A 288,358-nucleotide genomic window follows, 5' to 3' on the forward strand; every position below is an offset into this window, starting at 1 on the left:
AAGCCAAGATAAGGGCAACAATTATAAACATCCAGACATAATGTAAAATGGGGAGATGGTTGACCCTATGGCAAGACATATTGTCAATTAGTAACGAAATCACTTAAGTTATCTAGGAAGGTTGGTTACTACTATAACTGAGATTTTCATCAGGGAACAAATTACAATGTAGCCTGAGTAGTTGAAGGATTACTATGCTAACTGAGCTCATAGTATAAACTGAGTTGTTTAGTATTCTCAATGGAAACAAACTTTGTGTGAGAAATGAGTTTACAGAATTAACCAAGCTCTCTGTGTTAATCGAGCCAGCTATATCACCCAAGCTCCATAGTGTTACCCAAGCATACAATGCTAACCAAGGTTTAGCATCATCTGAGCTCTTTGTATTGCCTAAGTGGCAATAGAAGATCAAATGCATTGTATTTCTCAAGCATCAATACTCAAGCCGACCTAAAGGTATATTTGGTTTTTATGAAGATATGTATTGTGGGAGATGACTTAATCTAAAGTTATTGTTTGGAGGATATATAAGAAAGAAAAATTCATTTGTCTAAGTGAAAAAGTGTGCAAGAAGATTAATTGTGTAAAAGAAGAAGTAGATATGGAGTTGAATATGTAATTAGGCTACAAGACAGTATAAAAAGGAAAGCATAGACTCATCCATCATAGTCAAGTGATTAGATTATACTAGGATCTTATTTAGTAAATCAAGTTGCATTGTAAAGATCATTTTGCTAGTGTAACGCCCTACAAGGGAACCCAAAAGAAATTAACCTAAAGTGTCACTAAGTTTACCAAAAAAATTAAAGATTAAAACAACAAGAGATAACATAGCAAAAGCAATAACTCACATACATATAAAGAGTCCATAAATAGATTACATCTCTTAAGGGTTCCATGACATTAAATCACATACAAAAGTTTTATCAATAATAAATCTAAAACATAACAAAACCCACATCATAGAATAACCATAAGTATGAATCTAATGAAATCATATACAATTACATAAGATGTCACACAGCACAACCAAAATGCATAATCATCCACTGTACAAGTCATAGGGTATGAAAATCTTAAAGAATCTACATCATGAATAGATTTTACATCTCATAAGATCTTTGATCATCAAGTACAGTACAAAAGAATATAACCATCTAACATAAACACAAGATCATAATGAAAAGAACAACTGCACAAGTACATTCAGCTATGACATCCAACTGTCAAATCTCAATGGTATAAGAAATACTACCACCCGACCTCATGGAACCTAAATGGCCCACTCCCACTATGGTAAGGAGATAATCTCAAGTCCTATAGATATATCAATCCCAAAATTCATAACCATAATTTTGATCAAGAAAACCCTTATAGAAATCTATCTCAAGGGTGCCAAGACATAAGTAACATCTAAACCCAAACCCAAAGGAAACAAAGACACATAGGAAATTTACTATGTAAGTGGTCAAGTGTCATCGCATAAGTCAACTCTAAGGTTACTGTGGCAACCTTTCTAGACTTCGGCCCCTAGTGAATCTATGCGGCATCAATATCCTTTCATACAGACAAGGTATAACAATGAAGCAAGTTCACAACCAAGCATCCTCTCTACTCCCATCCTGTACTAGCACTCGAGGCATGGGCAAGGTAAAACACCTTGTTAATTCATTTTAACCCATTTAATGAAATGTTATCACTTATTAATACTACTTCCAATGGGTTACTCAAGAAACCTCTTTAGGGCTTTGGTCTCCATTGCAAGCCACTTCCAAACATGCATAAAAATAACCTGCCCTAAGCTCATAAAAAGTATAACTCATAAAATCACAAAATTCACCTCAGTCTTATACAAACAACTGAAAAGCATCAAAAGATAATTGATCGAACTCAAAGGTTACACCACGAGAACCACAATATTCACCTCAATCCTATACAAGCAACTCAAAAGCACTAGAAAATAAATGATCAAACCTCATCACAGAATTACGTGAATGCATCACAATGGTTGGAAATAAAAGATTGTGACCAAAATAGTATACATAACATCATCATAGAACAAAATCTCTCAAGCCTTTGGTAAACATCCTAACTGGTCAATGTACTAAGTCAAACCCAACCATAGTAAAATAAACCATACGTCACATCAAGTAATTTAACAAGTGTTTTCATAGTTCATTTGTTGAGAACATAAAAGATCGATTTTCACAAATGGTTTCAAGTTTCTTTTTTCAAGTATCATAATTGCTAAGGTTTTCGAGTTCACAAAAGTAATAAAATTTCCTTAGTATAAAAATCATTTTCATAAAAAAAAAACTGAACCATTTCCAAAATAACATTCTCATTTAATGAGAAGTTCCTCTTAAATAACAATCTAGAAAAAAAAATGTATATTCAAATTTAAAACAATATACTATCTAACATCATCTTATAATTAAGTATTATTAATAAAAATTTAATAATAATAATTAAGTTATTAATAATAATAATGATTATTATTAATAAAATTATTTTTATATATAATAATATATATAAATATTTATTAATAATAATAATCATTATAATTAAATAATATAATAATTAATAATAATATTATTTTTTATTTTATTAAAAAAAAAAATCCAAAAAGTTCATGCGATTTCTCATATCACAATCCCCTATATGGGGAGGCTACGTTGTTATTGCAAACGGGGGGGGGGGGGGGGGGGAGGGGCGGGGGGGAGGTCACAGTCCCTCCTCTTTTTATTTATTTATTTTTTATATAAAAAAATTGTATAAAACAAACAAAATGCTCCCCATCCATAATATTAAAAAAAATAGCAAAGGCCTGATATACGATTGTTTTCCAGTAGGTTGTATATATATATATATATATATAAGAATGGTTTTCCCAATTTGATTTCCAATTCAATATAGATCTAAATTCTCCAATAAAGAAAAACCCTATCTAAGTTAATAACCAAACATAATTTCTCAACATGAAGGTGTCAAATTTGATTTTTTGTTTACAGACATTTCCATATCGAAGAATAGTAATTACACACATGAGGGTTTCAAACAAAACCATTTATAAATCAAGATTCTCGCACAAGCATGAAGAAGATAGAGAAAAGATTCAAAAACAACTACTATGATAAACTCAAGAAACATTCGTACCTCGATATGATGTTAACCAGACGAACGCTCAGAGATTGCAAGAATTCTCGTCTTCTCAAAAACCTGTTTTCTTGGAATTTGCTCATCCAAACCTATGTGTGGAGAAATGAGCTCTAATTTCTTAATAAAGAGATTTCTCCTTTAGGGTTTCAGTTTTACAAACACACAAACCCTTTTTCTTTATTATTTTAGTTTATTTTAATTTCATGTACAAACTTTTGTGTTTTAATTAAAATAAACTTTATTAAAATTATTTTATCTCTCATTTATTGAATCACAAGGTAATGGCAAAGAGTGGTACATCATATAGATCTGGACTAGCAGGTGACTACGACTCCCTCCCTCAATCACATCAAAATTGCCAAACATAAAGTACAACATACATGTACACCATACACATGCAAGTATGGGGTAAGTAACCATAGAAAATTACATATAATCATCCATCTAACTATCACCATGAGATAACTGAAATCACTATATGAACATACAAAGCATCAACATCGAAGGAATAAACATAAACACATGAAATAACTAAGTATCAAGTAGCTCATCGAATATATAAAATGATTATGAAATAACATCAAATTAAATTAACTGAGTACCACTAAATCATAAAACATAACCATAAAGTTGGCTTAAGAGAGTTTGGCAAAACAACATGAAAGGTAAACTAGGGGTAGGCATTACATCCACCCCCCTAAACTTAGGCTTATTCCTAGAAGCCTATAAACAAGATTAAACTTAAGCACTCAATATGTGGGTCCCATTGGACCCTTTTCTCCTATAGGAGGATAACACTCCATTGAAAACACCCTCTGTGATACCCATATCTCCAACCTGGGTTCTGCAATAGTAGGTCTCTCATTTGAGAATTGTGGTTTTTGTTGAGACAATGCGATGACTTATGCCTGCATTGTCCACATGAAAAACATTCTCCATCAAAACTCCCCTGCACTCTAGGTGTACTGGACTGCTGAAAACTACCCCCACTAGCAAAAAAATGAGTATTATGTGTTGACTGGTCGTACTGATTGTGCCTATTGCCCAAAGAGTATTGAGAATCCCTATAGTGTGAACCACCACCACCACTCCATGTTGGAGGATAATATCCTAATTGTTGTTGATGTTGATTGCTTCCTGAAGAAGGAAACTTCCTATTACTACTTGTTCGCTAGTTTTGTGTGCCCTTGGACTTAGATGGTGCATGTCCACTAGCATGTGCACCTACAAAAGCGCCATATCCCAAAGTGGTGTTATGCTCCACAAGAATAGCCTGATGAACCACGTCCTTAAAGGTCTTAGGTTGGAAAACCTATACACCCCTAATGAAATAGTTGTTCAAACCCCAACTAAAGTGTTGAAGCATTAGTGGTGAACTATCACTGGTCCGAACACAAGACATGAGCTCATAGAATTTTTACTTGTACTCTGCCACTGTCATGGTATACTACCTCATATTATGGAATTCATTTGCCCTTTACTGGTGTCACTCCTCTTGTAGGAAGTAGTCATGGAAGTTGTCAAGGAATAACTCCCAAGTAACAGTGTTCATATCCACACCTAGTTTCTTTTCTTCAATGTTCCACCATGTAGTCACAAAGACTTCTAGGTGTGTGATGGCATACCTCAATTTGACATTGGAGTCAAAGTCTTGCATAGAAAAACATCTAACCAAGGCAAGTAACCACAAGTATATAACATATCCTATACCAACTTCATTGAAAGGTTTGATCTTAGACCTCTGTAGGTCCCTCATTTGAGCGGCCTTAACCAACCTCTTTCTATCACCGTGAAGGTCTCCCTAAGGACTCCTGGATCTCTGCCTCTCCTCATTCCTAGCATGATGTGATTCCCCCTGATCAACACCCCTTGGAGGAGGTGCATGCTCTAAGATCATCCTCATCATATGTCTCACATTAGCTTCCTCTTAGTCAGCATGCTCTTCTCTATAGCTCTCCTCCATATTCTCTGCTTGAATGAGACTCTCTCTATGAGTCAGAGGAGGATTATCATGTCCACCTCTCCACCACCTCTACCTTGGCCTACACTATGACCTCTAATATTTGATTTAGTCTTAGACACCATCCTCCAACAACACCCAAGAAAGAACAACAAAAATGCTCACAAAGTCAACAAAGGCATACCACCTTAAAGCACAATCATAAGAAAATATGTTTGAAATCCAACTCAAGAATTATTAAAGTTTTCCCTCTTTCCATGTTTCAAGTATTTGAGTTTCAAGTTTCAAGTGTTCAAGTTGTAATAGATACATATAACTATTTAAGTTTAACTAGTTGTCATCTAGTGGCATTCCAATAAACCCAGAGCCCAATTCATAAACTTGGCTCTGATACTAGATGTAATGCCACACCAAGGAACCCAAAAAAAATTAACCTAAAGTGTCACTAACTTTACCAAACATTTTTTTAAAGATTAAAACAACAAGAGATCACATAGTGGAATTAATAACTCGCATACATATAAACAATCCATAAACAAATTACATCTCTTAAGGGTTCCATGACATTGAATCACATACATAAGTTTATCAATATTAAATCTAATACATAACAAAATCCACATCATAGAATAACCATAAGTACGAATTGAATGAAATAATATACAATTACATAAAATGTCACATGGCATAACAAAAATGCATAATCATCTGTTGTACAAGTCATAGGGTATGAAAAGCTCAAAGAATATACATCATGAATAAATATAACATCTCATAAGATCTTTGATCATTAAGTATAGTAAAATAGAATATAACCATCAAACATAAACACAACATAAGAATTAAAGGAACAACTACACAAGTACATCTAGTTATCGAATCTCAATGGTATAAGAAATACTACCACTCGACCTCATTGAACCTAAATGGCCCACTCCCACTGTGCTAAGGAGATAATCTCAAGTCCCATACAGATATCAATCCTAAAAGTTATAACCATAATCTAGGTCAAGGAAATCCTAATATAAATCCATCTCAAGGGTACCAAAACACAAGTAACATCTAAACCCAAAGGCAATAAAAATACGTGGAAAATTTATTATGTAAGTGGGCAAGTGTCATCACATGAGTCAACTCTAAGGTTACCTAGCAACCTATATAGACTCTGGCCCCCTAGTAGTCTATGTAGCATCAATATCCTTTCATACAAATACAGCTTACCAATGAGGCAAGGTTGCAACCAAGCATCTCTCTACTCTCATCCTAGCTTGTACTAGCACTCGAGGCATGGGAAAGATAAAACATTAACTCTTGTTAATTCATTTTAACCCATTTAATAAAATGTTGTCACTTGTTAATACTACTTACAATGGGTTACTCAGGCAACCTCTTTAGATCTTTGGACTCCATTGCGAACCACTTCCCAACATACATAAAAATAACCTATAATAAGCTCATAAAAGTATAACTCATAAAATAACAATATTCACCTTAGTCCTATACAAGCAACTGGAAAGCATCAAAAGATAATTGATTAAAACTCAAAGGTTACACCATGAAAATCACAATATTCACCTCAGTTCTATACAAGAAACTAGAAAGCACTAGTAATAACTAATCAAAACTCATCACAAAATTATGTGAATGCATCACAATGGTTGGAAGTAAAAAATCATAACCAAATTATTATACATAACATCATCATAGAACAAAATCTCCCAAGCCTCTAGTAAACATCATAATTGTCAACGTACTAAGTCAAACCTAACCCTGGCAAAATAAACCATACATCACATCAAGCAATTTAACAAGTGTTTTCATAGTTCATTTGTTGAAAACATAAATGTTTGATTTACACAAATGGCTTCAAGTTTTCATTTTTCATGTATCATAATTGCTAAGGTTTTCGAGTTCACAAAAGTAATAAAATTTCCTTAGTATAAAAATCATTTTCATAAAAAAAACTGAACCATTTACAAAATAACATTCTCAAAATTTTAAATGAGAAATTCCTCTTAAATAACAATCTAAAAAAAAGGGTCTATTCAAATTTAAAATAATATATTATTTAATGTTGTCTTATAATTAAGTATTATTATTAAAATTTTAATAATTATCATTAAGTTATTAGTTATTATTATTATTAAATTATTAATAAAATAATAAAATATAATAATTAATAATAATAATAATTTTTATTTTATATATGTATATATATATATATATATATATATCAAAAAGTTCATGCAATTTCTCATATTGCAATCCCCAATATGGGGAGGCCACTTAGCGACTAGCTGCTTAGGCAACCCATTCCCTAGTGGCACTCGTTGCTTTGGCATTGCAGTCGGGGGTGGGAGAGGTCACAACCCCTCCTCTTTTTTTAAAAAAAGTTTGAATTTTTTTTTGTATAAAAAAAACAAAACACCCACCATCCATAAATTATATTTTTTGTTAAAACACAACAAAGGCCTAGTATACAATTGTTTTCCAGTAGGCCATTTTAAAAAGAAAAAAGAAAAAAGAAAAAAAATGGTTTTCCTAATTTGATTACCAATTCAATACATATTTGAATTCTCCAATAAAGACAAACCTTATCTAAGTTAATAACCAAACATAATTTCTCAACACGAGGATTTCAAATTTGATTTTTCATTTAAAGACATTTCCATATCAAAGAACAATAATTACACAAACAAGGGTTTCAAACAAAACCATTTCTAAATCAAGATTCTCACATAAGCATGAAGAAGATCGAGGAAAGATTCAAAAACAACTATTGTGATAACCTCGAGCAACATTCCTACCTTGATCTGATGCTAACCAGACAAATGCTCAAAGATTGCAAGAGTTTTTGTCTTCTTGAAAACCTTTTTCTTCGAAATTTGCTCCTCCAAACCTATGTGTGGTGAAATGAATTCTAATCTCTTAATAAAGAGTTTTCTCCTTTAGAGTTTAAGTTTTACAAACATGCAAACTCTTTTTCTTTATAATTTTAATTTATTTTAATTTCATGTACAAACTTTTTGCATTTTAATTAAAATAAACTTTATTATATTTATTTAATTTCTATTTTATTAAATCACAAGATATCTTTAATAGTATACTTATTAATTTAAATAATAATAATATTTAGAGTTCATTAATTAAAATAAAACTCCTAAATTAATTATTATTAAATCAAATAAATATTATTATACCAAATTTGAAACTTTTATTAAATCTTTTAAATTTAATTATTCTATTTAATTAATTTCTCAATTGACTAAATATATTTTAAATTTTGATTTTTCTTTATTAAATTTTTGTTAAATTAATTCATTTAATATTCTCTTAATTTGATTTAATTATAACTAAAAATTACAAAAGAGCCACAAATCCAAATAAGAAAACCCATTTTAAAGACAAAGTTCTAAATCAAGCTCAAGGGTTAAAATCTTGAATTCACATCACTTGACGAATTTGGAAGGATAAATAACTCAAATACTTGTCCTAATTTATAGGACAATTGACTTAGGGTTAGGATTTGGACTCAAGAACTATCTCCCCTCTTTACCATTGAGATATTGCGATGGGGCACACTCATTCTATCAATTCAGGGAAGTCGATGCCTGGTACTTGGAATCTACATAAAAGCCAAACATGTAGACACACATATATAAATTAAATAGGCAATGATAGGGAGTGGTGCATCGTGTAGATCTCAACTAGTAAGTGACTACGATTCCCTCCCTTAACCATATCAAAAATGTCAAACATAAAGTAAAACATACATGTACACCATACACATGCAAGTATGGGGTAAGTAACCATAAAAAACTTCATATAAATCATCCATCTAACTATCATCACGAGATAACTAAAATTACTGTATGAACATACGTAGCATCATCATTGAAGGGATAAACATAAACACATGAAATAACTGAGTATCAAGTAGCTCATCAAATATATAAACTAAGTATGAAATAACATCCAATCAAATCAGGTAACCAAGTACCACTAAATCATAAAACATAACCATAACATTGGCCTAAAGAATTTGAGAAAACAACATGAAAGGTAAACTATGGGTAGGCATTATAATTGGTTCATCCTAACAAGTGCATCAGCCAAATCCTTTAACTAGGTGAATCTAACAGTCTTGTGCTAAGTCTCTTAACATAGCAGATACTTCATTGTATTGTAAAATCATTTTGCAAGTTAGACCTAGCAATCCATCATACTCCTAGAATAGAGTAGATCACCAGAAGTGATCAATTGTTTAAGCCTTAATAGGCCAACTTTATTACCACAGTAGTGAAACTTGTGGGTATCACCCCCACCCCAGTTTTACCTTCTACTTGGAAGGTTTCTAGGTTACAATATCTTGTGTCAAAGTGTTATGGTGTTGATTTCTTTATTACTTTATGTTCATGCATGGAGGTCGAATAGATAATCTAAAGTAGTAATCTAAGTAAATTCAGTTTGATTGGTTCCTGATTTACACACCCCCACCCCCCTCACAATCACTTGTCTATCACTCTATTTCCAATATGGAGAAAATAAAATCTTTGAAACACTAAAGGAAAAAGTACCAAAATTACATGTTCTTGTTTTTCCTAATTTTAACAAAGTTTTTCAAGTTGATTGTGATAGTGGTGGTAATGTCATTAGTGTTATTTTAAGTCAAGAAGGTAAGCATGTAGCTTTGTACAATGAGAAATTGAATGATTCTTAGAGGAAATATTTAGTCTATGATCAAGAATTTCATGCAATTATTCAAGCCTTGAAGAAATGGAAACACTACTTGATTCCTAGAGAATTTGTGTCATACACTGATCATAACAGTTTACAGTATTTGGATAGTCAGAATAAGATGAACCGTACACATATGAGATAGGTTGAGTATATTTAGAACTTTTATTTTTTGTTGAAACATAAGAGTGGACAATCTAATAAGGTGGTGTTGGAATTACAATAGGAAAGGTAAACTTCTGTGAGGGGGGTGGAGTGAATCAGTAGTTTAAACTTGGACCCATAAAAATTTCACCACCCATACATCTCATACATTCAATCAATAACATATAAAGTATACACATCTAAATCATGTAAGCACAAATAAGTAATCAACACACATGACAACAGATATGATTAGCTAGAAACCCTCCAAGTGAGAAAGTAAAATTGGGGTGGGGATGACACCCACAAATCTTCATTATTGCGGCAATAAAGTGTATCCAATGAAGGTTACAATGTTTCAATCATAAACATGATCTACCCTATGAAAGGTTTTCCCTATTAAAGGCTTAAAATACTATTAGGCCTCACCATGTTAGAGGATTTCAACACCTTGTTAAAAGTGTGTCTAGTTAAGGGGCTTTAACTTACAACTAAGTAAGCACCCTATTAAAGGATTTTATACAGCCTGTTAGGACTACTCTGTTAAGAGATTTGACTAAAATCACCTATTAAAATGTCTTAGCATAGATCCTAAAGTTGGCACTTGCTTGCCTGATAACAGATCACCTCTGAACAATGTTTTCTTGATCCTTCTTGATCAGATGTCTCTTTGTTATATCCTTTTCTCCATCCTCTATTCTGCTCTAACTGATTTTGTAATGTAGTTTCACTTAATAACTTCTAAGTCACCATGAATTCTCTGTTTTTGCATGCAAACTATCTTCTTCACTCCTTCAACACTCTCAGAAAGTTTAGAGTTTCGTCCTCCTTAAGAAGATTTTGGTGGGTTAGGGTTAGGTATGAATCTACAATTGAGATTTATCTATTTTACCACTTTATCCTTCCTATTTTCTGATCGGTTGCATGTAATTGCATAGCCCGAATCCAGCTTGAGATTCATCTTTATCTCCAAAATATCAAAATTCAATCTTAAGTCGGCTCAAAAATGGTTTACATAGTTGTTTGTGCCTTTACAAACAAATATGTCAAAACTATTTTACACAGCATTTGAAGTCTCTGATGCTCGACATACACTAATCTTTTTGTTATGACTTAGCACCTGTATTGCTTGACATCCACTATTTACTTGGCTCCTATGTCACTCAACATATATTATATGCTTGACACTTGAGTGACTCGGCACATGAGTGGCTCAACACTCACTATGACTCGACATGGTCTATTATTTGCATGGTGTGCTCAGCATGTTCTATTAGTTCAGCATGAACTAAGTAAATAGCTTAAGTGTGTTGACACTCACTTGTCAAAACCAATATGAGATCAATAATCTCCCCCTTTGACATGAGTGTCAAAAACACTTCAGTATACATTATCATCCTTAATCTTATGAGCATAACATATCTCAACTCAGCTTATATACAAAACTTCAAAACATCAAAATTTTATAATAACTTGTATGCCTCAAATTTGATAACTCCCCCTGAGTTGATAAGTCTATCTATAACCAAAATTTTGTACTCCTTTTGAGTAAATGTGTCTTTTCTGATACACTTTGACTTCATGTTTTATTTTGTTGATACTCTTTCATCTAATATCTTCTTGTGTCATTCTCCCCCTTTGCTTTATTGTTCTTAATTTCTCCCCAAAAATATATCTCCCCCTCAAAAATATATCTCCCCCTTTTTGACACTTAATGTCAATGGGCTATACACTTATTGTGTGTTTGTCCAAAAAAAATTTATGGGCTTCCAATATTATCTTGAGGGTTGCATCCCATTTGTCACATGCAACATCCAATGACTTGATTTGGATGGCAAGCTCGGCAGCAAGGTGGACTAGACAATCTAAAGTAGAAAGATTGGGGTCTTTCTTTAGTAGGGTTTCAGCATAGCCTAGCTCCTTGTGTAAAATTTCCATATGTGGGGTGAGAGTTGCTTGAAAACATCACAAAATATGTTAAGTGAATTAAAGCAAGTGTGAGCACAATCAAAGCATCTTGAGGAAACATTGATGACAAAATAGTTGTAAGCAAGGTACTTAGAACCATTCTTCCTATCTATGTAGTTAGAGTGTCTATTATTCAAGAGATGATATGTGATCCAAATATCAATATAACTTTAGATGTCCTCGTTGCAAGATTGAAAACTTTTGAATTGGATAACTATGTCCCTAGTTCCAAAAGTATTGAGTTCACATTTGAAGCCAATCTTTTTACTCAAGAAAAGGGGTAAGAAATAAAAAGTCAATCAATCAAAGAGTGAAGAAGAGAAATAAAGTTCAGACAATGATCTTGAAGTTGTTGAAGCCCTACTTGCAAGAAAATATTCCAAAGGTAGGGGAAAGTACAAAGATAAGATTCCTCTAATTTGTTTTTCTTGTGAAGAAGTTAGACACATTGCTGCAAAGTGCCCAAACAAAGAAGACAAAGATGAAAAGAAAAGAAATAAGTTCAAGGGCAAGAAGGAATTCAAGAACTATAAGAACTTCAAGGACAAAGGCAAGAAATCTTGTTTTATGGCTAAAGATTCTAATAACAATGAAGATGAAATGGTATATATTGATATAAAAGATGAATTTGATGATGAAGGAGATAAAATGACACTTATCTCTCATGTTAGTAAAAATGATACATGTATTATTGATAGTGGCTGCTCACATCACTGGTGATAAAACAAAGTTTAAACACATGGAACATTATGATGGTGGTAGTGTGAGATTTGGAAACAATGAACCTTGTTGCATAAAGGGAAAAGGTTGTATCTCATTGACCAATGAACTTAGATGTGACAATGCTTATTAGGTTGAAGGAATAAAGCATAATCTACTAAGTGTGGCACAATTAAATAACATTGGATTCAAGGTAGAATTTGTGAATGGGAAGGCCAAACTGTTGGATGGAAAAGGTAATCTCATTCGGTCTGACAAACAAACAAAAGGTAATCTATTTTATCTAGATCTCAGTGAAAGTTCATGTTTTATTGCTTAAGTAGAAGAAATTTGGTTATGGCACAAAATATTATGTCATGTGAACTTTGATAATTTGGTCATAATAAGAAAAAACAAAAGAGTAAAAGGTATTCCTAGCTTAAGGAAACCTAATATGGCTCTATGCAAAAATTGTCAAATTGGTAAGATGGGAAAAACTAATTTCAAAAGCAAGAACTATCATTCTAAATAAGCCTTAGAACTTGTACATACAGACTTATATGGACCTATTGGAATAGAGAGTTATAGTGGATATAAGTTTTTCATTCTTTTTGTTGATGATTATTCTAGAATGATGATTGTAATGTATCTAAAAGAAAAGTCTGAAGCATTTCAAAAATTTAAGTGGTATCTGGCAAGAGTAGAAAAAGAAACTAGAAAGAAGCTAAAATGTTTGAGATCAGACAGAGGTGGTGAATTTATTTCCAATGAGTTCAATCAATTCTACATTGAAAAAGGAATTAAGAGACAAGTATCAACTCGCGATACACCTCAACATAATGGTATAGCTAAAAGAAGGAACATATCCATCATGGATTGTGCAAGAACATTGATGATAGAAAAGAATGTTGTAATCAAATACTAGAAGGAAGTAGTCAGTATAGTAGTGCATACCTTAAACTGAGTATAGTTGAAGAAAGACTCAAATCAAACTCCTTAAAAACTATGGTATGGCTACAAACATAATGTAAGTTACTTGAAAGAATTCAGTAGAAAATGTTATATCTTGAAAGAATCCAGGAAAGGTAAATTTGATGTTAAAGGTAATGAAGGCATATTCCTAGGATAATCCTGCATAAGTAAAACATACAAATGTTTGAATTTGTCTAATCATAAAATTATAGAAATTGCACATGTGAGAATTGATGAGCTTTTAGAAAATATTGAAGAGGAAAGTAGCAAAGAACCTCAGGATTACAGAAGGTTTGTGTATTATGAAGCTGATACATTACCAAATCTATCTGAAAGTCAGAAAGCTTCACCTCCTAAGTCCCCAAAATCTCCAAAAGCTACCGAGTTGCATCCAGAGTCAGAGTTTGAAGGACTTGAGTCATAGTTAGAAGCTACCAAGTTGTTGCTAGAGCAAACCGAGTTTGATGCACCTGAGTCTCAGATAGTGGGACCCAAGATTAATATAAAAGATCATGAAGAGATAAGTGGAACTGACTCCAAATTCCAAGGAATCCATGTTAGCAATATATGTCAGAAGGCATCATGCACCTGATCAGATCATTGGAGACAAGTCAAATGGAACAATGACAAGAAAAAAATTTGAAAGGTACATGTTTGCTTGCTAAATTTGAACATAGAAATGTTCAAGATGCTTCAAATAATGAAAGTTGGATTGAAGCTATGAATGAAGAAATAGAACACATAGAGAAGAATAATACTTTGACTCTTATTCCTAAACCTAGGGATAAAAATATAATTGGCACAAAGTTGATTTTAAAAAATAAGCTAAATGAAGATGGAGAAGTTTCAAGAAACAAAGTAAGGTTAGTTTGTAAAGGTTATTCTCAAGAAGAAGCTATTGATTATGGTGAAACTTTTGCTCTTGTTGCAAGATTAGAAGGTGTTAGAACTTTACTAGCATCTATAGCATACAAAAGATTTAAGTTTTATCAAATGGATGTAAAATCTACATTCTTAAATGGAATTTTTGAGGAGGAAGTTTACATAGAACGACTTTGAGGTTTTGTAGATCCTAGCAAAAGAGATAAGGTCTACAAATTAAACAAAGCATGGTAAGGTCTCAAGCAAGCTCCCAGAGCTTAGTATGAAAGACTTCATAACTACTTGATATAGATTGGTTTTCAAAGAATAAATGATAGCAATAGTCTATACATCAAAGAAGGACCAGACAATAAGATTGCGTTGGTAGAAATATTTGTGGATGGCACTTTATTTACAAGAAATGATGACTTGTGCAAAACATTTTCAGAATAAATGAGTAAAGAATTTGAGATGTCTACATTTGAAGAAACAAATTTTTTTGTTGGATTGCAGATCTAGTAGAAGAAAGATGGTATCTACATTACTCAATCCAAATATATCAAGGAGATACTAAAGAGGTTCGAAATGAAAGATTCAAGACCAGTTGGAGCTCCTATGTCTACTAGACATAAGCTTTCCAAAAATTATGATTCCAAGGAGGTAGATCAGAGCGCATATAAATCAATGATTGGAAAATTACAGTATGTAGTATGCACAAGGCCTAATATTGCATTAACAGTTGGTATGGTGGTAAGATTCTCAACGAATCCCAAAGAAAATCTTATGATGACAATCAAGAGAATCATGAGATATCAGAAAGGTACTGAAGACAATGGATTATGGTACAAAAAAAGAGACAACTGGGATTTAAAAGCATTTACAGATGTTGATTGGGTAGGAAGTGTTGATGACAAAAGGAGCACCAGTGGTGGAGCATTCTTTCTTGGTAAAAGACTAGTGTCTTGGACTAGAAATAAAGAAAATTGTATTTCTTAATCCACAATAGAGGTAGAATATGTGGCAACAGTAGTTAATTGTCCAAATGTTGTTTAGTTCAAGCAATTGTTGATAGGTATGAAGATAGAAATCAAGGATCCAATGGTTATCTTTTGTGACAACACTTGAGCAATTAACATATCAAAGAATCCTATGATGCATACCAAAACAAAACACATTGCTATAAAATATCATTTTTTGAGAGGATTGGTACAAGATAAAGAGGTAAGATTGGAATATGTGAATACTAAAGAGAAAATTATAGATATATTCACTAAGCCATTACTTAAGCATGCATTTTTGTATCTAAGAGGTAAGTTAGGGGTCATTCCCCTATCTGAAGCTCACTAAATGAAGTTTAGTGATGCATCAACCAGAGCATGTTAAAGATCATTCAGTTGATACAGTACTAACAAAGGCACATTGCAAATGAATTAGTAGATAAGGCACATTGATATTCACTAAGTATTGTCTTTGGCATGAGGTGTCAAAGAGGGAAATTTTATAAAGGTAAGATAAAGAGATGTCAAAAAGGGAGAATGAACTTGGTTTGATATCAAAGACAAAATTTGCTATTGGAAGAAGTTGTTGAAGACAGAGTTTTGCTGACAGAGGGAGAAACTGAAGGCAGAGGGAGATCACACTGATAGAGGGAGCTCTCATGGATGAGAATCAAAATGAAACTAAGGATATATTCCTTACTTTATTCTTGCTCTAAAATTTCATTGCATTATAACATGTTGTGTTGCCATTAATGCCAAAGAGGGAGATTGTTTGAAATAATTGATTATTTGCATATTGTCTTTGATGTTACACAAAATATCATACCATTGCTAGTTAGTGTATGTTGAGCTCACTTGGGCATTGAAGAAAATTTCCTATTTTTGCTAAGCATTCCAGAGTTTTCCTAGTTTAGAAGACAGTGTCTACCAAGTTCACTCGGGTGACAAAGAAAAGTTTATAGAAGTTGAGTGTTAACTGAGCTCACTCAGTTAATGAAGGAAAAGTTGGATGGAACTAGTGTTAACTAAGCTTACTTGATTACCAAAGGAGCTTTGTGAATATGTAGTGTTAATGAAGGAAAAGTTGGATGGAACTAGTGTAAGGAGCTTTGTGAATATGTAGTGTTGACCAAGCTCACTCAGTTAACACAGGAAAATAGCTTTGAATTAGTATCTACCGAGCAGGGTCAGCTAACGAAGGATTTTCTTATTTTGGCATATTAAGTTCAAGTGAAATATTTGTTGGTTCTAACCGACTAAGGAGATGAATATTAATTATTCTAAGTTGTATTCTAGTCGACTTGAGAATGTATAAGATATAAAAATAAGGTCAAATTGAGGATTGAATGTGCGGAACATAATTGAAGATTTTGATGATGCTTAGAGGAAACAAATTAGAAGGATAAGCAGAATATCCTTGGTGAGCTACAAAGATACATTTCATCAAGAAGGATCAAGTATAAAAGCCAAAAATGAGATCGGTAATCAACAATTCAGTTGCATCAGAAATCAGGTCATCTCACTGCTACTCTCTAACCATTATAGTAGTGATCTAAATCTATTAATAGAGTTGGCTTAACAGTTATTTGTAAATCCTTAAACAAGGTGGCATTTCTATTGAAGTGTCTAAAGACCTCTAACAAGGTCACTTCTTACAGGGTGATTAAATCCTCTAGCAAGGTCACACCTAACAGTATGTTTTGTAACCTTTAATAGGATTGGCTCCAAACATGGCTCACTTTAGAAGAGTGAAAATCAGTAACTAGTTGCAATTGGTGGTTTTCACCAAATTGGATTTTCATGTTAAATCTTGGTGTCAATTGTGTTCATACGATTTCTTTTATGTGTATGCAACTAAGTTAAAGTAAGATCAATCACAAATAATATCATAAGATTTTCATGTTGAACATTTGCCGAGTTATTTAAGTGTTCATCGAGTTACAACATTTGTTAATGTAAACTGAGTGCCTATGTATTTATTGAGTTACATTAGAGTTCAGAGTTTGATTTGCACTGACATCTAAGGGATCTGAGATTTATTTTTGTAGTGACTGATTCACCCCTCCCCTCTCAGTTACTCCTCTTATATTTCCAATAGAAAATAGATTATTGAGATGAAGAAGATTGATGGAACAATAATTATTTTGTCATTTATGTCAAACCTACTACTTGTTGGTGAGACAATTGCTTACTTTGGTTTGAATGCTATAATTGATTGATTGATGAAGAGGATTTGAAAAGAAATGATAATAAGAGAAACTAGAGAAAGGTTGAGTTATATGGTGTATAAAAGAACAACTAAGACCAAGTGAGACATTGATGATATATTGCATTGTTTATCTACTTAAGGCTATAATGAAATGATACTTGAGCAAAGACTTGAAGAAGGCTAAGCAAATAAATGTGTCTGCCAAGCCTGACCGAGAAAATAGTGGAAGCTAAGAAAAGTTAGTGCAGGTCGAGTAGAAAGTTAGTGTTGGAATACTTTAAGAATAACAAAGGGGGTGGGGGGAAGGGTGAATTAGTTACCTAAGGTCCAGATGTATAAACAAAACTTTTCATAGCTTAAGGAACCCATAAAACATAAATCTTCATGCATGCATCCATAAGATTATGCAATCACTTAAAATTTGTAGGTTACTACCAAATCAACTTGCAAAAATGTAAACATGAAACATAACAGATTCATCAACACACTTGACACAATGATTTACGTGGAAATCCAATTTGGGAAAAACCACCAGTAACATGCTACTTTTTTCACTCTTCTGAAGTGATGTCCTATGAAAGGCCAACCCTGTTAAAAGTTGCAATAAACACTATTAAATGTGACCCTATTAAAGGATTTCAATCACCCTATTAAGAGTGAGCCTTGTTAGAGGACTTTAGACCATTCACTTGGAATGTCACCCGGTTAAAGGATATTTAAATAACGGTTAGGTAAACCTTAATCCAAAGGATTTACCCTAGACTAATACAATTGTTAGAGAGTAATAGTAAGGCTTGATCTAATAACAACTTACAACTTCATTTGCAAATTATAGATCATTGTTTTAGTCCTCCATTTTTCTTGGCCTTCGTACTTTTCAGTTATGATAGCTTGTTCACCCTTCAAGCATTCATATCCTTAAGCCTTCTTGCTTAACATGTCAATGTAGTCTCTTGTCTTAGGTCACTTGATGAAGCAAAACCCTTGACTCCTTGTCTTCCTTAAGTTTTTGTACATAACAACTTTGCTTTTGACCATCCATTCCTATAAATAGGAATTAAGATATTTTCCTGCTCATTTTCCATCTTCCAATTTAGGGTTAGGATAGATTAGGTAGGATACAATGAATATATCCCTCATTCCATATCTCTTCTAGAAACTTCTCTTTGAATCATCTTTGAATTCGCCTAAAAATGGTTTACCTTAAATTTTGTGCCACCAGCTCATCAATCTTATCTTCCAACTGGTTCACAAATTCCAAGAAAATAAACTTGTTGGCTCAGATTCATTGAATTCATGATCTTTTAAATAATGCAACCACTCAACATTATCTAGCTTATGATGCTTGAGACATACTATGTCGCTCAACATCCTCTGTGAAATTACTCTGCATGAACTAAAGTTTACTAGTACTAGACATCAACTAAAGTTTACTCAGCATCCACTGTTCTACTCGACATACACTAGAATAAACTTTTACTTGGCTCCAACTAATTTTTTGCTCAGCTTGTACTCACTTTGCTCGACACCTACTATCCATTCGGTCAAGCTTTGTAGACAAACTTTGTGTAACTTGTTCTTCTAAACTTTCTTAGTGTAACCAACCTTTGTAACCTTAAGTAGATTATCAATGCATCATGCTATCATTGTCTTAACCGATTCTTGTACATTTTTACATAATCATAACTCAACCTTCCCTCTAGGTCGTATTGTTATGTCTTTTGATCAAATCCTCTTCATCAATAAAATAAGTGATAGTACTTAAATCATATAAGCAGTTGTCTTACCAGCAGATAGCAGGTTTGACATCAATGACAAAACAATGACTAAAGCATATTGATCATACTTGTATCAATCTGTTTTCAACAATTTTCCTCTTTAATAGTCTTCTTTAATCTATCAACAATCTCCCTCTTTGGTATTGATGGAAAAACAAACTGACTAGGTTAAAATAGTTAGGCAATTTGCCAAAAAGAAAATAATTCATTGTATTGAATTTCTCCCTCTATCATCAACTTCCATCTTCTGAATAGGTTACAAAATTCTTCCTTATAACTCCCTCTGAATTTCTTCTTACTACTTACTATATCTTCCTCTTACGAGGTAGATGTTTTAGGATTACTCCTCCTTTGTTCTTCTAATCAATAACTATCTCCTTCTTTCTTGTATTTTACTATCTCCCTTGTCATGCTTGTATTATTCTTGATCAACAGTATCAACAATTATCCCCCTTAGTAATTATACTAGCTTAATCAACAATTATCTCCCTTTTTGACAACAATGTCAAAGACTTGTCATCTTAACATGTAGATGTAAGCTTTTTAGTTTCTCCCTCTGTCACCTTGCTTGTGACTGATTTGAAGTGTCAGTTCTTTTATTACTTTAGGCAGCTCCTAAAGTAAGATCCTCTGCATCAATTTGAAATATATGAAAATCAACTTGTTTGATGCAAGACACTCCTATTTGTTATTTAGATAGCCTTTGATATGGGTATCACCCCTAGTTTACCTCTTAGATATTCATGAGCATCCTTAGGTAATGCTTTTGCGAAGATATCAACAATTTGTTTCTTTGTGTTAACATATTCCATCTTCACCTTCTTATCTTGAACTAATTCTCCCAAGTAATGATACTTGATTGCAATGTGCTTAGTCTTTGTGTGCATCATAGGATTCTTTAATATATTGATAGCACTTGTATTATCACAATAAAATGTTGTTGGTTCTGTGATCTCGTCCTTTATTCCTTTGAGTAGCTATTTGATCCATACAATTACAACAACAACAACATAATCACCTTCAACAGTAGATTGTGAGGTGTAATTTTCTTTCTTGCTAGTCCATGTAACCAGCCTCTTGCCTAAGAAAAATGCTCCTCCATTGGTGATCTTTCTGCCATCAATGTTTTCAGCCCAATCAACATCAATGTAGGCTCTTAATTCAAATTTCTCATTTTTCTTATAGTATAGACCAAACTCTTTTGTTCCTTTTAGATATCTCGTTATTCTCTTTATAGCCATCAAATGATTCTCCCTAGGATTAACAAATAATCTTGTAACTATTCCTACAAATAATGCAATGTTAAGTCTTCTATGTATCATATATTGTAATTTGTCAATCATAGACCTGTACAGTATTTGATTCACTTCAGCTGAATCATCATTCTTTGACAACTTGTGTCCTATCACCATAGATGTACTTACTGGTTTTGAATCCTCTAATCCAAAAGTTTTCAGTATTTCTTTTACATATTTTGACTAAGTGATGTATATACCATATTTCATCTGATATACTTGCAAACCCACAAAGAATTTGATCTCTCCAAATATAGACATTTAAAATTCTTGCTTTATTTCATTTGCAAAAGTCTTACATAAAGCATCTTGTCCTCCAAATATGATATCATTAACAAAAATTTCATATAACAAAATACCTTTTCCTTTCTCTGTCTTTATGTACAGATTGTTATCATCGGTCCATTCTTCACAAGATACTTATGAAGTCTCTCATACCATGCTCTTGGTGCTTGTTTCAAACCATACAAAGCTTTGTGTAATTTACATACCATGTTCTTATTGTTAACATCAACAAAGCCTGCTGACTATTCTACGAAAACTTCTTCTTCTAATATGCCATTCAAAAATGCAGATTTAATATCCATTTGATAAACTTTGAAACATTTGTACATAGAATAAGCAAGTAAAGTTCTTATTCCTTCCAGTCTAGCAATAGGGGCAAATGTCTCTCCATAGTCAATTCCTTCTTCTTGTGCATATCCATTGCAAACTAATCTTGTCCCATTCCTTGTTACTTCACCATTTTCATCTAGCTTGTTTCTGAATACCCACTTGGTGTCAATCACATTTTTGTCTTCTGGTCTAGGAACTAGAGTCCATATTTTGTTTTTCTCAATTTGTTCAATTTCTTCTTCCATGGCCTTACTCTAGTATACATCCTCTAATGCATCTCTTACTATTTTGGGTTCCTTCATGCTCAACAAAAATGTATCATTTCTCAATCTATTTCTTGTCATTGGTCTAGCATATTTATCTCCAGTAATTTGTGTAGCAGGATGATGTCTTCTGACATATTTAGACAATCTTGGTTCAACTTTTGTTTTTTCCTTTGATCTTTCAGTTTCAGAATCATTTTGTACATCTTTGTCAGGTAACTCAACATCTCTACTAATTTTAGAATCAGAAAAAGCTTCTTCTTCATTATGTAACATGACATCTAAATGTAGCTTGGTTCTTGAATGCAACTCGACATTCATAGTCTGTGACTCAACAGTTACTGAAACTTGTTGTTGGTTTGTAGCTTGATTTGTAGCATCTTCTTCGATAGCCATACCTTCATAAGAGTATACAAATTATTTGTATTTTTCTATTTCTTTCATAGATTCAGCCTCATATACTTCCGAATATTCATCAAAATTCACATTTTCACTTTTCGTAACTTTGTTAGTGTTAGTATTCAAACACTTATAAGCTCTACTTCTTGTGGAGTAGCCTATGAATATACCTTCTTCACTTTTTGCATCAATTTTACCATTCCTAAAGTCCTTGAGAATGTAACATTTGCTTCCAAATACCTTAAAGTATTTTACATTGGGTGAGTATCCATACCATAATTCAAAAAGTGTTGAATGAGTACCTTTCTTGACTTGTACATGGTTCAAGGTGTACTTACAACTTCTCTCCAATATTTCAAAGCAACATTTTTCTCCATCGTGACTATTCTAACGCAGTCCATTACATATTTGTTCCTTCTTTCAACAATTCCATTTTGTGGAGCAGTTCTAGGAGTAGATGCATGTCTTTTGATTCCTCTGTCATTACAAACTATCTCAAACTCATTTGATGTAAATTCTCCTCCTTTGTCAAATCTCAAAAACTTCTGACTTTTACCTATTTCTTTCTCAACTCTTGCTAAGTACCACTTAAACATTTGGAAAGCATCAAATTCATTTTTCATAAACATAAATGTCATCATTCTAGAGTAATCATCAACAAGCAACATAACATACTTATCTCCTTTGTAGCTTTGCACATCCATTGGTACACATAAGTCAGTATGAACAATCTCTAATATTTATTTAGAGGTATGAGTTTTACTCTTAAAACTTGATTTTTTCATTTTGCCTAACTAACATTGTTTGCACATTATATTATTAGGCTTCTTCAACTTAGACAAACCTCTAACCTTTCTCATGTTACTGATACTAACCAGGTTATCATAATTGACATGACATGACCTTTTGTGCCACAACCATACATCATCAAATTTTACAACTAGACCAGTAGCATCCTTTATATCAAGATAGATTCAATCACTTCTAGTTTGATCACCTTTTTCAATCAGTCTCCCATATGTGTCATATATCTTAGCAACTTTGTTTTCAAATTCAACCTTACATCCTAAATTATTCGATTGTGACACACTCAGAAGATTATAGTTAAGTCCTTCAACATAGTAAGCATTATCACGTAAAATCTTGTTTGTGAGCTTGATAGAACCTTTTCCTTTTATCAAACATGGTGCATCATTACCAAATCTTACACTATTTCCATCATAACAATTCAAGGTAATGAACATACTTTTGTCTCCAGTCATGTGATGTGAACATCCACTGTTAATGATCCATCTGTCGTTCTTGTTCACACAAGTTACAAGTGTAGTTGCCTCATCTTCATTAGATTCATCCTTCATTGTAACATGCACCACTTCATCGTCATGTTCATCAAATGTTTCCTCCCCAACAATGTAGCATGGCTTTTTGCCTTTGTCTTTGTAGTCCTTGTTGTCTTCATCTCTCCTACTTTTGTACTTGTCAACACCTCTGTAGTTCTTCTTCTCTAGACATCTAGCAGCAATATGACCAACCTCATTGCAATTGAAACAAATGATAGGTAATTTACCTTTGAACTTGCCTTTACCTTTGTGGAATCTTCTTGCTAGTAGTGCTTCAAGTTGTTCAACATCCTCCTCATCTGTATTACTGTCACTGGATACATATTTTATATTTTTCTTCTTCTTCTTCTCATCAGGTTCCTTCAGTGACACTTTAGCTTTGAAAGCATATTCAATATTCTTAGGTTTGTAATTATCAAAGTTGGGTAGCTCAAAAGTAGTGAGTCTACCTACCAAACCTTCAAGTGATAGACCATTCCCTGGTATGCATCTTAGTTCTTGAATTACAGAAACCCTAATAACATATACAGGCAGCAATGTTCTTAAAATTTTGCTTAGCACAATATCATCATCTATTTTACCATTAGCTCCTCTTATTGCATTAACAACTTCTTTTATCCTTGCAACATATTGTGCAATATTTTCACATCCTTCCATTCTCATATCATCAAACTTACCTCTGAGACTTTCAGCTTTAGCTCTAAGAACATTGGTGTCTCCTCCATAAATGGAAGCTAAGGCATCCCACATTTTCTTTGCATTGTCAAGACCTTTGATATCATCAAATTCAGCATAACTTAGGGCAGAGGCAATCTCCAAAATTGTTTGGTTATGTTCTTTCTTCTTTTTCATATCCTTAGTAGTTGGGGCTCCAGTCGAGTCAACATGCTTAGTAATAATGGTAGATTGTGCATGATCTCCAAGTCCTCCAAGGTTTAGCTTCATCAAACTTTGTCATGTAGGAAAGTTATCTCTATTGAGCTTTGGTACTTCTCTTTTTGACATCTCAACCTTTGTGCTTCTAGTAACTTCAAACTAGTCCTCTAATGCAGATGGCTCTGATACCAATTGTTGGAATACTTTTAGGATAACTAAGGTGGGGCAGGTGAATTAGTTATCCAAGGTCTAGATGTATAAACAAAACTTTTCACAGCTTAGCAAACCCATAAAACATTCATCTTCATGCATGCATGCATAAGATTATGCAATCACTTAAAACTTGTAGGTCACTGTCAAATAAACTTGCAAAAATGTAAACATGAACCATAACAGATTCATCAACACAATTAACACTATGATTGATGTGAAAATTAAATTTGAGAAAAACCACCAATAACATGCTACTTTTTTTTTCACTCTTTTGAAGTGATGACCTGTGAAAGGCCAACCCTGTTAAAGGTTACAATACACACTGTTAAATGTGACCTTGTTAAAAGATTTCAATCACCCTATTAGGAGTGAGCCTTGTTAGAGGACTTTAGACCATTCACTTGTACTGTCACCCAGTTAAAGGATTTACAAATGATTGTTAGGTAAAACTTAATCCAAAAGATTTACCCTAGACTGATACAATTGTTAGAGAGTAATAATAAGACTTGATCTGATAACAACTTACAACTTCATTTGTAGATTATAGATCGTTGTTTCAGTCTTCCATTCTACTTGGCCTTCATACTTTTTAGTTCTAATAGCTTGTTCACCCTTCAAGCATTCATATCCTTAAGCCTTCTTGCTTAACATGCCAATGCAATCTCTTCTCTTAGGTCACTTCATGAAGCAAAACTCTTGACTCATTGTCTTCCTTAAGTTCTTGCACATAACAACTTTTCTTCTGACCAACCATTCCTATAAATAGGAAATTAAGAATTTTTTCTGCTCATTTTCCATTGTCCAATTTAAGGTTCAAATAGATTAGGTAGGATACAATGAATCTATCCCTCATTCCATATCTCTTCTAGAAACTTATCCTTGAATCCTCTTTGAATTTACCTAAAAATGATTTACCTTGAATTCTGTGCCACTAGCTCATTAATCTTATCTTTCACCTGGTTCACAAATTCTAAGAAAAAAAACTTGTTGGCTCAGATTCATTGAATTCACGATCTTTTAAATAATGCAACCACTCAACATTATCTAGCTTATGATGCTCAACACATTTTGTGTTGCTTGACATCCTCTGTGAAATTACTCGGCATGAACTTAAGTTTACTGGTGCTTGACATCAACTAAACTTTACTCAACATCCACTGTTCTACTCGGCATACACTAGAATAAACTTTTACTTGGCTCCAACTGATTTTTTGCTTGACTCGTACTAACTTTGCTCGACACCTACTATCCATTCAGTCAAGCTTTGTAGACAAACTTTGTGTAACTTGTTCTTCTAAACTTTCTTAGTGTAACCAACCTTTGTAATATTAAGTAGATTATAAATGCATCATGTTATCACTGTCTTAACTAATTCTTGTAATTCTTTACACAATCATAACTCAACCTTCCCTCTAGGTGCTATTGTTACATCTTTTGATCAAATTTTTTTCATCAATCAAATAAGTGAAAGTACTTAAATCATATAAGCAACTGTCTTACCAATAGATAGCAGATTTGACATTAGTGACAAAACAATGATTGAAGCATATTGATCATACGTGTATCAATTTGTTCTCAATAATTTCCCTTTTTAATAGTCTTCTTCAATCTATCAACAATTAGTTGAAGCCAAGCAACAAGTTCAATATGTTCCAAGCAAAGAGAAATCTAGTTGGTACTGAGTGAAGAAAGTGTCGAGCACCAGTAAAGACTTAGTGTGTGTTGAGTAACCCAGTGTTGGTCGAGCAACAGAAGACACTGTTTGCCGAGCAAACAGAGTGTTATTGCCAAGTGCTAGTAAAATGAGTTAGATCAAAGATTTGATGAATCTGATCCAACAAAATTAATTTCTTGAATTGTGTGAAGCATGTGGAAGATAATTATGATGAGCTGGTGGCACATTATTCAAGATAAACTATTTTGAGTCAAATTCAAAGAGGATTGTAGAGGAAGTTTATAGAGGGGATAAAATGGAAAGATGGGAGGATTCAATGAATCTAACCGAACCCTAGAATGGATGATTGTGGTTAAGCGACAAAAGACCTAAATTCTATATATAAGGAGATAGTAGGCCAAAAGCAATTAAAGGTCATGTTCAAGAACCTAAGAAAGACAAGAAGTCTAGGGTGTTGTTTCATATGGTGGTCAAATGAAAGAGTCTTCAATTGGTATACAGAGCAAGAAGACTTAAGGTGGTAAAGACTTGAAGGGTGAACAAGCTATTAGAGACGAAGAGGATGAATGCCAAGCATAATGGAGGACTGAATGTGAGATTTTGTAATCTGCAAGTGAGTTGTTATTGTTATCAAATCAAGTCTTGTTATTACTTTCTAACAACTATATTAGTCTGGATAAATCCTTTGGACTAAGGTTGACCTAACAGTCATTAGTAAATCCTTTAACATGGTGACATTCTAATGAAATATTCTAAAGTCCTCTAACAAGGGTCACTCCAAATAGGGTGATCAGAATCCTTTAACTAGGTCACATTTAATAGTGTGCATTGTAACCTTTAACAAGGTTGGCACCTCATAGAGCTCACTTCAAAAGAGTGAAAATTGGTAGCATGTTACTGGTAGGTTTTTCCCAAATTGGGTTTCCACGCAAACTTCTTGTGTCAAAATGTGTGATTGATTTTGTGGCATTGCATGTTTATACTTCTACAAAGTTATTTTGACCCAAGACAACAATATGCAAATGGTTAAGATATTGAATGATCAATGCATGCATAAGTATAAGTTGAAGTACTGAAAAGTTTTATTTGTAATAGCGACATCATGTGATATGCCATACCATATTCCAAATCAGGTGGGCCTTTCAAAGATCTAAAAAACATTTTTACCTCTGCATAGCGTGTCTCTTTAGGATATGCCTAAAATCTTGCCACAATTCCAACTACATTAGTTATATCAGGTCTAGTGTGTGTTAGACACCACAATCCACCAATGATAGATCTGTAATTTTTATGTTCAACAATAGGGAATTCATCTTTGCTAGATAACTTACATCCAGTTAACATAAATGTTCCAACAAGTTTACAACTTTCCAATCCAAACCTTTTCACCAAATCTTTAGGACACTTCATTTGTGCCACCATTGTTCTACAAAATCTGCAATCCCAAGAAGTATTTCATCTCTCCAATCATACTCATCTCAAATTATTTCTTCATTTATTTTGAAAATGCCTGACTTGCTTCATCATTTCCTCCAAAAACAATGTCATCCACAATTACTTCAACAATCAGTAGGCCATTGTCATTCTTTCTCAAATACAAATCACTATTGGTATTACCTTTCACAAATCCCAAACTTGTCAAATACTTATCCAATCTTGCATAGATGGCAATAGCGGCTTGTTTCAATCCATACAATGCCTTTTTCAATTTGCAAACCATGTCATTTTTATTTTATTTGTCAAAGGAAAACCATCAACATTCATGCTAACATCCTCTCTTTTCAATCACTACACAGACACACAAATTACTATCAGTATTACCTTTCACAAATCCTAGACTTGTCAAATACTTATCCAATCTTGCATAGATGGCAATAACTGCTTGTTTCAACCCATACAATGCCTTTTTCAATTTGTAAACCGTGTCATTTTTATTTGTCAAAAGAAAACCATCAACATTCATGCTAACATTCTCTCTTTTCAATCACTATATATATGTATGTATGTATGTATATGTATGTATGTATATATATGTATATGTATGTATGTATATATATGTATATGTATGTATATGCATGTACATATATATGTATATATATATGTATGTACATATATATGTATATATATATGTATGTACATATATATGTATATATATATATATATATATATATATGTATATGTATATGTATATGTATATGTATATGTATATGTATATGTATATGTATATGTACATACATATACATACATACATACATACATACATACATACATACATATATATGTGTGTGTGTGTGTGTGTGTGTGTGTATGTATGTATATATACATATACATATACATATACATATACATATACATATACATATATATATACATATATGGATGGTAATGACAATAATGGTTGTGGTTTCCCTCCAAAAGGGATGAAACAAGCTTCTAATCATTACATATTTTATTTTAAAATAATTTTATCAATTAAATTACAAAAACCAAGCAACCATCGATTCTTGCCTAGTGCTTCACCCTTGAAAACAACTAGAAATCTTTGAGATTCTAGTTTTCAAGTATGTCTTCAATTTGTTCTTCATAATCGAGAAGTCCATCCCAAAGTCTGCAAAATGAGCCCAAAATTGAGCCTTCTCCCACTCCTTCTCCATCACGATCATATTCACCCTTGGGTTAGTAGAAACATTTTGTGGAACTATCATGAGGCCAATAATGATATCATTATGCTTCTCTTCCTCATCTTCCCTCAAATCTGGTTGAATGACAAAGTATGTGTTCTCATTGGAATATCCCTCGACTATTGACAATCCCATTTTTTACAGTTAATTTAGTCATTTAGGAGAATGATCAACATGTCTGCATATTTACGGAAAGCTTCATTACCAACATTCACTTTTTGATAAATGGATAACAATGTGTATGTCCTTGGGATGATATTCATCACTTTTATGTGTCATTATTTGGGCAACCCGTTCTTTAATCAATGCCATGCTTGTCATTAATATTTCTTTGTTTAGTGTTGATTATGATCTTTTAAAATATCTAACAACTGATTTGTTGTCCTTACGATCAAACTTAAACCACCAATTTGTCATGTACTCACTTGCCACATGTCAGAGATATGACCCTAACACTGTGCCACAATACCCACTTGTTTAACTTTTGTGAAATACAGTCACATCGCTATTCTAGAGGCCTTGAAAAAGGTACCCTACACAATAGTAGCTTCACCATTTCAGAGCCTCTGGTTTATGTCGATAGCAAACTAGTGACCAATGCTATTTCACAATCCTGTTCGAATTAGTTGTGCATAAAGCGATGGTTGCTAATTTTTGATTTTTAGTTAAAAAGACAAATCTCCACTAGAGCCCTTGGTCTACTTGTGAAGATGAAAGGTTCACAATAAGCCCACTAGAAATCAAGTCTTGCTAGTGTAAGATTCCTAACATTAAAATAAAAAATAATGTTAGAGTCACCCCTAAATGAATAGGGAAATTATTAGTAAAATAAGTTCAACCTAAAATATTACAATGCGAAGAGGAATTGTTTAGAGAATAATTCCGCGGGGTATCTTTGTTTCTTTGTGCGGTTGAGAGATGCCCACGCCCACCTAAGATGCTTAAAAATAACAGAAAAGACAACAATTTTTGGCATCTGTTCTGTGCGTTAGGTCAAATTTGCTTTTTGACATCTTTAATATCCAATACCCTTTCCGGGAAGCTCGTCCATTGGTTTTGTTAGGTTTTCTCTATTGAGCCTGAGAGTATTGAGCGGTAGCGAGCAATGCTTATAATCTTGCCCTGCGACGGGAGAGGAGTAGATCTTACCGCAGCAGAATAGCTTGGTGACAAAAATGGTGCTGCAAAATCTGCCAGGGCACATTCTAAATAAAGAGTAACTTTCAAATACATTTCCTTATTATTGTTTTATTGTTTTGCTTTAGGTTTTCGATGTTTAGAGGGTTTTTAAGGTTTTCGATGTTTATATGATTTAATATAAATTTGATTCTGTTGTGTTTATTTTGTTTTTGACTCTTTCATTTCCTGCAAATTTTTTAGCGGTGATTGGAGGCAGTTGAAGTGCAATATGAATGCTGTAGTCAGGGTTATAAAAGTAGCGAAATATATACGCCTATCAAAACACAGTCCTCTTTTACTGTGGGGGATCGGCATGGATTGCACAAATTATGGGATTGGCGGTTCTGGTAAATTTTGATATGGCAATTCATTAAAGAATAAGTAAAGCTCAGATATTTTGAATGAAGAAGAGAAAGAGATGTTTTTAGATATTGCTTGTTTCTTCATTCTAATAAATGAGAGTTACTTTATGCCATATTTTTATGATAATTATTTTCTTGATGTAAAGATTTGACAAATTTGATGCATATAGAGCTCTGCAACCGAATGGAGAGATTGCCTGTTTCTTTTAGAGAGTGACCCATACGTTTCAAAGATTTGACAAATCTGAGGGATATGCATTTGAAATTAATTGAAGATATTGCCAGATTCTTTTAAGCAGCTGAATGAATTTCTCACCTCTAACGTGATTAGTCAAAGAGGTTGCCAGATTCTTTTAAGCAACTGAATGGATTTCTCACCTCCAATTTGATTAGTCGAAGAGGTTGCCAGATTCTTTTAAGCAGCTGAATGTATCTTGCACTTTCAATCTGATTAGTTGAAGAGGAGGTTGCCAGATTCTTTTAAGTAGCTGAATGTATCTTTCACCTCCAATCTGTTTAGTTGAAGAGGAGGTTGTCAGATTCTTTTAAGCAGCTGAATGTATCTTTCACCTTCAAGTTGATTAGTTTAAGTGGTTCCTGTGTTTCTTTTAAAGAAGTTACCGGATTCTTGTAAGCAGCTGAATAAATTTTTAACTTTCAAGTTAATGAGTTGAAGAGGTTGCCACTCTTTTTTAAGGATATTGCTAGCAGCTGAAGTTGATTATTTGAAGAGGTTATTAGGATGTTGTTGATTTTTTAGAAGAGTTGTCTACATGTTTCAAGGATCCTGACATTTCCAAGAATATAGCTTGTGACTATGTCAATCAGTTGAAGCTTGCTAGTTTCTTTAACAAATTCAGGATGTAAACAATTTCAAGATACATACAATTGTAAGTAATTTAAGATGTTAATGAGTTCTTTTAAGCAGCTCTCTTCCAATTCAATGATGCCAGATTCTTTCAAGCAGCTATCGAGTTGAAGATGTTGCCCACTTCTTAACTGGTTGAATATATTGTGAATATAGTATCAATTGCCAATTAATGTGAGAGATTTTACAGCTTTGAGATACATACTAGTTGAAGATTTTGTTGGCATTCTTTAAGCCGTTATATCTCTATTCTTATTTGCTTGGTTGAAGAAGTCTTCTTTTATTGCTTAAGTATAACCAGTTGGGATAATGTCTCTTTACCAATCTTTTCATTTTAACTACTTATCTCTGTGCTCATATCACCATTGTTTTGAAGCAATTAATCTTATAAATAATTAGTTGAAGATGTTCACTGGTTTCTTTAAATTGTCTTTATAGATTTGAGAAACATGCGACACAGATTTGTTTAATTAATTGAATATATTGCCAGTTTCTTTCAAGCAGCATCTGTCTATTGCTCAAATCTTGGTTTATAGATTTGTCAAATTATTTGAACGTGTTTATAGACTTGTACAATCTCTTTTTTTTTCATTCAATCCTTTATATAATTAGTTGAAGATCCATTAGTTTCTGTTAAGTTGCCTTTTCAGGGACTTGAGAATATATAACATTGATTTGTGTAATTAATTGAATATGTCAGCTTCTTTCAAGCAGCATCAGTCTTTTGCACAAATCTTTGGTTTAAAGATTTGTACAATTATTTGAATACGTTAATCAAAACAAATAAATGTATAAATATTTATTCACATGCCTTTTAAGTATTCAATAAAACTGCTCATATGAAATTTTGATATTGCCAATTTATTTTAAATAGCTTAAGTTGAAACTTGTAACAGTGTTGTAATTGCCAAGAGTTGAAGATTATGTATAAATGTAGCCCTTTTCTTTTCAATAACTTCCAAACTTATGAAACATGTGCAATTGTGTGGAGTTAATGATGATGTCAGTTTTTTCTAAGCATTGGATAAAGGCGACATATACATTTGTGCATTTGCACTGAGTTGAAGCTGTGACAATTTTCTTTTAAGCAACTAGCATTTTCACAGTATTTTGATTCATCAAATTGCTGCAATGTTATTTTACATACTACACATTTCAAACACATAACACAAGAATCTGAAGTTAATAGGATGGGAATTGCAAGAGGCGCCTTATCAAACAAGAAATTTAACGCGCCTGGAACAGTGTCAAATGCATTAAATGCCTTGGAACAGCGCCATGTGGATGAGGTTAAAATAAAGCAGCCACTAAGTAATATTCTTAATTGAGAAACTTATAATTTCTGAATTTTTGAAGTTTGGCTGACTCTCCTCGAATCTGTCCTGCTTGAATCATCTTTGCAAATGTTGATTCTTATTGAGTGTAATCACCATTGGAATCTGTCGGACATCTGATACCCTGTATAGTGTCTTTGGGAGTTACTTGTTTACTCAAGACATTTATCAAACTGTCTAAATTACAAAGACTGGGGATATGTGACTGCCTTATCAGACAAATGTGTTTCATTCAAATGCTGCCGCTTTACATTTTGCAAGCTTTAAGTGAGACATGATTACCAAAGCAAACAATTTATGAGGAATCTTGCTCTAGATTTTGAAACTTCAATAACTTGAGCAAAATGCTTGCCAAGTTGAAAGTGGTACTAAATATTTTATTAATCATGGTTACATACTTGGTAACAAGTATGACCCGCTTTGCCAAATTATTATTTCAGACATGTTTATCCTTGCTATGATCTATTTTTTGCTGTGTTTCATGTTGTTTTAATTATAATTGCACATGTTTAGTGAAAATGGAGGCTTTTTGAGAGAATTGTGAATTCTGTACTAAAGGTGATAAGAAAGGTTACTATAGATATGATCAAACGGATGGCTGGACTCGATGAAGCTGTAAACATACACAAACAATTACACTGAAATATAGTGTGGGCAGAACATACCACCTGTGAAATGGGTTGCTGTGGTAAAATAACAAAAGAGGTGAACCATGTTAGATTCTTACGTCTGTGTCTAATTTATGGGTTTTCAATTTGTCTAAATTTCTCAACAAATAGTATTAGAGCTTGTGAGATCCAGAGAGAGCAGAACAAATTAAAAAGGGCAGGAGGATTGAGGACAAGGCAGTTGACAAACCATGCCCTAGGCTATGCTTCTGTCTCCTTCAACGGTGTTCAAACTTTTTGCTTTTTTCTTTGCTCCCATGAATGTGTCTTGAGGTTGCAGGTTTGAATCCCAAGTGTGAAAAGTTTTTGTGTCTATATTTCTCTAAATTTTCATTGGGGAGGTTTGGGGTTCAAATCCCTTGAATGGACTTGGACCAAGGAAAGTTGTTCATAGGTGGGGGATATCATGGGAGATGACAGAAGAAACCCTAAGGGAATACTTTATACGGAAGCCATAAGAAGCAGCAATGAGCGAGGAAGAGAGCAGAGAAGAAACATGGTAAAATACAGGTTGTTGGGTGAGCTCTACCAATCCCAACTGAAGTAAATGCTAAGATGTACTGGATGAAACTATGGGCCTCAAATGATGTGCATGCTAAGTCCAAGTTTGGTATTTTCCGAGAAAGCTGAAGAAGGCAAGTAAGAGCAATGGACATTTGCTTGCTATAAATGAGATTTATGTTAGAAATTGAACAACAATCAAGAACTATTGTATTTGGCTGCCTTACCAGTGTAGGATTGGTTATCAATGACCATAACATGCACAAGGAATTTCCAGATGTCACTTCAAATGGCGCCGTAGAACAAATGTATGATGATGTTGGGATTATGAAGCCCAATTACTCTTTTAACCATTACTGTGGTTAGTGAATATTGTAACTGACATGCAGTGTCAGTATGCGGGCAGGAATCAGTAACGGAAGAAAACTCTTGGTCTTCCACATGTTCTATATTGAAGACTGTTTTTATATTGATGGATATTTCCATTTTTAGTGTGTTTTTATTCTATTGTGAGAGATTAATAAAACCGAGAATCCCAGTTGAGAGTGGATGTAGCCCAATAAGGTGAAGCACTATAATATTCTGTGTCTTCTGTGTCTGTGTTTGTGCTTTGTTATTCTGATTTTATTTTTCTTCTTTTCTTCTGCATGTCTTCTGATCTCGAAATTTCAGCAATTGTTATCCGAGCTGGGAGAAGAATTTCAGTGCTGGAAAATTGTGAAGAATTTCCAAGAAAATGGATGAATCAATTTTGCCTGATTGGGCTTAAGCTCTTTATGTCTATGTCCTATGGCTATCAAGAAAGTGATGATGAAATGGGAGCTGTTTATTCTCCTCAAGAGTTGCCTTAATGTGACTTCTTTGCTGTTCGGATGATTTTTTTTGAATGAATTAGATGTTGAAACCAATTATGTTATGGAGTTCATAGGCATGTTGGAATCTAGTAGTAATAGCAGAATAGAGATTTATGGGGTTCCCAAAGATGTGTACTGGTTTGAGGATAAAGCACCTCAAGTAGTAGATGATTGGACATGAATGAAAGTGTCATTTGCAGAGACTGTTAATATTATTAACTACAAATATGATAGAGGTGCAGAAGATGAAGGACCTGAAGATGTTGTGGATAGCTTGACTGCAGAGGAAAGGCCATTGCTGTTTGACAGATTTGGCAGCGGTACTGGCAAGGTTGTTGAGCCTGCTGATTTATATGTAGGGGACAAATTAAAGCCCACCATGGAGGGCCGGAGAAGGGCGCCCTCTGTGATTGTTAAAGTAGATGACGAGCAAGGAGAAGCTCCCACTCATTGCACAGAAATCTCTTACAACATTATTGCAATGGCCCACTATATGTAAGACGGTTTGCAAATAACCCACAGTTTTGGGACAATATGGACAGAGTCAGAGTGTGTACATTGGGAGAGACTTGCAGACTGATGCAGCAAAGTGCTATCCAGAGTCAGGTGGTGTCGGGCATCCTAGGCAATCAGAATTACAAGATCAGGCACTCTTGCTTTGTCAGACACAAGTTATGCAAGCACAGCAACTGCAATCTGTTGCCTCATTGAGGCAGGGTTCTACTGCCATGTCATTTAACGTGAGTGCAAGGCCTGCAGATTGTCTGCCAGGAAGGGGCAGTTCTATCCCCTGTATTACAGGAATATGGAGTTTATATGAGGGACCTATTAGGCAGCTCTTATGGTTCGAGGCTCGATTCAGCTGTGGCCTTACTAAATTATTGTGGAGCTGGTGGTGCCACTTCTGCTCTTGGCGGTAGTGGAGGGAGAGGTCTCAATGATCTGTATCGTCAGGGGTCACCACATATGGCTTATGGTTTCAGTTTACCTGCCAAGAAATAATTAATCAAAGGGGAGCTGAGATTGAGAGGTTTTACGCAGCCAATCCCACATGGCCTGGCAGCCCTGTTAATGAAGCTTCAGTTTTTAATGGTCCAAATAGTGAGTCATTTACTTGAGAATTTCAGTCTGGTGAAGGTTTAGTTCCAAGGGATAGAGATTCTCAGTATTTCAAGGTTGGGCGTGATAGGGATTTCTTCTGTTCTGAGGGGGAAGAACATCTTTACAGGAATCCGGGTGCTGTAGCTTCTAGCAGTGACATGGACTATATGCGGAAGATGTGGGAAGTGGAGGCACGTGACTATTATAGCAAAGAACAAGAATGGGCTAGGTTTTCGCACGTATATGGTTGAGCTAATAGCTGGTATATGGTTGGTGGCATTGGAACTATGCTTGTTGGAATGCATTAGGAAGCTTTGCAAGAAGCATTTGTTTGGTGATAATTTGGGATTCCATGTTATGATTTTTGAATTTCCTTTGATGGAAAAGCAGGACAAAGTTCTTCATTTAAAACCTTTGGTTGAGTATTGTCTCAAGCACGAAGTGTCTGATCTAAAAAAATGAACAAGAGGAATAGAACAAGGTGTGGAACAAGTGTTAGGAAGGATTCACAAATTCTCATGCGTGGTGTTTATGTTGTTGGGAAACCAAATGGAGTGTTTATTTCACTGTTAGATTTTATTCAGCCTGATAGAACATGGAGAAAACTCATTTAGAGTGTGCGGGAACAGAGCTTGGTACCGTTGAGTTTTCTTCTCAAAACCTGCCTGTTCTATGTAATTGATGAATCCAACATCTGCAATATCTCTGTGAGCCTTTCTTTCTCTTTTGGTGATTGGTCTTCAGTTGGGAGATTGTTGGGTGTATGAAGCCCAATCACTCTTGTAACCCTTACTGTGGTTAGAGAATATTGTAACTGACATGCAATGTCAGTATTTGGGCAGGAATGAGTAAAGGCAGAAAACTCTTGGTCTCCCACATATTCCATATATTGAAGTCTTTATATGTTGATGGATATTTCCATTCTTAGCGTGGTTGTATTGTAGTGTGAGAGATTATTACAACTAAGAATCCCAGGTTGAGAGTGGATGGTGATAAGATGAACCACTATAAAGTTCTGTGTCTGTGTCTGTGTTTGTGCATTGTTATTCTAATTTAATTCTTTTTCTTTTTCTTCTGCATTTTCTTTTGAGCTCGAAAATTTAACAGATGACATGGTTTTTCATTACAGAGTGCGACAACCTTGCATCCAGATTATAATGTTAACAACTATTCTGGCCAAGCTTGCATACGTGAGAATACTAAGCGATTCCACGATCGGGGACATCAAATTTCCTTTGGGGCACACAAGGCATTCAGACCTAATTTATTTATGTAAGAGGGCCAGTTGGATGTGTAGGGTATGGTCATACTAGTTATGTTGTCCGACACCACAAGGGAGTTTTGCAGTAGGTGGTTATATGAATGGAGTTTATGGTGGTGGCCAAACTGTTGGCAGTTATGACAATGGATCTATGGAGCTCCTCAATGCCCTTGCTGGTGTGCTGGAATTTGGCCCTAATTTTTCAGGATATGGAGGAATTGCTTTTGTAATTTATAACCACAGTGTGGAGCTGTTGGCATCATCTTTTTGATTTTTTTATGAGGTCCATGACCATGATTACTTGTTGTAGATTGCCAATCGGCCTAGATGTGGATGTGGTGTTTGAGTCTTTAATACACAAATTATCCTCTTTGATATCACAATGTTCCTTTGAGATGAGAGGATGGACAATTAAAGAGTTTCCACTTGACTTGTATCATACTGATACTATGAATAGTCCACTATCCCACTTCAGTAGAGCTTTTGGTAGTGAGAGTTTTGTTGTCACGAGATGGTTGTCTTCATGTGATTGTAGATGTTGGTACTTGTTTACAAGATGTTTGATCTTGTGCCATGGCGGACTCTTGACTCTAGATTAGAGTGTTGGCATGTTTCTTCCCAGAGTTTCTCGTTTGTCATATGATGACTAGTTTGTGGTCATAAATTGTTGTACTTTATTGTTTTGTAATAGGAGCATGCGTTCTTTTAACGAGAACCTGGAAAAGTGAAGTAACATTAAAAGTGATTGAAATTGAACGGCATATTTGTACACATACTTCAGCAGGTTAGTTGAAGTTTGTTGATCATTGTGATCGGATTTGTAAGTGCCAGTTGGTAGACTGGAGTTGTTTTGATTGACATTGCTCATGCAATATGTGTATGCTTTTCCACTGGACTGCATTATAAGTGTCTTCAGATATTTTGCACATATATGGCTTTTTTTTGGATGTTTTGTTATCTTGGAAGATCATATTTTTAAGTAGGACAGTTGATTGTACAGTTATAGGAGTAATTGTATAAGCTAGATATGTTGGCATGAATTATTGGTGTTGTATGGTCGGTCGGATGTGATTAGCAACCAGTTGTATTTGCTATTCCAATTATGGTGATTGATTCTTGACAAAATTTAAGACCATAGGATTTGGTAAGTGTGTTTAGATATTATTTGCAATGTGCAATTTTTTCTTAGAAGGCAATAGGCCATAGAAAGCAGACTTAAAATGGGAAGTTGCAACATAAATCTGACTTTCAAATGGAAGATTGTTGGATGTAAACTGTTCATCTCCCCTTCTTTGTCCTATCATCTTCTCTTGAAGAATATTGTATATAGTATATATGTTTGTTGCTACAAATGAATAATAAAGATTAATACCCTAATCTATAGGAGGAATAGCTGAATCAGTGGACCATATTGAATTTTGTATTTGTGTTCATTAATGTACTTCCAATTTGTCTAATTTCATAACAGTGTAGTGGCCAAAGATACTTTGGTAATATATTATATATGTTTGTTGCTACAAATGAATGATAAAGATTAATACCCTACTCTATAGGAGGAATAGCTGAATCAGTGGACCATATTGAATATTTGTATTTGTGTTCATTAATGTACTTCCAATTCTTCTAATTTCAAAACAGTGTTGTGGCCAAAGATACTTTGGTAAATTGGAGGCAAACTGTTGGGGAACATATCAAATTTGAATCTATTTCAACATCACACGCATAGATCTATTGGCTTGATGCAGATCACGTGGGCCAACTAGATTTGATACTGCCAGCAAATGACTTCTTTGGATCGAGTAGTTGTATTATTCCGACAATGTGGAAATCCAGATCAAATGTTTTGATTAATGTCGCAAAGTGGAATATGGGCATCCTCAGATATATTCCTTTTGTAAAATGCAGTTGCTAGCATTTTCTTAAAGACCTAGACACTAACAATTTTAGGTTCCTGCTCAGACTGTTGCTGCTGTCCCTTCTTCTGCTGCTGACTCTTTCCAGAACACTGTTGCTGGTGCTGATTCAGCTGTTTTATCTACTGATGCTAGGGTTTTGGGGGTTAGTAGTGGAGCTACTCCTTTTTTGGCAGTTTGCCTTAGGGATTGGCAGACGGTTGCTGGGAAGGTGGAGGATGGATGGACATCAGTTGAAGGGAAAAAGTCAAATCCTCCAAATTTTCGTTTGATTTGTCTTTACATTCTTAAAAGACTGGACCAAATGTAAATCTTGATAGTAATTTCTTTTTGTATACAATGAATTGAAATTATGTTGCTGCATTCGGTAGTTGGTTGAAGGTGGATTTTCTTAAGCTGTTTTTGGATTAGATTCTTTAAGGTTTTTTAATCAGTAATTCAGATCACGTTCCATAATTTTTCTATATTTCTTAGCTTTCCTTCATTTTGCTGATGAATCATGGAATGTCATCCAAAACAGTAATAAAGGTAAAAATTGAACATGGTGAAATCTAAAAACAATGGCATACCAACAATGGATTGCGAAATCATATATCATTAGTTTGACTTCTGAATTTGAATGTATGTAATCGCCTTCGGTTGGGAAAAATTTGAACATAGTCAAATCTAAAAGCAATGTCATACAAACTATAGATTGCGAAGATCAGACATCATTAGTTTGACTTCTGCATTAAAATGTGTGTAATCACCTTCGCTTAAGGAGCAACTTTTATGTCTTCATTTTTCGTCTCACAGCTTCGAGTAACGAGTGTTATCCACTCGTCCAGGAGGAGTAAGTATTTTAATACTAGTCTTTAAATTCCATTTGGGCTGATTGAATATCGTATTGTTCTTCAGATTGTGGGATTGTGTGACTTTTATATCCCATATGGAGATTGACCTGCTGTTGTGATTGGGCAATCTCGTGAGAGCGGGTTGTATCAAAATTTATCTCCGACAGCCTACCCATTTTCACCTTTATCCCATTAAGAATCCGCAATTTTCCTTGAACTCTAGTTTTGCTTGAGATGCATTGAAGGTAGCCTTGAGGTTAGTACCCTGTGGAATATAAGAAAAACTAAAGGAAAACAAACTTTACGGGGTCTGAGTTACAATGGCATCAAAGAAACAGTCCGGAATTGATTTATTATATAGGGAATTTTCATTAGACCACTGCAGGCAGTTTATTTAAAGCAACAAATCAAGGGCAGTAATGCTAGTATAGGCATAAAGAAGGCATAAATTACTAATTAACGCACAAATTTTTCGAGTGAATTGCAACGAGAGAAAGGATCATCTTAGTGTGATTCTTCCCCATTGTAGCTCAGTACAAAATTATAATGAATTGCCATATTGACTAAGAAGTCTAGTTGCAATTTTAATTTACCGAGTAAATTATCCATTGCTTCTCAATCAAATACAATGGTTGGAATACCCTTGAAAAAGCGCGAGGACATTTGTAGTGTAGAGTAAGGGCGATGTTTATATAGGGATTATGATGTACTATTTGTTAATGAATAGTTCAGTCAGATAGAACATTAGAAATATATCGATGTAATATATTTCTATTATTTTCAAAATTAAATGTTCAAAATAATAATATAATGTTTTAACCGATTACCGTACAAATATTCACTTTAGTTTGATTCAATAGCAGGTCTGCTACCTAATGTTCAAGACCAACAATAAGTGAGTGATAACAACGAACACTAGATGCTCTTCTATCGGTTATCTTCACACGTCGACGCACCTTCATCTACAATTAAGTACAATTTTTTTGGTCCTTGATAAATAATCAACAAATGAAGGACATATGCGAAAGAATTGAGGGTGAAAATCATAGTCTTCGTCTTTAAACTTGTAGCGTACCATTCTTTGTATCGACCAATCTGAGTTTAGTCATATTCAATCACATACATTAAACATAATATCTACAACGAGTACGTAAAAGTGGCACATTTGCAACACACAATAGTATACGCACATTTGTGAAAGAGTGGTGAACACAGTCAATAAAAGGTGTAAGGACTGTTCTGGGGAATCAATATCACATCAACAATTTTCATAAAAGTTGACATTATTTGAATATTGACTAGTCAACATTAGTTGATTAATTTTCATTAACTTCAACAAAAAGATAAAAGAAATCATAATTTCGTCATTAGAATATCGAGATGTACTGATTATGTCGACCATGTTTGTATAAATTTAAGAACTTATCTAAGAACACAAGGGCAAGAATATTGTAGGAGTGCTTTACCACCCTACCACGAAGTTATAAAATTTCTCCATAATCTTTCTTAACATGATAGATACCCAAACTAATAGTGAGAAAGTCTAAACAAGTAAAACCAGGAGTGGTAATGGAATCGTGTGGGTAAAATAAACCATATTCTAAAACCATTCATAGCTACTCAATCACACAATTAGGTCAGCATCCAACTTATGATAATCAAAAGAATTATCTTTAGTTCCAATTCACATTATAACCATCATATATGCATGGGAAACATGTGAAGTAAACATCATAAGCAATTCATAATGTGACATCATCAAGCATATTGCATGGAACCATTAGTATAAGACAATACTCTCATTTAACTTTTTTTTTATTAACGAAGTCATTAGTTCTCAATACATACAATGTTCATCTGGTAGAGAAGATCTCCTTTATAAGCTTAATACTCATAACATGACTAACCTCTTTTCTTTGACCTTGTAAACATGTACTTACAATAGTTTCCAATATAGGTAAAGAATGTTTTTCTCAAACTCCAAGATATCAATTATAGATTTCATTTGGTAAACACATCTTCATATTGCAAAACAAAATCATGATAGCTACTATATTTCATGCAACAATTGAGTAAAGTGAATTACTACTCTAAAACATATTGTAGATATTTTCTGTAATGTCCCTTTTTTAGCATTCATAGCATGATGTTGTCATTAGCCTATTTCCCCATGGTCCCGTAGGCTAACCAGGACATTAAAGGGGCTTAGAGGCCATTTGGCCTAGATAGTTTCAGTTGTAGGTCTTTTTGAGGGGTTTTGAGGCAACTTTGGGCATAGTTACTATTTATAATAAGTCATCTTGAGCATGGGTGGACATCCAGTGGCAGCGGTATGTCGATGGTAATTGTTTAAAATCGGCAAGAAGACTTGTTTATCATTGATAATATTTGTTTTGCATTGATAAAGCTATTTTATGAAGTTAAATTTAAATATTTAACTTTATTAATGCATAGACTATAGTTTGTGGGAAATATTAAAATTAAAAGAGTCTCCTTTATTTTATAACACATTGGAGACATAAGTTACATAAAGGGAGTTATGTTTTATCCCACATTGAGAAAACGAAGGATTGAGCTCTTGTGAGAACATTATAAAAGAAAGGGAAGAGCTTCTTTTAAGTATGGTTGGAAATATCAAAGAAATTGGAGAATTTTCTGGAGGTTATGTCTCAATAGTTTGAAAGACGAAATCCCTTCAAGCTGAAAATCTTGACGCCATTGAAAAATATCGTCTTGGGATTCAATAGGGTAGCAATCCGAAAAAGCAGAAATGAAAAAGCAGTTCAAAAAAGCGAAACCGAAAAAGCAGGCGGAAAAAGTGGAATCGAAAAAGCAAGCGGAAAAAGCGAAACTGAAAAAGCAGGCAGAAAAAGCGGAATCGAAAAAGCAAGCAGAAAAAGCGGAACCGAAAAAGCAATTCGAAAAAGTAAAGCAGAAGGGGCAACATTGAAGGAAATATTAAAATTAAAAGAGTCCCCTTTATTTTATAACACATTGGAGACATAAGTTACATAAAAGGAGTTATGTTTTATCCCACATTGAGAAAACGAAGGATTGAGCTCTTGTGAGAATATTATAAAAGAAAGGGAAGAGCTTCTTTTAAGTATGGTTGGAAATATCAAAGAAATTGGAGAATTTTCTGGAGGTTATGTCTCAATAGTTTGAAAGATGAAATCCCTTCAAGCTGAAAATCTTGACGCCATTGAAAGATATGGTCTTGAGATTCAACAGGGTAGCAATCCGAAAAAGCAAAAATGAAAAAGCAGTCCAAAAAAGTGAAACCGAAAAAGCAGGCGAAAAAAGTGGAATCGAAAAAGCAAGCGGAAAAAGCAGAACTGAAAAAGCAGGCGGAAAAAGTGGAATCGAAAAAGCAAGCGGAAAAAGTGGAACCGAAAAAGCAGGCCGAAAAAGTAGTCCGAAAAAGCGGAGCTGAAAAAGCAGGCGGAAAAAGCGGAATCGAAAAAGCAAGTGGAAAAAGCGAAACTAAAAAAGCAGGTGGAAAAAGCGGAATCGAAAAAGCAAGCGGAAAAAGCGGAACCGAAAAAGCAGGCCGAAGAAGCAGTTCGAAAAAGTAAAGCAGAAGGGGCAGCATTGAAGGAAAATTATTACAGCTATCTACAACCAGGTTCCCTTGTTAGTATTGTTTTTTTTAGGGTATTATAAGTTTCAGCTGTAAGTGTGCATTATACCAGCATTGTCATTTTGGTAATCCATGTAAATGCCAAAGTCTTGGCCATATTTTATGAGCATTGTATTAGAAATTTGATTGCAATAAAAAAGATAATAGTTGCTGGTGTCATTTAAGAAATTCAATCTCATTATTTATCAGCTAGATAGTTTGCATACCAACTGTTTGCAAAAAATGTCAGTTGGTTATAGGTGTTCTTTTCTCATGCTTAGATCATAATATATGCACTGAATATTGTCAAAATTAGGAGCACACTCATGTTAGGTCATTGTGTAGTTCATTGTAATCTTCTATCACTAGATTCTCATTGATGCAAATTGGAAAAAAGTCATTTAAAGCAAGCTGAAATACTATATCAGTCATATGTCTCTTGCATGTGAATTGTTTGACAAAAATTCTTTGAGCCTTCAATCAACATCTTTGAGAGCAGATTTGAGGAGGGTTATTACAGTGGTATCAGAGCTTGCTTGCAAAGTGTTTGACGAAATGTCAAACAACTGAAGTATAAAGATTTTTGGTGTTTCAAAAAGTTATAACCTATTGGGGTCATTACAGTGGTATCAGAGCTATAAGTCCTGCCATCCTATGGAGGTCTTATAGGGAATTTGGAATAGCCAGATAAAGAGAAAAATGTTTGACAAAATGAATGCCGGTCCAGATCAGGGAAATGAAAGATTCTTACAATTATTAGACACCTTAGCACAGGGACAACGATCAGCAGAGCAAAGAGCACAGGAACAGAGTCAGAGATTTGAGCTTATGATGCAGATGATGGCTTGTCAAATGGGGTTGAATGCTAATGTGGGTGGAGGAAATAATCAGAATGGTAATAACCAGAGTGGTAGTAATCAGGATGGGACACATAATAGAGGCAAACAAGTTGGGAACAATTTCGGTCATGCACCCCAGCAATCTAGGACAGTGAGTTCGAGGCCCATTATTCCCACATTTCCTCTAGAGCTCTAGAGCAGCCCGTACCAGAGCCCCAGATCACTGATATACAGGACCAGCTGAGGAGAGATTGGGAAGCCGGAGGTCCAAATTTTATTGCTGCAATTACCTTTAGGGAGTATATAGATGTGCGGATGAAGCATATGCCACATGGACATGACAGGAACCAGAGCTATGAGCTACGGAAGAAAGTAGGGAAACTTCAGTTACCATATTATGATGGCTCGGGGAAGTCTACAGCAAGAGCTTGGGTTCAAAAGCTTGACACATACTTTCAAACGAACCTTATGCCTGAGGAAGAAGCTATTAAGTATGCAGCAATTCACCTGGATGGGTTAGCACACAAGTGGTGGCATCATGGTATGGTCACTATTGGTCATGCACACATTACCTTATATGTGGAGTTTACGAAGAGACTGATTGAACGCTTTGATAGGCCTAAGGATCATACTTTCCCTATGACAGGCAAAAACTTGTATGAGGAGTTTAACAGACATGCAGATTCGATACAGGGAGACTTTAGCACATCTTCAGGTAATGGTTTATTTGCATCATCTTCATAGGCAGAAGGGGTAACAGATGTTGTGCAAGTTGAGCCAGTTGCATTAGAAGGTGATATCACAGGCACACCAGATTGTGTGATTGACATAGATAGTGATTCCAGTACAGTTGGGCTGGATGAAGTTACAACAGTTGAGGATACTGTCATGTTTGAGGATAGTATAGTTGATCAGAAAATGAGCATTAAGGACTTTGCAGATAGTGAGTATCAAGCACAGTTGGATGCTTCTTCACATGAGATAGAGGCTAGTAGCTCTTTACTTGGTTTGGCAAGCCAGCTGAAGACAAGGGACAAGAATATTGTCACGGCTTTATCCCATCATGATAAGATACATGGATTGATTGAAAATCACATTTGGATGATTCAACTGCAAGAGAGACAGAAAGGAGTCACAACAGGTTCTTCTTGTGACGACTTACAGCAGATCAAGGAAGGCATGGAGGCAATGAAGTTGGCTCTCCAGGATTTTGAGAGACATGTGGACGAGCGTTGTCTTGAGGTGAGTTCAGTTCGGGAGTTAGCGCATATAGCAAAGACTCAGTTTCCTTTTACAGTCGGGTCACATGTTGATGATGATATGAGTACCTCTAGCATTCACACTTCGGATTCAGAGATTGTAGACAGGTTCGTGAAGTCAATTGGTATTGTTCACATTACTCAGGTGAGAAGTTTACTTGAATTGACAGTTGGTTTCCATTCATGGATTAGATGTTGGGATCCTTATCTTAGTACTTGGGATCGTTTTGACCGGAGATATTTATCATTCTTTGGTAGTAGTATCTATTGCACCATCATGGACTTGATTAGTAGTTTGCCAGGTGTAGTTCTCATCCATGCCAACAACTTGTTTGATGCTGGAATTAGTTTTTACACACCTGTGTTGGGCATTGTTCATATATCCAGTCGACCATTCTTGTTGGAATGGGTTGATGATCTCTCAGATATGATAGAGTTTACAGAAGAGTCCCAGGATCTGAGTATTACAGATGATAGCTATTCTGAGGTTACTTCTTTGGATAGTGTACCAAGGATAGAGTATAGGAGTTTGACCAGTCGGCACAATCATGTGTCTAGTAAGCTGAGAGTTGGTGAGCGAGACATTTCTATTGCTTGCGAGCATTTCGATGCTGCTCGTCAGTTGTTAGCAGTTTATGGATGGGGTTCTCCTACTAGTGATTAGCAGGGAGGCAATTATCTTTCCTTGATAGAGATCCACTGTTTATGGGAGGCTATCCGGATTCTGAGAAAAAATTATATGCAGTTGGTAGCCGACAGAGATTATCTTATGGAGTGGGGGAGTACAGCATACGATGCATTATTGGCCAAGGAAGATGAGGTGAGTGAGCTTACTCAGCAGCTCGAGGTGACTTCTGAGATTCTTGAGAGTACACAGTTGGCTTTCGAGGAGTCACAGTTTCATTTGGCTAAGGTGACCATGGAGTTAGAGTGACTTCAGTCTTTACCAGATTCTGTACAATCATAGACCGTGGTGTCTGGTGATCCGTGGATGTCCATGGTTGAGGTTGATAGAGGTAGTGGAGATGAGGATATATCTGTCCACGACACTACTATTGGCATATTTGGTCCATTTCCACTGGAGGCAGGTTCAACTGAGTTGGGCGCTGCAGCTGAGCATTGTGATATGTTTGACTTGGAGGGCACAGAGACTAGTGATGTTGTTGTTGATTCTGCACTCTTGGCTATATCATCCTCTGACTTCGCTGATGATCAGTCACAGTTGGTCATATCACGTCTGCAGGATGAGTCTTTGACTGAGATTGGTTCTTTTTACCGGCATTATACTAAAGGATATGTTCATCAGTTTGCTTTTGATCCATGTGTTAAGGAGTTGATGGCAGACAGGTTTGGACTGGGCTCTCATTTTTGCTATCTACCATGTAATGACTATTCACCATCAGCAGTGCATGGGTGTTATGGTTATGAGACAGTGGTTGGTAATTTGCAGAGTTGTGTTAACTGCAACAGATGTACATTGTGTGGATTCTCTATATTTGGTGCAGTTTTATGTGGGAGTGGTCACTATTGTAGTAGAGTTGGAGTGTGCATTCCAAATAACACGGTGGGTTGTGTGGATAGTGTTTATTATGTTGACAGTTTGGGTGATCTACTCTACTTGGGGTCTAATATTTTGAGAGTTTGTGCCTCGTGGGTTCCTGACTGTGGCAGTAGTGGATTTGGAGTTCAGTTGCACTGTGATTCACGATTCATTTATGGATTCCTCTTGGTTAATTTTCACAGGTTGTTGCAAGAGCCTATGATGATTGACAACAATATAGTTCATGACTACATTTGGGATCCAGGTGGATTGATTGGGTTGTTGTGCGGCCATTGCTTGGGGACAAGCAATTTTGGGAAGGGCGGACTGTAATGTCCCCTTTTTAGCATTCATAGCATGATGTTGTTGTTAGCCTATTTCCCCACGGTCCCGTAGGCTAACCAGGACATTAAAGGGGCTTAGAGGCCATTTGGCCTAGATAGTTTTAGTTGCAGGTCTTTCTGAGGGGTTTTGAGGCAACTTTGGGCATACTTACTATTTATAGTAAGTCATCTTGAGCATGGGTGGACATCCAGTGGCAGCGGTATGTCGATGGTAATTGTTTAAAATTGGCAAGAAGACTTGTTTATCATTGATAAGATTTGTTTTGCATTGATAAAGCTATTTTATAAAGTTAAATTTAAATATTTAACTTTATTAATGCATAGACTATAGTTTGTCGGAAATATTAAAATTAAAAGAGTCCCCTTTATTTTATAACACATTGGAGACATAAGTTACATAAAGGGAGTTATGTTTTATCCCACATTGAGAAAACGAAGGATTGAGCTCTTGTGAGAACATTATAAAAGAAAGGGAAGAGCTTCTTTTAAGTATGGTTGGAAATATCAAAAAAATTGGAGAATTTTCTAGAGGTTTTGTCTCAATAGTTTGAAGGACGAAATCCCTTCAAGCTGAAAATCTTGACGCCATTGAAAGATATGGTTTTGAGATTCAATAGGGTAGCAATCCGAAAAAGCAGAAATGAAAAAGCAGTCCGAAAAAGCGAAACCGAAAAAGCAGGCGAAAAAAGCGGAATCGAAAAAGCAAGCGAAAAAAGCAGAACTGAAAAAGCAGGCGGAAAAAGCGGAATCGAAAAAGCAAGCGGAAAAAGCGAAACCAAAAAAAAGGCCGAAAAAGCAATTCGAAAAAGTAAAGCAGAAGGGGCAGCATTGAAGAAAAATTATTACAGCTATCTACAACCAGGTTCCCTTGTTAGTATTGTTTTTTTTAGGGTATTATAAGTTTCAGCTGTAAGTGTGCATTATACCAGCATTGTCATTTTGGTAATCCATATAATTGCCAAAATCTTGGTCATATTTCATGAGCATTGTATTAGAAATTTGATTGCAATTAAAAAGATAATAGTTGTTGGTGTCATTTAAACAATTTAATCTCATTATTTATCAGCTAGATAGTTTGCATACCAACTGTTTGCAAAAAATGCCAGTTGGATGTAGGTGTTCTTTTCTCATGCTTAGATCATAATATATGCACTGAATATTGTCAAAATTAGGAGCACACTCATGTTAGGTCATTGTGTAGTTCATTGTAATCTTCTATCACTAGATTCTCATTGATGCAAATTGGAAAAAAGTCATTTAAAGCAAGTTGAAATACTATATCAGTCATATGTCTCTTGCATGTGAATTGTTTGACAAAATTCTTTGAGCCTTCAATCAGCATCTTTGAGAGCAGATTTGAGGAGGGTTATTACAGTGGTATCAGAGTTTGCTTGCAAAGTGTTTGACAAAATGTCAAACAACTGAAGTATAAAGATTTTTGGTGTTTGAAGAAGTTATAACCTGTCAGAGTCATTACATTTTCTTTTAAACATATACTCATTTCATAATCCCCAAAACAGACTTAGGACAACAACCATGTAGCAAGGAAGTATAACTTAGAGGATGTACCCATTTACATTCCACATAACTGAATCACTCAAAAAATGTACTTAGCATAATAATAATTCAGAGAAGCTACTCATACCTTTGTAAGAATATAAATACTAAGAGTTTAGAAACTAGCATTTTGTTCTATTTAAGATATTATTTATTGCTAATACCATTATAGGTAGGAGTTTTCCTTGTTGATAAAAAAAAAAGAAAAGAAATTCTCTTAGATAATATAGAAAGCCCCATACACTAAGCGTATACATTCCTTATCATTATTTAGGACATTTAAGCTCCTATTGTACAAAATCATTCTTCCTTAGATAAAGCCTCAACAAACACATAATTCTTAACATAATTTTATTCCTACGTTCAGTAGTACATGCAAACAAGTATTCACTCTGTATGTCATGAGAGTTTTATTCAATGCCTGAGCGGTAGAATGTACTATTCAGTTTCTGTAGAGATCTTTTAACGGAAAAAGACTAGTTTTGTGAGTTGGAGTAGAGTGTGCTAAGGCTGGAACCGAGCGAACCATTTAAGAGCAATTCTTAAAGAATTTCTAATGCACATTTCTAACATATGATGACCATGGAAAATAGAGTAAATATAACTGAAGTTCTATCTAGGTTCAATTCCTCATAACTCTAATGTTTTCTTTAACAATTTAGGATACTCATAACAATGCATTACTTCTAGTCAACATGAATCTATTTCTATTAAAGAAGGAATGATATTTGGATATACACACAACACAAAAAGAGAATTTATTTCTATACATTCTAAGCTAATAATAGTCCATAATAGATTAATAGGTAAATCAATTCAAGGAGGGAAAATGAGCATTTACGTTTTATTTATAGAAGTGTGTTCACCCTACAGTCTAATTACTCATAACCATCATCGTTCTCCTTTTGGTGATTTTGTACAATTGGTTTGATTTATATCAAAAGATCGTGGCTTGGTTCTTATCAATACTAGTGTTGAAACTTCTAGGAGTATAGTGGTCTCAAAATAGGAAAATTAGTAACTAAAACAAAGAACACAAAAATCAAACTGGCATGTTTTGTATTTCCAAATGAGCAGAATTAAAGGATTCTAAAAGAAAAACAACACAAGGAAGTAGTTTCAAATTAATTGCTTGCATCTCAACAGAGTTCTGATTTTTGTTTCCATGTAAGCCTTCCGGTTTTGAGTTTCAGTGTGTGGCTTGTACTCTTTTGGGAGTATATAAATGTTAACTAATGGGCATGACAAGTCTGTCCACACTATGAAGAGTGATGGAGAAAAGCATATGATTGCCACCACAATAGACATCCCCCATTATTGGTTTCAATTGACATTTCACTATCACATCAAACTCAACAAATTTTGTGGCCTTCAAATCAAACACACAAGATATATTAGGTTACTGAATGAATGGAAATTAACTAAATTGTTTGTAAAACACAACCAAGAACCTATAGTTTTGTATGGAATTCAAGGTTTTAGGAAGCAATACTTATGCTCTTTAATGCCCAAAGAGAGGGTTGAAACAAAAGATTCTCATAACTATTTCATAGTAATTTAGAGCTTTAAAACACTCTAACAATATCCATCATTCAAGAAAAAGAATAAGAATAGGAAGCACCTAGATCGATGCTTTCAGATCGGTTGCTAAAACAAACACACTATCGATTCTATGCCAAGCTCCTATACATTTGGTTGCAACTGGTTGTTTTTTCCACCGTGGTAGGGGATCTTTCCAAATCTACCCAAATCCCGTACCTCCTCCTTAGCTCCTTCCTATTTCCAAGCTAATGTGCTCCCCCTCTTTTCGTCCACCTCCACTATCCCCTTTAACCATTTCTTATATCTCCTTTTTAAGTTGTTGTTGGGTTCTTGTATAACTGACCCATTTTGTTTTTGCTTTATCTAATCAAGAGAAATCATAATTTACATCTAACTAATTGTGCAAAGTAATTAGTTTGTGTAACCAAGAATTTTTAAGTTAGGATTCCACATACAAAAATTCCCATGAATCTACGTGGCAATAAATACATCAAGAATTTTGGCATATGAAAAAGTCGGTTGTGACAAAAGGTCTGTTATGTAATGTTCAAGACCAACAATCGATGATAATATTTTTTTTGCCACATTGTAATAGGGTGAACACATATTTATAATATCTAGAATGCAAGATTATTTTGAAAGTTATAACTTCAAAGCATCCACATATATATATATATATATATATTCATTATATAATTCAGTCTTAAAACACTTAAGAACCTTTGCATACATTTATTGTATAGTTCAATGAATTAGATTATACTTTGAATTTAAAAGATCAACATGGTATCAAAGCAAGTGCACTCAAATATTACTAAAGTCCATATCTATCAAAATGGTGAATGATATGGGACTAGAGGAAAAACTCAAAGGTGACTCAAATTTTGCGGGATGAAAATTGCAGCTCATGTTAACCTTGAAAGAATAACAATCTAAAACAATTCATTGAAAAATTTGACCAACCACCCAAGGAGAGTGACATGAATTGAATAAATGGGAAAAGTATGAGCCATGAAATTAATTAAGGATGGTGTTAAGGACAATCTACTTCCCATCATTACAGAAATAGATAACACTTGTTCAAAGCACTTGAAGAGATGTTAGAGATAAACAATACCAACAAAATTCTCGTACTCAAAGACAAACTCTCCAAAAATAAAATGAATGAAGGAGAGTCCATCGCTTCATATTTCATGAAGATAACAAAACTAAGGAACCAACACTCTACAATCGGTCGTGCCTATGATGTAAAAGAATTAACCATGATCGAAGTAAAAGGACTACCACCATCATGGAAAACTTTTAGACAAGGAGTATGTTCTTGATCCAAGCTTCCTAAACTTGATCGACTTAAGGTTGACTGCATATAAGAAGATAGCATGTTAATATCTCAAGGAATTGGTGACATTTCTACTCAAGGAGATATTCAGATTCTCACAACTCAAGTTGACAAAAGGAAGAAACCTATATTCAAAGGAAAAGGGAAACATATGGACTACTCTAAAATGTAATGCTTTAGATGCGACAACTATGGTCACCCAACAATACAATGCACTGACCAATTGAAACATCAAGCATCCTTTGCCAAAGTCAACAAAACTGATATAGGTTCAGAAAGATGTCCTTTCTAACAAACTAAAAAATATCCATAGTATGTGTAAAATATTGGATTAAGAGGGAGTTCTCTATTTCTTTATCATCTTCATCAAACTGCTAAATAAATGTGGAACACTTTTAGAGTGAACTTGGTATGGTTACAATTCTTGAGTTAGAGTCTCAAAATACCAAATTATTGTACTATATTTTTATATAAAGATCTAAAATTAAAATCACATTTATTTATTTGTATTTTGTCTTGATCTTTTTTGAGGATGCTCTTGTAGGAAAAGGAGTATTGATATCAGATTCAGATCAAGTCTAACACTCAATCAGAAGCATCATTGGATGAGGAGCTTAGATGATTGATATTCAGAGGAGTTCAAAAGTCCTTGTGTGTGACAATGATTTTAATGGGCCTACCACTTGTGTACACCATGAGGAAGCAATGCCTTCCAAATGACCATCACTTGTTCGAAACAGATCACGATGGACTATATCTTGTAAATCAACAACTGTAATTCACTTGATAGTCTATGAGTTGTTTGTATAGGTATATGATAGGTATTGGTTAATATCACTTGTTTATATTTCGCAGACCATTACCTTATTCAGTACATGGTGAATATCATGTGTTGATATTTTGCAGGCTATTATTCAAAGTATTTAATGAATAACATATGTTAATATTTTGGAGGCCAATATTCATGATATCAAAATGGTGAATATCATGTGTTGATATTCTATAGGCTATTACTGAGAGTATTTGGCGAATGTCATATATTTATATTTTGGAGGCCAATACCCATGATATCATATGTGATATAAAAAAGTAAACATCTTCTAATCAAAGATTTGTTTAATGTCTCATTCCTAAATATTACCAATGGTGTAATGTTTATTTATGTGTTTATCCTTCTAAACTAAGAGGCGATGTTAATGAATAATTTAATCGGATAAAATATTAGAAATATATTGATGTAATATATTTCTATTATTTTTAATATATTATTATTGTACAGATATTCTTTTGTGCACACACATAAGATAAATTAAATATCCAAAATAATAATATAATGTTTTGACTGACTACTGTATAAACAATCACTTTAGTTGACTGACTAATTTGGATTGATCGGGTGCATAGTCGACAATCAAACAGTTGTTGTTTTTGAAAGGGCACGTAAGTGTTGATAAGTTGGAGATAATTTCCACAACAAGTAAAATTGTGATATTGCTATCAGGATTTAATTGTGTGATTTTAAGTCAAACTCATTGACCCATGTTTCATGAGTAGTGATTCAACATGAATCTATCTCTCATGATTCCCAGGAGGTCACCCATCCTAGTACTACTCCAGCCTGAACGTGCTTAACTACAGAATTTCCTCCATAGTTAAACCCATGGAAATGTTGTTAAGTGCCTTAAAGTTACAACAGGACCTGACTCCACTGTGGGATCACTCATGTTGGAATGTGACTCATCAACAATATACATATGCCCTTCGACCAATGATTTGAGGTAACAGTGAACACCAAATACTCTACGTCTTCTAGTTATCTTCACTGGTTGACACACCTTCATCTGTAGTCAAGTATAGTCTTTCAGTCCTTCATAAATAATCAACAAACGAAGAACGTGTTCGAAAGAATTGAGGGCAACTGAGCACATCAATCAAAATCATAGTCTTCAGCTTTAAACTTGCAACACACCGTGTCTCTGCATCGATCAATATGAGTTTAGTCTATATCAATCACATACATTAAACATAAATCTGCGACAAGTACATATAAGTGGCATATCTACAACACAACAATTTATTTACATTTGCAAGAGACCAATGAACACAAACAATAAAAGGTTTGCTACGTAATGTCCCAGACTAACAATCAGGGATAATATTTTATCTGCCACGTTGTAATAGGGTGAACGCATATTCATAATATCTTGAATGCAAGATTATTTTAAAAGTTATAACTACATAACACCCATATATATATATATATATATATATATATATTCATTCATTTTATAATTTAGTCTTAAACAGATAAGACCCGTGCATACATTTGTTGTATGATTCAGTGAATTGGATTAAGCTTGGAGTTTAAATCTAACCACAAAAATTAACATTATTAATCAACATTTTGAATTAATTAAAATTTCAAATAACGAATATTTATTTTTAATATTTTTGTTTGTGAAAAAATTAGGATTATTGATTAATTTTAAATCATGAAAAATAATTTATATATAATTTAAAAATTTTAATCTTGGACTAATATTTACATAGCTGTTTCCTAGAGCAAGAGGGGAGAAGGAATTAAAATAAAAGATAAAAGAGGTATCTTTAATTCTCAAAGCACAAAAATAGTTGTTTTGCAAGTAAAGGAGTAGATTTTATTCCAATAGTAGGAGGAGCATTCTTTCTAGTTTAAAAATGACGGCTAATGAGGAAGTAGGGAAAGAAGGTAAAAACTTGAGTGGTGGGGAAGGAGGGAAACAAGATAACAACTCTCTTTTAAGTTTAGAAGTATGTCTTAGCATAAAGGCCTTTAACATAATTATTTTTGGATTCAAGTATCTTTGTCTATGATAAATTTAAGTAAACAAGGAAGCCAACACCAAGTTGTTGAGAATATTTAGACTCTCTTGTGCATTCTCTGCATAACCATTTATCATTTGACATGAGTTTAGATGCTTTAGAGTAGTATTCAAAGATGACATCTTCAAAGGAGATATCTTTGTAAGTGGAAAATGTTCTCCATTCATCTCCATTAGATTATGGATTGTCATCTTCATCAATGTGGTCGATAACATTTGACTAGATATTTGCATATTTCAACATCAACATGGAGACACTTGAGAAAAAAAGAAAACTTGCTACATATTAAGTTCTCTCATATTTCTTTCAAGAATAGAAAGACATCATATATGGATTTTTGGTTTTGTTCTCTTTCTTGTGGGAAAATATTTCAATTAGATTAGACCATCCTTGACGTTAATTGTTGGACATCTATTATTGATAGAGGAGACCACCTTTTCTTTTCCTGTTTTGTGCAATGTTTTGTCTTTGTTACCAATTTTACTACATTGCTCAAAGTACCAGTTTGGTTCAAATCTATTTATTGATTAAATGAAAAGGCCATTCTTATCCTATTTTGCCAAAAATGTTGTGATCAATTGAGTTACAAAAGACATATTTGGTTATTATGGAGCGAGCAGATTTAAAAGAATGAAGTTCACTTTTGCTATTAAAAGTACAACTAAAAAGATTTTTGCACACAAGAAGAAAAGTTTCATACTTTACACTGCAAAAATTACTACAATTTTTTTTGTTTTAAAATAAATAATGTACAAGTGACATACAATGAAGATGCAACAATTAGAAAGTAGGATGCAAATACATTTCTTCTTTATAGGAGATAAGTAAGAAAAATGACCCACACAAAATGTGGGAACTCTTAAAACATCTTTGAAAGGAAATACACAAGCATAGAATTCAAGACTAGAGAGAAGGTGAGATCCACCATTGCTTGTTGTAATGACAGTCTTTTATATCCAACATCAGTTGGCTAAAAAGTTAATTCCATGTCCTTAGTGTACTTGCAATGAATAACGAAAATAATGTCAATCATAGAGACTGAGCAATGAACATAAATCCTATCTCTAATGATTGGTTGCTAAATAAGAATATTTCAATCACATGATTTTAAGAAAATTGAAAAAAGGGACATAACTTTGAATTTTGTTTTAGCTAACAAGTTTTTTTCATGTGTAAGAACCTTTCATAATCCTATTTTTATAAGTCTGGAAGATCTTTCTAATCAATTTCCCAAATTTTTAAATTTTCCAAGCAATTCTAGGGTCCCTAGTAATTCTAGTTCAAAATTATTGGCATTTGAAAATCAATTTCATTTAGTTGCAAGTCTTATACCAATAGTTTATCAGCCATTACCAAATGTTGTGGACCTGGTTAGTCAAATTCATAATTCAGTGGCACATCAACAACCCAAAGATCTAACTTTTGTGGCTTTGAATTTGGGAACATAATAAGCAATTTGAGATGTGGCCTACCACAAGGTGACTAAGTAGGATGTCACATTGAAGCTTTTGACAACATCTTCTAAGGAAAAAGCCTTGGTATGGTTCAAAGGCTTACCTATTAATTATATCTCAACCTTGGATAAATTGGGAGAGCATTTAATAAGCAATTTGAGGATACATCAAATTAGTTATCACTAGTTGAGAAACTTACAACAATCAAAATGAGTTCTCATAATCATATTTCTGATTTCAATTATCGCTTTGAAAGGACATAAGATAACATCTCAACACAAGTAAAGTCATGTAATGATTAAATGTTTAGTTTTGTCTCAAAGTATTTAGTGATATATCAATACAAATTCAATCCACAGGAGACCATTCTCTATTAGCTGCTTATGATGTTGTAATAAGAGCAGGTAATCATTTAATACAAGTTGGTAAGATAGCCCCTAGACCACTAATAACATTTTTTGCTGATATACAACCAATTACGCTTGTAATTCAACCTACAATAGTTCTTGTTCTTGCACTTCTAGTATATAACCCTCAACTCATAGTTGAATATAATGTTGTTGCAATGTCCTCACAAAAGCTCAAAGATAAGAGAGCAAAATAAAAGGCCAATGAAAACTTTGCAAAATTTATGGAATGAGATGGTTAATTTGAAGAAGCAGAATGAGCTGAATAGGTCATATCAAGTTTCTTCTCATATCAAGAAGCTTTCTTATCATGATGGTAAGTAGAGTCGATGAACGATTTTCAATAAAAGGGCCAACCAACTATACAACCCTAACATTCTAAGCATGTAAAAAGAACTTGCCATTGTTCAAAATAATATGACACATGATTATGATTGGTGCTACCCTTTCCACAAGTCTCATAATTAGACTACTTGTCATAATTTGTGGTACTTAATCATGCCTTAATGGTGCAAAATAATGCCTAACTCAATAAGGTACATATTAACAAGGTAATAATAAGTCAAACAGTCAAGATGGACAAGGAATACTACATGTTGCTTTAATGAATTGTATGTAAGATGAGGAATTATGAATTGTATACAAGGTCATGTTGGTGTAAGATAAATTTTACTAAAGCCAAAAATCCAAAAAAATACTCAGGAAAATAACAAATCCAAAAGGAAATAATTTCTCAATGGAGGAGCAATCATTCCATATTTCTTGGGGTCAAGACAATCACCTATTGGATATTGCTCAGGTTCAAGAGGATTTGAATGAAAAATTGCACCCCATGAATTTGTCTCATTTTCCTATATGAGGGAGGCACTAGATTCATGAGACTTCCAAGCTTTGGGAGATGAATTGCTTGACCTTGTTATTAAGGAGAGAGCTAGTGTTGCAAGCGAAGATTTTATTTTAGGACATTTCAAAGATGAAGCTATGCACAAGGACTGATGATGGTTGCATTGCAAATGATCATTTCTCAAGGTTCAAGTTGGAAAATCAAAATCAAATTGAGATGAGTAACTTATGACTTGAAGGTTTGTTTCTTCTTCACCGGTGTTGAATTCATAATGAACCTCACTTAGAATTTACTTGTCTAATTTGTGGAGGACATCAATCAAGTTAGATGTCAATTCAAATTACCAAAATTATCATGGAAATACATTTGTATGAGCACTTTTATCATATAGAAAAAAGAACAAAACATTTCCATGTCATGAAGGTGTAGAGGAACACAATTAGAAGATAGTATAGTTAGATCAAACACTCAAGCAGATGAAGATTGTTCCTAAATTACATTTGAAGAAGAAGCTATAGGAGACAAGACCAAAAATTCCACAGAAGATCTTCAAAAAGTGATACGTCATATTCAAAATTGGAAAGCATCATCTCATGAGGATCAAATGGGTTTTACAAGTAAAGAAAGAGAGAACCTTTTTAGTACTTCTTGTAAAGGAGAATAATTTGATAAATGTTTGATCTTGCAACAAGAGTATCTAAAAGAAGAAATCATTGACAAGTAAGTGTACTCACATATTTATTAAGATTATGAAATTATTATCTTGAGACAAGATGAAATATCAAATTATAAAATAACCACCACAACCCAAAAAGAATTGGACAACCAATTTGCATTGGTGCTAGGCCCCCAATTCAAGATTCAAGAAGATCCTTTAGAATAAATTATACAAGAAGAAATAATGGGTGATGAGAAGATTGATATGATACAAGAAAAATATGAGGAGCAATTTTAGTTGATATCACATCGATGCATCACTAAAGATACAAAAAGATCAAGTTGGCGACATGTCTGAAATTTCTAATTTTCTAGTTGAATCTAGTTCACACCACAACAAGCTTGCTTTGGAAAGCAAAGATGATATGTATATCTCAAATGAAAGTGGAATGATATATCACCAAATTTTTCATCCCGATACAATATTAGGAAACCCACAAAAATCATTACATGAGAAAAAAGAACAATGAGATACCTCCTTCCCTTCTCTTGATTTTGAAGGTTATGCATTTGATTATGAAAATTTAGAAAGAACATCTTGTTTATTGATAAATCATGGTCCAAAGGAGTTCCTTATATTTATAATATTTCTTGAGGTCTTGATTGATTTTGAGATGTGTATTGAAAATGATTACTTTTTTAGAATTTTAAGATAAATTTGCAAGGTTGCAAACTATGACTACTGTCGTATTGCTCATGCACATCTAGTGGAATCATCCTAGGAGTTGCGTATATTTTACTCTTACAAGTCTTGTCTATTCAAAGTTTTTGTTTTGTTAGAGTATGTCTCTTTTAATTTTAGTTTGGTTAGTCTAATTTTTCTTTATATTTCTTGTTTTTGGGTTTTCATTTGGGTTTCTCTTTTATTTTGGAGGGGATTTTGGTTTGTTTCCTATTGGTTTTCCTCCTCTCTCTGTAGGATTTTGGTTTGCTCATGGATTAATTGGTTTTCCCTATGTTAGGTTGGGTTTTGTTTTCCATTGGGTCAGTTCTCTTTGGTAGTTTTGGTTTTCTTTTCTTTTCTTGTCCTTTGGTTTGGTGTTGCACAGTGGCCCAAAAGTTAGAAGATGCCCATTTTGTAAGAAATGTGGTGCATCCTAATAAAACTCTAGCCTCTATACTTAGTTATTTTCAATTTATTTCTTGGATAACTATTTGTGAAGTTTTTAAAATCCAAGTTTATATATATATATATATATATATATATATATATATATATATATATATATATATATCATTTGGTTAGGATGTGTCCACAACTTGGAAGTTTAGTCCTTTATTCTATCTTAGCATCATGATTCCATGATTACTATAGCTTTTAATACCCAATCAATTTCTCCAAATCATTTCAGTTTCTTTGGGAGAGGTTATGACTCGTAAAATTTTCAAAATCTTTCCTAAATGTCATTATAATTTCCCTAACTCAAAGTAATCTTCATTGTTCATGAGAAATTTAAAGGAACATAATGCAATATTAAAAGAAAGGAAAGAAAGAATAAGAAAGTCAAATGAAAGATCAAATAATTGGATTTTGAGGGGTGCAAAGAAATCTCTACAGGTGTTCAAAAGAATAATTCATTGGAAATAGAGCAATCTTTGTGAGTCTAAATGTGACAACTTTGTTGGGACTATGGATTTTTGAGCTGTAGTGGGCAATATCCAAAATACATTTGGAGTTAAAAGGGATATATAACTTGTCATGGATAATACCACGGATTTTGATTCATCTTTTCAAGTTAGAATTAATGTATTTGCACACACCTAGGTAATAAAAAATAAAGAGGTTTTAATCTAGTACTTGAGTTTTCTCCCTTTTTGAATTTTCTTCCTAGTCTTTTGATAGGTTGGAAGTACTTTTCTATAGATTTTGGGTACAAATAAACTTTTATCCTAAAAATTCACAGGAATATTTATTCAAATTATTATAGATGTTGTGACCTTTTCACACATCGCCCTAATGAAAATGAGGACCCCCTCTCTTTGTCCACTCGGGCTTTTTGGTTCTAGTTTTTGTGGCAGCTCTAGTGTCAATTTCCTTTGTTTCCTTACTCTCTCATCCTCCATAATTTAAGATTTCAAATTTTAGGTGCTTAAAATTTATAAATTTTCAAGCTTTGAATCTTTTGGAAACTATTTTTTGACAAGCCAAGTAAATAATTTTGGAGCTTGAGTGACGATGCAAAGTTAATGGGACTTGTAGAACAAGTTGGAATGATTCAACGTGGGTCAAGCTCAACACTAATAAGCATGAGAAAAAATGAAGAGGGCCCTAGTTTGAGATGAGAAAGGGATTCCAGAATATTTCCTTGGGTGAAGTAGTATGTGCAAGATGCCCAAAGCTCCCTATGGTGCCGCAATTGGGTGAACATATAAATTTTAAATAAAATTTAGAAGGTGTGATGCATATATTGGGTTTGATATCACATGCTCCCAAATTAGAAATCCTCATGAAATCCTATCCTTACTCCCCTTTGAATGCATTAAGAAAAGAAGGAAAAGAGAAAAGACCACTATTGGAACACCCATGATCGTAAAAGTGGGAGTAAGAGGATTCTTTAAGCAAGCAGGGAGAGATGATACAATTAGGACAAGTATTGATGACATGGCACTAAGAATGATAAAAGAGAGTGGTTCCATGGAATGAAGGAAAATTCTCCAAAAGTAGAAAAATCCCTTAAAACAAGAAAATATCACCTAAAGCCCAAAATGTGTCAAAGCACAAATTCCATAGAATGGAGGAAAATCCTCCGAAATAAGAAAAGTCTACCCAAATCCCAAAATGAATCAAGCATAGATTATATGGAATGACAAAAATCGTTCAAAACAAGAAAAATGTTGTCCACCAGGCTCCCAAAATGGAAATTATTTTCTTGTCTATAAATTAGGCCAAGTATGAATGAGAATTGATCTTTTCCAAAGAATATTAGTGAATTTTTGAATGTCTTGACATACTTGCTATTTGTGAAAACTTCTATTTGGGTAAGTTTTAGTACATCTTGGAATGGGCTTATTTTGACTTTCAAATAACTTACTATTTTGAATAAGTCTATTTTTAATAAATTCCACTACCTCTTGGATCAATTATATCTTGAATTTAGAACAACTTACTAATTTTAGGAAGTCTATTTTGGCAAGATGTGAACTTTGGTTGACAAATTGACAAAAATATATCTAGTTCTATATGCAAAAAAATGAGCAAGTGAGGTAGTCAATCAAAAAATGATTTAAGTCAAGAAACACACTTGAAATATCCAAAAGTGGAAAGACATGAAAACATATATTTTTTTGAAAATCTTGGGAAATTTTGAAACCTTGAAAAATTAGAAATCTTGGAAAATTTTGAAAACTTGGAAATTTTGGAAATCTTAGAAATTTTGGAAATCTTGGAAAATTCTAAAAACTTGAAAAAATAAGAAATCTTGGAAAATTTTGAAATCTTTGAGAAACTGGAAATCTTGAAAAAATTAGAATCTTGCAAAATTTCTTCTTTATGGAAAGATGAGAGAATGGCGAAGTTGGAAGATTTCTCCTTTATGGAAAGATGAAAAAGTGGCTAAGTGTTGGAAAATTTCTCCTTCTTAGAAAGATAAAAAATGGCCAAGTGTTGGAAAATTTCTCCTTTATGGAAAGATGAAAAAATAGTTAAAGTGTCAGGAAATTTCTCCTCCATGGAAGAAATTCCAAGGAGTAGATAAAATTTGGCTAGGTATGAAAATTTCCTCTCCAGATGTTAAATCTCACCCTCTTGAAGTATGCCCCCAAGCTTGGAGAAATAATTAAAAATGATAACTAAAAATGGGAAGTCTTGGAAAATATAAGATAGAGTTTGACAAAGTGAATTTAAAGCATTAGAAGAGGAAGTTGTAAGCTTTGAAGAGAGAGAGAGAGAGAGAGAGAGAGAGAGAGAGAGAGAGAGAGAGAGAGAGAGAATTTTTAGAGAGAGAAAATATCTTCATAGAGAGAGATATAATATGTAAGAAGTTTATACGTTATTATAATGCTGCGCCAGGGAGCCCAAAAAAATTAACCTAAAGTTTTAATAAGTTTGCCAAACTTTTTTTTTGAAAGATAATAACTTAACAACAACAGATATAATATAGCGGAAGCAATAACATACACATAAGCATATACAATAAAAAAAATTACAATTCTTAAGGGTCCCATGACATTGAATCACATTTAAGTTTAATTAATACTAAAACCAATATATAACACATCGACATTAAAGAATAACTAAAAGTATAAATCCATTTTAAAAATATTCAATTATAGGATGCCACTTGGTAGTAAACATAATGCACAATCATCCATTATACAAGTCATAGGGTATGAGAGGCTAAAAGAATATACATCATAAAATAGATTACATCGTCTCTTAAGATCCATGAATTAAAATACAATACGATAGAGTACAACCATCCAACGTACTACACAAGAATAGAATGAAAGGAACATCTGCACAAACACATCCAACAACGACATCCAATGGTCAGATCTCAATGGTATAAGAAAAAGCACTACCACCTAACCTCATGGAATGTAAATGACCCACTCCCACCGCACGCTTAGGAGATAGTCTCAAGTCCCAAATAGGATAATAAAACATAATTCAAAACCAACATCTAGGTTCAAGGAATCACCTGAAAACAAACTATCTCAAAGGGTGCCAAGACACAAGTATTAACTAGTCCCAAAGGCAACACAAGCACCTAGGATATCTACTATGCAAGTGGGTAAGTTTCATCGCATAAGCCAACTCTAAGGTTTCCCTAACAGCCACTATGGACTCCATACCCCCTAGTATCACTCTGCGGCATTAGTATCCCTCTGCGGCATTAGTATCCTTTTGTACAGATAAGGCATACTAACAAGTCAACTCTAAGGTTATCCTGGTAGTCTTTTAATACTCTAGACCCCCTAGTGACTTTCTGTGGTACCAATATCTTATTAATTTATTTCAACCCATTTAATGAAATGTTATCACTTATTAAAAATAACCTACAATAGGTTACCTGCCAACCTCTTTAGGGCCTCGACCTCCATTGCAAGCCACTTCCCAACATGACAAATAGATAACCTACCTTAAGCTCAACAAAAGCAAAAGATCTTGCATGACCATAAACCACACATCAATTCTTAAATACGAAACTAGAAAGATATAGAAAACATCACTGGTCCAAATCACATATTTCACCAATACAATCATCCTAAAATGACTGATCCAAAATCAAGTACACATAAACCAAATCTATTTCATAACATGACATCACCAAAAATAAATCATATAATCACCTCAGTCCTATACAAGCAACTGGGAAGCAATCAAAGATAATTGATCGAAGACTCAAAGTTTATATCAGAAATGTCACACCATTCACTTCAGTTCTACACAAGAGAAATTGAAAGCACATCAAAACATCTGATGAAACTCATCATAGCACACACATGACACATTACTATGGTTGGGTATAAAAGATTGTAATCAAAACATCACATAAAAAACTCCCAAGCCTCTGGTAAACATCCTAATTAGTCAAAACTAAGTCAAACCTGAAAACCCATAACAGTAAACCACACATAATAAAGAGTTACATACAAAATTCGTTTTCATAATTCATTAGGTTTTTGAAACTACACAAGTTTAATTTTCATTATAGGTTTCCAAGTTCTCATTTTTCATTTTCAAAACATAAGGATTAAATAACAACCAAGGTTTCCGTTTTCTTTTCCAAGTATTATTGTTTATAGAGTTTTCAATTCCAAACAGGGTTCACGTTTTCGTTTCGATTTCCAAATATTACAGTTGATAATGTTTTCGATTTATAATACAAGGTTTACATTTTGATTTTATTTTAAGTCATAGATTTGCTAACTCGTTCTCGAGTCCATGCAAGCCTCAACACTCAACAAAACATAACAAGTTGTTTAAACATAGTTTTCATAGTTCAATTCATTATCAAAACATAAGAGTTTAGTAACCATACACATTACAATTTTCATCTTTTTTAAAGTATGTTAATTACTAAGGTTTCAATTTTTCATTTTCTAAAGAAAACACAAGATTCGTATTAAATTAGGTTGTGAATTCTTGTCCTTTCAAAGTATTATACTTGTTAAGATTTTTTGAATAATCAAAAGATATAATCAATCTCCCAAAATAATAGAAATCATTTCCATAAAGACATCATCTAGTAAAATTTGAGTTTACTTTAAAATAATTATTTCCTAAATTTCAATTATCAATTTACTTTCCAAAACAGTTTTAATACTCATAAATCATTTTCATATCTAAATTAAATCGTTAGGTAAAATCCAAGTTTACCAAACAATCAATTTCCCAATTCACAATTCACAAATTTACTTTCTAAAATTACTTTAATAATTAACAATCTTCTATTTATATCTATTAAACGATTTAAACTTAATTGATTAATTTAATAAGGATCAAAATCATTTAATTAATCAAAATTCATATTAAATCATTAATAAATAATCACAAATCTATTAACAAAGTACTAATTACTATTTTAATAATATTTATAATATATAATTATTTTAAACAAAATAATTAACATTTAATAATATTTAATATATAAAAATAAAAATATTTAAAATTATATATTAAAATATTAATTAAATAAAAATAAATAAATAAACAACACACCTTACCTAATGTGCGTGCAACTTGGCCTGAAGCAACCACAAACTACTTAGGCAACCACGATCACGGTTTGCTTTCGCAGTTGTGCTCAAGTCGCAACCTGGAGGAAAAGAAAGGAAGGGGGGAAGGTGGGGATAGGATACCACTTCCCCAAAACATTAATATATTAAAAAAAGAATTGACAACCCCTGTTCATAACAAAATTCGCAGTACAAATTTTAATTTCCATTTTTGTTTTGTTTTAATATATAAATAAACAAAACAATGCCCTCTAAACTAAACTTTGACAATTTCAATTTCAATATATATATATATATATATATATCAATGTGTATATATATATCAATGTGTATAATAGATCTAATAGAAGATTATGGACAATCAATTAAATTCGTAATAAATGATCTTTATTTCTTTTCAAAACCCTATTCGAATCCAAATATAGTTTTCTAAAATTTTACAACGAGGGTTTCTAATAATCCAAAATTATATACAGATACTTTCACAATGAAGACTCAAATATAATTTACAACAAGAGTTTTCTAATCCATAAATCATATATAGATAAGCTCAAGACGAAGAACGATAAAATTAGCAACATGGGTTTCAAACCCAACTTAAAACTCTGAAAACGGATTTAACCAAACACGAAGAAGACAGAAAAATTGAAGAATGGAAATCTATTGTGCAAATTAACCACGAGATTCTACTTGAATCTGATACTAATTTGACAACACACGAAGCACACAAGAATTCCCTTTTTTCTGAAAACCTTTTTCTCCGAAAATTGCTCCTCCAAAACCCCAGTTATTGCAAAATGAGCTCTAGATCTCTGATAAAGAGTTCTCCCCTAAATTTGGGGCTTCAATTGTGCAATCACACAAGAAGACTCATTGATCTTTATCTATTATTATATTATTATATTTTAATATGCATGCACAACTTTATGCAATTTAATTAAAATATCTTTATTAAATAATTCTCTTTTTCTCTTTAATTAATTTATTATATTTTAATTTCATGCATAAACTTTATACAATTTAATTAAAATAAAGTTTATTAAATTTATATATTCTCTCTCTAATTAATTACGAGACGATTTTAATATAATATTTATTAATTTAACTAATAATATTATTTAGAGTTTATTATTAAAATAAAATTCCTAAATAATAATGGTTAAATTAAATAAATGTAAATACACCTAAATTAGACTTTAATAAAATCTTTTAAATTTAATTCTTTTATTTAATTATTTTTTTAATTAATTAAATATAATTAAATATCAAAATTTTTTAAATAAAATTTTCATTAAATTAAATCATTAATTATCTTTTAATTTGATTTAATTATAACATAAAATCATCACAGACCCATAAAACCAAATACGATAACTCAACTGAAGACACAGAACAAAATCAAACTCCAGGGTCAAGATCACGAATTCACATCACTTGACAAATTCAGATGGGTAAACAAATCAGATACTTATCGTACTTTCTAGGACAATTGGCCTAGATTAGGATTTGGACTCAAGAGTTATCTCCCGACTTGTACCATTAAAAGACTGTGATAGGGTATGCTCATTCTAGCAATTTAGGGAAGTCGATACCTGGTACCTGCAATCTGCATAAAATCCATGCATGTACAAACACATATATTCTAAACTAAACAGGCAATGACAAGAAGTGGTACATCATACGTAGATCCTGACTAACAGGTGATTATGACTCCCTTCCTCAACCACATCAGAAACGTCATACATAAAGTAAAACATATACATACACCACACACATGCAAGTATGGGATAAGTAACCATAGAACTACATATAAATCATTCCTCTAACTCACATCATGAAATAACTAAAACCACTTTATGAGCATACATGTAACATCACCAAAATAATCATAAACATATGAAATAACTAAATAAATCAAGTAACTCATCATATAACTCAACTGAGTATTAAATAACCTCTAATCAATTTCACTAACCAAGTACCAAAAATCATAAACATAAATATAAAACAAGCCTAAAAGAATCTGACAATACCATCAGAAAAGTCAACTAGGGGTAGGCATTATAGTTACATTTTGGATTTATTGCACAATTATTTTATTAGTTTTTATTTTGTTTTGTAGGTAGAAAAGGTGGACCAGTTCTAGAAATTTAGGAAAAACACTCAAATCCCAAAATTCTAGTCCTAGTATCAAAGACATCCAAGTACCTTCTGATATAGTCCAAGGTGTTCATAGTTCAAAGATCAAAGTTCAACTCCAAAAATCCAATAACATGGCCAAGGAAATTCTATATGAGGACATTATAAAGTAACATAACCAGCAAATAAAATTTGCAATCCATTTCAAGAATACAAATATCAAGCTCGTACATTGGTTCAGATAAAAATATTCAAGGAAATATTTTGCAAGAGAGCATTCATAGTTAGAATTGGGTTACAAAATTATGTAGTCAAGAAAAGACCCAACATTACATGACACCCAACATACTAACATGACATCTAGCCATCTAAACCAAATAATCAAGGTTCTTCAAGTCAAAGTCAACACATTTAAGGAAGGGAATCAACAATAATTCATTCAGGGAAGTATTTGCATTTAATGTATAATGTGAATGCATTTCAACCCATTCTTTTGCTAGATGAACATACAATAATAGACATCTATTACCCACTAAGATGGTGTCTTACACATAATTAGGTTGTGTGGACTACCCTTTCATTGATGTAAATTATTTTCTTGCCCCAACCCTAATCAAGGTCGAGGTGGAAAAATCTAGGCCATCAACTATTGTTTTGATCTGGGCCACTTGTTGTAGCTCGAGACCTATATAAAGGCCTCACTTCTCATTTGTAAAGTAGAGGACCTTTAAGATTATTGCTAAGAGTTATCAAGATAATATAATTTTCGTTGAAGTTTGGCAATTATTCAATGTGTCTTGGTTCTTGTTAGTTTCATAATTCCCTCATTTAGATTAAGATTATTTAGATAAAATGTTGTGATTATAATGGAAAATAAGATGGTGTCTTGATTAATTCTTCTGGTTCATACTTTTGACAATTTATTGGTTGTAAATCATTGTGCAAAGTTAGCCTAGAGCCCACATTTATGTATGCTTTACATCTATCATTCATGTGCATTGTTCATCCTGATGGTATTCATGGTCATATGAAAATCATTTGCATAACCCCTTTAATATTGTACTAGTTCTCGTGAAGAAAAATAATATTTATTGTTTTCATTACCCTTAGGAGTAGATTCAAAATTTTAAACCCTAATCCCCTTTATTTCCACATATCCTATGAAAACCCAAAAAAAAAACTTTGCTACAAAATCTTTTGATAGCTCCTCTGTCCAACATGATTTGAAATAAACTCAAGTGATATACATAAGGCCCCACATGATATTCAACAAATCACGTCAACTAATGAGCTTATCCACACTGAAGACTTGACATGGGAGGAACCTTAGAGCTTGTTGTGTAATCTGTCATGATCTTAGCCTACAAACGAATTTGATCAAGAGAGGATAAGATACTTTGGTATTAGTTTCTACTATTTGGTGGGTCATAAAACACATGTCAACATGTTGGAATCAATAGTACATACCTGTTTTAGTTGGTACAAGGTCCAAGACATGTGTTGTTGAAACAAAACAATAGGCTGACAAAGATAAAATTCAAGATAACACTTACAAAAAGAGTTCTACAAGCCAAAAGTGGAAGCCTGCTATTCCAACATTAAAATAAAATTACAATTTTTTCCTAGAGGACAACCTCTCCCAACTAAAGAACAATTGAAAGTGTAGATTTCAGTACCAAATGTTCAAGAAGAATTTGTTAATTATAAGGTACAACCAAATATGATTTTTCCTTCATTAAATATTGTTGATTACATGAAGAAGGCTACTTCTTGTAGTATTTAAATGGTGGATTCCTTACAATTAATGGGTCAAAAAAGAACATGATTAAGGCTTTGAATGTGATTTATGTGACAAATCATCCTGCAACAGAGAAATCACAGGCCATGATTCCAAATAATGTGGTAGTGGATGATGAAAAATTAAAATCAAAGGTAAAGCCTCCACCCTTCCATGTTGTGTTGGTTATCCATGATTTCTCTCGTCCATAATTGTATGATTGACTTTGGGGATAGTAGTTCTATAATGGCCAAGTAGGTAGCAGAAAAGTTGGTCTCTATTTTATGAACCCACATAAATGAGTGTTTTAGTCTAGTTAGATGGGTCATCCATTAACACTATAGGGGTGATTAAAAATCTGAGTTAACTTTATGTTCATGACCAAATTTTTCCCTTCCTTATGATGTCGATATAAGCTTTGGAAATGGTGAACCAAAACCCTCATCACATGAAGAGAAATGAAATTGGCAATAAGAGTTCATGGGAGATGAGGTTTTCAGAAAGTGATGGAAAGTAGGTCAAATAAAAGCAGTTTAAAAACTAGTTGTATGTAGGGAATGAATTGAGTTTGGGTAGTTACATGACAAATGATGATCAAGTAATGTGAAACTATGATTACTTATTGGGTCTACGATGATTTTCTAGTGTCCTCTATGGAGTATTATTATATAAGCCCTTGATTAGGGCAAAGGTGCAAGTGGTTATGTTAAATTACAACATTAAAAGGGAATGCTTCCATAGTGAGAAAGCCTAAATTTTAACCATTTTATAATTATATGTAAACATACAAATATCAAATCATAAAATCAATATTAGGAAATGAATCCTAGTAGCCAAATCTACCTCAAGAGTACACCAACTATTGATAAAGAAAGATAGGCAAAATCAAACAAACACTTAACCAATTCTAACACTATATAACAAAGTCAACAAAAGATACCAAGTATAAATCAAGTATTAAAATCAAAGAAATACAACACTGAAAGAATAATTTTTTCCAAACAAAGTATCAAATGTAAAAAATACACTAACTAACAAATAAATGTCATCAAAGATAGTAAATCCCCAATCAATAACTTCAATAATTAAATACACCACCAATGAATAACTAAAACTTGTTAATAAAATTCAACCGTCAACAATAAATGACATTTAACCAATATGTAATAACCCACAATAAAAACATCCAACAAGTACACTACCAAAGACAAAAATATCAAAAAAATACGAAGGAGACTTGGGCTACATACTAGGGAGTGTCATTTGTTGGAATTTCAATAGGAAAGGTAAACTTCTGGGCAGGGGGGTGGGGTGTGAACCAATAGTTTAAACTTTGACCCATAAAACATTCACCACACATCCATCTCATACATTCAATAAGTAAACTAAAATACCATGTAAAACATGTACATCTAAATCATGTAAACAAGTAAACATTCATACATATATTACACCAGATATGATTACCCAAAAACCCTCCAATGAGAAGGTAAAACTGGGGTGGAGATGACACCCACAAATCTTCACTACTATAGTAATATAGTGTATCCAATGAAGGTTACAAATTTTTATCATGAAACATGATCTACCTTGTGAAAGGTCTACCTTGCTAAAGGCTTACAAAGATTGTTAGGTCTCACCCTGTTAGAGGATTTCAACACCCTGTTAGAAGTGTTCCTTGTTAAAGGACTTCAACTCACAATTAAGCGAGCACATTGTTAGAGGATTTCAATACAACCTGTTAGGACTACTCTATTAAGAGATTTAACTAATTCACTTGTTAGAATGACTCAACATTGATCCTATGGTTAGCACTTTGTTGCTTGATGACAAATCACCTCTAAACTGATGTATTCTTGATCCTTCTTGATCAGATGTCTCACTATTGTATACTATCTCCTTCCTATGTTATCCTTTAAATGATTCTACAATGCAATTTCAATTCACAATACCTTAGTCACCATGAATGCTCTGTTTGAGCATGCAAACTTCTCTCTTTGCTCCTTCCACTCACATATGAAGTTTAGGGTTTGTCCTTCTTAAGAAGACCTAGGTGACTAAGGGTTAGGTATGAATCAACAGTTGTGATTCATCCATTTTGCTACTTAAACCTTCCCTTTATTTGATTGGATGCATGTAATTCATAGGGATTCCAACTTAAGATTCATCCTTATCTCCAAAATATCATAATCCAATCTTTAAGTCAGCTAAAAAATGGTTTATATAGTGGTTTGTGCCATTACAAACAACTATGACAAAACTATCTTACTCAACATCTAAAGTCTTTGATGCTTCGCATATGCTAATTTCTATACTATGATTTGACATCTGAATAACTCGACATGCACTGCTTACTCGGCTCCTAAATTACTTAGCATACACTGTTTGCTCGGCTCTTGAGTGAATCGACACATGAGAGGCTCGACACTCAATGTGGACTTGGCATGCTCTATCTTATGCATGTTGTGCTCAACATGTATTACTTGTGCAAAATGAACTAAGTAAATGAGTGTATAGACACTCACTTATCAATACCAATCTGAGATCAACAATCTCCCCCTTTGACATGAGTGTCAAAAACACTTGGTCATGCATTAATATCCTTATTCTTATGATCATAACATATCTCTTATTCGACTTATGTACAAAATTTCAAAAATATCAAAATTTTGCAACAACTTATACCTCGAAATCTTATCACTCCCTCTAAGTTGTTAGATCTGGTTCTGTACTCAAAATTTTGTACTCTTGTTGAGTAGATATGCCTCAACTAATACTCTTTTACTTCATGTTTTTTGTGATGTTCTTTTCTTTCTCCCCCATGCTCTTACTCTATTTTAGCTTAACTCTTTTTTTTTTTGTTTTACTTTCTCCCCTTTTTCTTAAGCTCACTTTTCTCCCCCTTTTTGACACTAATGTCAATTGGCTATACACTTATAATGTGTTTTTCCAAGAAATATTTATGGACCTCTAGTATAGTCTTAAGAGATACATCCCATTTTTCACATGATACATCCAAAGACTTAATTTGGATGGCCAGCTCGACAACAAAGTGGACTAGGCTATCTAATGTAGAAAGATTGGGGTCTTTCTTCATAAGAGTTTTTGCATAGCCTAACTCCTTGTGAAAATCTCCATGTGTGGAGTCAATGTGGTTTGGATGCTAATTAATTTGGCCCTTATATTGGCTTCTTTTGAAGATAATGCTGCAAAGTGACTCTGGGTTTGCAATAAAGTTCTAAAATGCTTCTCACTTTGAGCTGGAGTCATAAGCAATTTTGCACCTGATGCATTAATTCAACTTTCCAAACTCAAAATGTGACTCCTTGTTTCTTGTGTGAAGAGTGTAGGGTTGCATAGTTTGGTGTACAGTGAGAAAATGTTCTCAAGTACCTTCTTCAAACTTTTTTCCTTAGTTGCCAATGCAACTTGTGTAAGTGCTATATCACCTGATATTTTCTCATTCACTTTACTTTGAAATTTCTTTTCAGACCATTCTAACAATTTTGCATTAGGGTCAAGGTCTACATCACTTACCTTTTCCACTATATTTGTCAATTGTTCAATCAATGGCTTGGTTTCATTTGGGGTAGGTAGACTGAACGCATCTAGGAAGATTTCTTTAATATCCAACAAAGCTTACTTCTAACTATGCTCCCTTCTGAGCAGTTCGTGATGCTTCCTTCTAGCCAGGGCTTCTTGTACTATACCCATCTGAGCTCTATTGTTATTGTCGCATAATCATAGCTTGGCAAAACAATCACTTTATCTAGGCTTACATCTCCATATTGTATTACTTCTTCTGCCTTTGATGAACTTGGACTAGGCATTGAGAATTGCAAAGGTGTTGCATATGTGCTCAGCTTCTGAAGAGTGTGACTGGAAGGAGTGCTAGATTCTAGTAAAGTTACCAGGGATTGAATTATTGCTTGCTCCTTCATCTTGAGTGTCAACTCAGTCTCTTTAGGCTTGTCCTTTTCTACCACAATGCCTTGAATTGCACCTTGTACATGTGTTGGAGGTGTAGATAAGTCTATCTGACCTATTTGACTCTGTATATCAGTAGTGGCTTTAGTTTCCACTATGTCCTTTTCAACTGTATCATCCTTTGTAGGTGTAACTTTTGGTACTTTATCTAAAGCTTATACATTAGTGACTGGAGGGGTGATGGTAGGTGGTTCTTGTGTTTTCACCTCTTCCCTTGTAGTGTCAGTCACTAATTTTTGGATTCATCTACACTCACTAATACAAGATTATCACACAATTTAGCCTATAGTGTAGATTGATCAAGTATCTTTTTCAAGTCTTCCTCTATTAGGGGATTGATGTTCTGAGCAATTAGATAAAAAACATCCTTTACTATTATTGTTTTAGTATTTACACTTGTTATTTGTTGAGGGTTGACATCTGGCAATTATGTATCTTGTACGCTCTATTCTTCCTGCTACTCTACCTCAGCTGTTGCTTGGTCATCTATATTCATTTTTGTACCTCCCTCAATTGTGTCTTTATTGTTATCATCTTCATCATCATCTTTAACCTCAATAGGCTCTTGTTCTCCTTCTTTTATTGTAGCAAGCCCATATGTAATTTTCCACATTTGTGTGGTCTTCTTTACAACATCTTCAATATTATTCTGCAGTATGCTGAAGGCTCTATATTTTGGGACAAATCTAACAACATATTTCTTTACTGCTTTAGCAATTTGTGCCTTGCTAAGTTTGGGCATAACTTGAGCAAGTGATGTCTCCCTAATTTTCCTTTCTAGGTTCAAACAATAATGTCATTTCTGCTCCACTCTTTCATATTAACTTTTAGGCATAGAGTTTGCAATTTCTAGTGGGGCTTTCTTAAAATTTTCCATCATGGCATATATTGCCTCCTCTACTCGATTCTTTTCAACTTTTCCAAGATTATCAAAATCAATGTGAGAAAATCTTGACAAATCTACATTATTCCTAACATTCTCACATAGATTGTCTAAATATGAAGATGGATTGTGACTCACCACTTGGAATTGGCTATTGTCATAATTTTTTGTTCTTTCTTCATCAGATTCAACTTGAGCAATGTATTTTCTCCTTGGTCTTTTCAATGCTCCTCCTTCTTGCTATGTAGGTTTGATCTTTTCTTTTTCCTTTTGTATGGTGACATGTGCACTAGCCCTTTTGGTAGGTGTAGTAGGTTTGGGTTGGCTTGGTTTAGTAGTCTTCTTGGACCTTGTCACTAGTTGAGCCTTAGCCTTTCTCTTCTTTTGATTAGTAGGAGTAGGTGCTTACTCATCTTCTTCTTCCTCGACACCTTCTGCAATTTCTACTTCTTCCTCTTGCTGATCTTCTCCCATTCCTTGTGCTAATGCAAGTGATGCTTGGGTCTTGATGTCTTCTTCCTCTTCATCCTCTTCCTCTTCATCCTCTTCCTACTTGGCAGCTGCACCAAATTTAGCTTTCAATTTCTTTACCAACTTCTCCTTCTTCTTTATGATAGAGGTATTCTTTAATTCCATGGTAATCTTACATTTGACCATATCATAACTACCAAATGCTTTGGCATCTTTATCTATATCTTCTACAAGTAATGTAGTTATTGATACAAAGGCTTCATCTACATTAATTTCATAACCTAATGGCCTTAGCCATATTACCCTTGGAGTTACTACTTGAACAAATGTATAATCAACATCAACTAGGAAACAAACACCATCATAATGTTTTTCCACTAATGATATTGGAATCCTCAATCTTTTCTTCATAGATTGCTTAGAGTCCTCAAAGTAACTGGTCATTATTGACTCAAAATTTTCACCTAGCTGCCACAGACTTGTTTGCCTTCAATGCCATAGTGCCACATGTAGGAAATGTGTTTAGAACATAGAAGAAGATACATATCAAGATAGATCCAAATTTGCACTAAGCACTTTTTATCGTCCTTATTGCTCCTATGTTTTCAATCAATTGTTGTAGTTGCAGCTCGACTATCATGAATCCTACTCAATACAATCCTAATCCATTCAATTTTGGAAATATTTGAGGAATCTAGGGCACAAGTTAGCCCTTTCATTTTTACAATTTTGAATTCTTCCCTCAATACACCATTTTCACATAGTCTATCATATGCTTGTCTGACCTCCATTTCTCCAATACTCCCAATTTTACAGTTGTAACATTTTCTAACATCTTGAACCATTAAAATTTTTGGTGATATCATGTATAACGCAACAAAGGGATCTTGTTTATATGCAATATCTGGTATGGCCTTGAAAATCAGTTATTTGACCTCATTACTAACCAATTGAACATTCAAAACCTCTTTAGCCTCTATTTTTTTTGCCTTTAAAGAACTAGACACCATTATATGAAACAAGGGTTTATGAAAATAGAACTAGTGTAGCTCGACACACGATAAATACCTTGCAAGATTTGACAAAATCGTGTTGAACCATTGTTCAAATCTCCTGCAATCACTTTGGATGAATTTCCTAATTGCCTCTTGCTCTTCTTTCTATTTCTCAATTTTGAAATGATGTAAAATTAGCTAAAAAATGATCAAATACCCCTTTGAAGTACTGCAATTAATGTTGGGTGCTTACACAGTTGTAAGCTTGGCATTAACCAATTTTAGGCTCACTCAACATCCACTAGCATTTTCATTCATTCGAAAACCATTATAAGCTTGGAAACAACTAGCCAGTCTGTCAGCTTGACATCCTCTAACATTCCACTCAGCAATTGTAGGAAACTTTGCATGCTTAGCAATAACATGAAAAACTTAAAATTTTCTTTGATTCCTAATAACATTTTGCATCTTTATTTGTGCATATGTAATCTTTTCAGTACTAAATCCTTTGGAATTGATGCATGATATAACTTTTGAATATCAGTCCCATATACCTCTTGATTGCTTAGTTTGATGAGGTGTGATCACTTGACCCATTGGGTCACGTGATCCCTTCTCCAGTTAATGTGTTGCAGTCCTCCTTTTTCTTTCATGTCTTATTCAAATCATTTATGATATTTTCAATATATGCCTTGCCTTTGCCTTTATTGAATTCAAAACTTGGTGTTTTTGACCTTGTTGGACAATATCGACTGATGTGACCAATCTTCAAACAACTAAAACATGTGGTTTGACTCAACCACCTTTTGTAGTCACTTTTGAAGTGTGTTCTAATACAATTCTTAGGAACATGTCCATACTCTTGACAATAATGCCAACTATATCTTGTATTATAATCCTAGTTATAGGAGTTGCCATTATTCTTTACCTTTGTTTGCCTGTTTGATAACCACATGGGTTTGGATCTGCACCCAAAAGCTCTATGTCCATACTTTTGAGAGTTATAATCTTTGAGTGTACATGGTCCTAGTTTTGCATTCATGTGCCTGATGACCTTGTTTGTTGCACTTATGGCAGTGAACCATGCTCTTATGCTTGGTATTCTGATTTACAATCTTGCTCTTGCACACATTAGTAGTATGTCCTTTCTTACCATAATTATTACAAGTAGGTTTAGAATTCTTACTTTTGTTGCTCCTTTTTTCAACACTTTTGGGTGATTCTCCTTCTTCAATACTTGTGTATCCCAGTCTAGATGTATCATAATTGGATCTTGCAAATCTCAATAATTGCTCAAAGTATTTGATGGCTTCACTTGGTCTATTGAAACTTTCACCAAAATCCTTTTCCCTTTTTAGGTCATTATTCAATTGCTTATTGTGCAACTTCAACGTTGTTATCTCAATATCCTTGACATTCAATTCATAGTTGGCATTCATCATTTGACTTAGAGTATCCACTTACATGTTGGAAATCTTGGTTAGCTCTGATGATTTCTCTTCGAGTCTGTTGGTCAAAACTCTTTTGTCTTCTTCAATCATGGCTTTGTCTTCCATAACTTTCTTCTTTTGTTCAGTCACCTCACATAGTAGTATGGTTTATTATTCTTGCTCTAACTTGAGATTTCTAATTTCCTCAGCTTAGGCTCTATTCTTTTCCATTGAATCTACAACTATTGCATCAAATTCATTGGAGTCTCCATTAGCAAATAGCTTAGTAGTGTCCATCTCTTTGTATTGTGTGTCATTCTCCTCATAAGCAATTTCCTTCCTTCTCTTTAAAGATTTCTTTAAGTCTTCTCTTGCTTCATTCAGTTCATGTAGAATGAGTTGTATTTTAATTCCCTAATTCTCAATGATCTTTCCCAACTTGTACACTTCCATTTCCAAGATCTTTCCTCAAAGTTGCAAAGCTTCTCTATCAGAGAACTTAGCTCTGATACCAATTGTTGGAATTACAATAGGAAAGGTAAACTTTTGGGGGAAGGGGTGTATCAGTAGTTTAAACTTTGACCCATAAAATATTCACCACACATCCATCTCATACATTCAATAAGTAAACTGAAATACCATGTAAAGCATGTACATCTAAATCATGTAAACAAGTAAACATTCACACGTATATGACACTAGATATGATTACCTAGAAACCCTCCAATGAGAAGGTAAAACTGGGGTGGGGATGACACCCACAAATCTTCACTACTACAATAATAAAGTGTATCCAATGAAGGTTACAATGTTTGATCATGAAACATGATCTACCCTGTGAAAGGTCTACCCTATTAAAGACTTACAAAGATTGTTAGGTCTCACCCTGTTAGAGGATTTCAACACCCTATTAGAAGTGCGCCTTGTTAAAGGACTTCAACTCACAATTAAGTAAGCACCTTGTTAGAGGATTTCAATATAACTTGTTAAGACTACTCTGTTAAGAGATTTAATTGATTCACCTATTAGAATGACTCAACATTGATCTTGTGGCTAGCACTTTGTTGCTTGATGACATATCATCTCTAAACTGATGTATTCTTGATCCTTCTTGATCAGATGTCTTGCTGCTATATACTATCTCCTTCCTATGTTCTCCTTTAACTAATTCTACAATGCAATTTCAATTCACAATACCTTAGCCACCATGAATGCTCTTTTTTCACATGCAATCTTCTCTCTTTGCTCCTTCCACTCACATATGAAGTTTAGGGTTTGTCCTCCTTAAGAAGACCTAGGTGACTAAGGGTTAGGTATGAATCAACGGTTGTGATTCATCCATTTTGCTGCATAAACCTTCCCTCTATTTGATTGGATGCATGTAATTCACAGGGATTCCAACTTAAGGTTCGTCCTTATCTCCAAAATATTGTAATCCAATCTTTAAGTCGGCTCAAAAATGGTTTACATAGTAGTTTATGCCATTTCAGGCAATTATGCCAAAACTGTCTTACTCGACATCTGAAGTCTCTAATGCTTGGGATATACTGATTTCTATACTATAACTCAGCATCTGAATAACTCAACATACACTACTTACTTGGCTCCTAAATCACTCGGCATACCCTATTTGCTTGGCACTTGAGTGGCTTGACACTCAATGTGGACTTGGCACGCTCTATCTTATGCATGTTGTGCTCAACATGTATTACTTGTTTCGCATGAACTAAGTAAATGACTTAAGTGTATAGACACTCACTTGTCAAAATCAATCTGAGATCAACATCATCACATGGTCAAACTACTTGACTTACCTTGGATTGGTCTCTCAGTAGACTGTAGATCCTTAAGTGTTGAGTTACCTTGGACTAATCACTCTAGACCCCTAACTCTCAATGCGATCCATGCGAAACTAGAATACCCTCTCATGAAGATGAGGAAAACTAGTCATACCTCTCACTAGGTATCATCTCATTCCCATCCTTAGCCTGTACAAGCACTCAAGGCATGGGGAGGCAACATCTCTAATTATCTTTTTACTGATTTCTAAATATTTTAATTACTATGTTATCACTAATTACACAACTTACAATGAGTTACCCTTGCAACTAATTTGGGCCTCGACTCCCACTGCAAGTCACTCCCATAGGATGCACCTAGACTACCTTCCCAAAACTCAAAAACCATAATTGCGTCTCATACCAGAAAATAATAATGACCAAATTTGGTTCTATAATAGGCATTCCAAAAACATAAGTTGGTTCTCAAAACCCCAAGTCATCATAAATGGTTATCAAATAAATCTCATAAACATAAGTCTTTATTTTGAATCATAAAGTACATCATGACATCCAGTCAAAAAATCATAAAAGAAATTTCAAAAGCCTTTAGTGCACATCCTAGTTTGGCCAATTATACATGTCACATCAAACCATCATGAAATAAATATCACAAGACTTTAAACAAACAATAAAGAACCACATAGTTTTCAACCATATGATTTAATTCCATCATTTTCTATTGTTAGTTTGAGCCATAAAGATGTGTTTAGCAATAAAGTAAGAATATATATATATATATATTGATAAATGACCAAAGCCTAGATTAATTATTATTATTTGTTCGAATTAATTATTATTATATGTTAAGCGAAGGTAGATTTGAACCCAAGACCTCCCACATGAGAGGCTCGCAAGTTACCATTGCATTGTAGGCTTTTGCCTATATATATGTATAATTTCATTAATACACTTATTTAAATTAATAAGTATTTAAATATAAAATCTCCTTGTACCTATAAAATATAATATCAGATTACCATGTTATTAATTTGAATAATCTTAATCATAAATGACTTAAATAACATAAATGTATATGGATAGATTAAATATTAATATCAATTTTATTTCTACAAAATTAATATGAGCGAGTCCAATATTAATATTTGCCTTCTTTAATTTATAATGCAACTACTATTATCTCAAACCTGAAATTATAATTATAATTTCTCTTAGAAAAATCAAATAATTATAACTAGGTGATTAAATAGCGAACTTCACCATAACTTCTCTTAAAATATAACGTAATAAAAAAAAAATATTTATTAACTTCCCACTTGCATAATTAAATATATAATAACTTATATGCAACTAAGAGTTTAACTAGGCTTAAGAAAATATGAATACTAACATCCATTTTACAAATAAATGAGTACTTTTTTCTTTGAAATTAATTTAAAAAAAAAATTCAAAAAAAACATATTCTAATTTTTTTCAGAATTAATAAATAATAATATTAAAAATAAAATCAAAAACTAAATTATATATTTTTAAAATACTAATAAGTGTGCAAATATACTTTTCACATTTATAAGATCTTTGGAAACATGCAAGCATAATATACTTAGCTTTTTATCTTGAATGTATTTATTTTTATTTTTATAGAAACATTATCAACCAATAATTCTATTTAAATTTGTGACAAATATATGTTTTGTTTGATAAATCTTTACGAAATCCCAATTGATAATAAACATTTTCCTCTAAAATTTAATATTGAATTTTCAACAGTTGCTCAAAATATGGATTCTCTAAATCAATTTTCAACAACATAATTCTACAGTTAATATTTGACAACATTTTCCAAACAATGTTTGAATCAATTCTATTTCTTAATTGAAAATCATAATTTTTTTTCATATTTTATTCCATAAATTTCAACTAATAAATTTCAAGAATATGGCAAACATGAGGTAGATAAATATTCCAAAATTATTTCTACAAAGGAGTTCTCAAACTCTACCTCATTCTGACAATTGAAATTCTGCACAATCTAGTGAATATTGTAGAAGTTGATGAAAGCCAACTTCATAGTGCGCCAAGATCACCAGCATGCAAATAATTTGTTGAAGAGAAACCGAAGAAGGAATGAACAAGAGCTTGGAGCAACAAAGTGAGAAAATATATTGCAACAATGAGAAAATGAAATTGTTGTACCAAAAATGCAAAGGGAGAGCCTGTTTATAAAGGCCTCAAGGAAGCTTGTACAACAAGCTAGAAAGAGCTAGGAGATAAGGTTGATAACTAAGCTTACATCCACAAAAGGTGGATTATCCTCCATGTGGGTGAGAAGATAAGTGTTGTCAACAACTTCTAGAAGAAGTTGATAAAAGCCAACTTCACAGTGCACCAAGATCACCTGCATGAAAATAACCTACTGAAAAGAAATCGAAGAAGGAATGAACAAGAGCATGGAGTAACAAAGTGAGAAAATATATTGCAAGAATGAGAAAATGAAATTTCTGTACCAAAAATGCAAAGGGAGAGCTTATTTATAGAGGCCTCAAGGAAGCTTGTAGAACAAGCTAGAAAGAGCTAGGAGATAAGGTTGACAACTAAGCATACATCCACAAAAAGTGGATTATCCTCCATGTGGGTGAGCAGATAAGTGTTATCAACAACTCCTAGATAACAACTAATACATGTTGTCAACAACTAAGATAAGTGTTGTCAACAACTCCTAGGTGACAACTAATAAATAAATGCATTTATCATAAGTAAACTTAAGTAAAGCGTAAATAATTATTATTTACTCTAACACCCCCCTTTATGTGCAACTTAGGGTAATCACTTAAGCTTACAAAAGCTAAGATGAAATGCATAATGGGTCCTATCAACTAGGCCATGTTAGGTACCTATGTACAAAGAAATCTTTGTAAACCAGAGACAAAGGAGAAAACCCAGTGGGAAAAACTCCTCTCCAAAAAGAGATGAAAAAATAACAAAAAGAAAATGGCTCAAGAGACTCTCTCAAAACCATAAGCAGGCCCCGCATGAGAGAGAGATGAGACACCAAATCCCCCTCAGAATGATGGATCCCTTGTAGAAATGAACAAACCAATGGAACTCCAATGCGAAAGAAACAAGGGCACAAAACAAGGAAATCACTGAATGACTAGAAGGCCTAATTGATGCTCAAAGGAGAAAACATGAGGATCCTAAAAGGGAATCCCCAATGCAGGTGTGTTGACACTATCATGAAAGAGGAGATGAACATCCTCTGTAGAATCCACAACAACTACACCTGAAGGTTTGATGAGTGGAGCTGGTCGAGGGTTTGGTAGAGCTAAAGAAGAATCTTGTGGAAGAGAAAAGACTTCAACTAGATGTGGTGTGGTGATCTCAGGAACAATACAAAGGTTCAAGTGTCCTGACTACACCACATGATGCTCTCGCAAAAGAGAAGAAGTATGCTCTGATAATGGAGACGGTGAACCAAAGTGCAAGAAAGTGTGGAGATGGGTGGAATGATCAACTGTCCCTATAGCAATAAGACCTCCAACTGCACAATCCCGAATGAAGATTGAATCAACAGTGAACTCAACTGTCTTCCCTGATCCATTACTTGTAATCTAAGAAATCAAGAGAAGGTTTGCAAATAGAGATGAAACATAGAATACATCATTGAAGGTGTCATCTTGAATGCCAACTGAACCTTTCCCATAGAATGGTAGGGCAATGCTATTCCCCATGAGAATATGAGGAATGAGAGAAGCCTCAAGAGTAGAGAAGACACTGTGAGAAGATGTCATATGGTGAGAAGTACCTAAATCCAGTATCTAAGGGAACCTGGGAAGGGGATGCAATGGATGCCCGTAATGCATGACCCTATCCAAAATCTGATGTAGATGTCGAAGATATAGAAGAAGACTGAAAGACAAACCCCTGTGAGGTAGAAGAAGATGGAGATGAAATAGTACTCTTTTGAAGAAGAGCTTGCAAATCTGCAATCTATTTCTCATAGCCATCAATTCTCTTTTGAAAATAATGTGCCTCATCATGAGATCCTTTCTGAAAATAGGAATAGGTAGGAGTCTCAGTCTTCTTTTTCTCCTTATTCTTAGAAGAAGAGCATGGACCAATAGAGTGCTGAGAAGAGGAATCAAATATCTTCTCCGGCTTCTACTTCTATGTATCCTTGGCAAGCAATTCCTGTGACGATGAACCTGTAAGTGAATCCATCTGAGTGAGCTTGGACTACTCACAAGTTAACCTGACATATAATATCTAAAAAGAAGGCATCTCATGTCTGTTACCCAAGGCATTCATAGTGGAGTAGAAAGTGGAAGAAAAAATTTGATACTGCCCTCGCAACTTTGAGAGTATCAAAAAGATACACTCATCATCTATTTTGGTTTTCCCACATCCTTGCAAAACTATACATAGAGATTTGAACTTCATCAAGAAGTCTTCAATGGCGGGGAAGCTGGCTGGTGACAAAGAAGTCAACTCTGCATCAAGCTGAAGTGCCCGAAGCTCATTCATTGTGCTAAAAAAAGTCTAGAATTTGGTCCAAATAGCTCATGGAGTGGTCAAACCATCCAAGTGAAACAATAGACTATCTAAAATGTTCAGTGCAATCAATCCCATGGCTTCATCCATTTTGTTCTTGTGCTAAAGAACCTCAAAGGGGCACTGCATAATAGGCTGGTTCTCATCTAGACATGACCATAGGCCTCGTGACATGAGAAGCCTAGTTATTTGTGCTTTCTAGGTGTGATAATTGTGTGGCGTGAGCCGAGTCACAGAAGGATCCGACATTGAGAGAAGAAGACAGAAGTAGAAGGATCTTATTTTAAAGTAAATTATAGAAAATAAAATGCCCCTCCACAACTGATAAAGATATCCCTCAAATACCAAAGGAAACAACTATAGAAAGCATAAAAACTGAGAAAAGAACCTAGATTTCGGATGCAGAGAAGGAGGAAACATAAGCCTCTACTTCAACACCAAAAATGGGAGCACAAATGAACTTAGAACAAAATGAAACTAGCATCATTATCTTTGTCTTTGAACTAGCTTTTTGGTGCTTCTTTTGGATTGGAAAAATACCTCTCTATACTCAAGTTATGGCCAAAAAACTAATTGCCGCTCCAAAATATAAGCTCAATTAAAAATTACAGACAAGGCAAAAAATTTGACGGCTGTACGATCGTTAATTGGACGTTGCCAAAAAAAATTTGACTGCCAAAATGTTGATGTCAGCAGCCAAAAAATGATGTCACCCTGCTAGAAAGTGATGTCAATAGGGTGGCTTGGGCTGATGATGTCATGCTGATGTGGCAGGCCAGAATGATGACGTGGCAGCCAAAAACTAATGTTAGATGCTAAAAAAATTAATGTCACAGGTGGGGAGCTAACGGCATGGCAGCGACCGTGGAGCGACGGCGTCGTGGTGTCTTTGCAATGGTGTGACTGTCTGTGGTGCTGCGGTCGTGCGACGATATTGCCGCGGTGGCGTGGCTATGTGTTTTTTTTTTTTTTTTCTATCAAAAAAAGTCTGTATAGTCCGTACAACCTCTTGGGGGGGTACATTTTTTTTTCCACAAGCTTCAGCCACCAAAAACAAAAAGTGTTATATGGATCCTAACTGTAACAAGCCTTTTGAACTCAATGGAAGCGTCTGTTTAGGCCCAAAGTACCCTGAAAAAATTCTCTTCCTCTCGATTGATGAAAAAATCACAAACAAACTAGAGTTTGTGTCTTCGAATTGCGACTTCAAAAATCTTTCAAACTAGGAAGCAACAGGGATGCTCTAATACCATGTAGAATTTGATGAAAGCCAACTTCATAGTGCGCCAAGATCACCTGCATGAAAATAACCTGTTGAAGAGAAATCAAAGAAGGAATGAACAAGAGCTTGGAGCAACAAAGTGAAAAAAAATATTGCAACAATGAGAAAATGAAATTGCCATACCAAAAATGCAAAGGGAGAGCTTGTTTATAAAGGCCTCAAGGAAGCTTGTAGAACAAGCTAGAAAGAGCTAGGACATAAGGTTGCAATTAAGCATACATCCACAAAAGGTGGATTATCCTCCATGTGGGTGAGAAGATAAGTGTTGTCAACAACTCCTAGATGACAACTAATAAGTGTTGTCAACAACTAAGATAAGTGTTGTCAACAACTGCTAGATGAAAACTAATAAATAAATGTATTTATCCTAGGTAAACTTAAGTAAAGCATAAATAATAATTTTTTACTCTAACAAATATGCACAATCCAAATATTCTCAAGCTTTCAACAATTCTTTAACTCTAATTTCCTAATTGCTCTCCCAAAACCTGTATGTGTTCAAATGACAAAAATAAAGTCTCTAATAAAGAGACCTAACCCTACTTAAGGTTTCTAATATCTAATTTACAAAAAAACAACTCACTTTTAATTAAATATGAAATAAATCAATTTATTAATCATTCCATGCACACTCAACACAACTTTTAGTTAAAATATTCCTTTTACTTTCTTTTCTCCACTTAATTATTTATATACAGTACTTTTAAAAGCATAATTTATTATTTTAATTAATAATAATAATTAAATGCCATTATTTAAATGCAACCCTAATATAATCATTATTAATTAAGTAATTACCACAAATCAATGTTAAATATTACATATGCTTTTAAAAAAAATCTAATTTCTCAAATTAGACTTTTAAATTAAATATTTTAAATTAAAGAAAATATGTAATTAACTTCTAATTAATTAGATATTATGATATTTTATTTTTAATTGAATAATATTTAATATTTATAATATTATAAGATTAATCCAAAAGTCATAGTTAAATTATTTACGATGTAAATCACATAGCCAAAACCACATAAAAACACATAAGCAAAACTGACCAAAGTCAAAGTCAAACAACACACGCAAAGAAAGACTCATGGGTTTAAAAAGGGTAGGCAGTCGGATACATGTCCTCCTTCTTAGGACAAGTAGTTCAACTTTGTCTAGGATTAGAGCTGAACATTATCTCCTCATTCTTACCATTGAGTTATTGCAATAGGGCATGCTCATCCTGTTGATTAAGGGAAGTCAATGCACGGTACCTAGAACCTGCACAAAAGATGAGTGCATGTACATTTGCATATATATCTAAGCTAAACAGGTAATGATGGGGAGTGATACATTGTGTAGATCTCGACTAGCAGGTGACTACGACTCCCTCTCCTAATCACATTAGACACATCAGACAAATATAAAACACACACGTACACCATACACATGCAAGTATAGGTTAAGTACCATAAGTAAATCATGAATACACATAACATCAAATTTCACTATTAAACCTCATCATCATGAAGATACAATAATCATCATTCAAAGACATATCATATGACATCATAAAAAAAAATTACATTTACATATTGAAGTATTTACATTCAAATATTACTTAAGGGCTATCATGTTTGCAGGAGATTCAAATAAAGCTTGATCGAGAATACACAATGATAGCAAAAGGGATGAGTATTAATAAACCCTTCATTACTTTTGTGGTAGGCAAATTCAAAATCCAAAGTAGGGTGAGAAATAATCAGTCATTTCAAGCAATGCTTGTACTTGATTTGACTTGCTTTGAGTTAAATTTGTAATTGATATGATGGTTTCACGAAGTCAAATTTGTATTTTAAATTTGCATTGTTTATTTTCTCTGTTAGTGAACCTTACACCATTAGCTATCCACACATGAAAAAATTGCAGTTGGAGTTAATGCTTGAGGATGTCATTATGTTTGTGGGTGAATGTGTAGATTAGAGCATTGCAAGTTCAACATTTTTAAAACATATTATGCACCAATAGTAGTGCATGTATGTAGGTGACTCATAATATTGTGCACCAATAGTTGTCCATGTTTGTACATAAATTAAATATGTACTGTACATAAATTAAATATGTACTGTACATAAATTGAATATATTTATATTCTTTGAGTAATCCATTGTAATTTTAATTGAAAACAATCAAGTTTTTAAATAATACTATTACCTTTCTGGTGCAAGTTGATGAGTAGTAGAAACATAAACGCACCAATAGTTGCGCACTTGTAGCATTTACTTATTTACAATATAGTTAATGTTTATTGGTTATGTAAGTAATTACTTTTGACACTTTTGCTTGGTAGGAAATGACTATCAACATAGTTTTTATGGGGGCAAACATCACAAAAATGTCATGATTATTGAACCACCTAAAAGCTACACGGACTTTCCCCTACTCTTGACTTTCATAATCTCTTAAACACCCATTTAACACAAACCTAACACTACTAGTCTTGGGAAGCAACTTGTATTATCAAATTTATCATCACTTGGAGGTTGTCCAAAGAAAGCCTTGAAATATGGATCCATTTGTTTCAAACGACCTATGAGTAAAATACTTACACATCCCTTTCATCTATCATATAAATTAATGACTCTAATTACCTCTAGAACATCAATGACCCCACTGCAAATGTAAATGAATTAGGAAGCATGCTCCAAGTTCTAAGTTTTCATTGTTTGAACAAGAACTTGAAATACAATTTGTACATACACAAATTTAAAAGCACTTTAACTATTGATTGAGAATGTCTCCATATGCACACCATACACGACAAATTTCAAATACCAATCTTATTGTACATTGAAATGTGGAATCACAAATTTCAATTAATGAACAAAATAAATGGATCTCATATTATTTACCAAATATGATAGTTTGAATATGTCAAGATATGCCATGCAATTTAATTTAGAAAAAGGCATTGATTAACTACTTTTAGATAGATTAATCATCCATTAACAACTAGACTGCAACAAAAAATCTCTCCTATAAGCAATAACTAAGAACATTTAGTTATATAATCAACTTCATCTCCCTTTTCTTATTTAATTTGATTTTTTTGGAACACATTATGTAAAAAATTATATCATTTTAAAATTTTGATAGAGAAATATGAGCTTAAGAAAATATCTCAAAGAAGTATGAAATTAAGGTGATACCTTGAAAATATATGAAATTGAAATGATTCCTCTCTAATGTCATTAAAGATCCAGTCTGATTGCTTATTTGTTATAATTTTATAAATTTTAATATTAATAAATGACATAATTAAAAATATACTATAACATTCAATTATACTAATTAATTAATTCATAACAATCTTATTTATTTGAAAATTTAATTATAAATTTAAAACTAACAAAATCTCAATGAACTCTTCCTCTAGTGATGAAATAACAAAATCTCAATGACCTCTTCCTCTAGTGATGAAATTGGTGAAGTTGATGAAATTAGACAACCATCCTCATAGATCTGAACCTCCAATGAAAAACACAAAACTACTGAAACTACCTAAACAGAAACAGAGAAGCCGCTGTAATTGCCGCTCATCCTCTTATTTAAAATTTTAAATATTTTACAGTTCAACCTTAAAGAGAGGATTAACCGGACCGGACTACCTTACAAGGAAGAGACTTGTTTTCAGGGGAAAAGCTATAAATATCGCCTAAAGCAGGTTTGTGAAACAATTCCCTATCTGTTTACTTGTGGTCATGAGAATAATGAAAAACATAACCTTATTCTGTAAAATAGTTTTTAGTTCGTGAATATTTAGTTAAGTCCACAAACAATCCTATTCTTCAAGCTTTTATTTTAGGTTCTTTTTGCTGTCGGCTGTAAAAGTTAAAAAAAAATTCTGCCAAAATTTTGATGGCCAGAAAAGATAGAGGATATATACTTAACAGCTTTCGAAGCCAAAATTTAAATTTATGGTTAAAAAGGAGTAAGAATACATTTGGGGGTCCCTAAAAGCTAAAGCTAGTGGATATTCTTATACGACGAGAGTGAAAACTCCCAACAAAGAACAGATTCTCCAATCCACTGGGAAAAATGTCCTCAATGTTGGGAGGTGCAAAGTTCGGCGCCCTTCAAATGATTGATAAAGCACGCATGTCCTCCTTGCCAGTACTACCATCTTGTGGGCTTTACCGTATACGGGTGTGGCTTTTCCTTTCTTTTTTTCTCTAGTTAACTTTATTTAAATTCTTACCTTGATGTGGTTTCCTTGCTGTTTTGAAACTATGTATTTATTGGTTTGCTTATCTTTGAGCAATTTCGAAAATCTCTCTCGAGACAGATATTCAATTCAAAATTTCACATGCATAATGAGTATAGCTGCATACAGGATTTTGTTCAAAAGTTTGGCTCTAAACAATAATTTTTGGTGTAGTTGAAGTATTTGCTCGATAGTTTGGCTTTAAATAATGCCTTGGGGCGGAGTTTGTAGTGAAGTATTAGTTCCTTATGTAACTCTAAATGCCTTTTGAGCTTGGTAACGCGATTAACTGTGCTTGTGCAATGTCTTTTGAACTGCCTTCTTGCTCTTTGCCCACTCGAAGCCTACATCAAAACACGGTTTCAGCGTTGGTGCCCCTGAAATGTTTTGGTTGCGTGCGTGTTGGCATATTTATTTCATCCATTCGTTAAACTTCTATTTGAGGGAACCGTGAGTAAGATGTCTTGGTGTCTGGTGTTGGTTACAGTCGGACATTTGTGTGAAGTCCGATCCATAATGGTAAATCCTGTACCTGTGAATAACTTGTGGGTCAGATGCAGAGTACCCTGCAGCAATAATAGAAGGTCCTGGTTTGTGAGTCTTGGTCCAATAATCCTTGTATAACCACAATATTGTAAAAAAGTGTTAGTATATTTTTGTGTTACTGCCTGAATTGGCAATGCAATCTTAATTAGAAATTTGTCTATGTATCTTGGGAAAGATCTAAAAACAATTTGGCATTGCAATCTTAATTGGAATATTGTCTATGTATTTTGGTCATTAAAGTTAATCATGAGATTTATTTGTGTTACATTTAATGATCTGAGGCATAGTTGAAATACAATGCCTCATACATCTATGAACACCACTAGGGTTTATCTCTTTATCCAATTCATAATTGTTAAATGATTACCTAAGGAGTGACGAATGATCCAATCACACACTTTTCTTCATTCAAAAAACTCTACTTGTCGATAATTAGTTACATGATTCTAGTAGTCTGACTAATTTTATATCTTCTGATTATATCGTAGAATGATTTTTTGTTTAAATTGTCTTCAATGACTTTAATTTTAGATTTGATCAATAATGGAAATATAGTGTTTTTTTATTCTACCCTTTTAAGTATCAAGGTCTACGAGTATATTGTTCTCTTAGGAAGTGATGCCATGTTCCGTTCAAGAATTGGGGCATGCTTTTCTTCTAGCAAGACTTGCTTTCATCTCTACATTTGTCCTTTCATCCCTTGTAGTCATTTTTCTTCATCTTGACACCCCAAACATGTCCTTATGAATGATTGGGTAATGATCCCCAATCATCAAATACTGACTGTTCATCTATCAAGCATATTTGTCTTTATGGCGAGACCATTATTAAACAAGATTACTTGAGTTTGGAACCTTCATGATTCTAGATAAATCTTGCCATATCACATCAGCCAAAACCTTAAGTTCCATCTGATTAATTTTCATTGAAATGGATTCACGCTTTTGCATGCGAAATGTTTGACCAAATGTTGAAGGACTAAATATAACCAAGATCAGTTGTGCAACAAATAGGAATTATTGCACAACTAGGAAATGTTGTGCATCCCTTATGAAACGACTACAAGTGGTCGCACAGCAACTAGGAAATGCTTTTGCAGCAATTGGAAAACCTTACACTGGCCATATGAGACTAATTTGAATTTTTATTTATTGATTTATTTTTAAGTGGTGCAAGATTGCTTGTGGACCTGGGTGCTAATGACCATTTTGTAAAATCTGAGATCGAGATTCCTTGTTAGATAGATTCATCTACACTGCTTCTTCAACTGCTCTTTTTTTCCATTTCATCAAGTACTCCTTCCTCTTCTCTTCTTAATCATTTGTGAGTCTATCACTGCTTCCACTTAGGAAACTCTTCAACCCACTCTTCCATTGATGAATTTAAAACTTTGCTTGCCTTTCTGCTTGTTTATCCCTCATAATAAGGGTGCAAATCTGCTACATTGAAAACTGGCAAGATATCCACTCCTTTTGAGAACTCTCTCTCATAAGCATTTGCTGCAGATTTCCTCAAGACCTTATAATGTCCAAGTTTCTTGTATTTTTCTTTGTTATAAATCTTGATTGGAAGCCTTTCCTTAAATGTGCTAACTAACTTTCCAACTTCAAATTCTTAATCTTTTTTCTTGAAATCTACATGTTTTTACTTGATCATACATTTCTAGAAATTCTCTTTTGTGCTCATGAATATACTAAGCAAAATCCTTTGCTACTGCACTTAATCTTTCCGAATGAATTTTACTTCTCAATTCATCCAGCCCACTAGACCTGCATCCATACAATTTGAAAAGTACTCTTTGCTATACTCCTAGTAACTGATCTGCATGCAAACACAGTTTGTGCCTGTGTAGCATCCAGCAGTCTTGGCTTCTTTTCAACTAAACATCTCAGTCTTGGCTTCTTTCCTGCTAAACATTTTGACAAAATTTTTGAGGCTTTGATTGACAACCTCTGTTTGCTCATTTCTTTTGTGGATGATAAGTTGAACTATAACCCAACTTAGTGCGCAACTTTCTCCATAAAATATATAAAAAAATTGCTCACAAACGTTTTATCTCTATCCAAGACAATGCAATCTTACTACTGTAAAGAACAATAGAAAATCATGAGTGGCATAATGACTTCTCGTAGTTATGAAATGTGCCATCTTTGAACATTTAACTATGTAGTCAGTGGTTTTGCTGTTCATGAATAAATTTGTGTTAATTATGGTTTTGTTTGTGATGTAATGACATTTGTTTCTGATGGATGATTGTTGGCAGTCTAAATAACTTCAAGTAGTATTTATTGTACCCAGTTTTGGTATTGAGAACAACTTCTGATTTTGTATACATTTCATATGGTATCAAACAACATATCTTTCTAAGCCTATATTGTGTTGACAATTATTCTAGTATGTTACTTTATGTTATGTTGTACCAATAATATCTTTGTTTACTCTACATATATTATTAGTGCCCTAAGGGAGTGTACAATGAGAAAAGGGAAACAATGCTAAAGTGTAGATTACTCCAAACTTGCATATTCAAAAGAAGATGTCCCAACAAGTTCAAGTAGAACCCAAGTGCTGAATGAGATACTGATCTTTCGCTAAAGATGTGTAAAGTGTGGAATGGAAAGAGGGAAAATGAAATGATAATGCAACAACAGAAGCTAAATATGCAGATATAGATAGATTTAGAAATTACAGACTGATAACTAACTACCAGAAATCAGAAGTGAGCTAAAAATAGAGGTCTAGACTGCTACATTGACGCATGATTTCAATTTTGGCTGAAGTTGTAGGGTACAAAATGTTATTGACATTCTGTACTTGAGTACAAAACGTTATTAACATTCTGCATAAAAAGATCCAAGAATTCTATAACCTTTTTCTGCATGCAGAAAAAATAGGGAAAATGTTGGGTAAAAGAGGTTTGCCTTGGTGAAACTCCTATTTAGGAATCAACCTTGAATTAGAAAAGAAATTGTAGAAGGAAATGAATGTAAAACGGTAAATTTTTGATTCACCTTGCATAGACCCTCATGAGCAGATGTAGAAATGGTTCATATTGATGAAGATGCTTGATTATTACTTGAATTGAATGTGTTGAGCTTGAATGTAATGAGGATGGAAGGTCTCCTTGCTTGATTATGAACTCCTCTACTTAGCCTTCATTGGAGAGAAGCTTACTACAATGGAGGAGATTGCCTTCAATTTACCTTGGATGCTTGAAGTAATACTAAATCCTGGATGCCTACCTTCAAATCTAGAGTTCACTTATTGGCTTGGATGCTCTTGAAATATTAATCATTGATATGATTGCCTGAATAATGGACTCTAAAATGAAGAGAGACATGGCGTTTATATACCTCATCCCACATTTCGGAATTAAAAAATATGCCAGGTCGACCACAGGATCTAGTCTCTCCCTAAAATCTTGACATAGGGCTTTAGACCAATTTTGAGCCAAAACAAGTGGGTATATAATGCTTATAATGTTATGTACCTAGGGAAATTAACTCAAATTTGAATTGGGCGAGGAGTGTTGGTACTTCAAGTTTCACAAAATTTGAAGTACCATAGGTGATCCCATAGAGACCATCATAGTGCCCCATAAATCATCCCCACAAGATAACCATGAATGATTAATCATTTGAACCTAGGTTATCACCAAGCTTTTTTATTTAATGCACTTTCACAAAGATTGAAGATATCGAAGTTTTCTATGAATGCTTCATCATAATTGTACTAGATTCACAGCCCTAGCTCAAACAAGGAATGTTGTGAAGCATATTTCTAGTCATCTCCATTGAAACATGCTAATTGTGAAGTTACTGTATGCAGGTTCTTTCAAAACAACAAGACTATCGGTGTAACATGTCTCAAACATGTACTGATTTCATTTTATCTATACTAAACTAGATATCTATAGAGCGAAAATGAGTTGGCTTGATGCCAAATGCTTTGATAAAACATATCTTGTAAGTAATAAAAAAAAGATTCCAAAATGTCATTCAACAATATGGATATATTGTCATAACTATATCGACATAACAATTATGAGGTTCAATTGATGACAACAACATTGTTACTCATGGGCCCATCGGCACAACTTAATGAAGGTTGCACTAATGAAGGAAAACAAATAACAAAGGATGATTGGGAGATGTTTTATCGACAAGGTAATCAAAGTAGCATACAAATATTGGAGAAGCATAAATTCGTAGTCGTCAACTACACATATACGTCGATGAAATATATTGGTGGGACTTATGCCAATGAAGTGATTACAAATGAAGGTTAAGATGTTGTCATAGCTGACTAAAAAGCCTAAGGATAGTCCGATGCTTTGACCAGTGCACTCAGTTATGACTATGTTGTCATTGATGTCAAGGCAATGAACGAACGGTGACCAGTATGGAGCCATGTCCAGTGAAGTACCTTGAACTTGTATGTGCAACTCTGGTTCACAAGGGGACTGGAGAAAGGTGAAGGAGAAGCCCAATAAAGGCGATGACAAAAGACAACCACTTAGATAGAGTCATGCTAAGTAAAGTAAGATTATAAAAGAGGATGATAAGCTTGCAAGGAAGACAGGACGATCGGTAGCCATGACAGAGGAATTAGCCGAGTTAGCAAGAGGAAGCATGTAGCAGGATACCCCTGATTACCACATCATGAGTAGGTAGAAGTGCACTCATCATTGCATTTAATGGTGATAAATGTTGTCACATTGAGGAATAGTCGAAATAATTCAAATTTGAATTCTTTCTAGCGATGCAAGCCATCGAGGTCACAAAACACCCACGACTTCTATTCGTACACACTAAATCTAACAAGAGTGGGGCATAACAGTTATAGGACAAGCTAGGAATAGGCCCGAGAATTCAAATTTTGATTTTGCAAATTAGGGTTTCCAAGCAGAATCAGCAAAGACTATAAAAGAGAATGATGCCTCAAGATATAAGGTTAGATTATAGGTTGGTTAGCAAGAGTGCCAAGAGGGCCAAGCGAAGTGTAATCTTGAAGCAAGGAGTGATAGTGAGAAGTCACAAATAGTGTGAAGAAGCTAGCGTGTTGAGGAGAAGCTAGTAAGCTTGGACAACACAAGTGAGAAAACATGCAAGAGCGACCAGTGCAAGTGTGTAGCTGATCGTGTCTGAAGGTACAGAGCCGAAGGAGGGTAGAGCATAGTTGCAGACAGGTCCAAGGAAGAGTAAAGGGATCTATACTCATGCTAAGTATAGCAGCTATTTCTTTAGATAATTTCGTAGTTGTTTACTAATATCCACAACAAGTCCTATCGAGGGTGGACCCTAACGGGTTCTCTGTACTAAATCCCCTAATAGCCACACATTAACTTGTGTTCTAAAGTCCTTTAACTAGGCTGCTCCTAACAGGGCAAGATCTTCACAGGTCTTATTCAAATTCCTTAACCGGGTGACACATAACAGTGTCTTTGTAATCTTCTAATAGGGATAAGTTCTTGACCTAACGCACTTCAAGAGAGTGCAAGCTTTGTGAGGATCGACTCACACACTGTGGTTTTTACCCTAGCTGAGTTTCCAAGATATGATTACTATGTTACGCATTGCTATGTTTGCCTTCATTGTTTATGCTTAATCCTGACGTGGTAAGTTATAGCTAGCACTAACTTGTAAAGATAAAAGGATAAAAGATGAAATTACCTAGAGTATACTGATTCACCCCCCCAAATATACTAACTTGTTAGTAGGATTGACAAAGACATCGGAAGAGGTCATGCTGATGGGATGACCAATTGAACATGATACTATCTAGAGGATAGGACTTTAGTTGAGTTGACAGTTTATAGTTACATTTGTGGGAAGCATCACATGGACTAAACTGATGAGAGAAAAAAAAAAAATGAATAATGTGTGTGATTGTGTAATGTTCCTTTGCCCTTCGTCTCCTCTGGAAAAGATCCTCTTCTGTCAATTGGGAAAAATTTCACCCGATGGGGTTATTGTAGAGGCCGTACAGACTGCAAGTAGTAGTACAGATATGGGGTGGGTATTGTACGATTACCGAGGATAGACATTGTACGGTTTGCAATGCATGGTGAAGCAAGGGAGACACCGTATGGTGTCTAGGGATGGACATACGATATCTAGGAAATGTTGTATTGTATGCAGGAATGGCTGTACGGTATGCAGAATGGTCGTACGGATGATGTAGGGAGGCTGTATAGGGTTTTATACAATGAAGGCCGTACGGTGAGAGGAAAATGGAGAAAATACAAGGCAGTATGGATGAACGGATGGGTATGGCTAGGGAGATTGATCATTCATGCATACTTATAGATCCGAATTCATGAAACAACACCAAACAACAATAGAGAATGAACACATATAATCCTTCAATTAATATTTGCCGAAAGATGGTGCTCTGAATTGTCAGATTTGAGCGAAGTAATGCAGGTGATGGAGTAGGGTGAGGGTTGATTCCCACTGAAATTGGAAAACCAAATAGGGAAGGTCTTTCACTTCCGAAATGGGGAACAAAGAATCCCAACGGGAATTTGCAATACTAAGAAAATAAATCAAATTTCATACCTAATGACTACCTACAAGCTGTGCTTGAATACCCGTTGAGGAAAACTTTCCGAGGGTGTACAAAGATAGCTGACGGCAGCACAAACTACGGAAACAAAACAAAAATGGGTCAGAGATATATCAAATCAATCGGCCCATTAACAATAGTTTGATTAATGATTTATTTTATAACGGGAACATTATAGTCCTTCCGTCCCAAATTTTGTTTGTCCTCAAGCAAATGCAATACCGGATGCTGTAGAATGTGTTTGCCCTCCCATGTCGCATCATCCAATGGTAAGTGTTTCCAACATACCAAATATTCCTTCACTGTGCGGTTCCACAAGGTCTTCTTGATAGGCCAACACTGGGAAAAATAATTAAGAAATAATTAATAATTTATGATGAAGTTTGGCTGGTCTATACGTGTCAATCCAAGAGTGTAAGCTTGCGAAAGGCATCTGAGCAATCTGCTATCAAGGGATGAGAGTTGTGATTTGAGTGATTATGGATGCAGCTAAAACACACAAAAATGAACCTATGGAAAACTGAAATAAAACTGCGACAGGGAAACAGTCACTTCCTGCGATAGGAGCTTGATTGAAGCCTATTGAAATAATTTGGACAATAAAAACATCAGAAATGAAAATGTCTTTCTAGCAGAAATAACAATATAATTATCTCTATTATATGGAAATAATAATCATATTATATTAAATCAAATTTTAATCTAATATGGAAATAATAATTATATCATATCAATACAAATCAGATTACAAACTATTACAAAAACAATAATCAAATCAATTATTAACTCAAATAAAACATTATATTAATGAAATACAAACATACCACACTGGAATAGAAATCAGAAAACACACCAGACTAAAATATAAAGTAGAACATTCCAAGAAGTGGGCCCCCTCCTTAGTCCGTTAGGTCGTGAGATGGAAAACGTGGAACACTGGATCAATCAGCAGAATTGATAGTCTTTATTTCGTAGGAATAATAAATTTTTTTTTAATACATCTTCATAATACATTGCTTATATAGGAAGCACGTAAAAACTGCATACAATAATAGATGTTCTATTTTTGTCTGGAGGCCAACAAACTAATAACCTGTGCATACTGAAACCACTAATATGAAACTGAGATATACAGTGGTTTTGCTGTTTTGTATAACGGAGCAGATTTAGGCATGAAACGGTTTGCACATTTTGTATTATACAGGAAAACCAATTCCCCTCCTTTATTTAGATATAAAATGAGTTATAAAACTTTGGAAGTAACAGCTCCCTTGAATCTCACGGTAATAATACTTTGCAGATTTCTCACCCATAAACTAAGATGGTAAAATCATCTTTTAATAGTAAATAAGCTGATAAATGCACCTACGTAAATGATTTTGCTGTCACACTAACAAATGTAGCTGTAGCACCAAGATGATGTGGTAAAGAGAAATGATCTTCAGTTTATCAACCACATACATTGGTTCTTTGTCCGAAGTGTAACATGAAGAGCTTGTAAAATAGGTGATAGGAACATCTATACCCATAAATCAACATGTTGTAATTATAATAGTTAGTAAAAGAAATCAATAATACATTTTCCATATTTTAATCCCAAAACTTCATTAAATACTACTTATATATATTAAACCATATACAATGTAAATTAGTAAAATGGAACAAAAGGGAATGGAAATGGAATAGGGAAGTAAGTAGGAAAGTGCATAAAATGGATTAAAATATGGCATTAAATAGGTTGTAATTGGCTCTCATCACTTCTCACGTACTTCAATGATCTCGGCTGGTTCCAATATGAGCTTTCCTTCTTCATTGAGCGGCGGAAGGTTTTTAGCTACCACGATGTTCTGTCTCACGGCTTTCTTCAGGCATGAAATATGAAAAACGTTATAAATACGGCTCCCCTTTGGAAGTTCCAGCTTGTAGGCGACTTCACTGATGCGGTGAAGTACATGATATGGGCCATAAAATCGTGGCTTCAGTTTTTCTTTTCCCTTTTCCTTCAATGAGGATTGTCGGTATGGCTGGAGCCTGAGATAGACCAAGTCTCCTACTTTGAAACTCCTCCCTATTCAGTGTCTGTTTGCGTACATCTTTTGTTGGTTTTGTGCCCGTTGTAAGTTTTTGTAATGTCCCGTGCTGGGACATTAAATTGTAGGTTTTGCCTTACAGTCCACAAATCTTTATTTCTTCATATTTTCCCATGATTATCTCTCAATGTTAGAGTTCTGTATATATAGTTTTTAATTCTAAGAGTTGTGTCTTTTCATTTATTATATAATTATATTATATTGATATTATAATTGCATTAATGATTAGATTATAAAATATATTGTATTGATAATATATCAATTATATTTCTTATATTAATATTAATACCATTACATATAATGCATAATATATTTAGTTTATGTATTATTAATCTAAATTTTATATTTTATTGCCTAATATAATATTTAATTCTCATATTAATATATCATGCACTATTATAATATAATAATAAATTATACTATATGATTATTAATATTATATTGATTATTATTTAATGTTTGATTTCATACTTATCAATAATAGTAATAAGGTATTTAAATAAAGTGTATGTATTTATTTAAATATATATTTGTATTGTTTATGCCAATTAGGGCTCATGATAGTTTTCCTTCAGGCATCTTAGGATGTCTAGTCCCTCCTGAAGCCAATCCCTCGCCCTCGGTGCGCGATTGTCACCCAAAACTGTGTCAATGAAGGAAAGGGGTTCGTACTTGTATAAAGCTATGGATGGTGCCATCCCGATGGACATGTGGTACGTGGTATTGTAACAATATTCCCCTAGGTGTATCCATTTGACCCACGTCCATCGTTGTGCCTAAACATAGTTTTGAAGGTAACCTTTGAGCCACTTGTTTACAATTTTCGTTTCTCCATCTATCTAAGGGTGGTAACTAGTACTTGGTGACAATTTTGTCCCTGCCAGTCGAAACAGTTCTGTCTTGAAGATATTGATAAATCGTTTATCCCGGTCACTAACAATGTTTTTGGGTAACCCGTGTAAACGAAAAACTTCTTTGAAAAATAGATCGGCTACCTACGTTGCCTGAAAGTTTGAGGGGATGGCGAAGAAATGTGCGTACTTCGTTAGTTTGTCAACCACCACGAAAATACAATCCTTTCCGTTCACCTTGGGAAGTCCAATAATGAAATCCATCGAGATACTTTCCCATTTCTGTTCTGGAATTGGCAGATGTTGTAGTAACTTGGCGGGTAGAATATGTTCGGATTTGTTTTGCTGGCAGACCACATACTCTTTTACATACTGCAATATGTCTCCTTTAAGACCTTTCCATGAAAGCCTCTCCCTGAGATGTCTGTAAGTTTTGAGAAAGCTTGGGTGTCCTGCCAAGGGTGAGTCGTGTACCTCCAAGATTTTTTGCTTCAATTTGGATTCCAGCACTAAAAATATCCGATTCTTATAGTAAATGATGTCATCCACCACTTTGTACAGATCATCCTGGGTGTTGCCATCCATTAGCTCACAGGCAAATGTGTTTTTGGAATATTCTACCAACAAATGTGCTTTCCAATTAGCTGAAATTTGGGTCAGTAAGCAGATGGCTGGTTTCTTGGACAAAGCATCTGCAACTACATTGTTCTTTCTCTTCACATATTCAATGTCAAAATCAAAAGCCTGAACCTTGCTTACCCATTTTTGTTGCCTCTCATTCAAGTCCCGTTGCTTCAAAAAAATCTCAAACTTTTATGATCCATATGAACAACAAACTTGGCACCCACCAGATATTGCCGAAACTTGGTTAGTGCATGTACGATGGCCAACATCTCTTTTTCATAAATGGAATATCAATGTTCTATTTGCAGCTTCTTGCTTTCATAGGCTATGGGGTGTCTATCTTGCATCAATACCACGCCAATGCCTTCTTTGGATGCGTCGCACTCTAGAATGAATGGTTGAGTGAAATCAGGTAATGCAAGTATGAGACAAGTGCTCATTGCCTCTTTCAGTTTATCAAAAGTGAGTTAACGGTGCGCTGAGTTGAGAGAATCCTTAACGAACCTCCAGTAATAATTGCACTGTCCGAAAAATCCTCGCAATTCCGTGAGTGATTTTGAGGGAGGCCAATCAAGGATAGCTTGAATCTTCTCTTGATGAACTTGAACTCCTTATTTACTGACAACATGCCCCAGGTACAATATTTTTGTCATACTGAATTCACACTTGGATCGCTTGGCAAACAAAGACCGATCCTTCATGATCCTTAAGACTTCATCCAGATGCTTCAGATGCTCTTCCCATGTCCTGCTATAAATAAGAATATCATCAAAAAATACCAGTAAGTACTTATGCAATTGTTTGTTGAAGATGCGATTAATGCATGATTGCAATGTAGTAGGTGCATTCATTAATTCGAACGGCATGACCAGGAACTCATAATGCCTGTAGTGACAATGAAAGGCCGTCTTTTCCACGTCTTTTTCCCTCATGTGGATCTGATGGTATCCAGAATGGAGATCTATTTTTGAAAAATAGATTGCGCCATGTAATTCATCCAGCAACACATCTATCCTTGGATTGGGATATCTATTTTTTATTGTTTTTTGTTTAACACACGGTAGTCCACACACATGCGCATTGTCCTATCCTTTTTGACCAATACCACTGATGACGCGAAAGGGCTAGAACTGGGATGGATCCATCCTTTCTCTAGCAGTTCCTGAAACGTATTTTCAATCTCATCTTTGAATTTCTTGGGATGGCGGTAGGGTGTGGTTATGACTGGCTTGGCTCCTGCTTCCAACTCGATAGTATGTTCAAACCCTCGATGAGGTAGTATGCCAGGAGGAATGTCTATAAAAACTTTATTATGATCATTCAAGATATTCTGGAGATCATCATCCTGGGAAGGTGTCCGTTGCCCTTTTATAGATTTTGTAGAGACAAAACAGTGTGTAGCCCAAGCAACATCATCACGTCGAAAAATTGCCTCCATCCGATGTGCAGAAACTTCCTTTGGACCCTCATTTTCCATTCCACGGAGAACAACCTTCTTTCCATAGACAACAAAAGTGAAGTCCATCCGTTTGAAGCTCTGAGTGTATTCATCAAGTGTCTCCATCCACTGTATGCCTAAAATAACCTCCATGTCATCAAGGTCTACTATGAAGAAATCCTCGGTCACCGTGTGATTCGCCATTGTGATACTTAGCTGAGGATCAAAGTGTGTGTAGGGTAGAAGAGTCCCTCTCGCAACCTTGACTTGGAATCTTGCGTGCGTCTTTGTGGGTAAACCTCTTCGCTTCACCAGAGATGAGTTTATGAAGTTTAGAGTGGCCCCACCATCAAGCATCACCATAACTCTTTGTACTTGAAGGATTCCCCGTACACGAAACGTTGTGTACCTCAGGCTACCAGCAAGGGCGATAGTTCCTTCGTGCCGTACAAATGTTGCGATTGTTTCCATACGGTTCAAACTAACCATTTTGGCATCCTCATGGGGTTGGTTGAGTATATCTTCCTGTTCGTCCTCATCATTAGACACGACCTCACTGTAGTGAAGTTTTCCTTTCCTGAGACATCTCTACCCAGGTTCCCATGGTCCCTTGGAGTTGAAACATAGTTTCTTCCTTTGGAGCTCTTGTCTGGTAGCTTCGTCCAACGATGGCTTTTTCAGTGGAGGTTTGTTACCTTTGTCCCTCAGAAATACTGACGGTTTGGAATGTGAGTAACTCTGTGAAGACGACGTCGATGACGATGCCATACTCGCCTTCTTAATGGCCTCCGACAAGGGGGCAGGATTGAACCCTTTTATCCAACCCTTTAGTGGTTTTGTCAGTCCATCCATGAAAAACACTATCCATCTTCTTTCAGAAATATTCGTGACCAAAACAGAGTGTTTTTGAAATTCTGCAATGTACTGGTCAACCAATCCAATTTGCCTCAACTGTGCCAAATCTTTGAAATTGAGTTTCAAATCTTTACCGTAAAATCGATCTATCAATCTCTCAGTGAATTCGACATAGGTATTTATTTGATCATGCCCTAGTGTGATGGTGTCATGATGCCACCATTCATGCACAACTCCCTCCAAGTGTAATACCGCAAATTTAATTGCTTCTTCTTTCATAAGGTTAAGTTGGAAGTAAGTGTCAACCTTCATTACCCATGCTTGCGTAGATATGGATCCGGATCCGTCAAATGGAGACAAATTTACTTTACTCAACTTCCTTTTGAGATCATCGTTAAAATATCCTCAGTTTCTGCCTCCCGAATATCTCATGGTCAGATCTGTGTAATCTTTGTAGGATATATCTTCCTCCAAATTTGTATTCCTCCAATGTTCTCTCAACTATTCTTGCATTTCTTCAAAGGTCGGTTGCTTCCCTCCGTGTGGTGCCTCCGTTCGTATGGGAAAACATGGCAAGGAAGGTCAAGAGCGTGCTGGATGAGGGTTTGCTTTACCCGACACTGAGTCCGCACTGTGACCATTTTGTTCACCAGATATTTTATTGTCTGCCATCTTCTTGAGAGTTTCTTCCATGAGACGCTAAGTAACATTGATCTGTGCTTGATTCTTCGCAAGTTCTTTCAGTAGTGCCACGAGTTTAGCAGCTGTGGGTTCCGGTTCCGCAACCATTCTATCAACGGAATGGGTTCTTCTTTTCCAGCTATACACTCTCATTCACTGTCTACAGGCAAGCAAGATCGAAGCTTTGATACCACTATAATGTTCCTGTGCCCTTTGTCTCCTCTGAAAAAGATCCTCTTCTATCCATTGGGAAAAACTTCACTTGATGGGGTTATTGTAGAGGTTGTATAGACTGCAAGTAGCAGAACTGATATGGGGTGGGTACTGTACGATTACCAAGGAGGTTAGACGCCATACGGTTTGCAGTGCACGGTGAAGCAGGGGAGAGGCCGTACAGTGTCTAGGGATGGCCGTATGGTATCTAGGAAATGTTGCACTATATAAAGGAGTGACCATACCATATGCCGAAATGGTCGTACAGTATGCAGAATGGTTGTATAGGGTGATGTAGGGAGGCTGTATAGGGTTGTATACAATAAAGGCTGTACGGTTAGAGGAAAATGGAGAAAATTCAAAACAGTATCGATGTATAGATGGGTACGGCTGGAGAGAACGATCATTCATGCAGACTTATAGATCCGAATTCATGAAACAACACCAAACAACAATAGAGAATGAACACATAAATCTTCAATTAATATTTGCCAAAAGATGGTGTTTTGAATTCCCAGATCCGAGCGAAGTAATATAGGTGACGAAATAGGGTGAGGGTTGATTCCCATTGAAATCAGAAAACCAGTTAGAGAAGGTCTGTCACATCCGAAATGGCGAACAACAGAGAATCCCAACGTGAATTTGCAGTACCAAGGAAAAAATCAAATTTCATACCTAATGACCACCTACAAGCTGTGCTTAAATACTCGTTGGGGAAAACTTTCCGAGGGTGTACAAAAATAGCCGACAACAACACAAACTACGGAAACAAAACAAAAATGGGTTCGAGATATATTAAATCAATCGGCCCATTAACAATAGTTTGATTAATGATTTAATGGGAACATTACAGATTGATGGAACTTTCCAAGTATTCCAAAGATTGGTATAATATCCTACGACGAAGTGAATGAGAATGAGATTTAGTTACTTTGATGATCGGTGGAACAATTGTTTAAGCTATGTTGACAATCAAACATTGAGAAAACTCATTGAAGAGACATTGCAAGGGTTCTGCCAATCGAATGAAGAACTTGTATATGGTGTATCGGTGTAACAAATTAGGAGCTCCAACGATGACAACAATTGTCATTTTGGTTATGTCAAAATTTAAAAAATAGAAGGAAACACCATTAATAATCTAGATCGGTAGAATTAATAATTCTACATGGAAATTTTTTATGATGTACTGGAGTTAGAATTTGCTAACATCATCTCAAAAGCAATTAGTTGCATATATTTGAGCTTGAGCAAAGTACAAAGAAGTGTTGATGTTTGGTAGCTTCTGTCAGATAAACTCATATATAATTATATATAAGATGTAATTTATATATAAGTTTATATATCATAATACAAACACACACACACATATACATGACAATGATTAAATGTTTATTATATCAATTATCAAATTAACGAATAGACATGTCCTGTGAAGGGACATCAGGACATGTCTCTTCTTATCCTTTTCTTATTATAAATATTAGGTAACTACCATTTGGAACACACATCAATCCGGCAGTGCTTAGTACTTTTGCAGTGATCCTCCAAAAATATGGTATCAGAGCCAACTGCAAATGTACAGAAAAGATATTAAAAATTTATTTTGACCTTTCCCTTCACCTTAGATATGCAAGTCCATTTTTCGATTATGTATCCTGCAAAACAATTCCTTGTCACCATATCAAACAACTCCCCATAGTTGCGAAAGAGAAGGTGATTGCTTGCATAGGTTTGAGCAAAAATAACTTCTCCCATGCATACTTCTGCAAATCCCTTTGTGTAGTCTGCAAATAGGATTGGGGCTTTTGTGGCTAAGGAGATCATTTCCCTTATAACTCATTAGCACTTGTGCCTTCAGCTTAATACTTGCTCAAAGTTCGTCTTGACTCCTGCACAGGTTGTCGATTGGTAGAATGGTTCACAAGTGTTACTGAAGGGGCATGTGGGGTTAGTCGACTCCTCTCCTATGTCTTGTACCCAGTCACTAGAAGAAGAAAAAAAGAGTATTTCAATTTCAATTTCAATATCAATTTGTATACCTTCTTTAACTCGACCACCCATTGACAAAGTGGGAGTTGGTTTTTCTTTCCTTTTGCTTTCTGCTCTTGCATTAATTTATATCCCACCTTCATCTGTCCAACTATCTTCACTTCTCGGGGCTGAAAGAGAAGTTCAGTCCCTCATGTACTAAATACTTTTATTCTACTCTCTCTAATACAAAATATTGATTTTGAGAAATGCTAGTGTGATGAGAAAATGATGCATGTGGAGGACCATGCAATATGCGCCCTCCATTTGTGCAAGGGACTAAAGTATATGAACATTGCTTGTTTCATACATGAAGAGTGCTTTTTTCTTGTGCAGACAATGGTGCGAGTTGTTGACCACACATGACATGTAGTGACAACAACATAGGTGTGACAATGTCTATCAAAACTATCACTGGGGATATGTAATTGAACAACAATATATTGGAGTATGCGTTGACACCCTAAAACTTATTTTCCAAGAAAAACCGAATGGTAGGATATGATAAGATTAAGGCAATTGACTAATGTTTAAGTTTGAAAAGGTGCAACTTGATATAGTAAAGGAGCCTGTGAGATATGATTATTCTAAGAGACTATTCTCATGGATACATTAATGGCGTATTGAGAGATGAGGGATATATGCAGTTTGGGTGAACCTGTAAATTATGCCCATGTTAAGCATTCCACTTAATACACAAGAGAAATATAAACATATGATTAGAAATACAAAAGGAAGGCGATCCTTTCCTATTGGGACCTTTTTGAATAAGATAACTTCATCATTAAATTATAACTTTCTAAGGTGTAGTATCGATGTGAATATACGAGCAGAATGCTACACACCGAAGTCACCAATTTAGCGGAACAATTGCAGAGTATGGGCACCACAGACAAGACACAGGGACAATAAGACCTCGAGCGAGCAAAACACTTACCTTGCGATTGACTCATGTATGCTGACCATACAAACACATGCAACAGGGGCGACTTGAATGTTACTCACCATGGTAAAGGGTGTCCACGTGGATATCTCCAAATGGGATCCATAAGATCGTCATATCCACCAAGGAAACTACTAAAGCAGACAACCCATAAAGGAAAAGGAGATTGATATCAGATTCAAATAGAGTCCGATACTTCTTGAAAGAGAGGTAGCAAATAGAGGATGTGATTCAGTCAACCTTCAATGATCTCGGTCATATTAATACAGAGGGAGTAAACATGTAGAGATGGATTCTTCAGTGATCAATAAATTGCGATTCATGAATATACCTCATGACTATATGATTTTAGTGGGCCTAACCCCCTGTGTACATCATGAGGAATTGACGACTTCCAAATGATGTCCCTTGTATTTGTAGAAGTTATTGAAACGTAATGATCTTACAATAACTTAATTTTCTATTTTAGCATACGATGTCTATGCAAATCATAATAGATTATACTTTGCATGGTGGATGTTTATATGGTAAGCATTATGAGAATGTGTGTGCACATACCTTATAAACTTTTTTTGAGTACATGGTGAATGTTATGCATATTGATATTTTGGAAGGCCATTATGCAGAGTACTTGGTGAATATTACGCGCCTTGATGTTTTGGCAGGCCATTACTCATAGAGTATTTTGTGAATGTCATGCAACTTGTTCTAGAAGACCATTACTCACAGTATTTGGTGAATATCTTGCATCTCAACATTTTGGAAGGCCATTACTCAAAGAGTCTTTGGTGAATATCATTGATATTCTGGGAGGTCAATACTCATGGTATCAGATGTGATATTAAATACTTTTGAGTAATTTGTGAATATCTTGATATTCTGGGAGACCAATACTCATGATATTAGATGTGATATCAAACCTTATTGAGTATTTGGTGAATATCATATGTTGATATTTTGGGAGACCAATACTCTAGATATCAAATGTGGTATCCAAATGATGGATATCTTCTGATCAAAGATATCCTTAATCTTGCTAACTTGATATTACTTTGAGGTAATATGTGTGTTTATCCTCCCTAGCTAAGGAGTGTTGATGTTCGGTAGCTTTTGTCATTTAAACCCATATATAATTATAGATGAGATATAATTTATATATAAGTTTATTATTATATGAGAGAAATTAATATCATATATATAACAATGATTAAATGTTTGTTATAGTAATTATCAAATTAACGAATAAACATGTCCCATGAAGGGACATGTCTCTTCTTATCCCTTTCTCATTATAAATATCAGGTCACTGCCATTTAGAACACACACATCAGTCCGATAGTGCTTAGTACATTTGCAACAATCCTACAAAAACAACAAGAAGTGAGTTACAAAAACTATTTACACTAGTGTAATATGGGGATTCGCACCCCCTCCCAAACCTTGAAGTAGCCGTTCTCGAGACGTCCTTGCACCAGGTACTTGAGTACCCAAGTACCCCCATCTCTGCCATTTCGAACCATGCAGCCGTTGGGATGGGTAGTTGAATTCTATTTGAATTTTGATTTTTTAATGTTACCATTGGGTATGTAATATGTTACTATGTTGAATGTTCATTGGTCCTAGTTCATGTTGCAATTTTTCTATATTTAGTTATTTAAATTTGGTATGTTATACTGAAACATCATTTCATAACTCGCATTTCAAGTTTTATTTGTATACTTTACAACACCCCTCCCTGCCTCGTCCTCCCCTTGCCACCGTCCCCTAGCCGACTCCTTGTCATCCTGAAAATGAGGCCCATTTTCCCCCATCTTGGAAACTCGTCCCGATGTACCCTAGTACTGGTTTTACATTGATTTACACACAAGAGAAATCCTTTTGCCATCATAGAATTGTTTCTAATGGAGACTTTAAGTGAATGAAACAAGAAACAACCAACTATGAGTGGAGAATCAAAAGCCAAAAAGCAGAAATTTGAAACCCTACTAGATGGTTGAATCAAGATATGATAGAGGAAATGTTGGGTTCTGGCCCCAAGTTCGGGAAATAAAAGCACTACTTGCCACAGGTTGATCAAGTAGAGGATAAATTCAAAGATGTTGGGAATGTCTGGACCAAAATGAAGGACTATGAATTATTTTTGCCCATTACATGAGGAGAAATAATCATATTTCATTCTGCCATTTGTGGAGGATGAACCTTTGTAATTTGTTTGTCCCAAATGTTTTCATTACTATTGAATTGTTGCAATTGCTGGCTATGAACTACAATTATCAGAAAAGGGCTATTTGTGACCCATAGAGAAAGACCTTTGTTTACATATCACCAAATGCTTTGGCAGAGGCATTTAATTTAGATCAATCAGATGACTTGCCACTCTCATTTGAGGAATTGGGGAGTGAATAGACCATGATGGCTAATACATACAATGATTGGAAATTGGCGATTCATAGGGGTTATGAATTAATTTTGCTCCATTACATGAGAAATAATCATATTGCAGTCTGCCATCTGTAGAGGATGAACCTTTGTAATTTTTTGTCACAGATGTTTTCATTAATATTGAATTGTTGCAATTGCTGGCTAGGAACTATGATTCTCAGAAAAGGGTTATTTGCGATCCTCAGGGAAAGACCTTTGTTTACATATCGCCAAATGTTTTTGCAGAGGTATTTAATTTAGATCAATCACATGACTCTCCACTCTCATTTGAGGAACTGGAGAGTGAATAGACTAGGATGGATAATATGTACAATAATTGGAAATTGGCGATTCACAGGGACAAAAATGAAGGGCGACCTACCCCTTACAAAGGATGAAGGTCCTCCTTTTAACATTGAATTGTTCAAACATTATACCAAATATACATACTATTCATGTGGGCAATTTGGAGGAAAAGAGGTGCCAAATTTTATGGCAATTAGACCTATGGTTTTAGTTGCTAACATTTAGATGTATGAGCCAAGATCTTTTGACTTCGCACAATATGTTATCAATAGGATGAATGAGGGTTTTCTCTCTTTGAAGGAGGACAATCATCATCCTCGGTTCTTTATTCTTTGTCAATGATTCTTATCTATGGGACAATGAAAGGGATGTGAGAAGAGGCCCTAAAATTATATTTTTAAGGAAAAAATAGTGAAAATCAATTAGTACAGATGTAGACCTCCATTTGGGATTCTAAATTTGATAGTGCTCATTTTTTCAAGTTTGAGGAGTGGTTTGTGAAGGCCATCTATCAAATGTACAATCACCCTTGTGATAGGTTGTAATGTTCCAGTCCCATACTCGAATAGGAAAGCGTACGGAAGGGAGGGGAAAACTGTAGGCCTTGTGGAAATCGTATGGTGGCAAGACAAGGGTTGTATGGTGAGCAATGCAATATGGCCGTATGGTGGGGAGGAAGGATGTTGTACAATGGCCACAAGTAGGAGTCTGTACTGTGGAGGCAGATCGTACAATGTCTTTTCCAGTCCGTACAATGATGATATCAGGTTGTACGATATCTCTTGCTAGTCTGTACAGTGCTAGTTTGTAGGTCATACGGTATATGTTGTGGTATCCGTATGGTGTCTAGGATGCCCAGAAGGCTGTACGGTATGTGAGCCATATGGTGTTGGATGATGATGTTTGGTCCCAATCTTGTGATTGTTGGATGGTGCAGATGTATTGACATAATAATGTTGTGGGAAAGTGCAAACAATACAACCATGAACAAGCAAAAATGGAGAAGTAAACAGGAAGATAATCAATTAATATTTGCCAGAAGATGGTGCTTCGATTTGCCAGATCCGAGCGAAGTATTACATGCAACCACAGAATAGGGTGAGGGTTGAATCCTACTGAAACTGCACAAGCCAAATAGGGAAGATCTTTCACTTCCGAAATGGCGAACAATAGAGAACTCCAACATTAATTCACAGTACAAAGAAATAATCCAAAATGCATACCTACGACTACCTACAAGCCGTGCTTAAATACCCGTAGGGAAAACTTTCTGAGTGTGTACAAAGATAGCCGACAGTTATACTTACCTACGGAAACAAGACTAAAATGTGTCCGAGATATTTTACATCAATCGGCCCATTAACAAAGATTTGATTAATAATCTATTTTATGATGGGGATATTACAGTTCTCCTGTCCCAATATTTGCTTATCCCCAAGAAAACGTAATGTCGGATACTATAGAATGTGCTCGCCTTCCAAGGTTGTGTCATCCAGCGACAAGTGTTTCCAGCGTACCAAATATTCCTTCACCGTTCGGTTTCGCAGGGTCTTCTCATGTACTTCAATAATCTCTGCGAGTTCCAATATGAGCTTTCTTTCATTGAGCGACAGAAGGTTTGTAGCTATCTTGACGTTCTATCCCATGACTTTCTTCAAGTAGGAAACATGAAAAATGTTATGAATACGGCTCTCCTTCGGGAGTTCCAGCTTGTAGGTGACTTCATCGATGCAACAAACTACACGATAAGGGCCATAAAATCGTGGCTTCAGTTTTTCTTTCCCCTTTTCTTTCAATGAGGATTGTTGGTATGTCTGGAGCCTAAGGTAGACCAAGTCTCCTACTTCGAAACTCCTCTCTATTCGGTGTCTATTGGCGTACATCTTTTTTTGATTCTGTGCTCGTTGTAAGTTTCCTTCAGGTATCTTAGGATGTCTTGTCCCTCCTAAAGTTAGTCCTTCGCCCTTGGTGCACGACTGTCTCCCAAAATTATGTCGATGAAGGAAAGGGGTTCATACCCATATAGAGCTTTGAATGGTGCCATCTCGATGGACATGTGGTATGTGGTATTGTAGCAATATTCCCCTAGGTGTATCCATTCGACCTATGCCCGTTGTTGTGCCGAAACGTAGTTCCGAAGGTAACCTTCGAGCCACTTGTTCACAATCTCTGTTTGTCCGCCTGTCTGAGGGTGGTAAGTAGTACTTGGTGACAATTTTGTCCCTATCAACTGAAATAGTTCTGTCTAGAAGATACTGATAAATCGCCCATCCTGATCACTGACAATGTTTCAGGGTAACCCGTGCAGACGAAAGATTTCTCTAAAAAATAGATTGACAACTTATGCGGCCTGAAAATCTGAGGGGATGGTGAAGAAACGTGTCTACTTTGTTAGTTTCTTAAGCACCATCAAGATACAATCCTTTCCGTTCACCTTGGGAAGTCTAGTTATGAAATCCATCAAGATACTTTCCCACTTCTGTTTTGGAATTGGCAAAGGTTGCAGTAATCCGGTAGGTAGAGTATGTTCGGATTTGTTTTGCTGGCAGATCGCACACTCTTACTGCAATACGTCTCGTTTAAAGACCTTTCCATGAAAACCTCTCCCGGAGACGTCTGTAAGTTTTGAGGAAGCCCAGGTGCTTGGCCAAGGGCGAGTCGTGTACCTCCTTCAAGATTTTCTGCTTCAATTGGATTCCGGCACTAAATATATCCGATTCTTATAGTAAATGATGTCATCCACCACTTTGTAACGATCATTCTGGATGTTGCCATCCATTAGCTCATAGGCAAATATGTTTTTGGAGTATTTTAACAATAAATGTGCTTTCTAGTTAGTTGAAATCTAGGTTAGTAAGCAGATGGCAGGTTTTCTAGATAAAGCATCTGCAATCACATTGTTTTTTCCTTTCACATATTCAATGTTAAAATCAAAAGCCAGAACCTTGCTTATCCATTTTTGTTGCCTCTCATTCAAGTCTCATTGCTCCAAAAAAATCTCAAACTATTGTGATCTGTACGAACGATAAACTTGGCACCCACCAGATACTGTCGGAACTTGGTTAGTGCATGTACGATGGCCAACATCTCTTTGTCGTAGATGGAATATAAGTGTTCTGTTTGCGTAAGCTTCCTGCTCTCATAGGCTATGGGGTGTCTATCTTGCATTAGTACTGCGCCAATGCCTTCTTCGGATGTGTCGCACTCCATAATGAACGGTTGAGTGAAATTAGGTAAAGCAAGCATGGGACAATTGCTCATTGCTTCCTTTCGCTTATCAAAAGTGAGTTGCGTCTTTTCATTCCACTGGAAGGACCCCTTTCTTGTTAGATCTATTAATGGTGCGCCGAGCTGAGAGAACCCTTTTACAAATGTCTGGTAATAACTGTACAGTCTAAAAAATTCTCGCAACTCCGTGAGTGATTTTGGGGGAGGCCAATCAAGGATAGCTTGAATCTTCTCCTGATGAACTTGAACTCCATATTTACTGACAACATGTCCTAGATACAATATTTCTGTCATACCAAATTCACGCTTAGATTGCTTGGTGAACAAAGACTGATCCTTCATGATCCTTAGGATTTCATCCAGATGCTTTAGGTGCTCTTCCCATGTCCTGCTATAAATAAGAATGTCATCAAAAAATACTAGTAAGTACTTATGCAATTGTTTGTTGAAGATGCGATTCATGCATGATTCACCTTAGTTTGAACCAAAGCATATGAAGTTGGTTAAAACAAACTGCGCATTGAATTTAACATGAAGAAATATACAATGAGGGATATGACCTTCAGGGTGTAATGTCTCCAATTCTGGGACATTAGGGAATTGATAGACCATCCCAAAATATATATTAAAATTGACTTATGGAGGATTGATGCAATTAAGGTTGGTTCAAGGACTAGGTAAGGTTCAAACTGGTCTTGGCGAGTTCTCCAAGTTAAAATGCTTCCAATATAGGTTAGGCCACAAGGTAAAGGTGACATTCTCTTTCTCAAATCCACCTAAGCACTTACAAACTCCTTGCTCTTACTCCCACACCCACAACTCACTCTAACTCCAATGTAATTCCTTACGTATCTTCAACCCTTGCAATTAACCCTAGGATCTTTACCCAATTATACTTTAAGGAAACCAAGAGGCAATACAGAGACATTAGGTGTCATTATTGAGTGGTCTCCAACTCTTCCCCAAGTTACAAGGCAGAGCTCTAATACCCACATCAAGATTTTGCATGTAGGCCTAAAACAAACCTAGAAGAATTAGGCTTCCAAGCTTAGTTTTTGCCTAATAACTTTAAATTGTTCCACAAGACTTTCCAAACTATACATGTATTTGGATACCCGTTTGGAAGGACTGTAAGATTTCAAAGTCTCAGTTTTTCAAATGCTTTCCAAAACCCAAAGCCTTAAATTGGCCATTTAATGAGGGTTTCAAGTCCCTTCAACTAGGGCTTCCTAAATGTCTAAGCAATTAAAGCAATTTTACCAAACCAACACTACCACCACCTCGTTGACAATCTAAACAATTATTCCCCGCCTTCCAAGGTCTTCCTACACCTCCATAACCCTTTGCCATTATAGCTTGTTTCGTCCACCAGGCTACTCACATCAATATGCCTAGCCACATATCAGTTCATTTTGCTAAGGTAAATAAAGTGGCAAGAAATTTGATGAATAATATCTTAATATACATACCTACCCCTCCAATGGCAAGGAATTGGAATTTTCCACCAGTGCAATTAGGAGAAATAGGCAATATTGTACAAAACCCTAGTCATAGGTCAGAGAAGGCCAACAGACACAAATAACTCAACCAAGCCCACCAATTCAACGACTTTATTCAATTAATGAATGCAGAAGAATTGCAACAACATCTACCACATGTTCAAACCATCAACAAGTATTAGTGTTCAAAGAAATTTCAACTTTAGGTCTAAATACCCTTACCGGTTATCACAGTCATGAATTTGCACATCAAAAACCTTGCCAAATCTTCATTAACCTCTTGAAATGTCTGCCTACATCCTTAAAACATCGTGGGAGATGACTTACCATCTTCCCACGTTCACCAAACTCACAAAAATCCAAAATAACTCTTCGCGTTCTGTCATTTTGAATTTTGCAACATTGTTTTTGCAACTTTGCAATTTTTGAGAACTTATTAGCAAACCTATGCAAGTCCCTTACAAACACATCCAATTGGCAAACATGCCAAAAATAACATTACACCAAACATAACCCAAAATGTAATTTTGATTGTTCGTTGACCAATGTTGACTTTAGTTGACCAAAAATCATGCACAAAACATGCAAAAACTAATCAAATGATTACAGTTCATTGAGAAATGACTTCAACATGCCTAAGACACCTAAATTCACCCAACTCATGACAAAACACTAAAATTTTGAGGGAGAAATGCAAGGATCATGCATGTTGCACCTACATCAATTAAAGTCAACTTAATATTTTAATAGGGTTGATAAGGGACAAACCTGGCAAGAAGACAAGGAGATAAGGAAGGCAATTTGAAGAGTCACTGCTTGGGCATTAAAAAGATGAAGTCTCATTCATTTCAGCTAGGCTTGCTATTGATTTTGTCTTGAGTATCTTGTGGAGAAATCTGTGAAGTGTTAAGCTTCATGTTCAAATCATCATTCTTACTTCTTATTTACGATATTCTTGATTTTACTTAAGTGATTGATTGTGTTGTATCTTGTGGGCTTATCACTGATTGGAGGTTACAATGACCACTTCCTTATATTGCTCAATGGACTCACTTCTAACCTTCTCCATTATAGTCACCTTGCTATACATACCTTGTAGATGAGAGTAAAAGACTATGTTCTTCATAATCACTAACTACTACATTTACATGCCGACACGACACATGATTGATATCATCTCTAAAGTTGCAATATCATTAACGCTGCTTATGAATTTACTATGATATGGATTGCCTTATGAATGTATTCATTGAATACGTTGTCTAGCGATTTATTTTGATTTAGAATTGAGTTCACTCGATTCATATTGCTTTATTCTTTCAAGTGTCTATAATGAATGACCAATTGTAAATGCATCCTTTCTAATAATTCTATTAGATAATATAATATTAGTCCCTTGCCATTGTATGTAATAATACAAACATATTATTAAAAATATCATTATATTATTTGCTTATTTATATTATTTTGGGATGGATGAATGGACCCTAATGGAGAACGAGTGCTTGAATTATAGGATTTCTTCATTAGCAAATGTAGGATTACAAAGTCTTTCACCTTGGATGCAACGCGTTGTAGGTTGGGAAGATACACGAAGCCAGCTAGGGTATGTTTGTAATGTTCTCCATCTTTTAGGCCCTCGATGAAGTTCTTAGCCTTTCATTCTCCAAAGCCTAAGTGGAGAAATAAATTAAATTAAAGTCAATAAATAAATAAATCTAAAGGTGACTTTATATTTAATTAATTTAATTTTCTGGAAACACAACTAATTAATGTATTAGAAAGTGGGAAGCTTCTAGAGAGTGCATTTTCTAGAAGCACAACTAATAATTGTATTAGAAAGGGGGAAGCTTCTAGAGAGTGCAATTAAATAATATTTTATTTCCTTCTAGAAGGGTGAAGGAAAAGAATAAATAGAGGCGAAAGCTTCATTGTTAGGCATCTGATGATTGTCAATTGTATTTGATATGAACTTGGGAGAAGAAGCTAAGGGTTTCTGATTTCAGGGAGAGCATCAGTTCTTTAGTGTTGCAACTATTTGAGGTGGTGAAATATCCACTGAATTTGGCATTCAGGAGAGCTTCATTCTGGAGTTCTATTTGTGCTTAAATTGGGGAATACATTTATTGCTGGCTGCTACAGTGTTGTGAATAGTGCTGTGAATAGTACCCGCGCTACAGTACTTGGCTTGATTATGATTGCAATTTCATCTCCTTCGTTGGGCAATTTGTATATCAGGCTCTACAGTCAATTTGCATCATTTAAATTGGTCATTTGGCATTGTAAAGGTGGCTGTCAGAAGTAGCTGTAGATGCACATTTTATATCAGATTTATAATGTCATTTCTACTCAGTTTTTTTTGGGGTTGCAAAGCCAAGAGCCTTGGAATATTATGTTAAGCATTGAATTAGAAAATATCTCGCCAAAGGAGTGATAAGTTGCAGGTCTATATATTTGATATAATGTGCATATTTATATCTTTCATGATTGACATAATAGTATGCATGCCAAGTGTTTGACAAAATACCAATTGGCTGTAAGTGCACATTTTTCATTTAGAATTCATCTATATGTATTTGAAAAACCAAAAGAGAATTGCATATGCATTTAGTTCTTTTCTTAGATATAGTAGTAATCAATTACAAGCTTTTAAATTCCCTTTGATATCATTTCAAGCAAGCATAATCAATCTGAAACTCAGATACAACAAGCATAGAGATCGTATTTGAAGTGTTTGACAATATTACTTGACCTACAAATCAACAAGTTGAGGTTTGAATTGACAAGGGATATTACAATGTTGAGTTTTCCTCGAGAGTATGAAGTGTACAAAGAGGAAGTAGCACAAATTTTGAAATGGACAAGATCATGAATGCGAAGATCTAAGTGTGAAGAAGGCATATCTAGGTAATGAAGACAATCCAAAGGTCATATTGGTTGGTGACAATTGAAACTCTATATTCAAGGTTGTCATGTTCAAAATACTCATAGAATAGTAGGAATCTAGGACACCTTCATGTGGACATACAAGGACCTAAAGGGTATACTGCTCAGACTTTGCATACATAGAATTTTCTTTAACTAGGTCCACAATCTGTACAGAGAAAGCCCTACCGTATGAACAAAAACTACCCCGCCAAGATGCATGGAGAAATTGAAAAGTGTTGGAAGCATGTATATTATCAATGTGCAAACAAGTGAGAGGGTCTTGCCAATTGTCACGTCCCTCAAGGAGGCAAACCAAATAATGATTTTTGAGGACTTAAGATGTTTTTACGTAGTAACAATCAAAGATCCCAACCCCATTCCCCAACACTAAACTAGAGGAAGATATAGACCACAAGATATAATCCTTTACGGTCGGATTTCTTGAGTACAATTAGATAAGTATTTTTGAAGAGGACAAACTGAAGCCTACCTTTGTGGTACAAGATAGGGTGTATGCATAAAACAAACTGTTGTTTGGCTTGTGCAATGCCTTGGCTACCTTTCAATGCATAATACTACACATTTTTGACAAGATGTCGGTGGAGATCTTTAAGGCATTTTGGGACAATTGGTCAATATACAATAGTCAGGATACTCATTGCACCACATGTTGTGAATGCATGGATAGTTACCAAAGGGAAGGGTTGGCTTTGGACCCCAAAAAGTGCAGGTTTATGGTATCCCAAGGCAAATTGCTTGTCGATATAGTTTGCAAAGAAGGATTCAAGGCAAACCTTGACAAGGTAGGGGTCATCATCTAGATGGAGACCCTAGATATATAACGGGAGTTAAATCATTCCTTCGGCATGTTGGCTACTATTGGAGGTTCATAAAAAACTTTGCCCAAATTTCCTGTCCTCTTGACATGCTAACAAGAAAGGGACGATTGTTTATGTGGGGGAATGAGTAGAACAAAGCATTCAATGAACTAAAGTTAGTATTAGTCAGTGTACCTTTCTTGGCACCCAAATTGGAACGAGGAATTTCATGTGCGCATAGATGCCTTCAACTATGCAATTGGGGCTATACACTAACAGAAGTGGGCATACAAGGATTTGACCACCCGATATTTTTTGTCAACCACCTACTCTCAAAAGCCAAAAGGAATTATAGTACAACTGAGAGGGAAGCACTGGGGTTAGTATACTTTATATAGAAGTTTTTCCATTATCTCCTAGTGACACTCTTCATGTTTTGTGCAAATTTTCAGGCTCTAATGTACCTTGTGAACAAGTGCATCATCCAAGGACATGTGAGTAGATGGTTGCTTCGACCGCAAGAGTTCACATTCACTGTCATTGAAGATTGGAGAAAAGTCCTATCATTGCAATTCAATTGTCTTAGATCAAATAAGGAGAGTTACGTGTTGGAGTGAACAAAGGCTTCCCAGATGCTAACCTCTTCAAAATTATATTGTTACCACTATGGTACGAAAGCATTTGGGGGCACCTATCACATGCAACCTTTCTAAGGGAGATGGCACTGAGTGTGAGGAGAAAGATAACACTTAAAATTAAAACTTTTCAGCTCATTAATGGGTTACTCTATAAGATCGGTCCCAACCACATGCTAGGGTGATGTGTCATGCAAGAGGAGATTCCAAGAATACTTAAGGAAGCACACAAGTGCTTGGTTGGTGACCACATGGGACTAGATGCCACTACATGCAAGGTGTTATTTTTAAGGCTGTGGTTGCCAACATTGCACAGATGCCTTGAGTGGGTAGGGGAATGCGATACATGACAAAGAACTAGAAAACTATTGAAGTGTGACTTCGTACCACTATTCCCTTCAAAGCCCCATGAAGTTTTCAGAGGGAGGGTTTAGATTTTGTTGGATCAAAGGTAAGTTAGACACATAGGTGTGGATATATTGTGGTAATGATGGGGTACCTTGATGGAAGAATTGTCATTGATGTCAAGTATGATGCAGATTTGATATAGATTCAATGAAAAGAAAAATCATTATATGCAGCATGAAGACATTAAAACAGCAATATATAGCAGATCAGTGAAGAGTCATCGCAAAAATATATATTAAAGAAAATCAGACAAATAGAAGGGAAAGATCTAAGGATATAAGTTAGAATGATGTTGTTCAAAGGCTTCTTGTCAACACACCTATATAGAGGGTCCCGGGAAGGAATCACAAGAAGACCAAATCTCTAAAAAGACAACAGTAGAGATAAGTGGTCAATGACAGGTGTTGAACAGAGTATATGAGCGAGTCTTATTTATAAGGCAGCAACAAAGACACACAAGTAATCTCAATAAACATAGAGGAGTCAGCGTGAAGAACAAACAGAAAAGGTTTTTACAGCACAGTTTGTAATCACAAATATGTAATGAGTCTCCAGCGATATTATTCCACCTCATATGGAGTGTGGAGGTAGTACCTCTGCTGTAGTAATGTGTTTTTGAGTGATATTGAGCATATAAAGAATTTTCAGAGTTTTACGACAATCGTCAACAGTAATAGAACTAGTATAGTGACAGATACAATGTACATATTTTATTTGCACCGGTGACATTCTTTTTGTAAGCTATGAGTTATGGAATTCTGCCTTGTATTAAAAGATGAAGAAGCTTTGACGATATAACATAAGATGAAAATATCATAGCAAGACCATTATCATACAAGTTAAATCCCAGTCAGCATCTCATGAAGTATTAGGTGAAAAACAAAATACTTGATATGCATCATGCTACTTCAGCGACTAATTTTGACATTCCACGTCACAAATAGTGTACTGCAGTGGTACATAGTATAACCTGCGATAACAAGGAACAAAAGTTTCTACAAAACAATGATTGGAAGAATCAAAGGCTGACCAAGTTGCTATTAAAGGTCTGCGGATGATTCAGGTGATAATGAGAAAGACAGTTTTCAAATAGCTATATGATATGAGTATCACCTTCCATCTGGATTATTTAGATTGAGTGGCAGTCATCATTATCGAACCTGGTTTCAGCAGATAATTAATTCATCCGTCAGAAGCTTTAGGAAGACTCGATTAGGGTTTGGGCGTGAATAACAAATATTATTGAAATATCTCTTGGGAACAATAGATTACTAATCAAATCAGAATAATATAATAGTTATCAAAAGTGATGATGCTCGATTATTATAAAGGAGGAATTTTAGTATGATTAGTTTAATGAAAGTCTATAATTTATTTTTGAAAAGAGATGACTCATTTATTTGAAAAGTCACATTTATAAAAATAAAAGATATAAATAATAAAAGAATAATGGAGAAAGAAACAAGTCAGCAACTTAAGGAGTTTGAGCGGATATATATATATATATATATATATATATATATATATATATATATATATATATATATATATATATATATATATATATATATATATATATTCAGATTGTTTTATCTGATATATATATTAATCAGAATATAAAGGAAATAAGTGGGATATAAAAGAAAACATATTTTTGTAGAGTTGAAGACTGACATAAAAAGGAAAGTATATTTTCAGAGTTAAAGAACAAATCAGATGAGACTATGCTCGGACAAACTCAATTATATGATGTGATATTGCTGGTAATGACAAAGGGACTTAGAATAATTTTTTTGGACAACAAATACAATTCCTGTTAAGACTTAGGTGCCATCAACCTTGTAAATCCCTAATTTATTATTTCCTACTAACTATCGTAATTTACCCATAAGAAGTGGAACTGTTCAACCATTGGTGGTGAAAGAGACTGAAAAGACAAAGTTACTTTTACCATTTGTAATTTAGGGAAAAGACAAAAGAGCTAGGCATCCTCTCTTGGAATCCTGTATTTTGAGGTAATTGGACACTTGATAAATGTTGTAAGAGCATCTATGACAGCTATGACAGCTGTCATAAGATCCTATGACAACACTTATGACAAGATTATTCAATGGCATTGTCTTCATTTACAGTTGGACCTAGAGGAGCAATATTCCAATTGAATGTATGCCTTGGTTTGTAATCTTTACTAAAGTTGGTTGACATCTATGATGGCACAACCCCACATTGCTTGAGTTTTCACTCCAAGTATATTTCTCCAGTGAATATCTTGTGTCATTCATGCTTGTGTATTATTTTTGTTATTCCATGCCTAACTGTTCATTGCTTCCATGGTTTGTTTTTGATTAAGAAAACAGGTTTTGAATGGGCCCTGAAACCCTGTACAAAATATCTAGAGATTAAACATTAAAGCCCATAAAGCAACAACAGACAAACGACAGAGCCGGCATCAAAAAAGCCTGAAACCAAAAGACAACACAGAAAAGCCAGAGAACTAAAAAGACACAGAAAGGGACAGGGGCCAGCTGGTTGTTAACCCATTCTTTTAATCATCTCCGCTGCTTCCATGGTTTTTTATTATTAAATAAAATTTATTTTGAGCTGATTCCAGGTTTACTGCTTGATTTAGAGCAACAGATGAGAGTAAATTTAGCTAATAGATGTTAGAGCAACAACATACTTCTCCCAGTATACACGAATAAGATTGTCTACAGTGAAAATCAAACATTGGTGGTTGCAGGAAAGTGGACGAGAACTGATTTCAGCAGTTGAGACATGGTTATGGGCACATATATATTGCAAGTTGAATATAGATGTAGATGGCAGTCCATAGATGTAACAAATTTCAAATTTTAGCTTATGTTTCTTTTTGCAATAAAATTGCATAGAATAGCATATATCCAAATTGAAAATCCATGCTGAAGAATTGTATAATGGAATATTCATATCATTTAATATAATGTATACGAGAACATAAAGCGCCTACCTTTCTTGTGCATTAGCCAGCTCTCACTCACTGTCATACATCCAATGCAGCTTACTCATTTTTATTATCCCGTGTGTAAAATAAAAGATTTTGAAAGGAAGTACAGCCATTTGGAGATTGGTTTCCTTATCATTTTTATTGAGTCTTAAACTGTGCCAGAGTATATGCCCCGCCAATGGTTTGATCAACAATGTAAAAATAACCTAGTAAAATAAATATGTTATTCTACTGTGGTTCACAATGGCTCCTAGCATCTGTCAAAGACATTCACTTAGTATATTGTATTCAATCTATAAATCACAGTTCATGACTAGGGACAAATGCCGTCATGTCTTAAACAGACAAATACTCTTAATAGTCTTAATTGTAATTATATATTAATGCAATTTAAATGGACCCGCTGCACATTTTTTTTCAAAATTCCTGTGTGTGTACTATATATATGCATGTATGTACATGTGCACACATGTATGGGTACATATGTATTTAATATAGGTATGTATCATGTATCAGGATTTTTCTATGAGTGGTCCGATCTTTCAGGTCATTTGCACTTTTTGACTTCTTAATCTCACTCAGTTGAGTACTTGTGAAAAACATGTGTCATATATCCAAAAGAAAAAAGAAGTGCTGTATTCAAACTGAAAAATTTAAAGCATTTTATTACATGCTAGTGAAGTTTGGTTGTGTTTGTTATGAGACAAGAATTAACACTTCTTTTTGCAGGGATTTTCAAGAACAATGTCAGGAGCAGTCTCATCATACTTGCCTGAATTTGTTCCAGTGGATGATAAAATTTGGGCTGTCAAAAACATTTCAGAGGGTGAGTAGGAATTCGGTTGAAGATGGAGCATTCATAATCATAATAGATGTGTCATATTTTCAAGATTGAATATTAAAGCGTGTAAGATTTTTTAAGCTATACTCACTTAAAATCATAAGATTGCATGCCATCTAAGTCATACACAGGAGAGCTAGAGGATATAGCATTGATGCTTACCATTTGACTTGTGTAAACTGGTGCAAATTTCACTTGAGAGGCTTGGTCATGGTATTTTTTTAACATCCATTTCCAAACTGGAATAATTAATGTAACAGTTTCTTAAGCTTATCCAATCCTTTACTGCTAATGAATAATTTTATGTCTGTATCTGTAGATGCATACATGTTTACATTAACATTCATGTGTGTATATCTACATGTACAACTGCACACATACACATCTCTTGAACTCACACAAACATTATACATTTTTAGATGTTTAGAGCACACATGTGCTGATATCTCTGCAATAATTCAAGATATCCAGTACTTGCATTGGTCCTGTGGCATTTTTGCAAAACATTTCTAGCTGCCTTGCATGTAAGCAATACCAGATGGAAATTTGACATGCTACCCTTTTGAAACTTTTTAAAAACAAATATTAGTGAAGGCAGTCAAAGGATCCAAATCAAGACACACAAGAAAAAATACAGGCAGAAAATTTTATTGAGACTGCTCATGTTTTTTGATGTATTGTTACCCTTTGAAATGAGCAGTGTTTTAAAACTCTCCAAAAATTATTTTGACTTGCGAGTACTCCTGAATCAAAATGTTAGGTGAGTTACTTACCCAAAAACTCTCCAATGAGTTTTTGAAAAACTCGTGGCAATTGTTTCCTATAAAACTTGAGTAAATGCAAAATATCACGATTTTTGTATTTATAATTCGTCTAAATTCATATAAATTATTTTTTATCGCTTATAAAAAATGTAATCTTCATTGGTGGGAAAGGTTTCCAAGGCTTTAATTTGGGCTTGACTGCCCCTTGACCCCATTAGGGGTGTTGCCCCCAAACCCCCATAGGGGCTCTTTTGCTTGACCTTGTTGGGGACATTTCCCTCAAACCCCACAACAGTGATGCTGCCCCTTGACCCTGCTAAATCATTGTACCTAGACCCCATAAGGGGCACTACCCCTTCTCATTGTGGTTTGCACTCCCAAATACCTTTAATATTAGAATCAGCCAAACAAAAAATTCCATTACAATGAGGGGGTGATAAGGAATCAGGATATAACTCTTGAGTGTGCCTACTCAGACATATAATAGCACAACTTGCCAAAAATCTCTTTAGATGAGGCAGCTTTGATGTATGACATAGGAAGTTGCATTATAGGTTATTTGGAGTCGAAGTTGTTTCTGGGTCCATGGTATGTATTAAATTTTAGTCATATGCTTCACAAATTTAGTCATATGTTTGTTTTTGAATAATATTATTAAACATTTATGTATATCAAATGTTTGATGGAATTGCTGAGTTTTTCCCAAGATTTTGCAAAGTGCCAAGTTTCATTATTTTTTGGGCTTGTTGAGTTATTGCCAAGTCAAATTTTTTCAATTATGGAAACAAACATGTATTCTCAACAAACAAATTCGGGTTTTGTAAACATCTAAACTAATCATGTAGACTTTTCTTTCTTCTTGCATAAGTCTTTAAGCTATGTATTTTTTTTTGACACCTTAGGGGTTTGGTTTGGGTTCGGGTCTGGCCCAAATATGCTTGTGGGTTCGGACAAGGTCTGTGCGCACAACATGTAGTTCAACACCAATTGAACCTAGTTCAAATTTGGGTAGACCACCCCATATATGGTCGAACCAAGTTTGAACCTGACCATAAAAATATGACAATCGACGATTTTTTTTTTTTTTCAAATTTCATAATTTTTGAGATCTATAACCCTAAAACAGTGATTTAAATTGTCTTGTGTTGGATTTTATGACTCATTTGGTGTGCAAATAATAGGTGGTTGAATGAAATCTTGGTTAAGCAAGAGGGATTTGGGAGATTGATTTGTAAAGCTTCATTAAAGTGTTTGTGCTTCATTCCTAGACCATTGCAAGCTGCTAATAGGTGAAAGAGATAAATTGTTTTTTCGTTTGATTTTTTTTTAAGGTTTAAGTTTTTAGATCTTTTTCATTTCTCTTTAATTATCCATAAGATTATCTTTTTTTTGATTCTCTAGTGTTTATTTTAAATATGTGTAAAATTTCTTGCTATAGGAGCTACAATGACATGTACCTTGTCCTCTGTGAGCAATAATAAACTACAAAGAATAGATCCAAATTCTGATTTTCCTTTGCGAGTATGTTGATATTACATGACCCCTTCTAAGAGGTGGATTCTATTGAAAGTTTCGGGTTGTTACGTATGAAGGAACAATTCATATTATCGGTTGGTAAGCCATATGTGTGCATATCATAGAAGTCAAGTAATGCCCTAGCAAAAAAGATGTGCCTATACCAAATGATACAATATTAAAATGTCACAGAGCATGAAGAAGCTGAAGAGAGAGAAGCACGCAGGCAAAATTTGCCCACTAAAAAATAAATCAAAGGGAATGCAACCACCATCTTTAAATATTGTGATAGAAGACGACTCCTTTTATACTACTACATTTGAGCTTGAAATTGAAACTCAACCACCCATTCCGCGAAAAAGAAAGTGACCTTTGGAAACTTCACATCTTAATGAGTTGGGACATTGCCAACCTAGATATAACAAGATGCATAAATGCATGAAGGTTGCCTTAAAGTGTTGTTCATTCCCCATATTGGAAGAAGATGTTGGAATATGTCAATGAAGCTACAAGAGGGTTCAAGAGCCCCAATTGTGAGAAAATATGGACCGCCTTGTTGGAAAAAGAGGTCAAAGGGTTTGAGGATGCATTGAAGCCCATAAGGGATTCATTGATTGAGATAGGGGTATTGATTGTTTCAAATGGATGGGAGATGCAAGAAATTATCCCTTGATCAATGTCATAGCAGTGTCCCCTAAAGGGGCAATGTTTTTGAAATTTGTGGACTGTGAGGGGCAAGTAAAAAATTGGCAATTCCTTGCCAATATTCTCATCTCTGCTATTGAGTCAATGGTACCTAGAAATGCTACCCAAGTCATAATGGACAATGCAAAGAATTATAGAGCAGCAGGTTTGTTTGTTGAAGATTGATATCAGCATATCTTTTCGATACCTTGTGCGGTACACTCAATCTTATGCTACAAAAGATTGAGCACAAAAATAGGTGGATAAAAGACGTTATTCAAAGGCTGAGGACATCCATATGTTCGTCACAAACCACCACATGACTCGAGGAATTTTCAGATTATTCTCAAGTTTAGAGCTATTGAAGCAAAGTGAACTTAAAGTAGTGATTTAATCATAAACAATATATTTAGTATTTTACATTTTCTGATTTTTAATAATTTGGTAGTGTAATATGTATTCCTTTTTGAAATTTGTCTCTATTTAATATTTTTTTTTTGTTCCAATTTTTATTATAGGTTGTTGAGACCTTTTATGCATCAAACTTAATCATCTTGAGACTAGTAAAAGTGAAAGTGGCAATTTGCAATATGGTGATCAACATTAATCGGTCTATATGGAGGAAAAGCAACACTAATAAGGCAACAAAAATTAAGCAAAGGATATTGGACGACTCATGGTGGGAACCTATAGAGTATTTCCTTTGGTTTACCATGCCCATTATGAGCTTGCTTTGCTACAGTGGCTTGGATAGGCCTTGCCTTCGAGAGGTGTATGATGACATTGACTCCATGCTTAAAAATGAATAAAATCATAAATGATGAAGAGCTAGACCATGAGGAGACCTTGTAATGACCCCATTTTTTCCATCCCTGTTTGATAAGATAAATTTGAGCAAGGAATGATGTAATTCCCTAAAAAAAATGATATCCTTATATATTTTTCATTTTGAAGGGATGTGTCTCTTCTAATGCGCTTATTATAATTATTATTTATATGATGAATATATTATTATTATTAAGATTTTCATAATTTTTATTCTTTATTTGATAATTATCATAAATATTATTTATTCTTTATCATCTAATAACTATACATTTCAATCATAATATTTGATGTATTACTATTTTATATTATATTTATTATTATATTAATAATATCATTATTATATCAATATGTTGATATACAGATTACGTTATACTATGGTCATATATAACCTTATATCATACTTAATGAATATATAATATTTATTTATTAAATCAATAGTTAATAGTAATGTATTTAATTGAAATTATTTTATATCATCTATCTATCTCTCTTAGGTGGAGAACACTATAATTAGGGTGGGGGCCATGACAGTCTGCCCCTCTTGAGTTTGCTTGTCCTCAAGCAATTATTGAGTTAGTATATGATGGCCTATGCAAGAATATATGAATGAAGACACAAAGTAGACAATTAATGCGTGGACACACAATTCAAACATGAGGTAGACACATGAATGAATGAAGACACAAAGTAGACACATTAATGCATGAAGACACAATACGAACACGGGGTAGACACATGAATGAATGAAGACGCAAAGTAGACACATTAATGCATGAAGACACAATACAAACACTAGGTAGGCACATGAATGAATGAAGACACAAAGAAGGCGTGAAGAAAACACATTGATGCAAGAAGACATGATGTAGACTCAAGTATACATGTTAAAAATTTGTTAGATTTCTTTCTACAATTTGAAATAAGAAATGGTTAAAGTAGTGTTTTACCAAATTTGACCCTGAATGTCATGCTCCTTTTCCTTGTCTGAAAATCAAAAGTTCTCGGAGATGTGTATTTTAACAACTTTCATTTAGCTAGTACTAATCCTTCTTAACATTTATCTCCTAGTCGCACCTTCTATATTTGAACTTTTATTATAAGTCCTTATTACACACGTGCTTTGCCTTTGTTATTATCCAAAATATTTTTGCCTAGTTGTTGTTATTATGGCTTAGGCACGTTGATCTAATGTCGAATGAGGTTAAGTTCCTTGTCAATAATGTCCCTTTGTCAAACCTATTAAGTTTTGGGACTGATTTCTTCAAAATTAAATGATAAGAGATGTAGACCATTTGAGATTACCCTATTTTTCTTTTTTTTTTTTTTTTTCTTTACCCTAAATACACAAAAAGAGAATAGGGGCAACATTGTAATTCGAGATAGAGTTTCCCCAATCAGACAAGAGGAGTTGTATAATAAAAATTTGATTTTCTCAGATTGTTCTTCTTTATCAAACTGAATACTTTACTCAATTAACTATTAAACTTGATTTGTGTAGACTACTATGAATTCCAAATATAGTTTGATTGGATGGTGTGGTTCATAACCATACACTGAAGAAGAATATGCTAGTGGTTGTATTTCCCAGACTATAAAGTGTGAATAGTAGACTGCGCATAAGAATTATTCTTGGGAAATTGGAATCGACGGTGGTGATTGGGCCTTGGCTTCTCATAATATATGATATTTTTGACCTTCCAAATGTTCAACTGTATAAAAACATCGACAATTTACCCTCGATAATACTTATGCTAATTGAGTTCTTGACATTAATGTTTACTAACTTTCACCATATAAAATCATCAGTGCAAATAAGGATGGTGTAATGCTTCTATTCACCACCATAGAATGGATCCCTGTTTTGTGTGTCTTTCACTACTTCAACTCCTAACTTGCTGATTTACTATGTATCATTTGTTTACTTCAGTAGAGAAAGGAATTGATGGATTCTCTATGTATCATCTATAAATAGGGTATGCTGACTGTATTATTCTCTGCATCCTATCTAGATTCTATACTCATAGATTACTCCTCTAATCATCGTATGGATGCCAGTATTTATTCTTGATCATATTGTTCTTGACTTTGCTTATGCTAATCTCGTCTGTCCCAATTCCTTTGTCTCCTTTTTAATTGTCATTCCATTTATCACTTATTCATTTTGTCCTTCGATGTTTTTAATGAATTTTATATTGTGTCATTTTTTAATTACCACTTTGCTAGGGTATTTCTAAATCTTATCCACTTCTTTTCACAATCTCCTTCGATGCTTGGGTGCTTCTCCCTCCATTTAGATCAATATTGTTTTTATTTTATGTAGTCATAATTGTAATTGCTTTGATGTGAATAAATTTTTCACAGGAAGGCAGGAAAACTTGCTTTGATACAAATTGTGATGACCCCATTTTCCATCCCTGTTTGATAAGATAAATTTGAGTAAGGAATGATGTAATTCCCTAAAAAAATGATATCCTTATATATTTGTTAGGTTTGAAGGGATGTGTCTCTTCTAAAGCGCTTATTATAATTATTATTTATATGATTAATATATTATTATTAAGATATTCATAGTTTTTATTCTTTATTTGATTATTATTTATCATAAATATTATTTATTCTTTATTATCTAATAACTATACATTTCAATCATAATATTTGATGTCTTACTATTTTATATTATATTTATTATTATATTAGTATAATATCATTATTATATCAATATGTTGATATATAGATTACGTTATATTATGGTAATATATAACCTTATATCATACTTAATGAATATATTATATTCATTTATTATATCAATAGTTAATAACTTAATGTATTTAATTGAAATTATTTTATATCATCTATCTATCTCTCTTAGGTGGAGAACACTATAATTAGGGTTCTAAGTGGGGGCCATGATGGATCTTCAAACATTTGCAAGCAATTGTTGTAGAACCATGGAACAAGATGATAAGTCATATACATTTGCTTGCCTATGCATTGATACCCAAATATTATAGAAACCAATATCTTAGTATGCTAGGAAGGCTGCCACCATAGAGAGATTTACAAGTGTCTGATGGGTACAAGGCCATATTTGAAAGACTCTTTCCTAATGATGATACACAAGATTTGATTACAAATAAGTTCATAGAGTTCGTGAATGCAAGAGGCCTAAGTAATGGTGTTCTTTGTCATCGATTTAGGAAGAATGCTCATAGTTGGTACCTCCATGGCCAACAATTCCAACTGTTGCAGCTCCTTGCAATCAAAATTATATCACAAGTAAGTTTTATTTATAATTTTAATTTACTTTTTTTGCACAGGTTCAATAATGTTATTTTGATTTCTTACTTTGAATAATTTTATTTTGATTGCTTACTTTGTCTTGTCTTCATAGGTTGCCATCCCATTTGCATCAGAAAGAAATTTGGGCACATATTCTTTACTACACTTAGTAATGCGAAGTAGGTTGCCATCAAAAAGAGCAGAGAACTTAGTATATGTGCATTCCAACTTGTGTCTCCTTTCCCACAAGAAGAGTGAATACAGAGAAGGGGAGACAAATGTGTGGTATATAAATTGAGCATATGGGCTTGGATGCTTTTAGTTCTCAACTTGCAATTGATTTATTTGATGACTTGGACAATGATAATGTTATTAGTGCAGCTGATCCAATCGGCCTTGGCAATATTTGTGAATCAACTAACAGAGGAAGATAATGAAGAAGAGAAAATATTAATCCATTAGTTAAATTTGAAACTCAAACAATGATATTTGAACTTGATGTTATGATTTATCATCTGATATTTTAATATTTTGATGTTGAACTTGAAGTATATAACTATAATGGTATGATCACGATGCTACAATTACAAGTCTATGGTGTTTTTTCTGTTTATATGATATCACATGACATTGTAATCTTAATTCATGCTTAATAAAGTGCACACACGCATATACACAGACATACTGTTGTGTGCATAAAAGTGGGTCACACTTCTATAGACCCTTATATCCAAGGTACTCTATGAATTAGAGAACTTAGATGGCAGCCTATAGCTTCCCATCCATGACGTGTGGATTATGCAAATATAACACTCAAATGAACCAAATATGCAAAAAAAATCACAAGGTACACCATGAAATGGAAGATTCAAAAACAAGTGCAAGAGTGCAAATGTCCAAGATTTCCAAAGTATGCAATGCAAGTATGCAACTAGAAATACAAATGCAAAGATAAACTAATAATGTAGAATGCAAGCTAACCTATGAAAATAAAAGAAAATCTAAACTAGAATGAGATTACAAAATCCCTATTTAGACTAGATGTATTAAGCTATTATGCAATGAAATAAAACTAAGTGAAGCTACGCTAAAAGAAAGAGACAAGAAGATAGAAGTTCTCCACAAGCATACGTCTTCAATCTTGTAGCATAACGGTAGCAAAAGAGTGGATGTAAGAATGAGACAAGAAGCAAGAAGTTCTCCACAAGCAAGAAGGTCTTCAAATCCTGTAGCATAATATTAGCCAAAATTAAATGTCATTAAGAGAGGAAGAGCCTCCATTTTAAAGGAAAATGGATGGTTGAGATCAAATTTAGGGGACTCATGATCAAGGGTGGAGATTCATTCAAAGATGAGTGGATGGGTCCATTTTTGATTATTTAATTCAAAATGGAGGAGCATTTTTGAATTTTAAAATGAGCACTTTGAATATTAAAATGAGCACTTTGAATATTAAAATATTAAGTTGAGCATTTTGAATATTAAATGAGTACTTTGATTAAAAAAATATATTATGGATCCATTTTGAATAAAATATTAATTTCGACCCATTATGAATAAAATATTAATTTCCATCCATCATGAATAAAATATCAATTTCTATCCATCATGAATAAAATATTAATTTCCATCCATCATGAATAAAATATTAATATCCATCCACTATGAATAAAATATTAATTTCCATCGATCATGAATAAAATATTAATTTTCTTAAACCCATTATGAATAAAATATTAATTTCCATAAACCCACTATGAATAAAATATTCATAATGGAATTAAGGTCCCATTTTAAATATAAAATTCATTTTTGGAGATAAATGTCAAATCTCAATTTATTTGAAATTAATATTTATGTGTATTTGTCAAATGGGTTGTAATAGTTGATTTGAATTAATTGATTTTATTCATTTTAATTCTCATCATGGTGTAAAATTCTGCATTTAGGATTCTAACCAATTTTGAGTGATTGCATTTGCCTCTCTTTGACTAATGTGTGATTGATCTGGGAACACATTACGTCAAAGAACAAAGAAAGCAAGTGACTGAAGATAGCTTTGACTTTGAGCGAAGTGCAGAAAGAGATAGCTGATCCTAGATGTATAGTCGGCAAGCGTGAAGACTGAGCATTAGGAGAGAAATAGCAATATTTATAGCAAATGGAAAGGTCAAGCATATGCTCCAAATAATAGAAAGATGGGACAAATCATAACTCAAGACGAGTACTGACATGTCCAAGTAGATAGCAGAGAGTAGATAGCCAACAGCTCATAGCAAACAACTAATAGCAAATAGTTGGTAGCAACAGCTGAAAGCAAAGTATTTAGAATGTTCCTGCCCCTTGGGATTGAAATCGAAATGAGATAGAGGAGATGCAGAAAGTAGCGAGAGTTGATCAAATCCAGTTAAACAAAATTTCATGAGTAGAATTAAAAGATGAGATGCCCCAGATTGACCAAGAAGGATGAAGCATGAGAAATAGACCAAATCAAGAAGAAAGTGGAAATGAAGCGAAATGAACGAAAGAGATATATGGAGAGAGATGAAAAATGAAGAAGAGGAAGAAGAAAGGGTGGTTGCCCTAACATGAAGAATAGACCTCAAATGGTCAGTCAACTGCACAAAAGAAAAGAATGAGCTTTTAACCCACGAATTTAGATTTTGATCCCAAAAATGAATCTAGGATGTCAAAATTAAGTAAAGGTGCAAGTAGGTCAAAATAAGAATATTGAAGCAAGATAATGAAATAACAAGATTGAGAAAGATATGGAGACATGATCGAGAAGGAGGAAGAAAAGTGAATGTAGTTGACTGATACCTCCTAGATAGATAAAAGGAGACTCTTCCAACACTCAAAGATGCAAAAGCTAAAATGAACCTGACATGCAAGCTAATATGAAAATGCAAGGTGTACCCGTGAGATGCATACATGTTGGTCCTTCATATTAGTTTTTATTATTGAGCATTTGCAACAAGGCCACAAGATGTCAGACAACCCTCACTAATATTTCTATCATGAGAATATGAATATGACATTAGTCGGAGTTTTGTCGGAATGAGATGTAAGCATCAAGGCACAAGAAGCTAGAATGACTAGAACACCTATTCCATTTGATTTAGCAAGTGAACATAAGCATCAAAGCATGTTCGCAAGACGGGTGAATTATTATTATTCATCTAAATACGCTGAGGTTGCTATTTTTGTTGGTAACCTCAGTATCACAGCTCGTTGGAACTAAGACGAAAAGTTTTAAATCGTGGGAACAAGAAACAATGGCCTTGTGTGTCAAAATTTTAAGTTATGGCGGAAAAGGTCATTTATGGAGCCAGAAGCAATTAATAAATTATATAAGTGACACTTTATTATATTTTAATGTTGTGTAGAGTAAGCTTTTAAAGTGGAGTTCTTCTGCGAAAATGGTGCGATTCGGAGATTATAAATATGACACTGTTGAAGTTTTGAAATTTTGTGCCCTTGCTGAAGTATAAGGGCTTGGAATCTATAGCTGAAGTATTGTAGATTCAATTATGAGATTGATTGGCAAATTGTGCTAAGGTATATGATTTGTCATTTCTCTTATTGTATTAGCTGTTGTTAAAGAGAAGTTTAATTTTTCTTGCAGCTAGAGGTTGTTCTGGAATTTGTGAAGGGATTCATTGGAATTGTTATATCAAACTGTGTGCTGGTTAATTTGGAGTTGGTTGAGTGCCAATTTATATCTGTTGGTGGGTGTTATTTGCTATCTGCACTTTGGGAGCAACATTTTCCAAATCTGCAGCAACATTTTCCAAATATGCATTTGCATTTGTTTGTTGAAGAATTCTTTGTTGTTGCTAGTCTTCATTTTAGAGGGTTTCAAGGCATGTCTTACTTGTAAGTTCATGGATTGCAACTTCTAATTTTTTTGAGTATTGTTGATTTAGATAATAGGGGATATTTTATCAATTGGGTTGTTGGTATTTTGTGAAAATACTTAGTATCTAAGTTGATATTGAAATCTAGAATTTTTCAGTTGTATATTCCCTATGTAATATCTAAATATTTGAGTTGAAATTATTGTTGCAAAATCTTCTAGTTTGCTTCTATATTGTTGTATCAAAAATGCAAAATCTCAATATCAAAAAAAGAAATCAAAATTTTAGTACAGATTGTTTGAGAGCCAGTTGGGTTATTACACATACATACATATATATGTGTGTGTATATATCATAGTTACACCGCCTTGGGGGATGGGGGAACAAGGGGACAAGTTTTCGGGATGGAGGGAGAGAGGGGCCTTAATTTGGGGTGGTAGGGGGACGACAACGGTGGATTAGTGGGGTTGTATTTACTATCCATATGGTACTTAAAATGCTAGTTATGACAAGATGTATTGCAATATAAGATATAAAGATGTAAAAGAGTAAATACTTGAATATTGCATTGAATTGGAACATCGAACATTGAATATAAATAGTCAAATTAGCAAATAATTAACAGCGAGACGACCCCCCATCCTCAATGGAGGTGGTTGAATCTGGTGGCATTGCTGGGGAAGGGGAACAAAGTCCGCAAGTCCTTGATGCATCCTTGTCCCTAGTGCCTGTGGCAAAATGGGGTGGGCGGGACATGTCCTCATGTTACTATGGATGTATATGTACACACACACATGTTTTTGTACGAACGAACCCAAACAAACCCAAACGCCATTTTAGATTTTGCAATGCTGGCAAATCAATTTTTTGAACTTGATCTGAACTTGAACCCGAACCTGAACTGACAACTCATCCTCTAACAATTTTTTGGGATAACTATCTTAAAGCCCTGACCAAAGTCCGTATCGTTGTCAGCCCATGTATATATTAATAAAAATATGTTATCCATTAACAATCTTTTAAAATAGAATATAGTGATGGCTACATCTGGTATTAAAAGAGACTTATGAAAGGCAAATATAATCATACTTATCTAGTGGCTTAAAGCCCAAGTTGGATCGAATAAAATTAAAGTAAACTTACAGAAAGGGGAGCAAACAAATGAAAGAAAAAGTTGCCTAGGTGAAACAAACATGTGAGACCTATGCATCCATTGTTGCTCCTTATTGCTTTTGTTGTGAAAGTCAAAGAAGTTAAGTTGTTGATGCAGATACAGGTGCGGGTGCGGATGTAGATGCCAGCGTGAGAATAGGGTGCACAAATGTGCAACTTTTTTTTTTGGGGGTTTGAATGCACATATCTATCTATATATATATATTATATGGAAAGAAATGAAGGAAATATACATAATTAAATAATTTGATAGTGTGCTACTTCACCATTTGATCAAGCTACCCGATAGTTTACAAATATTCAAATTGAAATAACTGATAACCCATATCATATACGTCTATGTTCACGATTTTAATGCAAATAAGACAATCATTACAATTACGAAGTCAAAATTTAATTCATGATTCAATGTTCATAAATCAAGATTCAAGATTCAAGATTCACTAATGAGATTTAGAATCATAAGGGTTCTAAACAAAATCCACACCCTCATCATCTCCAACTGTTGCAAGTTCAAGATCAATTTTAATTTAAAAAGGTTTGACTTGCGCTAGATGCACCATATGTCATGATGTCATCATCATCATTATCATCTATGATTGTAGTAAGATCCTGAAACGTTGTATGCTAGTTGGCACACCCAGGGGCTACATCCCAAAGCTTGGCTGCCCCTTGTTGTGATCCTTCTTACATGATCACAAACGCAAGTTGGGATAGTTGTAACCGGTTACGCTTCATTGAGTGGGTAAAGGAGTATGAACTCCAATGCTGTTCAATAGTGATGCAGTGCAAGGTAGGAGAAGTATCAAAGAAGATGTCCTAGCCCACAACAAATAACCACAGAATGAAATATAAACGATGTCACAAAGATTTAGATCCAAAGCAATGCCAATTCTCATAAAAGAATCATAAGATTTACATCCAACTTGCCCGACTGTAAGGCCATTCAGGTTATGGCTAAATACATCAACAAATTACAATAACAGCTCTGTAAGACCTCTCAATATCCCAACTCTAGCTAGCCCGGACCCATAATTTGGTAGAAAACCCCAAGAAGAATCTAAGCTTGTGCTCGCAAGCCACCAAGCAAACTTCTTGTTTCCCAAGCCCACACTTAGCTACTAGCTCTTCTAACTTTGCTCCTCTCAGCCACTCCATCTTCTCCATGCTGAACTTGACTGACTCTAGACATCACAAGTCCTACTAATTCTAAACCAAGCCACAAGTCGGCCTAGCAAGATACATTAAATAAACCCTTACATTAAATACACCGTCAAACTACATGTTGGCTTGGCAACAAACGTCAAATACATGAAATAACTAAATATTGAGGACAAGCCCTAAGTTTACAATGCATAACTAACTCATATGACAATATCAAAATATGCGCCCTTAGGCATAGTTCCACATACCATCCAATGATCCAAATCCAAGAGCGCATAAGCTAACTCCCTCGTATCAAAGCTCACGGAAACAATCTCCAAGGTCTGTTAGTAAATCAGGAACACACTACTAGTAGCCACCAAAACGGCTCTAACTCTAACACGATCACTCCAATCATCATGCGCACATAGGACAAGGTTGCCCAATATACCTCGAACATAACCCTAACTGCTCGAACCATAAGTCCACAAATCCTAGCTTGAAGCTCTTGCATACAGGATTGCTGACTATCCTAGGATTCTCCTGCATTAGACACCCTAGGTGCGAAGAAAAGATGTTTTCAATAGCTAGAAGAACATCGTTCGACATTCAACACATTCCCAAAGTGGTTCTTCAGATAGATGTCCTCCAAGTTATTAACTCGTACACTCTTTCCTTTGTTCCATTTTTGCAAATCTTTTGTTGCAACAAACAACTATTTACTCTATTTGTTCACATCTTTCCTTGGTGTACCACAGGTCTGGTTTCCACTTTGATCTCTAATCCTTTGAGAATCCTTCAACTTAACTTGGCTACCAAAATTCAAGCTCCTCCTACCAAGTTTTGGATTCTTCAAAGGAATTAGGGAATGCTTCCTGCCACCCTTCTCAACAGTAAACACATTCTTGACACAATCATGCTTTGCTCTGCAATCATACTGCCAAGGTCTACCAAGTAATTTGTGACAACTACTCATGTCCACAATATCACACAACATTTGTTCCATATACTGCCCAATCTGAAAAATTAACAAGACACTTCTCCCTTACTTCCAAAGCATGCTCATCTTGTAATCAACTGATCTTATAAGGACACAAATGTCTTACACTCTTCAAACAAGGTTTTTGAACCATCTTCTGAGCAACTAGGTTATTAGTACTACCGCCATCAACAATCACATTCCAACATTTACCTCTAGACTTGCAACGAGTCTTGAACAATTTATGCCTTGGACAAGGTTCCAACATCTTCTTACCAAGCAACACTTGTCGAACCCGCAAGTTCTCCTCCTGCTTGGCTTCATTCACTGAATCCACACTCTCATTTACCACAACTCTTCTATCACTAGCCTTTTGGGAAGATTCAAAAGATCTATTTCCTTCTTCACCACATTTGAAACAAGTACCCTTAAATGCACCTTTGTCTGTTCTCTTCCTCTCTTCAACAGGCTTTGGTTCATCCTCAACCATCTTTCTGTTCTCCACCAAGTGATCCCGCTTCTCCTTCCCTTGAGAATTACCTTGATGTCTTCTCTTTAACTTCTCTTTTTCCCTTAGAGCATACTAATAAGCATCCTTATCTAAATCAATCTTCAACATACCAATCTCATCCCAAATATTGAATCTCAAACCATTATTATATCTAGCCACCTTTTTTTTAGAAAGTTCTCTATGTCCAGACCAAATTGATAACTTATAGAACTCCTCTATGTTAGTTTATAGGACCTCTGATAGAAAAAATATCAGATTTATATCAGACTTTACTTACTTTGTATTGCTTGTATGCAGCAGGTGAGTACCTTCAGAATGCTCCTATAGTGCTATGTCTAGAATGCTGAATGTTGACAAGAATGTATTTAATAATCTGCAATGTTACTTTGTTGATTCTGGGACAGCAAATATGTTATGTATTTGATATTGCCTTGTCCATTGATGAGAGCAAATACTTATACAAAGTGAAGGGTTATCTCCCTGTAGGGGCATGGCTCTACGTGGCCAAAGGCCACGTAGGGTCATGACCTTGCATGGTCACAACCAACTGTTAGTTTAACATAAACAACTGCCGATTAATCATGCCCAATAAACATGTTCGATAACAATACTTGCTATGTATATTTATGGCAATATAAATGTAACCCGATCCCTGATTGGAGATAACAATGTTATCATATCAACAATGAAAGTAATTCGATGTGAATCGTCAACAATAGTGAGAGAGGCCCGATCTGAATCATGACTGTAACTAGTATATATACATATCTGTACATATATACGTATTTATATAATCATATGTGTACGTATATACACACACACACACACACGAGCATAATAGATTTAGATACTCAGTATTACTTTGACTGATGCTAAACTTTCAACGCTCCCTCTTTAGCAAGGGAGAAGTAATAAAGAATCCAGATATTAGAATATCTACACATAATACATTATTTGACACTACCACTCTAAGAAATAGAGACTCGTCAAATAATATAAATCACCATGCCATGAACACTCTCATAACATAAATTATGACCTCTAATTGTCTGAAACAATATCTAGAGTAATCATAATGCATTTGTTGTTCATGACTTCTAGAATATCCGGACCAACAGTCATAATAATAGGCCTATCATTTGTAAGATCGTCACCTTACAAAGATTACCTTCTGAATATATGTCCATGAAAGATCGTCACCTTTCATTACATATCTGAAGCAATAATCATAAAAACATAATCACATATGAATTGAAATTAAATTTAATGTTCAAAATTACAATTTAATCATACCAAGTTTTTCTCTGAAGTATACCAACTTCACTTTAGCAAGAGGCTTGGTAAGAATATCAGCTATCTGTTCATTAGTACTGATGTACTCAAGTTTGATGATATCTTGATCTACCAGATCTCTGATGTAGTGATAGGGAATTTCAATATGCTTGGACCGATTGTGAAAAATTGGATTAGTTGAAAGTTTAATACAACTCTGGTTGTCACAATGAATGATAGTAGGTTTCAAAGGTTCTTTAAACAGATCGGATAAAAGCTTTCGTAGCCATACAACTTCTTTGGCTTCTAAGGAAGAGGCTATGTATTCTGCTTCAGTAGAGATCAATGCAACTGAGGATTGTTTCTTGCTGAACCAGGAAATCATCCCAGATCCAAGACTGAAGCAATATCCCGAAGTACTTTTATGCTTAGTAGAACTGCCTGCCACATCTGAATCTGAAAAACCATGAGGATTTATCTCAACTTGATCATATTTGATTCCCATGCCAATAGTTCCTCTTAGATGTGTTAGGATATGTTTAGTTGCCATCAGATGAATCTTCTTCGGAGTAACCATGAACGGACTCAAGGTTTTAGTAGCATAACATATGTCAGGACAAGTATTCACTAAATACATCAATGAACCAATGATCTATCTATAGAGTAGGATCCGTAGGTTTAGATTTATCCATGTCATCCTTCAGCTTATGTAGGTTAAATTCCATAGGAGTAGAAGCTGGTTTGCAGTCCATCATTCCAAACTTAGTTAGAATATCAATAGTATATTTTCCTTGGTTTAGAAAGATGCAGTTTCCCTTTTGCCAAACTTCCAGTCTTGGGAAGTAGTGGAGAAGACCTAAGTCTTTCATGTCAAATTCAACTATCAATTCTTGTTTGCATTTGCTTATTAGATGTTCTTCAGCTGTAATTAATATGTCATCAACATATAACGCAAGAATTTTCCATCTACTTTGATATATAGAGTAGGGTTAGCTTCATTCTTAGAATACCTAAGCTTTGTAAGATAATTGTTCATTCTTTCATACCACGCTCTGGGAGCTTGTTTGAGCCCATATAGTGCTTTCTTTAACTTACACGAGTATTCTTGTTGTGAGTAATAAATCCTTTTGGTTGCTCAATGTACACTTCGTCAATTTTACCATTTAGAAAAGCTGTCTTAACATCCATTTGATGGATTTTCCATCCTTTAGATGCTGCAATGGCCAAGATGGTTCTAACTGATGTATACCTAGCAACTAGAGCAAAGGTTTCCTCATAATTGATACCTTCCTTCTGTGAGAAACCTTGTGCTACGAATCTTGCTTTGTATTTCTCAATGCTGCGGTCAGGTGCATGCTTGATTTTGTACAACCATTTGGAAGAAACTACTGATTTATTTTTAGGTTTGGGTACAACATCCCATACATCATTTTTTAATAATGAATTTTCAATCATAGCTTCTTTCCTAGGTTGACTTGATAAGGCTTCTTTAGTGTTAGAAGGTTTTGATTTGATAAGTTCTGTTACTAATGCAACGTAATAAGACTGAGTTCTTGTTTTCTTGCTATCTTTTAATACTTCATCAGGTTCAACGTGATTTTCTTCTATGAATTTTCTGGCCCAAAGTGGTCTCTTTTTATTGTTATTATTTTCTACACCATTCGATGTAGGTATAGGAGATGAAGTGTCATTCTCCCTCTCATTCTCTATCGGATGATCTTCATTTCTTTCGGTGGTAGGTTCTGTGAATGACTCATCATTATTTTTAGAAAGGTTGAAGGCAATGTCTTCTTCAAATTTAACATCCCTGATGATTTCAATTGTTCTCTGACCTGGAATATAGACCCTGTAACCTTTGGAATGTTCACTGTACCCGATGAGAATTTCATTCTTCCTAGATGGTTCTAGCTTTGTTCTCTTTTATTTAGGAAAGTGCACATAGATTGGACACCCAAATATCCTTAGGTGATTTAGATTTGGTTTGATGCTTGTAAATACTTCTTTTGGAGTGGTATTTTCCAAGACTGAGTGCAGACATCGATTTTGAATGTAAACTATAGTGTTAGATGCTTTAGCCCAGAACAAAGTATGAAAGTTTTGATCATGCATCATAGCTTTAGCCGATTCGACAATTGATCTATTCTTACGTTCTGCAACTCCATTTTGTTGAGGATTATAAGGTACATAAAACTCCCTCTTAATCCCAATAGTAATGTGAAAATATTTAAAATTTCAGAGATTATTCTTCTCCATTATCTGATCTTAAAATTTTAATTTTCTTTCCTTACTGATTTTCTACTAGGGCTTTGAATTCTTTGAATTTTGAGAGTACTTCACAAGATTCCTTTTGTTTTAGGAAATAGATCCAAGTTCTCCTAGAATAATCATCAACAAAGATTACATAATAGAGGCACCCATTTAGAGAGGGTACGAACATAGGACCACATAGGTCAGAATGAATGAGTTCAAGTATTGCTTTTGGTTTATGAACACTTTTGGGAAAGGATTTCTTGAGATTTTACCTAGAGCATAGCCTTTGGATTTACCTAAGTGATCTAATTTTAGATTAGGTAACCCTTTAACAATTTTTCCTATAGAGGACAATGCTTGGAAATGTAGGTGACCTAATCTCCTATTCCAGATTTCTGAAGACTTTGATATTTCATGGCTTAGTGGAAAATTTTGTTAATTACAAAGTTTATATAGACTCCCATCTCTAACTCCAATAGTGATAGCTTTCTTGATGTTAGCATTTTTAGGCCAAGACAGAATTCTATCTTCTTGAAAAGCGTTTGTGTATCCTTGATCAGAAAGGCCAGATATAGAAACTAGATTTCTTTTAATTCCAGGTACATGTAAAACATTGTTAAGTTGAAGAGTAATGCCTAAATTTAGATGAATGGAACAAGACCCAATACCTTTAATTGGATGAGTGAAGCTATCCCCAATGGTTACCTCTTCTGAGTTGCATTCTGAGAAGTTTTTGAAATTGTCTCTAAAACCTGTTTTATGTCGAGATGCTCCACTGTCTAGGATCCAAGTGTTTTTGTTTGAGTTTAACTCACTGGAGAGTACTAGATAAAATGCATGATTTTCTTCTACTTCCTCCTTTGTTTCTTTTATTTCTGCTAGTGCAGCTTGAATTTTTTTTCGTTCAGGACAAACATTATGAGAGTGACCAATTTTGTCGCATTTAAAACATCTCACTTTTGACCAATCTCTTTTCTTATAAGGTTTGTTGGATTCTCTCCTATTTCGGTTGAATTTTCTTTTACTGTTGGCGCTCACTTAAAGTGCATGAATGCCTCCCGCTTAATTTAAGCTTTTCCCCCTTGAGACTAATCTTGATTCCTCTTGAGTGCATTCATTCTTGAGTAATTCAAATTTAGGAAGCTCGGGTTGAGAGCTGAGTCCTCGAATAAAAGTTTCTCAAGATAGAGGAAGTCCCCTTAGGACAATCATGCTAAGTTCTTTATCATCAACTTGACTTTGGATCGTAGCAAGATGATCTTTTAGTTCATAGATTCTTAGGAAATAGGAAGTGATAGTTTTTCCACTGTTCATTTTTATGTATAATAGATCATGTTTTAATGTCAGCAACCTGCTAGTATTATTTATTTCAGAGGTGTTCTTGATGGTGGAGAACATTTCAAATGCTGTAGAAAGGCTAGAAACGGACGGGAGAATATGATCCTTCACGGAGTCTATAATTATTTCCATGGCTTTATTGTTGTGCCGTTTCCACGTTGTTTTGTCTGGATCATTTTCTGGAATAGTTTTATTTGATTCTACATACTCTTCTAATTCCATTTCTCTTAGGATTATCATGATACGAATTTTCCATGAAGAGAAATTTGATGCCCCCTCCAATCTATCCTCTAACCTCACGTGGTTAACCATTTTGATTTTGAAAGAAAAATAAAAATTCAAAAATGGTAAAGTCTGAATTACATATATATAAGTTCTGAATAAAATTTCTTATCAGAATGGCTTTGGTAGCATGTTAGTTTATAGGACCTCTGATAGAAAGAATATCAGATTTATATCAGACTTTACTTACTTTGTATTGCTTGTATGCAGCAGGTGAGTACCTTTAGAATGCTCCTAAAGTGCTATGTCTAGAATGTTGAATGTTGACAAGAATGTATTTAATAATCTGCAATGTTACTCTATCTATTCTGGGACTGCAAGTATGTTATGTATTTGATATTTCCCTGACCACCGATGAGAGCAAATACTTATACAAATTGAAGGGTTATGTCGCCGTGGGGGCATGGCTCTATGTGTCCAAAGGCCACATGGGGTCATGATCGTACGTGGTCACAATCAACTGTTAGTTTAAATTAGTCACCCCCAATAAACACGTTCGATAACAATACTTACTGTGTATATCGATAGCAATATAAATGGAGCCCGATCCCTGATCGGAGATAACAATGTTATGATATCAACAATGAAAGTAATTTGATGTGAATCAACAACAGTAGTGAGAAAGGCCCGATCTGAATCATGACTGTAACTTGTATACATACATATTTATATAAATATATTTATGCATATAATCATATGTGTACGTGTGTATATATATATATACACACACCAGAGCATAATAGATTTCGATACCCATTATTACTTTGATTGATGCTAAAATTTCAACACTGTATAATCCTTCTCTTCCGATACTCGTAGTTGAAGATGTGACTCCTCTGTATACCCAATTTCGTCTCAATTAGAGGTCATTGTAAGGGAGGGAACATATTAGAGGCAATGTATGGCTTGGAGGGAGAGTGTCTGAGCCGTACGGTAGTAGCTGCTAGGCTGTATGGTGAAGGTTGAAGGAGCCGCACAGTTGAGATTGTAGGCCATATGGTTGGGACTGGGAAGACCGTACAGGGTGATTGGAAGGTCGCATGATGGTGTCTGGGAGGTCGTACGGTGTGGAGGGGAAGATGGCATATGGTGTTGGAATTGAGGCGATTGGTGAAGAGTAAGAAGCCGTATAGTGACAGAGGTTATGCAGTGCAATGTTCTTTTGATTTGCTACAACTAAGTCTTCCAGAATGGAATTGACAACTTCAAGGAAATAGTAATAAAAAAGATACCAGAGTATATTGAGATAATAATCGATAAATATATATATATTCCATACTAAAATGATGTTTTGGATTTGCCAGATCCGAAGCAAAGAAATACAATGGACGAAATAGAGTGAGGGTTGATTCCCACCGGAACCATAAGAGCCAAATAGGGAAGATCTTTCACTTCCGAAATGGTAAACAATACTAAACTCCAACAGGAATTTTTTAAATAAAAAAATAAACCAAATCACATGCCAACTACTACCTACATGCCATGCTTAAATACCTTTCTGAGGGTTTACAAAGATAGTCAACGACCACACCTACGAAAATAATTAAATAAAAATGAGTACGAGATATACTAAATCAATTGGCCCATACACAAAGGTTTGATTAATTATTTATTTTATGACGGGAACATTACAGTCTTCCCGTCCCAAAATTTGCTTGTCCTCAAGCAAATGCAATGCTGGATGCTACAGAATGTGTTCACTTTCCCAGATCGCGTTATCCAATGGCAAGTGTTTTCAGCATACCAAGTATTCCCTCACGGTATGGATCCACACTCTTCTCACATACATCAATGATCTTGGCTGGTTCCAATACTAGCTTCCCTTCTTCATTGAGCGGTGGGTGATTTGTGGTTACTGCAATGTTCTGTCCCACGACTTTCTTCAGGTAGGAGACATGAAAAACGTTATGGATGCAGATTCTTTTTGGAATTTCCAGTTCGTAGGCAATTTTACCAGTGCAGCGAGCTATACGATAAGGACCATAAAAATGTGGCTTTAATTTTTCTTTCCCTTTTGCCTTCAATGAGGATTGCTTGTATGAGTGGAGTCTGAGATAGACCAAGTCTCCCACTTCGAAACTTCTCCCGATCCGGTGTCTATTGGCTTACATCTTTTGTTGATTTTGTGTCCTTTGTAAGTTCTCTTTCAAGAATCTTAGGATGTCTTGCCCTTCTTGAAGCCAGTCACTTGCCCTTGATGCACGACTGTCACCCAATACCATGTCTATAAATGAAAGGGGTTCATACCCATATAGTGCTTTAAAGGGTGTCATCCTAATGGACATGTGATAAGTGCTATTGTAACAACATTCCCCAGATGCATCCATTTGATCCATGCTCGTTGCTATGCTGAAACGTAGTTCTAGAGGTAGCATTCTAGCCACTTGTTCACAATCTTTGTCTGTCGGTCTGTCTGAGGGTGGTAGCTACTACTTGGCAACAATTCTGTTCCTGCCAACCAAAACAATTCTATCCAAAAAATATTGATAAATTGACCAAACCTGTCACTAACAATGTTTCAGGGTAACCCATGCAGACGAAAAACTTCTCTGAAAAATAAGTCGGTTACCTATGCGGCCTGGAAATTTGAGGAGATGGTGAAGAAGTGTGCATACTTTGTGAGTCTGTCAACCACCAGAAATGTACAATCCTTCCCATTTACCTTAGGAAGTCTGGTGATGAAGTCCATAGAGATACTTTCCCACTTCTGTTCTAGTATAGGTAAGGGTTGCGGTAACTCGATAGGTAAAGTGTGTTCGGATTTGTTTTGCTGACAGATTGCACATTCCCGTACATATTGCAACACACCTCTTTTAAGTCCTTTCCATGAAAATCTCTCCCTGAGCTGTTTGTAGGTTTTAAGAAAACTCGGGTGTCTGATCAAGGGCGAGGCATGCATTTCCTTCAGGATTTTCTACTTCAGTTTGGATTCAAGTACCAAGTATATCCGATCCTTATAGTAAATGATGTCATCCATCACCTTGTATCGGTCATTTTAAGTGTCGCCGTCCATTTGCTTACTTGCAAATGTGTTTTTGGAATATTCTACCAATAAGTGTCTTCGAGTTAGCTGAAATTTGAGATAGCAAACAGATGGTAGGTTTTCTTGACAGGGCATCTGCAACCACATTGTTCTTTCCCTTCACATATTCAATGTCGAAATCAAAAGGTTGAATCTTACTTGCCCATTTTTGTTGCCTCTAGTTCAGATCCCGTTGCTCTAGAAGATATCTCAAACTATTATGATCGGTACGAATGACAAACTTGACACCTACCAGATACTATCGGAACTTGGTTAGTGCATGCGCGATGGCCAACATCTCTTTTTCATAAATGGAATATATATGCTTCACTTGTGTAAGCTTATGACTCTCATATCCTATAGGGTGTCCATCTTGCATTAATACAATGCCAATGCCCTCTTCGATGCATCACACTCTAGAGTGAATGGTTGAGTGAAATTAGGTAAGGCGAGAACCGGGCAAATGCTCATAGCTTCTTTTAACTTATCAAAAGTGTGTTGCGCTCTTTCATTCCACTAGAAGGAACCTTTCTTAATCAAATTCGTTAATGGTGCGCTGAGCTGAGAGAAACCATTTACAAACCTTTGGTAATAATTGCACAGTCCCAAGAACCCTCGTAACTCAGAGAGCGATTTTGGTGGGGGCCAATCCAGGAGAACTTGAATCTTCTCTTGGTGGACCTGCACTCCAAATTTACTTACAACGTGCCCTAGGTATAATATGTCTATCATTTCAAATTCACACTTGGATTGCTTGGTGAACAAGGACTGAACCTTCATGATCCCTAGGATTTCATTCAAGTGTCTCAGGTGTTCTTCCCAAATTTTGCTGTAAATAAGAATATCATCAAAGAATACTAGCAAGTACTTACGCAATTATTTGTTGAAGATGCAGTTCATGCAAGACTGAAAAGTAGTTGGTGCATTCGTTAGTTCAAATGACATGACCAAGAACTCGTAATGCCCGTAGTGACTATGAAAAGCCGATTTTCTACACGTCTTCTTCCTGCATGTGAATCTGATGGTTTCTAGAATAGAGATCTATTTTAGAAAAATAAATTGCACCATGTAGCTCATCCAACAATTCATTGATCCTGGGAATATGGTATTTGTTTTTTATTGTCTTCTTATTTAGCGCACAGTATCCAAACACATGCGCATTGACCCATCCTTCGTTTTTACCAATACTGCTAACGGTATGGCGTGGTGATAACTGGTTTGCCAGCTTCCAACTCGATGGTATGCTCAAACATGCGATGGGGGGTATGCTAGGAGAGATGTCTATAAAAACTTTGTCATGGTTACTCAAGATATTTTGAAGATCATCATCCTTGTGGGGTGTCTGTTATCCTTTAATAGGTTTCGCCGAAATGAAACAATGTACAACCCATGCAATGTCATCATGCCGAAAAATGGCCTTCATCTGCTGTGTCAAAAGTTCCTTTAGTCCCTCATTGGCCATCCCACGGAGAACAACCTTCTTCCCATCGACAACAAAAGTGAAGTCCATCCACTTGAAACTCTAAGTGTATTCATCAAGTGTCTCTATCCACTGTATGCCTCAAATAACCTCCATATCATCTAGGTCCACTATAAAGAAATCCTTCGTCATAGTGTGGTTAGCCATGGTGATACTTAGTTGGGGAGCAAGGTGTGTATAGGGCAAAAATGTTCCTCTTGCAACCTTAACCTGAAATCCTGCATGCATCTCAATAGGTAGACCTCGTCTTTTCACCAAAGATTAGTTTATGAAGTTTAGAGTGGTTCCGCTATTGAGCATCACAATGACCCTCTGTCCTTGAAGGGTTCCTTGTACACGAAATATCGTACATCTCGAGCTCCCAACTAGGGTGATGGTTCCCCCACGCTGTACCCATGTGGCGATCCTCTCCGTACGATTCAAATTTACCATTCTGGAGTGCTCATGCGGTGATCGTCTTCTGTGGGTAGATTCTCTTGATCATCCTCATCATCGGATACGACTTCGATGTAGTGTATTTTCCCTTTAGCAAGGCATTCGTGCCCAGGTTCCCATAGTTCCTTGCAATTGAAACATAATTTCTTCCTTTGAGGCTCTTGTCTGCTAGCTTTGTCCAATGAAGACTTCCTCGGCAGACGTTTGTTATCTTCGTCCCTAGGAAATATTGGCGGTTTGGAGTAACCTCGAGAGGACAATGTTGATGATGATGCCATGCTTCACACCTTTTTTATAGCCTCCAAAAGTGTGGCAGGATTGAAACCTTTAACTCGACTCCTCAATGGTTCTGTCAATCCATCCATGAAGAGTATTATCCATCTCCTTTCGAAAATGTTCGTGACTAAATTTAATTGCTTCTTCGTCTGGCATTGGATTAAGTTGTAAATAAGTATTGGCCTTCATTACTCATGCTTGGGTAGATATGGATCCAGATCCGTCAAATGGTGATAGATTTACTTAACTTTCTTTTGAGATCGTCATTAAAATATCCTTGGTTTCCGCCTTTGGAATATTGTATTCTCAATTCTGTGTAATCTTTGTAGGATATATCCTCTTCCAAGTTTGCATTTGTCCAGTCTTATTTCCACTATTCTTTAACTTCTTCAAAGGTTGGCTGCTTTCCTCTATGTGGTACCTCCGTCCATGGAGTGAAAGTCGGCATGGAAGGTTGTGAGCGTGCTGGATGAAGGTTTGCCTAACCCAACACCGAGTTCGTGATGTGACCATTTTGTTCACCAGATATCTTATTGTTTGCCAATTTCCTGAGAGTTTCTTCCACTAATCGCCAAGTATCATTGATCTAAGCTTGATTCCTCGAAAGATCCCTTAGTAGCGCCATGAGTTCGGCAAGAGTGGGTTCTTGATCTGCCATTCTATCGACCAATTGAGATCTTTTTTGGCTATAAAATTTCATTCATTGTCCATAGGCTGGCAAGATCTACGACTTTGATACCACTGTAATGTTCCAATCTCCGTAGTCGAAGACGTGAATCCTTTGTATACCCAATTTCGTCTTAGTTAGAGGGCATCGTAAGGGATGGAGCAAAATGGAGGCAATGTACAGCCTGGAGGGAGAGTGTCTGAGTCGTACGGCAGTAGCTGCTAGGTTGTATGGTGAAAGCTGAAGGGGTTGTACAGTTGAAACTGGGAGGTTGTACGGTTGAGATTGTAGGCCGTACAGTTGGGACTGGGAAGACAGTATGGGGTAATTGGAAGGTCGTACGGTGTGGAGGGGAAGATGGTGTACGTTGTTGGAAATGAGGCCTGAGAAATTAGAAACCTCCATCTTATGCTTCAGCTTCAAGTGAGCTCTAGATCTATCCAACCGGCCAACTTTGTCTTCCATAGGTCTCTCCACCCGATCAGTTCTACCCTCACCACTAGTCACCAACCTCAAAGTCTTCAACGACTTCCTCATAACCATCTTCAATACCCGCATTCCTAGGTACACCAAATATTGCCCTCATGATCTCATCAACCATATCATTCTTCATCAACTCCATTTCAGATGTGAAATCTTATCTAACCTTCTTTGAAATCTTAGTCTCTACAATATCACAGAGTTCTGCAATTGCCCTAGGGTCCAATCTACTAAGAGGCATCTTCCAAGATCTTTGCAAACCCAAAACAACAAATCAACAAGATCAACCAACTTTGATACAACTTGATTAGAAAGTCTTCAGCAACTTCCTCATAACCATCTTCAGTACCCACATTCCTAGGTACACCAACTATAGCCCTCATGATCTCATCAACCATATCATTCTTCATCAACTCAATTTCAGATCTGAAATCTTATCTAACCTTCTCTGAAATCTTAGTCTCCACAACATTATAGAGATTTGCAATCGCTTTAGGGTCCAATCTACTCAGAGGCATCTTCCAAGATCTTCACAAACCCAAAACAACAAATCGGCAAGATCAACCAACTTTGATACAACTTGATTAGTGCAAGACAGGAGAAGCCTCAAAGGAGATGTCCTAGTGTCCAAAAAAAAACCACACAATGAAATATAAACGATATCACATAGATTTAGATCCAAAACAATGCCAATATTCATAATAAAATAATCAAATTTACATTCAACATGCCTGACTGTAAGGCCTTTCGGGTTATGGCCAAATACATCAACAAATTACAATAACAGTTTTGCAAGATCTCTCAAGATCCCAACTCTAGCTAGCCTAGACCCACAATCTGGTAGAAAACCCCAAGAAGAATCTAAACTTGTGCTTGCAAGTCAGCAAACAACCTCCTTGTTTCCCAAACCCACACGTAGCTACTAGCTTTGCTAGCTTCGCTCCTCTCAGCTACTCCATCTTCTCCATGCTGAACTTGACTGACTCTAGACATCACAAGACCTACTTATACTAAACCAAGCCACAAGTCGGCCTAGCAAGATACATTAAATAAACCCTTACATTAAATACACTGTCAAGCCACAAGTCGGCTTGGCGACAAACATTAAATACATGAAATAACTAAATACTTAGGACAAGACCTAAGTTTACAATGCATAACTAACTCATATGACAACTTCACTTATAGCAATTATTTAATTAAGTAAATATGATATTCTCTTTACAATAATTTATTTAAAATTTCACTTAGGAGATATTTTATTTATTTCCTTATTAAGTAATAAAATAAGCCAAAGCTCCAAATGTGCGTCACAAGTCTCTGCAATTGCTCCGTTTGCCCCCTAGTTAGTCCTCTAAACATCCTGTTGGCTTACAGGAACCCAGTAATAAGCCAACCTGCTGAAGACTGCTTTTGTCACCTAGAAAGGGGACATTACATCAGCCTTTAACCATCTTAGGTTTGTGGATCAGCTCCTGTTTGCCTTTTTGAAGACAAACCTCTAGCTTTGGAGGTGAAAACTCTAGAATTCTGGACCTAACTAGGTACATTATTATTTATTTAGTGTGAGTTTGATCAATAATTATCTTAGTATAAGATTATCACTTACAAGTAGTATATTTTTTGATATGTAATTCTCATAATTAAAGTTAATTTTTCTATTTGATATATAAGATCACCATGTTCTTTATGTTGATTATTTATTTGCAACTACTTTTCCTATATAATAGCTGCTTCATTTCTCTTAGAAGTAAACTTCTTAATATGGTCAAATACTGACTGATCTGTTACACCCATCCTTTGTAGGTTCTATTATTCGTGTCGTTTCATACAACATCCTTGCTCAGGTATTTTGTATGTCTACGTGATGAAAGACTCCTTTGTTTAATATACAAGGCAAAAATTTGAGCTGTAAAGTATTTAGGGAATGAATTTTCTATGTAGCAATACCCAAGAAGATAAGCAATAACATGCTCTGCATGAAAACTTGCTTTTGTTGAGTTCTTATAGTTATTAATTTTGATTTTTCCCTTTTTATGAGCATAATATTTATTCAAGTTGTATATTTTGGGCTACCACACAAAGTGGTAGTTGGTTGTTCCACACATGTGCATGTATTTGTGTAAACTGTGATATTGTTATGGATCTCTGGCTAGTGTTAGCAAAGAAAGTGCACATGCATTCGCAAAATACAGTCGTATGAAAGATATGATATTTTCTTGTCACAAATGCAAGAAGCACATGCCAGGTGATCATAGGTAATGCAAGTTTTATATTGCACGAGTCCCTTGAATTACTGTGCATAAGATATTACTTTGTACAGTCATTGGCCATATAGATCAAAATTAATTTGGTACCTTAATATAAATAGGTGTTTTTGTGTCCTCTTATACTTATTTGTTATATGTGAAACCTATCACATAATATTGTTACTTATTAAATTGATTAGTTATTAATTAACAATTTGTGCATGATTGAATTTGTACATGATATACTGGTTTTCGGGGCCCATCAAAAACCTGCTTTTTCCTTAAACAGATACAGTTTGTTTATGACATTATCATTAGACTTGCAATTAAATGTCTGGTGATTACAATTCAGTCAGTTTATTGGTGGGGAGTGCACTGTCATGTATGAAATTGAACACAGTAAGCATAGGATAGAATAGTTACATTATGATTTTGTAGGCAGTTGCCATATTACATAACTACAAGACTCATCCTTAGGCTAATATTGATCTGAACTCAGAGCTGGATTTGGAATCAGAATAGAACCTGTAGTTGGAATTGTATGGCATTGGAGTCTATTGCAAGGGGAAAATTCCAGTACAATAGACGATATCAATAACATTTTCCAAGGACACCAATTCAGACCTTTTGTATGGGTGTAAAATCTCTCAGTTATCAGGGCCTTGTGTGTCAGGGCTGCTTGGCATCATCAAAATAGATTTGGGACTCCTTGTTTCATCCCTAGTGGGTTGTAATTGGCCACCATGAGGTGAGACATCCATGGCCTTGGGCTTGCAAATTTGTCAAGGGTAATCTTCTACAGATTGGTGCCGTATATAATTATCTGCACTGAGTTTGAGGTTGGCCTACTTGGTATTTTGGTGACTAGCAACGGATGCAAGTAGTTTACCTGAGAAGCCTAGTATTCTCAAAATGATGCTTGAGAGTCAAAACAATCCTCCAAGAAATTTTGTTTTCTGTTTCCAATTGACGTTAGATATTAGAACATGTTACTGAAAAGGTACAATCACAGCCCATTTTTCCTCCAGTTTAGATGCAACACTTTGAATACTTTCATTTATGTTAAACTAGGTATTTTGAATAGTCAATGCATTGTTTTTACCAAGTTTTGAAAGGTTTTTCAATTGCTGGGGAGGAAGCATTTGTGAGAACTCTTTGTTTCCATGCAAACCTGAGGATTTGGGGAGTGAAGAGAGATGTTACGTGCTGCTTTGGAAAATTATGAGTATTGGTTAACCAATAATAGCTTGCTCTTGAAAATGGACCAGAGGAGCCCTTTTTGGTTGTGAATTTGAGTGTGCATGGATTCTCAGCTCATTGCAGATCTAGTTGAAACAATCCATTCCAATTCAGTTTATCCATTAATTCTATTGCATTCTGTAATGTCCCTAGTTGGCCAATTTGGAAAACCAGGACAATTGCACCACCATCTCACACGTACTCTATTAGAACCTTCCACTTAGGCTAGGTAATAGAGATTGGGTGAGGTAAGCTCTGCTATTTTTGAGACTAATCACAGTATATATATGTGAGGTGGTGTGAATGTTAATATGTTTAATAGCAAATGTCTGTGATAATTATGTTGACTATACTATGAGCTATGACATAACCCTTTTCTTATGGTGATAGTATAATTGTGATGCTCTTATCTCAATCAGTTGTATAAACTTAAACTTGCAAATTGATATATGTTCAGTGTATTCTAAATGGCTGTACAAGATGGGTTTGATTATGATTTACCCTGCCCCTATGAACCCAATATCATGCAAGACTTCGGGATTATATAAAATACCAAGGTAGCATTTGAATATCTATTCAATGTGAATGCAGGTGTTGTTTCCTGGTACTCTTATCTTCAATTAATTAAAGCCTGATGATTATCTGACAACCTCTTAAACAATATGAAGAGGCTGCATTTTACTAATTTCGATGTAAATGCATTTGCTTATATTGCTGATTGATTCTATTTATATATATATATATAGATATAGATATATATATCATATGAGTAATAGATGATTTTCTTCCCCCTTCCATTCCCTGAATGAAAGTATTGATCATCTCTTTATAACTTGCAAAGAAAAGATGTGCTCCCCTTCCTGCTCGATGAGACATGACTTTTACTTATAACTACTGATGCTCTGCACTTAGCTGACTCTTTATCAATTAGTAACCACTATTCCCTAAACTCAATTACGATTACTAAACCACCATTTGTATGTGTGATAATATTGTCACTAGAGATAGTCTCGACAGTTCAGTGATGTAAATTTGAACTCGCTACTAATGAGAGAGTTGACTAGGTGGAGATTTCAATAAGAATATTATTTTATTATTACTTTAATGGTCAATTATGTAACATATTAAATTCTTTGTAGATAAGATTGCTTCTATGATCTTCTTAAATATCTTATTAGAAACTTTCTATTTTGTACATTTGTAAATTCTTTGTAATCATCTCTTCAATCATTTGTTAAATACAATAATTTTTTAACCAATTACTTTGTGTAATATGATATTAGAGCAATTTTTTTTGAAAAATTTATAATTTCTTTAATGAAATTTTGTGTAAAACTTTTTGTAAAGCTTTTTTCGGATCCGTTTATAGGAGATCTTTGAAACCCGACTAGGGTTTTTGTAGCCAAAATTCATACGCTTTATTGGGTGTTTTTTGCAAATTCTCATTCTCAAGCATTTTTTGCTTTAATCTGCAACTTCTAAGCCGTTTTTTGTCCTAGGCAACTCTAGATGCATATTTTCTTGGGCATTCTCGACCAGTCTATAGTTGTTTTCTTTTGCATTGGTCTCTATGCTTATCATATTGACAACCCATGAAGGCCATTTCCTCTTGCCTTTCACAGCTTCTTTCATGCGTTTTTGAGTAGTGTCTAGGCTTGCATTTCTCAAACACGACCTTTCTTCTGTAACTCGCAACATTTCCAAAAGGCCTGCAATTTTTTCTTGATCTTTTCTCTGCAAATCCTATTTTTAATAGCGTCATTTTTAAAACTCAACGCCTTTGCTCACATTTTTAGTCATTTTTCCTAGAAAAGACATTTTTCACAATCGCCTGAGGGTTATATTTCTACCTTCAACTACATTTGTGGCTAAAGCATTTGGTTATTCACAATTCATTTTGTAATAATACACCATTGTTTCAAAGCTCTCCATTTTTTGGGATTTTTTTCCAAAAACGGTGAGGGTTTGTTTTGAAACTCTCAGATTCTTTGTCGATTTGCAAAACTAACTATAGATGCCTTGTGGGTTTTTTGAGAGCTCAGTTGGGTTGGTCTCCAACTTTTTTGGGTGCTTTGATTTTCATGCCTCATTTTTTGTGCCAAGGGATTTAAATTTTTTCTTCATATTCTTTCTGAGTTTTTTGCAAGGATGTTTGGGTTGTTTTAGGATTTTTGTAAGTAAACTAATTTTTTTTCTTGAAATCCATGCTAATTCATCATTTTTTTGAAGTTAGCTCTTGTATTCGCCTTTGTTTATTCATTGGGATTCATGTTTTTGAATCCATTCTATCATCATTTCTTTATTCCCCATTTTTTTGTGCATTGGGAAACATGCAAGATGGTGTCATTGATCAACTTAGTGATGGACTACCATCAGAGATCTTCATGGCACACAAAGGAGAAAGAGTCTACCTTTTATGCTTTCATGGCTAAAAGACTTGAAAACCATGTTAAATCTTTTGCTTGGTGTATAAATTCTGGTGCATCTCGGTGTTCCATTTATAGGCATGATTGGTTTACAGATTTTTCTCCCATTGCTGGTTCAATTATATTTGGAGAAGGTGAAGACTATACTATTGTTGGCAAGGGCAACATATAAATACAGTTTGGTGGGAGGAATCTCATTTTCCTCAATGTATACTACGGTCCTGGCATGCAACTTAACGTACTCTTAGTGAGTCAGAGCATGCAACATTTTCCTCAACTTGATGTGATATTTAGTTCACAAGTGGTCGATTGTTGATCGTGCGCCACACACTACCGTTTTTGTTGGTAGCGAGGATCATGGTCTATATACACTTGTGGATATTGGTGATCCTCTTGAGCATGCTTTCGCAAAATCAACTTCTATCGACAATCTCTAGCATCAGTGATAAGGTCACCTAAGCATTCATTACCTTGCTCAACTTGTTCAATATGATTTAGTACTTGACCTACCTGAAGTTCAAACTCAAAATTAATGAGTTTTTGGAGCTTGTTATGTTGGAAAGCAGCATAGAATATTGTTCAAGGATGGTGACTCATGGCGAGCCGCTAAGGTACAATAGTTGGTCCATACTAATGTAAGTGGTCTAATGAATACTCTTATTATTGGGTGCAGGTATTTCTTACTTCTTGTTGATGATTTTAGGCGAAAATGTGGGTGCATTTTCTTAAGCAAAAATTAGAGGTGTTTAATGTATTTCAGAAATTTAAGGCCTTTGTAGAAAAAGAGTTAGGTTCTATTATATCTCTTAGGTTTGATGATGGGGGGAGTTTTGCTCTATTTCTTTCTCCTCTTTGTGTGATATACATAGAATAAAACATTAGTTAACCTCACTATACACCCCTCAACAAAACGACTCTATAGAGTGTTGCAACCACACCATTACAGAAATGCCCAGGTCTATGATGGAACACAAAACTATTCGTAAGAAGTATTGGGCAAAGGCAATGTTTATTGTGGTCTATCTCCTTAATAGGTCTCCCTCACTTGCTGTTAAGGGAAATACTTTTGAGGCAGCTAGGATTGGTTGTAAAACTAGGATCAGCCATCTGAAAGTTTTAGGATCTTTGGCACATGTTTGGATTCTAGATGCCTAGTGTTGCAAGTTGGATTCCAAGAGTCAAAAACTTATGTTTATAGGTTACAGTGACAACCATAAGACTTACCGACTGATTGATGTAGACACTAGTCATCTTATCTTTAGTCTTGATGTTTTTGATGAAGAACGAGGACTATTTCTCTCTTCCTTGTTTGAGCAGAATTCTAAGGATCAGTCTTTGGAGGCCTCTGATTTAGGTGTTTGTCTTCTGTTAGGTCCACCTGATGGGAGGGATGATGCAAAATCTAAATTTGATGATGCACTACCCGACTTTCCTCCAGATGATGCTATTCTTCCACCTGGTGCAGATCATGTTCCACCTCCACTTATTCTAGTTCTAGATGTTGGCACATCTATTCTCTGACCTAATTGGTGGGCTAAGACTATCAGTGATCTTCCTCTTGATTAGCTCATAGAGAGTAGGTCATCTAGAAATAAGGGCAAGCTGCCATATACAATTAACTTTGCTCTCATGGCTAACCTTCATAGTATTTATGAGTCTCAAACATTTAAAGAGGCAAAAGGAATCCAAAGTGGGAATAGGCTATGGTTGTAGAATACCAAAGTCTTATGAAGAATCACACTTGGGTTCTCTCAAATCTTCCTGCAAGGAAGAAACCCATTAGGTACAAATGGGTCTATAAGGTCAAGTATCTTGCGGATGGTAACTTAGATAAGTATAAGGCCAAATTAGTTGCTTGAGGGTTCACACAGCGGGAGGGCATTGATTATGAGGAGACTTTTGCTCCTACTACCAAAATGAGTACAATTCATCTTCATCACGCCATTGCAACTCAGTTTGGATGGAGAGTCCTTCAGATGGATTTTAAGAGTGTCTTCATTAATGGTGAATCCCAGGAAGAAGTCTACATGATGCAACCTCCTAGTTTCAAGGTTGCCGACAAAGAATACCAAGTATGTACACTTAAGAAAGCGCTCTATGGACTTAAATAGGCCCCTTGAGCATAGTACATAAAAATTGATCGGTATTTGGTTGCTTATGGTTTTCGTTGTTGCCTTTCTGACAATAATTTGTATATCAAATGCTCTGGTCATGATATTATCTTTCTTGTTGTCTATGTGGATGACTTGATCATTATTGGCAATTCAACACATTTGATTGTAGAGATCAAACAAGATTTTTGCAAGGATTTTGATACGATAGATTTGGGGCTATTATTGTTTAGGTGTTGAGGTTTGGCAGATTGATGTCTTTATTTCTCAGTCTAAGTGTGCCAAGAACTTGCTTGACGGGCTTTGTGTGCAATATTGTAAACTTGCTTCCACATCTATGGAGAAAGGATTGATGTTATGAGCTGAATTTGATTATCCTCCTATTGATTAAACCACTTACATGCAACTAGTGAGCAGTCTCATCTACCTCACTGCCATTGAACTTGATCTTCGTTTTGCAGTGAGCTACATTTCACGCTTCATGACTGCCCCCAAGGCTGATCATTGGGTTGCAGTGAAGCATGTGCTACATTATTGTTGGTGAATAGATTTGTCTCCATACTAACTATTCTTTATTGACTCTATTTCCCTCCTTATATTGAAGACAACAAAGTTCACAACAATTGGATATGATATACAACTCCTCCATTGGATATGCGATAACTACCTCCCCTCTGAATTCTTATGAGGTACAACTCCCCCACTGGATATGCAATGAATCCTTAAACTAAACACACAATCTTGTTTTTAACTAGAAAACAATCAAGGGCGACACAACTCATTCTTAGATAAGCGATCATTGACAAATAATTACAAGAAATAATAACTGAACAAGAAAATACCAGTGTAACATGGGGACTCGCACCCACCTCCTAAACTTCGAAGTACTTGTCCCCGAGATGTCCCTATACTGGGTACTTGTTCAGCCAAGTACCACACCACCATTTTGCAATCATGCTTCCGCTGGAGTGGGTACTTGGATTTCTATTTGAATTTTCTTTTTTTGAATGTTACTATGTTGAATGTTCAATTGTTCTAGTTCATGTTGCAATTTTGATATGTTCAAGTATTTTAATTTGGTATGTTCTACTGAAACATCATTTCATAACAAGCATTTCAAGTTCTATATGCATACTATACAACATCCCTCCCTGCCTCGTCCTCCCCTTGCCACCGTCCCTTGGCCGTCCCCCTGCCATCTCAAAAATGAGGCCCATTTTCTCCCCGTCCCGGAAACTTGTCCTGGTGTCCCCCCATCCCAACGTACCCCAATACTGGGTTACATTGGAAAATACAAAGTTCTTGTGTTTGAACATTCTTAGATTTGTCAAAAGATAACAATAATATTCGAATCCGATAACTGTTAATTAACAAAGATCAGAATCAATCAGAGATTTCAAAGAAACTTTCTTCAACCAAATCTTAAACATACAGATTTAGATTAATCTCATAATTCATTCATCTTGCATTGATTATGTGTTCAATCACAAATGATTTGCCACGTACCAGATATTAGTTTAGTTCTATTATCACTGTAAAAAAGATAACATTCGACATATACTAACAAAGAACAAAAACCATTATGCTTTCCTTCCTATATTTTCTAACCCCTAATTAGTCTTTTAGAATCTACCTTAAATAGTTAATGTCAGAGGGGATCTCCCGGAAAATCCAACCTCCTCAACAATTAACAAAAGTAGTTGCTAAAACAAAAAAGTTAAACATGGGACACACGTTCCTTGAGTTCAAAAGTACTTAAAACAAAACATAAAGGAACCCATTAAGCTGAAGAACTATGGCCTTCATTCCCAACTTGCTCCTCGTTGACACCTGCATCATGTGCTAGTTTCCACCTTTAATAGACACGTACGAACTCATGAAGTGCGCTTGAATTAGCCGTCCCTAGGCTCAGCAAGTGATCAATACAAAGAGTCAACATGGACTCAATCTGTGCTAGCTTTGTAAATTTGCAGGCATGAGATTAACTATTTCTTTGGTTGCCTTTAAATCAGCCTCAAAAGACTTGAACAAAGGTTCAATATTAAAGTTCCTTGCTTCAAATTGAATCACGCTAGTGGGACTTATTATCTCCATATCTTTAGTAAACTTGGTACACATGCGTTTGATTTGAGCTTCAATACTTTGAGCATTGGTAATAGCAGACCTATAGATTGAGCATCTCCAAGTCAATTTTCTTTTTATCATATACAGTGTGCCAGAATCTACTGTTTTAAAAAGGTTCTCGGCTAAGAACTTTTCATTGTTCTACGTCTAAAACTTGTATAACCATGACTGACCATTTACCTTCCTCTATTTCCTAGGTGGGGATTTTCTCATGTACCTCATTTGTCAAAACATCAGCCTCATTGAAGGGTGTTATACATTGCTGGAGAGACTACTTACCCTTTTGGATCACACCATCTATCCATTCATCTATAGTTGCGCTATGACTTTGCCACTTTGAATCTGTTGTTAGGTGACATTGGATCAAAGCTTTGGGGTGCTTGAACCAAAGGTAAAACACCAGAACCATCTAGGGAATCAATATACTCTGCCATCGTATTGATTACTTGCTTCAGTTCTTTCTTTTCCTTTGTGTCCTTCTAGGATTGAATTAACATACGCTGAGTGGATTCACTCAACCAATGCTCTTTGGTTTCCCTGTTTAATACTCCTAGGCCTACCCTTGTGATCTCAAAATCTCTAACATTCAAATCTGCGCAAGTCTCTTTGGGCTTATACAAGGCAACTTGTGTTGTTACTTCCCTTGTTTTGGCATCCGTTAATAAGCAAGCATAGTTTTCCATTCTTTTAGGCTTAGAAGCTTTAGTAGTATATTTCTTCGCCATACCCCTTGAAGGTACGAAGACTGGAACCAAGCTTCTTTTCTTACTTACAGAGTTAGTCAACCAATTTGGTACTGATGTGGAAGGTTCAGTTCTTACCGGATCTTTAATGGGTGTGCTTAATGAATCTAGAACCTGTGAAATGCTACCCAAAGTGGCTTGAACTTGTTGTTCATTATCCATTGAACCTTCACCTTGTTCTTGATCTACATCAAGATCTATTTGAGTTGTTCTTGGGTTGCCATGTTGACTTGTTTCTTAAACCTGGACTTGGACCTTATCATTTGTAGAACTGGCTGATTTGGAACTAGTTTAGCGACCACTGCCTTTGAACTCTTTTTGCTAACCTGTAGGATCAATGGAAAAGATAGTGTTAGCAGATGTTCCTTCTTTCCTCTTATGTTGAAACCATGCTTTGGTGCGTTCAATAACACCATTAGTTCTTTGCATTATGTCATCCATTTCAGGTTCAGACCAATCAATAGGAGGCATGGAAGGATCTTGTTGTTTGAGGTAGTTGGGTTCAATGATCCCAGGACCATCTTCTTGAACTACCTGGAGGTTCAATTCCAATTTAAAGGCCAAAACCTGCAATAATACCATCCTAAAGTGGCTCCTCCTTTGAACTTTTTTGTTCAAGCAATCCTTCCAATAATCTTCTAAGTGGGGTATAGGTGAGAAACGATCTCCCACTTATAGGACTTTCCCAACAAATCTTTTATTATCAAACCCCTGTCTAGCTTGATAAGGTTTGAAGAAAAAGGCACACAAATCAGTTCCAATATTAATAGCATCATCTAGAGTTTTACATGAAAGATTGTCAATTCTCACTAGAAACAAATTCTCACTGGAAATAAACTGTCCTATTTATCTTCAAGTAAAAACTTTATTGTTACAACTGCAAGCTGACGACAGGCCTTGGCCAGAATAAAACAATCCAAAGAAAATCTGGACAATCTTAAAGGTTCTTCATCAAATCCTCCCACTCTACGGTATGTGAACTTGGGACACTGGATGAACAGATTGCCATATACTTGTATGAATTGCAAGGCTTCTAGAGAGACCCTTTCTTCTCTTTTACCTGCTACTTCAAAACATAGTTTACCTATGTTCCCCGAGGACGCGTCTCCCCCAAAAAAGCCAGCGTTCGGGGATGGGGACGTCCCCATCTTGGAGACTTCATTGGGGACATGCATCCATCCCCAGTTTTTTAACACAAAATTTAAAAAAAAAAAACAAAAATGTCACTTTTGCTATCCCCATTTTCCATCCCCAAAGTCGGCAAAATTTTTTGCCGTCTCGTTCTCCCCTACGGCCCCCTTCTAGAAACTCGGGGGAACATATTAGTTTACCAAGGAAAATTTCATGAACCTTCCTATAGTCAGTCAACACTTGGCTTTTTTGTAGGGAAGGACAATAGTTATAAATGAAAACATCATTGTCCCAAGGTTCATGTAGCAAGGGGGTGAGATTTTGAGTGCAGGCTAGACAATAGATGAGGTATGAAGACATAAAGAAGTCTTTTTTAATGGTTTGTGTTAGCTTCAATTGATCTCTCATAGAACTTGCTATAATTTCAGCCCAACCCAGATATTGTTTTCCATCGAGAATAATATCAATGAATTGATACATCCAATCCTCAAAGAGGTATGCTTCCGGTGAACCTTTCACTATGTGTAACAGGGCCACCAAATCATGAATGTGATGCTTCATATGATCTTTATTTAAACCTTTCAAAAGCCGTGAACCACCCTTATAGAACTTCTCAGTCCAATGGCGGGCTATGACAGAATGATTCTTTTTAGAATTCTCCTTGAACTTGGCATAGGATTGGGTAGGGATAAAAGAAACAAATGTTTCATGTGGTATCTTGAACACTGAGGTGACTATATCTCGGTTTATTGAAAGCAAAATGCTCCCGTCATTTCTCTTAATGAATCAAGACCTAATGTCATAGTGATTGGCACATTCTTGAGCTAATTCGGGACTAATAGAGGTCAGGGAAAAGCCGCAACTTGCAATATCCCACTATCCACGATTTCCCCCATGAATTCAACCTCCACATTTGATTGAATTTTATCACAAACATCATCTATATTGACCTCCCTTAAATCTGTATCAATTAACAAGGGACTCTTGCAATCCATACTAACATGATTCTCGAAAAAATGTAGAGATGATTTAATTTTTCCCAATTCTTGAAGAAAATCACAACACTTAACTAAGCCCAAAGAGAAATTTGCTGAGAACTGGAAATTTAAATTGAAGAAATGTCAGAAAATTACCTTGAACCTATAGTAAGTAACTCTTTTGAACCTCCTGACCCCTCTATCTTGCGTTCTCCACAGCTTGTATTCAAAATGAAAATGGACTTACCATTAAGGACGAGTCCATTTAAAGAGTGTGAATACATAATTAATATAGATGGTTTTCGACAAGATTTACTTGTTTGGCAATGCAGTACGATAAGACCCTTCACAGTAATTGACATAAATAAACGCCCTTTCACATTTTTTTTCTTTTTACCTCATCATCATTACCTTGACATGTGCTTAACTTCCTCAATTTCTTGAGCTTTGTTTTGTGGGCTCTTTCCATTTAATGATTTCAAACAAAGCGAACTCTGTCATAATTGCCCTTATTATCATTAATCCATGTGCTGTCTTTTCTTTTACTTGCGTCATTAGGATGTGCGTGGGCTCCACTTTCATATTCAGGATGTACAACCTCATTCATCTCTACCACTTGCTTGTACTGGGTCCCACCTATTCATCTTTCAAAAGAATGCTCTTGAAGGGTCGAACCAGTTTGAACTAAGTTCAAAGTGGTTCAGAAGGTTCAAATGGGTTCAAAAGTTTAAAGAGGTTCAATTGTTCAGGAAGTTCTAAGGTTCAAAACTTAAGTGAAAAGGCTTTGACCAACCGATAACAAAAGGAGGTTTTAGCTTTAAGACAACTTGCTATGTACTTAGGCAATTTTGGGCTAAAGGGAAAATCAAAGCTAATAATTCCAAAGAAAATGGAAACCAAAATAAAGGCTACTCTTCGAAAAATATTTGAACTAACAGTTATGTGAAGGGCACCTCTGATTATGGACTTCTTTACAATAGGAGTCATGATTCTAGATTCATTGGGTTCACAAATAGAGATTGAGTAGGCTTAGTTGATGATAAGATGCCAACTTTTGGATGTGTTTAGTTTGGTATCTGGTGTAGTCACTAGGACTAGTAAGAAGTTGCATGCAGTCCCACTCTCCTTTGCAAAAATAGAGTATCACAAAGCTGTTAAGGCAACTTGTGAGGCAGTTTTGCTTTCTTGGATGCTTGCAGATATGCATTTGTGTCAAGTAGGCCCAACTCCATTGCTCTTTGATAATCAATGAGTAGGAGATAATTTCCACAGCAAGTCAATTGACCCATATTTCATGAGTAGTGATTCAACATGAATCCATCTCTCATGAGAATAAATGGAACACTTAACACTCATTGGATCTAGGTGATGCTCACAGAGGTGAAGCACCAGGACTTCCCGGGAGGTCACCCATCCCAGTACTACTCTAGCCTGAGCGCACTTAACTACAGAGTTTCCTCCATAATTAAACCCAAAGCTTGCAACCTCATTTGCAAAACCTTCAAGTGTTGTGTTGCAAATGATGTTGCAAGCTTTGGGTTTAATTATGGAGGAAACTCTGTAGTTAAGCGCGCTCAGGCTGGAGTAGTACTGGGATGGGTGACCTCCCGGGAAGTCCCGGTGCTTCACCTCTGTGAGCATCACCTAGATCCAATGAGTGTTAAGTGTTCCATTTATTCTCATGAGAGATGGATTCATGTTGAATCACTACTCATGAAATATGGGTCAATGAGATTGACTCAAAAAATCACACAGTTAAATCCTGATATTCACATCACAATCAATGAGTGTTCAAACTTGCCAAGAACTCAGTCTTTCATGAAGGAACCAAACATTTGCACATTCATTATCACTACATTCGAGAGTTGGTCAAAGATGAGACAATTCACTTGTAGTATGTTCCTATAGCAGATCATACTGAAGGCATTCTCACCAAGCCTCTTGGTCCATATAAGTTTTTTCAATTCAAGAGACAACTTGGTGTTGTGGACAGATTGGCCATTAAGGGGAGGTATTAGAATATTATTATATTATTACTTAAATGGTCAATTGTGTAATATATTTAATTCTCTGTAGATAAGATCATTTCTATGATCTCCTTAAGTTTTTTGTTAGAAACTTTCTATTTTGTAGTTTTGTAAATTCTTTATATGATATCTTCTATCATTTTTTGATACAACAATTTTTCTACCAATTACTTTGTGTAATAATTTCCTTATATTAGAGGAAAGCATTTGTTTTATAAATTACTTGTGACCTAAGCTTATCAATGAGAAACTATGCATGTTTAAATGCTTTCATACAACTCTAGAACCAAACACAAAGCCTCATAAAATCTCATTAGTACTATCATGTAGTCACAATTTGATTTGTTCCCTTAAAATATCTAAGGTTGACTCCCGTGGAGATTTCATTTGCACACCTTCACAAAGTGGAATGATTACTATATAATTTGCCCAACAACCTCATTGTTCAACAATTTGTAATAGAGGTGTTGTGATATAATGTCCCTCAATTGTGAGTCTTTTTCACCAATGTAAATGTATGTTTGAATATCATATTGTGGGCTACCTTAGTTGAATCATATACAAGTTGATATGTTACTACTGATTTAATGTAGTCTCTCCATTTTTTCTAGTATTGAGTTTGAGAGATTAGCCTATTATTGTGATCCTCGTAGGCTAATTATTGTGGATAGAAGGTCTTCTGAGGCAATAGCTTGGCTTGGGAGGGTCTTGTCTTGTCTGCAATTCAATAAGTTACAGTTTGGTCTTCGTTTGGCTCTGGTTGGACTTCGTTTGGACTTAGTTTTGTGTACTTACTATTTGTGGTAAGTGTTGATTGAGATGGACCCTTTCTATTTTTTGAAAGTGCATTTGGTCACATGGAGAAATAATAAGCGTGACTCCTATTTTAGACGACATATTTAAATGATGAATATTTTGGGAGTTATTATATTTTAAGTGGCCAAATTATTTTTAAATAATTAAATGACTTATTATAAAGTTATAACTTAATGTTATAATTTCACTTAAGTTGAGGGTTGAGTCATCATTGGAAGGGGCCATATATTATATGCCTAAGCCAAGTATTAAATATTAAGTGATTTTGTGTTGGAAAGTTTCAAGAGCTAAGTTCGTTTGGGAAACTTTCATAGTTTCTAAAGTTGAGTTCTTTTTGAAACTTTTATCAACAAAGCATTATAAATATGAGCTCATTTCATTGGAAAAAGCATGCTCGAATATTTATTTGCTTTTGTTGTCTTTGTGGCTTTTCTAAGGTTCTGAATAATGTTGCCCTTGCTGAGGTATAAGGGAAGCTGAGAAGTATTTTCGAATCACTGCTGAGGTAAAGTGATTCCATTTAATGTCCCTTACTGTTATTGTCTGTGGCTGGTAGTATTATTATTGTGGAGATAATTACATTTATGGGCTTTTTAGAATTCTGAGATTAATTTTTGAGGATTGCATTTGCAATTGTGGTGAGGTATACAATTGCTCTCTTCTCCCACTGTTCTTTACTGTGGGTAGGGAGAGATTACTTTTAAATGAATTTGTGAAGGAATTTAAGGATTCTTTAATAGCTATGATTTACATTTGAGGATCCACATGAGTTATTCAGAGACAGCCATTACTAGTATTTGCAGTGTTTGGTATTTTGGGGAAGTGCAGATTTTATTTCCTGGCACCACGTGGGAAATCTGAATCAATTCTGACATTTTCTCTCACTTGCGATTTCTCTAGGAGGCTGTGTTTTGCATGTTTGCAAATACATATCATCCTACAGGCTGCGGTTTGGTTTTTGAGGATAGCTGTTCACACTTTGGCAGCAATTTGGCTACTGGGGACCTGGGGTTATAAATCTGCTCTTGCATACAGGTTCCAAAAGTTATTGTGATTTTTCTCAAAGCATTAGAAGTTAATAATGGCATGATTATTATTTGGTCTAATTGTTCTAGTTATTGCATTCTCCATTCAGCATTAGTGATTATAGAACACTTTCAAAATTATGTATGCAAAAAAATAAGGAAGAAGTTGTAAATCAGTTGTTTGGTATTCATTTATACAAGAGCCTTCAGTGTTTGATTTATCTAGTAATTATGAGTAGCTCATTACATATCCTAGTATTGTGCTAGAAAGTTAAAAATCATATGCATAGTGATAGCTGAATTGCTCACCAATTGTTTGACAAAATGTCAAACCACTTATTAGTGTGGAAATTGATGATTGTTTGAGCTATAACCGATAAGGGTGATTTGTTCCATTAAAATATCTGAGGTTGGCTGCCGTGGTAGATTTCATTTGCACACCTTCACAAAGTGGAATTATTACTATATAATTTGCCCAACAACCTCATTGTTCAACAATGTGTAATAGAGGTGTTGTGATATAATGTCCCTCAATTGCGAGTCTTTTTCACCAATGTAAATGTATGTTTGAATATCATATTGTGGCTTACCTTAGTTGAATCATATACAAGTTGATATGTTACTACTGATTTAACTATATATTATATTAATATTATTATTATATTATTTTATTAATATATTATATTCTTTCATCATGCTATAGTTAGTGTAATAATAAATTATATTATTATTTATTCACTCATTCATTTATTATTTGTTATTTGTTCTTAAATCATATTCTAGAAATAGTGACATCACATATCATATTCTAGAAATGTATGTTTGAATATCATATTGTGGCTTACCTTAGTTGAATCATATACAAGTTGATATGTTACTACTGATTTAACTATATATTATATTAATATTATTATTATATTATTTTATTAATATATTATATTCTTTCATCATGCTATAGTTAGTGTAATAATAAATTATATTATTATTTATTCACTCATTCATTTATTATTTGTTATTTGTTCTTAAATCATATTCTAGAATGTGGTTTATTATTGGCATATTCATTTTCTCTTGTCATTGGGCTTTCCATTTGATCTCTAGATCTTGGGTGGCTATCTCCATAGCAAAATCTTACATGGTATCCAAGCACATGGTTGTTGGTATCCAAGCACATGGTTGTTAGGAAGGAGAATCAAATATCTTTTGTAGGTACTGCAGATTAGAACTGTTTGAGAATAAAATTTCCATTGTCATCATCATATATTTGGATTCCACTTGTAATCATTTCCTACACATAATGGGAAACATTTCTGCATCTGTATTTGGTTTTTTCTTCCTAGGGGAACAAATGTTTTTCAACAATTGTAAGGGGAGCTTCTTTTTTTCCTTAGGGGGGTTTCTTCTCTTTGGGGGGACTTCTTGTACATGGGTGCCTCACTAGGTGTAGTTGTCAAGACTTTAGTTACATTTTTCGCTTAGTTGCACTTAAGGGGAGGGTCTTAGTGTTCTTTAGCTATCTAGTTCTTTGTTAGCTGTTTCTCCAATATGGCTCTCCTTACACTTAGTTAACTTTACATATGGACTATCACTTTATCCCAAATTGGTTGTGTTTTTAGTCTCTTAAGTGATAAGTGCTTTATATATTCACCCATTGCTACTTATGAGCATCCAATCTAGTTAATCCATTGATTCTATTGCATTCTTGGTGAGAATTGTAATCACCCTGCTCAAATCTGATCCCAAAATGCTGATAAAGGTTCAAGAAAAACACTTTGCATACAAGAGTCATATGACTGATAAAATTTCAGTTTGCTTTTATGACTCTTTCCTTCACTTAGCATCAATAAGAATGCTTGCAAGAAGACTCTGAATTGACTAAACAATGACCTAACATGAATGTGCAACTTATTTTGACAATATTCAATGCATATATGTGACTGAAACTACTTGCAATATGCAGATATAGCAACTAGTAATTTTGACAAACACTTGGGATGCAACCTGTGATGGCGTTAATGCACTTATAGCCAAGTGGCATTAATACAAACACTTGGTATGCAGAATTATAACATTATTTATGCCAAAAAAGAGAACCTACAGCCAATTGACATTTTGTCAAACAATTGGCATGCAAACTATTAAGCTGATCATGAATGATGAATACATATTCAATTACACTATATCAGACCAGAAAATTATGTCTCCTTTATTGCACATAAAATGTTAACTACAATGCTAGTATGAAATGGCCAAGACTCTTGGCTTACATCTACAAGAATAATGCTTAAATCTGTTATAACTTTCACCTATAGCCTTACCTTCTAATAAGCATCTAAATGATAAGAACAATGCATGTAATATCCAAAGGAACTTGATTGTAGATGGCTGTAATAATTTTCTCCAGTGCTGCCTTTTTGCTTTGCTTTTTCTGATCTGCTTTTTCGGATTGCTTCCAAAAAACTCAAACCCTTAGGTAGTCTGAGTATACAAGTTAAGCTCAACTTGAAAGGCTGAATACCACTTCCAAAGTGCAACCCTTAAGAAGATCTTTCACTTCCTCAGTTATGCGATCTACTGGGAGGTATCGTTCCCAATGACCAATAGACTATCTGAAACCCTTGGCTTCACAATAGACCATGTGATTTTATTCACAATCTGATGTCAAGAGAAATGATAAAAATTGGATGATGAGAATGAAGCCCAGGATGCCTATTTATTCTTTTTCTCCACTTTCTCTAGAAACTTCTAGAACATTATTTTTATTTTATTTATTAAGTGACTTTATAAGATATTTTTCAAGTCACTTTATTAAATTAATTAAATATAAAGTTACCTTTTTAATATTTATTTATTTGATAACTTTATAAATAATTAACTTAATACCACTTATTTATTTAATTAAAATAATTAATTAGTCATCCTCATAAAATATTCATTATTTTGGACAACTTAATTAATTAAATTAATTAAATCAAATTACCGCCAAAACGGGGACATTACAAGAATACAGTTTATTCTTTTCATATTCATTCTCTCTTCTCATTGTGCTTTCCATTTGGTCTCTAGATCTGGGGTCGCTATCTCCATATCGAAATCTTACAGTCTCTTGATGTTCATTTACTTTGCATTTGAAAATTTCATTCTTGAAATCGGATCTCTTTTCGTTTCTTTGAAACATATGGTTTTATCTAACTTGGTTGTGGTGTCCCTGATATTGATTCTTTGACTATAATGTCCTGCCCACTTCTTGTGGTTCCATATCTTCCAGCATATTCAATGTAGGAAATGGGTTGACACGTAGAATTGGATTGTATTATGGCTATCAATCTTTTCCTTACCTTTCGTACAATTTTCTGATTGTTGACTGGTTTTTTTGTGAGTGATACTTGTTTTGAATTTGTTTGGTCCGTCATATGTGTTCAATCATGATGTTCCTATTGCAGTTCAGCTTCTTCTTGAGGGCCCTATTTTAAACAAATTTCAGTTATGAATTCTTGCATAAGACATATTTGACATCTAAAAGGGTTTCTTTTGTGCTACTACAGCTGTTCTTAGATTTTTCCTTCTGTACCTTGAATTACTCTTATTGGTGAGGGATTTATCCAGATTTATGTCAATACATATTTTAGCAAAATTTGGCATCTCAGCGTTTATGGCTATATCAGACAATTTAAAGATTTCTGTTATGATAAGTCTATCTTTAGCAAAGCGTCCTTGTACCAAATTTCAAAGGAAGTGGGGTAGGCAGAACCATATAGGGATGGTATTGGGGAGATCTTTGTGGGGTTGAAAGCTTGTGACCAGTGCTTCACAACGAGTTCTGAATTGTTGAATTACTGTTCTACTCTTGGAAGATCTGACTCTTCCTTGGTCAGAATTGAAGATGTGTTGAATTGATAATGCAGATGTTATTGAAGTTCTGGGATTTTCAATTCTTTGAAAAAGATGTTGGGAAAATCGAACTTGAAGAAATATTCTAGGGCATCAAAACATGGGCCTTGAAATATCTTGCCAGAGTTGAAGGAAGATTCATTGTTGAAGCAGCATAAATAGTAGGAGAGCTGCAGAACTATGATTACCTGGTGTACATGCCATTCTTATGGTTCGCCACTGTTTGGGATCTTCAATTTATGTTTTCAATTGAAATTTCAAAATACAACTCAGTATTTTATAAAAGAGAACACAGAAGTATGGAAATTCTTGTGTGGATATATTAAGGATGATAAGGTTGTACTGTGTTTATTATGTGACTAGACATTTAAATAGAGCATACAAACTTGAAATATTTATATATTTATATCAACACATCCCTCTCTATAATTGATTTAATCCTTATTGGAAACATCTGAGCTGATTTTCCCTTACATACTTAACTGCAGGCATATGTAAGGAGCACATTATTTCCACATTCTCCGGCACATTGCCTCAAGTAACTATATTCTTTCCTATTACCTTTTCCAATTATTTGTGTAAAAATGCAATTGTATCAACTATGAAGAATGCTAGAAGATTACTGAGTTATTCTTTGATGCTAAGTTGCTGGTTCGAATTTGGGTTCAGAGTCTGGTTCGAGATTCGGGCTCAAAATTTGGTCAAATTTTTATTGGGGTCAGTTTGGATTAATTTACACACACACACATACAGACACACACACACACATAAGAGTTGCAGCAAAAACAAAATGGATTACAGTCTGTTGAATATATTTGCAGGATGCTATAAATAGTTTAACAGAAGGTCAGACTCTGTAATGTTGTGATACTACATAAAGTGGCTTTTAGTCCTCTGCTTTTCTTTAAATTGCTTATTGAATGAGCTACATGGGTTATACATCTGAAATATTTATGTTATGAACAAACTAGTATAATCTGTGTATCATAATTTTGGTATCCATATCACTTATTTCATCTGATTTCGGATGTGTATTTAGTATCATTTAAATCTGTGTGATTTATATTAAAATCAGATAGTAGGGGTCTAACTGCATTTGATAAGTGAATAATGAAGAGATATTTAGAAACTAACAAGTGCTGTTCCAGATGTCAAACTGACTTTGTATAAGTGCTGCAAGTCCCTGCTTTTTTATGTGGAAAGCACCACAGAAATCTTTCACCTTTGGAACAAGCACTCAGCCTTTTCTATTTTCTGGCACATTGTTGTGGATTTCTGAAGTGGTTGTATCTGTTATGGAAGTGATTTATCTACAAATGGAGATTTTTATGGCTGTTTCTGCTGTAGTTGCTGAACTATTTTCCAATAGGTTTGGAGAAAAAATAAGCCCACTTGAAAGTTTAAATTATTTATCTTCTACCAAAAGCTCATTTCCAATTAATAAAATAACTTATGTGTAAGTCCACTTTCCTTAGGTGTCCACTTGAGGGAAAATAAAATGACATTCTGACGTTTAAGTACAATAATAGAACATATACATTAGAATGTAAGTCTATGTTTAAAGACTTAGGCATCAGAAATAAAATCCAAGCATGCCAAGATGAAGCTGAAGCAGTGGTATGAAGACTAGTGCCTACTTGGAGACTTGCTAAAAATATACATGCTCCCTGTGAAGTTTGGAGAACATCTTGCAAGTTCAAAAACATTTTTCACAATGTCATTGTAAACCATATTACCAAATTGGCTCAAATCCATTAACAAAAACCAAGAAAGATTGAACTGATGTACTATAAGATATGTGGATTCCCCTTACCAATAGTAATTAACCTTCATGAATCCATGAAATTGGCTAAAGGTCACCCTTATTGATTAGGCTCGGGAAGGGGACACTACATTGTCTACTATGCTATACAGTTATCAATAAGGTCATATTTAGCACTTTGGATTTCTATTGAAGCTGTACCCAATTGGATTGGGTGTTGTTTCTTCTAGGTGACAAATGAGGAATTCCAATGAATTTCACTTTGTCTTAATTATTTAAAGTCTTAGCTAACATGACTGTTCAACATAATCCATATTTCTCCTCATCGTCCCCTTCCCACACCACAACTTCATCAACGACATTATAAAAAATCACATACTAAAGCCCTTTTTATTTATACACCTCACTTTTTGTTATTCCTAAAGGCTTATTATGTTGATTATTATCTCAACAAATGTCGGAGTCAAAATGTTATTACTGATTTCATTAATTGCGATCCCCACTTTTAACCTTTATTATGAGTTTTGATTGAACTTCGCCTTATCTCCCTAGCACACCTAACCATATTTTATCTACCACAGACATTTTATTTAGTTATTTTCTTTATATCAATTATATCTCCAGTGTAAAACATTCTTTCCCCCAATGGTCATTTTCTCCTTTGTTGCAATGTCCTCATTTTTAGCAGGTTCTTGTAGTTGGCTTGGTCAGTTCACCATTGCGACCCTGGTGAGCTGACAATGGGATTTGAGGGTCTCACTTGTGGGGTTATAGGCTTTCCAGCAACCTATGGTGTATTTTGGCTCCGTTTGAGGGACTTACTATTTATAGTAAGTTAGACCTTTGGTTCCGACGAGCTCAATTGTGTTAGAAGAGTTGAGTGATGCTCTCAGTTTTTATTCCGGGCTTTTGGCTTGGGCTCCAAGAATCATGGAGGGATCATCTATTTATAGTCACCCCGTCATGTTTGTTCATTGTCTTTCTTCATCTGGATCACTCTGGTGTTGTTAGATTTCAGTTTTGATGCTTCTTTAGTTGCTTTTGCAAGATGGGTGAATTATTATTATTATTCATCTAAATATGTTGAGGTTGCTATTTTTGCTAGTATTGTACGTTGGCCACCTCAGTGTCATAGCTCGTTGGAACCAGGTTCGAAAATTTCAAATCTTAGGTGCAAGAAATGGTGGCTTTCTGTGTGAGAATATTATGATATAATTGAAAAATGTCATTTTTGGGAGCAAAAAGAAATTAATTAGTCATATTATATGGCACGTTATAAAATAATGTTGTCTTGTGGAAGCTTTTTAAGTAGAGTTTTGTTTGGGAAACTTGTGCCATTAAGGATTATAAATAAGAGCCCATTTGATGAGAAAGGCATCCGATTATTTGATTACTTTATTTTGCTTTGTCGTCTTTGTGACATTTTTGAAGTTCTAATTGTCCGTGCCTTTCTTAAAGTATAAGGGTTTGGGACTACAACTGAAGTATTGTAGATTCAATTCTGAAAATTATTCCGAGATTGCTTGTCAAATTGTACTAAGGTATACAATCTATCATTTCTCCTACTGTATTAATTGTTGCGAAGGAAAAGTTTCATTTTTCTTGCTGCTGGAGGTTGTTCTAGAATTTGTGAAAGGATTCACTAGAATTGCTTTATCAAATTGTTTGTTGGTTAATTTGGAGTTGGTTGAACACCCATTTGTATTTGTTGCTGGGTGTTATATTCTATCTGCACTTTGGGAGCAACATTTTCTATATTTGCAGTTGCATTTGTTTGTTGCAGAATTATTTTACTGCTGATAGTCTTCATTTCAGAGTGTTTCAACTTTCAAGACATGTCTTTCCTGTAAGTTCATGGATTGTAGCTTCTAATTTTTCTAGGTATTGTTTATTTAGATAATAAGGGATATTTTATCATCTGGGTTGTTGGTATTTTGTGAAAATATTCAATATCTAAATTGATATTAAAATCTGGAATTTTCTGCAGTATATTCCTTATGTAATATCCAAATATTTGGGTTGAAATTATTATTGCAATATCTTCTTGATTTCTGCTATGCTGTTGTATCAAAAATTGCTAAACCTCAAAAGTTAAGAAATAAATTAATTCTTCAGCATAGATTGTTACATTTGTATCCCCTTTTTGTTGCTGCCCTTGACTTTTGTGCTTGCGCTCATTGCCCCACCCCAACCTCTTTCCATCCCCCACATACAACAGTATTTTTGGCTTCTCATATGATTGTTGCCTACTGGTTTAGCATGAATCCACCCAAAGATTTTGTTCTCAATCAGTTTTCAAAGTTACCCATTTTCAAAGCTAGTTCACAACATTACCAAGGATATGATATGTTTTTATTTCTTTAAAGGGTGCTTAAGAAATAGGATTTTTAATGACGACAATAGCATTAGACAAATATAAGATTTAAAAGTCCTCTACGTTCTTCTCTATGTCATCATCTTTGTAAGTGGCACTTTCATTTTACGTTTCTGCAAGCCATAGTTAATATTGATGAATTTGTCATGTCCCCTTTCCAGTGACATGATTTCTACAGTAGATTTGCCTATCATTGACTCTCGTAGGCAAATGATTTGGTGAGAGAGTCATCCTGTGCCAGTTGACTGCATATTGCTCTCGGAGTGTTATAATTAAGCCTACATCTAGTAAGTTGGGGCCTACATGTTCTAATTTTGAATTGAGATTGCACTTTTAAATTTTATAAAGTTATTTAATTAATTTTATAAATTTATTCCTTAATAAAGTGCATTATAATAAGACTTTATAAAAGGTGTTTCTAGAAGCTCCTAGTGCCTTCTTAAAAAGATGAATAAATAGAGGGCGGTAGGCACCCATTTGGCAAGCAGTTTTTTGTGGATTCAACTTCTATTCTGGTTGGAGCAATTTGTAGTCATTTGGTCTGCAAATTCTCAAATTATCTTTGGGAACGAAAACTCCCATTGATAAGCAATTTTGAGGGTGTGGAATATCACCCGAATCATTGCAATGGAGGTGATAATACAGTCACCTCACCTGGGCAGAAAACTGTGGCCTAAGGCCAAATCTTGTGGCTTGTTGATCATTGGAGGATCAGTTAGAGAGGAATTAACTATTGCAGAACTGGAGAGATTTGAAGGGAAACTGGAAGCACATTTGTGGTCATAAATCCCTCATACTTGGACGAAATTGCATGTGAATTGTTACATGTCTTCCTTGAACCCAGACAGCTCAGTCCACATCAGGTTTGGCATTACGATGGAAGGTTGCAATTTATATTAAAAATCGCATTAAGCCGTACAGGAGCGGCAGTGTGAGTAGACTGTAGAGGGGCAGGACAGGGACAGATCGAGAGGTTTCAATCCATCCATTCTTCAGCCCATTTCATCAGCGTTGAATAAACAAGCACTCGGATTGGAGTTAAGAGGAATATAATTATGTTGGATCAGCGTTCTCCTTAATAACAGTTTCGGTGCACCATTTTCGTCACTTGCGTGGAGTCTGGGAAATTATAAAAATTCGCAGGTCTGAATTGCCAAGGGTTTCTTATGTGTTACAGGGGTCGATATTAATTGTTTGGGAAGGATTTATAAGTAAATTTCGGGTCAAGGTTGGAAGCAAGTTACAGTTGGATGTGCATCAAAGAATGGTCGATTTTCCTTGAACAGATGGAAACGAATCTAGGGCTCATTTCGACCCAGTTTGGAGCAGCTTCAAGGGAGGAATTTGCCAATAGTACTTCATTCATATGAGGCTTGAATTTCAGGTTTTTTTTGATATTCATTTGGTTGTTAAGAATTATAGATGATCCGTCCTTTTTTTTGCAGTCCAGTTTGTGTTTGAACCAAACTTATTATTTAGCTTCAATTGGATTGTTATACAAAGCCAGTTATTACCCTAAGCACTTATTTTAGAAATTGTAACAGTTCAATCAGATCTCCTGAATTTTGATTATTATTGCATTACATCCACCTTATTTGGTGAATTTTGTTTGAGACATTACATTCCACCCATTTAACGATTGCATGCCACAGTTCAGTATTGGTTTTTTTTTAGTGGTCTTAAAGCAAGGACCATCACAGAATTTCACTTGGATTGGCGAAGGGTTGACAAAAATTGCAAGGATGCATTTTTTTTGGATGTTTAAAACAAAATCAACAAAAATAGGCTCTACTCCAATTGTTATTATTTTCCTCTTTCTGTTACTTTTCTAGATTCATTAAGTTTTAAAACAACTGACCTCTCATTTCAAAACATATTAAAAAAAAAAATTCTATTCAAAATTTTCAGCTGCAGCAATTTATTGTAGTTTACTCTAAATTCATCTCTCTTTTTGCCATTTGTTCAATCTGCTCTAATGTTTTTTGGAATTATGCCTTTAAGAAGAAACTCTAGGAAGACATGCGATCCTACACATATGTTGTAGGGTAGATGCAAAACCAAATATAATATAAAAATTGGATGATTTTAATTTCTTTAGATGTGATGCCCTCCCAAATTTTAATATTAAATATAAAACACTTTCTAGTCACTAAGATGCTGTTATAAAAATAAGATAAGACAATTTTATTGCTGTTCAACAAGAGACCATGAGGGTCTAAGAGACTGCACAGATACAACTAAAGAAACTAGCCAACAGCAGGAGCACCAAACAGAGTTTGGGGAAAAGAAAAAACAAGAGAAAGGAGAAAAGTACACCAAGAGGCAGAGGTAACCCCCAACAAAATACAAGCTCTCAAGCTCCACAAAGAACAAGGTAAATAATATGGCGAGAACAATATTATCTAAAACTTTTTGATTACCAGCATCAAATGTGAGTGAGGTGAGAACATATGGTGGATGGATAATGATTTCTGAGTATTCTATTTATTAAAAAACAATATCAGAAATTAGCAATAGATTGCACTAACAATTAAAATCTTCATAATTATGCTGGACCCATATATTAATAGTCAAATACGGCAAAATATCTCACAGACAATATGCCACTATTGATCAAATTTGTTGTCACAATATAGTATTGCTCCAATGTATTCCCCTCTTCCAAATTAGCTTTGAATGCTGTAAACTGCAACCATTTGTCAGTGTAATATAGAAAAATTGTATATGTAATGGATTAGAAATATTGGACTAAGTAAAGATTAATCTAAATATTTCCCCAAGCTACCCTTCCTAATCCTTTAGAAGAGACCCTTCTCAAACCACCTAATTCTTTGGTGAGAATTGTATCTCGATTAGGTAATTATCATATAAAGAGCGTCTCCCTTAGGCCTCTTTGAGATCTCTGATAACACTTACTCGGTAGAGATCCCACCTCTAACCAAGTTTGTGACATATGCATATGTTTGACCACTACAAAATATATATTGTCTCTAAGAGGTTCTCTATAAACCTCTCTCTAGATTCCACCTTTGGAATCTCGACATTTATAACGAATGTCCTTTGATCTCTTTGAGTTTTCTATAAGAGAAACTCCTCATGAATGCTATTTACGAAGATTATCTTGGTCTCTTGAATAACTTCTAATAATATAGAATGGTAATTATTGCTAAAATAATTGTCATTCTATAAATTTGTTTATAATTAATGATTTATATGAATTAATTATAATCTCATACCTCTTCCTTATATTTAATTCTCTATCTTTGTTTGCCATTGTTCTAGATATGGTAGTATTGAATTCTCTTCAGCTATTCTCTAACCGGAATACTCCTGAGCTAGAATATAGTTATTCTTTGGTCGGTTGATTTGGATGATTATCCAACTTCTATCGCTGGTGACTTGAGAAGTGCTGACCTTGATAGATTTTGGTTAGTGTGGTGTTAATATTAGTATCGCTTATGATTAGTTACATATGCTGTCTTCCTCCTTTGCTTTACTGCCATAGTGAAGGATTTCTTATTTGTGATTGAACTACACCTCCGACTTTAGTGACTTTCTTTCCTATAGTTTGTCTTCAAGAATCTAGGTGATTGTTTTTTCTATCGATTGTCAGTAATCCGTAGGCAGTGTATGTATTCTCATTATCTCTTCTTACTTTTCCCGTGAATATGCTGAGTAGGATTTTTCCTGAGTGTCAATATGAAGATGCTTCATGGTCCTCTTTTGTCTTTACTGCTGACGGTATCCCGAGTGTTTGGATGATTGTCTTTTGACCTTCCTCGATGATCTCCTATCTTTTGTTACGATCAATCCTTTAGTCTAAGCCGCTGGATTATGACACCTTCCTTATTCAACAGTATTGTAATTGAGTTCTATTTTGGATTCTTTTGTGTATTCTCTCATATTCTATCGATTTCCTATATATGTATAAAGTATACAGACGCTTAGGGTGAACATTCTGTAATGTCCCCATTTTTAGCAGGTTCCTGCAATTGGTCAAGTTAGTTCACTATAGCGACCCTCCTGAGTTGACAGGGCATTTTGGGGGTCTTAGTTATGGATTTACTATTTATAGTAAGTCTATTTTTAGCAGTGTAGTGAGTGGCTTGGTAGTTGGTCATCACCTACAGTTCATCAGGTTAAGAATTGCATGAGCTCTTATTTACTTATTATTCTTGAGTTGCATTATTATAATAATGTTTATATTATTATAATAATGACTTTAAGAGATATTTCTAAAAAGCAAGTTCGCAAGTTTCTAGTGTTGAGTTCTTTTGGAAAACTTCCATGATTTCTGAAGTGGAGTTTTATGGAAACTTTTGTTAACAAAAGCTTATAAATGAGAGCTCATTTCATTGGGAAAAACACACTTGAATATACATTTGTTTTTTGTGCTTTTGTGGCTTTCCTAAGTTTGAATTGTGAGCCCTTGCTAAAGTATAAGGGTCTTTGAGTTTCTGAAGATTGTTGAAGTCGCTGCTGATGTATAGTGGTTTCATTGAATAAATCTCCTAAGTATGTTTTTCTATGACTGGGAGATTGGTTTTATAGTTCTGAGAATTCTAAGTGTTGTGCAAATTGTTGCTGATTTATAATAATTTGCTTCATTCTCACTAACTGTGTTTCTTGTGGTTGGGAGTTATTGTCTTGCTAAGGGAGTTATTGTCTTGCTGAGGAATTGAACTCTAAAAGAGAGTTTAACCACTGCTGAAGTAATTGTGGCGGATTTTCCAGTTCATATGGAAATACCTGTGGAATCAGATTGACATCAGAGGTTAATCTTTCTTGCTGCCGTTTCTGATTGGGGCCAAAATATCTATTTGAGCTTTGGACGTTGAAGTCTGTGTTTACGTTTGGAGCTGGCGGTGGCAGCCGTTGGATCTTGGAACCACATTTGATACAATCTAGACGTTCCCTTTAGACTGGTGGCATCTGCAGTTATGTACAACAATCAGAATGGTACCAAATGCAAGGGAATTCATGACTTGCTGCTGGAATTGGTAGTAAAGTTCTGCAATTAATGATCAATGAGTTCTTGATAATGCACATGGGGGTTTGAGGGTGTTTTTGGTGTGAAAGAAGCAATGTATTTCATCTCCCAGCATATACAATTGTAGATTGAGAAGTTCTTAGCAGATATTTAGACCTATGGCTACATTATCAGCTCAACAATTAACATTTTTGGGTCCGCGTTTCATTACCTAAGGTCTGCATTTGAAATCAGATGAGCATTTCCTTTGTCTAGAAGGGGCGACAACCAATTTGGAGGTTGACATTGGCAATTACAATAGGTTCTCATTTTGTGAAGTTGTATTTAATTAGTGGAAGCAATTTAAGATTCAGACTGTTTCTAATTAGCATATGTAATTCTGAAAGTAGTGTTTTCTTGGCAAAGTTATTTCCTGTTTCCCTTTTGTATCTATTTGCATAAAATCAAATACACAAGTATCTATTCTGAAAAAAAATTGGAAACAAAAAAAACATTTCTCATTTTCAAACCACCAAATTTGTCAAAGGCAAGTAAGGGTTTTTACACATTCTCATCCTTATGTACGCGTCGATTGGCTATATTGGGTATTTATTTAAAATTTAATAACTATATCAAATATTAGGAAAATAGTTTGATTGGCAATTTCATTATTTATTATAATAGATATTACTTTTGTAAATAGTTTTATTTATAATCTCATTATGATATAAGCAATAATATATGATTTACATATATGTTATACATATTTCAAGTATACATGGTTTTCTTATCTAGAAATTACATGTATGATTAGGATCTTATTTTGAGGTTATCACAATCCTTTCGTCTTGATATTCCTTGTCCTCAAGCAATTTGAGGCCTTCTTTTTCCCAAGTGGCATCTTCATTTGGCAATCCTTTCCATTTGATTAGGAGTTCTCTTACAATTCTATTCCTTAGTGCTTTTTTTCTAGTATCAAGAATCACTTCATGTTCCAAGACGAGTTGTCCCTCGTCATCAAGAGGAGGTAATTCTGCACATGGTGCTATCTGTTGGCCTAAAACCCTCTTGAGTCTGGATATGTGGAATACATTGAGAATTCAACTATTTTTAGGTAACTCTAACTTATAGGCTACCTTGCACACCTTTTTGATTACTTTATATGGTCCATAGAATTGAGGTTTGAGGTTCTCTGTCCCATTCTTCTTAATAGATGATTGTTTATATGGCCGTAATCTCAAGTACAATAGGTCTCCTTCCTCAAACGATCGTTCTTCTCTATTCTTATTTGCATAAAGTTTTTGTCGATTCTGTGCAATATGCAAGTTCTCTTACAATTCTTTCATAATATTGATGTTTCTTTGGATGAATTCTTGTGCACTAGGTACCCTGCTTTTCAGAATGATGATGCCTTTGAATATGGTGGCTTTGTATCCATATAACACTTTGAAGGGGCTCATACCTATGGACACGTGATGTGTTGTATTATAACAATATTCTCCTAGGTGTAACCACTTGATCCAAGTAGTTTGATGTCTTGTGTCATAGTTTCTTAGATATCCCTATATCCGATCTCAGTCTGTCCATCGGTTTGTGGATGATAGCTAGTGCTAGGTGTGAGTGAATTTCTTGCTAGTTTGAATAATTCTTGCCAAAATTTGCTCTCTATCACTCACAATGTTCAGCGATAATCCATGGAGACGAAAGATTTCTTTAAAAAATATTTCTGCTATTTGAAGTGCCTTATATTTAGTGGAGTTTGCGAAGAAGTGTGCAAATTTTGTAAGTCTATCCACTACTACATAGATGTTGTCTTTCCCTCAACCTTGGGAACCCTGCTAAGAAATCCATAGATATACTTTCCCTTCTTTTGGTGTGGAATAGGCAAAAGTTGTAGTATTTTCTTGCAGGATGTGATTGTTCGGCTTTATTTTGCTGACAGGTTATACATTCTTGTACATATTTTTTAATGTCTCTTTTTAATCCTTTCCATGAATACCTTTTCCTTATGTGTTTATGTGTTTTGTAATACTTGGGGTGTCCTGCTAATGGATTGTCATGGTATTCCTTCATAGCTATCCCTTTCATTTTGGATTTTGGGGTCAAGTAGATCCTTCCTTATAAGATGATGTCATTCGAGACTTTGAAATCTCCATTAGATACCTTCCCTTCGAGTACTTTGGTCACAAATTGGTCCTAAGCATAATCTGCTATTATTTCATCTTTCCAAACCCTGGAGATGCAAGAAATAGCTCTTGGATAAGGCATCCGCTGCTCCGTTATTCACTCCTTTAATATACTCTATGTCAAAATCATAGGCTTGAATTTTATTTATCCATTTCTGTTGTCTGTCATTAAGGTCCTTCTGATTTAGGAAGAAGCCTAGGCTATTATGATTTGTTTTGAGTCTTGACTATGAATTTTCTACAAACTAAATATTGACGGAATTTTGCTAAGGCGTGCATTATTGCCAACATCTCTTTGTCATAAATGGAATAATGTTTTTCAGCTCCTGTGAGTTTGCAGCTTTCAAAAGCTATAGGATGTTTCCTTTGCATTAGCACCACCCCAATGCCTTCTCTTGAGGCATCACATTGTAGTTCAAATGGTATAGAGAAATCTGATATGGCTAATACTAGGCATGAGCTCATAGCCGCTTTTAGTTGTTCGAAGGCTTTTTGTGCTTTTTCATCCCAAGTAGAGGCTCCTTTCTTGGCCAAGTCTGTAAGAGGGGCTGCAATTTTTGAGAACCCTTTAACAAACCTTCGATAGCTATTGCATAATCCCACAAAATCCTTTGAGTTGTGTAAGGCTTCTAGGTTTCGGCCATTCCTTGATAGCTTTGATCTTTTCTTTGTCCACACTTACTCCTTTATTGATTTTGTGTCCAAGGTAAAGTATTTCCTCAAGTCCAAATTCACACTTTGAGATTTTAGCATATAGAGACTCTCTCTCTAAAATACTTAGGACTTCCTTAATATGTTCTAGGTGCTCCTCCCATGTCCTACTATAAATAAGAATGTCATCAAAGAATATGAGGAGCAATTTCCGTAGCTGCTATCTAAAGGTATGGTTCATACTGGATTGGAAGGTTGCCGACACATTTGTGAGTCCAAAGGGAAGTACAAGGAATTCAAAACGTCCATAATGGCATCTAAATGTTGTTTTTGGCACATCCTCTTCTTTCATTCTGATTTGGTGGTATCTTGATCTTAAATCAATTTTGGAGAAATAGCAAGCTCCATGTAATTCATTCATTAGCTCATCAATTCTAGGGATAGGGTATCTATTTTTAATAATTTTCTTAGTTAAAGCCTGATAATTGATGCACATTCTCATAGTTCCATCTTTCTTTTTGATTAATACTACTGATGATGCAAATGGGCTGCTACTTGGTTCTATATGTCCCATTTCTAAGAGCCCCTTGATAGTTTTCTCTATTTCTTCTTTATATTTGTGGGGATATCTGTAAGGTGTAGTGATTACAGATTTTGCTCCTCCTTCCAATTCAATGGGGTGTTCAAAACCTCTTTTAGGGGGAAGTCCGGGAGGTATATCTTCAAACTCCTTATACTTCTTAAGGATGTGTTGAATCTCTAAATGGAATGTTTTCTCTTTAGTGGGATTATTATCCAAGATCATACATTGGGCTATCATCTCTCCTTGGTCATGTTTTAATATTTTCTCAATTTAATTATAGGATACTACCTTTGCTGCTCCGTCAGGCATTCCTCTCAAAGTTATGTCTTTCCCTTCATGTTTGAACCACATTTCCAAATTTGGTCCATCCACGATGAAATGCCTAGGGAGTTTATCCATTTCATTCCTAAGATGATATCATTTTGTATGCTTGCTACATAAAAGTTTCTTTTAATTACATGTTCGCTAGTGGCAATTTCCACTTGTGTGACCATCTTTCTACAACGATCTAGGGTGCGATTAGCCAACTTGACCCGAAAACCTTCAAAAGTCTTGAGTTTTTAGCCCTCTTTTTGCTACCAAGTGTTTGCTGATAAAGTCATGAGAAGCTCCTGTATCCACTAGTGCAGTTACCTTTTGTCCCTTAAGCACGCCTTTAATGTAGAAGGGCCTATTCTCATATTGGGATATGACTACTAATGTTCCTTGTTTTGATTCCTCCACTCTTGCCTTCATATTTGTTTCTTCGATTTGATTTACTTGTCCTCTTTTACATCGGTGACCCCATCCCCAGTGATCCCTACATTTAAAGCTTAGATTTTTTTGGATTAACTCTTCCCTTTGAGGGCATTTGTGTCCGCTGCTCCATGGTTTGTTACATAAGTAACACGGTTTATCTTGGTTATCCCTTCTAGTCCCTTCACTCCGAGGAAATATTTTGGAGGGGAAATTTCGGGTTCTTTCCTTATTATTAGATTCAACCATTTTTGCTTTTCTTATAGCTTCTTCTAGATTTTATGGCTCATGGGGTTTCACCATAGTTTTTGTGGATTCTTTAAGACCTATAAACATACGTGTGAGTGTCTTTTGGGACAGATCGGAAATCATGACTGAAATTTCTTGGAATTGTTTAACATATTCGTGTAATGCCCTTGTTTGCTTAAGGTGTGTTAACTCTTGGAAGTACCATTCAATATCTTTCTTATTGAATCTGTTCATGAGTTTTTGGGAGAATTCCTCATAAGACTTGACATCTTTATGCTCTAATGAGATACGCCCTTGGGTCCACCAATCATGTGCTGTTCCCCCCAAAAGGATTATGACAAATTGGAGGGCTTCTTCCTCCGTCATGGGGTTTAGTATAAAGAATTTATTTAGTTTTTCTAACCATTGATGGGTTGACATCTCCCTTGATCGATTAAAAGTTCGGATTGCGACCTCGCTTACTTTGCTTTTGAGTTCTTCATTCACATAACCTCTAGGCATTTCTCTTCTCTTATCTCCACAAAATTCCCTAAAAGAGATTGCTTCTCGAATATGTGGTTCTAGGGCTGCATATGCTCTTGCAATATCTTCAGTGTTAGTTAAGGGTATCTCTACCCCTTCCTCTCTTAGGTTTGCTCTTCTAGGTAGGAATGTAGGTTGGGGCAGACTTGAACTCGAAGCTATATTATTATTTTCAGAATAGATTGAACTAGTTTCTCTCCCTAGGTTTGGTTGACCTCTTAAATTATTGATTGAGTTTCCCATGTTCTGTGAGGCTTACAAGAGGGCCTGATTTGATTTCTCCATTTGATTTAATAGAGTTTGATTGGTTTGGTTGGTTTTTTCCATATATGATCTCATTTTATTTGCTAAGTCGTTCATTGTAGTTTTTGTTGTCCTCTCATAAGTGTGCATAGGCCTTTACTTACAAGGTGGAAGGATTGGCTCTGATACTATTGCAATGTCCCCTCTTTCGGATTAGCTTTGAATGCTGTAACCTACAACTATTTGTTAGTATAATATAGAAAAATTGTATATGTAATGCATTAGAAATATTGGATTAAGCAAAGATTAATTTAAATATTTCCCCAAGTTACCCTTCCTAATCTTTCGGAAGAGACCCTTCTCAAACCACCTAATTCTTTGGTGAGAAGTGTATCTCGATTAGGTAATTATCATATAAAGAGTGTCTCCCTTAGGCCTCTTTGGGATCTCTGATAACACTTGGTAGAGATCCCACGTCTAACCAAGTCTCTAACATATGCACATGTTTGACCACTACAATATATATTGTCTCTAAGAGGTTCTCTATAAACCTCTCTCTAGATTCCACCTTTGGAATCTCGAAATTCATAAAGGAATGTCCTTTTATCTCTATGAGTTTCCTAAAAGAGAAATTCCTCATGAGTGCTATTTACGAAGATTATCTTGGTCTCTTGAACAACTTCTAATAATATAGAATGGTAATTATTGCTAAAATAATTGCCACTATAAATTTTTTTATAATTAATGATTTATATGAATTAATTATAATCTCATACCTTTTCCTTATATTTATTTCTCTATCTCTGTTTGTCATTGTTCTAGATTTGGTAGTATTGAATTCTCTTCTGCTATTCTCTAACCAAAATACTCCTGAGCTAGAATATAGTTATTCTTTGGTCGACTGATATGGATGATTATCCAACTTCTATCATTGGTGACTTGAGAAGTGTTGACCCCGATAGATTTTTGTTAGTGTGGTGTTAATATTGGTATTGTTTATGATTAGTTACATATGTTGTCTTCCTCCTTTGCTTTACCGCCGTAGTGAAGGATTTCTTGTTTGTGATTGGACTATCCCTCTGACTTTAGCAACTTTCCTTCCTACGGTTTGTCTTCAGGGATCTAGGTGATTGTTTCCTTCTATTGATTGTCAGTAATCCATAGGAGGTGTATGTATTCTCATTATCTCTTCTTACTCTTTCCATGAATCTTGAGTAGGATTTTTCCTTGGTGTCAATATGACGATGCTATTGTGCTCCTCTTCTATTCTTACTACTGACGATATCCCGAGTGTTTGGATGATTGTCTTTTGACCTTCCTCGATGATCTCCTATCTTCTGTTACGATCAATCCTTTAGTCTGAGCCATTGGAGTATGACACCACCTTCCTTATTCGATAGTATTACAATTGATTTCTAATTTCCATTCTACTTTTCTTCTATGCATCCCCTCAAATTCTATCAATTTCCTATATATGTATAAAGTATACAGATGTTTAGGGTGAACATGCCCGTCCTTACGCATGTGTCAATTGGCTATATCGGGTTTGTATTTAAAATCTGATAACTATATCGAATATTAGGAAAATATATTGATTTACAATTTCATTATTTGTTATTATAGATATTACATGTGAAAATAGTTTTAAATATAATTTCATTATGATATAAGAAATAATATATGATCTACATATATGTTATACATATATCACAAATACATGGTTTTCTTATCTAGAAATTACATGTATCATTAGGATCTTATTTCGGGGGTTATCACATCTAGCTACAAATACTTGTTTAAAAAAAAAGAATCTATGGATGAGATTTACCTCAATAGGCCAAAGGCGTTTCATTCTCCAATGTTTGAATCTGAAGAGTTTTGTCCTTCAATTAGTGGTTGAGCACAAGTTTCGATATATGAGAGAAATTATATGAAAATTGAGAGTTGTCACGAAGGCTATGCAAGCAACTTCTTTTATAGCAAAAATAGGGCACCAATTCTAATGCCCTATTTCCTTTTCAAAAATAATAATTAGAGTACTAATGAGATTTAATTTCACAGTAGACCCCCTTTGTCTCGTAACCCATTAATTCCTTGTCATAATTTTTTTATTATGATGAAGCTGCCAAGTGTCCTAGGGCTTATAGCACCCTTTTACTCCCCCATGTGCCATAACTATATTTCTTTTTTCATGCTTGTTCTCAACCCATGGCCCCTTTATTAAAAATAATTTTTAAATTTTTATTGAACAATAAAGATTGAGCCTACCTAATGCTAAATTAATTAAAAATGGACATTACAAATGAGTCCTCCCTTAAATGTTTGCTCACAAGCAATGTAGTTGGATGCCCTTGTATCTATGCTTCTTCACAATCAACAATGAACTCTATTTCTTCTTTATGTATCTATAGACGATGTTTGGGGCGAGAGACTTATGATAGACTTATGGCCCAACTCTATGATGTGTTGAGCTCCCTTATTTGGTGGCCTCTTGGAAGCATGCCCACTAAACACTGCACTATTCTTGTCCATGACAAGTGCAAACTAGTATGATAAAGATGGTGATTACCTAGAGACAAAATTTGCATACCTTTTAATACAAAGCAATGGCCTACCCATGCAATTGATTCCTTATAGAATGTCCTTTCCATACTCCTAGCTATGATTTCTCAAGTGTGCCCTCAAGTATAATGTCTTTGTTTTCAGGTACTACTAGGAAGGCTTGGGTCCATTTATTGGTATGGTTTGGGTATAGTTTTGGGTATGCCTTGGGTATTACCTGGGTGCTTGGGTTTGATGTGGGAACTTCTCTTAAGGCCCACAACATACTCAAGCACCCAAGGACGCCCAAGCAAATTTACCAAAATATGTACATGGATATGAACTAAAATATCCATTACTTTTAAATTCTAGTCAAATCATAGTATGAATGTACGATGTGAATATCTTTATCAAGCCTTTAAATATTTAGAAGAAAAATATGGAGTATCCTAGACTATGTATGACGCTTTCGATGACAGCTATATGAATGTTAGATTTCAATTATAATTATAATTTTTTTGGTATAATGACATTTTGAGACTTGAGCATTTTCATTTTGCAACTTTTGAGTATGATATATTAGCTATTTTATTTTTTAAATTATTGGGAATTATGGATTTATGAGTACCACTCTTTTTATATTTATAACCTTGATGTTTGAAGATACACGCACAAATAAATATGTGTAAATATTTTCAAACATCAAGTTATTATTATTCATCACCAAGATCTCAGAGAGAAAAGTCAAAGCATAGAGTAACTATTATTAGTCAACCCTTTTTGTTCACCAAGATCCCATGAGGGTAAGCTGAGAACATGTGATAGATGAATATGAATTTGATGTATTTTATTTTATCAAATAACAATATTTGAAAGATACAAAAATAGTTCACACGAATAAATTAATCTTCACAGTTATGTTAGAGCTGAATATTAATATTCAAATTATCTCAAATAGACAACATGCAAGAATGAATAAAGCTTCTATCACAATGTGGTTGCTCCAGATACAAATACTTATTGGAAAACATAAAACAAAAGCTTTCAACGCAATTAGAAAAGCCAGCCAAGAGAGCACATTTTTCTTATTAAAACCAGAATGTATATTTAGGAAAACCATCTTTGAGTAACCACAAAAATTAAATTTACATATCACCAAAACATGATAAGAGAATATAAAATTAGAATGTTGGATTCCTGGAAGTGGAAATGATCCTGATTAACCTTCCTATTGCTCGTGTTCCCTTTTGATTTCCCCAAGGGGTGCAACATGCCTAACAAAGAGAACCATTGCCCTTGTCTATCCCAACTAAGTGGATCCGACAAGCCATTCTAAAAAATGTTTTAGGCTATATGATAGAAAGGTGATTGGTTTTCTCAAGACTTAGTTGTGAAGAGGATTCGGTGTGTCCCATTTTTTGGCAAGGAAAAGTAGCTAGACGGACTTTTAATGAACATGTCACATTTTTTGCATCATGCTTACGGAGGTTAAGGATTGGAACATAGTACATGGATTAGGGGTACTAAGTATGGGTCACGTCCCATCTTGTAGAAACACATATATTGTAAGATATAATCATTGATAAACATAAGATAGTAGAGCAATACAATGCATGTATAAGGAAAGATAGAATATACACAAGGAAGATATATGATATGAATCTATGGGGAGCTATAAGGGTGTATATGGTTACTGAATGAGCACAATTAATACAATTACTTTTGGGTCTCAATCTGATGGGTCATGTGTGTTCTTAATCTTCTGTCTGGGTCTAATTCCGTGTTTCCCTGGACTAAGTTTGTGGTATAAGACTACAACAGTAGAGAGTGATTGAGGTTCAGAACATTGGTATATATCACCAAATGTCTTGCTAACATTGGTTTCGTTGGTGTGACCCTGGCTGAGTCTTGTTTTGGATAGTAGGTACAATTTTTAAATTCAAAACATAAATGAAATAGAGTAGATAAAGAAATGACAAGAAGGATATGAAAATCTACCATATTGTCTTCTTGATGTCTACTGTATGAAGGGGCTAGGTGCCAAGGGGATGGACAATGGAAAGGGGGCAAGAGGTCTAGAAGGGATCCATAAAAAGATGTGGCTAACAAGAAAGCTTGTCAGATAACTACTATGGGAAATAATGAAGTCTTAATGCAATTCCTTATCAAAAACACCCATAGCAAATGAGACAATAAGAACCCAAGGGAAATCAAGGAGAAAATTGAACTAGGAAAGTAAGTGACAATGGAAAGCCCAAATGGAGATGAAAGAAGACAAAGACATATGGTGGGAAGACAAAAAAGGCACCACACGAGGATGGAAATTGCAGTAAAAATAAGGTTGGTGTCTGCCAATTTGGTTCTGTTAAGCTCAGCAATATGGGTTCTCCCAGAAAGAAGAAGAAAGAAAATAAGGAAAGGGGAGAAGAGACCTCGGGAAGATCAAATTCATGGCGGACTAGGGAAGGATCAGTTTGGAGAATACTCCTGAAGAATATGGAAGATCCAGAAGATTTCTGTTAACTGAATATAGTAGCATATAGCTAAGTCATAAGGTTCGAATTTGAATTGGAGTTTAGCAACCATAAAATTTCGATGAAGCTTGGCACTGGAAGGTAGAATTATCTTGCTCACATGCTTGAAATGCCATGCAACATAATTTGATACAGATAAAATATTTAATTAGTGATAAATTTTCACAGAAGTTTTTGTTTATCCAACTGTAAATTCCTTGGGACAACCTTTCTCATGCAGTATAGGTCAGGGTCTATTCAATAACTTTTCTTGGAAGGAATCTTTACTATTATTTATAACTTTCTATCTATGTGTTGTTGCCATATGTTATGTAGCAGCAAGAGGTGATGTGAATCTGCATTGACATAATGCAAACCTGTGTTACTTGTGTGAGGCTCAGTTTCTCCTCTTTGCATCATTTAAGAATTTTCAATTCTCTATATATCTTGACAACATTAGATATCTTAATTCATAATGACATTGGAGAATGGACACATGTTATTTCAGTATATGTAATTAGAAGTGTATTGCTACTTCTGGTTTGTGCAACATAATAACTATGCATTATTCTCATAAAGAAAAACCAAGATAATAATTTGCATTGCTCTTTCAATGTAAAGAAATTACTTTCAACTTCTGTTCATTTAGTTTTCAAATTTTAATTTTTGTATGAAGAGCTAATGGTGGAGCAACTAGATATTTTACTCCAATTGTAAGGATAATTTAAGACCAAAAGAAAAGCTTCACAGGTGAGGTGGTAAATTTCGGGTGTCCAATGCTTTCCCTCTCTTAAAGACCTCTTAGGGATGCTAATTTGTAAACATCTGGAAAATGAGATTCTTGTTGTTAGGATCATTTCAGACAAACTGTACGCACAAGATGCACTTTGGAGAGAGTACATTTAATGGGGTTTTCATCTCTTATTGAATTCTTTGGCATTGTTTTCAAGCTGAATTCTACAGACCACATATGCTTCTGTTGGCGTTTGCACTCCATGATGTCTGTTTTTATATGTAACTATTAAACAGTGGAGTGAATTCTTTTTTTGCAGTTTTACATGTTTTCAAGCCATTCCATTGGTACTTATAATTAATATCTTTTCACGTTATTTACTTTTAGGTTAACTAGAAATAGCTGAACCGAATTAAGTTGATTAAGGATGGAAATTTCATTGCTGTGTTGTATTGGAGTAATGAGGTTCAAATCATCTTTAATGCTTTCAACTTATCAAATGCCTTCAACTGTTACTAAATTTTGTTCTGGTTTAATAGATGGAAGGCTCGTTCACAGTCCATTTTAGCATTACTAAAATGTTTGGAGGCTGATTTCCTCTGTTTGCAGGTTTGACATATCACCTTCCAAATTTCCATTTTTGGATAACTATTCTGTGTTAATTTCTAGAGTGTGGTAACCAGATTATGCATTCAAAGACAAAATCCTGAGTTCTAACTGGAAACTGAAACGTAAGTTAGAACAGCATATCTGAGCATGATAAACAGCTAACTGTTGAAAATATGAACAACGAAAACTTAAAACATTTTATTTATTCTTCTGTATTCTACATTTTCTCTTGCTTCCTAAGTGTTGTGCAAAAGATCTCTTACATAGACTGATATTATCTCCCAGAATTGTGAAATCTAAATAAAATAGAAGATAGAATACTTTAATCTAGAAACCAAAATAACCTATCTTCCTGAATTTAGAATCCTCGATATATGAAAGCTAGAAAAGCTAGAAGAGTCTAACACTTCTACAAACATAGTAAGAAAAAAACTGCTATTTTGTTCCCAGCTTAAGAGAGCAGTAGTCAAGAAACACACTTGAAAAGCTAACACCCCCTATTTGTGAAGAAGGTGCTCTCCATCAAACCCAATCACTCTCCTAATATTTTAAACTTCCTTTTTGTTAGGGACTTTGCCAAAATGTTTACAACTTGTCCATTTGAGGGTACTCTCCTTTTTGCAGTCTTGTTACAGAGGAAAATGATATGCTAGATTCTTAGAAATCTTGATGTAACTTTGGTTGTCATAGAACACAATTGTCAGCTCCGATATCTAGTCAGTTACTTCAGCTTTCAACTTATAAAGTTAAATGGCCTCGCAACTAGTAGAAGAATTTGATTTCCTCAGCTGAACTTAATGATACAATTATACATTAAGTATCTACATATTGTTTAACAAAACTTAAAACCAGAAGTGCTCTTTCTAATACTAGCATCACCAGCCTACTTTGAATCTACAAAGTCGTGCACCAAAAAACTTGTCTCTAACATGCCTCCTACTTGTTCTTGTGCCTCCTGCAATGTTTTAGTAAGCCATTTAGGTTTCTTGGCTGTTTTAGTTTGCATTGAGGCATTTTCTGCTATAGTAGGCCTTGGCTGATCTAGAATTGGTACTATTGTAAGAACCCAGTTTGCCTTCACATGCATTTATACAAATCTTGCATGATATCATAAATTAAAACAGTGAACACAACATAAAAGTTCTGATTTTTCACCATGCAATCACTTCGAAAATTCCGGATTTTAATTCTCACTTATACAGTAACGTTTTCAATAAACAAAAGACAACCCAGTTCACAAAAACTCACATCTAATTCCAACATATCCATTTTCTGATGTTTACTTTCCCAGGTCTGATATTGAAAAAGCAAAACTAAATGGCTCGAAAAAGCAACTCAAAAATGATTTCTCCACATCGAATTCCACATCCAGGTCAAGCTCAAAACATCAATCACCTTTATTGAATTCACTAAACACTCTAAATTTACTCCAATTTGGGACAAATATGACTCCAGAATGAAGACATCACTGGTATGCAAAATTCAACGTGCCTTTGACTGTCCCAAATTGCTGAAAACACTGAAGACTTAACACCGTTAACTGTTGAAGAAGTGCAGAAACCCTTGTCTCATACAGAATTCCCAAATACCAAGAAACAAGTCGAAAGAAATCATAGTATAAGGAAATCAATTTCTCGAGGAGGCTTTATATATTTCCTTGATAAAGTTTGAATCAAATGGTTCTTCAGACAAGTCACTTTAATGACTTATAAAATGGCTTTGTATTGACTTTATAATGTTAATTCATAACCTCCTTGGTTTAGGCTCCCAATTAATATAATGACTTAGTGCACTTTAATAATGTTTTATGGCCAAAATTTAGGGGACGAGACCTCAAGGGATGACAATTAAAAATATAGGGGACTTTTTATATATAGAGAGTATTAGAGACAAAATTCAAATATGCATACCACAACATTGATAAACCATTCACCTTAGATTCATAGACATTTTAGAAGATCAATACATGGAAATTGAAAACTATCAAGATTAAAATCAAAATGACAATATGATATATGATATATGCAAATATTGCATACAATTAGCAAAATGACAAAAGGCTCCAAGTATCAATGTATCATTATCATGAATGAAATCAAAATGACATAATGAAAGCAAATACTAGAAGTGTAAATGAGATGTTTCAACTCCATAATAATCAAAAGCAATAATGTGTCTTAGTCAAAAATACCAGAAGTGCAAAGCGGAAAGCCAAATATATGGCTGTCCTCTAGGAATCTAAATCTATATCTAAATCAAGATCACCGCCAGCCTCTCCTCCGATCACTGGCTAGGGTAGGTAGAGGGTCTTCATCCAATGGAACACCAAGCAACCCTATGAAATAACCCCAACATGTTATAACTTCGTCAAACACCAAATTCTTCTCTAATTTAGTTGTTTGACATTTCGTCAAACACTTTGCAAACAAGAGATGTGTGATGATTGCAAATAAACATTTGCACATCTCTAGCCTTCAACATGATAGCATTTATCCAATCAGTTTTCCCAAAGTCCTTCAAGGTGTTATTCAATGCATGTACACAACGTTGGGTCCCAAAAATGTGTCTATAGGTGCTCTCTACTATCAATCTAGCTGATTTAAACACTCTTGCTGAATCAGTGACTACTTGCACAACATTTGAAGTGCCTATCTCTTCTATATCATCCTTCAAAATTTAAAATTGGAAGGATGCATCATTCCTTTTTCGCGAACAATCAATGGCTCTAAGAAAATAGACCCCTCCTTTACTAGTGACAATAAGATTGATGAGTGGCCGATGTTTGATATCGGTGCACCCATCCATGATGATAGAGCATCCATCACTCATCCATGTTTGTCTCATATCCTCCATCAAAATGTTTACTTTTGAATACTCTTTATCAAGGATAGTGGTGCGTAATTTAGTCTCTCCTAGTGGTACAAATGAGAGACCAACAACATATATATCTTTGCACATTTGTTTATGGAATGAGCAATGAGAAACATGGAATGGTATGCCATGAGAAAAAAAAAATCTGCCAATGGACTCTTCATCTCTCTCTTTTGCTTGTATGTTAAATAAATCAGCCACATTGGTATCTCTCTTGGCCTTTCCCCTCCCTTTACTAGTAGTGCTAGTGGGAGTGAATGTGGGAGTGAATGAGAATGTGGGTGTGGTACCTATACTACGCCTTGCTTTCAATAACCCCCCCTCCACATGCAAACTATTGGCCTCAAGTTTTTCATCAACTTTAATTTTTTTGCAACCTTTCATCCCTTGCCCACCCATCCATAAAAGATGACAATACACTCTTATGTAGCTCCCCAAATAATGCTTCTGACATATATGACACTCCCATTCCCTACTACCCCCCAAATTTTTCTTCTTATTGTTGTCTACTTTTGTGCCAAATTGTAAGAGAGGTTACTTAGGGTTGAATGGACCTTTGGCATATTTTTTTAGGACTTTGGAAGGGCGCTCAAATGGATTAGGCATTGCATCTTCCATAGGGACATCTATATTAGGCTCAGTCAAAGAATCATCCATGGCTACCCTAGGTTGTTTTCTTGGTCTTTGTAAATGTGACACTTGAGTTTCTTGCATGACAACATCCATGCTATCACTTCTTCCCTTACTCTCACTGCTGCTCATGTTTTTGCCTTTGGATTTTACAATGTATTATAGTTTATACTACTGCAAGTAATGGAAAAAAAAAAGAACTTTTCAATGTTCCATTCAACATGCCCTTGCTATGTCATTGAAAAAAAAATGAAAAATGGCAACAAACACCAATATAGTATGAATCAAACAAAAAGAAAATAAAAAGCATACTTGGAATGAAGGAGAAATGAAGGCAAAACCTCCTTTTGCACCTCCAAAATGCACTCCTCTTTGGCTGCTATTGTTTTCCTCTTCCTCTTCCCAACTTGCAAATAACTCAAATGAAGAGAAGACTTGAGTCTTTTGTGTTTTTAAAGACAAAATAGGGTTTTCTTTATTTTATCATTCCCCAACGTCCATGTGGGACCCATGCGAATGGGAGAGAACCAAAGGAACAATTTTTATTTTTTTACCTTTTTGGCTGCTGACGCTGTTTTGGAAAAAAACGGGGACGGGAATAGGTTTCAGGGATGGTTGAGACAAGTGAATGGTGTCCCTGGTATGTATTTTCGTACCCACGTTTCTTGGCAAACAAAAGATGGCATTTCGGGGATGGTACCCAAAATCCGCCTTCTGGCACGGCATAGGGGACGACAAAAAGGGGTGCCGGCCTCCCCATTTTGTTCCCGATATAGGTACGAGGGAAATAACCTAGGGGATGCATCCCCGTGGAACACATGTAATTTAATAACATGAACTTGTGCCATCCAATTTAAATCACTAAGCCAACTAGAGGTCAAGGGAACCATTGTGGATGCCATAGCCAAGTGCCTTGCCAAAAATAGCATCTTTGCAAAACAGACTTACTATAAATAGTAATGCCCTAAATATCTACTCAAGCCAGAGGGGCTAAATCTTAACATTGCAACATAACTTGTTTAGGTGCCTTGCCATAAATAGAAATCTTGACTATCTTGAAATAGATACTCAATATAAATTGTAAGTGTGCCAAAATAAACTAAATCAAGAGAAATCCTGAACTCTCTTATCCTCTAAAATGAGAATTAACCTCCAATTCTGCTCACTTAGACCCTGTAACCATCTAGCTTAGCCTATAGTGGCCATTGGTAGGCTAATCCAAATAACCAACCACGGTGAGCTAAAAAGGGGACATTACAACTATTGTATTTGTTGATTGGCACTTGGAACAACCTCTTCATTTTTTGTTAACCTCCATGGGAGGCTCATAAGACTTAGAGGAGTAAACATCTTTATCAATTTTCACACCTTGGCTCATTGTGATCTTTTGTTATAATCCAACATAGATCTTGTGAGCATTGGAAGACTAACTATATCCCAAAATGACTTGAGGGTTCAAGCTTAGTCCTTTTCTCGTCTAACACATAATTTTCTTTTTCTTTGATCCTTTTTTGTTTTGGATGAAGAGTACTCCCCTTACTCACCAAAACATATACAATACAATAGAGAAAAAAATGAAAATTGCAAGAAGAAAAGCACTTGCTTTCTATTATCATCAATGAAATGATATTACAACATTCTGAAAATAGCTTGCTACAGCCACATGGGCCCTCTTATTACAATAATCTGCAAGATTAAGCTACAATATATACATTTGGAACCGTGACTCTTAACCCTCATTCATCCTTGTATATGTAACGCCATTTAACCTCCACAGAATGTTCTAGAAAGTGCAACTTTTCTTTTTTGGTGCCCAACAGTTCATTAATTCAATTTTCTGGCCAAGTGGATACTTTTATATCAAAACTAGAGTTTTAATGGCACATCTTGCGAAAGCCATAACTTTTGACTTAGGCATACTATTTTCTATTATGACATATTGTTGTAAATCTCATGAAGAGATCTACAATCATTAATACATTAAAAATCCATTTGGTAGTATTTCAAACCTTTCAAGAGGCCTCCAAGCTCTTCAATTTTGAGTTTTAAGCTTCATTAGAGAAATTTAACAGGATGAAAAAATTGATATCTTTCAAATTGTACAAGATATTGAGATGATTCTTTCACCAATCAACTTATTTGTCAATTGCACACCCTGGGACCAGCTTTCATGTCACACGACCTCGAATGAGAAAAAGTTTTGAAAATAGTGCGACTATTTTTGGCTATTTTTTAAAGCTTCCATGTGTCTTAGATAGGGAAGTTGTCATAATGGGCTCCACAAAAATCAAGGAAAAAACACAAAATAGAAGGAACATACAATAGTTCATTTTGGGTGATGCAAAATTTCTCCTATGCCCTGGATGCTCCTCAATCAGACACCTAGGGTAATTTAAAAAGTGACCTTCTCACATCTTATTTCTTCAGAAGACAACCAAGCCAGTCAACCTTGACTTTGAAAACCATGTTGATCTTCAGCAGGTTGTCCTTTCCTTTTAACCAAGTACTCTTCATATTGCTTGTTTTTTATGCTTTTACCAAAATGACTATCCAAGATATTTTCTTTTAAGTAGCTTATATTATATTACATTGTATTTCTAGTATTTCATCTTCAATACTTCTTTTATGATGCTCAAGTTTGAAATATTAAACACTTGAAATAATTTCACTTGGCAATTGTACTTTATGAGAATTTCCTGTAACAGCCTTGGTAGCTCTCTCTAGCAAAGCTGATAAATATACTCTTTTTTGATGTTTTTTTGCAATTTTTAGTTTTTGTGATGTCCTTTTATTTGAATTTTTCAGAATTATGGAGAATGCTTAAATGCAAAACAACTAAAACTATTGAACACCAAATCAACAATGGATTCACAATTTTTACTTCAACTTGCAAACCAATAACTATGTAAAGAAACTACAGTAAGAAATTACAATCTAACAATGAACCTGGGAATGACTGTAGACGTTCAACTTGCAGAAGAGAATACAAAGAAAGCCTTGTTCAATTTCCAACTGTTTGCAGATTTGAATACCTTTGGTGCTGCCACCTAAAAACGTCAATTTCCCATTGTTATGCACATATCGCAGCCTATCCAAGAAGGCACGTAGCAAGGTAAGGACCCAACACCAAATGTGGGAGCCTACAGCAGTTAATGACGCCCCCAATGGTGTTCAAACTTGCAGGCCAATATGCCAATCAATGGTGTTAGAGAATCAGGTGCTGGCTGGGGTAAATTGATGTCAAATGCCAAAAAGAAACTGCCCAGCTTGTAATAAATTGTAGACAAATCGACTCCCATGTTGCAAAGATATTTGACTCCCAGTTGTTGAGAGAATGTATGCCAAAATGCAATGACATAGGGCACTCAACTGCGAATATTTGCAATACCAAACACTAAGGAGAATGCTGCCCACCTAAATGTAAATGGCAGCAGTATTGATGCAAATATAACAGAGATAAATGGTGCTTGATTCACAGAGACAATAACCACCAATTTTCAGCACATAATAGCCTTCCAAGACACAGTGAACACAATAGAGGAAGACGCCCAAAATCAGATTGCAAAACTCCAATACAATTCACTATACAATAACAGTGGTTGGAATGTTCAATTCAATCTTTAGAACACAGAGTCAATTGCTTTACAACAACAACAATTGATGAACAATTCAAGAGGAATCAATTCTCATGAAATTCAGAATACTGAAACCCTCGGCAAAATATATCAAAAGCAATAGACAAGAATCCCTCTATTTCCTTCACAAAGCCTCTTTTATGGTGCAACTTGGCTTCTCCAATACACCTTTCATTGAAGATGCTTCATTAATACACCTTTTAATTAGAAGCTTCCATCTAATTATTTTAAATAAAAAACTGTCAAGCTCATAGCTTCATGAAGACACTTTTCACTTAAAAAGCTTCTTCAACACACCATCAAATTATAACACTTGAAATGATAAAGTCATTTATTAAGATAATCTTTATAACGACTTATAATATAGAGCTCCATCAATCTACCCAATCAGTCATTGAAGAAGCCAAACACCTAGTGCCTCAACTGCATTGATAAAAATTATAATTGCCCAAAATTGAGGACATTCAACTTGCAACAAAGCATACAAAGAACGACTTGTTCAATTTCCAACTGTTTGCAGATTTGAATGCCTTTGGCCCTGCCACCTAAAAATGCCAATTTCCCACTGTTATACGCAGATCACAGCCTGTCCAAGAAGGCCTATTGCAGGGTAAGGACCCCATGCCAGATGTGGGAGGCTACAACAGTTAATGACTTCCTCAATGGTGTTTGAAATTGCAGGCCAAAATGCTGATCAGTGGCATTCAAGAATGGCCTGCCAGCTAGAGTAAATTGTCCCTCAATTTCCAATGTCAAATGCCAAAAAGAAATCACCCAACTTGTAATAAATTGCAGACAAATCGATGCCCATGTTGCGGAGATATGCGACGCCCAGTTGCTGAGAGAATTTATGCCAAAATGCAATGACAAAGGGTGCTCAATTGCAGATATTTGCAACACCAAACAGTAATGAGAATGCTGCCCAACTATGTGTAAATGGAAGCAATATTGATGTAATGACCCCTAGTAGGATTAACCCTTATCTCACTTTTAATTTTCAACTTGGAGCTTGGAGTAGATTATACTACGAATGATTTTTGAATATATGTCACACTTGTAAATATATGAAGTCTATGTTCACTTCAAAGATATACAAGTTCGCTCCTCCACTTAATATTCCCTTAGATACCCTTCTTACAAATAAATTGGGCTCTCATGACTTTATCACTTAATTGACCACCTTTTTACTTTCTTATTCCTTATGGTCAGTTTATGCATTAAGCCCCTTTTATAACCTTGAAAAATCTCCACTCTTTATTGTCTTTTTACACCTTTTCAGAGGCTTTTCATTTCATATTAAAATCTATTTTGAATGTTGAGTCTCCTTTCAATTCTTATCCCGTTTTTAGGGTATTTTACTTGCCTTCTATATCCCTGATGTGTACCACCTCCCTTTCGTTCGTTGTTTCTATTCTTCTTTTGGAAACCGCTTATCATCCCTTTATCAGTAGTTGTGTGCTACTTCGATTACTTTTTTTAATCTCCTATATATATATTGTTCACATATAAGGACCCACCACATGTCATTCCATGTGGGACCCACTCAACCCAAAGGTCGTCAAATAAATTCTATTCTGTAATCTTTTTATAATAGCAAGCAAGTTTATTAGGTAACCGATTAATATGGAATTTTATATTGAGATTATATATTATTATTATTAGTAGTTAGATATTGCTATTATCTTGAATAAATTTATGATCTGATAGAATAAAACGGATTATAGATATATATTTACATAGTTGTGGACACTTAATATTGACCCTCTTTTGATGATTGGAGAATGTAATGATTCATAGTATTGCAATGGTTTTTTATTACCGCCTAACCACCTTGTGGTTTTCATGGGCTCATTAAGGTAATGATATATTTGAATAATCATCAGTAATATACATAAGATGATGATAGTATATATTTTGGTTATACGATATATATTTTTTGGATTAATGTAAAAATAGATTTTGAGGGGACCCAAAACCCCATAAAAAAATTAACTATTGATAGGTATTAAGTCCAGAGTATTAGACCATCAAACAACTCAGGTTTTACAAGGACATGAAATCTTAGAGATAATACATTACAATTCTAATCAAATTTCGCGAATGGAAACACCAAAAAACTGCTAGAAAAACTAGTACCAACAGAAACAACCTGGACCAACAACCACGACCAGAGACCGGAAATGACACAAACGATTAAAAAAAAAAAGAGCACTACACTAAACGATCTCCTTCATTGCTTTGGCCAAGTTCTTCCCAAGGCTTGCAACTTCTTCAATTGATTCCCTTGCAGTGGAAGTTGGACCCGCTTCAATAGCCTTCTTCATGCTTTGCCTAGTTCGCTTACTGGGACCATCACTTAAAGAAGCAAGCACAGGAGAAACAACCTCCTTCGTACTTCTCTTTCCCAAACTAGTTTCGGCAACACAGAGGCTGGAAGTAACCATATTCGTGCTCGACTCATTGTTTTTGGCAAGCTGCTAGAGTTTGGACTCAATGTCCAAGAGCTTTCCTAGAATGCTCCCCACTATGGTCTCTAGGTCCATCCTGTTGTTTTTCTCGGCTTCCAAACTAGCCTATAGATTCTTGATATTCTTCGTTAGTGAAGTGATCTCATTGTATATTCAAGTATCAACCATGAGGGAAATGTCAGCCTACATTTTTGCTTTATGGAGAAATTGAAGATTTCCCTCACGCTCTTCTCCATCCATCTCATCCAGTTCATCATAGAAATAGTTGCGGTTCTCCTTACCTTGATCAATTTAAAAATCTTCAGGCCTAATTTCAATTGTTTCCCCAATCAAATTCTTTTCAGTCTCTATCCCCAAATCACCACTTGGCTCTTCAACATTTTGATCCACACTCAACACATTCTCCATAGGCTTCTCCAAAGGACTAATCTAGGTTTACAGAAGCTCTTCCTCCTTTTTACAAAGCCCCTCATTCTCCCTTGTATCAGACCTCAAAATACTTTCCTTCACAGGAACCATTTTAGTCTCTGAGGGGTTAGCATACTTAGTCCCCATTCTTTTCTTCTTCTCAGAATTAGGAGTCTCAATAGTGTCAAACTTGATATCTGACTCCTTCGAGCCAGTACCAATTTTTATTCGTAGTTTTCACGGAGTCCTTTCCTTGGCTTCCAGAGTAAACCTTATTGTTAGAACTACAACCTCCACTTTTAGTAAGAATCTCTTCGTCCTGGTGACCCACTTTGGTCTGTTTCTCATCCGTCTCTGAGTCCTTTTCATCCTCTAATTCGGTCTTCAAATCACAAATTTTTTCTTTCTTCTTTCTTGAGTCAAAGTCCATTTTCCTTCTTTTATCCAAAGTCATTACCTTCTTCTCAACTTCAAAATCATTCTCAGATTGTGTATCCATACCCCGAGCCTCCATTTTCTTCTTTCCTTCAAAATCCACCTTAACTTTTTTCACATCACTTTTCTCCATGGGGCCATTAAGCATTTTCTGCTTGTTTTTCATAGAAGACACCAATGCCCTTGGAGCCCTGTCTCTACAATATTATACAATTAGCAAGATTAGGTCTTCATGGAGAATAGGCCGACTCTTTTATTTACAATGAGCCCTAAGCCCTTGCAATAGAGAATTCTTAAGATAGTAGGGGACGGAGATCTTGTCCTTGTGCTGAAAATGATTTAGAAAAACGAAGTGATAATCGTGCACTCTTTTGGACCAACCATCCAAAATGAAATATTCCCTCACACATGAGAAAACATCTTGTCAGATTTCCTTAATCTGGTCTAATTCCAGAAAGTCCCCTACTTTAACCAGTATCTTTTCCTCTAAAGTTTTAGCAAACTTCTTCACAGCAGCATTGGAAATTTTAGTTTCCTTGTTGAATTTAATCCCCGTATTAGGGAGCCCAGTAATCTTAACTAGAAAGTCCTCATTAATGGTGACAAAAACCCCATGGAGGCAAACTTTCTCCCCAGCTAATTTCTAAAAAACTCTTTTGTAACATGTGACTTATAACCATGGAGTTTCTCAAGGTAACAAGTGACCTTACTTTTTTTAAGTTGTTCCCAAACTGGAGTATTCTCCTTCCAATGCCTGCAACTTGATGACTCCTGCTTCGTTGGCTCACCTCCCATCATAAAACCTTGGTACGCATTGATCTTGCACAAAGATATGAAGGCACCAAGGAAGACAATGAAAGAAAAAAAAACTTTTGAAACCAAAATAATTCTTCATCACCACCCAGAATACATGCCACATTAAAATGATAATAATGAATAGGTACGCCCTTGAAGTTTGATATATCCCATCATTATTACCAAAGCTCCCATGACGGGAATGGAAATAATTATTTAATCCTCCCAAGTGAAGCATTAGTCCCATCAAAATTAAATAAATCTTTAAGCTCCGTTCAGGTGCTTAAGTCATCCTTCCACATCATCTACTTACCAAAACTGACAGCAATATTGACAATCCAGTCATCCAGTCGATTAGTTCCCCGGTAATTATGAGAAAGATGGGCTTTCTCAAAATTATTTAGTAACCCCTTTATTTCCAATATTAATGACGTTAAGAGAGTCCCCTTCTAGTCAAAGGTTCCGGTGACCAGCTTCCACTACCATTCTTACCACAAACAATGCACCAATAGCCTCAACAATGTGACTTGATGAAATGCCAAGGGGGACAGAAATAGCATCCAGAACTCTACCATAATAATATCTTAAAACACCACCACATCCAGCCCTACCAGGATTTCATTTTGCGGATCCATCAAAATTAGCTTTTATCCACCCATTAGGAGGAGAAAGCCGAATCACTCCATCTCTTTTTGACTTTGGCTGCACATAAAAGTTCATAGACAGTTCCATAACGTTAAAATCCCCTTTTCCACCAGTATGGGATATGAAGTTCTCCTTTATTGCTTGAATGATATTTAGACCCACCACCCAAGGAGTAGTCTCTTTAGCCTTGAAAATCCGACTATTCCTCTCTTTCCATATACCCCAAAACAAATGGGGAAGAGAGATGTTCTAGAGAACTTTGGCTTCAGGACCATCTTTCAAAACAATCAATCAAATTCCAAGCATGAACCCAAGAAACATTCCAATAATCCAGAAGGATTTTCCAAACCTCTTGACTAAAACTGCAGTTGATGAAAAGATGATCAGAGTTTTCAACTTCTCTCTTACAAAGAATGCACCTATTAACAAAATAAAATCCTCTTTTATTTAGATTCTGAAATGTAAGTATTTTATTCTAAAGCGCAAGCCAAAAGAAGATTTCAATCTTAGGAACAAAGCCTTTCATCCAAGCTTTCATCCATGAGGGGGGCGCGGGGTTTACCAAGAGCTTTAGCCTTAAAGACCATTGCCATTTTATATTTTCCAGTAGGATGAATTCCCCAAACAAGAGTATCTTCACAATTCAGAGTTATACGGACAAAGTTGAGAGAATTTTGAATAAGCCAAAGGTCTTGATTTAAATCCAAATGATTCTCCCATCTCCTATCTATCCAGTAATTAGATACACATTCCCCAAATCTCTGTTTACATCTGTCAATGGTATCTCTATCATTAAAAGCACTTTCCAAAGTACAATCCTCCCAAAATTTCACTCTTCTACCATCTCCTAGCTTCCACCTACTTTGCAGAGCATCATATGATATATATATTGTGGGATTCCATTTTAGGAGGCTCATGACAATTGACACCAAGATAACAAAGATAAATGGCGCCTGATTTCACAGATAATAACCACCAATCTTCAACACATAATAGCCTTCCAAGACATAGTGAACATAATAGAGGAAGACACCCAAAATCAGATTGCAAAACTCCCATACAATTCACTATGCAACAACAATGAATTGGAATGTTCAATTCAATCTTCAGAACACAGATACAATTGCTTTACAATAGCAGCAATTGATGAACAATTCAAAAGGAATCAGTCCTCGAGAAATTTAGAAAATTCAAACCCTCACCAAAATATATCTAAAGCAATAGAGAAGAATCCCTCTTTTTCCTTCATGATGCCTCTTTTATAATGCAACTTGGCTTCTCCACTACGCCTTTTATTAAAGATGCTTCATCAATACACCGTTAATTAGAAGCTTCTATCTAATTATTTTTTAAAAAATAACTCTCAAGCTCATAGCTTCATGAAGACACTTTTTACTTAAAAGGCTCCTTTAACACCATCAAATTATAACACTTCAAATGATAAAGTCATTTATTAAGATAATCTTAATAAACAACTTATAATATAAGGCTCCATAAATTTACCCAATCAATCACTGAAGAAACTAAAAACCTGGTGCCTCAATTGCATTGATAAAAATAGTAATTGTCCACAATTGACTATAAATAGAAAATCAATCAACAAAGACCCTCATACATCAAGATTGTTTGTCCTCAAGCAATCGTAATTTACTAATACATCAAACCCCAACTTCCCCCTGGATCCCCTAGAAAAATGTGTGTGATGTCCTTGTCAACATTGAATAATTCTCGTAAATACAACACCACTGGAGTAAACAACCTAGTCGATAGAACTATACTCAACACCAGTGTTGATGATGTAGAGACCAAAACATCACAAGGAAGCAACTCAATTAGAAGTCTCAATTTGCCCCCTTTCTTTGCACTGAGTTGTGATGACAAATGTCAAATTTAGGCACAGATAAACTCTACACCTAGTAAATATCCTTCACATGGGGATCAAATGCGAAGTTGTATGCACTCCTCACTATATATACTTTGTTACACTTATATTTTTCTTCAGCCTTAACGTCAAACATTTAAGTCGTGGGAGTGCCCAAGTTGAAGTTGAAGTTGAAGTTGAACCTTCGGGTCAGTTCAACTTCAAGTTCAATGATTTCATAATATACTTTCGAGTGTCGAAGTCGAAGTTGAATATTCTAGCCAGTTCAAGTTCAAATTCAAGTTTTGTCATTAGCACAAAATGTTAAAATCAGGCCAGTCATTCTCCTATTCGTCAGCATTCCTACTCACATATGGGGAGGTTGAAGTTGAAGTTGAAGTTTCATGTCAGTTCAACTTCAACTTCAAGTTCATGTTGGAGTCGGTGCAAAGTGCAGTGTTAGTTCAAAGTTTCAGTTTCAGCCCTGGTAGTCAGAAGTTCGAGAACCATTATGATTCAATCAAGATTGGGAGCTTCAAAATTGTATTTGAAATGGTGAAGCCTGAAAAGAATCCACCATTCTTAAGTGCAAAGCTCATGGACAGTTTCAAGTATGCAGTTCACAGATCAAAGGCTCAGATTCATCAGTTTGAATTTGTGGCTCAAGTTTAAATTCAAGCTTAGATCCTATTTCAAGGTTCGAAGTCCAAGATCCAAGGTAAGAAGGTGGTGGTGGATAACGAGATGTACAGTAAGTAAATTCCAACATGAGATTCAAGTGCAGGTATTGGTGTATATATTGTTGTCAGTTTTAATACAGCCTGTAACTACAGATTTTTGTCTGCATTAAAATAACAATCACAATCCGGGGAGCATAACTTTTTATCCCACCGTCGGATTTTTCTCAATTTTTGATATTTTGTAGAAAATCAAGTTTTCTAAATCTTCACCGAAACGATTTTCAAAATTTGGTCAAAGTCAAAAGTTATGATGGACTGTATGCGGGTCTGTCAACATACCAGCAAATGCAAAATGTTCTGCAGTCAGAAAAACAGTCATGTTGCGGGGCCCACATATTTTAATCCAACCGTTGGATTGAACTGAATTTCGGATATGTTTGAGGAAACCTAGTTATCTAAATTCCCTCCAAGCCGTTTTGCAAAATTCATAACGGATCAAAAGTTATGACTGTTACAAGATCATGACAGTGACCTGTAACCAGCATACGACACCTATCCAACATGCACATGCAATTCATTTTTGTAGTGACATGTGTCCATAAGAGCAGTTTGGACAAATGCAAGCAATATCATAATGTTTATTAAACATTATTTTTATCTTTTTTGATACATCACTCTTACTCAATAATGGATAGTGGAATATGAAAGGTTGGGAGCAGTTTCAAGAAACAGTTATTCAAACTGAAAAAGAATCGACAGAAGGAGAAGATAAATAGTACAGAGAATAATAAGAGAAGGGTTCTTCTTTTTCTGGGGAGGAGTTCTATAGCTGCTGCTACAGGAAGAAGAGATTTCTATTTTGTAACAGAGGAAGCAGTTTCATTTTATGCAGATTGACTGTGATAAGGGGATTGAACAGTACTATTATTGTTTTATCATGTCTCTGAAATAAAGAGGGACATAAGTGTGTTAGATTTTACAATCATATACATTTGTGTTTCTGATCTGAAAGGATTTTGGAGTCCTTTTATTTCTGTTTTAGATGCAGTTCTTTATTACTATGTCTAATGTGATATATGTAGTCTTGTGGTTATGTATTCACATTTTTGCATAAAGATGTTTACAGCTTTCTCAATTTTCTCTGTAATATGGAAACATAGTAGATAGTCCTGTGGTTGTTTACTAGTTTTTCATTCATTTCTAGTTTAGCAATCTATTGATCACATTTATTCCATATTGATGGATGAATGTCTGAAAAACCCTTCGTGTCTTCAGGTTAAAGACATAGCCAGATATCACATTCATTGAATATCTTTTATGAGGGAGCTGTACCTCTCAATTCAAAGGAAGATTATCAATTAAACGATAATCTATCCAATCGTTAGTGCATTTTGTTCTTCTTTTGAAACATAATGAGTCATTGTTTGCATTTCTATTCGAAGGACAAAATTGTTTACTAACATACTTCACTGAAATCCTTATCATCAACATCTAAACCAACATACTGTTGTGAAGATTCACCATCAACCTCTCCATTTACACCCACATAGTACAGTTTGCCCCGCCTTTTGGCCTCAATGAACCGGTGTGTCCTTTACCATAAGCTCCTTTGCACCAAAAAGAAAGTTGTCTCCTCAAATCCTCATGTGATGACTATCATTCTTCCTTTTTGATTCTCCTTTTTCATCAGTATTCCATGGTGTTCCTCATCCATAGGTAGAGGGGTAGAAGGCTTCGAAGAAAACTTGCTTAAAAGGACATTAAAGGCTTCATAAATCAAGCATAGGCTCAACAAACAGAAAAACTAAAAGGACTTGACGAAAGCCTTCAATATAAGGGTTCATTATATGAATTGGGGTTGATTGGTTAATCAATGTTAGCCAATTAAATAATGAACTAACTCAAAGAAATGCGAAACTAGTTGAATTTTTTTTGTAGTGTTAGCTACATTTTGTGGTGACAAAATGCAAGACAACATGGTTGATATATTGGTTAGCCCAAAGGGCATGACTAACCAATCACTGTTTTCCATTCATCTCCTTCTGTAATCAAGATTTGGTGATATCCACTCTTCATGCCTATCATTGTGAAGTACTCAACTCCACTTAAAAAATCCGTAATGTCATCATTTCTTTTGCAAAGGAAATGTACACTTGATAATAATTGTACTAATAGCTTGGGAGTTTGTGCACATTGTCTATTATTTTTATTTAGTGTTATTATTGGTGATACCATAGATGGACTACTGGCAGAGCTTCAAAAACTGGCCTAGTTTTGTGGCTTAGCTAGTTTTTTGACTTTTACTAGCACTAAAAACTCTCCAAATTTTTGGCAAAAACTGGTCGAGTACTTGCCGAGTTTTTGCCAAAAACTCGACGAGTTTTTGTAACTCAAGTGTTGTTTTATAACAACACTTAAAGGCAAAAAATGGCCCAAATTATTTTTATCTCATTTCATCGCTTGTGTTTTGTCGAGAGGAGGAAAATAGTCTTCCAAATCCTTGTACTCCAAACATTTACAAACTATACTCTATCAATTTGAGGTGGATTTGTGGTGGTTTTTGAAGAAGATGACATCAATAATTTTGAAAGGCAAGCTATGGAGGAGGGCGGTGGATTTAGTTTCACATTGGATAACAATGAGTTTAATTAGTAATCATTGCTAGTGCTAGGAGAAGCTCGAGGCAGGGCTACATACAGGATGGAAGACAAGCCATAGGCTGAGTTAGGCATACTGAGCAAGGACTCCCAATCATGCCCATTACAGACTTCTAGGACTAGACCATCTACTTAGATACCTCTCCCTTATTTTTTCTAGAGCTGGGAAGATGATTTATACAAACATCACATTTAATGATTTAAGCAAGGATACCGATTCGTCCTAGTTGGCTCTGGCTTTCGCATCAGAGGCGGACGGATGCCTGATGCGTCCAGAAGCCTTGCGGGTGTTGGCTGGAAGCCAGCCGTAGGCTCTTGGATGTGTCTAGAAGCTGAGTCTCAACTTCCAGACGCATCCGAGAGCCTGTGGGTGCTAGCCTCAGCTTCTAGGCACATTTGGGAGCCTGTGGCTGGCTTCTGGCCAGCACCCGTAGGGCTTCCGGACACATCCGGGAGCATCTGCGGGCCCAACGGCCTTTCAAGCAAAAAAAACAATAAGAACCATTTTTTATGACTTAAGTTACCAATAAACCATGTGGTGTAATGACTTTTTAAGGTTTTTTTTTACTATGAAACCCTAAAACGACCCTAAAGGTGAATATTGAAGCATTCACAACTCGTTTTGGAACTTTGTTTGTACCTACAGCCACTTCTCATTTGGTCTCTAGTTTTCATTATCACTGTGAAGCTAAGTTCAACATTTTCGAAGAAGATCGATCAAAGAGGGAGAGATAGCTTTCTCAAAGGAGTTTAAACTATTCAAGGTCAGTGATCAATCCTTTTCTTGAGTATTTTGATGAATTTTTTAGAGTTTTTGATGAATTTTTTTAAATTCTTGAAGTTTTTTTATAGTTTTTTTTCAATTTTTTTTAGAAAGATATATAGAAGCAACTTTGGGTATCTATTTTAGTAGTTTTTCTTACTTCTTTCCACTTGCATGCATGCTGTTCATAGTTGTTAGGAACTAGTTAAAAATTATTTATTTTCTTATAAAATAGGTTGCAAAAAACTAGGCAAGAATGGATACTGGTGGTAGTGCTAGTCAAAGTTCAGTGGGGGGCCAAGGAGGGGGAGGGACTAATAATTTCAAAATTGATATAGGACATACAACACAGATATCACAGGTTTCAGGAGGTGGCTCATGCTATCGGAAGTGCAATTATTGTCAAAGTAACAAAGGAAAAACATTCAATAGCTCATATTCCCGAGTGAAGCTTCATTTTATGGGCCCTGCTGGCAAAGGATTTCGAATGTGCAAAGGCAAAAATGGTACTAGGATGACTAGTGCAGAAATACTTTCATTTGTAAGAGAGCAAGAAGCTGCCGATGCATTGATCAATAGATCAAAAAAAGGCTACTATCAAGGTCCTTCCTCAAAGCTATAGACACCCACTGAACCAATTGCATCCTCCCAACACCCATTCTTGCAAGTACCTGTGCCAGGAGAGGATGAGGAAGAAGTGGGAATTTCAACCCGCAAAAGAGGCCCATTGCACACCGCAGTTAAATTGGAGGCAAGAGACCACACTGATGAAGCTATTGCACGTTGCCTCTATGCGAATGGGCTTCCTTTCAACTTGGTGAGATCGCCATATTGGAAGGAAATGGTGGCAGCAATCAAAGAATCACTAGTTGACTACACAAGCCCAGGGTATGAAAAGGTGCGTACAACTCTATTGCAACAAGAGAAGGCACATATAGAGAAAGACCTTCAACCAATCAAAAAATCTTGGAAAACTTCGAGTCTAACTATTGTGTCAGATGGTTGGAAGGATACAAGAAACCGGCCACTAATTAATGTGATTGCAGTTTCCCCCAAAGGGGCAATGTTTTTTAAGGCTATTGATTGTGAGGGGCATGTGAAGGATTCCAAATTCATTTATAGAATTCTCATCGAGGCCATCGAGATGGTGGGTAGTGAGAATGTGGTACAGGTGGTCACAGAGTGCCAAAAATTGCAGGGGTGTAGGTGCTTTAGTTGAGAGTCGGTATGACCATATTTTTTGGACCCCATGCACTATTCACTCCCTTAACTTGATCATGCAGAGGATTGGCATTGAAGTAGAGTGAGTGAAGAAAATATATGAAGAGGGGGAGGACATACAGATGTTTGTGACCAACCACCACATGTCACAATCCATTTTTAGAACATACTCCAAATTGGAGTTGCTGAAGGTAAATTAATTTTTTTAAATTACTAAGTTTCATGGTTTTGTAATTTAGTTAAAAATTAAAATTTATAATTATATTGTCAATTGACATATTGTTAACTTAGTAGAGAGTAGATTTCCACAATCCATAGAATGCTTAGAGTTTTTTCGTGATTTGATTGTGTTGTTTTTGCATTAACGTTTCGGATCACACTCTGTGATCCATCATCAGGATGAAGAAAGTAAACATGATGATGGATCACAAAGTGTGATCTGAAATGTTGATGCAAAAACAACAATCAAATCCAGAGAAAACTCTAAATATTGTTAACTTGCTGAGGTTACTGAGACCCGTTTTGCATCTCATACAATTGTTATGAGACGACTCCTCAAGGTATTAAGTCAAATGGTAATCGGTAATCAATGGGGCATATAGAAGATCTCAAATTCAAAAAGAGCACAAAGGATCAGGGATTTGATCTTGAGTGAGAGTTGGTGGGCTCGTGTGGCATATGTATTGGATTTCACCGAGTCCATCATGACTATGATTCGTTTTGCTGATACAAATACACCTTGCTTGGGGGATTTGTATGATGGTAAGGACACCATGGTTGAGAAGGTAAAACATTCCATACAAGCACATGAGAATGACCCCACACAATGTGAAGCCTTATACAAACAAGTGCAAGCAATTATCCACTATCGCTGGAATAAGATGACTACCCCATTGCACCTCCTTGCATATTCCTTATCTCCTAGGTACTATAGTGAGGAGGTAGTTGGTATGCCGAGTAGGATTGCACCATTTGCGGATGAGGAGGTTGTTGAAGGGTGCCACAAAGTTCTTACAAGACTCTTCCCACTAGAAGAAATGCATGAAAAAGTGAGGGAAGAATTTGGGTTGTTTGCTTCGGGGTTAAGGCATTCTCCATTTGCACTAAAGGACTAAAATAGAATGGGAGCTATCACATGGTGGTACATGTATGGTCAACCTTTCAAGCATCTTCAACCTCTTGCAATCAAGGTCCTATCAAGGTCCTATCACAAGTAAGTTTTTAATTTTGTTTTGTAAATTTGTTTTAAACTTTTATGTTTACACTTGCATTCTAGAATTTAGTGTTTCACACATTCTATAAAATTAATTTGCTTTTCATTTGTATGTTTTGTGGCAACTATATAGGTTGCTAGTTCTTTTGCTACTGAAAGGAATTGGAGTACATACTCCTTTATCCATTCAATGAAGCGCAACTGGTTGTGCTCCAAGAAAGTTGAGGACTTGGTCTTTGTCCACACCAACTTGCATCTTTTGTCACGTAAGAATGATCATTACAAGGAAGGGGCAACAAAGCTTTGGGATGTAGCCCCTGATGTGCAAATTTGGATGCAACACTTCATCATCTTGTTATAGTTGGAGACGGTGATGATGATAGTGTGGCACGTGGTGCATCTAGCATAAGTGGAACCATGCTTGGTTCAAATGATCTTTCAACAATTGGAGATGATAATGAGAATGTGGATTTTCTTGCGAATCCCTATGATTTAGAGTCAAACTCTGATTGATTGAATCTTCAGATTTCAATCATTAACTATGTTTTTAAATTTTATTTTGGTGGAATCTTGAACATGACCTATTTGAACTTATTGTTTAAGAGTCAAGACTAAATGCTAATGTTGGGCAAGAATTTTGAAATATTTTGAATTTTGATAAAGGGTTAAGTATCATAGATTCATAATCATATTATCAAATTATTTGTTTTTGTATATTTCTTGCATTTCTTTGCATATATATATATATATATATATATATATATAAGTTTCCTTCCGCATCTGCATCCAAAAAAAAAAAATCTCCACATCCCGTATCTGCTTCCAAAATCTGCATCGAAATCCGCATCCAAATCGGTAACTTAGCATTTAAGTATAAGTTATACTTTAAGATATATTTGTATAAATATTGTCAAGATGTTTGAGAGAGGTTTCAACTTCATAGGAGTTAAAATACAGATTCTATATTTTCAAGGTTTCCAATAAATTCAAGGCTTAGCCAACTTTCAGGATTCAACATGCCTTCAACACTGTTGTCTCCCACAATCTGTCTTGGCTATTTTAGGTCAACTTGAATTTGAAACAAGGATTTTCAGATGATTCTAACTCATTTTCTCATTAATCACTTGGTTTCAGTTCTATATTCATGAGTCCTGATAGACTTAGCTCAACCACTTACTCACACTTAAGACTTACTTTCCAAGAAGCCAAAATTCCTCAAACTCACTCTTCGACTGTTTTTCTATGATGTATTTACTTCTAGTTTTATAGAACCTATTTAGTATTCTGCTTCTCGCCATCAACGTCTCGCATGAGAATGTAATTTTTTAATATATATAAACTCTACTTGTTTCTTTTGTGTTCTCATCAATTAACTCATTGGATGCATCTTCTCATTGAATTCTGTGCAAAAAAATGTTTTTATTAATTAAACTTAAGCTGTTTTTTAGGTTGCAAAGTTTATCACCAAGTTTTTTTTAAAACTAGCCGAAATTTTCCCGAACTTTTTTTTTTGGGGCTTGGCGAGTTTTTGCTGAGTGAGAGTTTTCCATCTATGGGTGGTACCATAGATGGAAAACTCGCCGAGTTTCCTAGCTCAGCGAGTTTTTAACCAGTTAACTCGCCGATTTAAAAACTCGGCAATCTGGTAAAAACTCGCCGAGTAATCGGCAAGTAGTCGGCAAAAACTCGGCGAGTTTTTCCTAAAAACTCGCGATTTACTGGTGAATGCGGCTTGTGACGGATTTAAGCTGCAGTGAGTGTGTTTTTTCTTATTCTTTCTTGTATTTGCATTGTTTAGAACCTTGAGGAGTGAAGAGAAGAAGGTTTGAAGGCATTCTTGGCTGATTGCAAGTGATTCAAGGCGGATTTGAGTGGATTGTAGAGGATTCTAACCGATTTTAGAAGACAAATTTCTTTCCAGGTATGTTCATCTTATCATAGTTTGAAAACTTTTTATAGTTTTATAACAAATGTTCTTTTGTTTTTGTTGTTTTTTGTAAATGTTTTCAAATCATTTAAAATCATTTTGAATCATTTGAAACCCTAGCTTCTAAGGATATGGTTGAAGTTTGTTGTTTGCTAAGGATATGGTTCAAGTTTGAAGTTTGAATCATTTGAAACCCTAGCTTCTAAGTTCTAACTTTGTTTATTCATTTCTCTATATATTTATGTGTAGGGCAGCGGTCAACCATTAAAAAAATGACAAACCCACAAGAAGAGTGGCCACAAACACCATGCCCATCTGGATATATAAGCACTCAGCCTAAAAATGCAAGAGATAAGGCATAGCGGTATGCCTATGAAGCTCCAAATCCAAATGATATTGGGAAGGTGATATGCATTCCTTGTGAGAGAATTATTTCTGGAGGCATAAACCGCCTCAAATACCACCTTGCAGGCATAAAGAAACATGACTCAAATCATTGTCTCAAGGTAACTGATGAAGAAAAAAGATTCATCCATGCCCTACTTGCAGCTGCTGAAGAGAAAAAATTGAATAGGGAGAGGGCAAAAATAGCTATGAGGGCAGCCATAGCTGAATCTGAAGGAGCTCCTTTTGATATGCAAGAGGAAGAAGAAGCACTTGAGAACATACCAGGATCTCTTCGTGGCCCACGGATCCGCAAACAAAATTTCTCTTTTACCGGTTCCACTTCTTCTACATCTCCTACTTCTTCATCATCACCATCCAGATCCCCATCAAGGATAGGTGGTTATTTTGTGCCCAGGAACACACCTGGAGCACAGCCATCATTAGAGGGCACTGCATGGTTTAAGGAGGTGCATGAGCAAACTAATATTGCAACAGCTGATTTTTGGTTTTTCAACAATATCTCAATGAATGCCACTGATAGTCCCTATTGGGTCAATATGGTGAATGCAATGACAATATCAAGCAAAGGGTACAAGCCGCCTAATCGCAAGGATATGAGTGGAAGGTTAGTATTTTACTATTTAGTAATTGTAAATAATTGAAATTCACTTTAGTTCATTGTTATATTTTAAATCTTAATTGTTATAACTTATTTCCTAATTTTTTACTAACACTTACACTTTATTTAATATTACACTTAAATTTTGTAGGTTGCTTGACAAAGCGGTTGGTAGGGCAAGATTGTTGATAGAAGACCAAAAGAAAGAGTGGAAGAAGTATGGCTGCACCATTTTATTTGATGGGTGGACAGATGGAAGAAGTAGAACCATTATTAACTTCTTGATTGCTTGCAAAGATGATGTGGTGTTTTGGAAATCTGTCGATGCCTCCAACAAAGTGAAAAATGCAGCCACATTGGCTTTAATGTTGGAGAATGTTGTCATGGAGTTGGGAATAGAGAATGTGGTGCAAATAATCACAGATAATGCAGCAGCATATGTGGCATTTAATTTTTTATATTTGAATTAATATGAATTATGAATGTAATGCTATGGTATTATTCAATTTAGATTTGATGTAATTTGTAAATACTAAATATGGAAAGTTTGTTACTGATTATTGATTTTTTGCTAATCTTTTAGGTAGAATCCTCCAAGAGAGGCATCCCACACTTTTTTGGTCACCTTGTGCAGCACATGTCGTTGACCTTCTTTTGGAGGACATAGGAAAACTTGATTGGGTGAGTCCAGTTGTGGAAGATGCTAGGCGAGTCACGAAATATATCTATAATCACCCATGGGTTCTCAGTTTGATGAGAAAAGCCACTAAAGGCAAAGATTTGATGAGACCTGCTATGACAAGGTTTGCAACGGTCTTCTTGACGTTGCAAAGTATTCTTGACCACATATTGGCTTTGAAGCAAATGTTTGTGTGTGCTGATTGGGTTGCTTCACCTTACTCAAAGAAGCCCGAAGGAGAAGCTGTGGCACGAATAGTCTTTGATGATAGCTTTTTTGCAAAGGCTAAGGAGATTGTGGAGGTAACTTCATTATATTTTTAGTTTATTCAAGTTTCATTTTCAATTCATAACTTACTATGTTATTAACTAATTTGTATTTTTCAAATTTCAAATGTAGATGTCTCTGCCCCTGGTTCTAGTCTTGCGCACATGTGATGGGCAACAATCCCCAATGGGAGGTCTTTATGAGGCCATGGATAGGGCGAAAGAGGCTGTTAGAAGTTACTATCACGGGGACAGTCTCAGATTTGACCCCATTTGGGAAATAATTGATAGGAGGTGGAACAATATGCTCCACCAACCTATTCATGTAGCAGGCTACTTCCTCAATCCCAAATTCAGGTACTATGATAATTGATTGTCCTTGAAGTTGGGATTTTAATAAGTCTTTATTTTACTTTACTTTTTAAGGTTGTGTAGTAAGACTTGATATCATTTTCTATTTGTTTTAGGGCTGATGATTCCTACTTAGATCCTAATGGAGAGGTCATGGAAGGTCTCTCTAAATGCATTGAGAGAATGATATCAAGTGAAGAGGAGAGAGACCTTATTGTGACCGAACAACAAATCTATGTGGAATCAAGGGGTCCTTTGTTCTCTTCTATGCTAGCAAAGAGAGCAAGATCTACTCAAGCGCTAGGTAAAGCGTCAAACTTTAAAACTTTTGCTAATTGATAAGTTGTGCTTCTGATTTTGTTTTTTATTGCTTTATAACTTTTTAAATTTTGTTTTGCAGATGCTTGGTGGGCAAGTTGGGGTGGCAATACCCCCAATTTAAGGAAATTTGCTCTCAGAGTCCTATCCCAACCTTGTAGCTCATCCCATTGTGAGCGCAATTGGAGCTTATTTGAGTCCATCCATACAAAGAAAAGAAACAGAATGACTCAAAAACGGCTTAATGACCTTGTTTATGTCCACTATAATCTTAAGTTGCGCATAAAAAAGTCACAGCTCTTAGAACTACCTGGTCCGCTTGATCTAGATGAGATAGATCCTTATTCTGATTGGACAACACAGGAGCCAAGTCCATTTTTTACACCAGATGAGATCGCTGATTTGGAGAGGCAGGCCATGGAGGGGGGAGGTTGACACTGATTTTCAGTTCACTATGCATGACATTGAGGATGAGGACGAGGATGATGATGATTCAGGCGAGGATCAGACATTACCATTAGGAGGAGATGCATCCTCTTCTAGGACGCCGAGCCAGTCAGTAGGGACGTCGAGCGAGGGGGCACAGCCACAGAGTTCACAGTCACACAGCTCACGCCCTATCCCAGTGCGGGGCACTTCTTCTAGGACTAGACCCCCTCGCTTTCCTGCTAGTGCAAGTGGAAAGAGGAAGATGTGATTGGCATTGTCACATTGTATTGATGTATTTAGACTTTTAGTATTTACTTCTAGTTTGACAGATTGAAACTATTTAGTAATTTACTATTTTGCTTCCTACCATGAGCATTCTGCATGAGAATGCAATTTTGTACGCATTATGCATTTATATATATATCTAAACTTTCTTTCTTTCTTTTGTATTGTCTTTAATTAACTTATTAGATGCATCTTCTCATTAAATTTTGCAAAATAAATGTATTTTTAATTAAATTTCAGCTGTTTTTTAGGTTCCCGAGTTTTTCCCGAGTTTTTTTTTTAAATCGCCGAGTTTTTCCCGATTAAACTTTTGGGGGGCTTGGCGAGTTTTTGCATTTGGCAAGTTTTCCAACTATGGGTGGTACTACACATACTCAAACTCTTTCAAATTAACCATTTCAATAAACAATTTTCTATTTATTCAATGAGCTTCCTTATTCGTCAAACTAGCTATAGGAATCAAGTCCATTTGATGACTAGTCTTTCTTAGTGGTCGCAATTTATTACGTACATTATCAGATTCATATCTTGAAACTCATCGAACAAATCTGCAATCTCCATAGGCACATCTATTCCATGTTTAGCAACTTTTGGATTTAGAACAAAACACATATGTTTATGCTTCATGCCTTCTAAAAACTTTCTTCCATCAACTGAACATTTTCTTGCATTATTGCATACCTTTCCCTTTGTTTTTGTCAATGGCTTTAACTTGTGTTGAACTCCATCCTTTGTCAAAGAATGGGTATTTGGTTAGAAGGAAGCCCGGTATGGTAAACTAACTTTGGCCTAACATGAGATTGCTTCCCTGCTAACATGAGATTGCTTTCTTGCTAACATTAGGTCCCTCGATAGTCCAGTAATGTTGGTTCTCCATCCCACACCCCCAGTGGCTGTAGCTTGTGTTGAACTCCATCCTTTGTCAAAGAATGGCTATTTGGATAGAAGGAAGCCTAGTTACGGTAAACTAACTTTGGCCTAACATGATGTCAGCCGACTGGATGGTTCCGGCGGTGTTTCTGTAGCCGACGGATTGACTGTCGTCAGTATTTTGTATTTTGTAGCCGACGGATAAATAGTTTGTAGCGGATGTAATGTTGTGGCCGACGGAACCCTTCGGGAAGGTTCGGCAGTAGTATTTATATCCCGTTTGGGATCATTGTAAATCATCAATCATCTACTATTACGGATATTATCAAGCATAATGTATGTCTGGCATATGCGAATAAATTCTACTATTCTGTTCTATTGTCTGTATGCGTTGATTTCTTTACTAGTACGGTAAACATTTGGCTGGTAAAGAAATCAACACATACAGACAATAGAACAGAATAGCAGAATTTATTCGCATATGCCAGACATACATTATGCTTGATAATATCCGTAATAGTAGATGATTGATGATTTACAATGATCCCTGACGGGATATAAATACTACCGCCGAACCTTCCCGAAGGGTTCCGTCGGCCACAACATTACATCCACTACAAACTATTTACCCGTCGGCTACAAAATACAAAACACCGACGACAGTCAATCCATCAGCTACAGAAACACCGCCGGAACCATCCAGTCAGCTGACACATGAGATTGCTTTCTTGTTAATATTAGGTCCCCCGGTATTCCAGTAACGTTGGTTCTCCATCCCACACCCCCGGCCTTGGTTGCTAGTATAGCTTTCTATGGGGAATTCAGATTAGTATAAACCCTATCCCAGAGGAAGGAAAGAAAGGGACTAGATGCCATTGTTTCTTGTCCTCCCAGCAGTATTGATTGTTTGGCAGTGCTCGAGGGGCTCCAGAGGCAGGCCCTACTATTCTAAGCATAGCCATCATGTACTGTATGATGATTGAATTCCCATGGTTGCCCTAACAACATATGACAAAAGCTGTAGGTATAATATCACGTAGTGCCTCACCATGATGGTTTCCAATTTTGCACTTTACCAAACATTGTTTTTTGATGAAAGCCTTGTGGTCCTTGTACAACCAATCAATCTGACAGGGAATCAGATGCATCTTCTCTAACTTCAATTTACTAGCCATTTCTTCTTGAGCAAGATTATTAATACTATGTGATATCGCCAAAAATCTAACATCTGCATATTTTTCAAATAAAGTTGGCAAGGAATGGCAAACCCTTTCTTGTAAACATAATTATTCCTAAGTTAAATTATACCAAACCATTTTATGGTTTGTGAGTACTTATGTGATTGTTGTGCTTAGACAATCAACCTTCCATCAGCCCTCCATGTATCCCACATGATTCTGATGTGATTTATGAGTGACCAATAAGACACCTAGAATTGCTGTTGTAACAAATTTTATATACTTTTATATGCATATCACCTCAGTTCAGGATTACTTTCATATGTAGGGTAAAATTTAATAGTTTTACATTTGGTGAAATAAATGCCTTTCAGGAATTGGACGAGTTTGAAACATTTTACAAAGGAAATATGGATAAGCATGGATATTCATCTGTGTATATACAACGAAGTGGACGCAAGCGTGATGGCTGTGGCATTTTTTACAAGCGTGAACGGTCGGTGGATCTTTACCTCATAATATAATGCTCCAGTGCTGCTATTCTAATTAAGTGTGGTTGTTAATCAGGCACCTGAATTCTATGCTTTAAGCTACAGTTGTTGGTCATTGGTTAAAAATGTGACTTTATACAAGAATCTTGATAATCCCTTGCTAAGATTGATATGGCAAATGGGTAAGTGATTTTTTAATCCTTTGCATATGATGTTGAGGTTTTTTCAGAGCAGAGCTACTGTTAGAAGAAGTCATTCAATACAACGACCTAGTTCCTGAGGATGAAGTTTCAGTAGAGTCATATGAGGTGGAGGACAAGGAAACATCAAATCCTGAAAACTGTAGAGCTTCCTCACCAACTAAAATATCAGGCATGTTTTTCATGGACGGCAGTACAGTTTATCGTCCTTATGCAGAACTAAGGGTTCAGGCTAAGGAGCTTTCCTGGGCATGATCTCTATCATAATCTCATGTTCTCATATTTATTAGATCAGACATCTTATGTTGAATTTACGGTCAGCAGCACTAGGTCCTCTATGCAGCCAGACAGTTTCTTTTCTTTTCTTTTCTTAAAATTGGTGTCTGCAACAACTCATTCTCCTATAACATTTTCCTGACATTTGGTTGGGTCACAAACATGACATAAAATTGAATGACATTCATTTCCAGGCTCTCAACAAACAAACTCTCTTGATGATAGAGGAGATCCAGATGATCCTAGGGTGAGATTGAAGCGGGATTGTGTTGGAATGTTAACAGCATTCAAACTTCTTGAGCCTCCTCACCACGTGATCATAGTTGCAAACACACATATTTATTGGTAGATATTTTAATATCTAAGCATGACAAAGTTTAGGAAAAGCACTCATGTTTATTGAATTGATTATAAGTTACTATGGCCACAACTGTTAAATTATGAATAGTGTTTAACATGTTTGATTAAAACCAGCTATCTTCGTAACAACTTAATGACTATACTGTCATTATTACAGGGATCCAGAATGGGTGGATGTAAAACTTGCCCAAGTAAAATATCTTCTCTTGCGGCTTGCAAATTTCAAAGACACAATCTCAACAAAATTTGAGAGTAGGCCTCTAGTATTTGTTACAGGGGACTTCAATTCTACTCCAGGAGATGAGGTAACTTTCCAGTTTCCACTGATATTTACTGTGTTGTTAAAGTTCACAACTTACGTGTGGTACAATCAATACTGATATTATGTAAACTAGTTAGATAAGCCTAGCTTTGTTTGCCCACACAGGGAATTTGCTTCATTAAAGCAGCAACTCCCATGTATACTTCAGGCTTTAAGATGCAAAATGCTTTTCTATTCTTTCAAAACTGAATTTTGTAAAATTTCAAACAAGAGTAATAAGAGTGTAACAAATGAAATCAAAAACTCAGAAAACAAATAATAAAGGTGTTATATCCTAGGGAAAGCACTCCTCTTAATGTAAACAACCCACTAGCTCACAAAAGATGATGTCTTTATTCCGAGTTCAAAACCAATTACAAAATTCTTCCTCCTGATTGACATCTTCGGCCTGATAAATAAGCCAAAGATTGACTTATGCAAATCAACTATGATGAATCACAATGGTTGCTCAACTATCACACAATGATTGAATGAAATACAAAATACACGTGTAGGTAACTTATTACGATAATAGATAAGCTTCTATTATTAGTTGATTCTAATATTAGTTAGTTTGTAGTTATTTGTTAACTTTCTTTAGATTTCTTTTAGATAGAATAGAATGTTTCTATTCCTTACGATCGTTTCCTAAGAAAACATCGTTTTATTCTTTTGTATATATTAATCTCTTGGCCTCTGTTAATATCAAACAAGTATTTTACCAATTATATTGTAATATGGTATCAGAGCCACTTCTTTAATTTTTTTCGAAAATCATAATTTTTTTTTGAAATTATCAAACCCTATTATCTAAATTATTTTTTTGAAATATTTGCTTCAAACTAGGGTTCATTTGAGAATATTGACCATCAATATTCACGTTTTTTTTTTTTGGCCGTCTTTGAAAAAACGTGACTTTTTTGGGCATTTTCATCCAATTTTTTCTACACATCTAGGTCTAGGAGTGATGCCAAGGGTTTTTTCTTAAAACCCTTAGTAACATATTCACACCCAAAAATTGTGTTTTTCGTTGCAAATTCGCTAGGATGTTTCTGTTCAAAACTCTAATATTTTGGGCTTGAATTTTTTCCTGATTAGAGATTCTTGTTGGATTTTTCGAGAGCTCAACTAGGTTGTCAAATTTTTATGAATGTCTCGATTTTCAAGTTAGCAGGTCTGAAAACCGACAACATATTCTTTCTAAGTTTTTGAGCTCTCCTCTAGGTACCCCTTCAATTTCTTTGAGTCTTTATTTTTTGCCTCAAAGTACGTGCCTTCATTGATTTTCATATTTTTTCATTAAAAAATGTGCTATGGCATCTCTGACTAATATTTGATTGAAAGCAATTCAAAATTCAATGGTTGGAATTATACATGGGATATGGGTACATCTCAAGAATCTTCATGAGACTTTTGACAAAAGAAGAGCTTTCTTTTTTAAGAGCACTCTATTTTTTATTATCATAGATGAACGAACATCATTTTAGGCTCACCTGAATAGGATTCAGGAAATCCATGATTAGTTGTTTGCCACTGGTCGCAAAATGGAGGAAGAGGATGTTGTGGTCATCACTCTTAAGAGTGTACCCAAGTCCTATGAGCATTTTATCGAGACTCTGAACATCACTTCTTCTGATGTTGATATGAAATTCATAGATCTCAACACACTCTTGCTTTAGCAAGATCAGTGGAAATAAGAGTTCGGTAACAGTTCTAGCTCCACCTCCACAGAGCAAACTTTTGTTGCTAAATCCTTTCAAAAGGATAAAAGAAAGCCTTAACGGTCTTCTCAGCAGAAGTCCTCTCCTCCAGCTTCAGAAGGCTCTCAAAAGAAGAAAGTTCAATGCAACTATTGCCACTAGTTTGGTCAAATGAAGGTTGAATGTTGGGGACACTTAGCTTCCCAATCTAAACAATTAGGTTCACAACCCAGAGCAAATTGAGTAGATGGAATCCACCTTTTATGCCTTCATGGTTAAAAGACCTGCAGATCATGTGAAGTAGTCTGCTTGGTACATTGATTTAGGTCCCTATTGTCACTTTAGCCACTGTAGAGACTAGTTTACTGATTACCAACCTTATTCAGATTTTTTTTTTGTGGCAGAGAAGAGTACACCGTTGATGGTAAATGCAACATTCAAATTCAGTCTGTTGGCAGGAATCTCATTTTTCTCAATGTGTACTATGTTCCAGGGATGAACTAAATCTACTCTCAGTTAGTTGTTGTTACATTCTCCACAGTTGGATGCCACCTTTAGTTAACATCAGTGTACATCACTGATAGGGCAACTCAATCTATTGTTGTAGTGGGTCTTGATGATCATGTTATTTTTCTGACTTCATGATTTTGGTGATTCTTGGGACTTAGCTATAGTTGCTCAACAGTCTTTTGTTAGCATACTTTGGCATCAACAGTATGGGCACTTAAATGTGCATTATCTCTCTCAACTTGCTCGGGAAGAGCTTGTCCTCGGTTTGCCAAAGATTCAGACTCAACATCTTTGAGTTTGTGATGCATGACAAGCTGGGAAGCAACATTGCACCCCTTTCATTAGTGGTGATTCATGATGAGCTTCTCAGGTACTTCAGCTTGTTTATGCTGATATCTATGACCCTATGGCAACTCCTTTTGTTTTTGGGTCTAGGTATTTTATGTTGTTCGTTGATGATTTAGTTAGAAAAATGTGGGTATATTTTCTTTAAAAGAAATTAGACACATTTCCTATCTTTCAAAAATTTAAACCTTTAGTTGAAAAAGAATCTAGGAAATCTATTATTACCCTTAGATCAGACAATCGGGGGAATTTCATTTTGATGAATTCTCTAGCTTCCTGGATACTCATGGCGTCAAACACCAGTTAACCACACCACAACAGAAAAGTGTAGTTGAATGTCAGAAAAGAACAATCACCAAGATCGCTCACACTCTGCTCAAACACAAACATGTTCCAAAGAAATTCTGGGCAGAAGCAGTTAACATTGTAGTTTATCTTTTGAATTGGTCACCCACAGTGGCGGTCAAAGGTAAGACTCTAGAAGAGGCCTGGTCAAGTCGCAAGCCCAAAATCAGTCACTTGAAAGTTTTGGCTCCCTGATGCATCCCACACCAAGTTGGATGCCAAGAGTTAGAAACTCATGCTTTTTGGATACAATAGTCTTAACAGAGTTTACTGCCACATTGACACTGAGACATCTCGTCTCTTGTACAGTCATGATGTAGTCTTTGATGAGCAACTAGGACCATTCATGCATGTTTCTCCTCTTCTTGGTCAAGCAAACAAGCCTAGGAAGCCTCGTGATTTGGGAGTTAGACTTCCATTAGGTCTACTTGATAGGAGGGCTCCAATAGCTCCTGCGGCTCTAGTTATACTAGTGGTCCTTGTCCAGACACCTCTAGCTTCTGTTGCATGATCACTTAGATTTGTAGATGTTTCACCCGAGTTTGATCCAGATTCTTCAGATGAGGAACCTGATCATAGAGCATCTCATGATACTAATGTTGGTCATTTCCGCTCCAGCGTAAGTGCTGGGCTAAGACACCTACTAATCTTTGTAATGATTAGCTCGTTGATGGGAGAATTGCTCGGAAAGAGAGAAAACCTACGAAGCTTGTTAACTTTGCTCTAATGGCCAACATTCATAGTGTATTTGAACCTCAAACATATTTCAAGGCTAAAGGAATTCTAGAGTGGGAACAGGCCATGACATTTGAACACTAGAGCCTGCTAAAGAATAACACTTGGGTCCTTTTTGATCTTCCATTAGGGAAGAAAGCCATTGGCTATAAATACAAATATGATAGTACTTTGGATAAGTACAAAGTTCGTTTAGTTGCAATGGGGTTTTCTTAGTGTTAGGGCATTGATTATGAGGAGACATTTGCTCCTACTGAAAAGATGAGCACAATCAGATTAGTCCTAGCCATGACAACATAGTTTAGCTGGAAGGTCCATTAGATGGACTTCAAGAGTGCTTTCTTGAATGGCAATCTCCACGAAGAGGTCTACATGACACAACCTCTTGGTTTCAAGGTTGCCGATAAAGAACATCAGGTTCTCAGATTAGTGAAAACTCTATATGGCTTGAAGCAGATCCCTCGGGCATGGTACACGAAAATTGATAAGTACCTTAGTAATCAAAGCTTCTAGAGGAGTTCTTTAGACTCAAATTTGTACATCAAGACTACTGACAGTGACATCATCCTTTTGGTTATTTATGTTGATGATTTGATCATCACTGGTAGTTCAACATCTTTCATTCAGAGAATCAAATAGAATTTATGCTAGTCTTTTGATATGATTGACCTTGGGCTCATGCATTATTGCCTAGGTGTCGAGGTTTGGTAATTGTCTTCTGGTATATTCATCTCTTAGTGAATATGACAGGGCTCTGTTAGATGAATTTTGTATACAATATTGCAAGCTTGCATCTACACCCATGGAGACATGTCTCAAGTTATCAGCCACGTCTGATTCTCCTCTTGTTGATGATACTACATACAAGAAACTAGTAGGCAACCTCATCTACCTCTCTGCTACTATGCCTGATATCATCTTCATAGTTAGCTACATCTCACGTTTTATGATAGCTCCTAAGGCTGATCATTGGATGGCAGCAAAGCGTGTGCTTCGTTATGTGAAGGGCGCTATAGATTTTGGACTTCTTTACTCTCGAAGTTCTAATCCTAGACTCGATGGGTTTACAGATTTAGATTGGGTAGACTTTGTTGACAATAAAAAGTCAACTTCTGGATATGTGTTCAGTTTGGGATCTAGTATCTTCACATGTACCAGTAAAAAACAACAGACAGTTTCTCTCTCTTCTATAGAAGTAGAATACAGAGGAATAGTCAAGGCACGTTGTTAAGCTGTTTGACAAAATATTAATAAATTTTTTTTAAAAAAAAAAGTTTGACAAACTTAGTGAAACTTTAGGTTAATTTCTTTTGGGTTCCCTGGCGAGGCATTACAGTTAATTAAAATAATCTTTATTAAATTAATTCTTTCTCTTTTATTAAATCACAAGACGTCTTTAGTAAAATATTTATTAATTTAACTAATTAATAATATTTAGATAAGTAGGAGATAATTTCCACAACATGTCAAATTGTGATATTGCTATCAGGATTTAATTGTGTGAGTTTGAGTCAAACTCATTGACATATGTTTCATGAGTAGTGATTCAACATGAATCCATCTCTCATGAGAATAAATGGAACACTTAGCACTCATTGGATCTATGTGATGCTCATAGGGTTGAAGCACTGGGACTTCTCAGGAGGCCACCCATCCCAGTACTACTCTAGCCTGAGCGCGCTTAACTATGAAGTTTCCTCCATGGTTAAACCCAAAGCTTGCAACCCCATTTGCAAAACCTTCACCAATTGTTGTGCCTTATGAACCATTCATTAGAAAGCCCCTTAAGCTCATTAATTGATAAGTAGGAGATAAATTCCACAGCGAGTCAAATTGTGATATTGCTATCAGGATTTAACGTGTGATTTTGAGTCAAACTCATTGACCTATGTTTCATGAGTAGTGATTCAACATGAATCCATCTCTCATGAGAATAAATGGAACACTTAGCACTCATTGGATCTAGGTGATGCTCACATGGGTGAACCACCAGGACTTTCCGAGAGGTCACCCATTCCAGTACTGCTCTAGTCTAAGCGCGCTTAATTACGGAGTTTCCTCCATGGTTAAACCCAAAGCTTGCAACCCCATTTGCAAAACCTTCACCAAGTATTTGTGCTCAGGTTGGAGTAGTATTGGGATGGGTTACTTCCCGGGAAGTCTCGGTGCTTCACCCCTATGAGCATCACCTAGATCCAATGAGTGCTAAGTGTTCCATTTATTCTCATGAGAGATGGATTCATGTTGAATCACTGCTCATAAAACATAGGTCAATGAGTTTGACTCAAAATCACAGTTAAATCCTGATAGCAATATCACAACTTGACTTGTTGTGGAAATTATCTCCTACTTATCAATTGATGAGCTTAAGGGACTTTCTAATGAATGGGTCATAAGGCACAACACTTTGTGAAAGTTTTGCAAATGAGGTTGCAAGGTTTGGGTTTAACCATGGAGGAAACTTCGTAGTTAAGCCCGCTCAGGCTGGAGTAGTATTGGGATGGGTGACCTCCTGGGAAGTCCCAGTGCTTCACCCTTATGAGCATTACCTACATCCACTGAGTGCTAAGTGTTTCATTTATTCTCATGAGAGATGGATTCATGTTGAATAACTACTCATGAAACATAGGTCAATGAGTTTGACTTAAAATCACATAGTTAAATCCTGATAGCAATATCACAATTTGACTTGCTATGGAAATTATCTCCTACTTATCAATTGATGAGCTTAAGGGGCTTTCTAATGAATGGTCATAAGGCACAACACTTGGTGAAGGTTTTGCCAATGGGGTTGCAAGCTTTGGGTTTAACCATGGAGGAAACTCTGTAGTTAAGTGCGCTCAGGCTGGAGTAGTACTGGGATGGGTGACCTCCTAAGAAGTCTCGGTGCTTCACCCCTGTGAGCATCACCTAGATCCAATTAGTGCTAAGTGTTCCATTTATTCTCATGAGAGATCGATTCATGTTGATTCACTACTCATGAAACATAGGTCAGTGAGTTCGACTCAAAATCACACAGTTAAATCTTGATAGCAATATCACAATTTGACTTGCTGTGGAAATTATCTCCTACTTATCAATTGATGAGCTTAAGGGGCTTTCTAATGAATGGTTCATAAGACACAACACTTGGTGAAGGTTTTGCAAATGGGGTTGCAAGCTTTGGGTTTAACCATGGAGGAAACTCCACAGTTAAGCACGCTCAGGCTAGAGTAGTACTAGGATGGGTGATCTCCTGAGAAGTCCCAATGCTTCACCCCTGTGAGCATCACCTAGATCCAATGAGTGCTAAGTGTTCCATTTATTCTCATGAGAGATGGATTCATGTTGAATCACTACTCATGAAACATAGGTCAACGAGTTTGACTCAAAATTACACAGTTAAATCATGATAGCAATTTCACAATAATATTTAGAGTTTATTATAAAAATGAAACTCTTAAATATATTATTATTAAACTAAGTAAATATGATTACGCCAAAATTAGATTTTTATTAAACCCTTTAAATTTAATTCTTTAATTTAATTAGTTTCTCAATTAAGTACATATAAATAATGATTTTTCTTTATAATATTTTCATTAAATTATCTTTTAATTTGATTTAATTATAACAGACCCACAAAACAAAGCTCCAAACTCCAGGGTTAAAATCATGAATTCACGTCAATTGACGAATTCAAAAAGGTAAAACTCAGATACTTGTCCTACTTTCTAGGACAATTGGCTTAAGGTTAGGATTTGGACTCAAGAATTATGTCCCCTCTTTTACCGTTGAGATATTGCAATAAGACCAAGTTGTAAGAAATAAGGCAAATGTGGTAATAAGGCTAGGCTCAAGTTCATGGAGTTGATTTCGAAAAGACATTTTATCTTGTTGCACTTAGAAAACAATAATGATGTTCTTAACAGTTGTCAGTGTTAAGAACTTCAAAGTCTATTAGATAGATGTAAAAATAACCTTCCTAAATGGGAATTTGAAAGTAGTTTACTTTGAACAACCTAAAGGGATCGTCCTCTCAAAGAATGAGAACTATGTTTATAAAGAAAAGAAGGCTCTTCATAAACTAAAGAAAGGCCTAAGACTTCGTATTTATGGTTGGATTGTATCTTTAAGAGTAAGGCTTTAAAAGAGTTATTGGTGATAGCAATTTGTATATCAAGAATATAGGATACAATTTTTCAATTTTTTTTTCTTTGTGAATGACATCATTTTTGGAGGTAAAACATCAAAAGACATCATTTTTGGAGGAGACTATGAAGTAATGTGCAAAGACTTTGCTTGTAACGTGTAGAAGAAATTTGAGATGTCGGTGCTTAGTGAGATATCTTTATATCTTTCATTCTTGGGTTGCAAGTATCTTATTAGGATAAAGGGATCTTTATTTCTCATTGAGTGTGTTAAAAAGATGGTAAACAATTTGAAGATGGAAGATTGCAATTTAGTAAGAACTCCTTTGTAGATGGTGAATCTCCCACATCAAATTAGACTATGTATCGATTTGTGATAGGAATTTCGCTACATCTAACAACAAGGATTGATGTTATGCAACTAGTTGGCTTGGTGGCACGGTTTGAGGGAGCTTTGAAGGAAACCCATGTTAATTTAGTCACAAGAATATTTAAATGTTTGAAGAAATTGGGAGTGATGTCACTCTCACCCACTCACCCATCTTTTCAAAGAAGAGTGTTTTTGAGAGGAGTTTTTCATTGGTTGATTCAATTAGCCCCAATACCCTTCACCATTGATATCACTTTATGAATTCCACATACATTCAATCATCATTCACTAATATATCAAACAAAAATAAATCATTCAATTATCCATAAAACACATATTTGGATCAAGCAAATAGATCAACATTTAATATATTTTTCAATTCATTTATTCTATATTAATCATTCTTACATCAATCTATCAAGAAAGGAATCAAACAATAGAAACAAATGAGAAACAAAAAAAAATACTAGTTTATAACTCAACAAACTTAAGTTTACAAGGTGCTTGGTATGATGTATAATGCATATAATTACTTGGTTCGGTGATTTATTTATTGTGTCCTCAATTTAATCGTACTTGGGTTATGATAAGTAATTAATAAATTGCTTCATTCTTGCTATTATTTTTTAATAACTCCATAATTAATTATATTAATTAAGATCCTTTAACATGTTGATCCTCCAAACCATCCCATTATGGGATGAAGGATGAATTTCATGATGAGGAGGCAGCGACATTGGTGGACAAAAGGGTGAATGATTTGGTGTTCATTCCATGCTCTTGGGGTTGATTTGAAAGGAAAGATTATCAACACCTTATTATTCTTCTAGGGATATCATTTTGTGTATGTGTTGGTAGGGAAAGCCTTTGATTGAAACCCCTCATGCTCTCAAGAGGTTGAATATGGAAACATGGATAAAGGGTACAGATACAAGCATCTCACTAGGCATACCAACCCATGCTATATGTCCAAGGTGTCACCTCTTTGAGCCAAGTGGGTGAGTGTCCACTCTTAGCCTTAGGGTGAAGATTGCTTCGGGTTGATCCTATGATGTTCCTTTATTCAAATTATATTGTAGTTAGACTTATCTAGTGAATTGTGATAATTATATGCATTTTAACTATATATGTGATTGGTAACCCTATATATATATATATGATTGTGCAAACTTAAGTTTGGGTTTATCTTCTGAAAATGCATTTTAAATGGCAATTTCATACCTCTATCTATTTTACATTTCTTATTCAAATGGAACTTGTGATATTAGGGCAATCCCAAAGAGGGTATATTACCACTTTCTTGTTTTTGCTACTAATTAGCATTATTTCATTGTTATATTTTCTAGAGACTTTTTGGCCTCTCCAAATAAGGTCACCTTAATCCATTTGCAAGTCTTGTGTATACTGTGATTTAAATGACTTAAGCTTGTTTATATTTAAAAGCTCTTACATTGGCAATAATATTTTGAGTTCAGGTGTACCAGTACCTTATATCAGGTATTTCACAGTATGATAATGGTTATTCTTACAAAGCTACAACAAAAGAAGCATCTAGAGGAAGTCCAATAGCATTACATAGTCTCCATGCATCTATAGGAGGAGAGCCCATGTTTACAAATTACACACCTGATTTCACTGGGACACTCGATTATATATTGTTCTCAAGTCCTGATCATGTGCAACCTATTAGAGTTCTCAAATTGCCATCTGCTGAATCACCTGACATACAGGGTGGATTACCAAATGAAAATCATCCAAGTGATCACTTGCCCATTGGAGCAGACTTTGAAATACATTGAATGCAAGATTTTTAAAAAAAAAATCTTTTCTTGATTGATGATGCTTATTATTGCTCTCTTTGTATTATAGGGAAAATATTATATCTTTTTCTTCCACTATGTATTTGTTTTTTGAGATCAAACACATGGTTTAATAAGTTGGTGCAATTATATTTTCTTAAATTGACAATTCATTTAATGTTTCAGTTATTTAGATTATTAAGAGACGATTGTTCCAAAATAATCATGAAAAAGGGACTCCATATGTGAATGTTGTGAGCATTTGATATTTCAAAAATGAAGGATGAATTTATTCTGGAGTAGAAACACCACATATTTCATTGTTTGAAGCTCCAAATCACCTTTTCAATACCTTTAAAAATTCAAAATTTTGATAATAAATGTAAAAGTTATTTTATAGGCAACATCTATAACTTTCAAATGGCTACACACTTTTTTAATTGCATTGTTGAATTTCAAGAAGTTTTGACTAGATATATTACACAGGATACAAGACATACAACGTTTTATATTTTTAAAAGTTGTAATAAAAATTTATAGATAATTATTTACTTGTAATAAAATTACAAAAGAAAAATTGGCATATTAAGCTTGTATCCTTTAAGTCTATTGAAGTTTCGATTTTTTTAGTTTGTAATTAGGTTGCATAAACATGCTTAGTTTTTATTTTGTTATTGAAATTTTATATTTCAAATTTTCATCAAATTTTTTTTTTTTCATTTTTAAAAATACTAGTTTTTAAATTTGGACTTCATTGTCCTTTAAGATGTTAAAGTATTAGATTTTTTCTTTTACAAACTATATTATTGTTGTCAAGTTGTTTTCTTTGCACTATGAGGTTATTCATGGTGCAATTGTCACATTTTTCTCACGCCCATAGAATTTTCTTTTCATTGATCATATATGTGAACACACTAATTGGATATTGTTAATAATCATTCCTTTGGGGCGATGAATGTTCATGCTTTGAATGATGTTATTGAGATCTATTTTGTTACACATTGGCTCACCAATTCAATGCTTGCCACCATTTAGATATTGTGTGGGATTAGAGTATTAGGTTTTTTCTTCTACAAACTATATTATGATTGTCTAGTTGTTTTCTTTGCACTAACTATGAGGTTATTCATGGTGCAATTGTCACATTTTCTTACACCCATAGAATTTGTTTTTATTGATCATATAGGTTAACACATTGTTAATAATCATTCCTTTGGGACAATTAATGTTCATGATTTGAATGATGTTATTGACATATGTTATGTCACACATTGGCTCACTAATTCAATGCTTGCCACCATTTAGATCTTGTGTGGGCATTTCAACACAATATAGATGACATATGATAAATGGGAACCTTTTCTTATGCATTGGATTGTTGGAGAAATAGATGCTTGCTTTTTTGTTTGTGATAAATTGTACCTTTTAAACTCCAACTTTTGTTGAAATTGACTTCCTATCTATGCTCAAAAATATCTTGAACAGGGTTGATCAAGCCGCAAGTCTAGCTCCATTATTGTTTACATTTTCTAGCTTTTCCTCTTTGTCATTCAAACTATTACTAGATATTGTCTTATCTAACCACCTTTCCTATATAGCTATGTAGTGTATAATAAGTGTTTCCTATGATATCCTTTATACTCCATAAGATGCATAACTTGGTGAAATGAGGAAACCATTGTCTCGTGGATTTAAAAAGTCCAAAAGAATTGAATTATTGACTTCAAATAATAATGTATGTAGTAGAGTAATCTACAAAAGGAATTTTGGGTCATTTGAAAGAAACAAGGGTCAAATCTAGGAACCAATAGCATAGTCAATAGAAGGGCCAATCTATGCAATCATAAGGTTTAGGAAAGTCTATTTTGATAAACATAGTAGGCTACTAAGAGAAGCTACCTTATTATATGCCTTCCCAAGCTGTAATTATATTATCTAGAATAAATTTAGATTTAGTGTAAACCAATTTTGCTAGTCAAATAATTAATGTTAGTATTTAATAAAGTTTGAGAGAATTTTCTTTAGTTATGATATTGTACATCATATCTAATAGAGTGATAGGTTCCAGTTATTGAAATCCTTTGGTCACCTACCTTTGGTATGAATTTTAAATTGTATAATTGTTAGTTATACTTCCTTGCAATTTGATATCTATGGCTTCGAGATGTACATTATTGATGTAGCCCAAACCCTTCAAAACAATAACTCAGAAAATTACACAACACAAAAGTTTCAAAATGTCATATTCTTCATTAAACTTTTCCAACTCTACTCTCCTCTACAATGAAAGAAAAACTACTTATTACAATTTTGAAAATTACCATTTTTGGCAGACTTTCGGGATTTTTCATTTTTCATTTTTGGTAATCCTACAAATCCTAATTTTGTTAGAGTAAGTTATTTATTACTCTAGTTGCTTTAGCTCTCTTAGGTGCATATAATTAATATTTTATATTAATTATAATGCGCAAACCTAGTTTTCTTTCCTTTAGGGTTTCGTTCACCTTAAAAGGTTGAACTCTTGTATTTTGTTTTTATAACTTAGAATACATTTTTCGCTTTCACATTCTTGAGAACTTCTAAGCTCTGTTTTTTCCATTTTTTTGGCTTCTTTTTATTGTAGGATATTTGCATGCAGGTGTTCTTAAGGATCTATGAAGTTGGTTTTCTCAACTTCTACAAATTTTTCCCAAGAAAAGCCCCCAACTAAGGCAAGATGAATTGCCAACTAATATACGTTTTCAAGAATATGATTTTGGATTTATTACAAAAACAACTTTCTAAAAACTAGAAAAAAATACAAAAATCCAATTTAGGAGGCCAAGATGATATTTCAGGCTCTTGAAAAAATGTCGAAATGGCTACCAATTGAGCTAAGCTCTACTAACAATTCAAATAGCTCCTCCTCACGCAAGGCCAAAACCCACATCCAAGTCCAAAGTTATGATCATCAGATGCTCCTGCATCATTCTCCATTGCTTGAAATAACGCAGCTCCTGCAAGTTCTGATTCTCGAACTACTTCCATTTAGACTCATCTAGCTCCTACAAATCCCATTTTGTAATTTAGGTGCTATTTGTTGGTGCCAACCTTTCCCACTACACGAGATATCTGTTGTAGGCACGTTGGCGAGTTTGAACACTCTTCTTGTCTAGAATTTGTGCAACCTTTTTCCTTTTCTTGATGGGGATAGTGTGTGTCCAGTCTACCGCATCCTCATTTTCAATAGAGGCATCATCACCATGGAAAGTATATAAATAAGAAATATTAAACACAAATATATCAAGACCACTAGGTAGCTCTACCTCATAATCATTATCATTGATCTTCTTTGGAATCTTGCAGGAGCCAATTTTCTTATATTTCAATTTATGATAAGTCTTGGTAGGAGACCTCTCCTTTTTGAGATAAACCATCACTAGATCCCCTGCACTAAAAACCTGATACCTTCTAGTAGCATCTATGGAAACTTTGTACTACTCATTGTTGTTCTGCAACTTTTGTCGCATATTTTCTTGCAACTAGTAGAGTTGCTCTGCAAAGGCTTCTCCATCATCACTAACTTTGTCGCCCAAGAGAAGTTGCACCAAATCGAGAACACCCTGAGGATTGTGACCATAAACAACCTCAAATGATGACTTACCAGTTGACCTGTTCACTAAGTTATAAGAAAATTTTGCATGGGGCAATGCCAAATTCCATTGATGGGCTTCTCTTCAACAATACATCGCAACAAATTACCCAAACTTCGATTGACAACTTTTGTTTGTCCATCAGTTTTTGGATGATAAGCACTACTGAACTGTAACTTTGTCCCCATCTTCTTCCATAAGATCCTCCAAAAATGACTCAAGAACTTAGTATCTCGATTAAATGTGATTGTTTTTGGAACCCCATGCAATCTAACTATTTCAAAAGAGAATAACTAAGCCACCCTAGTAGCATCACTAGTTTTCTTATAAGCAATGAAATGGGCCATTTTTGAGAATCTATCCACAACTACAAAGATAGAGTCATTACCTCGCCGTGTATGTGGTAGTCCCAATACAAAATTCATACTCTAAGTTTGTCCATAGTCCTACTGGTACTAGTAATGCCATGTACAATCTAGTGTTCTAGGACTGCCCTTTGGGTACTTGACAAATTTGACACCTTTCCACAAACTTGGTGATATCTCGCTTCATCTTTGGCTAGTAGTACTTATCTACTACCAAAGTTATTGTTTTATCCTTCCCAAAATGCCCAACCATACCACTGCTATGAAATTCTCAAATAATATTTTCCTGCATTGAGCCCATAGGAACACATGACTGCTTCCCCTTGAATAAATAATCATCTTGCATAAGATACTCACCTTGAATAGTGTCTGCATGTCCAGGTATTGGATTCTTCAATTAATCAACAACTTCCCAAAAGTCACTATCAGATTCATACAAGTCTTTGATTGCATCAAACCCAATGACTTTTTTTTCCATGATGGTCAGAAGAACAACTCGCCTGCTCAAGGCATCTACAATTTGACTCCATTTCCCTGATTTATGCTTCAGACCAAAAGTAAACCCCTATAGGAAAGAGACCCATTTTGCATGTTTAGTGTTCAATTTATTTTGTGTGTTCAAGTATTTCAAAGCAATATGGTATGTAAATAACACAAATTCTTTGTCTACTAGATAATGCTTCTAGTGTCTCAAAGCTTGCACAATTGCATGGAATTCTATATCATGTGTTGGTGTTTTAAAACACTACAGCTTCAAATTACCCCGATGAGAACAAGATACATCTAGGGGCAGCTACTTCCCATCTTTAACATACCCTTTCAAACACTAAGCCAACTATAAGGCTAGACACTTCTACTTTAGGCTCTACAAAACCTAGGTGGGTGTACCTCAAGTTCACTTATATGATACCAGTGCTAAAACATACACTTGAATCTTGACAAAGCAGATAAAAATCTTAAATCTTCTAACACTTATGCAAGGATATCATACATGGAATAGCTAATAACATGACCAAATAACTTGATAAGCTAAGTGAGGGTATCACATTTCGGTTCTTCAACATTTAAAGGGAAAAATATTCGATTAATTATGTTGATTTTACCAAAACCCCAAATATGCAGCAGTAAGAACAAGTTGATCCTGTAGCTGATCAGTGTCTTATACATTGGGCAATTCCACAAATTAAACACATACATCTGTGATATCAATGACATGTTTCATGCACCCATATACTAGATCCATCTTATCACTTTGTGAATCGGACATCGGTGTTCATAAAGACCTCATTCTTATGAAGTATCCTTCACAAATAACCAACAATCTTGTCAAACACATCAAGCATTTACTTCGTCCTTTGTTCCAAAAGCAAAATATATCAGATATACAACCTTAAGGGGATGCAAATGGGTCTCAGTTCTTTTCCCTTAACCACATAAGATTGCAGATTATAGAGATAGGAGACAAGAATTAGAATGAAACTAAAGATATTCTTGCTCAATTGTATTCATTTTCTTGAAATTATACATTCATATGCATGAAATTAAAACATAGAAATTCTTAACAGATTAGAACTAACCATATTATCTTCACTACTGCTATTCATACAAGAGAAAAATTTGGTGGAATTCTAGTCATGGATCCAACAATGTGGTCTCATACTAAAAATTGCCAACCAACACAAATGAATGAGAGAAAGAAAGATATAGAAGGAATGAATTCCCAAATCTATTCTACAACCGCTACATGTCCACTTGGAAAACTTCCATCTGCAGATGCAAAACATCTTTCTACTCTCTCTATAACTTTGTAAATCAAATCCTTACTCATTTTGCCTCCCAAAAGCATAAAATATCTAAGATATTTGATGGAACAACATAATTGATTGTAAAAGACAAAACTCTCTAAAAAATTCCATCAAAAATCATGCAAATTGTGAAATACTAGAGGCAAAATACACTGTTATGCATCAAATTTCGAACAAATTAAGCCAACCAAAAATATCAAGTGTATCACAACTGAATTCTCTAACTGCACTGATGAAATCATTGCCTTTAATTGAGCATCCCATTGAAAATACAAAACCCCCTATAGCGTGCACCAGTGACCACCTGTGTAAAAAACAACTCCAGAATTGGAAAGTTGGTCTCCTCTTGATTCCAATGGTATATTAAAGTCCATATTTTGGACAAAAAATGCCCCCTTCATAGCCGTTCAAAATTCCAAGCTCCAACTATGTGTTGCACATAGAAATGCAAAATATTTTAAGAAAATTTAAAAACTCTATAGTATAAACTATAGTTTTTAAATTATAACCTTGATTTTTTATTTTTGAACCCCCATTTGAAAATATTGCATAAAACATTAAAATAATTAATATTTTATTTCCTCTTACCATTGAGCCTTCAGATGTATGCCACATGGTGAAGGATGATTGGCCGTCATAATTCTTACCGATTTTTTATGTTTTCCAAGATGTCACCATGTTGCTATCGGCGAAATACTTCTATTTTCCGATGGCAACATAGTGACCACTAAAAACTTCACCGAAATCCAACCATATGTTTGGGCAACGTCTATACAGCCACGAAAATGCACTTCCTTACGAAGGAGAGGACTTAAATTTTTTTTTGAAAAGTTAGAAAAAACAATGTAAAAGGAGTGCATTTTCGTGGCTGTATAGCCACGGGCATATGTTTGTCGGGCTTCCACGTCATTTCTTCTGTCAGCATATTTGTTCAAAATTCACTCTACTTGCCTCTAGCTGTCAGTGACCACAGATCCCGCATTGAAAGTTTGCGCTTCAAAAATGCATGTCTCTTAAGACATAAAGTTTATGCAGTGAAATTGTATATAGACTTTTAAAAAAGAACCTACACAATAAATGTGGGACAACATTTATTACACTATCTAACTTTGACTGTAAATTTGATTCAACATGGGGGGCAGATTCGGGCAGATCTGCCTCTTACCTTTCTTTGTCAAATTCAAACACCCCTAAAAATAGCAGGCTTCTGCTTCTGTATGGGTCTCGATCCATCTAAAACTGGAACTACCCCAACCATCTATAGTTGGTGGATGGGAAGGATGGCCCCGATGGCATGGAGCTATGACTGATTCCCGCCAGGCAATAGTTGGGAAGAGATGGGCAGCAATAGTTGGAGATGGGCTATTATGGCATGGGATCTCCAATGAATGTATCTGAGGTAGTGCTGGATGGTCGTGAATGTTAATTATTGTTAGTTGGACAGCTGTTATTTTTGACCCGGAAATAGCAGCACTATTTATGGGTAGCTTGGACAGCTGTTCGTCCTTCTCTATGAATAGCGGTTGTATTTATGGGTGGTTTGGACAGCTGTTTGTCCACTTGCCAAAAATTAGTAAATGGTTATTATTTACTAATTTTAGTGATTCCTTTTGGACACTTTGCAACCAATTCTATTATTGGCTGTTGAGTTGTCTTAATCTCAGCCGTTGGTTAGATTTAATCTCGGTCGTTGGTTTACCAACAGGAGTAGTATAGAAAGGGGTCATTGGGTCATTTGGACAGGAAGCTTTGCAGGGTTAGCAAGGAAGCTTTTGGAGAAGCAGTTTGCAGTGTTAGCAAACAGTCTTGCAGTGTTAGCAAGGAAGCTTTGGAGAAGCAGTTTGCAGTGTTAGCAAATAGTTTTGCAGTGTTAGCAAGGAAGCTTTGGAGAAGCAGTTTGCAGTGTTGACAAATAGTCTTGCAGGAAGCTTTGCGAGAAGAAGCTTTTGGAGAAGCAATTTGCAGTGTTAGCAAGGGAAAAGAGAAGAAGCTTTTGTGAAGCAGTTTGCAGTGTTAGCAAACAGTCTTGCAGTGTTAGCAAGGGCGCAGTGTTAGCGCAGGGATAGCAGTGAGAAATATCAGCGGGAGAAATTAGGAGGTTGTCGGAGTTCTGCCAGTGTGAGGCAAGGAATTTTGTATCTCTTGATTTGCTGAAGTTTAATATAATTTCTCATCTGTAGAATTGGTTTTCCCTTAGGGGTTTTTTCAGGGACAATTTGTCCGAAAATATTGTGTTCATTGTGTTGCGCATTTCTTTCCGTATTTTATAAGTGAAGTTGCAGTTGTGTTATTCTTCGATATTAGTTGGGAATTTATTTTCAGCAGTTTAATAATCATTTGTGATAGGAGATTAATAATCAGTGACTGCAATAGTTTGATTTTTCACAGTGAAAGCTGCCCTTTACTCTATAGTGGTTGAATTATCAGTAGCTCTAGACAGAGACGAAATAAACATTAACGAGGGAGACTAGTTGGGTTATGCAATTCTCAATTCATCCATCCTTCCCCCACTCTTGTTCTCACACCTTGCTCGGTCAGGAGAAAGTTAGGGGGCTGGTATCCAAATATTAGGGCCTTTAGCCTAAAATTCTATAGAGCATTTCACTCTTTTAAGAGCAGCCTACAAGATTCGTATCTAATAAGGATTAGAGAAGGATCGGCGGATGTGAGACTTTTGGATCAGCTACAAATATGACATGCGGGACTAATTGCTGTGGTGGAATCGATGCTTACAACCGCACAACTTTGCATTGGCATTCTGAAACTTGTCACGCATTTCAGATCCTGGGTTGAGATGATCACAACCTCGAATGCGACTCCATCCATTCACTATTTCCTTATAAAATACACAATGAATTGTAAAATAAAATTTCTATCCACCTCCAAAGCGTGGATCTCCTGGGCTTCAACACTGCAGATGCCCCATATGCTGAATTGATTCTTCACAAACCTCTCTTGCATGTGACCGGAGTATTGCCCCTTCTATGCAGTGTTTGTGTTGGTGTTCCAATTGAAAAAAAGGCTTGCATGCCTCTCCTTCCTGCGGCTTTAACATGGGTGTTCTCTACTTTCAAAATGGAGATGGGAGCCCCTTTAAAACTGTCTTCTCCCAACCTAGCTTGAAACATTTCCCAAACTCTTTCGTTCCTTGCCGAGAAAGCATACCCTTCGTACCAGCACTGAAAAATGAGTGTCGTGGCAAGGATCATTTGGATGTATATTCCAATTGAACAACCAATTTCAGCTTGCGTGGATTTCCAAGGACTAATACATGGTGGAGTCAGGTTTCGTTCAGGGTCCCATTGATTGTGCATTGAAGGAGCTTGTATTGCGTGCTCTGATCCAACATCATGAAGTCCCAAGGAGTAGAAGGTTGGGAATCCCAACTTTTGAGTGGTCCATACACCCTGCTCACGACTTCCTTCTCTCTACCTGTGCATTTCAATTACTCCTTTCCTTCTACTCCCAATGTTTGACAATCACATAACATTCCATTTGGCTTATGCTCAATAAGAATCTTTCCATATTTCCTCATTGTAACTTCAAGAATGACATGCATCCATATTAGAATTTATAATTATTACAATCATTATAACCCTCCCATTTAGAAGATTTTTAATCCCCAGTATACCTTATTAGTTTGCTACCATTTAGTCGGGCTCGAAGGTGGGTCCGACTTAAAAAAAATTTCATTTTCAAACACTTGATTTCTCAAACTGATCCACTGATTTCGTAATACTGATTCGAAATAAAATCGACCACTAGAAACAATTTCAAAACTCATTTTACATCTTTCTACAAACTTGCCAACTTTGTGCCAGGAGGTCCTTTGACCGGCTTTAAAACTGATCAAAACACTTGACCAAGCTCTGAAATAAAACATACTGATTCTCTATTCCGCATACTCCTACCCTATCAAATCTCTTCTTATGACGAATTTTTACTCAAAAGATATTGACTGCCAAAGTTGCCCTCCTAGAATTACCTGCAAGAAAACATGTTAGAAACCACAAAATGTGTTCAGATTGGCTTCGAAAACTAGGCAAACTGACACTTGGGGGAACAAGAACTGGGGCATTGGTTCATTGTCATGAGGAGAGTATCAATCTACGATTAGGGCTCATGATGAATAACAGGACGAAAATGGCGAGCAATCAAAGTGGGCTACTCGAATTTTGCAGATTAGAAACATTGGCATAAAAATGATTTTCACAAATGGAATGGACCTGAGGAAGTGTGCAGACGGATTCATCAAGGTTTGCAAACTGACACGCTTAAATTATTTTTAGAGGAGAACACAACGGTACAATCCATTCAATCTCACCCATCATAGATTCGGAGATATGACATCACAGACAGGGGTACTGACCAATCTGTACTTTATGACACCAGTAAAACTTTACAAATTGCAATTGGAATCGTGTTTGAAAACTGATCAAATGGATTCGTCATAAGCTCAAAATTCAGACATAGAAAGAATCTGACCTCTATAATATAACACAAAAGGAATTTTCTCATTTTGGTCAACTGGATCAAATTTATAACAAGTCAAACAGGGCCTCCCAAAATTCTAAACAATTTGCATCAGCATGACAATAGTAAACAACCAACTTTGAGGGATTCTAAACCTAGGCCAAACATATCGAAACAACTTGAAATTTGAAACATAAGTTCTTTGGTAAGAATTCTAGACACTCCCAAAGCGGTGAGTCATGAAACATTATTGGGCGAGACATTCAATTGCAAACATGGCCTCCTATTGCTATTTGACACTTAGGCAAAAATGCAAATTTGGGCATTGCTCAAAATGGGACTTCACAGAATGGCTTGGAATGGCAATTTACATCATGAAACACATAGACGTACTGAATGAAGGTGTTAGAACCATTAAACACCTCTTAGGCCTCAAAAGGACAGCCGAGTACACTTGCATTAAAAAGCGTTTATAGGGCTTGATTTTTTTCGACGGTACTCAATATCAGGGCTTTAATTTTGAGTCCCAACAATATCTAGAATATTTCTTTTGCACATCATTCATTTTTTCACTAATAAAGGCAATGAGCCTACCTTCTTGACTGAGTACAACACTAATGCCCACATGTGAGGCATCATAGTCCACTTCAAACACTTTATCAAAATTTGGTAGGGCTAATATTGGAGCTTCAGTGACCTTCTTTGAGTATTGGAAACTCTCTTCAGCCTTTTTGTTCCATGAAAACTCTCGACCCTTAGTGCAATATGTTGCAGGTGCTACAATGCTACTGAAATTACAAATGAACTTTCTATAGAAAGTATCCAAGACATGAAAACTTATCACCTCGGTGATACTACGTGGACTATGCCATTCAAGAATGGCTCGAACTTTCTCTGGATTCATCTTGACACCATCTACAGAAATGACAAACCCCAAACGAACCAAGCTTGCTTGCATGAACCTACACTCCTTCAAATTAGCATAGAGTTCCTCTCTTTTCAATACCCCCAATATGATCCTCGGGGGTTGCAGATGTTCTTCCCTTCCCTTACAAAAAATCAGTACATCATCAAAATAAACTATTACAAACTTACCAATATAGGAACACAACACAGTATTCATGAGTCTCATAAAAGTACTAGGTGTATTGGATAAACCAAAAGGCATAACCCTCCATTCATACAAACCATCCCTAGTTTTGAAAGTAGTTTTCCACTCATCCCCCTCTCGGATGCAAATCTAGTGGTACCCACTTTGCAGATCATTCTTAGAGAAATACGTTGCTCCAGCAAGAACATCCATCATGTCATCCAAACGTGGGATAGGATAACGATACCTAATGGTTATCCTATTGATGGCTCGGTTGTTTGTGCACATCCTCCACATTCCATCTTTCTTTGGGGTTAATAACGCTTGGACAACATAGGGGCTCATGCTTTCCTCTACTAAACCTTTTTCCATGAGCTCAATCACCTATTTGTCTAGTTCTATATATTGTGTTGAACTCATTTTGTATACCTCTTGATTGGGAAGACTTGCTCTTGGAATAAGATCAATATGATGTTGAATATCTCATTTTGGGGGAATTCCATTAGGTATCTCCTCTGGAATAACATCTGAATATTCTTTCAACACCGCAACTGCTTCTAGTGGTATAGTCAAGTCTTCCTCTTTCCCCTTTTGTACTACCAATGCATAACAACACCCTGTTACTTTCATCTCCTTGACAAGTTCTTTTTTAGATAGCATACTTTCAGTTTTTCCATCACTCCTAAGAGGTAATAATATTACCGTAGATCCATCCTTCCAGAAGGTGTAAATATTCTTTTCCCCATTATGAATAACCTTTCTATCATACTGCTAAGGACGGCCCAAGAGGACATGGCATACGTCCATCAGAATCACATCACACCATAGCTCATCCTTGTAGACCTTTCCTATGGAAAATTTAACAAGGTGCCTCTTATCTACTATGACTTCACTTCCATTTTTAAACCATGCAATTCACTAAGGATCAGGATTCTTTTCACAATGGAGATTTAGTTTCTCCACCATTTCTTTAGAAACCATATTCTCACAACTGCCTCCATCAATAATTACTTGACATACATTTCCTCTTGAGGTACACCTTGTCTAAAATATGTTGGCTTTGAGCCATGAATCATCAATGCCTTTCTCCTCTACATCCTCCTTGGATGGAATAATCATTGTCCTCCTCATCATGAGACTTTCTCTGATATCCGGGGACACTTCTTGTTCAAATCCATCATTGTTAGCTTGGGATTCACTCTGGGTGACCCTCCTTGATTTCTATCTTGCATGTTAAAATTGGAACACTCAAAGGCTTTGTGTCTTTCTTCTCCACACCTAAAACAAGTGAGAGGTCTTCTCTAATTTTCCTAGCCTCTTTCGCTTATGTAGCCTCAATCTCTCTGAAATCTCCTTCCTCTTTCTTGATTTGGAGGATTTTTCCTAGTGTCTATATTTTTTTCAAATCCTTGAAAAGACTCTCCCCGACCATTATTAGAACCTCCCCAAAATGGATTTGAGGTACCCCTTTGACCACCTCTATTCCTCTAGATATATTGCCTGTTATGCTTTTCTTCAACCTTTAGAGCTAATTGGTAGGCTTCCTCCATACTATTAACACAATGCATGCTTAGTTCATCTTGGATAGAAATTTTAGGTCATTTATGTATCTAGCAACCATCTCCTCATCATCTTCTTGATGCTCTATTCTCATGGATAACTTATAGAAATCATTTGTGTACCCTTGTACACGAGACAAATTTTGCTTCAGATTTTGGAACTTACGAAAGAGGGTTTGTGAGTAATCTAAGGGTAAGAATGTTTCCTGAAGCTTTTTCTCCATCTTGCTCCACATTTTGATCTTTTCCTTTTTTTTTCTAGTTCATTCCTTCTAGAGGTGATCCTACCATATCATTGCATGTCCTTTTAATTTTGTGCATGCAAACTTCATCTTCTTTTCCTTTGCCATAGGCTTCCATCCAAAAAAATTCCCTATCTAATTTAGCCAGTCTATCAACTCTTCTGGCTTCAGACTATCAACATAGTTTGAAACTTCAATCTTGATCCCTGCATTTTTACCTTCTAAAGCCTGAAGCACTCTATCTTCATAGCTCAACTCTTCCAAGTGTTCTTCTTCATTTCCTTCCTTTTGATTAGCACCTCTTCGATTTCCCTCTTCATCTGATTCATTCTCTCCTTGTACTACTAGTATTCCTTGATTACCCATTCACTCATTTAGTCATTTAATCTACCTTTACATATCCAACATAAATCTCTGCATTGGAGTGACACCTCCTCTTCCTCTTCGTCTTCCTCTCTCGGCCATCTTCCCACTCTGATACCAAAAGATGTAGCCCAAACCCTTCAAAACAATAACTCAAAAAATTACAAAACACAGGAGTTTCAAAATGCCAGATTCTTCGTTAAACTTTACCAACTCTAGTTTCCTCTACAATTAAACAAAAACAACTACTTATTACAATTTCAAAAATTATTATATTTGGCAAATTTTTGAGAAAAATTAGATTTTTCCGTATTTGGCAAAACCCATCCTATGAATCTTGATTTTTCCCAAAACAATCCCCCAACTAAGGCAAGATGAATCGCCAACTAATTTATGAAATCAAGAATATGATTTCAGATTTATTACAAAATTAACTTTCTAAAAAATTGGAAAAAAACACAAAAATCCAATTTTAGAGGTCAAGATGATATTTCAGGCTCCGGAAAAAATGTTCAAACAGCCACCAATTGAGTTCAGCTCAATGACAATCCAAATAGCTCCTCTTCACGCAACTGCCTATAAAATTTCAGCTAAAACCCACATCTAAGTCAAAAGTTATGACCCTCAGATGCTCCTACATTGATTATGTAGGTCATTGGTAATCATATCTTCAATATTTTTGTAAAATTCACAAGGGAATCCATATAGGCCAAGGGACTTCCATTGACCATAGAGAACATTGGTTCTATAAGATCACCTTGAGTTGGAGAAGTTGGTCACAAAGAGTTCTTTGGGTGTTTGAAATTTAGCAAGGAAGAATCTCAAGATTTAGTTGTAGAGTAAATTATCTTGAATGAGTATAATCTTGGGCTACAAAGGCATGCATATAGAATTGGAAAAGGACTGAATAATATCTAAAGACTTTGTTGGATTGTATTAATTGTAAAGGATGTTTGGAAAACTTGCAATACTTGAAAGAATTCTTTGGAGGCCTTGTTAGCATTTCTAAGTTAATGAAGTCGTGCTTTTATTTTAGTATCATAAGATTCACAAGAGTCAATGTTTTTCTTTTGCTATTTATAGTTGTCCAATTATTTAGCTAAGTGTGGAGTTAAATAGTTGAGCTCCATTGAAAAATTTGATGAGGTAGAGAACCTAGCTAGTGGTTTCATACAAGTGGTGACAAAAAGAAGCCACTTATAACAACTTTGAAATGCAGATTGTGGCACCATTTTATATACTTATGCACTATAAATGACAACTCCAAATTCCAAATTACATTATTTCACCAATACAACAATTACATAAGTTCTTTGTGAGTTCCATAAGACATTAAACATTATAAGAGAGACTTTTGATTGGAATTGAGAGACATCATCACTATCTAGCTTCATTAAGCATGCATAGAGATTCCAAAATATTCTCTTATAACACATTCGTTTATAATTATAACTATTTGTTGACTATTCTAGAGATTATCTTTGTCACATTTCCTAATATATGCTTTTCCAAGGTCTTGTATTTGGTCCTAGATCAACTTATATTGTGATAAGGGATCCTTGATGCCAATTTTTGGCTGAGCAAGAAACTTTCAAACACACTTTTTTGGTTTTGTCCTAAATCTCAAGCTATGACATTTTAGATTAATTACTTTTAGATACCTTTAGCTTGTTTTATTATCATGGGATATGGTTTTGTTAGAGGGATTCGTGTAGTATCCTCTCTAGATATACCCAAAATTTGCATACTATTAGGGTGCCCAAATTCCTTTCAACATATAGATGGATGAGGATTCCATTGTAATTTCTAGTTATTTAATTGGTTTAATTGTATTTTTTTATTCAAAGGTAATAGTTTTATCTAGCATATCTATATAGATGTGGTTGCAAGTTGACGAGGTTACATTTATTGTGTGTTGGTAAATAGATATGGAATTATTAGCGCTTCTTCAAAATTGACCATATGTGCTCTATAAGTGGTGACAACTTTGTTGACAGATAGAGAGAATCCACATAAATTACAATCAAATCATCATATTCATTTGCATTTGAAAGGTGCAACTCCCTTGTATGATGGGGGTATTTGTTATTTAAATTATGTACTTTTCACTTGAAAGTATGAAAAGAATACATAACAAAGCTAAAAGAAATAGATAATAGAAACCCCAACAGTAGACATAAAAATACCATTTGAGAGCCTCACTAGAGAAAAGATTACAAGGGAGTTTTAGAAAATAAGTTTTGAATATGCAATGATGAAAGAAGGGTAACGAATCTCAACATACATGGAAACAAAATATCTTATCACATCCAAATCAAGGTACCATGGCATAATTGTGTTTCATCAATTATACATGTCATTTGAATTAGAAACCAATGGATTCCATAAATACACAAATATATTACCAAATAAACATATGATAAATCACTACAATCATTCAATAACACATCTAGATATACAAACTAAATGTACTCTTTATTGTCCTTTTGAATATATATAAATTAAAGAAGCTTTGAGTATAGAATGTCAAGCCAAAAATTTCTTTAGAAACTTCTCCATAGTATCGCCTTTGTAAAAATCATCTTTAAAATGCAAAAGGTTTGTATTAATAGACTTTCCTAGAATAACTATCTAAGTATCTATTTAGAATAACTACCAAGACAACTACTCAAGAAAACTACCCAAATAATCACTTAAGACAACTACCCGATTCAAAAAATGATTTACCTAACTCTAACAAATATAAGTCCAAAAGTTACCTTTAATTGCAATGAGTGGCATAACTCACCTTTGTAAAATGATAAGTAAAAACTTCCAATGAGGATGAAAATCAAGTTATTGATTTTGTTGTGCCACTTGGTCATGTAGATCATTTGACTTTGTAAAATTACTTCCCATACCTTGAGCAGATGATAATATTTGTCAATATGTCATTTCTTCAAGCAATGCCTCCATAATGCTTCTTCAACAACACAATCCAAACTCTATACGTTTTTTTTCCCATTCTTAAAATAATAAAAGCTATTTCTACACAGAGATTTGTACTTAAAACTGATGAGAATATGGAAATCATCATATGATATCACTCACCATTCATCCTGATTCTTGACTCACCTCCATTCATGTCACTAATAACCTCTACAATAACTCGTACCCTAAAATAATGGAAGTGACTAAGTCTCTTCTAAGAATTTCTCATTCAACACTCTTGCAGATGAATTTGGTGGCAAACACCATGAATGTGAAGATTTTATGATTCAGATATAAATGTAATTGGGCATAAAATATACAACCCTTTTCCACTAATTAGATGATGAACAAATTTTATAATGTGAGGATGGCTCAAGCCTTATTTTTAACTAAAAATTTTTGGAGAGCTTCCTTGCAAACAATATTTTGCACATAATTTGTGATCATCTCATCCTTCTATGAGATGACATCTCATTTCAAAATATTCTAGGTTTTGCATGTTTGCATCTGTATGTATGTTTGTAAGCACATTTTCAGCTAAATATCAAATGAAAATTTCTTTACTCATTTGGAAGGATTCTTATAATAAAGAACTAGAATCATGAGGTGACAACTCCTTGATGTACTCTGTCAAACTATTTACATGTCGTAGCTTTGCCTCTACATTTTTCATGCTAATTTCTCATTCGTTGTTCTCATCAGTGCTTTCATAATTTTCCCACAACTTATTTTCCTTGTCTTCAGAATTAGGAGTAGTTGCCAACTTAATGTCGGTACCTTGGAAGCCTTTAAAAAAAATTGAAAATTGTCGATGAATTAATTATCATAGTTAATTCTTGCCTTTGCGGTGATCACCCATCAATACTAATTAGCCTAAGAATGTACTGGCATTTGTGTGAGTAAATTGTTTTATTTTCTTCTATTGTGATTAAAATTTGGGAGCTTGATAATTTTTGAATTGTTAATCCTTTTGACATGGAAATTGATTGGGATGGCCAAAATGAAAATTTGAATAGAAAGTAGAAAAATGGGTAATTTATAATATATTAAAATATGAATTTAGTTATTATTTATAACAACATTCCCAAAGATATACCAGTAAATTTGGACCTATTTTTCGACGCGGGATGGTTGAACGTTTGACGCTTCAAGGTCGAAAAAGATGTCGCTACAATTCTGTCAAAATTTTGACAAACTCCACAGATATCAATTTATTGACGGACCACTCCGCCAAAAATCATCCCCATCTATGTCATAGAGTGGCATCAGACAACTAGTACGAAATGTTGAAATATTGATGCCAGCCAGAGTTGTTTAGACGAGTATGTCATACCATCAATGATAGTTCCCGTCAAAATATCGACGATAACCAAAGTTGTTTTGATATGTTTTCCATACCATTGATGGCAGGCTGCATCAAAATATCGACGATGGCCATAGTTGTTTCGATGATTTTTTCATACCGTTGACAACAGGCCCCATTTGAATATCGATGACAGCTAGAGTCTTTTTATATAAATGAAATAGTCTCACTATATATGAGGCTAATAACAATCATGAACCCTTACTACATCAACAAGTTTGCAAACTTGTTAGATGGGTCAAACATCTAGATCAAGTCCTTTTACAAGAATGGCTTTATAATTGTGTATGACTTATATCTGGGTCAAATCTGTTTGCATTGGTCTTAGAAGGCATTCTTGAATGATTGCATGGTTGGGGCTAGTGTTTAATGCCAAGAATCAACATTATGTTGCCATGAATGTTTCGATTAAATAAAAATAGGTTTTGAAAGGACCCGAAACCTTGTACATCAAATCTAAAGACATAACAATATAAGGCCCAAATACAACAGTGTGATTATGTTGCCATGAATGTTATCTAGGATTGGTTGATGCAATTGATGAGTAAAACAAGACTCATATATTATGGAAAGATTTGTATAGAATCCCTTCAAGGCTAGGGACACATCTTCTTCCTATTGGTGTGAGAAGCATTCAAAGGTTGACACTAGTCCTGAGTGCAGAAAGAAAATGTTAAAGTGACTTTAAGGGGTTATAATGATTTGAGAGTGAAATTCCAATGTCTATAAGAAAACACTTCATTTCAGAAGGAATAGAGTTTATAACAAGGATGTATTTCCTCATGAGCAACAATTTAAGTCGCTATGTTATTTGTGGGAGTTAGACAAAGAAATATGAAACTGAGGAGTTTGTTTGAAGACCCAATTCGCTGATATAATTTGTATGATTAATTTAAATAGGTGTTTGGACCATTTCTAAGAACATTGCAGAATGTAATAGCATTCTAATTTTAAATGTTGGAGCTACAAAGGCTATTTCCAAGTATTTTGGAAAAATATGGAATCTCTATTGGGCATGGGAAGTAACTATAGTTTGCATTAAACTTAGAAACATGACATTCGATCATTGTAATCAAACATTAAACTTGTGAATCTGAAATGCACATCCTTGCAAACAAGGAGTACTTATGTTCTTAGAAACATGACAAAGGTTTTGTGGTTAAAATAAGACTTTAAAGAAAAGCAAGAAGCAATGGATATGGAAAGAAAAACACCCATTATAATTCTTATCAATTTATCTCCATGACAACAATATCATACCATGATAACAAGCAAGCTTTAAAGATAAAATACTGCAAAAAAATAGGATAGAACAAAATGTGGTTTACTTCTCAACATGTACAGTCCAAACTCCTATATATAACTTCAACATATGATTGCATAACTCTTGCTATATATAGCCAAACTGTAATAATGTCAATCAAAGCAATTTTGCAATTTCAAAAAGATAATGCAAGAACAAGTCTGAATATGCTTGATTATACCCACCTCTTCCCAAGCCTTGTAAATTGTAATCCCATGACATAATAGACTCATTCTCAAATCATACAAAGAAGACAATTGCTCATTATATATGTATATTGACAAGAAAATATTTTCTCCTCCTTGGTGGACAAGTGTGATACACAATCCTTTGGTTAAGTCCACCATGTGTAATCTAAATCATTACAAATTGCCCCTTCCACACCATAGTGAGAAAATCATATCTTTTTAAGAACGGAAATAAACTATGATATATATAGCAAGTAATTTGTTGCAGATTAGAGGAATACCAACAACCAATAAATTCATGGAAGTATGTGGATTCTAGAATTAGTTCCATTATGTTTTGAATATTTGATTTTCAAATGCCAACTAATGGATTTCATAATAGCCAGTGAGAGAAACAATGGAATGGTAGGCAAGCTGAGATAGTGAAGTAAGGCTTTGAATGTGTGTGTGTGTGTGTGTGTGTGTGTGTGTGTGAGAGAGAGAGAGAGAGAGAGAGAGAGAGAGAGCATCTACTCTAAATTTGAATGGTAGCCACACTTTTAGTGCAACCACCACGCATTAAGCAACACTTTTCTTCCCCAATTGACTGGCAACTCCATATGTCAACCATGATAAATCATAAGATTTTTTAGGAGCTCCTTCCAAAGATATAGTTTACTAATCTCGAACACTCTAAAGAAGTTGACATGTCAAGACAAAGGAAGAAGATAGAAAACACCTTTCTTATCAAGTATATAAAATAATTGCTAACTAATTCCACATAGTCAATAACCTTTAGCATATAGATCATTTTTAATCATGATTTATTCTAGACAATGTTGGGTATTGATCATCATGCATTGCAATCATCCTTAACTACCCTAGCTAATCTCAATCTCTACACTAAACCATATATATCAAATTGAGAAGTGCCATTTATCCATGAATTGGGACATAGTGAAAGGGGCGAAGATAAAGATAGAAAGTTGTGGATTAGATATAGACAAAGAAATATTGAAAAATGAAATAAAAGAAAGAGTGAAGGAGGAAGGAATAATTATGAATGTAAAGAGAGAGGGGGATGGATGAAGAGAGAGATATAAATAGAAATACAGAGAAATACATAGAGAAAGACAAAGAGGAAGGGAGATAAGTATATAGACTATAAGAAAAACAAATAGATAAAGAGGAAGAGATCTATAGAAAGATATAAAGGAAGAGAAAGAGTGAGTGAAGGGGGTCGAGATGAGAGGAGAGGCTAATATGTGTGTAATTATGATTTTTGTATTAGTAGTCAACAAAACAAGAATGTTGCTCATATAAAATAATAGTCCAAGAGGCATAAAGGGCATATATGCAACTATGTTAGTTCATTGTTCACAAATACTTTTTTTAAAAATCTATTTTTTAATGTAACAAACATTTCAAATTCAAACTTCTAATTTATCAATAACTTAATAAGTAATTCTTAGTATTTATGTTAAGGCCATTTTAAGGTGTTAACCTAAAACCTGTTATGTTCACTCACTAAAAGTCAGTATTGTGTTGGAGACTTCAAAGTTTGAGCCTCGGGATCATCTTCTTCCATGGGAGAATTACCTTCTATTTCGATATGCACACCTCCATGTTCCACTAGCTTGAAATCCACATTCACCAAAGGACGAAAATCCTTTCCCCCTTCAATGTGATCATGTTTCCTACAATGTCTCTAAGCTATTGTCATAAGAATTCTTCGATTCTTTAAGCCCTTGCATTTTTTGCAAAGACAATAACATTTTCCATCACCATTTCTTTTGAACTGAGACCACAATCTAGCAATTGTCGCCTTATTTTTTTGGGGTTCATATTGTTAGGCATGGAATTTCTTCACAAGCAAATATTCGGGCTATAAAATTATATCAAATATAAACATACAAGCATTAGTAGTATCTTGCATATGATTGATAATAATTAAATAATTAAATATTACTATCTCTTCAGTAAGGATGGCATCTAAACAAATCAAATGAATTATACAATATAAATATTGGCATTGATTTTGAACAAAAATTAGTTGTTTATGTATGTTGCCACTCGAAATATGTTGCTACAACAAATGTGAGTAAAGGTATGGATGGCTTTGCCAAGATCAAGTTAGGATCAAGAAACACTAGGGGTTGGGGGTGAGGGGGTGTGAATAAGAGTTGTAGCACTTTCAAACCAATCAAGATTTTTTTTAACTTAATCATAAATATCCACATAAAATTATATCAAAAAATAAATGATAGAACAGTAAAGAACTCATAACACAATGATTTATTTTTGAGGAAACCCTAGCTATGTGAACAATGGGGTTGGTACCCAACTATGCACTAATCTGAAAGTTCATTATGAAGAGTTATGACCTGGTTCATATTTGTTTCCTTGTTACAAGACTTAACCTTGCTAGAGTTCTCAACCCTCAAAGAAATTGTTTAACAAAAACAAAAGTACACTTGCTTGATAAAGAACTCATTGTCCAATTACAATGAAAGTATACAAATGCCAAAAAAAACTATACTAACATGCTAATGTATGATTAGTCTAAAATGAATCTTTCATATAATCTAATCCAGCATCAAGGCTCACACATCTGAAAAATAACATTGATCATAGGATAATAATGCATGCTTACATACAAAACCAGTCTTTATAGTTGACTAACAAAAGCTCTTCATAAAATTTGTAGCACAAACTCTAATATGAAATATAAAATTATGCTACCCAAGGGTTAACATACACTATATCATCCCTACTATGCCAAGAAATTGAATTGATTAAACAATTCAATTAGGTAGGTGAATTTGCCTAATCTCCAAAATTGTCCTAAGCAATTGCTATAGTCTGCCATTTTTACTCTATTCACCCAAAATATGTGCTAATTAACAAACCAACAAAGAAGACCATATTTGAAGCATTCATACACTATAAATATTACATATATCAATAATTTGAGCCAATTCTAAAGTATTATGTGCTTGCTAACCAAAACTATCTAACTATATGCTTGTTCTTGCTCTATACTTAGGCATTTTTCATGAATGACTTCCATTCAAAAGTTATTATCTAACCAAATGACCATGTCAATAATCTATATTTTCATCAATGACAATATCTATAACTTCATCCTATGATCACTTTCCTATATATCAAGGGCAGAAGGAAAATGTATATTAAAACTAGAGAATGAAAGGCCATCCACATAAAGTGGATCCTAGTGAAGATTACACAAGAAAAACTTGGAAGCGAAAAGGAAAATTAGTAGTAGATATTTCCAATAACAATTTGGCTTCAATAAAACAAGGTATTCCTATAATTCCTCCTAGATACATACATGTATATCTTAAAAGAAGGGAAGTAGAAAAATTAATTTCAAAACTTAAGGATGTTGGAATGTTTGTAAAATGACGAGGGAGTTGAAAAATATTTAAAAAGATTGCAAAATGGTAAAGTAAGTATTGGGGAATCAAATTACTACTAAAACCTCTACCATATTGATTCACTATATTTACTAGTCAATTGATCATAAAGCTAATATAGGCTCTTTTGCAATGTAGAGAAGTTGGAAAGAATAATAAGCATCATGCCCTCTTCTGTATTGAAGCCAACTTATGATTACATGTAGCCAAAATGACATTTTCACTTGATTAGCCATTACCAGGCATTCCTATCTGTAAATGAAAGCATGTCAACTTGATTAAATCAAATTAAGTTCAGTAAGCAACTCCCAGAGAAAAAAAAATGAACTTTTAGGGAATGGCTCATAAGTCTAATAGAGAACTAATCCTTATATGATGTACCAAGGGCCCCTATATTGACTGTTCCAAATTATTTTCCCTCATTCGTGTGGAAACACAATATTGCCTTCTCAGCAGAAATGGTGTTAAAATCCAGCTCAACAATCATTTTTCAATAAGGAAAATTAATAGTAGACATTTCCAATAACAATCATCTAAAGTTCAACAAGTATATTATAATTGATGAAAGTAATAAAGGATAAACTTATAAGCATGTCAAAGTCCACTAGTCTACAAAATCAAGGCATTTCAGTTGGCAATTTAGTTCACAGGTTTCCATCATTGACATATGCCAGGACAATTACTTTCAAAGTACCATCTCTGTAATCATGAACTAGATGTAGACAAAGCCTTAGATTATGCCATTGTAGCAAATTTATTCACTATATATATATACTAGTCAATCGATTATTATAATATAGACTCTTTTGCGATATAGAAAAGATATCGAAATGAATAATAAGCATCATGTCCTCTTCTCTACTGAAACCAACCTGTGATTACATATAGCCAAAAAGGCATTTTGACTTGGCTGCATATTAGCAGGCATTCCTATCCGTAAATAAAAGCATGTCAACTTGATTAAATCATATTAAGTTTAGTAAGCAACTCCCAAAGAAAAACAAATAGGCCTTTTGGGAAGGGCTCAGAATTCTATTAGAGAACTAATCCTTATATAATGTATCAAGTGCCCCTATATTGATTGTTCCTAGTCCTTCTCCCTCATTGATGTGTAAAAGCACATATTGCCTTCTTAGTAGAAAGCATGTTAAAATCAAGCTTAATAATGATTTTCAGTCATTGACTCAGATCATGCCACCCTACTAAGCCATAGACAAACATTATGCAACAGTTCATCACCTTCAATAAATCATACATAGAATGATCTAAAGTTCAAAATGGGAGTCCCTGTGATAACATTATCAACAAGTATATTGGAACTGATTAAAGTAATAAAGGATTAACTTGAAATCATGTCAATGTCCACTAGTGTACAAAATTAAGGCATCTCTGTTGACAATTCAATTCACTAGTTTCCATCATTGACATAAACTAGGACAATTAATTTCAAAGTGTCATCTCTATGATTGTGAACCTGAAAATTATTGATGGGGCAGAACAATAAACCTTTGCTATAACTTTGAATCCTCACACTAAATATATAATATGTATTCAAAGCCCATCCACAATAGAAACTAGAAATGAATTAATCTGTCATCTACCTTTTCTTAATAGAAAAATCTCATTAAAAAAATTAAACAGTCCATATCTTAAGAAACCATTAAATTCAATATCCGCGTTCAAAGAGAACATGCCTATGCTACATCAAATATACAAAATGACACTATATATATATATATATATATATATATATATATATATATATCACTCAACCCGGCACGAAATGACTATCCCTCTACACAAAACTTTGTCAGTTATAAATAAATAAAAACCAATCAACACATTGTAAAATAGTCACCAATAAAGGTTGCATTCTTGATTTTAAAGATCAATTGTCTGCTCCCACTTGGCTCGTAGCTTTAACTCATTTCACACATCATGATTATGTATGTATGTATGTATGTATGTATGTATGTATGTATATATATATATATATATATATATATATATATATATATATATATATATATATATATATATATATATATATATATATATATATATATATATATATGGTTTTCCAAGTGAGATGAATTCATATACCTAGCCTTGTTTGTATAAGCTCTTCAGAGATCAAAATATGAAGATCTATGCAGCGCAAAGCTTGATTTTAAGAGTCGTCACTTTTGTGCTTCTTCTCATTTCCTTAATTGTTATGTTAAGGAGCAAGACAACATCTATTGTTTTTCTTTCTACCAGTGATACTATTCAAGGCATGAAATATCATTTCAATGACTTCAAGCCCTTTAGGTAAGCATTTTGTTTGCTTTCTTTTTTTATAATTCATTCTATTGTTTAAACATCACATGCTAAGGCTTGATTTCTAAGCTAAACGTACTAAATAATAAAATTTGACTTACTTTCTACATGTTTAATTTTTTCCTTAATGTGTGATGTTTAAAGGTTGCCTTAAAATAAGCTTAGAATTTGTGTGTTGAACGATTTCATGCGTTGTAGATATGTTGTAGTTGTCGACGTGATAGGTTGTCTTTATTTCATAGTTCGATTTGTTCTTGTAATCAGTGGAATCAATGGAGGACTTTACCATCATCTCAGCTACACCTTTCATGAGGCATGGCTTATTTTAGTAGCAATTTTCTTATGATTTCCCACTTTCTAAATGTATACCATTCCATTAATTGTCTTTTGGGTGTGCAATTATATAAATGAAACTATAGGTTGTGGTGTATATAGCTTTATCTAGTGCCTCTGTTGGCATAGGATGCATTATGATAGCAAAGGATGTTCTTCAAGGTGCAAAAGTCTATAGAAAGTCCTCACAAAGACATAGAATGTGGGTAAAAAGGAGGTTATATAAACATGGAATAAAAATATGAAAGCTTATAATATATCTTTCTAAACATTTAGGATCTGGATAACCAAAAGACTAATAAAATGCAAAGCAACTGACATTATCAACTGATAACATATGAGAGACATAGAAAGTGCATATTTCTCCCTAAAAACCTCCCATAAGTCACTCAAAATCCCCAAATATTTGCATTTAAAGGTAACTTTTTACAAATGATTTATGAAACATCATTTTATAAAATATTTTACAATAATGATAAAATGCAAAACAAACCCTCGCCAAAGACCTATCCACACACACTCTCATTTGCATCACCCTTATAACTGTATGTGAAAAATAATTACCCACCTAGCATTAATGCATCTTTGGCATTAAAAATATTCCCCCCTTATACATTAAAATGGCACGATCCTTTAACATTTTAACACAGTCCCCTAAATTAAAAAGACCAACCCCATGAAAAGAAATGTTACACTTATGCAAAAGTTGATTCATAATACATTAAAGATGAAAATATGATTCAAAGGCATGCAAAACTGATGCCCTAGATGGAAGATGATGCTCAAACTAGAACTCATTTAGGAGTTTCTATTCTAGAGTAGCTTGGGTTAACTTTATGATTTGGAAAAATATGTTCAGGGATAAGGTAGGTTTTTATCTCTTACTTGATCATTTTTCTCTTTGGGTTTGAAAATCTTGTATGGCCTTTGAATCTTAGTTTATAATTGATTTCTTCATTCTTTAGATTCATGCATGGTTCTTGTTGTTACTGATTTTTTGCTAGAAAGGGGGTGTGGCCTATATTTAACTTTACATGTTTTTTTATTTTGAACAAAATATATTTAACATCTTTTAATGGCTCGTGGTCTCCATAAGCTAGGGCATCATTTTGGTTTGTTACCAAACTGTTGTAGGTTGTTGTATGAAGGCCACAAGCCTATATGCTACACCTATGCTTTTGAGGCGGTTGATTGTGATTTTGAAGCAGATGAAGAGGATGGAGATAGTGTCCTCAAATGCTAGTGAAGTTTGGATCTATCTGTTGTCATGCTATAGCATAATCAATCAAAATTAATGAGTTAGTTTCCCTAGCATACTCCCAACTCAGCACTAAAAACCCTTACTTGAACAATGCTGAAAATATCTTTGTCATGCCATGAACTCTCTCGCTCGCACTTTGTCGTGTGAATAAATGAAGTTTCACTTTTCTTTTTTTGTTTATATCCCCCGACAATGCCAAAATTTCTACTATAAACATAAGTGTCATTGAAATTTCATCTACCAACTTAAGGATCATCAAAAATTTGACATTATTGGGATCATATTTTCGAAAAAATAAATTGACAAGCCAAATTGGCATGTCGTCAAAATTTTAGGTCAAAAATGCAACCCAAATGTACTAGTGATGGGAGCTTTAAAATCTTGGAATCCATGAACTAGGTCATCTTGGAAATTGATCACGTTACTTAAAATAGGGTACTAGAATGACCCATCTTTGAGTGCTCTTTAGTGATTATGATTATGCCTTAACATAACTATTAGACTATTTCTTATGCCTCTAGCCAAGGTCATCTCTACTCCATGAGTGTCATTCAAAATGTAGCCAATCCACCTATAATGAAGAACACACTTTATCATGCTTCTCACCCTCTTGTGGGAAGAGCTAAGAATCAGTCTCAAAGAGGATTATCTTAGCCCACTCACCACTACTATACTTCTCTTTGATTGTGGGTTTGATGGCTGGCTAGAATTTAGTAAACTCCCTTGTCTAGGTCTAGCTATATCATTTTTTTTTCATGGCATTCAACCTCTTGATCAAGAAAAGAAAGATAATAATGAAAATGATGGTCAGGAGCCACCCATAGATAATCAAGACACCATTGATGTACAAAGACTAAATTGAATTATTAAGAACTCCCTCTTCCTCTTCTTATTAAGTCACATTGGGGTTCCCAAAATAAATTACTATTATGATTGCTTAAAAATCAAGGGTATTTGAAAACAATAATTGATAGCTTCTTTTTTTTCTCATTGACAAATTGTGTGAAAGTCATAAGCATACTTATGACGAAAAACAATATTAAATTGCAAAGTGATTTTGAGTTGAGTGACTAAAATTTGTGTTCTAAACTAGTGAATGAGAGTTTATGATGCTTGATCTTAGTAATTGTGTAGAAGTCGCATGCACTCTTAACAAATATTAATAAGAAAATTATATCTTAAATGATTGATTTCAATATTTAAAATATTTTGAAGTCATTAGGTAAAAGCATATTGATGAAATGCATGGAAATGGTCATAAATTTGATAGTACTGTCAACTAAAATATCAAGGTAGACGTTGGATGGATAACTGTATTCTCTCTCAGCATATAGCTCACACAATTAAGAAAATATTATTATAATATTTTGAATTAGATAGGTCATAGCAAATAGGTATATTTTTGTGTACAACTTTTTATTATTATAGTTAGGGACCATATTTCATGATCTATTATCATGATGAAATGGATAGATGGGATAAATGTGAAGATAACAAAGAGTGAGATGATTGTAAATGTAGACAAAGAAAGGATGAAGAGATAAATTTTAACATAAGAAAGTTTAGGGAAAAAAACCCACACAAAAAAAACAACACTAACGAATAGAATACAATACAACAATGAAGGATAGAATACCAAAAATGACAAGCATATGTTTTTTTTAAAAGAATAACTAGTTTTAAAAGGATAAGAAACCCAATTTTAAAATAAATTAATAACTAGAAAATATTGAATGTTAAACAACAACAACAACAACAACAATAATAAAAAAAACCTTATCACATACTACATACTTTTTACAGGACTCTCATTCTTCTAAATTGCCACTTTCTAACCACATTTGCTTCATTAAACAACATTAAATAAATAAAAGAACTTAAAGAATAAAGAAATAATATGTTAATTAAACATCTAAAATAATATGTAATAAATATAAGAATAGAAAGATGTTCAAAAATATATTAATATTTATGACATTCAAATTCCCTCATTTGATTTGGCCAAAGCACATCCCCATGCTGCCAAAACAGAGATGCATAGAATTAGCTCCCTTCACCATCTTGGCTTGAAAAACTGAACACACTATCCATCCTCTCATATTCACTTTCTTCCATGCCATTCCATCCTAAGCCCATCAATAATTATTATCTTTATTGCTGCCATAACAAGGAGAAGCTTTTGTTAAAACAAGCAAAATCTTGTATTGCAAAATTATCAAGCTCACCATTAAACAGTCAATTTGAATTGACCTTGCCAGCTATTATGTGTTATCAATTAGCACATTTTTACAATTAAACAAAGATTGCTGATAACTTCTTCATTACGCTAACATCTTTTCATTTTACTCACTAATGCTACGTCATTGCCATGCTTTTTTATTATATTTTAATCTCTCACTTGTATGACTACTCTCTTCATTCATTGAACTTGCCAAGGCCCTTCCCAAGGTGTTTCATTCATACAATTGTCAAACTCATTCTCTTCATGTCAAAGTTGGGGGATAAGGCTCTTCATGGGTGGAAGTCTTTAGGTTGAAAAAAATCATTTTATTTGACCGTTCTTTAAATTTATTAATTAAAGTACGAGTTGTGTGATTTTTAAATTAATTAATAAATTTAAGAAACCGTCAAATCAAGTGCATATGTTCTTAGCTTGATGGTGTCGTGGGTTTGGTCCTGCTAATGTTTTTTGTAATTGTTTCCCATTCCCATCATTAACTATATAATATCATTTTCAGAAAAAGAAAATAGACAAATATATCATCTTTAAGTTTGAGGGCAATCTCTAAATCTCACACTAAGAAACAAATTAAGCTTTAAAAAAATTAGTCATTTTTTTCTATTTAATCTAGGATTGAATGGGTGTTGTGTGCACAAATTTGAAAGGATTGCGATTTAAATTTTTTTTAAATCTAGTTAAATCAAAATTTTCTCCCTAGATAGAATCTCTTTATCTTTATTTCATTTTTTATATTTTTAATATGAAATGATTGGTTAAATAAAATATATTTTTAATTTATTTTTCAAATTGTAGATTATTGTACTCGTGATCTCTATGTTCAAGGCATAGACTGCTAATGATAATGACAGGTTCAACACCTCTTTTGAGAAATCTTAGTTGGAACTGTGTGAAAAGGTTAATGAAGGAATCTCTTTTAAAATAAAATATAGTAAATGCAATCAATTCAAACTAGTCATTTGAGTAAAGAAAGTCAAAAGATGTTTTTTTAAATGATAATAAAGCCCGGCATGACACTTAACGGTGACCATAAAGATGAATAACTTATTGGTAATATTTGTTTGCTTACCGAAATGTATGAATTAATTATGTCAGGCGAATTGAACTCCGCAGTTGAAAGTCTACAAATTCCTTTGAAATTCTTCTCAAATGGTTGTTTTGGTTCTTGTTTTTTTAAAATATTTTATTGTTGGTCAATTTTGTTATATTTGAGTAATTAGTTTTATTCAATATTCAATTGAATTGTGTATTAGTTCTCTAATCTTCAATAAAAAAATCTTTTTTCTTATTCTTTCTACAATTCTATTTCTTTAGGCGGTCATTTTTTAAATATATAATTTGTTTTTACTTTATCAATAAAACAGTTCTTTAAAATGGCAACCTAGTTGATGGGCTGGCAGCCATTGGGTCTCTCTTCTTTTTGGTTGCTAGCTACATGTGGATCTCTACACGATGTTTGAGAGTCCATTTCTCATTTTCAAGTTATCCATGGGTCTCTATAGGCTGTTTGACTGGTCATTCTTAAACATAACACGCTAAGAACAAATTAAGTGTGGAAATCAACTTTGACTATTTGACATTTTCAATGTGGAAGTCAGTTATTAGTGTGTGATATTTAAGTCAATCATATTTATCTTCATAAACATTATTAAAAACTTTAATTTGAGGATGATGGTAAGAGGAGATAATGTCATGCACCAAGGTTCAAACCTCCTTAGGCTAGGTTCAACACCTAGGTGAACTTGATAAACATAATCCCCCTACACGTGGCTGCTTAGCCGAAGGATGCCTCTACTTTGAATGTATGCTTGCTCATAATGTTGTAATCAAGTGTTCTCTAAAGAGACAGAGAATGCAGATATCTATGTAAGCAAACATGTTTCCCAAAAAAAAAAAAAAAAAACTCACTCACTCAAACGTTTGTGAAATACTTAGGCTAGACAATGTAGGGGAAGAGGCCAGGTAGTTACTAGGAGGTACAATGACTGTTAGGGTCTCGTGATAGATACCCCCAATTACCTTTTTTAGAAAGCCTCAAAAAATGATAACACATGTACTAATTTCCAATAACATGTGTACTAATAGCTGATCACACATGTACTAATAGTTGATCATTTTTTAGCTTTCTTACTTACTGATTGGTCCATTTTTGCCAAAAGCAACATTTTTTTTGTGAACGGATATTGGAGGGTGAACATAATGGGTATCAGACGATTGTTTTAAAATGATACTTGTTTGGCCACTACGCACTCTACAACCTCTACAGAGAGATCCCTAAATGTCCAAATGCTGAAACTGAAACCTTAGCTTTAAGCTCTTTAGTCACCTACAGAGATGCACCAAAAACAATGCATAATTCGACTCACAATTTAAGAGATCTACATGCACGAAGTTACCCTGGTTAACATCAAGATCTCTTCCCCCATAGATGTGACATTTTTGTCAAATTGTACTCCATATATTCGTATTTATGTACTATGAGGCATCTCGTCCATAGAATTGCGTAAACTAGTACAAATCTCCTCTTAAATTACTGTGTATATGTTTTCCAATCCGGAGAAGTTGCCTATTGTTTCTTTCTATTTGTATAATAAGAAAAACAAAAAGATCTGTCTAATGAACCTGCTTGTGTGGAAATTGGTGCGAATATTATATGGATTGGCGTGTGCCTTCCACGCGCTTCCCAGACCAAACAACCCAAACCACTCTACTTAAACAAACCTTCTGCCTGTTTGGGCACACGCAGATTTCAGTGACTCAGCGGCTCTCATGGAATTTATAGACCAAACAATTTATAGTGCGGAGGAAGAAAACTCGTGGCAAACTCTCTCTGGTGATGATATTTATGATGAAGGTGAAACAAATCTGTTCGCTCTCACTTCAGAGCTTTCTTGGCTTCGAGAAAAAGCCGAGGAAGTGAAGCGATTTTTACAAACAGAAATTCATGATCAACCAAATTCTGCCATTAATCCCATCATAATCTGCGAGGTGATCACAAAAGTTACTTTGATTCGATATTAAGTCGATTTTGATTGTTTAACACTTTAAGTATAAGAATCAAGTCTTAGCATGTGATGTTTAAGTCATTCAATCTTCTCACAGTGTCAAAGCTTCAGTTCTACATGCGAAGAAGAAGAAGTTGTAGAAATGGCTGCGGCTGACATTCTTGCAGAGCAGAGTCACATGTGCAGCATCTGTGGAAAAGAGTTCAGGCGAGAAGGGAATTTGCGCCTTCACATGCGATCTCATCACAAGCAATATAAAGGTTGGCTTTAACATCACATACCAATGACTGATTTTTAGACTAAAAGTATTAAATACTCAGAAAGACCTAATTTTTTCTATGTGATCTCATCTCTAGCAATACAATGGTTGATTTAAACATGGCATACTATTACTGATTTTTAGACTAAGCTTGTATTAAATAGTCAAAATTAACTAATTTTTCCTTGACTGTGATTTTAAAGGGCTGCCTCAATACAAAGACAAGGTGGAAACTTTAACATTGAGTAAACCCAAGTCTAGAAGATCAAATTATTCATGCCCATTTGAAGGATGCAAGCATAATAAGCATCATCCCAATTTCAAGCACTTGAAATCAGTTGTGTCCCTGAGGAACCATTACAGGAGAAGCCATTGTGCTAAGATGTATAGCTGCAACAAGTGTGGAAAGGAGTTTTCTTTCTTGGGTGATCTGAAAACACATGGAAACAAGTGTGGGCACAGGGAATGGTATTGTTCTTGCAGTCTCACCTTTTCAACAAGGAATAAGCTGCTTCGCCATGTTAGCTTGCAGGGACGTCAAGGTCATAAACCTGTTAGTTCTGTCCCTGCTGTTACTGCTTCCAATGGTGAAAACTACACAGGTGATGATAAAACCCCTGAACATTCTGTCCAAGAGATTGATAGTTTTGCAGTACAAGACAGCCGTCCTTGTTATGGAGGCAGCGATGAAGATGTACTGATGATGGGCATACCGGATAGGCTTAGACATCACACATTAAGACTTGATTTCTAGATTAAAAGAGTTCAAGTTTTATTTTTGCCTTAATGTGTGATGTCTCGATACTAATATAACAGAATGGAAAATGAGTTTAAATAATGAAAGGAATAAATTGTATGCATCTCTGTTTGGCAGCATGGGGATGTGCTTTGGCCCTAGACTATTGTAGACTGTTGTTTTTTCTTTAATATAATTAAAATCGTTTCTCAGTCATTCAAATGGATATAACTTGCTTGTGCTCATATGAATGATGATTATGTCAAGATATGCAGAACCACAATGCAAAGCCCTAGAAGTTGCACTAAGAACATTGGCACATTGTGTGAATTATACAATGTGCCAATTACATGTGCTCTAAATAATTGTATATTTTTATCTATGCTTGTTATGTTATACAATGTGCCAATTGCATGTGTTCTAAATAGTTTTATATTTTATCTACGTTTGTTATGTTATGCAATGTGCCAATTACATGTATTCTAAATAATTGTTTATTTTATGTACTCTTATTATGTATCAATGGTTTATGTATCTTCTTTTCTTTGAATTCCATCCAGACTCTTTACTGGTTTGGGTAAACCCTTACTGTAATATATACTCATCTCCATAATACATTTTACCTCCCCCTTCTCCCTAATTGTTTTTAGACTTATTGTGGCTCCTATACTTCACATTGTTTGTTGGTAGCTCCTAGGCCCCCACCCTTGTCCACTTTTTGGAGCTTGTTCTCTCAATTATGATTGCACCGGCTCTTACCTCTCTTTGTTCACTTGACCCCTACTGCAAGTGTGGTGTGTGGTTCTATTGCAATGAGGTTGGAGTTCACCTTCTCACTTCACTTTTTCGAGCTTACTATCTCAATCAATAGAACATTGCTAAGACTTAAAAAATTCTAGTGTGGCCTCATATTTCTTCCATTCACCTTGGTGAGAGACTAGCTTGGAAGGGGATATTTTACCCTTATTGTTATGGAGGAGTCTATTCAAATTCAAGGAACCTTTGCCATAATAGGCATGAGAATCTATGAATCCTTGACTTATTTGGAATAATAATAATTTGGATAATATTTTTTCATCAAATAACAAAATATTTGGTAACCTTTATTCTACAAGACTATTTCGTGGTTGTTATCTCAATCAATAGAGTGTTGCAAGACTTAAAAAATTCTAGTGTGACCTCATATTTCTTCTATTTACCTTGGTGAGAGACTAGCTTGAGAGGGGATATTTTACCCATAATGTTATGGAAGAGTCTATTCAAATTCAAGGAACCTTTGTGATAAAAGTATTTCATGGGTATGAGAATCTATGAATCCTTGACTTTTTTGGAATAATAATAATAACATGCACAATATTTTTTGTCAAATAACAAAATATAAATGGTAACCTTTATTCTACAAGACTATTTATATAAAAGTTACCTTGAAGCTCAAAATTCTAATTCCTTGCTAAAGGTTATTGATAAGAGGAAAATGAAAATTCGTGCCTTAAGTTTGGTGTTCTAGAAGACTATGCAATTGGCAATCAATCGCATTGCTCACTTTCTCAACAAAATCATTGTCAAAGCTCTTGTACTAAAGATACATCATATTCTTCCCGAAATTAACTCTAATGTCACCTTCCTTGTGTTATAATTTATTTCTTCAGCCTATTTTCTAATATTGAATACATGCACCACTATTTTATAAATTGATTATATACATACTATTCAAAATTTTAACCCTCCTAACAAGAATGATGCAAGATATACCACTGTGTTTTACAATATTAAGAACAAATTTATATCATTAAAAAAATACTATTGTGAATATAAGCATATCAAACAAATAAATTAGAATAGAATTATTTTAGTTTATTCTTTCCAAATTTTTTTTATTAATGTCCTTTTAGATAGCAAAGGTAAGAATAAAGTAATATTCTTGATCAATATCATAATATGGCCATCAAATTAACCTCTCAACATAGACAAGAAATTGATAGAAGTTAAAACAATGGGGGAGCCCATGGTATTGGATTTTTCGTCACTGAATTCGTAGTCAATGATGTCATACTATTTTGTCCATAATATCAAATTCTTTTTCTTTTGCCTTTCTAAATTATATAAGTTGTGAGAGCGCGTGGCCTCCACGCGCTAGACCGGGACAAGCAAATTTAACTATCATTTTTTGTTAGTTCAATATTGGTTTTTTAATATGAAATGATTAAAGAGTGCGTGTGGCCTCCAAACAAATAAATTATCATGTTTACTATTTTGGAACACAGATTTTGCCTTGAACCTAGGGGTGGCATGACTTATGACTTCTGTTGTATAATGTAAAATTTAAAATTTGAAAATTTGATAAGTAGAAACAAGCACTCTTAAATTGGTGGGTCTATTTCCAGTTTCACCTCTTTTTCATCCACTTCTTAAAAATTAGAAACTTCTACTTTCTAAGACTATGAATAATACCATAGTAAAATATAATTTTGTGCACGAGCCCACCTACTTCCTAAAAAATAGAGCTTAAGCCCCCCTCATGGGACTGAACCATTGTACTAACGATGGGTACAATCAAGTCCGAAGTTTGACACTCTTGCGTGTCATATGATTCTTTTATGAGGGTTTAGTCATTTTAATGTCTTTTATCTACCTTGTAAGATAAATATTAATTATCATTTTCCCCTAATTTATAAATAATTTAATATTTCTTTTAACTGAAATATTTTATCATTATAATATAAATATCAATCAGTACTATTTGGAAAAATCTAATTTAAATTTCTAAATTCATATGTTTTATAAAATAATATAAAACTCTTTAAAATAATTATCAATTAGTGATATATGTCAAATTAAGAAATTTTATAAGTTTATGTATTGATATTAATACTTCAAATTGGTAAAATAAGTTTGTATATTATGTTTTGGAAATATTGCATATATTTAATTTAATAAATTTTGACAGTTATTAACAAATTTAAGTATAATATTGACGGTTTTATAAAAAAATAGACTATCAATTATAGCATAAAACAATGTAAAACCACTTTCTCACACGAAGACAATGAATGAATGAAGGTATTTTAATGACATCCATGAGACCAACCACCCTAAAGGATTTTTTTCATGTTCTTTTCAATGTATGAATCTGCTTTAAGAATATTGTTGTTTTATGTAGTCTTATTTCCTCAAAATCTGGTGTAATTGGCCCTCCTTCAAATTGTCCTCATATCTTGGTATATTGCACACTCAAAGATGAAGTGTCATTCCGTTTCGACACATCCTTTACTATAGTAGATGCATTTTCTTTCTTCCCAATCCTCCTTGGGCATTGTCCACCTCCCCATCTCACACCATAAATGATGGATCCTATTCGTAGTTGCACCACTCATAGCCCATTTTTACCTTTCATATCTACATGGAAGTAATCTTTAATCTCATGACACAAGGTGTGGTTGAACTCTTTCACATAGTGGGCCTTTTTCTTCCCTAATTGTTTTGTCCACATTACCGCTTTAAATTTTCCCAGCACGAACCATCTCTTCGTTGGTGTTAGGGCATTCTAGTATGTTAATGTCCCACTTAACTAACCATTTTTCATTTTGCTTCATCCACGTTTTCTTTCTTGGGCTAGCCCCTCTTCAACCACCAGTTTGGTACATGGTATGCACTCGTTCCCTTCTTTTTAATTTTTTCTAAAGCAATCGATCCAGAAGGAAGCCTCTATGCAATAGACTAAATTCCCCAAATAAATCATTTTGTAACGATTTAATAATTATTTTAAAATTATTTCAAAAGATTTTTCTAATTTTTATTTAATAAACAAATTGTAATAAAGGTAGTTCTATGGGCCATTTAGCAACTGGCGATCCAAGTAAATACGTGCATGGGGCTTGTTGAACAAGTTTAGGCCCACAGATGGGTAGCCAATCTTGACATAATTTTTATGGTCAAATTTGATTGCCAAAAGCTCAAGTTTTGCAAGCCATGTGTCATTATAGCTTTCCAAAAAGAGTGAATGAATGAAATTAAAAAGTGGGAGAGAATGTGATGCATTAACTTTGTCACAGTGAAAACACCGACTTTACTCATGTCATTACTATAAAATCTTGAAAACTTTAGTGAAAGTTCAAATTTAAATCTACTATCCAAAAAAGAATTAAAATTTTTCTATCTTGATCTTTAATTTCCATGATGCTTGGAGATGGTAGGGAAATTTTGAGCAAAAGAAAATAACTAGCACTTGCACTCGAAGGAGCAAGGGGTACACCGATAGTGGCAAAAGGTGGAAGTCTATATAAGATAGTTGCCCACGTATATTTTTTCCAAATAGTTAATACAACGTGAAAGGAATGTAAACAACAAAAAATAAATGAAACATTGTTAATTTGACATGGATAACAATCAAATCCAAGATAGCCGCATTCATATTCTTACATCCATATAAGAAATGTAGAAGAAAAAAGATTTATTACTTGTTGAAACTTTGTATGTTCACCAATTTTTTTTAATAATTTAAAAATTAAACTAAAACATAATACAAAACAATTTCTTTAGCTTTTATTAATTAAAAATTCTAATGAATGGTGGTCCCTACATAGACATTGCCTGAAATTTGCACCTTTCAAATTGAAATTCCTTTTAGCTCCATCAACTAGGTTCTTTAGGAAGTTTTTGCTCGGTTCATCAAGTTTCACAAGGTTACAATAAACATATAGGTAATTCAAGTTGTGTAGACAAAGCAAGCTACATATATTAATTAATCAATTTCATTCTACATAAACATAATAGTTCATATTGGATATATGCAAATATGCATAAATCAATAAATTGTACTGCATTGCCACAAAGGATATCTTTTCAACATACCTATAACACAACAACTTTATACATTAGGGAAAGATGATATTGAAATGCATAAATGTAGCTAATTAAAATTTGGTGAAGTAAACACACATAGATTCATATATATTAATGGAAAGTACGATATTTTGTACCTCTCTCCTTTATAGTGAAAGTTGTTGCAATTGAGACTTTTTCTTTCTAATAATGGTATATGGTTTGTTTTCATTCTTGAATATTGATCAAAGGAGAATGGTGGCTCTATACGAAGGTTGTCGAGTAATTTAACTCTTGATATAGCTATAAAAAAAACCTTGTATTTCTATTGACTAGTAAATTTGGACCAATTTTTTGACGTGTGGGTGGTCAAAATTTTAGCACTTCCATGTCAAAAGTCAAAGTCGCTAGAATTGCATCAAAAGTTTGACACACTCCACGGCTATTGATTTATCGACGAGCCATTCTACCAAAAATCATCCCCATCTATGTCACATGGCAATGTTGGACAACTAATTCAAAATGTCGACCTATCGACGTCAACCAGAGATGATTCAACGGGTTTGTTATACCATTGACAACAAACCCCATCGAAATATCAACGCCTGCCAGAGATGATTTGACGGGTTTGTCATACCTTCAATGTTAGTCTGTATCAAAATATTGAGGACATCCAGAGATGATTTGACAGGCTTGCCATACAATCGATGGCAAGCCACATTGAAATATCAACGACAGTAGAGTTTTAAAAAAAAATGAAATAGTCTCACTGTGTATCTAGCTAATAACATTATTACTAGACATTTTTTTATTGTTGACTCTTTTGATAGATTTTGTTGTGTTGAAATGGTACTAGTGTTATTATTGTATTATTAATAGGTCAATAATCTATTCCATGAACCAACACCCTCTTACTCTTTTTAATGATAACAAAACATGACTTGACTCCTATCAAATATTGGTAAGTTTGATTATCTCCTCATCACTATGAATAGAAGTACATCATTTTGAAATGAGCTATAGAAGAATATAAATAGGGTGAGGATAGGCTATGTTTAGGCATGATGTGGCTATATAGCCTGAGATAGAGCTTCCTGTCAGCTATGGATACAAATTCTACCTTGAACCAAGTATGAATTTGGCCACATTGGTAAAACCACCAAATAGACATTTAGTGAGGTTTGTTATAGGACTCTTGATAGATCCATTCAAAAGGAATCCATGGTCACAAATCTTTAAAACATAGTGCACAAAATATTAACATAGCCTTACTAGATATAAATATTAAAAAAGCTTTACTAGGAAAAAAGCATAAATATAATTAAATTCCTATTGTTGTGTAAGAAAAAAATATTTTTTCATATAGTGCATATGTCCAAATTAAAACAAAAATCTGTATAATTAGATTATACCAACAATGAAGGGAAGAGAAGACAATTAACCTTTTATGTATTGAGTATAATTCGACCCAAAGGTCGAGCAACCTTGATGATGAGATCTCTCCAGAACTGAAACCTAGCTTCCCACTTCGACCTTTTCCCACTGAATACCTTAAACCTTGTACTTGTTATCACATCATCATCCCAATCTGCTACTTGACTTTTTATAAACTCACCCACTGCAATCCCCATTAATTCCAGTAAGGCTAAAACAATTCAATCTCTATTTTGTTGATAGTTTCATACCTAATAACTAAAATTCACTCAAAAGCCCTTTCTTCTTAAGCTAAAGAATATTGAGAGATGAATATATCGATCAGAGCACAAGTTAACTGGAAAGATTATGAACACTTGTCTTCACAATTTCATTTCTTAGCCTTCTCCGTTGTCTTTGCAACCATTACCTAATTGAGAAAATCAACAAAGCAATAAGTATCTCCCGAACAACGGTTGAGGAAGCACATATCTATATCGGTGAATGAAGCTAATGAGAATTCTAATGGACTTTATAATCTATATTTTGATATCAAGTCAACACTATAAACATAGGAGTTTTAAAATAGAAACAAAACTATCATGTACAAACAATAAAAGTGATATTCAATGGAAGGTTGAAAAAGAACCATATTATTTGATTTCTATATCAAGACCATCAATAGTTTTACCATCAAGTTCTTTGATTGCTTTATCAAGGTCCTGTTACAAAATAGATGATACCCATTTAGCAAAGAACCACAAAATATGTACCATCCGCACTCAACAAAGAAACCAAGCATAACAACCATTATAGAATGTGAAAAAATAAGTCAAAAGAATACATCAGACCTCAAATCTGTTAAAAATTTTGTAATTTTATATCAATCAAATTGTAGCATCAGAAAAAAGAAGCATACTTATGAAAAATTATTGTTGTGACATCTGATTTTATACTTACAGCATGTGTCAAGAAGTGAACAAAGCCAACAAGCACAATACTCTTTTTGGATATAGAAACTCTTTCTAACTGCAGCCTTACACAAATATCTCAACAACTAGCTGAGAAAATTGACCATTTTCAAATTTTTATTTTATAATAAAGAATGAAGAAAAAACTATACCTTCCTAAAAGGTTCAAACAACTTTCTTAAAAGGTCTTCATTAGCATTGTTTGGAAGATTGATGACAAAAGCAATTTTAACTTGCATTTCAAAAAGAAAATCATATCAAATCAGAAATAGGTGATAGTTTCAATACATAATTATTTGTCTCAATCTTGTATGAAAAGCATATAACCTAATATGAGGCAGGGTCTGCTTGTAGTTCACTTTCAGCCCAGTCCACTATAGGATGACACTTGCCTCCAAGTTGAAAGTCTTGTTTTCTCCCAACTCAATAGGTTAGTTTAAGCTTCACTTGGTTTCAAGAATCCTTTCATATTCTCTACTTAGCAAGGCCAACCGCGTAAAGGTAGAAGCTCATTTGGCCTCTCCCCCCCACCACCTATAATCACTCTGAATTCCCCATTAACAACTAAGTAAATATTTCATTCATTCATTTTAGAAGTATATCATTGAATCATTATAATCACATAACATTCATTAATATGACATACAATTAATTAGTACGTATAAACATTCAACAATAATTTGTGAACACACATCAATCATTATATTCACATAGCATTCATTAACACAATATATAATTCATTAATACCTATAAACATTCATCAATAATTCATGAACACATCAATCATTATAATCACATAACAATATTCAATAACATGACATAAAATTCATTAATAAGCAATAGTTGTAAAAATTCATCAACACATTCATCATCAAACAAGGTTTCTAATATTCATTTCTTTTTTTGTTTTTTCTTTTGTTGAAGATAAAGGCTAATAGGCTCATCATGACTATCTTCGACATTCTTATGTGGCTCTTGTGGCTCTACTCTTATGACATGAGGCTTCCTCTTCTTTTTTCGAGGACAAGGTTGATGCATCCTTGAAATAAGAAATTAATGTGTTTAATTCTAAACATTTTTTTTTAATTTTGTAAGTATTTCATTAATCTAAAGAACATAATAGGGATTTTTCTTTACTTGATAGTGCCACATCATCTACTCTTTTTTTTTTTTCAGCCCCAACCTCAACATGCTCAACACTAACATCACACTATGCATACTCAAAAATTATCACATAAAGATTACACCAAATGTAATTTAATATGTTAAATTTTATTAATAATAATTACATGATTAATTTTCAATAGAAACTGAATATGTACCTATATCATTGTGATGCACATAAAGGTCTTTGTCATGTGTAGGATTCATGCCTTCATCATCATGAGTAAGATTTGTCCCAAGAGTAGTAGGCTATAGTGAAATGGCAAGTGTACATTGTTATCATTGTTAGAAATTAACATCAAATAGACTATTTCTCTTGAAGTTCTTAATTATTGTTAGTATTCATTAAGCCTAATTACATGAGTGTCAACCGGTGCACCAGAATCTTCTACATTGGTTTGGCCACTAGAATTTGTGCGGTGGTGAGAAACCGTTGTTGTATAGCCTTGCTTGAAGCCAATTTGTTTGTCCTCTTCTGTGGGTGCTAGATTAAATTCAATGTCCTGCATTTTTTGCATAATATTATCAATATTGAATGTATTGATTATTTGTAATTTATATTTAAAAAATTGATATGAAATTTCATTTACTGCTACTTACAAGGCGCGAGTGAATTTTCATATATCCACTAGAGCTAAGATAGTGTTGACCAATCTTCTCTTTCCTAGCTTGTGTCGCCTTTGATGTGTCCTATAGCCTGTATATGTAAACTTTAATATATTTTAGAAATATGTGAAACAAAATTATTTCTTTTTCATATTCCTTAAACCAAAATTTGTTTGAACCCACCAATTTCCTAACAAGTAACCATTATAACTCATGAAGATAGGGGAGGTCTAATTATTTTTTATTTAACTTGTATCACCTATTTTGTTTAAGGAAACTCCCATTTGTGAATCTTTTCTTTATAATATATATAATTGTACATTTACCTTCTCCAAAAATAATTGAAAAGGGTAAAAGTACAAAGCAAAATCTAGAACAACTCTTTTAATATTTATGCATGAATGAAGCCAATTTTTGCCTGGTTGAAGCTCTATTATGGAAAAACATGCAAAGATTAGTCAAATTGATTGCATGGTAATCGATTCCTTGTTGTATAGGTCCTCATATGATTAATCATATTGTTTTCTGACAAGGTATGTTATTTTTTAGAGAATTGCTCTCATTTCATATAAATGTTCGTCATAAGATGGAAATAACTAACATCATTTCGTAAGATCTGGGTAAAAGTGTGTTCCAGTATCTCTAATTACGATTGTTTTTATAATTTGCTCTTCTTTTTAATTGCTCAACTATACTTTTTTGTTAGATATATAACTATAATCTTTTTTAAGTCTATAACAATAGAATCATATACATGTTAGATATATAACTGTAATCTATGTATTTAATCATGTACTACAACTTCTCTTCTAGAGAATACCCAAACAATGAACAATATGCCTAGTAAATCTTTCATTCAAGTTCCAAAAGAATTAGGTTTTCAAAACAACCATGGGACAAACAACAATAATCAAGGTCTTGACATATATGTAGATAATGGTTGCAATGTAGTTATTGGAGAAAAATTATATGGTCAAATAAATAAATTTTTTACTCCTTATCTTGACAATAGTATCTGCATACCCAATTTGGCTTGGGCTCCAATAACTAGTATAGTTTATCCACAAAGAAATTATAAGTAGTTTAATGTGGGTGGTGTTGATGATGGTTATGGAAATTATTTGTCTAGTTTTGATGCAATTGTGGGAAGCAATGTAGGAGCTTCTTATGGAAATGGAATGGTTGAACAAAGCTGGAATAATACATATAATCCATATTCATGGAACAAACATAATGTTGATAGTGAGATTTCAAATATGTTGAAGGGATGCATGCATAATACTTTTGGGGAACAGTTGTTTAAGTTCCAGCTTGGGAATGCTTATGGACAACATCATGATGGATAATTCTCTTCAATAACAAATGCTTTCTCAATCCTAGGAAGAGAATCCACTCTTTTAATAAGGTGGTATTATGGTTTGCAAATCAATTATTTCTTATCTATGAAAGATTTAATTTTACAAACTATAGTGTATGTATAAATTTTGAAGTTTGATTGAAATACTACTTTATATGAACTAGTCTCTTTGAATTTTTGAGATATCAGTTCCTTGTTATATATGAATGATTTTACCATAGTTAAAAAAAAGTATAAAATTTGAGTTTTTGAAGTTATCTTAAAATCTTTTCTGAATATGATTGTTTTCTAAAATTTTGGAATGTTACGGTTGATAAATGAAGTTCATTTTATTATAGCTTAAAATTAATGTTTGATTTATACATGGGTAATAGTAGTTTTTCTTCAACTCTATGGCATATTCTACTTAGCTCAAGTGCATGATTAAAGTAAGGGTCTAATTTATGAAAGGGTATTAGTAGTTTTCACAAACTTTAATTTTTGAAGAGGCCATGTTTTGGTTAGTAAATAGTTTACAAAATTGTATACATGTTAGATATATAACTGTAACCTTTTTTAAAGGTGTATATCTAACATAGAATATTATCCATGTTAGATATATGATTACAGTTATTATAATCAAGTCAACCATTTTAATGAATAACTAGAGATCACTAATTTGTGCATAATTATATTAATACTACCACATACCTATTTTTGTCGGGTGGTGGGTTAATTCCTTTATCTCTTAGTCTCATCTCTTTTGCATCTTCAATGATTTCATTCCAAACCATCTGTGGCAACATAGGAGGATGCTCATACTTTGGGTTGAGCTTTAGAGCCCTTCTGTACTAGTCTAGATCATGGTCTTTAGATGTTTGCAAGATTTTTTAGAATTCTGATTCTGTTCAAAATGTTTGACTAAAGAAATCCTCTATAGTTTTTATGAGCTAATCTTTTAATTTGGGGCCTTGCTCATTCCACCTTTTAACAAAAAGCAAAATTTATAGATAAAACAATTAGTTCAAGATATGTACATTGAATATATTACAACAAATGGATGAATGAAAAAATGTAGTAACCAATTATATCAAGTTGTGCACTTTTTACATAATGTGGGCCCAAATATCTTCAATGTTAAATCATAAAAAAATTCATAAAAAAGATTGTTTCCTACAAAATCATCATGGGATCATTAGTCGAAAATGAGTTATGAATAAGTAAACTACAATTACACTCTAAAGAATTACAATTTTAAAGTACCCAAAAGCTTAGGAAATTTTAAGGGAATTTATCTTTCTCAGCCATCAACAATGATGCCTCCAACGATCCAGTAGAAGTAACACGAGTTGTTCTAGGAAAGGTTGGTAAATTATCACCAATACTAGTATCAGATTTGTCACCATGAGAAGGTGTACCTGTCCCTACACAAAGTTAATCAATATCATACTATACTCAAATGAACAAGAAAGTACACATCATATCATATTTAACACAACAAAATGTAGCTAAATGAGAATTTACCAGCTCTAGTTGTAGTGTAACGCCCCGCTTGGGAACCCAAAAGAAATAAATCTAATATGTTACAAAGTTTAGTAAACAATTTTTTTTTAAGTTTAAACAACATTAAAGTAACAATAATGTGAAATAAATATATACATACACATCAAGAACATGTAATCAATTACAAATACAGTTTCAATTCCTCAAGGGTTCCTTCAAGTTGGGTCACATTTAAGAAAGTTTTATTAATAAGTTTAAGTCTCAATTACATTGTCCATAATCATAAATGAATAAACACATACATAGTCATATAAGAAAATGCATAAGTACAACTAATAATATGAAAGAACATCTAATGAATAACATCCACTGCACATGTTAGTGTATGTGAAAATAGATACAAGTACATCAATACACAATATAATATCCTGCAAGATCTCAAAATACATGATACATAGACACATCAAATGAATAGAAGTCTTCAAGATAAGAGGAAGAATGATAATGGTACCATTTTATCAATAAGCATCCAAAATTTGTCAATCTGAGGGGGACCCAAATGGTAAGAATACACTACCTCCCAACCACGTGGTCCCCTAACCTGACTCCCACTCCCACCGTGCAGGAGAGATAATGTACAATCCACACACAGATAATCAAATTATAAAATAATCCTAGGCGAGGAATCCTGATAGCCAAAACTACTTCAAAGGTAACACATACTACTCAAGAAGATAAGATACTCCAAAAGAAAGAACACTCAAATCAATACCAACACCACATAACAAAACATCATTTATAAACCAAGAATAGATCAAATCACCAAAATCATAAGATAAAGTCAACGAAAGATATCCACCTCAAGACAAAAGTCACATGCCAAAAGTACATCAACCATAAATCACCAATCACCATCAATGAAATTAAATAACCACATTAAATACATCCAACAAGTACACCACCAGGGGAAAAAAAAAAAAAAAAAACTACAGAGGATACTCAAACTACATTCTAGGGAGTGTCATCACATGGTCAAACTACTTGAGTTACCCTGGATTGATCTCTCAATAGATCCTGGACCCTCAAGCATTGAGTTACACTGAACTGGTTACTTTGAACTCTAGACCCTCAACATGATATATGCAGAACTAGAATACCCTCTCAAGAAGATGAGGCAAACCAGTATATTATCATTCCATTCCCATCCTTAGTCTATACAAGCACTCAAGGCATGGGCGGGGCAAATATCTCTAACTTATCTTTTTAGTGTGTTTCTCCAAAATATTAATTACTAGATTATCACTTATTACATAATTTACAATAGGTTATCCTAGCACTGACCACTTTGAGTCCTGGACCCCTATTGTAAGCCACTCCTGTAGACATGCACCTAGACTATCTTACCAAAAATCACAAACTATAATAGTGTCACATACCACAAGAGTAATATTAATCAAATTTGGTTCCTTAACAAGCAACCCAAAGATAACATTGGTTATCAAAACCCAAATTCTCATAAATGTTCAATAGCATAAAACTCATAAAACATAAATCTCAATTGAAATTATAAAGTTCATCGTGACATCCCATCAAATAATCATTAAAGAAATCTCAAAAATGCTTCTAATTCACATCCTAACTTGGCCAACTAAACAACCCACAAAGAAAAACCATCATAAAAATAAACATCACAAGACTATAAATAAAATAATAGAAAACACATAATTTTTAGTCACATGATTTAATGTCATCAATATCTCTTGTTTAATTCGGGTCATAAGGATGTGTTTAGAAGCAAGGTAAGAATATACATGTCAATATAAATTGTTATGGCAATATACTTATTTAAATCAATAAGTATTTATATATCCAATCTCTTCACATATAAAATATCATGCAATATTATCATGTTATTAATTTAAATAATCTTGAATCATAAATGAATTAATTAATAAAATAAATGTATATTATTAGATTAAATACTAATATCAATTTCATTTCTAAAATATTAATTTGAATTCTATTTAAGTCCAATATTAACGTTTAATTTTCCTTTAATTCATAATGCAACTAGAGATAAAATTATAAATTTAATTTAATTATTTATAATTTCTCTCATAAAGTCAAATAGTTATTAACTAAGTGATTACAAAGTGAACTCTACCACAACTTCTCTTAAAATATAATAAAATTATAAATATTTATTTATTAACTTCCCTTTTGCATTAATAATTATAAAATCATTTATATGCAACTAAGAGTTTAATTAAACTTAAATAATCACTAATACTAATATTCACTTTATAACTAAATGGATAATATCTATTTCATTTTAAAAATTAAATTATTATTATTATTTTAAATAAATAAACTTAAAAATAAAACTATATAAAATAAAAATACACGTGTAATTAGTATTTTCGCATGTCTTTGATCTCTCAAATCATGCAACCATACTATACTTAGTTTTCTATTTTTAGCATATTTGTTTTCACATGCATGTAACCCTACTATACTTAGCTTTATATTTTAGCACAATTGTTTTCACATGCATGTATCCATACTATACTTAGTTTCTATTTTTAGTATATTTGTTTTCACATGTATGCATAAGTTCAGTTAAAACACGCTTTCCTCTTAATTAATCTTTTTTCTTTTTCCAATAAATTTTGTGATTAAATTATTTTAGATATTAGAATAATATTTATCCATATTCATGATAATCGCATAATTATAATGAGAAATTTAATATTGAAATCCTAACTACTCAATTTATTGTTTTCTTCCAATTTCCAATAATCAAAATTTTCTTTATATTAGAAAGGGTTTTATAACAATATAGTCACAATAATTTTCTACAATTTTTTTATAATTTTCCTTGGTCAGGTTTTATTGATTAATAAGTTTTCCTATTTCAAAATCTACAATATAATTCTTTATTCAATAATCAATACAATAAATTAATAAGCAATATACGAAGTAAATAGATTTTTCAATAAAATTCTACAATGGGTTTTCAAACCCTACCTCAAAACCATAGCTAAAATCTGAGATAATTTGTGAATGCATACAAATCTTGACCCCCTGAAACTTTCAATAGTTCTTTTGATCCAATTTTGAATTTTGCTCCCCAAAACCTGTGTAATTTCAAAATGAGCTCTAGATCTCTGATAAAGAGTTCTCCCCTAAATTAGGGCTCTGACTATGTAATCACGAGAGGGAACTCACCGATCAATTATTGTTTTACTTTATTACCTTTTACTTTTTCTTTTTCTTTTTTTCTTTTTTTGTTTTTTGTTTTTTTTTTTAGACTGCAGGAATCGGTGCAACACGGCCCCCCTATAAACTGCAGTGCGCCTGGTAAACTTTTTAACGTGACCGGTAGCGCTGACGCGACACGCCCACCGGTACCACGAGGACGAAGGAGACTAGAACCCATGACCAACCCCCTGCAACAGGGAAGATTTAGCCAACCAAGCTAGGGATTACCTTTTACTTTTTCATGCACAACTCTTTTAGATATTTAATTACAAAATATCTTAATTCAAATAATTAGCTCTCTTTAATTGATTTTTGAAGTATTTTTAATATTATATTTATTAATTTAATTAATAAAATTATTTAGAGTTTATTATTAAAATAAAACTCCTAAATAATTATCATTAAATTAAATAAATATAACTACGCCACTATTAGAACTATAATTTTATCTTTAAATTTTATTCTTTTATATTTTATTTTCCTCTAGTTTGTTAATTAGTGCAAGCACTAATTAAAGCATAGTTTATTATTTAAATTAATAATAAGAACCAAAGCTCATTGTTTAAATGCAACTCTAATTTAATGATTATTAAATAAATAATTATAATAAAGCAATATTAAATCTGTAAAATTTTAATATTTTAATTATCTCTTTGTCCAGCTTCTCAAATTAGACTTTTAAATTAAATTTTTAAATTGAAGTACATATTTAATTAATTTATAATTAATTAAATATTATCATATTCTAATTTCTCTTAAACTAATTTTTTAAATTTAGACTTCTAAATTAAGACTTTTAACTTAGAGCACATATTTAATTAGTTTTTTAATTAATTAAATATTTGCATGCTTTAATATTTTCTTTTTAATCAAATAATATTTAATTATATGATTAACCCAAATACTATAATTAAATCATTTACCAAATAAATCACATAGCAAAATTCACATAAAAGCAACATTACCAAAACAGACCAAAACTCAAAATCAAATAGCACAGACAAAGATAAACTCGTGCATTTTAAAAAGAGTGGAAAGTCAATTACAAGTCCTCTTTGCAAGACAAATATTTAGGCTATGGCTAGGATTGGATCTAAACATTATCTCCCCATTCTTACCATTGAGTTATTGTGATAGGGCACGCTCATCTTGACAATTCAAAAAAGTCGATGCTCGGTACCTATATTCTGCATAAAAGATGAGCATGTACATGTATATAAATATATCTAAACTAAACAAGAAATGGAAGGGAGTGGTACATTGTGGAGATCCCAACTAGCAGGTGACTATGAATCCCTCCCTTAACCACATCAAACACGTCAGACAAAAAGATAAAATAAACACATGCAAGTATGGGGTAAGTATCATAATAATCACAAGTCAAACATCATATCATCTCACATTGCTATGAATGAAATCTCATTTATTAACTATGAATAATTAAAGCATCATTAATGCACTAGTAACCACAATCATTAAACAACACGTGAAATATAGTCAACCAAGTAGTCATCACCAATATATCACTCATCCAAGTCATGAAATAATATCATAAAACTATAAATTTAACATCTTTAAAACTAGCCAATGCATAAAATTGACCTAAAAGAAGTTGGCAATTAGAACATAAAAGCAAACTACAGGCGGGCATTACATGTAGCAGGTGTGGATGTTTGCAAGCTCCTTGTTGTTGATCCTACAATCAACAATCTTAGAGTGTTGGTCAGCCTCGTGGAAGTAGGCGTATGGAAAGCAGTAGCACTTGAAATACACACACACACACACACACACACACACAGAGTATTGTCTTTTTAAAATATAGATTGCAAAAACATGACAAAAGTTATATAAAACTGTCAATAATAATCATGAAGAAAATAAAGTCCCTTTTGCTGATTGAGAATTGAAATCACATACCTGCAGGACATACATTAGTACCCTTGTCAAGTGGAACAACTTGGTGTGGTCACAAAAAATCCTATAACAAAACATGCATATTGTGGTTCATGATCCATAAATTAGTATAAAATATAAAGCTTTATTGAACTATTGTCCTAGTGAAAGACTCCTTGTTGCTTACTTCTAGACAGCGTGCTCTATAACACAATTCATTTCTTGTCACCTATTTCTCTTCTGTTAGATTTGGATCCATCACAAGCCCAAGAATTAGAAGATTGATGGTCTTGAGGGTCTTTTTACACATGGTTATAGGGTCACTGCTATATGCGATGTCATCATCACATAATACTATGACTTTCATATCAACTAGTAGTTGTTGTTGTGTAATGTGCTCTTTTCCCTTTCCCCAAGAATCAAATTGTGACAAAAACATCAATAAAACAATCAAAACAAGTCCAAAACCTTAACGAAAGTAGCATAATAATATAAGATTTTGTAAAATTATAGTTGTATAATTTTTTATATAGAAGGCTTACCTGTGCTGGAGAAGGGGTGGGAGCAATATCCCTGCCTCTATCATCCAATGGATCAGTCATGTCGCCCTGTGATGTAAAGAATATATATAAAAACATCAGCATAATGAAAGAATAGTCAACTTAGGAAAAAAAAACTTATTATTAAAATGGTATATTGTATATTGGAGTTGTAATTGGAAGTAATTAGTTTAAATATTACATATATTATACTTACAAGTCCCATGAAACTAACTTTATTTGTATCTATGTGATTCAAATTGTAATCTATTAGCAACTCTTCCCCTAAAGATATTGATTTTATCGCACATACAAAAACATTATTTCCCTCATGCACCTTGAAAATGAAATTGGGTCACTTATTATTTGACCCAAGATGCATATTATTTATAAAACCTGTAATGTTCCCTGTTGCTTTTGGCCTTCCATCAATATACACAACAAGGTTAGGATCAAGAAACACTAGGGGGTGGGGGTGATGGGGGGGGGGGGGTTGTGAATAAGTGTTGTAGAACTTTCAAACCAATCAAGAATTTTTAACTAACCATAAATTATGCTATCCAAGGGTAAAGATATACTATATCATCCCTACTATGCCAAGAAATTGAATTCATTAAACAATGTATACTCAAATAAATTAATGTTAGATGTTCAACAAACAATGATGAAAATCAAGAAGGTTAAAATATATTCCTCTTGTTGGGAATAAGAAAAATTGAATATGTATGCAAGCTTTATTTGCATGCCAAATAGTAAAATATCGGAAGAAAATCATAATGTATGATGTCTCTAAACTCTTCTCAAGTATATTGGTCAAATTTGGAAGATGAGATCACAAAACAAACCTACATTATCTATCAAGAATTCATCCCACTAATTTAAATTTGAAAGACGGATTAGTAGTTCTTGCAAAGAATGACTAGAATCAACATTTTTTGGAGAAGTGATCTCAATGTATGTCATGCTACTAGACTACCTATCCCATGATGATGTCTCCAGACAACATATTTGAATACAAACCCCTCAAATTGAATTTGACAATGTTTGAATGCAAGATTTCTTGACCTTATAATACTAACTCAAAAAAGAAGAATGTGAACCTTTAAATCTAGATGAAGACTGATTAAAGTCAAAGAACTATTAAGACATGTCTCAATATCATCACAAATATCAAGATCCACCAACTCATAAGTTTCATTTATGTAGTGTCAAATGGTAGGTTATCACAATTTTCTATCTTGTTTCAGTTTTTTAAATCTAGATCAGGACTGATTAAAGTCAAAGAACTATCAAGGCGTGTCTCAATGTCATCATATTAAAGTGTGGATAAAGTATGCACATATACATTAAAGAACCTTAAAATATAAGAATGTGTAGAATGCTTATGCTAAATATGTGTTATTTAGAGAGCGTTTTGTCAATATGCAAAATTTCTAGGGATGTCCCCTAGGTGTCCCCTATCCCTAGGATAAGGATGCCTAAACAAATAATAAGGGATGCATCCCTGGATAATCTAGCTAATTGTATAATACAACCCTCAAAAGTATCATATCAAATTCATCTATATGCAAGTAACTAGATATTATTTTAGATAAATTCAATAAGTTAATTGCAGGGGCAAAAAAGAAAAACTCATAACATAGATACTAATCCAACAAAAAAAATAGAAAGGATAAGTTAAAGAAATAAAGTCATGTAAAGCAACATTTAGGCTTATGTTTTTGGGTCCAATGTTAAGGTTTCAACAGAATTTCTCCTTTTGTCTACCTTCCCTATTTAAAAATGTAAAATTTAGTAAATAAGAAATAATACATTGATAAGTTTTGAAACTAATCCATAGCATATACATTCCACTTGTTATAAATGCTTTAGAATAACTGAGGGGAGGGGGGGGGAGGTGAATCAATTATTCAAGGTCCAAATATCCAATTCAAACTTTTACTAAGTGTAGTGAGCCCATTCAACCATTCATTCATCCAAGCTTAGACATTCCTATTCAGCAAGTTACTATAAATCAATATGCAAGCATAACACATGAAAAGATCAACACATAACATAGTGATTTATGTGGATACCCAATTTGGGAAAACCCACCAGTAACATGCTACTCAATTCTCACTCTTCTGAAGTGATGCCATGTGAAAGGCATGCCCTATTAAAGGCTTACAACACACTGTTAAATGTGACCTGGTTAAAGGATTTAACCACCCTGTTAGAAGTGGGCTTGGTTAGAGGACTTTAGAACATTCACTTGATATGTCACCATGTTAAAGGATTTACAAATGACTGTTAGGCCAACCTAAGTCCATAGGATTTTCCTTCTACCCTAACTGATACCATTGCTAGAGAGTAACAATAAGGGGTTTAGACTTGATTACAAAATACAACTCAACTTGTAGATCTCAGATCATTTCTCAGCTCATATCATTGCCTAGCTTTCAATCTCTGCAACTCCTAATAGCCAGCCCCCCTTTCAAGCTTAGTCTCCTTGAGTCTCCATGATCAATGTACCAGTGCAACCATATCTTTCTGAACACTTGTCGAAGCAAAGTCTCTGTGCTCTGTTCTTCCTTCTCTTAAATGTCTTCTATCATGGCCCTGACAGTCTTTGTCTGACACTTTGGAATCTGTGATTAGTTTACTCTTTTGAATGGTTTGGTACTTGTTAAAATTAGTTTTATTCTAGTATTATTATGTTAACTCTTCGAAGAATTCATATATTTCTCAAAATCTGATTCTCAGATCACATGTTTTAGGTTTTCAGCTTTGTGTTATATTCAGAATCTTATTATCTAAATCAATCCAGATTCAGGAATGAAATTTTTAAAAAATAAATAAAATCAATGTTAGTATGGTTTCAGTTATACCTTTGATTGATTCGCACTTTGAGATTTATATACATATATATACATATAGTGGTTTTAAAAATAGTGTTAGTATCTTGGAATATGTTGTTGTTGATTTTTAAGTATGTATATATATGTATATGTATATGTATATGTATATGTATATGTATATGTAATTATGGTATATTTATGCACTTGTATTTATATTAATACAGGTTATAATTATACGTATACATGTATATATACTTATTGATTAGCAATGATATTCATGTTAATTAGGATTAATATTAATATTAATATTAATATTACTATTAATGTTAGTACCTAAAACTAAGTTAGAAAGAGTTAATACCTAGACTTTCTATCGATTGAATTAAACTAAGTCTTAATCTAAACTTATGCCTAGCCTAAGTTTTCAATGCTTAAACTATACTCGGCATAATTCTGGACTTGGCAAGGGGTTTTGAGTTTTGGAGAAAGGCGGCATTATAGATGCAATTAATTCTTGCAGGTCGTATTTTGTACTTCGGCCGCCATGTGTTGGAAGAGGCTAGGAAAGTGAGTTTAAGGGATAAGTTTGTTATTATGAACATTGAATTGTTTTTTTTTTATCTGTCATTGTGGTTTGGTGATTTCTAGTTCTGTCCGCCATTGTTGGGGATCATGGTAGTTCTGTGGAACGGGTTCCTCTGCATTTTCTATGGGAAATTGATGACCATGCTGGAAATTTGTGATTCTCCCCAGCCTTATAGAGGTTCATGTTTTCATTTTTCTTTGGGGTTTTGTCATTTCGTGGTTTTATTTTGTTCATTATCATCTCTTAAAAGGTTTCATTGGTTCTATGTGGCAAGATTTTGAGAGATTGAAGGTTGGGCTTCAAATTTGGAAATAGAGGGTTTCTCCAAGCATCTTTGTTGTGTTTCTTCTCGCACTTTCACAGGCAGGGGGCTTTTCCTTAACTCTATCTTATGGTTAATATTACGTTTCATTTAGATTTGTGAATGTTGCATATCAAAATTTGTTATAAACCCAGAATCGGGTGTGTGAATAAAAATGCACTGTTCTTGTGTTTGCAATGAGTTTATAATGATATTATGGGTGTTAGTGAAATTAAATGTTGTTTAGAATGGATTAGAAATCAGTGATTTTATGTTTCTCGCAAAACGTAAATGAGGGTTTCTCAGCATTTCAAGGCAGTCTCTTTCTATGCAGTTTTTGGTTGTTTTGTGGTTGGTATTTTATAGAGCCACTAGGAACTGTAGATGGCCATTTAGTTTTACAGTTCCATTAAACATTCTTTCAATGATTATACTTTTGTTTTAAGTTTTGGTTTTAGAAAGCATTTAGTGAATGAGAAGGTTACATAGGAAGTAACCCAACTGCTGTATAATCTCATCATTTTTATGTAATTAGGTTCTAAGGATAATGTTTCATAACTATGTCATTGGTAGCTAATGTGGGTTTCAAAGAATACTATGTTTTTCATATCTTTGTTTTCATTATATTTCAAGTTGTATGTGGCTCGGCTATGAACACGGGTTCGCAGTCTTTGAATCTGTGACTGTAATCCGAGGGCATAAAAGTGTAAATGGGGGTGAGTAATTTTGTCTACGGCTTGATGAAATTGGAATTTGGAATTCATTTATGTTTTTTTTAAAGTCATGGGTTTGGGCAAATTTGTGTTATACAGCCTATTGTGTGTTTGAATCAGTATTCATTATGAACTATATTCACGAACTGAAATATAGACATTAGGCCAAACAGTTAGAATTGATTTCTAAAATATGGTTGGATCTTTACGTAGTCAACTTAGATTTATCATGTTTTATTTTAAATGCTGGAAATAACATGGAGATTTAGTCGATGCCCTGACTTTCTATGATGTTTAGTAATCATAGATAACTGCAAAAAAGTTTCTGTCAATATTTATAACTTAAGAGTTATGATGATATTTGGAATGGAAAGAGGTATTTTGTCAAACAAGTTTTTAGAAATGAATAAGATTGATATTAGGGCACTTTGTGTGTCGCAGATTTAAATAGTAAGGTGATGTATTTGAAATAGGAATTATAGTTTTTGGTATCAGCAAATTTTAAAATTAACAATGGAAATGATTATGATTTTATTTTAATTTCTAATTGTAAATTCATAAGGCTTAAGATATATATATATATATATATATATATATATATATATACACTCACTTACCTATACCACATACATACATACATATATGTATCAACATATACCTATTTCCTTATGAATAGATTTTTTTAGAATTTAAATTTATATTAATATTCAAGAGGCTACTGTGATTACTAGTCTTGGAATGGAAATTGATTAGTTTTCATTTTCTGATGTTTGTTAGTAATAGCATTTGCGGATAGTTTTATTTCTAGTATTTTAAATGAAATGATTATTTTGTGAATCTTTGGAAAGTTAATTCTTTATTACCTAATTAGAATATAGTTGATTGCAGTTTGATTGTTTGTGAAATTTTGAGGGGACAAGGTTGTTTTTGGTAATATGGGTTGTGAAGTGTATGAAAGGATACAAATATGGTTTCATTTGGTTTCATATGATATTTATGTTGCTGATTCAATTATTATATTGAAGCAAATAAAACAAGTGTATTAGTTGGAATTGGAAAATTAATCTATGTTTTCTTCCAATTAGTATAACTAGAATTATGTGTATGTTAGATTATGCAAGTGTGATCCTTTAGATTGGGTGGCTGTCATAAAGCGAGTAACTTGTGGCGATAGAAATATGTTGCCGGATGCCCTCCGACACTAGTCTAGATCCTTATGGGAAATTTTATGACAGTTAGTTAATCAAGTGGTAATATTTAAAATTTCATGGGTTGGGAATCATATAAAAAGATAAGAACATTATGGTTTCACCTGACATATTGAGTTCTACGAGTGGCTAAACGTAGATTCTTATGTTGACACCCATGGACTACTGGATCATTACCTTGTCGTATTCTATGTGAGTTTATTTCTGCATATCTACATGTAGGAAATTATGTACTTGCTTTATGATTGATTGTGAAAATAAAATTGTATTTTCAGTATATCTGTTATTTGGATTAAATGAATATGGTTTTGTTATAAAATCTAACATGCAGGTTTACTAGAGATCTTTTCAATTTATTCAGTATACTAAGCCCTGTTTGGTGTGTTGTGTTTGTGCTGATCTGATTACAGGTTCAGGATATGTTTGATTGCGGACCTAGAAGAATTGGCTGATTAGCATTTAAAATCATAGATTAATTTGAATGTATTTAAAATGTCACTGTTGTACTTATGATAAGAGTATCGATATGATTAACTTTCTGATGTAATAATTTGGTAAAAAAAAATACATTGTTGATTTCGAGTACTTTAATGTACCTATTGTATTAAGGTTATTATAATCAAATGGAGATTTGTTTTAAAAAAATTGTTCGGGTTTTAATCTATCTGTATTTTATTTATTTTTGGTTGTTATTTTGGTTTTGTGATGGGTAGGGTATTACATTTGGTATCAGAGCTAGGTTGGGTTAAAACACTCAGGACTCAATAAGTTTAATTAGGGGTTTCATTATGCTTCCTATGAGATTTTAATTAAATCTCTTTTGCTTAGGAATTTCAGTATGCCTCTCGTTACACGAGGAGCACGGGGATGAGGTATCCCTAATGCTAATGCCGAAGCAGGCAGAGGCAGAGGTCGTCGTAGGGGCCGCGATCGTGGCCAAGGTAGAGGTCGTGGCATAGGAAGGGGTCAAGTTCGTCAAGAAATGCTTGATGATGAAATTCCTCATGATGAAGAGCAAGGAGGATTTCAAGCTGATATTCTTCAATAGATTCTTGGACGTTTGGATGGGATTGAAGCTAGGAATAAAATTCCTAGTTGGGGAGCAAATGCTCATGGTTTACAGATTCCCAATGCCAATCAGGGTGTAGTAGTGGATCCTATTATCAGGACTCAGCTTAAAGACATCTCTAAGCTCAAAGGTCCATATTTTAATGGAACCAAGCTGGTAATGAAGCTGAAGCTTGGCTTCTAAACATCGAAAGATGTTTTATATTGCATGATTATCACACTAATGTGAAGGTTCGATGGACTGCAATGCAATTAAGGTCTTTTGCATCTATTTGGTGGGAAATGGAATTAGAACACCTTGGACTTCATATTTCTCAAGTCACTTGGGAATTTTTCTTAGAGAGGTTTCGAGAAAGGTTGATGTCTGAGTTCTGGCAGCAAACCAGGTCTGAGGAATTCTTTAGCATTTCTCAAGGAAATTCAACAGTGGAAATGTTTGAAAGAAGATTCTTTCAGCTTAAGAAGTATTCTAGTTGGAATGAAGGTGATAAACCTTTAGTGCAGCACTTTATCCGGGGTTTAAATCCTAGGATTGGTGAGGAAGTGAGAAATTTCAAACCTAAATTTGTTAAGGAAGTTGCTAATCAGGCTAAGCTTGTTGAAATGAAATCTGGTTTTTCAACCAAGAGTGTTGTTAACCCATCTATTCCTAGCAGCAGTAAAAATTAGAAATCCTTCAGGGATGATTCTAAGGCAGCAACTAGTGGCTATGGTAGTAAATCCCAAAAGAGGAAGTTCAATAAGTTTACCAAATCAGACAAGGGATTTAAGGTCCTTGAACTACCTAAATCCATTAAGCCTGCTGAAAGTGTGAAACAGAGTTTTGCACCACCACAAGCAAATTCCTCACAGGATAAGAGCACAAAAAGAGGAGCAGCAGAATGTTGGCATTGTGGGCAGTTGGGTCATTTACAGTGGAATTGTCCTCTTAAAGGCAATAATCAAGGGAGGCCAAGAGCATCGGGTTCTGAGGCTACTGTTGGAGATTCTGGAAGGAACCACTGTATTTTTGCTATTGTGGATCATAATCAAGCAGAACATCAGAACACGGTGATTGAGGCTAAAGGTACTTATCAAGGTACGAAAATTCCCATTTTATTTGACTCAAGTGCCACTGATTCTTTCATTTCTGCCAATTTGGTTAAACTTTGTAATATTCCTGTGAGAAAGTTTGAGTTGGCATGGCAAGTTGAGTTAGCTTCTGGATCTAAGGTAGAAACTGGACTGATTGCGGTGGATTGTGAAATTCACCTTAAGGCATTTACCACTTTAGTAAACCTCAGAGTCATTTCTCTAGGTACCTATGATGTAATTTTAGGAATGGACTAGTTGGATCAGCACCACGCTGTAATTGATTGCAGCGAAAAGATTATTGAATGCATTGATGATTTTGGAGCAAGTAAATTTATATCAGGTATTATGAGACCTATTTCTTTTAGAATTATATCCGCTAAACAACTTCAAAAGTGTTTACGAAAAGGCTGCAAACTGTTTGTTGTTTCTGTTAATGATTTTTCTGAACCTTTGGTTAACCAAACTAGTTTAGACCATCCATTACTGAAGGAATTTTTAGATATCTTTGTAACAGAGATTCCGAGTATTCTACCCAAGAGAGAAATAGACTTTAGGATTGATCTTGTGCCTGGAACTGAACCAATTTCTAAAACTCCTTACCATATGACAGCACAAGAATTGGTAGAACTCAAAGTTCAACTTGAAGAACTTCTTGAGAAAGGGTTGATTAGACCTAGTGTCTCTCCTTGGGGTGCGCCTGTTATCTTCATTAAGAAGAAAGATGGATCACTAAGACTATGTATCAATTACAGACAGTTGAATAAAGTTACTATCAAGAATAGGTATCCATTGCCTAGGATTGATGACTTATTTGATCGAGTGAAGGGTGCTAAGGTATTTTCTAAAATTGATCTTAAATCTGGGTACCATTAGATTAGAATTCAAGAAGCTGATATCCATAAAACAACTTTTCAAACTAGGTATGGGCATTACGAATTCATTGTTGTACCTTTTGGTTTAACGAATGTGCCATATGAATTTTTGAGTCTAAAGTCCTTCCTTGATAAGTTTTTAGTTGTCTTTTTGGATGACATTCTGGTTTATTCTAACTCCTTGGAGGAGCATGAACAGCATTCGAGACAAGTTTTTGAATGTCTCCAAAGGAATAAGTTTTATGCTAATCCTGATAAGTGTGACTTTTTCAAATCAGAAATTAGTTACCTTGGACACATTATCACAGGAGATGGAATAGTTGTGGATCCAGCTAAGATTAGAGCTATTGTAGAGTGGCCAGCACCAACAAACGTGTCTGAAGTGAGAAGTTTTATGGGTCTAGCAAGTTATTACCGAAGGTTTGTGGCTAATTTCTCGAAAATAGCACATCCTATCACTTCTCTTCAGAAAAAAGGTAAGAAATTTGTTTGGTCAGATAAGTGTGAAGAGGCTTTTCAGCATCTTAAAGAACGTCTAACTAGTGCACATATATTGGTCGTACCTAATCCTTGTAAAGAATTTGTGGTTTGCACAAATGCTTCATTGGATGGATTAGGAGCAGTTTTAATGCAAGATGGCAGGGTGATTGCATATGAATCAAGAAAACTCAAGGATCATGAGATAAATTATCCTACTCATGATTTGGAACTTGCTGTAGTAATGCATGCGTTGACCAAATGGCGATATTTTCTCCTTGGACAGAATTTCGAGTTACATAATGATCATAAAAGTCTTCAATACATTTTCACACAACCAAATCTAAATGCACGGCAACGCAGATGGATGGAATTTTTGTGTGAATATAACTTTGAAGTTAAATACCTACAAGGAAAAGAGAATAAGGTGGCTGATGCACTTAGCAGAAGACGTCATGAACTTTCTTCTTTAACTCTCTCAATGGATTTGAAGGAGAAAATATTGCAAAATCTGATTACCGATCCTTGGTTTTTAGATGTGAAGGTTGTTATAGATAGTGGCAGCACGTTAGAGGGCAGATTTGAAGGTTACTCTATCAGCACTGATGGATTGCTGACCTGCAGAGGTAGTATTTATGTTCCTGAAGTTGGAGAGCTTCGAATTTTGGTAATGTATGAAGCTCATAAAGTGCCCTATTCAGCACATCTTGGTGTTAAGAAAATGAATGCTGATCTTAAACAGCATTATTATTGGCCAGGTATGAAAAGGGATATTCTAGATTTTGTTG

General features: G+C 34.6%; 5 protein-coding genes and 1 long non-coding RNA gene across 9 annotated transcripts in view; all 6 read left to right on the top strand.

Annotated features, from left to right (window-relative positions):
* The first annotated feature begins 29,887 nt into the window (after window positions 1–29,887).
* Window positions 29,888–39,246, top strand: LOC149575674 (uncharacterized). Of its 2 annotated transcripts, none has more exons than XR_016360197.1 (3): window positions 29,888–30,058; window positions 30,223–30,368; window positions 36,839–39,246. It is a non-coding gene; the product is annotated as an uncharacterized LOC149575674 (long non-coding RNA). The 2 variants fall into 2 exon arrangements; XR_016360196.1 differs by lacking the exon at window positions 36,839–39,246 and adding an exon at window positions 30,554–31,310.
* A 48,348-nt stretch (window positions 39,247–87,594) lies between these two features.
* On the top strand, window positions 87,595–228,212 carry LOC149575675 (carbon catabolite repressor protein 4 homolog 4-like). 3 transcript variants are annotated; one of them, XM_089815439.1, is made up of 10 exons: window positions 87,595–87,743; window positions 121,078–121,174; window positions 149,231–149,271; window positions 168,672–168,721; window positions 188,784–188,853; window positions 216,819–216,940; window positions 217,165–217,307; window positions 217,606–217,756; window positions 217,929–218,076; window positions 227,683–228,212. In XM_089815439.1, the coding sequence occupies exons 2-10, from the start codon at window positions 121,093–121,095 to the stop codon at window positions 228,004–228,006; spliced, it is 1,131 nt and encodes a 376-aa protein (XP_089671565.1). In that variant the 5' UTR covers window positions 87,595–87,743; window positions 121,078–121,092; the 3' UTR covers window positions 228,007–228,212. The 3 variants fall into 3 exon arrangements, with proteins under 3 accessions (XP_089671565.1, XP_089671563.1, XP_089671564.1); XM_089815437.1 differs by lacking the exon at window positions 87,595–87,743 and adding an exon at window positions 87,983–88,225; XM_089815438.1 differs by lacking the exon at window positions 87,595–87,743 and adding an exon at window positions 88,662–88,802.
* Window positions 211,990–212,706, top strand: LOC149575676 (uncharacterized). Its single transcript, XM_089812248.1, has 2 exons — window positions 211,990–212,074; window positions 212,220–212,706. Exons 1-2 carry the CDS (start codon window positions 212,007–212,009, stop codon window positions 212,536–212,538), a joined length of 387 nt encoding a protein of 128 aa, XP_089668374.1. The 5' UTR covers window positions 211,990–212,006; the 3' UTR covers window positions 212,539–212,706.
* Window positions 212,723–213,703, top strand: LOC149575677 (uncharacterized). Its single transcript, XM_089812323.1, has 3 exons — window positions 212,723–213,049; window positions 213,147–213,370; window positions 213,481–213,703. The coding sequence occupies exons 1-3, from the start codon at window positions 212,822–212,824 to the stop codon at window positions 213,701–213,703; spliced, it is 675 nt and encodes a 224-aa protein (XP_089668449.1). The 5' UTR covers window positions 212,723–212,821.
* A 31,425-nt stretch (window positions 228,213–259,637) lies between the features above and the next one.
* Window positions 259,638–261,158, top strand: LOC149575678 (zinc finger protein STOP1 homolog). The gene is made up of 3 exons (XM_089815440.1): window positions 259,638–259,915; window positions 260,030–260,192; window positions 260,395–261,158. The coding sequence occupies exons 1-3, from the start codon at window positions 259,697–259,699 to the stop codon at window positions 260,943–260,945; spliced, it is 933 nt and encodes a 310-aa protein (XP_089671566.1). The 5' UTR covers window positions 259,638–259,696; the 3' UTR covers window positions 260,946–261,158.
* Window positions 261,159–281,772: 20,614 nt separating this feature from the next.
* LOC149575679 (uncharacterized) overlaps window positions 281,773–288,358 on the top strand; it is an 11,182-nt gene continuing 4,596 nt past the window's right edge. Inside the window, exons 1-10 of the mRNA XM_089816060.1 lie at window positions 281,773–281,838; window positions 281,920–282,034; window positions 284,908–285,020; window positions 285,128–285,304; window positions 285,379–285,760; window positions 285,845–286,444; window positions 286,562–286,912; window positions 287,372–287,475; window positions 287,563–287,736; window positions 287,857–288,328. Of these exons, the coding sequence (XP_089672186.1) occupies window positions 281,773–281,838; window positions 281,920–282,034; window positions 284,908–285,020; window positions 285,128–285,304; window positions 285,379–285,760; window positions 285,845–286,444; window positions 286,562–286,912; window positions 287,372–287,475; window positions 287,563–287,736; window positions 287,857–288,328 (2,554 nt within the window). The remainder of the gene's footprint in view (window positions 281,839–281,919; window positions 282,035–284,907; window positions 285,021–285,127; window positions 285,305–285,378; window positions 285,761–285,844; window positions 286,445–286,561; window positions 286,913–287,371; window positions 287,476–287,562; window positions 287,737–287,856; window positions 288,329–288,358) is intronic.

This window comes from Cupressus sempervirens, chromosome 2 (assembly GCF_028749045.1).
Source record: "Cupressus sempervirens isolate cs-2001-9-10 chromosome 2, ASM2874904v1, whole genome shotgun sequence".
Lineage (NCBI taxonomy): Eukaryota > Viridiplantae > Streptophyta > Pinopsida > Cupressales > Cupressaceae > Cupressus > Cupressus sempervirens.

Coding starts and splice junctions, on each gene's coding strand:
- LOC149575675 (XM_089815437.1), top strand. CDS start 88,118: ATGTCCTCAATGTTGGGAGGTGCAAAGTTCGGCGCCCTTCAAATGATT. Junction 217,308..217,605: donor CTCACCAACTAAAATATCAG/GCATGTTTTTCA, acceptor ATTCATTTCCAG/GCTCTCAACAAACAAACTCT. Junction 217,757..217,928: donor GCAAACACACATATTTATTG/GTAGATATTTTA, acceptor TCATTATTACAG/GGATCCAGAATGGGTGGATG.
- LOC149575676 (XM_089812248.1), top strand. CDS start 212,007: ATGGTGAATGCAATGACAATATCAAGCAAAGGGTACAAGCCGCCTAAT. Junction 212,075..212,219: donor CGCAAGGATATGAGTGGAAG/GTTAGTATTTTA, acceptor TAAATTTTGTAG/GTTGCTTGACAAAGCGGTTG.
- LOC149575677 (XM_089812323.1), top strand. CDS start 212,822: ATGAGAAAAGCCACTAAAGGCAAAGATTTGATGAGACCTGCTATGACA. Junction 213,050..213,146: donor AGGCTAAGGAGATTGTGGAG/GTAACTTCATTA, acceptor TTTCAAATGTAG/ATGTCTCTGCCCCTGGTTCT. Junction 213,371..213,480: donor TTCCTCAATCCCAAATTCAG/GTACTATGATAA, acceptor TATTTGTTTTAG/GGCTGATGATTCCTACTTAG.
- LOC149575678 (XM_089815440.1), top strand. CDS start 259,697: ATGGAATTTATAGACCAAACAATTTATAGTGCGGAGGAAGAAAACTCG. Junction 259,916..260,029: donor ATCCCATCATAATCTGCGAG/GTGATCACAAAA, acceptor ATCTTCTCACAG/TGTCAAAGCTTCAGTTCTAC. Junction 260,193..260,394: donor TCATCACAAGCAATATAAAG/GTTGGCTTTAAC, acceptor GTGATTTTAAAG/GGCTGCCTCAATACAAAGAC.